Consider the following 288,358-nt stretch of genomic DNA (forward strand, 5'->3'; position numbering starts at 1 on the left):
CCAGGATCAATGTACCATACTCCCCTGGCCACCAAACTCTCTGGATTTAATCCCAGTAGCGAATCTATGGGACCATCTCGATCTGGTAGTTGGCGCCATGGATTCTCAACCAACATAACTAGCGCAGATAGACATGGCACTGGGGTCGGCATGGTTCTACATCTCTGTCGGTACCTTCCAGAACCACACCGACACTCTTCCGGAACGTCTCGCAGCAGTCTGCGCTGCAAAAGGTGGCTATTCAGGTGTCTGACAAGTGGTCACATTAATATGACTGGACAGTGTACTAACCAGTAAAGAGTCCAATAACAAAATAAAAGTTCTTAAAGCTGTTTTCAGATACGGGTGACTAACTGACGCTGGCCGGAGTGACCGTGCGGTTCTAGGCGCTACAGTATGGAGCCGAGCGACCGCTGAGGTCGCAGTTTCGAATCCTGCCTCGGGCATGGATGTGTGTGATGTCCTTAGGTTAGTTCGGTTTAATTAGTTCTAAGTTGTAGGGGACTGATGACCTCAGAATTTAAGTCGCATAGTTCTCAGAGCCATTTGAACCATTTGACTAGCTGACCACTGATATTAAAATGGGAAACAGCTAACCAGTCTGAGACACCTTAAAATGCTCGCCCTAACAAGCTGAGGAGGAGTCACTACACTTGTCCAAGAGTCACCTAAATTAGAAGGCAAGTTCGTACTAATTTCAGAGATACTCTCTTTTCATTAAATACAACACAGTTAATTAAAATATGGTATACCAAGAATGGCATGTCATAATTGTTTATGTAACAGGGAAAGTGCCGACCTGGCTAATTTTGTTTGTTTTGTCCTCTGAGTAAGTTGCTGAATGATATGCATGCCACTTATGAAATAGAAGATTAATAATATTCTCGCCTTATCATATCTCATCCGCTCCATCAACTTAGGATTGCCTGCAGTTTGGCGCCAAACGCTGTTTATTCAGTTGTAAGGCTTATTCTGAGGATGTAATTGTATAGAGCCGTCAGCTGTGTCCTCTTGTTTGAGTTCATCAGTTTAAAAGTGGGAGAGCTGTGTTGTATAAGTCAGCCAGTAAGAAGACTGCCCATGACAACTAAGCTCCTTGGGTTCAAGAACCTATCCAGCACAGAGTTACTCTTCCAGGAAGATTGAAAACAGATCACATTTCGATGCTAAGTGAAATATTAATTCTGACCTATGCACACTACCCGACAATTGTGCCAAATGTTTAAAATATCGTAAAATAGTACTTAAATACAATGATGAACCATAACACCATGACCACCTTTTAGTTTATTTATTTCCGAAGGTCCAAATTGAGCAGCAAATCTCCAAGGTCATGGAACGTTTCAGTACATGAAATTGCAACACAAAAGTGATAACAGATAAAAATCAAACGTTTATGAACCCGAAAAAAGTCAGTCCATAAGTTTAAGTATACGCAATCAACAATACCAGAAAAATCAGCTTGATTTTTCAAAGAACTCCTCAACAGAATAGGTTCAAATGACTCTGAGCACTATGGAACTTAACTTCTGAGGTCATCAGTCCCCTAGAACTTAGAACTACTTAAACCTAAGTAACCTAAGGACATCACACACATCCATGCCCGAGGCAGGATTCGAACCTGCGACCGCAGCGGTCGTGCGGTTCCAGGCTGAAGCGCCTAGAACCGCTCGGCCACCCTGGCTGGCAACAGAATAGGAGTGACCCACGAGGAAACTCTACAGTTTCGATTTGAAAGCGCGTGGATTACGGCTAAGATCTTTGAATTCGAGTGGTAGCTTATTGAAAATGGATGCAGCAGTATACTGCACACCTTCCTGCACAATAGTTAAGGAAGTCCGATCCAAATGCAGGTCTGATTTCTGCCGAGTATTAATTGAGATGCTTATTCTTGGGAATCAGTGAATATTGTTAACAAGAAATGACAGTAAGGAATACATACATACAGAATGCAATGTCAAACTACCCAGACTCGTGAACGGGGGTCGACAAGAGGTTCGTGAACTTACACCACTCATTGCCCGAATCGCCCGTTTCAGAGCCATTAATATCCTTTTAGAATAGGAAGAGTTACGTCAGAATATAATACCATACGACATAAGCGACTGAAAATAAGCAAAGTAGACTAATTTTCGTGTCGAACGATCACTCACTTCAGATACCGTTCGTAGAGAAAAAATTTCAGCATTAAGTCTTTGAAGAAGATCCTGAAAGTGGGCTTTCCACAACAGTTTACTATCTATCTGAACACCTAGAAATTTGAACTGTTCAGTTTCAGTAATCATATACCCATTCTGTGAAATGAAAACGTCAGGTTTTGTTGAATTGTTTGTTAGAAACTGTAAAAACTGAGTCTTACTATGATTTAGCAAAATGGTTCAAATGGCTCTGAGCACTATGGGACTTAACATCTAAGGTCATCAGTCCCCTAGAACGTAGAACTACTTAAACCTAACTAACCTAAGGACATCACACACATCCATGCCCGAGGCAGGATTCGAACCTGCGACCGTAGCAGTCGCGCGGTTCCAGAGTGAAGCGCCTAGAACCGCTCGGCCACACCGGCCGGCGTGAATTTATGTCATGAACTGCACTATTTGAAACTGTGCCAATGATCTACACAACATCCTTTACTATCAAGCTAGTGTCATCCGCAAACAGAAATAGAAATATTTTGGAGTTACTTGTAATACTAGAGGGCATATCATTTATATAAATAAGGAACAGGAGTGGCCCCAACGCTGATCCCTGGGGCAACCCCCCCCCCCCCCCCCCCCACGTGACAGTACCGCACTCAGACCCCATTGAGAGCTACTCCCCGTATTCCGTGTTGGTCCGCGTTTGGAACACTATACAGCAGCGATTCTGCGTGGCATGGTTTCCACAAGTTCTTGGTAGGTTTTTTTTTTGGAGTCTGCAGCACCTGGTGTCCAAGCACAGGTATCACGCAGTTCCCATAGATCGCAGGCTGGTGGTTTTTGGGTGAGAAGGTGCCCCCCCCCCCCCCCTATAGTGTTCAAGATGTGTTTCATGAAATTCAGATTAGACATATTTGTTGCCCAAAACATCAACATGAGTTGACTGTGCTGCTTCTAAAACCACTGTAGCACTATTCTTACCTTGCGATCAAGCTTACAGTGTGAACACCATTATGAACAGGTGCTGGATCGTGTTGAAAGATGCAATCGCCATCCCCGAATTGCTCTTCAACAATGGGAGGCAAGAAGGTGCTTAAAACATCAATGTAGGCCTGTTCTGCGACAGTGTCGCGCCAAACAACAAGGGGTGCAAGCCCTCTCCATGAAAAACACGACCACACCATAACACCACCGCCTCCGAATTATACTGTTGGCACTACACACGCTGGCAGATGACGTTCACAGGGCATTCCAATGTTTACGCTCCTTACACCAAGCGAGGCGTCGTTTAGCATTTACTGGGGTGATGTGTGGCTTATGAGCAGCTGCTAGGCCATGAAATCCAAGTATTCTCACCTCCCGCCTAACTGCCATAGTACTTGCAGTGGATCCTGATGCAGTTTCGAATTCCTGTGTGATGATCTGGATAGATGTCTGCCTATTACACTTTACAACCCTCTTGAACTGTCGGCGGTCTCTGTCAGTCAACAGACGAGGACGGCCTGTGCGCTTTTGTGCTGTACGTGTTCCTTCACGTTTTCACTACACTATCACTTCGGAAACAGTGGACCTATGGATGTTTAGGAGTATGGTAATCTCGCGTACAGACGTATGACACAAGTGACACCCAATCACCTGGCCACGTTCGAAGCCCGTGAGTTCCGCGGAGCGTCCCATTCTGCTCTCTCACGATGTCTAATGAGTACTGAGGTCGCTGATATGGAGTACCTGGCAGTAGATGGCAGCACAATGCAACTGATATGAAAAACGTATGTTTTGGGGGGTGTCCGGATACTTCTGATCACATAGTGTGCCTGCATACAGAGCAGGCTAGTCTCCAATCACTACATGCTGGGGTAAGGCCAAGGCGTCCAATACCTTGTAGCCTTCTCGTGCTTTCACCGTCTTTCATCAAATTTACACAGTTGCTCACGATAATAACTCGCTATCAGAATCGCCGTTTTCGAGATACTCGTTCCCAGGCACCTGTTGTCAAATTTCGCTTATGTCAGTGGATTTCTCCATTTGTGGCCCGTATTGTCTCTAAAATGATTCCCCATTTGTCTCCATTCTGCCTGTACACGAGCCAGCAACACCACCAGGCGGTACTCAACATCGCGGTGAGCTGTGGTCATCATGTTTTGGCTCATTACCGTATGTAGTCTGGAGGTCAGACATTCTATACTTTATCAAATCTAAAATCTACCTGGACTTTATCAATAATGGAGATAAAATTTTGTTCCCATCTCGAGTCAAGACATTCGCGTCTGTGAGTCTCAGGTCGATCGTATACCGTCAGACTCCCAACGGATGTGTGACTCTTAGAACGCCTTTGTTCACGCGTTTCACGCGATCACGGAGAATAGTGGAAAAGGCTAATGAGTGTGGGTGTTTCCAGAATTTGCAGGCTATTTACGTTACGAGGCGTTGGATGCCTAGTGGTGGCTTCCCAGCTTCTGGACATCAGCTGCACATTGGGCTTGTTCACATATTACGCAGCTGTAATCTAGCCGACATCGCAACTCCTGTAAAATTGCAAGGCGCGCCATTTGTCTACCTCCAGATCTTCCAGTTCAGATTATTTTGTACGAGAGTTGGAACTTAAATAGTGGGAACTATTTATTCACAACCGATACAAAAGATTTACATGTTTGCACCTGTCACTGTCCTTCAGATTAGCCACCGCCGTTGTGTAGAACCCGTTGCCAGCGATGTGGAAAGAGTAATAACCCGTTAGCGGAGTCTGTTCTGTTGATGGTGCGAATGGAGCGGTCTACTGATTGTCCAATCTCTGGAACACTTCTGAATCGAATGCCACGATGTGGTTCCTTCACCTTCGGAATCAAATCAAAGTCACAAAGACTTAAGTCCGGGGAGAATGGTGGATGTTAAAGTACTTCCCAGTTCCATCGACCGAACAGAGCAGCCACAACTTGTGCTGTACGCGCTCGCGCATTGTCGTGCAAAATGATGGATGAGTTGCGCAGAGAGTGTCGCCGCTTCTTTCGCAAAGCTGGTCGCAGGTGATGGTCCAAAAACGAACAGTAATACTGTGCATTGACGGTCTGCCGTGAGGAACGTAATGCGTTTGGATAACACCACCACAATTGAACACGAGAATCACCATACTGGGGCTATGGTGCACTTTCGACTCTCGCGGTGACCCATAATGACGCCATTCGTTGGATTGGCGTTTCAGTTTTGGCTTCGTGGTATTCGCTTCAGAACTGTTCCAGAGATTCGACAGGCAGTGGATCACTCTACTCACACCATCAACAGAACAGGCTCTGCTAACGGCGTACTACGCCTTCCACATCGCTGGCGATGGGTTCTACACAACGCTGGTGACTACTTTGAAGTACAGTAACAGGTGCAAACATGTAACTCTTTTGTATAGGTTGTGAATAAATAGTTGCCACTATTTAAGTTCCTACCCTCGTATATTCAAATAGTCAGAGTCTCTTACTTTGATATGTTCCAGGTGAGGCAGACACTTAAATTTCTCATCGACTGTAAGTCCCTGTATTCCCACTGAGTCTTTAACAGTGAAAATGCATTCCTCATTTGTAAGTGTGATTCGGTAAATCAGGACGCCGACTGTTTAAGAAACATATTTATTTATGAAAATTTCAAACTTGTTTTCCTTAGCTATTCAGTAGCCTTTTAAACATTAGCTGCAGTCGGCATTCTGTATTTTTGTGACTAGTGGATGAACCCAAAACCGTCCAGAAATAGAGACTGTCCTACAGAATCATTTTTGATTGATGATGTACCGTCTACACTATAGCAACAGGGTGACGCTTAAATTACAATACAATCGTCCTGCAGACATTTGTCTTACAAGTGGGGCCAGACTCTGTATCGATAGAACTTATCTGGAGAAAGGATCTCCCAAAACGAGAGAGACGACTACAAAGTTCCGTTAATGCAAGGAAAGTGTGGTTCGGTACCTTCACGTACTGATGTATGCTCAGTAAATGTCAGTCAGGGACTCGATAATGTGATATTAGTTCCGGAATGAGTGTTACATAGTTGCTTCCAGCAGAACCACATTTTCTAATGTGGATCTGTGCCTTATGAATCCACAATGGAAGCAGCTGATGATTTTTATCATTTCCAATAAGCAGATTAAAAGATTGCTGGCCATGAACTTGAAGGACTGCTTCAATGTCCAAACTAGTCGTTGCAAAATTCCATTATGAATCATACCTGATTATGAAGTAGTGTCGTGAGAGACAACCAGGCAGCATTAGGTTCTCACTGAGTCAACCAAACACTGGCCACGCTACGGCACCAGCACATGCCAGTGTAAATCAAATTATGTACAACCGCGTGGGCATAAAGAGCAAAATGCCATGTACGCTAACGCCTGAGGCTCGCCATGTTCACGATACGTCTCTCCCTCTACAATAGCCCCCGTATTCAGGACAAAATTGGATCAGCCAATGCGCATTGAATCACAATCTCTTATTCTTATGACTAGAGACCTAAAAGTAGAACTATATCATCAAACCATTTACTTGAAATTTTTAGTGAGGGAAATTTTACATTATGTGAGGTTTATGTCTCATTTACGACACTTCCTACTGTTTAGTGTACTTGCTTACCAAATTAAGCTATCCCTAAACGTTCCTACCACTGAATGGTATTCAGCATTTGCCAATCTGTCGTTCCTCGCGTTCACGGGTCTATTGGGTTATTCCATGTTCCACAGATCATATTGATGATAACCTTTGTGATGTGAAAAGTACCAATCGAAAAAACGATTGCAACGACCAATATATCTGGTCATTTACAGGTTTGTAACTCTCCATTTATTTCTATCCAAGAATTTCTTTGTGATATAGGAGAGGTTGGTAAGATGGAACTACTTCAATGTGGAGGGAATCTTTCACTCTGCAGTGGATTGCACGCTTTTTTTAACATCCCGGTTGACTAGAACTGTGTGCTGGACTGTGACCAGAACACGGAACAAAGCTCTTAAGGAACGATATATGAGGACTCTTAGAGGACGGGTCGTGAGTCGTGTCTGAATAGCTCAAGTATCGCCGATCTAACATAATTACTACTTCAACACGTATTGTAAACAAATTAATTACTTTGGTGGATTAATTTTGTTCACTAAGCAATTTCTGTACCAGATACACTAGTAATCACTATATGTTTTCGTTGGAGGTGGTAACGTTAGAAACAATGACTCAGGTGCTTATCTGATTCCTGTTAATGTTCAGTTGGCCTCGGGTCCTTAATATGGGAATAAAGTCACAGTCTGGTTACAATTTCCTGTTAGCTGTGCCACGCGAATAGTATCCAAATCATATATTAGACCTAAACATTTTTCGTTACAAACTGCTTGAGTGTGTAACAAAGTCAACACTATACTGAGCAGAAGACTGAGAGGCAATGGGCGAAATGAAACCGGACTATGCCACGCGATCGCGGCGTCGAAAACCTTTGTAACTCTTTGGCAATATACATATTTTGGTTATCTGTTAAGACTTAAGTTATAATGAAACTGAGAAATGCAAGTAATTTCAAAACGTATTTCTTGCGAAACTGCTTGAAATGTTTTAATTAACATAACTTGATATTTCGTTAACTTTTCTTTTTGCAGACAAAATTACTAACGTGCTCGATTCCATCTTTCAATACTTCTGTCTTTACAGCTTATTCACTTATGAAGGACTTTAACATTTGCTCACATAAATTTGAACTTTTAGTATGGTGTTCATTTTTGCAGTAAATATGGTTATTCACAAATCTGTTATCTTTTGAGGTAGTTTCTATGATTTAAGTGAAATGAAAATTACTCGTCCCTTACATGTATATAACTGGTTGACATTATTAGTTTATCCATTTACTAGATTGTCAAATAATCAAAATTGATAAATATTTATGCAAAACTGAAAGACACTGCGAAAACTGAAGGAAGAAATTACGATACGAAAAACACGTATGTATCGGATTGTACATTAGTTTTGTGTATAGTATTCTACAATACTACTTGACATTGGTAGTTACATTACACAGGCGAAAGGCAACTTTCCGTGCTCAAGTACCAGTACAGAACATAGTTTTAATGTTCCAAGAAGCTCCAAAACAGCGCACCCTGCGTTGCATACTATAAGGTTGAGTCTGGATGCAATTCCCTGGGCTGTGGCTAACCCAGTTCCCCGCAATATTCTTTCTTCCAGTAATGCTAGTCATGCAAGTTATGCAGGAGGCCTTCTGTGAAGTTTAGAAAGTAGGAAAGAGCAATATTTAAGATCCACAAAAGACAAAGTTGCCCATTCGAGTCCCGGTATAGCACAGAGCTGTAACTTACCATGAAGTTTCAGCTGTATTCTACATTTGAAAGCACACCTGCAATTAATATCTTGTGCCTTAGTGAGGATTTATCATAGAATAATATCCTCTAGGACATTAATGAATGAAAACATCTTAACTTACTGATATCTATAAAGGGCCGAGCCTTCAGATGTTGCGACGACGGGGGACCTGAGAGTGAACTTCCGAAAAATAAAATAACAGGAAAATGAAAAATTAGAAAACTGACCAGGAATTATAGAAATTACAAGCTACGTTTAACACAAGATACTTCCAACTGAGGGCCTTCCCACGTGGCTGGGCTTTCGGTCTGACGAGTAATATTCTCGAAAAATAAAGACGCACGTTTACACCCCCACAATACCTACCGCCAACAACAAATCGGACAGAGTTCGTGAGTCCACAGGTAGAACAAGCAAATCACAGAAAGCCAAGTAATGGAAGACAGAAAGGAAAAGGCTCTATACTAACGAAAGTAAATAACAAGAAGTCTGCCTTCCCAACATAGGCAGAAACTACTGAAGAAACGGTGTTCCCCTAAGTTAGAAGTTTGTGTAGTTATTGTCTGCGTATCTTTGTTCATAGGTTCATAATCTTTGGGCTAAATAATATACGACTGCTGTTAATGGCGAGTGCACATTCCTATTATATATTATGCAAATCATGACTCTGTCAAAGTTGCAAAATTATGTTGCTTCTATAATACTTAAATTAATAAATTGTTTCATTACAATAAAATATATAAAATGTATCTATGTAATATAATAATTTGGTTGGGTGACTGGTTAATTTAGGGGAGGGACTATACAGCGAGGTCATCGGTTCCATCGTATTAGGGAAGGACGGGAAGGGAAGTCAGCCTTACCCTTTCGAAGGCACCATCCCGGCATTTGCCTGAAGCGATTTAGTGAAATCGCGGAAACCTAAATCAGGATGGCCGAACGCTGGTTTGAACCGTCGTCCTACCGAAGGCGAGTCCAGTGTGCTAATCACTGCGCCACCTCGCTCGGTTATAATAATTTGCTTAGTACATCGTTTTACCATAACTTCCAAGAAATTTTAATTCAGAGAAATACTATATTGCAGTGCTTTGTTGTTAAGAAGAATGATAAAATGTTCCTTCGAACGTGTATGGATGTCCGAAGGAACACTGCCTTGTTCTCCTTAACAGCACAGGCACTGCGATATCGTATTTATCCGCCGATACTGGGCAGTGACTTTCAGTTACAGGTTCCTCCCCTGTACGGGAATTATTAATGTGTGTGTACATGTTGTGACGCAAGAACGTTGCAAGTTTGGGTCTGGCCGTGATTCGTGCATGGATAGCCAAAGCGATGAAGGCGACCGCTCGCGTAAAGCGGGATATCCGGGTTCGCCACAAATTTCAATTGTCGTCATTGCCTTATATAGCTGATGGTTGTTCGTATTCACAACTGCCAATACATTTCATGTAATTCAGGCAAATATAGTAATTGAAATTTATTTCTCTGAAAATTTGAAAAGTACGTGTGTCGTGCAATTAACCATTTGTTATATTAAACCTTTCCAATATATCATTGTTATTATAATTAAAATCGTAGTAATCCGTGACGTAGAAAAAGGGGGGGGGGGGATGGCGACAAGTTATACTGAAAGGGAGAAAGGGGACGCTGGGCAACAGAGACAGTAACAAATTTTTACCTCTCCCCTCCCCCCTCCCTCTCCACCTTTACCACCATCACCACCACCACCACCGGAAACCGAAACTTTGATTCGCGAGAGTTTTTGTGTCCCATAACTATCTGGACTGCTGTAAAGTATACGTTCTTCGCTACCGAAGAGGCTCGCTAAACGTTTTCTTTTTGTTTTGGTCCCCAATAATACTAACAGATTTGAGAATCAATAAACGGAACCAAAGAATGAGGCAGCTGCTTGTCGCTAGTCGGTATGCGGCGGAGTCCTGCTGCGGAGCAGAACAAGCTTTTCCTCCCACTTCGTCAGAGCCAGTCTTCTCCGCCCACGCATCAGCCCGGCGTCCACTTGCCGCAGATTAGACAGCACGTAATCCCTGTTAGGTCTAGCTGGGGCCCACAAAGCACTTCAAAGCATTAGCCTGTCCCGCTGGCCCATTAGCTGGAAAGCATGGCGAACCCTTGTGGACGCTCTCCCGGTGGCTGCGCGACTCTGTTTGTAGCTTAAGTTCTCGCCCTACGCTGCCCCTCATCACTATTTAAAGCTCTTCATTTATTATTCACACACCAAAAAGGAGCTAACGGTGAACATCTCCTGACATGAATCCATAACCATTGGGCAAACATGAGGAGCCGATAGAAGCTTCTGTTGCTACAAGAAGACACACGCCGACCCCTAAAGTTCCAAGTTCTTGTAGGAACCTAAGAAACATTTTTTTTACTTTTTAGTAAAGTTCCCAGTACTGCGTGGCTCACTGCCAATAACATTTTGTCCTATTTTTCATTACTATCCATCTTCCGAATTTCTCTTTCAGAATTTTTCCTTCTCAATCACAACGAATTCGTGTTACGTCATTTTTGCAGAAATTCAATTTCAGTGACTTTAAAATGTCATCTAGTGGCAAACAATGCTATCAGACTAATAGGAGAAAGTATTTCGATTTCTTTTTCGGCAAAAAAACGCTCGTGTAACTCAGGACAGAGTTCCGTCCTGATGTTATATACGTCTGCGAATTCTTTCCGGTCTTATGCTGCGAGTCACAAAACTAATTCTCTTTACCCGTTGCTTGAGTGTTACTGTCATTATTTCCATCAATAAAATTCAAAGAGAAATATCTTAAATGTAAGTAATTGATTCTATTTTGATACGAGTTCAACAATCTCCCTAAAATTACCAGATACGTTAAGAAAATAGCAGGAATTTTTGTTTTTTGAAAAAAATTTATTTACTCGTTTACTTCGATGTTATTGGCTTCAAAATAGTGCTTATTATGTACTGCATACATAAGCCAGTGCTTTTTCTAATCACTGGAACACTCTTGGAACTCGTTCTTTGGAATACCTTTTACTCACTCGGGGATGTGCTTTTAATTTCATCTGTGCTTATAAAACCACGACCCGTTAAGTTTTCATTGTTTTTGGAAACTGAAAAACGTCACATGGGACCATTTTCAGTGAATATGGAGGCATGAAAAGCATCATTACAATTTTGTTTCTGGCAAAAGTTTCACGAAGAAGGAAGGAAGTCTGAGCAGATGCAAATGCCATGAATATTTAAGCACAACTTCTGACGCTTTTCTTAAGACTGCTACACTTAAATGGCGTTGAACTTGTAAGTAATGGTAACGGCGTTGAACATGTAAGTAATGGTCTTTATTAATCTTTCTATTTTGTGGCAAGAACTCCATGGTGCACTACGCCGTTAGAATCGCAGAACAGAGTGAGAATAACATCCACATTTGACCACACTTATCGAGTATTTTGGGTCTTAACCGATCCAGAATGTTTCAACTGGAACGATGGAGGTTTCGACGTCACATCCGTAAATCCATATTTCATGACTCGTCACGTACTAGTATTTCTGCATCGTTGTTGATTTCATCTAGCGACTCGAGGGTAACTTGCATTCACCGCTGTTCTTGTTCGAAATTTAACAACTTTGGAACAAATTTTACTGGCACAAGTTTCATAACCAAAACGTTCGAAAAACTTTCATGGAATGTGTCAGTTAATATGTAATCATTGTCAGCGACTTCTCTGATTGTGGGTCTTCGACTGTTCATAACCATTTCCTTTACTTTTTCCACGATTTAAGCGTTTGATAATGTGCTGGGACATTCATGTCTCTCGTGATCTTCAGCTTCTTCACAGTCTTTTTCAGAATGCCTTAGTTTTCTCATAGCAAACACACCAAACGCAATATTTAACTTCTCTAAAACTTTGCTGCTCTCTATTTCTTTCTAAAAATCAAAATTTAATACAGATTCTCTGATCCATATTTAGACCAAATAAATAACCGCTGATATTACCAAAACACATACAACCATTTTGACAGCTGACAGTAGACTAAATACCCGAAATTACCAATGCTATACAGATGCTACTGAGATATTTTCACAACATAACTAAACAATCACTCGAATTGGCCTAATTTTAATACAACACGAGAAATTACAAAAATTCCACTTACGTATCGAAGAAACCTTCAATAAGATAAATAAAAGTAAGTTATAGTACACTATTAAGAGAAATTTAGTCGATGATGAAGAATATCGATTTTTAGCTATCGATTAAACTGGTTTACAACAACAAGCTACTAAAACATGATTTCATAGCACGATTATGCTTTCATGCAATAAGAGTTGCATACAATTTCAACACAAAGACGTATTATCTAACGAAAACAAACAATTCAGCACGTCGGGTTCAATTGGCTGCGCTTTACCACAGAAATAATAAACAGTTGTTATAAAATTACCCTCAAAATAGTGTCATAAATGCAATTATACACTACAAATTAAATGAACTCGATTTACATAAATAAACGGTATCTCAATAGCCTTACAAGCTGCCTGCATGTTATACTTGGCATGTCGATATATAGGCTGGGATAATCATTCAGTTAACAGAATAATCAAAAGATCAGCATGCTTTACAAATGAACGAATCCAAACTGATGATAAGATACATACGGAATTGAAAATACAGCAAAATTCAAATATCTTCCATAAAAATAACATTAATAGTAGCAAAAAGTCTAGCGTCTGTAGTCATTACCAGACAATCTCTCTTCTCGAAAACACCATAAATACAAAAGCAGTTTTGAATTTGAGGTGCAAACCATGGATCTAATGATAACTGACCTAAACTCAAGGGATTTTAGTTATACACATTCTAAATATGAAATCATCATGTGGTGCAGAGATGTTTCACGCAGATTACTTACAGTTAACAATGCATTGAAACTTTAAGAACTCTTCTGGATTTGTGGAAGTATGTGAAATTTTATGCTTGTGTGATTTCCGAGCGTCGAAAGTTACTGAGTAATTCAGAGATATCTACTTCTGTCAGGTCAAAAAGCAACTTTTGCAACGTATGATGAATGTTAATACAAATAATTGATTAAAGCTTCAAATTAGTAAAGTCGTATTACTTTTTTAAATTGTTTTCTTCAAATTTCATATTAGTAAAGGTGGGATCTAAATATCATCGAGTCAGTTCAAAAAGGAGACAATGAAGAGCCGACAGCTGAGTGATCACATACTTAACAAGCATGGTTAACACATTAGGAATCGAACATCACTTAAAACTGTAAAACTGACCTGGTTTTAATGTAAGGAATAAAGAAAAAATCTGAAACCGTGCTTCAAAAAGTAATACTAAGAAATGCTGTGAAGGCATATCAGACAAATGCTTCTGTTAGAAGGTGCACGCGCATGTTCAAAAACACTTCCTTCTCATAAGAACCGTCCGAGAGAAACAGAGACAGCAGGTACTGTTCCGCAAGATAGATAAAAGAGCGCCAAAGAATTGCAATTCCTTCTGTGTCACTGAAGAAAATAAGGATTTCATCACGATTAATATGCAAGCACCAACTTGAAAACCATGATATTAACACCATAAAAGTTGAGAATGCGTATTGAATGAGCAAATATTTTATTCTTTTCAAGGTTTCGTTCATCTTTGTGATTCTTTCAATGATTCACGGCTAAGTAGACCAGGAGCAATTTAAATAAATCGTTCTACATCCACTGTCAGAAATTTTTTGTTTATTAATGCGCACGAGCAGTTTTGAGGCACTCAACTTCGTTATAAAATGTTAAGGGCATCGTTATGTCGAACACCCAAACATTATGTGAAGAGAAATAGTGTAGATGGATGTGATTTCTTGTTGTATATTTCGATCGCCAATAAATTCCTTACATTAAAATACGCTGCATCTCTTCTTGAAGGATGCTATGAACGAAACAAACAGTTATCACTGTTCTTTCAGTGATGAGACGTTATGATTAATGCATTAGTCGATAAATGAGATTGTTTCAAGACATTCAGTTACATTAATAAAGGAACGAAAAATTCTAACAGTGGCTGCGGATGAATTTATTCAACGTATTCCTGACTTTACGTCTTATTGACTATAACTTTTAGTGTCAGGCACTTAATGACAAACGATACGATCAGAAAGCATAACATAAGGCCTATAAACATAGGCAACAGTAAGCATATTGGTAGTTGTTTTCGCAGTGCTACTTTATGTTGAAGTACACTAATTGCCGCATACGCATTTATCGGCACCAAAAAGGACAATAACACACTCATCCCAGTGTGTCCCACCTCATTTGGCCACCTCACATATTTCCCAAACGAAACAAAACGTGCAAAACTTAATTGGCCATTGATGAACCCAGGTCACATGTTCACACAGTGGGCAAGAACCCACAATCCATACAAGTTAACAAACATCTCTTTAAACACAAAGTGCCTTTTTTAAAATGACACATGTATATTTTTTCCTCCAAAACGAAAAATAGAGGTACTGCTCTAAACCATATACCATCTGGAATACAGTTTCTGCTGTAAGGTCGTAATGCGGTTTTCCTTTACTCTCTTGAAGCTTGCTGTAGGCAACCTTTGCTCTGCGTACTACAGCAGAAACTGTGGCGCGGCTTCCATCCTTTAAAGTCTACATACAGGAAGTATGAGGTTTAGAACAGTGAAAACATGTCTCGCGTCACTAATTATACGTCTAGTTTTCATGTCTGTAGAAAAAACATATATGTGCCTTTCACAAAAACGTAAATTGGTGTGAAAGTGATGTTTGTTTACATTTATCGATCGTGCAACCTTGCCCATTGTGTGAGCCCCTGACATAGGTGCATACCTGGCCTATTGCATTTTTTACGTTTTCCAGAAGTAGATGAGGTGGCAGAGGTAGGTTGGACGCCCTGTATATACACCGATGGGGAAAAAATCGCAACACCAAAAAATAATTAATGTAGAGTAATGAAATTTCGGGAATACATGTGTCTAGGTAACATATTTAAATGATTACCATTGCAAGATCACAGGTTAATATAAGATCAAGATAAGCTATTGTAAATATGAAATGCTGATACAGTAACAACTGGAGTAGCCGCCAGAATATTTTATGCAAGCATGAAAACGTTCAAGCATTGTGTTATACAGGTGCCTATGTCAGTTGTGGGTTGGAGTTCCACGCTAGTTGCGCTTGGTCGGTCAATACAGGGACGGTTAATGCTGATTGTGGATAACGTTGGAGTTGTCTTTCGATGATGTTCCATGTGTGCTTGACTGGGGACAGACCTGTTGATCGAGCAGGCCAGTGCAACATATCGACACTCTGTAGAACTTGTTGGGTTACAACAGCGGTATATGGCCGAAGAAACAGCTACCTGAAATGCTGTTTATGAATGGCAGCACAACAGGTCGTATCAACACATTAACATACAAATTTGCAGTGAGGCTGAATGGGATAACCACGAGAGTGCCCCTGCTGTTATGCTAAACCGCACCCCACACCATCACTCCAGCTGCAGGTCCAGTGTGTCTAGCACGCAGACAGGTTGGTTACACGCCCACAACTGGCTTCCTTCTAACCGACACACAGCCATCACTGGCACCAAGGCAGAATCAGCTTTCATTAGAAAACGCAACAGACTTCCTCCCTGCCCTCCGAAGAGCTCTCGCTTGTGTCAAGTCCTACCAAGTAAATGACGTGCAAGTTTCTGTGGCCCGCTAGAGTTAGTGAGTAAATTGCTCCAAATTTTTGGATACACATATTGATGAAAACTTGAACTCGAAAAAACATACTACTAAGTCGCTCGAACGATTAACACTGAAGTCCCAAATGGCGGTGATTTGGAGTCAGTGAAATGCACGCTACAGGGCGTCTGGCTCGGATCTTTCCTTGAAGAAACCAATTTTTAACCGTTCGTTGCGTCACTGCGGTGCCAACTGCTGCTCAAATTTCTGCTGCATATGCAGTGCCACGCGCCAAATCTATACGCCGAACACGATGGTCTTCCCTCTGGGTAGAGCCACCTTGTCGCCTGGAGCCCGGTCTTCTTGTGATCATACATTCTTGTGACCACCGCTGCCAGCAATCATGTTTAGTGGCTACATGCCTTCCAAGTCTTTCCGCAGTATGGCAGAAGAAATATCCAGCTTCTTGTAGCCCTATCACACGACCTCGTTCAAACTCAGTGAGGTGCTGATAATGGTGTCATTGTTGCCTTAAAGGCATTCTTGACTAACGTCAACACAGTACGCCTAATCCCAAAGGTAACTAATACAGGACCGTTATACCGTGTATTTGAAGCAAACTTTATTTGCATCCTCATAGTGCCGCTGTTAGCGCTACTCTTATAAGACATCTTTCAGATGTAGAAAAACGTCTACCAACTTTCGTTTGTCTCGCGCTGGTCCTTCTCGGTGTTGCGATTTTTTTCCCGTCAGTCTACAAGCGGAAATAATAAAAACCTACACTTCACACTGGTTTGTGTACACTACCAAGTAAATTAACAGCAAGTTTCTGTGGTCCACAGCAGTCAGTGAACGGAACAGGCTGTTCAAAATTTTGATGAAAACTTGAACTCGATAAATCATACTACTCAGCTGCTCAAACAATTAATTGCAGCTACTTTTGCTTTTCGTCTAATTCCTAGTCTTGGGAAAAAATAATCAGTCTCCTGATATATTGTGTATATTTTCACTCAAAAATATCGTATTGGGATAATTCATCACTTATGAAGAAAGAATAGACTGCACAAGAGCGAGCACTAAGATAAATGTATGGTGTTCACTCATAGTCACCATGTAGCTACCTCTTCAAGAAGTTGGGCATTTTAACTGCACCATCATAATACAAATATTTGCTAATGAAATTTTTCATACATTATCCATTCCAATTTCAGAGCAGTAATGTTGTCCATGTCTACAACACTAGATGAAAGTATACATTAATTACCCATTATTGTAGCTGTCAGTGCTCAAAAAGGATTTCAATATGCAGCAACAAAATGTTTTAATTATTTGCCCAATAACGTAAAACGTCTGACAGGTAGCAAAGTAAGTTTTAATTCTAACCTAAAACCATTTCTGCTACACAACTTCTATTCCGTGGACGGAAAAAAATAGTCTCTACGATTAGTTGCTTGAGTGTACGAGTAGGGATAAAAATAATAAGTTCATTAATTTTAGCACTAATCGTATGTACATACCCTGTAAAATTACTCGTTCTATAGCACTTCGATTAAAGAATCGTTAAAATAATCTACGGAACATGTAACTAACTAACATTTAAAAAATCACCTTAGATTTTCATACAAATTCAGTTTTATTTTCCAATAAAAGTACTAGTACATAAAGGGTTCAGTACAAATATAAAGCTAATACCGTCTTACTAACGAACGACCTTTATTTTGTGATATTATGTTTTCCACTTCAGGGATTTTTTCCCCATTTTTTTGCCTTCAAAGCGGACTCAAGATGGATGTCAATGCTTTTGATTCTGAGAGGAGATTTATTCCTCCTTACGGTTATAAATTACTCCTCACAACAATAAGTACTCCCAAATATTACTAAAAATTGATAATATATATCTTACATGCATTTTCAGCTGCTTTCCCGAAGAAAATAGTTTATATTTGACTGTCTTAATCAGATTACACAATTTGAGACTGATCAATTATTTTCGTTGGAGTTTTAATTTTAATTCGAGCAAATGTGTTGTTTCATCAGTCGTGAAAGATAAAACTTGTAACCAAATGACGTCACAAAACAGCCTCGTGTCGTGGCCTTTAGTAGTAGTAGTATGGTATTCTGCCTTACGGCAGGTCTTGTCATGAGTTAAGCATCTTCCACTTTTGTCTGTACATAGCCAGTCTTTTCATTTCTGAATATTTGCTTCCTTTGATATTTTCCAGCATCTGATACCTTCTTTTTCCTCTTCCCCTTTTTCCCTCCTCCATTCCTTCTATTCCTTCCTTCAATAAACAGTCCCTCCTCAAACAATGTCCAATCCAGTTCCGTTTTCTCTTTCTGATGACTTTCAGCATGTTTCTTTCTTCTCCAACTATTCTTAATACTTCTTCATTCCTTACTCGGTCTTCCCATTTCACTTTTTCCATTCTCCTCCATATCCACATCTCTAGTGCCTCCAATCTTCTTTCATCTTCCTTCCTCAATGTCCAGGTCTCCGCACCATATAGTGCAACGCTCCAGATGTAACATTTGGCAAGTCTTTTCCTCAGATCTTTGTTTATTGGTCCATAAAGTAATTTCTGTTTCCTCTTGAATCCTTCATTTGACATTGCAGTTCTTTTTCTAATTTCTGTTGAGCAATACATACCATCCATTATTACACTTCCCAAGTAACTGAAATTATTCATTTGCTCTGTTTCCTCTCCCCTTATTTTCATACGGCATTTTCTCCACTTTCCTCCAAATACCATGTTTTTCGTTTTCTTCTTGTTAATCTTTATTCCATATTCTTCTAAGTTTGTGTTCAGATCATCTAACATTTGTTCCATGTCTGTTGCACTCTCTGCCATCACAACCATGTCGTCTGCAAATCTTATACACTCCACTCTCCGACCCCCTATACAAACTCCTGTCCTTCCATCAAAACTTTCACTAATAATTTCCTCCAGATATATATTGAACAGTGTTGATGATAAACAACAACCTTGTCTTACATCTCTTCCCAGTTCAATTTCTTCACTCATCACACCTCCTATTCTTACTCTTGCCCTCTGGTTCAAATATAAATTTCTAATTAGCCGTCTCTCCCTCCAGTCAACTCCATATTTCCTTAGGATTTCCATCAGTTTGTCCCATCTGACAAAGCCAAAAAGCTTTCTCAAGATCAATGAACACAACACACACCTTTCTTTTCTTCTCCATTTACCTCTCCCCTATCACTCTCAGTAGCCCAATGGCATCTCTAGTTCCCACTCCTCGCCTGAAACCAAATTGTCCATCTCCTATTACGCAGTTCAGCTTTCCATATAGCCTTCTGTTGAGCGTCCTCAGCAAGACTTTGGCTGCATGCGATATCAGGCTCACTGTTCTATGTTCCTCACACTTTTTGCTGTTCCTTTTCTATAGGTATTAAGATATTTTCTGTAAAGTCCTTTGGCCATGTTCTTGTCATGTATATTTGATTACACAATTCAATCAACTCCCTTTTCCTTTCTTTTTCCAATGACTTTAACAGTTCCACAGGAATCTCATCAATTCCCATTGCCTTTCCATTTTTCATCTCCTTCATAGATTCTTCAGTCTCACTAGTTAGTATTGCATTTCCTTTGTCATCATCTGCAACTTTATCTTCTTCTTCTTCTATCCCAAGGCCTTCTTCAATTGATCGGCTGTCTGCAGCGTATAGCCATTCTATATATTCTTCCCATCTTCTTATTATTTCTTGGGGTTCACTCACCATTTTACCGTCTGCTGCCTCTACTTCCTTTGGTCCATTGTTGTTTCTCTTTTCCCTGAATGTCAAACCTATTGCTTCTTTGTACATCAAATCATATTTTCCTTCTTTCTCTAATTTCCCTATCTTTTCACACTTTTCTGTCAGCCATTTCTCCTTAGCTTTTTCAGTCTCCCTTCTTAATTCATTATTTAACTTCCTGTAGTTGCGCTTCCCTTCTTCTGCGTTTACCGTTTTCCATTTCCTGCGATCATCCATCTTGGTTATCATATCTAGCGTTACCCATTCTTTCTTTACTTTTTTCCTCTCCTTGACTCCAAGCGTTCTCTTAGCTGCCTTTTTGATCCCATTTTTAAAACGATCCCATCTTCCTTCTGTGCATTCCGCTTCCTGTCCTTTCCTCATGATTTCACAATATGCTTTCTCTAATTTTTCAGAATTTCCTTTGTCTTTCAGTTTCTCAAAGTTAATGTGCTCTCTCTTCTGTCCTTACCAGGTTCTTTTCAATTTAACTAGGACTTCAGCTATTACTAATATATGATATGAATAAATATCTGCCACTGGATAGCTTTTGACACTCTTTAGGCAATTTCGGTTTCTTTGTTGTATCATTATGTAATCAATTTGATATCTTTTGTTGTCAAATCGAGATATCCAAGTACACCGTCGTCCTTTGTGGTTATCAAATAGAGTATTTCCAACTACCATGAAATTTTCATTGCAGTATTCCAACAATCTTTGCCCTCTCTCATTTCTTTCTCCCAGTCCAAATTTTCCCAGAGCTTTTCCTTCTGGTCCTTCACCAACTAACGCATTCCAATCACCCATAATAACAATACATGCATTTCTTTTCTCTCTCTCTCTGCTAAGTTTTCTACCGTCTCATAACATTCTTTTACCTCTTCATCTGAATGATTACTTGTTGGCATATAGACCTGGATGATAACTAAGTCTTTCTTTTTCCCTTTCAATCTCATCATCATTATTCTTCCACTAACATGTTCAACCTTGATAACCTTGCCCTTCAGTCTTTTACCTATCAAAATTCCAACGCCATACATTCCATTTTTATCTTCACCTGAGTAGTACAATCGGAAGTCCTCACTTTCTAGTTCTCCACAACCACCCCATCTCACCTCACACATTCCGAGTACATCCAATTTGTTTCTTGTCATTTCATGTTTGGCGTTTTCTAACTTCCCTTCCTGGAGAAGGGTTAAAACATTCCACGTCCCAATTCTCAATAAGTCTTCCTTCTTCTTCTTCTCCTTCCTTCATTTCCCTTTTGCCCTACTCTCTGGAGCTCTCGTTGTACTCCTCTCCCGGAGATCCGATTGAGGGGAAGCTTTACCTCCGGAATATTGTACAGAGAGGTCCATCCCATGAACGTCTCGGGAAGTAATTCCAGTGGTGGTTTCCCGTTGCCTTTAGCTGTCAGTAATTTACACAGTTCCCTTTCCAGTCCACAACTGCTTAAGAATCTCATAGCACGATAGCCAATGTATACCAGTATAGAGGACAAATGGGAATATTTGCTTTCGAGTTCACTTAAGAAATCAGAGACCTGTTACTTATTTAAGCTTCGAGGTCTAACGAAATTAATTTCGTTGGTAGATTCCACCCCGCTTCCCAGGTTTATTACTTTGGCATGTAATACTTCTTAGTTTATAATGAAAGTCATATGTTTCTTTCGCAGTAATGACACGAGAACTTTGTTTTCTAGGTTATAAATATGCTACAGCAATAGTTACATAAGTTAAATTTGGCAGAGGCCTGCTGAAACAGGCTTATATCTTTTCCTGTATTAGTTTGAAACATTGGTAATAGCGCCATTAATTCTTGAACATTTTTAAATTTGCGTCGAATGTAGAAAGAACCACAGATAACGCAGCTGTGCCCACAATTTCCATGCTCCAGGCGCAGTCTATGGAGAAATATTCGAATTAAAATTAGCCTTTCTAAATTCTAGTGCTTAAATTATCCGCAAAATCAGTAATTCTTCCCATAACAGTATATCAGTAAAAAGAGAATATTTGATAAACGTTAACGTTTTCCACGCAAATGATATCTGCCTTATTAATTAGGTTTCGAATTTTCTCTTTATGACTACCATTTGGTTTCGATAACCACATAAGGAATGCAAAATGATGAATTACGTCAATAATACGTTGCGTAACACAGAGCTATAGAATGTGTAAGTAGCGTGAATAAAAGGACGCTATGTGCAAGAAGCATGAAGCGCCCTTTGAATGTATCCTGATAGCTAAAAGAGCCACGTGCACTTTGAATAAGAAAATGCTATTTGACACTGAAATCAATATAAAAGATAGGGTCGCCACCAACTCTAGCCACACGACAAAGAAGAGGTAGCACTGAGTCGGAAAATTACTTAAATTATCAATGAGAAAAACTCACAAAAGAACATTCATTGTAAAGTCATTGATAAAGAATGGGATGTAGTTATTAATATGATCCAGGCATTCTTCCCGTGAATCAAATATTGAGTAAAGTAAAGAGGGCGTGAACACCATGGGTAAGTGCAGCCTGCAGCAAGATTCGTGAAAACACGATCTATTCCAGAGCATTTGTTTCAGATAAAAAAAGGGACACTAATCACTACACCTGTGCACATGGAAACGCTATAGGTGGGCCAACAAGGAAAACTACAAGGTAAATGGCGAAGGTAACGGCGACGTAACATCGGTACACAAGATAAGATTGAAGGCAAAATTATTTATTCCTTAAAACATTGATGTAGTGCATCTATAGACTGCTGTTGCATGCTAACTATGTACAATTGCTTGTGAAATACTACACGTTTCATGACAGACTCGCGTGCCCACTCGGTCCGCGGAGACAATTTCTATGGACCGTGGCCAAATTTTAATCACATGAGACAAAGAAAATTCACAAATACACAAAAATTACCAAGATCCGGAAAAGATTAGAAGCATACACACACAGTTGTAGGCACATAAACATTCACACTGAACGGAGGGCACTTCAACATATGCAACTCCTTTGTGCTGCGTTCCTCTCACAGATCAAAGTCAAGACTGCATTGGGAATCAAACTGAAAGTCTACAAAAGCCTTGCATTCCCTGCTGCAACCCAGCAAGTAAATATTTATAAGACGAAATTCGAGACCAAAAGCTAAAAGCTCCCCTCTCTATGTGACAACGCGCCACGCGGTCAGTCCAACTCACCCTTCTTCGACTGGAGCACAGCTGTGTACGCTTCCCGTACCGGCGGCAGACTGCCTCCCGCTTCTCCAGCCTCTTCCACGCTCCGCGTGGACAGGAAAAACCCCAGGATGCCATTTCCGCCACCAGCCTAACGCAGGTGGATTTCTCCCAAGTAGCGGAAACCTCTTTGCCGACTTGACCACTACGAGAGTTGGCAATGAAAGGTGGCTACAGGACCCTTTCAAATGTTTTACTTAAAATAATTTTTTCTTCAAGAGTTGCTTACCAAAACCTAAATTACAGACTGAATTTATAAATGTAACGTAAATAAACGTAATTTTCACCGAAGGCGAAATGTTGCTATTTAACGTATGGAATAGAAATCAAATTAAACAAAGAACTGTTGTTTCTGGGCAGCTGCTTGCATTATTCTTACTGATACTACACTATGTGCTTACTTTTCTTGATCATTAAAAGAGAACTTTTCCCTTTAAGATATGTCAACTAAAGCAATTGCAACAAAGTTTTTTGCGAGGTAATTGCAGATTTCGTAGCTGCATAAGACAATGAACTTCAGAGAGAAAGCTACAATCCGCCTTTTTCTGTTTCGTGTACGAAAGCAGGCGGTGTTGACTCACTCATTTGTTCTGCTACACCCTGGAAAAACCTGTGCATCTAAAAACGACACATCGGTTGGCGATTACACTCATAGACCGCAAAAATATGTTTCGTGTACTAAATGCACTCTATGGGATGCTAAATGGTGTACAATAACATCTTTATCTTAAAACGATTTTTTTTATGTTGGTTATACGCAGCAGAATGGGATTTAGTTGCTAATTTGATTTCAAAAATGACCGGCCGGAGTGGCCGAGCGGTTCTAGGAGCTACAGTCTGAAACCGCGCGGCCGCTGCGGTCGCAGGTTCGAATCCTGCCTCGGGCCTGGATGTGTGTAATGTTCTTAGGTTAGTTAGGTTTAAGTAGTTCTAAGTTCTAGGGGACTGATGACCTCAGAAGTTAAGTCCCACAGTGCTCAGAGCCATTTGAACCATTTGATTTCAAAAAGGAACTCGTTATACGTAATTTTTTTAACTATCATGCTTTCTTTGTCAAAATAATAATGCTCAGCAATTTCTGAGAGCTCCAATACAACAAGCTTTTATATACATTCTTCATCAAGTTTGGTGCAAGATAAACGAATTATAAGCAACCAATTTCTGATCTCAGAGTGAGTCTCCAGATTTTTTGAGAATTCTGATGTTTCAAATTACATGTGAAATAAGTTTTACAGGCGCTTTCTCTGTTTTTTGTCGTCAATACATGTGGTTATCACTTTCTTAAACAAGTGCTCGCGTAACCTCTGTCTTCAGAAATCACTTCTACTTTGAACTAACGCCAAAGAGTCAGGTGTGCATACTGTGAGCTGCCTGTGTTAGTACTTCATATGCAAACGAAACAGAAAGAAGAAAAGCGAGTACCGTACCGTCAGCTATCAAATAACCGCATGCTTTATAAGCACGTGAAACATTTAGCTTGGCCTTTGTGAAAGAGCTGTTCCGGTATAAATTCAGGATTGAAAATAATGTGTAACACCGTAGCTCTAATGCTCTACTGATTTATTTCGCCTTTTGTTTTATTTAATGTTATATCGTTGAGTTTCTGTATATGTTGTTGGACTCAACAAAATTTCTTTCAGAGGGTAACACAGCACTGTGACTTTATACTATAATTGCTTTGACTAATAATTTCATTATACGAACAGCCTCCAGCTTAGAGGTTATGGTATATCTGTAGCAGACGGTAGTGTTATAAACTGTCGTCAAACTTAAATTAGGACAGCCCCAAGGGAACTGCTGTAAGCAGTATACAACAATAATGATAAATGCTGCTGAACTCGTTTACGGTACTCAGTTACACATTTCTACTTGTAAGAGATTTGAACATCAGATATAAAATAAAAAAGAACATATCTAGGATACTTTTCTGTATAAGAAGGGATTGGTTCCATGACTGTGGCTGTTGCTCTTCCCTTTTTATTCATTTGTTCCATCGTTATCGTTCTTCACTACTTACTACTTGAGTTTCACCACTTTCACAAGGTCTCTGTTTCTCGTAGTCTACCTTCAGTCGAAAACTTTCTAGCTGAATAATTTTCTCCTTTATTTTTCACTTCCTAATGTTTAGTTATTTCTCTGATAAACGTTAGTGTTACTCTTCTTTCTGTTATTACTCGTTCTATGTGTAAATTCTTTGCAAAAAGATGTAGGCCTATCGTAACAAATTAGATCAGGCATCATGTCATACTGGATGTACTGAACGGCAAATCATAAGACCAACTGTAACACGGTTACATTAGGCAACATGTCTCATAATGCATATACTACACAAAAATCATAAGATCTATTGTCACACTGTTACTTTGGGCAACATGTTTCAGAATGAATGTGAGGCAAAGAAAGCGTAAGGCCCATTGTAACACAGTAACAGTAACATAGTGCATGTACTGATAAATGAAAAGGATACCTCCTCATACACCGGAGGGGTCTGATGGCTCTAGCTTTACTTGGATGAATAAATTCATAAATAAATTAATTAATTGGATCTGAGAAAGATGATGTAGCAGAGTTTCTCATTAATAACGTACATCTTGTAAGCTCGTAAAGTTTCTAGTAAAGAAATACGACAGCGTGACGAAAAGTAATGCTTTCCAATTTCTTATTTGAATACTCAAAATTTGTAAATGAAACAAACTTTGTTAACCTTCTACATCTTTATTCTTCATATGTACATATTTATTTTTGAACATTGTCAACCTGCTGGCGAACACATTTCTCCCAGCGAGTGACTAGTTTGTTGATACCGTCTCTGTAAAATGTTTGACTTAGTTGACGGAGCCAAAACCCCACCTCTGCTTACACCGCTTTATCACTATCAAAGTGAAGTCCTCGAAGGTATTCTCTCTAAGTTTTGGAAGCAGATGAAAATAGTGTGGGGACAAGTTGGAGCTCTATGAGGATGATCGATGACAGTGAACGCAAGGCGTCATATGGTTTTAGTTGTCGCAGTGCTCAGGTATAGTATTGCACTGTCAAGCTGAAGGAGAAGGTGCTCCATGTGTGGACGAACTCTTCGAATTCGAAACTAGATTACAAGCATACTATTTCTCATGCATCGACATACACCTAAGCGCCAAAGAAACCGGTATAGGCATGCATATTAAAAAACAGAGACATATAAACAGGCAGAATACGGCACTGCGGTCAGCAACGCCTATATAAGACTACAAGTGTCTGGCGCAGTTGTTAGATCGGTTACTGCTGCTACTATGGTACCCTATCAAGATTTAAGAGAGTTTGAACATGATGTTATAGTCGACGCACGAGCGATTGGACACTGCATCTTCGAGGTAGCGATGAAGTGAGGGTTTTCCCGTACGGCTATTTCATGAGTGTATCATGAATATCAGGAATCCGATAAAACATCAAATCTCCGACATCGATGGAGCCGGAAAAAGATCTTGGAAGAACGGGACCAACGGCGACTGAAGAGAATCGTTCAACATGACAGAAGGGCAACCTCAAATTGCTGCAGATTTCAATTCTGGGCATCAACAAATATCAGCGTGAGAACCATTCAACGAAACATCATTGATAGGGGCCTGCGAAGCCGAAGGCACCCGTTAACACCGACATTGGACTGTTGATGGCTGGGGTCATGTTGTCTGGTCGGACGAGTCTCGTTTCAAATTGTATCGAGCGAATGGACATTTATGGGTAAGGAGACAAATTCATAAATACATGGACCCTTTATGTCAGCAGGGAATTGTTCAAGCTGGTGGAGGCTCTATAATTGTGTTGGGTGTGTGCAGTCGGAGTGATATGGGACCCCTGATACGTCTAGATACGACTCTGACAAGTGACACGCACGTAAGCATCCTGTCTGATCACCTGCATCCATTCATGTCCATTGTGCATCTCGACGGACTTGGGCAATTCCAGCAGGACAATGCGACACCCCACACGTTTAGAATTGCTACAGATTGGCTCCAGAGCACTCTTCTGAGTTTAAACACTTCCGTTGACCACCAAACTACCAGACATGAACGTTATTGAGCATATCGGGGATGCCTTGCAACGTGCTGTTCAGAAGAGTTCTTCATCTTCTCGTACTCTTACGGATCTATGAACAGCCCTGCAGGATTCATGGTGTCAATTCGCTCCAGCATTACTTCAGACATTAGTCGAGTCCATGTCACGGAGTGCTGCAGCACTTCTGTGTGCTCGTGGAGGCCCTAGCGATATTAGGCAGGTGTACCAGTTTCTTTGACTCTTCATTGTAGCTACGGTACATTTGCCATGGTATACGCCACAATTCGGAAACATCCAGGTGCAGGGTTTCAACTTGCGTCAGCAAAGCGGGAAAGTCGACCGAGTAATATGCATGACTCGTAATACCTCAACCGATATTGAGGGCAGAACAAAAATTTCGGAGTCATTAATTTGCAGCACGCCGTCGTGTTTTCAGTGCAAAACCTTTCTGATGTATCATTTTCGGAGTTAGTGTTACGGGAAAAGTTTTTTGGTCTATATGAATTTTTTCTGCATACCAGGAAGATTTAATAAAGTGCGACAGTGTAATCGTACGGAGACATCTGTAGCTGCTATGTCTGTAAAAACTGTTTCTGCTTCATAGCACAATGGCGTCTATAGTTTTACATCACACTATCTGAAGACAGCGGTTTTATACGGTCTAAACTCGTTACGTAAAATCATTAAAGCGATTGCATTAGTAGATAGAAATTGTTGTAACAAATACCGGGTTGACTACACCAAGTCCACTGTTCTCTGGCTTCTTTTCAATATATCGTAATAAGCATTAATACAGACAATTCTAGCACAAAACTTATTACATTACATGCACATCGCGATGGCGCACAGAAGAACAGCGTAACCGATAAATCTACGTGGTTCCTGTTCAATGCGAGCTGACGTACGAAAGTTTGCAGGCACCAACACGTTCAATTTCTGCACCATGTAACTTACTGTGGCGTTTCTCACTTTCTGCAACTAAACAAGAATCTTGAAGTCTGCACGCTCCCTTCATAATGGAATTATAAAGTTTTTGATTAAACTTCATCAGAGCACTTGAATTATTAGAAGCGTTGTACGCCAGCAGCATCGTTCATGTTCACGACTATATACTGTAACTCCAGGGTATTTAGAGAGTGAAGGGTATATTTTCCAATTGCAGTTAACACTGAATATTCGTGTCACAATATTCGCTTTGTTCCCTTACCGGCAGCTCGGCATGAGAGATAATTTTCTACGCTGTTCCGTAAACTGTTTAATTTCACTCACTATTAGACAGTTTTGCATTCTAACATTATAATGATCATTAGCAGAAAACAGTTGTTTTTGCCTGTATCTCTGCGGTGTCAACAGCTTATTAAGGGTAATCGACATCGATGTCACGCGAGTACAATGAAAATTCAGTAACTGCAATGTGTACTGCATAAAGCAATTTTCAAATCTGTGTCGTTATTACCGTTCATATGAATCCACTTACTCCTTCTTCAAGTTTATGAATAAGTCACAAGTATTTTATAAAAATTTTATGTTAAATAAGAAGGAAACTTCAATTTCCCCCACAAAGCCATTCATTCAACTGCTTTGCCACAGCTAATGATGACCCATCTGTCGCCTAGGGACTTTAACGTCACCTTTTTGCCAAGTATTATCAGAGATGTTTAAAAATGGGATTACTGTCAGGTCAATAGTACAAGTGCTTCAACACAATAACTGTTCACATTCCCAACATACGCCTACATAGTTTCGAAAACAGAAGATCAGTAATAAAGAAAGAAGAATTCAGAGCATGTTTGGAACATAACAGTTCAATGTGATGCCACACCAGCTTCATTCGAATGAATGTGTGTGAATTTCTAAGGGACCAAACTGCTGAGGTCATCGGTAGCTTCATTCGAAATTTATAATGTGTGGTCGTGTGAACATCACACAGCCCATTAACTGCAAATGATAATCAGTACACAGACAGAAAAAACAGTAACATAGTAATAAAAACGATGATTTCTTAAAATTTACGCTGTCCTAGAATCATTTTACATTCAATATTAAAATTTGAAACACAGTGGATAGCAGGGTAATCAGGCTTTCTCTCTTCAACTCGCTAGCTGAAATCTATACCGACAACCAAGAAATAAACATTTCTCACTGCAATATTTTCAAGAAAATTATTTTAAACTGTAAATATGTACATGAAATGGTAATTTCAATAAATAACATTCATCATAATTTAAGGCACTGAATAACTTGCTTGTTAAGTGAAACGTTAAGAAAAAAGTTCATCGCAAAGTGTCAAACAAATATATGTATGAATGAATTAGAGTGACAATCTGGATAAAGTAAAATTGGTATGAATTTCGAGTTCGTTGAAACTCCACCATGACTCATATGTCACCATCCAGAACTCACCTTGCCACCCTGCAGCACACAAAATTTCCTCATTTCAGTTTACAATCATCTTGAGAGTAAACATGAATATATAGTGATGTAACTTTAGTTGTATAGTGGTGTAACTTTATATAGTGATTCGTTAGAGCAGCTAGAAAACAACATTTTCGAGAGAAAATTTAAATACGTCTATCATGATAAATACCTATGGCGAAAAAGAGCGTGTGTAATGAAAGTGGCAAGTATTTAGACACTGTTCATTTGTCACTACTAATACTACTACTACTATTACCACTACCATCACTACTGCTGCTAGTATTTCTACCATGTACCAAGTTGCACAACATTAATGTCTTTATTACCCTTTTATTTGTACACGTTAAGGTATATTCATGATAAATATTAATAATGATATAATGCTTGGAATAATACTGAATGATTAAGTCATGTAAATCGCTCTACTAGGCTTTAATTTTCTCTTGTCTGCTTCATCTTCATTGTATTATATCTAATTATCATTAAACACTAATGATTTATCTATTGAACATCCTATCGCTTAATCTAATGTCCCCACTGGAGGCCAATATCCTCTTTAGCCCACCACTGAGCTGTGGGTTCGAATCTAAAGGCGCTGGCGCACTGGCCTTGAGACCTGATGAGGCCAATTCTGCCAATATCCATTTCTTGATTGATTGATTGATTGATAATGTCATAATAGATGGATTCTGTAGGTTAACCATTTTATAGAATTAATTTCAAAATACATATTGTGGTCGGAATAAATCACAAAAAATTGGCATAGAACAAAATCAGTCCCTTCCCGTGGTGCTGGCTGTGGGGAGAAGCTCATACTTGACAACTGAATCCCTTGTGACCAAAAGGGGATAACTCCACAACAACTGAAAGCGCAGATTTTGTTGGTTCAGGTTTATTGACACAAAGGTGCATCTATTGGAATGAAAACGGGACTCATCATTTCCTTGCCGCTTATAGAGACTGGAGAGAAATCTGCATTTGCTTCTTACGGGGGACAGCTCCAGAAGTTATTAAATTTGAGGAAGAAACCTATGGCAGTTCCGGAATCATTCTGAATCAGTTGGTGATTTGTGCAGCAAACCTTGGTTAACTATAGCATGGTAATTTTAAGGTAAGCATCTCACAGTTTTAAGTTTCAAAGAAAGATGGAAACACAAGACAATGAGAGAAAGGTAAGCTTGATTACTTTTTAGTATGCTCTGTTGTTTTACAGGGTGTTTCAAAGTCAGTATACAGGTTTCAAGTCTTTGTAGCCTTTATTACACCCAACTTACAGTTATAAATAATACGTTTAATGGAAGAGCAACTCAAACAGTATTCTTTGTATAATTGGGCTCAAAGGTAAGGGTATAGAACAACCAAGAGTTACTGAAGAACGTGTTGAACTAGTGAGAATCTTGCGTGCCAGGTTAGCCGTGCGCTTTAACGCACTGCTTTCCGGGCGGGAAGGCGTGCCGGTCCCCGGCACGAATCCGCCGGGCGGATTAAAAAAAATGGTTCAAATGGCTGTGAGCACTATGGGACTTAACAGCTGAGGTCATCAGTCCCCTAGAACTTAGAACTACTTAAACCTAACTAACCTAAGGACATCACACACATCCATGCCCGAGGCAGGATTCGAACCTGCGACCGTAGCAGTCGCGCGGTTCCAGACTGAAGCGCCTAGAACCGCTCGGCCACACAGGCCACTGGCGTATTAGTGTCGAGGTCCCGTGTGCCGGCCAGTCTGTGGATGGTTTATAAGGCGGTATTCCATCTGCCTCGGCGAATGTAGGTTGGTTCCCCTTATTCCACCTCAGTTACACTACTTCGGCGATTGCTGCGCAAACACTTTCTCCACGTACGGGTACACCATAATTACTCTACAACGCAAACATTGGGGTTACACTGGTCTGGTGTGAGACGTTCCCGGTGGGGTCCACTGGGAGCCAAACCGCACAATAACCCTGGGTTCGGTGTGGGGAGGCGGTGGGGTGAATGGACTGCTGTAGCCTGTTGTGGGGTTGAGTACCACTGAGGGCTACGGCGCCGACGAAGCCTCTCCGTCGTTTCTAGATCCTCAGTTCCATACAGTACAATACAGTACAGTGAGAGAAATCAGTTCGGAAGCTTAGTCGTGAATTAACAATTCCAGTGACATCTGTGAGGAGACTTTCAAGGAGAAGCTTACAACTACGCCCTCGTCGTCTGCAGTTGATGCAAGCTCTAATGCGTAAGACAACAGTTTACGTGCCAACTTTGCCAACGAAATGTTGCTGTATAACAATGAAGATATCCTGGATCGTGTCATCTTCAGTGATGACTCGACATATGACCTAAGTAGAAATATGAAGACAGATAATGTGTGCATCTGGGGGTCAGCAAATCCCCTCGAAATGATACAGTTACAATGAGACTCCCTAAGTTGAATGCTTTTGTGCCATTTCCCGGTGGAAATTTTATGGGCCATTCTTTTCCTGTTTAGCAACTGTAGCTGCTATTCCTTATTTTGAAATGCTAGAACTATGGCTCTTTCCTCAATTGGGAGAAGCTGAACCATGGAACTTTATTTGGCAGCAAGGTGGTACGTCGCGTCACTGTTTTAACTCAGTACGCGACTGGTTAAAGGACGTTGTGCGCGACCGCTGGTTTGAGCGCAAGGAGCCGGATGAAGAAAACTTCTTTTGCATGATCTCCGCGTTCAAACGCGATCTGACGCCATGCGATTTTTACCTGTGGGGATTCGTAAAGTATCATATGAATGTGCCTCCGCTACCAGCTGATCCACCCGACTTTGGAAAAAACATTGTTGCAAAAATTACTACAGACACATTGATCAATGTCGGGCAAGAACTCGCCTACGGACCTTGTGCCACGAATGGTGTTCACATTGAACACTTGTCAGACGAATTGTTGAGATTTTCCTTCATTTGATGTATTACTTAAACGAGGGGCGTAGAATACGTAATGCAACAAATTTTTTTCTGCGCCAATTTCGGCAGAAAAAATGCGGGATTAGTTGTGTGATATTCCCACTTCAGCCCCTACAGTTTCATAAACTTCCGATAGGTGGTACCTCTATACGTAGCGTTCAAGATGGCGTCTGCAACAGAGGTGCGTTCCAAGCAAAGAGATGTCATTGAGTTTCTTTTGGTGGGAAACAGAGCATCGAAAATATTCATAGACGCTTGCAGAATGCCTTCGGAGACCTGGTTATGAACAAAAGCAGGTGAGTCTTTGGGCGGGGCGTCTGTCATCATCGCAACATGGTCGCGTAGATCTGTCTGATCTTCCGCGTGCCAGCCGGCCGTAACATAGCTGTGACTACTTTACTGTTGGAGCGTGTGGACACTGTCATTCGAGGTGATCGACAGATCACAATCACACTCCTCGCTGCACAACTGAACGTCATTGTTGGTAGTGCCGACACACTTGTCCACCAACTGGGGTACTCAAAGGTGTGTGCCCGCTGAGTTCCTTGCCGCCATTAGAAGTCCATGAACGGCAACGAAGGGCCATTTGTGCCGAATTGTTGAGAGTTATGAGACTGATCGTAACAGTTTTTTGCCGAGCATCGTAACGGACTGTGAAACATGGGATTATCACCTTATGGAGTGGCTCCACACCATCTCTCTTCCGAAGAAAAAGTTTAAAACCGTAACCTCGGCCGGTAAACACATGGTGACGGTCTTCTGGGTCTCTGAAGAGGTTATTCTGTTTGATTTCCTTCCTCATGTAGCAACCATAAACTCTGAAGTGTAAATTGAAAAAAAGGCTTCAGCGTGTTTCAAACATGCAAACGAACTTCTCGTTTTCTATGACAACGCAAGGCCTCGCACAAGTCTGCACACCCGAGAGCAGGTCATTAAACTTCATAGGATTGCTCTTCCTCATCCACCCTTCAGCCTGGAATTTCCACCTTCCGATTTCCATCTGTTTGGCCCAATGAAGCATGCACTCTGCGGGAAGCAGTACGTGTATCATGCAAGGGGAGGGGAGGGGGGGGGGGGGTTACTGATGCTGCAGGACGTTGGCTCCGACGTCACCCAGTAGAGATGTAGCATGCTTCCATACAGGCTCTCCCATAAGGTGGCGTATGGCCGTCGCATTGAATGGAGGTTATGTAGGAGAATAGGGTTTTGTAGCGAAAATTATACGGAACAATATGGTGTATTGGAATCACTAAAACCAACCTGCTTAGAGAAAAAAGTGTGTTGCAGTACTTACTGAAAGCCCATCGTAACTGTAATTTCGATGTAATAAAAGCTAAGAAGTCTTAAAACCCGTACATTCAAGTTGAAACACCCTGTTTTATGTGTAACCAAAAGGTTTGTGAGTTCTATACTGCAACGAGAAATGTGTCAAAATATGAAAAGACAATGAAGACTGTTTGGCTCTGTCATTTGACTATATGCAGAACTCCCCACTTCTAAATTTGCCAATGCAAGAAAATTTTATCTCAAGCAGTTGTAGTTTTCAACTTCGAGATAAACAGCATAAAAACCAATGACGTATATTTGACTGTTATCGTGAGGCCCAAGATAAGAAAGGTCCTGATGAAGTGTGCCCCTTCTGTACCATTACACTGAGAACTGTGTCCCTGAAAATATAACAAAACTCCACTTGTTCGGCAGTGCATGCGGACGCCAAAATCGCAATCATACGGTTATTAAAACGTTATTGATCTTAACAGACAGTGTTAAATCTGACAGAATCAACCACTAACTGCCTCTCACTTTGCTGTCGTGAAAAGGAAGTTGCGAATGTGGGATCGAGTGCTTACTGCAAATCACTATGTGACACTTATCACTGAAGCCAGCCAGCCATCTTTGTCGCTTTCGGGTTAATGCAGCAAAAACAAGCGAATTAGTGGATTCTAAATCACGGTGGATCCCTTCACATAAAAGTTCATCATAACAGGTGAAAAGGCACGACAAAGGAACAAGGTATTATTTTCTCTCCAGCAGTTCTTGCGGTAGGAGTGCAGTTCAGAGAACAGAAAGTAGAGAACAATAAGTACATACCTTTCCATTTTTGAAAACCAGGACATATTTTCCCAATAAGAACATATGGCTTCCTCAGACAGAAGCATGACGGGAAACTTGCCATAAACAAGAAAAAGGGTGCTGACTGAATAGTAACAACAACCAGTCATCTTTTCCAATATGTTTTGTATTAGTTTTTGTTTAAACGTAAGACAGTTTTGTAAACAAGTGGCAATCATCTTTTGTAATATGTCTTATGTTCATTATGTAGGAACATAGGGACTTTTTGTGAACACTTAAGTGTTATATTGTTAATATTATTGTATTAGGTGGTCTTACATTCAAAAGTTTTGAGAAACATGTTATCTGGTTATCATTTAAGTGTACTTCATAACATGATTTAGTACAGTAACACGCATTTTCCTACATAACGGTGTACTCAAGACAGACATATTTACTTTATATTACGTTTATTGCACTTCGAATATCGGAATACTGTCATTCATTAATTATAAGTGATTAGTTTCATGTGTTTGAAACAAACTCCTCAAAATACAGCTGCTTCCTCATTTATTGCCATAAGGGCAGAACTCAGGTGTCGAAACTCATATAGCAGCACTGGTAGGGAGATGGCGGCATCGGTGCTATTTTGATATAAAACTGATATACAAATTAATTAAATTGATCAACTAAGGTGGCCGGTGTGGCCGAGCGGTTCCAGGCGCTGCAGTCTGGAACCACGCAACCGCAACGGTCGCAGGTTCGAATCCTGCCTCGGTCATGGATGTGTCTGATGTCCTTAGGTTAGTTAAGTTCAAGTAGTTCTAAGTTCTAGGGGACTGATGACCTCAGATGTTAAGTCTCATAGTGCTCAGAACCATTTGAACCATTTTTTTAATCAATTAATTCGCCCCCTTGGCCCCCGACGACGCCCAACCCCACCCCCGACCATGCCCATCCCCATCCCCAGATAATGTGTTTTTCTCAGCCTGCACATGGGCCACAACCCACTCCTCTCCCTCTCCACCCTCCCCCTTATCCACCCACCCTACTGGCAAGAATTTCGAACTTTGGCTGGAATTTCGAATTTTCACGGGAATTTCGAAATTTGGTGGGAATTTCTTTGTCCCAGGGCTGTACTGACGTCCCACCCCACACCCTCTCAGGATCTGGCGGGAAATTAAAATTCACGGTACTCTTTCCAGGGCTCAAAACCTTGTCCTCCTGGATGGAAAGCCCAAGTGCACCCTCTCTAACACAATTATACCACCAGAGGCGCTTTGAATTGACGCGGAATTAAAAATGCCGGTGCCATTTCCGGGATTCGAACCATCATTCTACTGGAATTAAAGCCCAAGTGCACCCCCCCCCCCCCCACATAGAAACTGTCCAAATGCAGGAGAGGAAGCTTAGGTTAGTTAACTTTGTTTATTTTGGTTGGAAAAATGAAGTAAAGATAGGTCCTAATTACATAATTAATCATTAAACAACTATATGCATGGCACTACACAAGGACGGCTTAAAATCGCAATACAGCTAAAAAACTGACAATACCATACAACTGGTGTTATCCAGTTGAGAAAAAAATTCGCAATAGCACTCGAAACTAGTGACGGACACACGTAAACTCTACCCTTCACCGCAAGCTGGCGGGAAAAATGCAGGGGTGTAAGGTACTACCTTCATTCTGTTTAGTTGGAAATATGTTCAACTATCAAGATGCTGGTGTTGGACAGAGAGGAGTTTGAAAAGTGTATTAACTGTAGGCATACAGTATCTATTATTGTTTGACGTCCGAGTTCGCTTCAGATGACTGCTCATAAACCATCCTGCAGCCCAGGTAACCGAAGCCAATACACACTAACGAAACTGATGGAAAACATGCATTATAATTCTAATCACACTTCGGAACTGTCATGAAAAAACCAGCATTCATAATGAACGGGTCATAATGCAACACATGTACTGAGGAAAATCGTCGTCTTAAAAGACTGCAGAGTGGGCGGTAGTTGAACGTGCGTTCTCCTCGATGTACAATCACAAACTCCCAAAAACTGAGGCCCTCTCACCTCCCCTCACGTCTCCCCATCCGCCTTCCCTCCCTCCATCCACCTTCGGGGAGGACACAGGCCTTTTCAAATGAGCAGCTGCTCTGCAACGCCTCGCGGCACGTGCTGGTTGCTGTCCGCTCTAGGCTTTCCGCCCTCTGCTGTTTTTCTGTGCCCCCACTGCCACCCCTCTGTGGCCACTGATCTCACCAGGCCTTCCTCCAGGCACCACGGAATGATTCTTGACAGGCGTTTCTTTTTTTTCTTTTTTTTTTTCGTTGTGGTAATGTCTTTTAACGAAATTTCAATCTCCCAGCTACACAGGACGAGACAGGCTCTGACGATGTGTTTCGTAAATGCTAGTATGATACATCATCACATTGGTAAAACGGGGCCAACTATAATGTACAAAACAGCTACATACTCATGAATTATAGCTTGTTGTTGTTGAACATAAAATGAATGTGTTCTATTCCAACATGTGAGCCAATGGCCTAAAAGATCGCCTGAAATGTATGTAATAAACACGTGGATGACTATTTACAGATACTGAACGCGAGAGACGCTCTCAGTTCATGTAATTTGTTCATCAAGCTGCAAGAAATTGCTTGGAGTTCAAATTCTCGCTTTTTCTTCACTCCAATGATGGCTTCGAGATAACGAGGACGTTCTGCGGTAGGGGTTAATTCTCACAACAAATAATCGAAGTTTTTTTTTCTTGATTTTTCATAGGGTGGACATGTCTCTGCTGATCATTTGGGATAGGTGGCGGTGCAGTTCGCTGGACGTCACAAAATAATGAGATGCGAATTCTATACCGCAATCGAATGTAAAAACTATACCGATTTTGCTCATAAAACTAAAACAAAATGAACAGTGCCTATTCTCGTGGAAAGAGGACATTTAGTATTGCCGCGATTGTGATTTCCTTTTTAAATTATTGCTTTATTATAGGAGTCACATTGATGTTAAATACAAATGTTACAGTCCGGTGCTCGGAATGGCATTCCCGAGTTCCCTAAGAGGTTGCAGCTCTCCCTTTAGACAAACAATCCGCAGTCACGATAGCCCTCATTCATAACGGATCTGTTCTGAGGGATGTTGGCATCGTGCTCTATTGTAGGTATAGCTTTTGTCGGCGTGAATAATGCTGACCGCCCAGCAGCATGCTCGCTGGAGCTCATTGGTCACTTAGGCGGAAGGCTTCCTGTTTCGTAAGCAGCCGACTTTGAAAAAGCCATTTGAAGCGTCCTCTGGAGGGGCGTAGTTGTGCTGCTACATTTCCCTTTTTGGTTGACTAAGACCATCGCCTCAAGGCATGCAGCATACGTGGAGGATGGCCGAAGGCCTTGTGAGGCCAGCGGCTGCAGAGGGGTGGCAGCGGGGGCCAGGAAAACTGCGGAGGGTGGAGAGCCTAGTGCAGACAGTGGCCAACACATGAAGCTAGGTGTTTGGCAGAGCAACTGGCCGTATGAAAAAGCCTGTGTCCTCCACTTAGGTGGATGGAGAGAGGGGGGGCGGACTATCAATTCCAAGCGTCTCTGGTAGTATAATTGTGTTGGGGGGGGGGGGGAGGGGTGCACTTAGACTTTCCATCCAGGAGGACAAGAGTTGTAGTCCCAGAAAGGGTACCGCAAATTTTAATTTGCCAGTCTCTGGGTGGGGGTGGGGTGGGACAGCCCTGGGACAAAGAAATTCCCACGAAAATTCGAAATCCTCACCAAAATTCGAAATTCCTGCCAATAAGGTGGGTGGTGGAGGAGGAGGGTGGACAGGGGGGAGGGGATTGTGGCCCACATACAGGCTGAGAAAAATACGTGACATAATCCGGGGCTGGGGATGGGCCTGTTTGGGGCAGGGGTGGTCGTTTTCGGGGCGAGGTGGACATGGTCGGGGGTGCGGGGGTGGGGGTATTAATTGATCAATTTAATTAATTTTCATATCAATTTGATATCAAAATAGGACCGATGCCGCTATCTCCCTACTATAGGAGCTACAAATATTTTTCAAACAAGGTAATATTAGCATTATACAACCGAGAAAATCAATTGTGCCACACGGCAGAAAGAAACCCGCCATTAAATTATCGAACTAACGATGCAAAATGCTTTTTCTTTCTTTTGAATAACTTGTCAGTCGTGGGTCGTCCCCTTTTAGAAAGAAGATATTCAATTGAGTAATGCATTCCACTTGCTGCGCATGTTCTTGAGGACTGATTACTTTCCAAGACATTGTTTGGCACACAGGCTGGAAGAAGAAACGCATTTTGCACTCGTACACGTGGAGTCATTATTGCTGTGCAATGCACTCTCTAACAAAGAAATCCATTCTGTCAATGCCCAACACTTTCACAACTGTTTTGTTTCCTTTTCTTTGTTTGAATTTTTCAATGTGAAATGTGGATGGATATATATGGTTTTCTGTAGCTCGGCGATGTAGAAACTTCCCGCTGCAGGTAACGATATGTAATCTTCCATCGGATGTGTTCCTGGGTTTGTTCCTGGAACTGCGCAAATTTTTAATATTTCGATAGGCCTCTTTGGGGCGATGCACTTTCTGGAAAGTGTCTCGTTTATAAATTCTAAAAAAAATTGCGGACACACTGTTTGTTTGTGGATCCGTTATCTTGATCTTATTATACGCAACAGACAAAAGACCATTATCCTTCACATCATCAGGGCTCGTATTAACTTTTTATAATTTTTTTGACTATACTAACCTAGTAGATCTCACACCATATCAGTCCTTGTCAAGGAACCTTGTGCTGTGAAACATCACACCATCAACACTTCTGTTTAAATGCTATACAAAAGAAGTCATCGCAATATAAAATGATGTGTAGTACTAATTTTAGGCTTTTACATAATTTTCTTCAGACGTGCTTTTTTTATTCCTTACGTAAGATGGTTTTCCAATTGTTAAGTATCTGATTACTTCTTCTGTACACTTTTGTAACTTCATCTGCAGCCTCAATACTAGCTTTATTCTTTTGAGCGGTGACCAAGTTGTATTTGGAGTATACATCAACTGCTAGTGATAAATATTTACATATACAATAGTGTTTGGAACATGCAATCATGTCAACTAAATCAGCTCGATGAACGTTGTGAATTCATTTTATAAGTTGTACTTCTCTCGGATAAATCGTGTGTCGTGAGCAGTGCAGCTCTTCAGGGATTTTAGCTAGCATACTGACTACAATGAGGACACTAATCAGCGAAGTCAGCTGAGAAAACAAAATGAGATAACAACAGTGAAATATTTCCTTACGTAATATTACAAGAATAGAACACTGCTGACACCAATTTTATTATAAAAATAAAACATAGCAACACGTTCACACACACACACACACGCACACACACACACGCACACACACACATAAGGAGAACTATACTCACTGTTGTCCAATCGGAAATCCTCCAAGTGACAAACGCGCAACGACTCAAAAAACTACTTCACATTTAACTTAGTACTTACTTGCTTGTATCTGTGAACATGCTATAGATGTCTTACTCTGACAATAAGTCCTTGAGCCATTTCACACAAGCTAGTCATACGGTATAATCCGTCGCAAACCATTCAATACTGTCTCCAATAACACACGCGCTGAGTCAATGCTGCAGTGGGGATTCTTTCCCTTAAACCACATCGCTGGAGTTATGTTCAGCTGATAACAGGACATCATGTAATTGAGAATGAAATCGCCGGAAGCAACTGCGTTACTGCCAGCGCCGAACTACATCTGAAAAACGGCTTCGTCCAGAAAAACTTATTTTCCATGAAGGGGAATTTCTGGCAATAAAAGAGAATGGTGTACATATTCCTAAAAGAGAATCTGTAGGCTTGAGTAACTCAATCTACCAGGAGCTGAACTCCCTCCAAAGCAAGAGAGACATCTCCCTCACCTTAATTAATATATCCGCTTTCCTCAGTGCGCACACAGCTGCTACGAAAAACGAACTGAGTCGAGGGTCTAGGCAGAAATTAATTTGGCTTCCAGACGCGGCTGTGACCGAGAAACAGCGCGAACCGCCTAATGAGTACACGTGCCCTCTGTGTGTGTGTGCGTGCAGAAATGTCATCTTCTAGGAATGTACCTGCTGACGCAAGCTGTCTGGGTTCTGCGAACGTTAATAAAGCACTGCAGCTGCACTTTTAAGACTTGAGCCAACACTGAGAAGGAAAACCGCATCGAGTGATGTCATCCGCCAGCACTTACTACCCGAATATCTACTGCTACAAGATGTAAGTAATAACGATAGTAATACTAATAACATTTTTTAAATAAATCACCCCATTCTATATGACTTAGAGAAACTGAAACAACTGAACGTGGAGTAAACAAAACCCACTCAGAGGGAGAGCACTTTGAAACAAATCGTCGCAGTGCGTTTGGACCTGATACGGTGACTTACTTCGAGACTGGCATGTCAGTCTTCCCATTGTTCAAAAATGATTCAAATGGCTCTGAGCACTATGGGACTTAACTTCTAAGGTCATCAGTCCCCTAGCACTTACAAGGGAACCTCCCCATCGCACCCCCCTCAGATTTAGTTATAAGTTGGCACAGTGGATAGGCCTTGAAGAACTGAACACAGATTAGTCGAGAAAACAGGAAGAAGTTGTATGAAAGTATGAAAAAAATAAGCAAAATATACAAACTGAGTAGTCCATGCGCAACATAGGCAACATCAAGGAGAGTGTTACCTGAGGAGCGCTGTGATCCCGTGGTTAGGATGAGCAGCTGCGGAACGAGAGGTCCTTGGTTCAAGTTCCATAGAAAATTTTAATTTTTTATTTTCAGACATTTATTATCTGTCCGTTCGTCCGTCCGATACGATCACTTTTTTGGGAGTGATTATCACATCCAAAAGAAAACCTAAATCGGGCAAGGTAAGAAGAACCTTCTTATCCATTCGCCAAGTGTACAAGTTAGGTGGGTCGACAACATATTCCTGTGACGCACATGCCGTCATCAGTGTCGTATCGAATGTATCAGACGTGTTTTCCTGAGGAGGAATCGGTTGACCTATGACCTTGCGATCAAATGTTTCCGGTTGCCATTGGAGAGGCACGTCCTTTCGTCAACTAATCGCACGGTTTTGCGGTGCGGTCGCAAAATATAGACGCTAAATTTATTACAGTGAACAGAGACAGCGAAAATAAAGAACGTAAACTTTTCACTCGAGGGGGAGACTTGAACCGAGGACCTCTCGTTCCGCAGCTGCTCACGCTAACCACGGGACCACGGCGCTCCTCAGCTCACCTTCACCTTGATGTTGCTTATGTTGCACATGGAGTACTCAGTTTGTATATTTTGCTTATTTTTTCATAGTTCCACAAAACTTCTTCCTGTTTTCTCGATTGATCTCTGTTCAGTTTTTCAAGGCCTATCCACTGTGCCAACTTATAACTAAATCTGAAGGGGGTGCGATGGGGAGGTTCCCTTGTTAGAACTACTTAAACCTAACTAACCTAAGGACATCACACACGTCCATGCCCGAGGCAGGATTCGAACCTGCGACCGTAGCAGTCGCGCGGTTCCAGACTGTAGCGCCTAGAACCGCTCGGCCACCCCGGCCGGCCTTCCCATCGTCGCGGCTCGCATTTATCAATAAAGATGACAAGGTGTCTGAATAATGGAGTAGTTATCATGACTTATTGTCAGCAGGTCGATAGTAAGGTCAACATCAGTTTTGAGTGAAAATAACTGGCACTTTGGATGATCTGAAACTGCATGTACAATCATGTGTGACATGTTATAGATACGTCAAAATACTGTAAATAAAATTGACTGATATCAAAAAATAATTCATCGTTTATTTCATCATCTTGTCACCTAGTTGGGTGAAGGTGTCATTTCTGTAACTGAATAATGAATAACCTAACATTATTTCACCATATTCGTTGGTAACGATGTCTTCGTTTACGTTTTGATTCTCATGTCATTGGCGACGGATCGAGTGTGTCTTCACCCTGAATCGAACAATCTATTAAATGATTAAATGTAAGGGGCACTTCTGACACTCGGTACGACTCATGAGTGGATTTCCTTTTATTCCAGCAATAAGTCCTCTGTCTCCGCAAAATACGGATTGAAAATTCCATTACGCTGTACACCTTTGCATACTATTCTTCATAATATAATCTATTGAATAGTTCTGTTCTGGGTATTTAGTCGAATTCAGTACACCTTCAACTGTTTTATGTTTATTGCATGGAATATGCTGCAGTCTTTGGAAATCGAATTCATATTGGACTGAAGCCCAGAATTTAAAAAAAAAAAAAATTAATTTAAGTGATCTGTGCTTAAGAAGCTCAGTCGGTAGAGCACTTTCCCTTGAAAAGATGAAGTTCTCAGGTTCGCGAACTGGTCCAACACGAATTTGAAACCTGCCAGAGTGCGTGTATTACGTCAAAGTTGGTAAGCGCTTTTCTGAACGGATTATTTCAATATTTTCTTTTTTGCTCCATTGTTGTTAGATAGAACCCAAACCTGATCTTCCTGTAGTGTCCTACATACTGATCTTTTCCATCAGGAAGCCCTATTAATTCAAGCACTTCATTATGACGTAATTCAGCGACCTGCTTTCGAATAGTTTTGACGTTCTTAACAGTTTTCGCGATCCAATTGCTCCTACAACTAAACAGCAAATGCTGGAACCTAGTGGTTTTGAGGATGGGTATTACTCACTGGCTGTTGAATCATTTTATTCTTTCCTGTTGCACTCGTCGAAGTAACGCAAAAGGTGATCTCACGTGTTAATTTTCCCACCTCTGCGAGTTTGTTACCTGCCTTAATATACACTAATGTGCGAAACGTAGGGACAAAAGGAGCTTTCGCACGTTGTGTCGCCGCCAAGTACCATAGCTCGATGAAACTTGGACCACACATAGAAAGGACTGCTACAGTATAATACAGAGGGTAACTGAAAGAAATACGCAATGAGATGAACAGAGATGACAATTTTATTCAAAGACCACAATTAAACAGAAGACACCGCGATTTATGATGATCCCCAGGACGTTACAAAAGGCGGGACACGTTTCTCAATGGAGTGTGTGATCACCATGGACGTCAGTGCATGCTCTGCGACGTGCTCCCATGCCGGCTACCATGTAAGCTCTTGCGGTAGTGCGTTCCATTCATGCACTATCGCACTGGGTGATCGTTGGTGCTTGCGGACGTGCTGCAACGCGTATCTCCAATTCAACACACACTTGCTCGATAGGATTTAAGTAGGGGGAACAGTCAGGCCAGTCTGTTCGCCGAATATCCTTTCGTTCCAAGAGGGCATCGTCATTCATAGAAATGATTTCAGGAAGGAGTACACTATCACAATAACGTTGCCGGTGAGTGTACTTGTAACACCATAGCTCTAAGCTCTACTGATTTATTTTGCTTTTGTTTCATGTAATATTAAATCGTTAAGCTTCTGTAAATATTGTTTGATTGAACGATAACACAAAATTGTTTACTCCTTTCCTTGTTAAAACTTTGATGTCATGATTTGATTCTGTGCTGTATAGTGTATCTGTCATTTAAATGCTTTGTCCCATTTGGAGGGAACAAAACTTACTGTATATGATTGTAATTTTGTGTGAATAATTTTTTGTAGAAATGTCTATACGTGCAAATGTTCTGTTTTGTTTAAAATTATTGTTTACTGTTATGTAAACTGCTGATCCTCACTTAGGGTTCTTAGTTAGTTTGTATGTAAAAGGTGTAGTGGTTCCCCTCGGGAACGGAACTGTGTAGCGCGCGCAAATTGTGGTTGGCCTAGGTGGAAAGGGTGGAACTGATATTCAGTCGGGGACGAGCTACCAGCCGGGGACGAGCAACGAGTCGGGGACGAGCTACCAAACTGTGCTCTGTCATGTAAATGTTGCATATTGTGCTGGTTCCGAGAGAGGCTTTTCTGCTACTTTCCAATGCCTCGGATGGATGGATAAATAGCTGGAACTATTCTGGAATTTGTATCTATCATCGCCACCAATAAATGACAGAGTCCAGCAAATCTACCTGCAATTCCACCTGCCAACATGCAATCGCCACCTTATTGCGCAATCATTACATCGGAATGCTACAATGATGTACAGTGAAGGATCAGCTTAATGGATGTGTTAGTGTGCTCAAATATAAGGTAATTTATATCTGAATTTATGTACCTACCTTGATTTTCCTCCTTATCATAACACCTCTCAGGTTCCTCTCCGTTTGAACTAAAGTGATATCCGAATGTCCTTACTGAAAGTACATTACAGCCCAGTGTTTTGCTAATTGATTCCTCTTGAACATAGTAAAAAGAAAGTTAAAGTTAATGTGGCTTGCTGAAAATAATTTTTCAAGTAAAACTGCTTATTAATGTGTTGTTGCCAACTTCAAATTAAAATTTCTCAAGACTGAGGCATATAAAGTTTTGCTTAGTAAATGATCACATTGCTGTCTGTAGTAAATTCTAAAAGGTGAATTAGTTTCTTGCAATTTTGCCAACATTGTGTTTCACTGTAGTAAAAGTGGAAAACTGCAGTTGTGAAACTTTGTATACTCATGTTTATTAAGTGTATGTCTCTCTTGTGTATAGGAAGTGCATATTAATAATATAACAGGATCTACAGTTTGTCTATTGTGTTAATGCTGAGTAACAAGTAACGGAAAGACCATTAATTATAAAAATCATAATTTCTTTCTTCAAATGATAGTGAGACGCAACCTTTCAGTGGATTCCAATTAACTTTCATTTTAAATAGTAAAGTATTTAACTGAGAGAGACTTAACCTATATCCAATTAATGATTCTGCAGTGAATAGTAACAATAACGTTATAAAGAACATTCAGTTTGTGTAAGCCCTGAATGTAATAGTGTGTTTCGGTATCTGTTATAATTTTGCAAATAGTTTGTGCTGCCCCAGTTGTTAGTTTCAATCTTAACGTAAACATATGTATGTGTCAGAGTTCATTGCACTCGCGTGTGACAAAGTATAGGTTGTGTTTATTCGTTAAAATTATTAATAACTATTTCCTTAAATGAGAATGTTAATCATTCTCTTGCCTAGTTAGGCTGGCGACCGTTTTCTTTATCAGTTGAACAGTGCAGATAGGCAAAATTTTGTTCGTACTGTTCAAATATTTACGTAATTCTGACTTCCATTTCCGATAAGCCATTCCCGTTAGGTACAACACGGTCAACCTAGAAAAATTCCTCTCAGAGGGTAACACTGTTCTGTTGCTTTATACCATAGTTGCTTTAACAAGATAGTTCTATTTCACGACCTGTTCCCAGCTTCGAGGTTATGGTGTAGCAGTAGCAGACGGGAGTGTTATATACTGTGTCCAGAAATTTGGGAGGACAGAACGCCAATGCAACATCATGCCTCCCCCCATTCCACATTACCTGGACCGCCAAACCGATCATGTTCAAGAATATCCCTGGGTGCATTATGTACCCTCATATGGTGAGAGGTGGGAACACTTACTGCACACAGGAAAATTGTCGAACATGATCGTTTTGCTGTCCCACGTGTTATGGCGTGAAGAATGTTAATATTTCATGGGCGTAGTGAACTCAATGTCTTCGAACACAATACACTTACATGAACACAGAAAAATTATTTGGCGTTTGTTCAAGGTGTAGGGGTTATTTCAACACAGGAATGCTTATGGAAACAATGAAATAGCTTTGAGCTCAAAATGTTTATTAATTGCTGGTATACGAATTTTCGACTTTTTCATGTTATTCCAAAGTGATGCCAAGAGTGTTGTCTCTAATCTTCACATTTATGCGTCGTTCTGGTTTTGCCCTATTTATGTGAACTTAACTTTTAGTTAAAAAAGAATCCATGAGCAGGAGTTTTAGGAGACAAGTTGGTGTGCACAGAAGGAATTTAATGACAGCGTTATCCAGCCAGTCGGATTCGGCCACATGTATGGTAGCATAAAATGAGGTGATTAGAAACAGTTTTCAGCTTTAAAAGAAAAAAATTGATAATCCCAAAAAGAAATATGGAAATCACAATTATATGGGATTGTCGGTCTTGATCCTGAAATAAAACTTATAATTAGATTTGGAACATAGCACATGCCTTTATTAAAAATAAAATAAAACTCGGTGTTTCTATTTAACCAGCAGAGAAGGGTCAATGGAAACAGCAGTGTTAATCTCTTTATTTTTTCTGTTTACTGCTCTTTGCGAAGAAATGCAAAAATCTGTTTTGGATCTAAGAGAATAACAAACGACATTTATCTGGTTCAAAAAACTAAAAATATTGCATGAATTGCGCTTTCTAATTTTTCTTTCAAAAAAATTGTTATATTGTTAATTACTTTATTTTAACACTAAATTCTTCCCCAAGAACCATGGACTTTGACATTGGTGGGGAGGCTTGCGTACCTCAGCGATACAGAGAGCCGTACCGCAGGTGCAAGCACACTAGAGGGCTAACTGTTGACAGGCCAGACAAATGCAAGGTTCCTGAGGCGAGGCAGCAGCCTTTTTAGTAATTTCTGTGTAAGGTGGTGTGGTCTCCTGACCTTCTTTTCTTACATATTCCGTCCTCTCAATCGATTTCTGCACATCAAGATGCTTCATTCGAACCCAAACTCGATAAGGTAGAGTCAATTTTGTATGAATTCATGTAAGCGATATGCAAATGTAATAAGTAAATCGCAAGTGTGCACCAAGGTTGAAAAAGTCGAGGCAGGCGTACACAACATGATGGCCACAGAGGCAATCAGCCCGCTGGGAGGCCCGTCCCTTCAGAGGGGTCAGTCAACACACACCTACTTCAGCCGGAGCGACTGCCCAGAGAGGAGACAGCTTTTGCCAGAGCGAAGGGACAACGACCCCTGTGTTTGACTTAAAATCAAATTCCGCTACATTGTGTGGGAGCGCCCAGAAGACACATTTTTTGATGGACTGACTGCATAGTTATGGAGTTCTCACAGGAGGACAGTATACGCCTAACAGAGATGCTACATATTTCCACATTGGTCGACTTAAACGAAACGTCATTCTCCCGCTTAAAATAGCAACGCTGATTAGCGGAATATTTCTGACGCTAAGAGCCAGAGGAGTGAGGGGAGTCAGCGAATGATATACACTTGCAATTTTTCCAGAAAAAGGGGCCGTTCCATTATCGCTCTTGGAGCGGGAACACGTAACGAGAGCGAGTTCGCTCATATGTGTACGCAAGGAGCGAGGAACAAAGTCTCTCCTCAGTACTTCACTGGGAGAGCACCTCTATCGTTAGCGAATCGGAGTGATACTCTATATTGAGTCGCTCGCGATTAAGTGTTGTTCACTGTGTTGGCCGCCACACTTATTGTGCGGTGTGAACACAGAGCACTAGTTAAACACCTGCGAGCGAATATTGAGTGGCATCGCGGTGGACTGGTTATCTGACCGGTTCACCACGCCAATAGTTAGAATATGGGTGGATAGGAGTCCTTGACTTCATCAAGGCATAGGGAGAGTTTGATTGGCGAAGGTCAATCCAGATAGAAAGAGATATTTATGCTATTTGTCAGCAGCGAGCAACGCAGGCAGCATTCGTCGCAGCTCACGGTATTGTGTGCTACAGCATATGCGAGCCCCATCTGTTCTCCTTAACAAAACACTCCATTACATTTCTCAAGCGACAGCCTTGATCGTACCTAGAAAAGTTGTTCAAGTTGTGTAGGTGCGGTTCTCAGTCATTCTGCCGAGTAAATAACATTCTTACAGAAAAGGGAGAAAAGGACCTTTCCATACTTTGTAAAATAATAGCATTCCTATCTATAACAGGCAATCTACTCTTCCGAAAAGAACCCGGAAATTTTTTATTTTATAAGAAAAAGTTTCACTTGATTTCTCAGAATTTTTGCAATAAATAATATTTTTCGTTCGTTTAATGTTTTTCTTACACTAACTAGCAATATTCCAGTACCAAAGTATTCCACTAGTTACGTAAGAATATAGAATATTTTTGTGTCTTTTCCTTACAGCGGACGACTCCAGAAGATATCTGCTGCTGAATGTTTTTCAAGCAGTTCTTGTTGGTACATTAGGAGCGTCTGTCTGACTTTTGTAGTAGTGTGAGGTGGAAATTGTTTCTTTCAGGAACCAAGGGGTACTTGTTGGATCAATCCATTGTGCAACTTGACAAAATACAACCCACACACTCACAGCAGGGGCAACAGTGTGGATGATTGACTGATCTGGCCTTGTAGCATCAACCAAAACGGCCTTCCTGTACTGAAGTTACGAACGGCTGAAAGCAAGGGGAAACTACAGGTGTAATTTTTCCCGAGAACATGCAGTTCTACTGTATGGTTAAACGGTGATGGCATTCTCTTGGGTAAAATATTCGAGAGGTAAAATAGTCTCCTATTTTGATATTCGGGCGGGAACTACTCAGGAGGGCGTCATTAACAGGAGAAACAAAACTGGCGTTCTACGGATCGGAAAGTGGAATGTCAGATCCTTATCGAGCCGGTAGGTTAGAAAATTTAAAAAGGGAAATGGATAGGTTGAAGTTAGATATATCGGCAATTAGTGAAGTTCGATGGTAAGAGGAATAGGACTTCTGGTCAGGTGAATACAGGGCTATAAAAATAAAATGAAATAGGGGTAATGCTGGAGTACGTTTAATAATGACTAAAAAAATAGGAACGCGAATGAGGTACTATGAACAGCATAGTGAACGCATTATTGTAGCCAAGATAGACATGAAACCTACACCCACCACAGTAGTACAAGTTTATGTGCCAACTAGCTCCGCAGGAGTGGATTGAGGAAATCTATGATGAAATAAAACAAATTATTCAGACAGTTGAGGGAGCTAAAAATTTAATAGTCATGTGGGACTGGAATTCGATAGTAGGAAAAGGAGGAGAAGGAAAAGTAGTAGGTGAATATGGACTGGGGGAAAGGAGTGAAGGAGGAAGCCGCCTGGTAGAATTTTGCACAAAGTGTAATATAATCATAGCCGTTCGCAGCACCAGCACAGGGAGGCCGTTTTGGTTGATGTTACAAGGCCAGATCAGCCAATCATCCACACTGTTTTAAGAATCATGAAAGAAGGTTGTATACATGGAAGAGACCTGCAGACACCGGAAGGTTCCACATCGATTATATACCGGTTAGACAGAGATTTAGGAAACAGATTTCAAATTTTAAGACATTTCCAGGGGCAGACGTGTACTCTGACCACAATTTATTGGTTATGAACTGCAGATTAAAACTGAAGAAACTGCAAAAAGGCATGAATTTAAGGAGTTTGGGCCTGGATAAACTGGAAGAACAAGAGTTGGCAGAGGGCTGCAGAGGGAGCGTTACGGAACGATTGACAAGAACAGGGGAAATTAATACAGTAGAGGAAGAATGAGTAACATTAAGCGATGTAATAGTGAAGGCAGCAGAGGGTGAAGTAGGTAAAAAGACGAGGGCTAGTAGAAATTCTTGGGTAACACAAGAGGTATTGAATTTAATCCATGAAAAGAGAAAATGTAAGTGGCCGAATGGAAATACAAACGTCTAAAAAATGAAATCGACAGGAAGTGCAAAGTGGCTAAGCACGAATGGTTAGACGACAAACGTAAAGATGTAGAAGTATATATCACTAAGAGTAAGGTAGATACTCCCTACAGGAAATTAAGGAGACCTCCAGAGAAAAGAGAGCCACCTGTACGAATATCAAGAACTCAGATGGGAAATCAGTCCTACGCAAAAAAGGGAAAGCAGAAAGGTGGTATGATTATATAGAGGGTCTATACAAGGGAAATGTACTTGATGGTAATATTATGGAAATGGAAGAGGACGTAGAGGAAGATGAGAAGGAAGATATGATACTGCGTAAAGAATGTGACAGATCACTGTAAGACTTAAGTAGAAACAAGGCCTCGGGAGTAGACAACATTCTGTTAGAGCTATTGATAGTCTTGGGAGAGCCAGCCATAGCAAAACCCATCCATCTGGTGAGCCGGATGTATGAGACAGGTGAAATACCCTCAGACTTCAAGAATAATATAATAACCGGAATCCCAAGGAAAGTAGGAGCTGACAGGTGTGAAAATTACCGAACTATCAGATTAATAAGTCACAGCTGCAAAGTACTAATACGAATCCTTTACAGAAGAATGGTAAAACTGGTAGAAGAAGGCCTCATGGAAGATCAGTTTGGGTTCCGGAAAAATATAGGAACTTGCGAGGCAATACTGACCCTACGACTTCTCATAGAAGATAGGTAAAGGAAAGACATATCTATGCTTACAGCATTTGTAGACTTAGAGAATGTTTTTGACAATGTTGAATGGAACACTTTCTTTCAAATTCTATAGGAGGCAGGGGTAAAATAGAGGGAGCGAAAGCTATTTCAAATTTCTGCACAAACCAGATGGCAGTTATTAGAGTCGAGGGGCACGATGGGGAAGCAGTGTTTGAGAAAAGAGTGAGACAGAGTAGTATTCTATCCCCGATATTATTCAACTTGTATATTGAGCAAGCAGTAAAGGAAACAAAAGAAAATTTGGAGTAGGAATTAAGCTCCATGGAGAAGAAATAAAAACTTTGAGGTTTGCTGATGACGTCGTAATTCTGTCAGAGACGAAGCTCTTGGAAGAGCAGTTGAACGGAATGAACAGTGCCTTGAAAGGATGATAAAAAATGAACATCAACAAGGGCAAAACGAGGATAACGGAATGTAGTCGAATTGAATCAGGTGATACTGAGAGAATTAGATTGGGAAATGAGACACTTACATAGTAGATGAGTTTTGCTATTTGGGAAGCAAAATAACTGATGATGTTCGAAGAAGAGAGGACATAAAATATAGACTGGCTATGGCAAGGATAGCGTTTTAGAAAAAGAGAAATGTGTTAACATTGAGTATAGATTTAAGTGTCAAGAGTCCTTTTTGAAAGTATTTGTATGGAGTTTAGCCATGTATGGAAGTGAAACATGGTGATAAACAGTTTAGACAAGAAGAGAATAGACGTTTCTGAAATGTGGTGCTGCAGAAGAATGCTGAAGATTAGATTGTTCGATCACGTAACTAATGAGAAGGTACTGAATGGAATTGGAGAGATGAGAAATTTGTGGTACAATCTGAGTAAAAGAAGGGATCGGTTGGTAGGACACATTCTGAGGCATCAAGGGAACACAAATCTAGTACTGGCGGGATGCGTGGGGGGGGGGGGGGGGGGAGGGGGGGTAAAAATCGTAGAGGGAGACAAAGGGATGATTACAGCAAGCAGATTCAGAGGGATGTAGTGTGCAGTAGTCACTTGGAGATGAAGAGGCTTGCACAGGATGGAGTAGCATGGAGAGATGATCAGATCAGTCTTTGGACTGAAGACCAGAACAACAACACTAAATTAATGAACTTGGTTTGTTTTTTACGTCACTGACATCGTGTTTAAAAATGATTTCATTGTATTAAAAAGTCGTAGCCCCAGAATTAACGAAGAGTTTTTTCATGCATACAGCCTAAATGACTGCTTATTTTTTCCACATACTTTAATCACAGAGTAATCTCCGAGGTTGAGAACAGTACCAGGTAGCTCTTCACGTCCCTCATATTCTTGGCCTTCTTCTGAAAAAACACTGGCGATTACTGTTTCTATTTACCCCACAAATTACAAAAACTAAACTACATTTTAATTAGTTGAAACACAAGTCAGATTACAGTGTTCTTGAAAACAGAACTTTCGGTTAATGAAAGGAATTGCAAATTTGCTTACCATATACCTCAATTAAATATCACAATTTAGACTGCTACTTACAGAAAAAGTTCGAAATAAGCAAATTCAGCATCATGTCTAATGTTTGTCATAGAGTGAACAAAATCTCGGCTGACAGTGTCGCCGACTTTCAAATTCGTAATTTGGCTGTTCATTGGTTCACTACCAACCTAGACAAACAAATCTTTGTTTGATATTATCTTCCGACACCATAGCGTAGAAACGTTTTTTGGAAGTTTCGTTTTTATTGGTCCCTGTTGTTTCTATTCACGCCGTTTAACATAGCAGACGGTTTTAACAGTTACACTTAGATAAATCTCATGTAAAGATTGTGATAGCCTAGAGGGGTCCTTAGTGTGAAACAACCAGGAAATAAACTACGATCAAACTGCGAGGAGCTACACTCTCCCAGGTGACCCTCTTCCTGTCACTTTGTTTTCTCTGTGTCTCAAGCTGTTTGACTGTTGAAAAGCTCATACACCAGGCGCATTTCGCCTTTTTTGACAAAGCATCACCAACTGTCATACTGTAATCTTTACGAGCAGCTGGTACCTTTCGTTCCTTTTGTCTTTATTGACTGAACGAGAGTTTCGCTCAGCGATGACATATACCAGACATTACTGGAGGAGTTTTGACCTCTTTGTTTCACATTCTCATCACAATTACTTCTCCATTCATGTTATCAGAAGCTAGAATCAAACTTCCACGGCATTCATTCACTTGTTTCGTTTTCTTCACGGCTCTTTGAATTACATTTTTCGTTCAACGTGCAAGATTTATCCCCACAGTTTGCTTTTCTGATTTGGAGCAGTATGTTCGTTCGCACAGAATTTTGTAGCCTTGACCACACTTTATTATTTCTAATCTGATAACGCTTTTCGGCTAACTGCCATGAATGGATCTGTCATGAGACAGAGTATTAACGTGGAATATACAATTCTTTGCGCATTTTATAAAAATGCTTTTCGTAAGAAAAGGAAGTAACCATGAGATGCATGTCATTTGAATAGATGACAATTAATAGCGTAGAAATACAGTAAAACGCTCTCTAAGACAAGAAATGGAAGCATCACGGACGAATTAGCTGAATGAGACGGAAATCGATAGATATAATGCACATGTACAGGCAAACAAATGATCAAAATTTCCGATAAATTTAATGATGTATTCAAGAGAAAGACCTTCACAAATTGAGCAAGCGAATAACAAATTTGTCTACCTCTAGCCCTTATGCAAGCAGGCATTGATTGATGGACTTGCTGGATGTTCTCCTTAAGGATATCGTGCCAAATTCCGTTCAATTGGCGCCTTAGATCGTCAAAATCCCAATAAGGTTGGAGGGCTCTGACCACAATGCTCCTAACGTTCCAACGACCTTGCTGACCAAGGCGAGGCGGGTCATACAGGAAGACAAGCAGTAGAAACTCTCATCGTGTGTGGGCAGACATTATCTTACAGAAAGGTAAGCCCAGTTTGACTTGCCATGAAGGGCAACAAAACTGGGAGAAGAATGTCGCCGAAGTACTGATGTGCTGCAAAGGTACCGCGGATGATAACCAAAAGGGTCCTGCTAGGAAAAGAAATGACACCCCAGACTATCACTCCTTTTTGCAGGGCCATATGGCTGGCGACAGTCAGGTTGGTAACCCACCGCTGTCTGCAGCGTCTACAGACACGGCTTCGGCCTGTAATCTCATTGATTGGAGTAGATTTGTCTTCAGTGATCAGTTCCACTTCGAACTGAGCCCCCCAACCCTCGCTCCATATGGGTGGAACAAGCCCCATGCACCTTAGTCAATCGAATTAAAAATAATAATAATGAGAAATAGAAACAATATTTGTGGCTGTTTTCTAGTTTAAATTAAAAAGCAAAACTGGGCACTTAAAAATCGAAAATATATACATTTTTAAAAACATATCGCAGGAATGTGAAAATCTGCTGATAAAAACACTGCAGTACTGTACTTTCACTTAAAATCCGAAGGCCCTGCTCTAGAAAGAGAAGTATTGCCAGAGGAGATAGTATGTTCCATAGCTTTGAGGAGTCTGTGTAGAAAGATAGGGGTAACTTAAACAGGAAAAATATAGAGATGAGTGGTACGAGTTGAGATGGATAGTGGAAAAGGCAGTCGGTGAGAAAGACAGAGAGTGAGGGATAGTGTGTCATGTGGGTGGCACAGTGGTTGCAAGAGGAAAGGCATGGGGATGGATGGAGAGGGAAAAAAGAGAGGAGCCTTGATGTTGAGTGCGATATGTGGGGAAGAGTCGAAGTAGATTGGAAGGATAAATACTGGGGCGAATATCATTGTCTGGGAGAGGGATTTGGTTGAAGTTGCGTTGGAATAGGATTCAAAGTGTATGCAGGTGTGGGGATGGATGTGATTGTGAAGGCGTGGCAGCATACCAGGGTTCATGACAGAGGAGAGCCAATGGGATTATATCAATCTAGCTTGCAAACAGAATAGGAGATGCAAAGGTGTTCGATGTGGATAAGGAGGGGGTGAGAAATTGATGAGATGTTAGAAAATCCAGGTAGGTGAAGGTAAACAGGTGTAGAAGGCGAGACGGGGTGCTTGGCGTTTGAGGATTTGAAAGGACTTATAGAACTTTGGTTGGTTGGAGGTCCATACAAGATTTGCATAACACAGCACTGATGATGGTCGAAGTAGAGAGGATATAAAATGTAGACGCAATGGCAAGGAAAGCGTTTCTGAAGAAGAGAAATTTATGAACATCGAGTATTGATTTAATTGTCGGGAAGTCGTTTGTGAAAGTATTTGTATGGAGTGTGGCCATGTGTGGAAGTGAAACATGGACGATAAATAGTTTAGACAAGAAGAGAATAGAAGCTTTCGAAATGTGGTGCTACAGAAGAATGCTGAAGATTAGATGGGTAGATCACATAACTAATGAGGAGGTATTGAATATAATCGGCGAGAAGAGGAGTTTGTGGCACAACTTGATTAGAAGAAGGGATCGGTTGGTAGGACATGTTCTGAGGCATCAAGGGATGACCAATTTGGTACTGGAGGGCAGCGTGGAGGGTAAAAATCGTAGAGGGAGACCAAGAGATGAATACACTAAGCAGATTCAGAACGATGTAGGCTGCAGTAGGTACTGGGAGATGAAGAAGCTTGCACAGGATAGAGTAGCATGGAGAGCTGCATCAAACCAGTCTCAGGACTGAAGACCACAACAACAACAACAGGATGGATTGCATCAGTGTTTTGTAAATGTGGAGAATAGTGGAGAGTTATAACCCCAAGCTCGGCCTGTTAGTAGTTTTAATCTATTGTGGGCTTTCTGTTAGATGGTCAGGAGGCGAGGTTTCCATCTTCATTGCCAGTCGAGGGTTAGTACATGATATTTTAGTGTGTTAGTTAGCTGGATAGGATGGTTATAAATGGTAAGGTGGAAGTCATGGAGGCAGAAGGAGCAGGTGGTTCATTCTATAATTATTACCTGGATTTTGGAGGGGTTATTCTTGAGGAGCCATTGGTTACACCAGGAGGTAAACTGATTGAGGTGGATTTGGAGGGATCGTTGGGATTTGTGGAGCGAAGGGCAGAGGGCGAGGAAAGCAGTATCATCAGCATACTGAAGGAGATGGACTGGTGGAGGTGGCTTGAGCGTATCAGCTGTGTAGAGAAAATAAAGTAGAGGAGAGAGGACAGAGCCTTGGGGCACTCCTGCAGTGGGATGGAAGGTACTAGAACTGGTATTGTTAATAGCAACAAAGGATGGGCGATTGGATAGGGAGAGACATAGTTAATTGGAAGTGCATATGGCTGGAGTTTGAAAAGGAGAGCAGAGTGCTATACACAGTCATAGGCTTTATCTAGGTCTAGGGACACAAAAATAGTGGATTTATGGGAGTTTAGTTGGTGGAAGAGGAGATCGGTGACATGCAGTAGCTGGTTATCAGAGGAGAAATTGGGGTAGAAGCCACACTGGTTAATGGGAAGAAGGTGGTGTGGGTTCAAGTGTTGGTGGATTGGTCGAGAGAGGATGGATTTGAAAACCTTGCTGAAGAATGAGGTGAGGGGACGGTTGGAGGAGGGATCATTATAAAGATTTTCGGATTTAAGGAAAAGTAGGATTTTGGATGTTTTCCACTGATAATCTGTGAAGAGGACAGTGGTGTAAAGGGTTGAAAGGCTGATGAAAAAGAAGAGAGGTCACTCTTTGAGGTAATGATATAGAATGCAATCATGACTGGGGGGAAATGTTGCATTTTTTGTGGAGTACTTGTTGTATGTCGCATGCTGTAATCGGTATATTTAATTCTGTTTGCGGTATGTTGTCTAAGTACTGGGAGCTGGGAGCCAGGAGTGGTACCGTTATATCTGTACATTCGTGGATGGTACATAAAAGTGAGCAATCCAAATGTGGGTCCTCAGGGATGGAGAATATGTCGGACAGGTAGGATGCAAAATGGTTAGCTTTTCTCAGGTTGTCAAGAAAGGGATGGTTATCGTGGAGAAGTAGGTAATGAGGTATGGGGTTACTGTAAGTGAATCGATGGAATGCTTTCCAGTACTGGGAAGAGTAACTGGAGAGTTTAGTCTTGAGTTTGGTGCATGTCTGGCGCCAGTCCCAGCGTTTTCTTGCATTTAATAAATTCCTGATATGTCTCAGTATTTGCAGGTGGTGTGTGAATGTATCCCAGTCACAAGTCTGCATGAGGGAGTGGTACATTCGACAGGATTCTCAGACGAGTTGTAGGGCTTGTGGGGACTGTGTGGGGCTGATAGGATGTGTAGTCTAGGTACAAATGTGAATGGATATTGCGTCTGACAAGGTCTGCTGCAGGAGGGATGTGGCATAAGGGATATCATCAGGTTGCTGGAAGGGCGGGGATGACTTTCAATCTGGGTTTCTACAGATTCCCAGTACACATTCCACTTGGTGTATGAGGAGTTTTGGATATCTCTTGGGTGGAGATTGGGATGAGGTGTGCAGGGATGAAGTTGCCTGTAGGAGATGGTGAGAAGTACACGTAGGTGTTCACTTCCAATGAGACAGAGGACTTCTGCAGTGAGGTGTCCAAGGAGGTTGGGTGACGCTAGGATGACGTCAGGGTCTTAGTGCTGTCTGGATGGGCTTGATGTTGGATGGGAACACTGTCACGTTGCGGGGTGTCGGTAAACTGATGCCACTGCTGGAGTTCTGCACGCGATCTAGTATGGATGTTCACCCAATCTAGTATGGATGTTGAGGTTTGTGGCAATAATATAGGTGGAAAAGGTACAATCAATCTGGGTGATGAAGTCATAGGGGATGGATTGATTAGGTCAGATGTAGACTGTGGCACAGTTAATTGTGAGGGTTTAGAAAAAGAGGGTGAGTGCTTGGTGGAAGTGTTGTATAAGGATTGTGGCCAAACAGGGATGTTCTTTTTGTGGACAACTGCAACTCCGCATCTGGCCAGGAAAAGGTGGTTATATGTGTGGCGGAGGGTATAGGAAGAGGTTCAGATGGTGTGATAGGGTTAGAGGAACATTTCATAATGATAAATGTATGGACGTTGTGTTGGATAGGTTATGCAGTAAAACATGTTTACTCGTGGGGAGGATGTTGTTGTACAGAACTTTGTAGTGCTTTCGCGCCATTATAAGGGAAAGATTTGTTTGAGTGGATGAAGTCTGAGGAGGTGTAGACAAAGGTGTTGAGGTGGGTGAAGACGAAGTAAACCTGGTTGTGGGAGTAGGTAGCTTGGATGTTGAGATGGAAGATGGAGCAGCCAGCAAGGAAAATTTGTAGGTGTAGACGTTGGAATGGATGGATGTTTTGGAAGACTATTGTAATGAATTTCATAATATCACCTGCAGTGGGAGCTGGGCCAAGGGAATTGTTAGGATGAGTGAGGATATCAATGGAATGGATTGGGACAGGGAGTTCAGGATTGGTAGGTTGTGGCTTAGCTTTGCATTGCGCAGAGGGGAGTCGTTGTAGGTGTTAGAGGTAGGAGGGGATGCTAGCATAGGACACTGTTTAAGTAAATGTGAGGGTTGGCAGCGTGGAGAGGTAGGTGGGACTTTACAATCTGCAGTATGATGGCTATTGTAATGAAGACTTTTTGGCGGCAGTAGGACTGAGGATGGGATTTTGAAGGTTCGACCTTGTGGCAGTGGTGGCAGATCAGAGCTACCTCTTTACAGAGATGGTCTATGATGGCGGCAGATTCAGAGAAGACATGGACAAGGCAAACGGAGCCAATGTCGTTATTGATATGAAGGGCTTTTCAGACTTCCAAATCTGGGTGACTGTTCAATTTAGATGCCACTTTCTCATCCATGATCTCAAGGTCGACCTTTGTAATCACTGCTGTGAGGATGGTGGGGAGGCTGAGGTTACTTTCTACTTGGATGAGTTGGTGAGAGGTGTTGAGGACGCTTTGGGACCAAAAGTAATACAAGGAATTTTGGAGAGGAGGACGGCATGGAAGATCAGGTTTAGGAACTTTAGTAAGAAGGAGTCTTTCCTTGGGAGGATTTGTTGGTTGAGGAAGTTTGGTAGGTATTTTTTGATTTCGAGGGTGAGAGATTTTGGTTTAAGGAACTTTGGGTCAGGGTTGGAGAGTGTAAAGGTGTAGGTGGTAGGGGAAAATATTGAAGGAGGAGGAGCTTTATCCATATGCTGGGTGTCAGCAGGTCCAGTTTGCATTTTTTTTAGATGTGAGAGTGTAAGAGATATCAATGGTTTGACGTTTTGTAGATTTCTTAACGGCTGTTGGAGGGAAGGATAGTTGTGGGATGGGGCATGATGGGATATGATGTTGCTGATGGTTACCTGGGAGTGGTGCTAGTCCTGTAGCACTGCTTGCGTTAATCAGTGCTGTGTGGCTCGATGAGGTGATGCTTGTGGCATCAAAAAATGTTGAAATGTGTTTGAAATCTTATGAGACTTAAATGCTAAGGTCATCAGTCCCTAAGCTTACACACTACTTAACTTAAATTATCCTAAGGACAAACACACACACCCATGCCCGAGGGAGGACTCGAACCTCCGAGGGGATCAGCCGCACAGTCCATGACTGCAGCGCCCATGACCGCTCGGCTAATCCCGCGCGCCACTTGTGGCATCATTTGTCACAACTGATACTCAGCAGGTGGTGACATGTGCGGCAGTGGTGAAGGTGACGCGAGTCTAGGCTGGAAGAGATAAGGTAGGGGGAGCAGGGGAAAGAGTGAAGCACATGTAACTGCTGTAAGAGGACTGGATAGAGTGAGGGGGCGAGGGAGATGTAGGGGCGACTAAGAGGGCATACTCCATGTGTTGACAGTGGGAGAAGGATATGGTATAGATGATGGACATAGTAGGGTGGTCCATGGTGGTGGACAGTAATGAATGGCGCTAATTGTGGTGAGCGACCGCCGAAGCAGCGCTGGGACGATGGTGACGAGCTGTGGTGAAGTTGCGAATGATAACATGTCTCCTATGTGACAGGGGTGGAAGCAGCTACGTCAGAAGTGAAACTGTGGCGGCGATCAGCACATGGAGACGGCGGCGGTGAGAAACAGGCGATAAAATAGTGGTGACGCTGATAGAAGGGAAGACTGGTAGTGAAGATGCAGGCTGGCGATGATCAGTGGCGAGTTCGAGATCCCGATGCGAAAACGAAGACTGGCAGCAAATGCGATGACAGGTAGCGAACGCTCGCAAAGGCGATAACACTTAGCAAGGACAGCCAGCGAAGGCCCCGACGAAGACGATTGGAAACTATTCCCTATCGGAATTTAAAACCTGAGAGCTGCCCAGGCACTTCTAATTCTCGAGTAGAAGAGGAGCTCCAACCCTGGAATGTGCATTATTAGCTTCCTCAATTTGTGAAGTTCTTTCTCTTTATTGAATCATTATATGTTTCTGAAAGTGTAATCATTTATTTGTTTGCACACGTACATCATATCTACAGATTTTCGTCCCATTCGGATAATTCCTTCGTGATTCGTCGTTTTTTCATTGGTCTTACAGAGTATGTGAGTAATACAAGCAAATTACTTTAAAACATCAATGCAATGCATATTGCGGAACAGCACAGGTTCATGCTAGAGGCAACACTGTCAGAAGGTAAATTATTCTACCGCCATCAGGTGGCATTCAAAGCACAATACCAGCAGAATCTATTTCATAAATGACAGATAAGAGTAAGCATGAATAAAATGTAAATTAAATTACCAATATACTTCCAATTTTGGTTCATATGTTATGTAAACAGCAAAATAACAAATTTGTATGGGTCAATATGTTTGCACCTATATCGCTCTCGTATGTATTTAGCAAACTTGACGGAACATAAGAGTTGTACAACATAAAATATGTGTACCCTTCAGACACACCTCAACCAGTTCACCGCCTGATGCAACCAGTGGCTCCTTTGCAACAACCCTTCCAAGACTCAGGCAATCGTCACAGGGCATACCACCTCCTCCTTCTGGCTCCACGATTTTTACCTCACCATTTACAGTCGTCCTATCCACCTCACTCCTACACTGAAATACCTTGACCTCACCCTCTACCATCAGCTCAACTGGACTCCCCATCTCCTTATGATCCAAGACAAAGCCGACAATAGACTCCACCTCCCGAAACTCCTGTCCGGCCAGACATTGGGACTGCACCCTTCCACCATCCTTCGCACCTACAAATCTTTGATCTACCCCATCCTTTGTTATGCTAGCGTCCCCTGGATTTCTGCCCAACCCAGTTTCTATAAAGCCCTCGAAACCCTCGAACGCTGTGTCCTTGGCCTCGATTTCCGAATCCACCTCCTGTCCCCCATCCGGATCCTGTATGACTTCATCTCCTTCCCACACGATCTCCTTTTCCTTGAACACATCCACACCTTGTAAATCGTCTGCTGACTATTACCCCCACCCCTGGTGTCTTCTATCCTCTCTACCCCCAGCCTGTTGCTGCGCCTTTATCGTTGTGTCCCATCCTCTTTACATCTCCACACCTTCCATCTCCTTTCCTAACGCAACTTTTAGCACCTGCCCCTCCTGCATAATGAACTTTGCCCTGATCACTACCCCTCCTAGCAAATCCAACCCCACATTCCCCCCTCCTACTCTTCTGGGTCCCTCTCCCCTCCTCTTCCCTTCCTCTGAGCGGTTTTCCTCCTTCCCACTCCTCCCTCCCTTTCCCATGTCCCCCTTCTGTGGCCTTGCACTCCCTCGTGACATGAATTCTCTTTTCATCTCCCGCCTCACCCGTCTTCTGCCCCTTGGTGTGCCCCTGACCCCCCTTTTTTCTTTTCCTCCCACCCCCTTCAGCCCCCCCTCCCCACTCTCACCACTGCACCTTCCTCTCCCCCCTTTTTCCCTCCTCTCAGGCCTCCTCTCCTTTGACAGGTCTCTCCTGGCAGTTTTTATCCTTCGTGTGTGCTCAATCGCTTACAGTGGTTTTATGAGTGTCTCTCGTTCTGGTGTGTTTTTATACTGTGGCCAACTTTTAACTTGTGCATGTGACTCCAGTGTATTTTATGTGCTCCACAACTCGCCAACAGCGTTCTTTTAACTTTATATCGACTTTTTTAACTGTCCCACAATGAACGTCTACGTGTCAGTGTATATTTTAACCCCATTGTCTCCGCTTATTATGGTTTTATGTCCCCCCTTTTCCGCCATTTTACGTATAGTTTCCTCTTTTTTTTTCACTGTAATGTCTCTCGGCTAAGGAACGGCGGATTGTGCTGCCAACAGCCCTACCCGGACCAGAAAAATAAATGAATAAATAAAATATTGCGGCGCTAAGTGGAAGGCTACAGAGCAAAAAGAGAGAAATTGTGGAGCCCAACTTCAAAAACAAATAGTCAACAACAGCGTAATAAAAGGTAATGACTCAAAAGCAGCCAGAGCGTAATCCAGCTTTCGTGACTGCAGCACATCGAGTACAAAGTTTCGTTCTGTGCGTTTCACAAAAGTTCTCATATGAAATGACTTGTTTTAAAATTTATCTGTGATGTTTTGTATAAACCCATTACTTTGCTATGCGTTTGTTTGCTTATCAGGCACAGCTATCTGAAATATATTTTCGCTCTCTTTAGTATAGATAGGAACCGTTATTGCTGTGTTCAGATGCTAGCTTAGTTGGTGACCCTTCGCTTACAGGTCCAAGCAGTATTGGCTACGGTCACACAAGTTGAAACTGCTGCTAAAGGGCATCACTGTGGGGGGCCAGATGTGGGGATTTGAGGGACATCCAGCACATCCCATGTGTCCCCTGATCGGTCCACTACCGTGGCCACTGTGGATACTGCCTGCACTGAGGTTCACCTCTAACCTGTGGTCGAGTGTGAGGTCGTGTCAAGGTGTGGCAGGCAGTGAAAGACATTCTGAGGGGCCAACTGGAGGGCCTTCCCAGTTCGTCTGATGAACAGTTTCGGGCGCTGTCTGTGATTGACGAAGTTCCTGAGCCAGATGCAATCACTCACCCTGTTCCAGAGGAAGCACTTTGGCCCACATTCATGGAGGGTGGGTTTAATTATTGCTGGAGGCTCCAGTTCAGACGTGTATTGGCGCCCCTTAGTGTATGGCTGCCAAGGAGGTGAAGGAAACCAGTATGGGCTCTGTGTGCATACCGGGAGTGGTCATTCCAGGTTTGGAAAGGGTGCTTCTAGATGTCATAAAGAGCACAGGGTGCAGCCAGCTGGTGGTGGTGGATCATGGCGGTACCAATGACGTTTGTCGCTTTGGGTTGGAAGAGATTCTCTCTGGTTTTGGGCGGCTAGCTGATATGGTAGAAACTGCCAGCCTTGCTTGCAGGATGAAAGCAGAGATCACCATCTGCTGCATTGTCCACAAAACCGACTGTGGTCCTTTGTTACAGAGCCGAGTGGAGGATGTGAATCAGAGGCTGCAGATTCCTCTACCTGGGTCATCAGGTGGTGGGTTTACAGGTTCTGCTTAGTTGGTCATGAGTCCACTACACACAGGAAGCGGTTAGATGTATAGTGGATGCCGTGTGTGTGGGGGGGGGGGGGTTGAGGGAGGGGGGGGGGGTCTGGGTGGTTGCTTAAGTTAGGCGGCCTTGGGAAACTATAGAAAGGGTGTCAGTCTACAAGGGTGCAGGGCAAACACAGGAAGGTAGACCTAGCAACAGTCGGCATTGTGGTTGTAAATCGTCAAAGCTGTGTTGAAAAGAGCCAGAGCTCCAAGCGCTAATAGAGAGCACTGAAGCTCAAATCGTTGTTGGTATGGAAAGCTGGCTAAAGCCGGAAATAAGTTCAGCTGAAGTTTTTTCAAAGGCCCTAACCGTGTTCAGATAGAATAGATTAAATTCAGTTGGTGCTGTAGTGTTTATTGCTGTCAGAAGTAGTTTACCGCCGGCCGCGGTGGTCTCGCGGTTCTAGGCGCGCAGTCCGGAACCGCGCGACTGCTACGGTCGCAGGTTCGAATCCTGCCTCGGGCATGGATGTGTGTGATGTCCTTAGGTTAGTTAGGTTTAACTAGTTCTAAGTTCTAGGGGACTGATGACCTAAGATGTTAAGTCCCATAGTGCTCAGAGCCATTTGAACCATTTGAAGTATGTGAAATGTAAGTACACTCCTGGAAATTGAAATAAGAACACCGTGAATTCATTGTCCCAGGAAGCGGAAACTTTATTGACACATTCCTGGGGTCAGATACATCACATGATCACACTGACAGAACCACAGGCACATAGACACAGGCAACAGAGCATGCACAATGTCGGCACTAGTACAGTGTATATCCACCTTTCGCAGCAATGCAGGCTGCTATTCTCCCATGGAGACGATCGTAGAGATGCTGGATGTAGTCCTGTGGAACGGCTTGCCATGCCATTTCCACCTGGCGCCTCAGTTGGACCAGCGTTCGTGCTGGACGTGCAGACCGCGTGAGACGACGCTTCATCCAGTCCCAAACATGCTCAATGGGGGACAGATCCGGAGATCTTGCTGGCCAGGGTAGTTGACTTACACCTTCTAGAGCACGTTGGGTGGCACGGGATACATGCGGACGTGCATTGTACTGTTGGAACAGCAAGTTCCCTTGCCGGTCTAGGAATGGTAGAACGATGGGTTCGATGACGGTTTGGATGTACCGTGCACTATTCAGTGTCCCCTCGACGATCACCAGTGGTGTACGGCCAGTGTAGGAGATCGCTCCCCACACCATGATGCCGGGTGTTGGCCCTGTGTGCCTCGATCGTATGCAGTCCTGATTGTGGCGCTCACCTGCACGGCGCCAAACACGCTTACGACCATCATTGGCATCAAGGCAGAAGCGACTCTCATCGCTGAAGACGACACGACTCCATTCGGCCCTCCATTCACGCCTGTCGCGACACCACTGGAGGCGGGCTGCACGATGTTGGGGCGTGAGCGGAAGACGGCCTAACGGTGTGCGGGACCGTAGCCCAGCTTCATGGAGACGGTTGCGAATGGTCCTCGCCGATACCCCAGGAGCAACAGTGTCCCTAATTTGCTGGGAAGTGGCGGTGCGGTCCCCTACGGCACTGCGTAGGATCCTTCGGTCTTGGCGTGCATCCGTGCGTCGCTGCGGTCCGGTCCCAGGTCGACGGGCACGTGCACCTTCCGCCGACCACTGGCGACAACATCGATGTACTGTGGAGACCTCACGCCCCACGTGTTGAGCAATTCGGCGGTACGTCCACCCGGCCTCCCGCATGCCCACTATACGCCCTCGCTCAAAGTCCGTCAACTGCACATACGGTTCACGTCCACGCTGTCGCGGCATGCTACCAGTGTTAAAGACTGCGATGGAGCTCCGTATGCCACGGCAAACTGGCTGACACTGACGGCGGCGGTGCACAAATGCTGCGCAGCTAGCGCCATTCGACGGCCAACACCGCGGTTCCTGGTGTGTCCGCTGTGCCGTGCGTGTGATCATTGCTTGTACAGCCCTCTCGCAGTGTCCGGAGCAAGTATGGTGGGTCTGACACACCGGTGTCAATGTGTTCTTTTTTCCATTTCCAGGAGTGTAGTTCCTGTGAGTTACTATGGATAGAAGTTATACTTGAAGACCGAAACAAATTAATAATTGATTCGTTTTACCAACCCTCTGACTCAGATGATACAATTGCTGAACAGTTCTAAGAAAACTTGAGTCTTATTTTTCGAAGATGTACCCCACTCATTCAATTACAATTGCTGGTGCCTTAAATCTTCCCATTATAATTTGCACAAAAATACATTTTTAAAACTGGTCGTAGGCATAAAACGTCGTCCGAAATTGTACTGAACGCTTTCTCAGCAAATAACGAGTATTTGAACAATTACTTCAGGAGCAAACTCTAAATGTAAATTCTTGCGAAAACATATTTGATGTCCTAGCAAAAAATAATCCTGAGTAAATAGGGAACATCATGACGGACAGAGGGATTAGCGACCACAAGTCATTTGTAGCGAGAATTAATACCATAACATCCGCACCTACCAAAAATAAACGCAAAATATATTTATTTAAAAAAGCGGACATATATTCACATGAAGCTTTTCTAAGAGACACTTTCCACTCCTTTGAACCGCGCGACTGCTACGGTCGCAGGTTCGAATCCTGCCTTGGGCATGGATGTGTGTGATGTCCTTAGGTTAGTTAGGTTGAAGTAGTTCTAAGTTCTAGGGGACTGATGACCACAGATGTTAAGTCCCATAGTGCTCAGAGCCATTTGAACCATTTGAACCATCCATTCCTTTAAACTCGACTATGTAAGCGTAGACAAGCTGTGGTTTGAATTCAGGTAAATAGTATCGATCGTAATTGAGACATATATACCACAAAATTAATAAGAGATAGTACTGATCCTCCATGGTACACAAAATAGGTCAGAACAATGTCGCAGAAGCAACGAAAAAAGCATGCCAAAGTTAAAAGAACGCAAAATCCCCACGGTTGGCGAACTTTTACACAAGCTCAAAATTTAGCGCCAACTTCAGTGCCGAATACTTTTAATAATTTGCACAACGAAAATGTGTCTCGAAATCTGGTACAAAACCCGAACAGATTCTGGCCATATGTAAGGTACACCACCGCAAGACGCACTGGTGACAGTGCCACAACAGTAGACTCACCAAACACGGCTTTCCGAAACTCCTCCACCAAAGATCACGAAGTAAATATTCCAGAACTCGAACCCAGAATAGCCGTCAACATGAGTAACTTAGAAACAGATAACCTCAGTGTAGTGAAGTAGCTTAACTCAATAAAGGCAAGGCCTCCGATCCATATTGCATACCAGTCAGGTTCCTTTTAGAGTATTCTGATACATTAGCTCCATACTTAACAATCATATACAACCCTTCGCTCTTCGAAAGATCCGTACCTAAAGACTGGAAAGTTACACAGGTCACACCAATACCCAAGAAAGAGAGTAATCTGCTGTATTACAGACCCATATACTGACGTCGTTTTGCAGTAGGATTTTGGGACATATATTGTGTTCGGACGTTATGAATTAGCTCAAAGAAAACGATTGACAAATAGTCAGCACGGATTCAGAAAACATCACTCTTGTGAAACACACGTAGCTTGTTACTCTCACGAAATAATGAGTGCTATCCACAGGGGACGCCAAATTGATTCCATATTTTTAGATTTCCATAAGGCTTTCGAAACCGTTCCTCACAAGCATCTTCCAGTCAAATTGCGTGCCTATGGAGTATCGACTCAGCTGTAAGACTGGATTAGTGATTTCCTGTCAGCAAGGTCACAGTTCTTAGTAACTGACGGCAAGTCATTTAGTAAACCAGAAGTAATACTGGCGTTCCCCAGGGAAGTGATATGGGCCCTCCGTCGTCCCTGATCTACATAAACGACACAGGAGACAATCTGAGCAGCCTTCTTAAACTGTTTGCAGATGATGCCATGATTTATCGCCTTGTAATGCCATCACATGATCAAAATCAATTTACAAATCATGTAGGCAAGATATGTGTATGGTACGAAAAGTGACTTGTCACTTTAAATAATAAAAGTGTTAAGTCTTCCACACGAGTATTAAAAGAAGCCCGTTAAGTTTCGTTTACTCGATAAATCGCACAAATCTCAAGGTCGTAGATTCAACTAAATACTTATGGACTACAATTACGAATAACTTAAATTGGAACGATCACTTAGTTAATGTTATGGGTAATACAAACCAAAGACTGTGATTCATTGGCAGAACACTTGGAAAGTGCAACATCTGCATATTCCTCATTACTGTAGACGTGTGGCATTGTTCGCAGCGCTTGTACGAACACAGTTAACACCACACACTACATGGCCAACCGATCCGTCGCCGGTACGCTACACAATGCGGCTTACACGGCACAACAGCGCAAACAACGGATGACTGTTGCGGGCTTTCATATGGTTAATGAAATGATGGTGGTGGCCCTCAAAAACGCACCCACAGACTCAGATTTGCTAATATTAAAAGTTTTGGCTGGTTTCGTTGTCTAGGGGCTGGGGTACGTTGTTGCCGCATTACAGGCCAAATACTGCTGAGTCGACAGTATACGATAAGAATACACACATGAATCGAATGATCGAAGGTTTTTATCACTCGGCAATTGCGAATTATGAAAGTAACATATAAATTTATACACTACTGGCCATTAAAATTGCTACACCAAGAAGAAATGCAGATGATAAACGGGTATTCATTAGACAAATATATTATACTAGAACTGACATGTGATTACATTTTCACACAGTTTGGGTGCATAGATCCTGAGAAATCAGGACCCAGAACAACCACCTCTGGCCATAATAACGGCCTTGATACGCCTGGGCATTGAGTCAAATAGAGCTTGGATGGCGTGTACAGGTACAGGTACAGCTGCCAATGCAGCTTCAACACGATACCACAGTTCATCAAGAGCAGTGATTGGCGTATTGTGACGAGCCAGTTGCTCGGCCACCATTGACCAGACGTTTTCAGTTGGTGAGAGAGCTGGAGAATGTGCTGGCCAGGGCAGCAGTCGAACATTTTCTGTATCCAGAAAGGTCCGTACAGGACCTGCAACATTCGGTCGTGCATTATCCTGCTGAAATGTGGGGTTTCGCAGGGATCGAATGAAGGGTAGAGCCACGGGTCGTAACACATCTGAAATGTAACGTCCACTGTTCAAAGTGGCGCCAATTCCAACAAGAGGTGACCGAGACATGTAACCAATGGCACCCCATATCATCACGCCGGGTGATACGCCAGTATGGCGATGACGAATACACGCTTCCAATGAGCGTTCACCGCGATGTTGCCAAACAAGGATGCGACCAACACGATGCTGTACACAGAACCTGGATTCATCCGAAAAAATGACGTTTAGCCATTGGTGCACCCACGTTCGTCGTTCAGTACACCATCGCAGGTGCTCCTGTGTGTGATGCAGCGTCAAGGGTAACCGCAGCCATGGTCTCCGAGCTGATAGTCCATGTTGCTGCAAATGTCATCGAACTGTTCGTGCAGATGGTTGTTGTCTTGCAAACGTCCCCATCTGTTGACTCAGGGATCGAGACGTGGCTGCAAGATCCGTTACTGCCATGCGGATAAGATGCCTGTCATCTCGACTACTAGTGATACGAGGCCGTTGGGATCCAGCACGGCGTTCCGTATAACCCTCCTGAACCCACCTATTCCATATTCTGCTAACAGTCATTGGATCTCGACCAACGCGAGCAGCAATGTCGCGATACGATAAACCGCAATCGCGATAGGCTACAATCCGACCTTTACCAAAGTCGGAAACGTGATGGTACGCATTTCTCCTCCTTACACGAGGCATCACAGCAACGTTTTACCAGGAAACGCCGGGCAACTGGTGTTTGTGTATGTGAAATCGGTTGGAAACTTTTTCCTCATGTCAGCACGTTGTAGGTGTCGCCACCGGCGCCAACCTTTCGTCAATGGTCTGAAAAGCTAATCATTTGCATGTCACAGCATCCTCTTCCTGTTGGTTAAATTTCGCGTCTGTAGCACGTCATCTTCATGGTGTAGCAATTTTAATGGCCAGTAGTGTAAATGAAAGATTGCAATTCCATAAAATCTACAGGTACTATCTTAACGACTTTAAATGATGAGTACGATAGTAGAAGTACTTTTGAGAATGTGGTATGTTTCTGCAAAACACTTATTGGTGTCGATGGTCAAGCAATTAAATAAATTATAAGTTGAATGACAGGGAAACAATAGATTCCTACTGCACGTAATTAGTTATGAACAACAACATAGCTCGTGAGATATTCACTTCTAAATGCACACTACGTCTTCACTGCAGAAGCCATGGAAATCACACAAGAGCACAGGTCGGCACTCCGAAATGTTTCTATCCTCTGCGACCACGCGCAAACTGCTCCATTGTCCAAGTCCTTCCGCCGACTGTGTGTCCGTCGCGCCGTCCAGCACCTCCCGTGTCCTGTGTAGTACTGTTCCGAACCACCGCCGAACTGCCCCGTCCTCTCCGGAAACTATGCTCCTCCCCACTGCCATACAGTCTCTCCACGTGTCCTTTTTGCAACGATCGCTTTAATTGGCTAGAGCGCTCCCGCCCTGTCTTCAAGCCAACCCACACTCACAACATAATGAAACTTACACGAAATACTAGATTTACATTTAAATACTTGAAACTAAATAAATATTTCTACGGCTGGACGATAAACACACTCTAACATACATTATTAAATACATAAACAAATTAAATATACATGTATCAAAGGAATAGCAAGCAAAAGTAGGCCAGTAGCCTAACGTCTCTGTGCTTTCTAAAACACTGTAAATAATTGACCAATTTCTTCATGAATAGCATATATCGGATATAAACAAAGACATAGATGAATAAATATATTTATAAGCATGCTGCTACCGTTTTTTCGTGTAACTGTGGAGTACTTATGGCCTGACGCGATCGATAGTAATCGGCCACTTTGACCTCCAATAACTTATGTACTGTTCAAGTTACATGCCTGTAATTTACACCAATTTAGGTTTACACTAATAGCTTTCTAAAGACCCGAAGAACGACAAAATCTGAAGAACCGTTTACATTTTGGAAATTCGTTGGTGGATGTTGCTTGCATAATACATCGTCAGATACTGACTTTAAACTAATAAAATATTGGAAATCTGATTACACCATCAGAATCGTCGTGCAATAATGGTAATTTACATTTTTCTTTTTGAGGTATCATGATTCCTCTGGCCACTATGAATTTCTACACGAACTGTGAAATGTCTGCCATTAAGGTTTCACAAAGTCCACCATCTTTGGCACTCGCCGGCATAGACATCTCCTTCATCGACACAAAGCACCGTCCTCGTCACAACGGAATTGCCAGCCTCCCAGCCACGCCGCCCCTGGACCCCGGCTAACGTTCGGCACTACATGGTCCAGCTATTGTCCGGCATCACGCGGTTGCTAACGAGCAGCGGCTTTGAAGAGCGTCCTGTGCGGCGGCCGCCCCAACTCCGAACATATAATATTTCCAGGGCGCCACAACTAGCCCGTTACCTCACGCTGTACTACGTACTGCGTACGTTACATGGGCATAATACCCGGTAGGTTGCTTAGCGTAAACATGGCACGTACCCGTGCATTGTTTGCAAGAAAATCACGGTACGGTCCAGTCGTGTTGCGTATACGTTCACGTTGTGCACATCAGTTTTGCAGAATTAAAGTTCCTTTCAACACCCATTCCTTCCTAACGAAGGATTTGCGGACCTATGTTCGTATAACATTTTTGTTCAGAATTACTTATACTATCAATGTTTAAAATATTGACCTTCTTCCCCAAACACCCTGTATAGGCCAGACCGGTAGGAACTTTGCAACAGGTTATAGGGAGTATACGTACGAGGCCAACACAAGTGCTTCGGGGAACCATTTGAATCCGAAGAAACATAGTCTAGACCCTATTACAAAAACCTTAAAATCCTACACGAAGCACCCAAGGGGTATATGCTCAACAATTTAGAAGAACTTGAGATATAATCTCATACAATAAGATAATCACAACGAGTGATGGCGGAGCAGAAGGATTTTAGTAGAAACTTGCTTTTTGACATCTTCTATGATCAATAGCGACGCTTTAGTACTTTAACAAACCAGCTCCCCACATAATTTTATTGGCTCCACGTGGATTACGCATTGGCTGGCTTAGAGTCATTTTACCTATGATTTTGTCATCATCTTTTATTACACTGTCGTTGACTGTTTATTTTTGCTGTTGGGCTCCACGATTTCTCTGTTTTTGGCCTGCAACCTTGCTCTTGGTGCCGCAATAGTTTACTACAGCTGTCTTGCATTGTACAATTTTTATGTCGCGTCAACTTTGCTAAAATCTTACGAGAGCTATCTACGTATATAGGTTCAAATGTATTAATCCATATGCATTTGTTATTTTAATGTTTACGTAACACACGAACAAAAACTGAAAGTATATTGGTACCCTAATCTACATTTTATCCATGTTTACGCTTATCTCTCATTTATCAAATGGAGTGTGCTGCTATTGTGCTTTGACCACCATCTGATGGCGGCTGAATAATTTATCTTCTTACAGTGTCGCCGCTAGTATACACCTACACTTCATATGAGTATGTACTACTCTCCTGGAAATGGAAAAAAGAACACATTGACACCGGTGTGTCAGACCCACCATACTTGCTCCGGACACTGCGAGAGGGCTGTACAAGCAATGATCACACGCACGGCACAGCGGACACACCAGGAACCGCGGTGTTGGCCGTCGAATGGCGCTAGCTGCGCAGCATTTGTGCACCGCCGCCGTCAGTGTCAGCCAGTTTGCCGTGGCATACGGAGCTCCATCGCAGTCTTTAACACTGGTAGCATGCCGCGACAGTGTGGACGTGAACCGTATGTGCAGCTGACGGACTTTGAGCGAGGGCGTATAGTGGGCATGCGGGAGGCCGGGTGGACGTACCGCCGAATTGCTCAACACGTGGGGCGTGAGGTCTCCACAGTACATCGACGTTGTCGCCAGTGGTCGTCGACCTGGGACCGGACCGCAGCGACGCACGGATGCACGCCAAGACCGTAGGATCCTACGCAGTGCCGTAGGGGACCGCACCGCCACTTCCCAGCAAATTAGGGACGCTGTTGCTCCTGGGGTATCGGCGAGGACCATTCGCAACCGTCTCCATGAAGCTGGGCTACGGTCCCGCACACCGTTACGCCGTCTTCCGCTCACGCCCCAACATCGTGCAGCCCGCCTCCAGTGGTGTCGCGACAGGCGTGAATGGAGGGACGAATGGAGACGTGTCGTCTTCAGCGATGAGAGTCGCTTCTGCCTTGGTGCCAATGATGGTCGTATGCGTGTTTGGCGCCGTGCAGGTGAGCGCCACAATCAGGACTGCATACGACCGAGGCACACAGGGCCAACACCCGGCATCATGGTGTGGGGAGCGATCTCCTACACTGGCCGTACACCACTGGTGATCGTCGAGGGGACACTGAATAGTGCACGGTACATCCAAACCGTCATCGAACCCATCGTTCTACCATTCCTAGACCGGCAAGGGAACTTGCTGTTCCAACAGGACAATGCACGTCCGCATGTATCCCGTGCCACCCAACGTGCTCTAGAAGGTGTAGGTCAACTACCCTGGCCAGTAGGATCTCCGGATCTGTCCCCCATTGAGCATGTTTGGGACTGGATGAAGCGTCGTCTCACGCGGTCTGCACGTCCAGCACGAACGCTGGTCCAACTGAGGCGCCAGGTGGAAATGGCATGGCAAGCCGTTCCACAGGACTACATCCAGCATCTCTACGATCGTCTCCATGGGAGAATAGCAGCCTGCATTGCTGCGAAAGGTGGATATACACTGTACTAGTGCCGACATTGTGCATGCTCTGTTGCCTGTGTCTATGTGCCTGTGGTTCTGTCAGTGTGATCATGTGATGTATCTGACCCCAGGAATGTGTCAATAAAGTTTCCCCTTCCTGGGACAATGAATTCACGGTGTTCTTATTTCAATTTCCAGGAGTGTATTTGAAGACATGCATTGTATTGATGTTTTAAAGTATTTGGTACGTATTACTCATGTATATTACTGTATTTGTACCCTATTAATTATAAGCCTTCTCAATTTGTGATCGACTGATATAACGTGCATTGTGAGCACTTCTCAATTTGCAATCTATCCCGTGCATCTATCCCGTGCATCCCATTGTTATTTCCTTTCGCGAAAAATGATGTCAATGAAACCATTTAATAGAATCTGGTGACGCTAAAAAGCGAACCGCTTATGGTGAATGAAATTTTCAGTTCACAGTACGCTTAGACAGCTGCTAAACAGGAGGGCCACCTAAAATAATTCCCCCTGCTCTTTATTAATAATGTTCGAGTTGCAGTCGGTGCATCTGGATATTATTTGTAGTTCTACTTTAGACCCAAATTATAGTTACAGAAATGTAAATAAACCTAACTGACCTATACTTTAGGACTTTCGTCTCCCAATCAACACGGTGGCTGCCAACGCCGTCGCGTCTTCGAAGCGCATAGGTCCCAGGTGACAGCCAGCTCAAGAAACACATTGGCTGCACAAACGTATTCTTCCTGCTACTAGTCTAATGGAGAACAGACAGCACTGTAGATGAAGTTTGTCAAATATGAGTCCTTCGATTTTCTTCCTATAGTGATTCAGAATTATACTGCAAAATTCTCTCGGTACTTTCTTCACATTTCCAACAAATAATCTGATTGATTCCCATTTAATGTGTGACATTGGGTTATCAAATTTGTGATTTGATTCCAGGAAGGTCATTCCATGCAGAATATGTAACTAATCTCATATTTTACGTCGCGAATTACTCGTGGCATTAATCACTATGGCAATGACACTATGCTAGTAGCAATACTGCCTCGCTAGCTATGAGGAAGCATGGGTGATTAGTGAAGCGAAAAATGCATTAGCTTTTGGTTCAGATCTCGCTGGATACATAGACACGTTGTTATATTTCTTCCTCTTCTCTCACCGAGCTACAAACTTCCAAAGCGAAATCAGTAGGGAAATCTTCTACATCTTAAGTCTTCTCGTAATCCCGATCTAGTACCCCGCAGATCTAAAGGTGAAAGATTTAAGAAACTGCAATATTCCACCCTTGTGAAAACTTATATTTTTCTGCTTGTGCTGCTATAACTTTTATTTTTTGTGGATATAAAACTTAACTTATTTATGCGTGGCACAGAATAACTTAATAAAGTTTCTTTTCGGGTCTACTGTCGCCGCTAGATTTACATATTTTCGTGCTAGTCCCTCACATGCTTCTTAGGTACGACACAGGACTTCACGTAGATAAACGGCGTAACGGAACATGGCGGTGAATAACGTAACTATATCGGTGCTTGAGAAATAGCGTGCTGTAATCGAGTTTCGAATTGGAAGAGTCGTCCATACATGGAACACCCTCTCGTTGAGCCTGACACACGAGCGCTGCGACATCTGCAGCAATCCGACGCCTTGGGTTCCCTGTGATCGATCATCTTCCATACAGTCACCACTTCGCCCCATCCGATTTTCGCCTGTTTCCAAAACTTAAAGAAGTCCTTCGAGGATTTATAGTGATGAAGCGATGGAAGCAGAGGTGAGGTTGTGACTCCGTCAACACAGTCAAACATTCTACAGTGACGGTGTCAACAAACTGGTCTCTCGTTGGGTGAAATGTGTTCTTCAACAGAGTGACTTTGTTGAGAAATAAATATGTAGATATAATAGAAGGCCGAGAAGAACATTTTTAGGTGATGCGGGAAATTACTTTAAGTTTTACAAAATTGCTGACAGGGGAGATCATTGTAAAAAGAAGGCAAGTTTGACAAAATGTTGCTAAAACAGAAAACGCGTTACATTACCTGAAAATGCATTTCAATAATAACAAAAATTTTATTGTTATTTTTTCTCCAATAGGCCGACTAAGCAGCATCTATAAATTTCAGTTCCTTATTCGTTGTTATTTTATTTTTTGCGGTACTCTTTCTTCTGTTCGCTACGTATTTCCTTCCTGTTTTCTGACTACTTCAGACAGGTATTTTCATTCTCCCACTTTGTAATCCTTCCATATTCAGTACCTTTTCCTCAAACATTTCTCTGGGATACGCATCTTCATCTTTTATATTATTTTTTCTACCTTCCATTTTACTGCATGAATCTAGCTTGCTGTTGATCTTATATCCCAGAAGTATTTGACGATCTTTGTGATTAAATGGCTCGGAGCACTATGCGACTTAACTTCTGAGGTCATCAGTCGCCTAGAACTTAGAACTAATTAAACCTAACTAACCTAAGGACATCACACACATCCATGCCCGAGGCAGGGTTCGAACCTGCGACCGTAGCGGTCGCTCGGCTCCAGACTGTAGCGCCTAGAACCACACGGCCACCCCGGCCGCCCGATCTTTGTGATTAACGTAGTATCTTATTTCCGATATAAATGTCCAAAAAGTACTAGTTTTCGTTTTCTCATTATTTCTGATATGTTTACCATGTTTCGATAAATGTCATCGCTACCTTGTAGTTTCCGCCCTCCATAGTTCTTCATAGGTCTAATACTTCTCCGGTGATTCCCATTTATGGTGTTTCTAATTTATCTAAATTATAGTTTAATGCAAGACATTGACTTTCATACTGGCATACTGGCTTCAACAGTTTATTGCAACGCCTAATGTTTCCATTTTTAGACAAGCATTTTCCATTGTAAAGGTCTTTAACTATCTCATATGTCTTTTTATGTATGTTCTCCTCTACAACAGCTTTTTCCGAATCATTTCCTTGTGTTGTCTACCAAAGACATTTAAATTTTTTAATTTTCTCTATTCGGCCAATATCTGCGTTCAGAAATTTACGTTTGCTCGTAATGCTTTTATCGTATCTTCCTTCTAGAAGATTAATTTGTATTACAGCAGATGCCACATTTTCAGAAAGTATAGCAAAGTCATCTGCAAATACGAGACAGTTTATTCCAATATTTTTGTTTCCTCTTCCCAATCTTATAAGTGAAATTTTATACTAATTAATTCCTTCATTCTAAATTCACACTAGTACACAATTAAAAAGAATTGGGGATAGCGCATCATCTTGCCATACACCCGTCTTTATTTTGAAGAACTCTGTTATTATTATTATTATTATTATTATTATTATTATTATTATTATTATATGGCAAAACTTCCACTTGTTCTTGATTCAACCTGGCACAAGAAGCACAGAAAAATTACAATTTTAATTATAGTTTTACTACGTAATTTCTTTTCAGGTTTGCGAAGCAGTTATCTGGACGAAAAAAGTCGGCATTTTTGTATTTCAGCAATAATCTTAAAGGTTAATAAGTGTTCAAAAACCATTTTCCTCTTTTATGAGCCATTTGAAACAGCTCTTCGATATCTTTAACTTGGAGAATGATATCTATGGTGAAAAGAGTCGAGCTGAACACATTGTATGCCACGAACAGCAGCAGACGCAGGAGAACAAGACCTTCAAAGAGACGGTTAGCAGGCAAGAATAACTGTCGAACACACTGTGGATTCTGTTGGCGGAGTTACGCACTCATAGAAGGGAAAAGAGACTAGTACTGTCGAATCGCTTAGGAGAGATGTGTCAGATACACCTGTCGCTTCACGTGCGTCATCTGTGTTTGTATCGCTGCGTCCCTCCTCAGCGGCCGAAGATGCGGTCGAATATGAAGCTGTCAAAACAACTGCGAGGGAGATTCGGTGAAATTGTGGCGAGCGCGCTGCTCGGCTCGGATTTCACGGTCCAGCGGCCGGCTAGCTGACAGACGGGATTGAGAGCGCTCCAGCCCCAGCCCAGGTAGACGCTGGCCACTCGCCGCCAAGGCATCGATCCGCCAGCGCCCACCGCCCGGCGCCCAGCCGCTAACCTGGCCGCCCGCGTTAACGGCTTACCGCCGTGATTTAGTTACGCCGCCGCAGGTACAGTTCCTAACTTGCTTTCCGCACACACACCAATGTCCACATCCCGTCTGAACTCACGACGTTCCCACTTCGTTGCTCATGTTTGTACATGTAAGTGGATTTGAGTCTGAATGCCATCCTTTACTACTTGCGACGGAAACACTCTGAGAAGTACTGGAAAAAAATTCTTCTTGCGCAATGCTGGACTGCGTCAGAGATTTTTGTAGTAATACGTCCACAATTTCGGGCCCGCAGTGCAACATATGTCTTGTAGGACTTGGTTGCGATAAACATATACCAGTTACACTGCTCTCTATGCCTAAAAGTGAGATATAACATTACGCCTGCAACCGACATCCACGTAACGTCTAAATTCGAAGTCCAACAAAAATAGCATACGGCAGCACCGATATCACAAACAATGTCGTGTATAATAACTTCCCAATTACAGTTAAAGTTTATAATATCAAGACTATCACCTATTAATGTATTTACAGAACACCTCATGCTGAAATGAGTTCGTTACGATTCACGCAGTAAAAATCATATAGAGAGCAGATTAACTGATACATCTTTATCGCAATCATATAGTAATACGTGTTTTGTATATGTAATTTAATTATACATCTCTCTACTAGAATGGCCGCACAGAGTGCTATAATAATTATCGAATACATAAAGTACCGGGTGATTATAATTAAACGTTCCCTATTTAACACTTTATAACAGGGAAACTAATTACTGTACGAGGACCAAACTTACTAGCATTAATGTCAAGGACATGGAGAAGAGTAATAATGCAGAATCAATTCAACTGAAACACTTCTAATATGCTGCTACGATACATCATACTATTACACACCGGTACCATTACTGCTACAAAAATGGCTCAGTAGGGCACCCATCTGTGTCCAGAACAGTCTGAAAGCGCAGGACTGCATTCTGCACAGCAGAACAAAGCATGCCTGTAGGTACGCTGGCTACCTCTCTTGATACGCTGCGCTTCAGATCAGCACGTGTGTGAATGTTCCCCTGGTAAACCCTGTCCTTCAGGTATCCCCACAACCAGAAATCACAGGGAGTGAGATCAGGTGATCGTGCCCTCCAAGCAAGTGGAAACAATCGGCTGATAATTCGATCGTTTACAAATGTGTTTCAGAGAAGCAGGTGAACTTCAAGAGCGATGTGTGGTGGGGCCACATCTTGCATGAAAACTGTTGATTTCAACGCGTCTGTCTCCTGTAGGGCGGATATGACATGCTGGCGAAGCACATCGCAGTAACGCTGGCCACTCACTGTGCACGCCTGTGGTTCTTGAGCGCCAACCTGTTCAAAAAAGAATGGGCCAATGACGAACGTAGCCTTGAAGCCACACCATACGGTAACACGTTCACCATACAGAGGAACTTCATGCACAGAGACAGGAGATGAAGATCCCAGTACTCGGCAATTCTGTGTGTTTGCCTCACCTGCCAGAGAAAATTGAGTTTCGTCTGTCCATAGGATGGTCCAGGGCGAGCCCTTCAATCCTTGCGAGAAAGTGGACAGCGAAGTCAACACGTCTTTGTGCTGTACGATATAGATCTTGTACGAATAGTATTTGAGAATTGTTCTAAGCGCCTTCCGTACAGTGGGCCACGGGATGTTCAACTGTCCTGACATAGCACCCACATTGCCTGACGATCGGGAATTGTGTGCAGCGTTGTCTGCCATAGCAACAGCGATTTCATCAACCACCTGTGGTGCAACGGGTCGTCGGCCTCTTCCCGGAGCGGCGTCCTGTTCTCCAGTTGATTCGAACTTCTTCATCATGCTCCGCACAGCAGCTGGAGAAAGAGGACCCTTCCATAATCCTTTCAGCTGGCGATATTCTCGAACTGCAGCTGCAGCATTACTGCTGATTTGATAAGAGAGCTTCACCAATAATGCCCTGCTCATTTTGTCCAAGCTAATGTTGACATATCAACAGGTGCTCTGCGACTGTTCAGCTGTGTGAGATTATGAATCACGATGACTGATCACAGCACCTGGTGGCCATAGTTGGAACTGGACGGTGGCGGTGTGACTCATGGAAATCGTGCACCCCATATTCTGGACATTAATTCCACCAAATTTGGTAGTCGTACGGTAGTTAGTTTCCGTGTTATAACGTGTTACATAGGGAAAGTTTAATTATAACCATCCGGTATAATTTTTGACTGCCGCTGACCGCTAAATGCTTTACGGGCTCGAAGCGCACGAGCAACAGCCGCGCTTTCAGCGAGATTGCGGCGTCAGAAATCGCTTCACTGCGCACATGACGGCATCGCAGTGATAGTAGCGCAGCCGTACAATATTGGAAGCCAACAAGTAATCACGTAAGCAGAAGAAAGCAGGCAATGTATGTTTATTTCATTTATGAATACATTAAGAAGCGCAGCAGGAGATTTTGTTTCACCTGATGGTTAGCTCACAGCTGCTGAAATGAGTTTTCGTGATACTATTTACATATTTAAGAGAAGATGGAAGCACATTGTTTATTTTCGAATGAATGTACAGTCGTTTGATGAATTAACAGTAAAACAACAGTTGCAATGTCCACTGTTCACTGTTGCACTCCAATTGATTTACATTATCAATAAAGAATTGGCCACACGACATTGTGCAAAATAGTAATAAAACTTTGTAACGCCGTGTGGGAAACTTTGCACACAGAGTGCATACCGAAATTCACAGATGATAGATGGTTAAAAAATGCCAGGAGATTTGAAAAGCATGCTATGTGATCTGGATAACGAAATACCATTAACCAATGGCGAAAATTTACTTAACAGCAGAAGAAATGTTTTCGATGATTACTTTATAGACGTACTGGCAAAGTACGATGGCAGCACAAATGTATCTACATTTGGTTGGTAACAATCGTAGTGAGCATTGAATCAGTTAATTCCCGAAGGTGATATCGGTTTTGTCACTACTGAAATGTGTACAGTTATGCATTTTGTGGCTGCAATACAATAAAGCATTGATTACATTGAATCGGCTGAGGTAACAGAATTCACTTTAAACTGTTACTGTTAACTGAAGATTTGTTCATTCAGATCAAAGGGCACTTGCCAGGAAGTAAAGCATTTGCTGCTTAGCACTATTTCAAGTTTTAAATGGCCACATTCGAGCTGAAACGTCACCTCCAGAACAGAAACACAAAGTATTTTGATAGTGATGTTTACCTACATCACTTCTCTCCTGACTCGGTTTCGCAGCAAGACCGTCACAGAACTACAAGCCACTGAAACCATGTGGCTCATAAATTAATCCTGTCACGGCACTCATTGCTAGATGCGTGTCATATTTCAAGGTACTTTTTCACCCCTTCAATGAACACGTCCAAACCGGCTGCATCCATGGCAGGCTGGAAGCCGCTGTTTCTGGGATATGCGAAAGTGTGTATGCGCTGCCCCATTCGCCCATTCACCTACGACTGCTACTCCACAGCGATCGGCGAGATCACTGCGATGCAATAGTGGCTGGCGAGCACAATTCTCTTGCCGCGTTCTCGCAGCCATTTCGCTGCCGTAATGTGCGCCGCTTCCATGTTTGTGAATACACTGCCCAAACGTTGGAAAGAATGACGCTGAGAGCTCGTCATAATAAATCGCTCATTTGCATCGAGCCTATGGGTCAGCTACGTAGTTGCTTGGAGCCGATTTTTCATTTCCTTTCCGACGTTGTCATAGCTCTCGCATTCTCTCGGCACTGGACATATTAGGAGTTTTGGATACCTTTTGACTCGATATTTCCTCTGTCTTGCGCTTACTACAATTCCGAACATATTTTCCAGTCATATGAGACGACATCTTTCATGATTTCGTATTTTCAATTTAATACACTTTTTCACTTATATTCTGATGAGTTGTGAACACCTCAGACGGGATGTACTACACTTTATACCGAACCAAGCTATGGAGGTGTGTGTAAAATACCATTAGTTTATGGTGTAAAAGTAACCTTATCTCACTCACACTCTCTCTTTCTCTCTCTCTCTCTCTCTCTCTCTCTCTCGCACACACACACACACATATATATTACACGCCAACGGCCTTGCCGCAGTGGTAACTCCGGTTCCAGTCAGATCACCGAAGTTAAGCGCTATCGGGCTGGGCTAGCACTTGGATGGGTGACCATCCGGTCTGTCGAGCGCTGTTGGCAAGCGGGCTGCACTCAGCCCTTATGAGGCAAACTGATTGAGAAGCAGCGGCTCCGGTCTCGGAAACTGACATACGGCCGCGAGAGCAGTGTGCTGACTGCATGCCCCTCCATATCCGCATTCGGTGATGCCTGTGGGCTGATGATGACACGGCGGCCGGTAGGTACCGCTGCGTCGGCCAGGGCCTATCGACGGAGTTTACGTTTACTATTATAATTACAGTTAAACTTTCAAACCGCTGTAGAAATAACACTTCTGGTCAGATGACGTCAAATTGCAACGGCATATTATCGGAGAAGGGGGATAGCAAAGAAGGATGTTTCGTAGGATTTTACGCACCGTGCTCACTGGTTTGTCCAATTTTCGGGCAATTCTCTGCGTTTGCACACACGTCTCCTCTTGTATTGGTGTGACCACTGCTTCCACTGACGTCGAATCAATTCGTTTACTCCCTCTACCACGTTGCACACCAAACGAACCCGTCTTTCGAATTTCCGAATCATTTTCTCGAGACCCACGGCAGTCATCGGACGGACCAAAGCCTTTTCTCAAATCCTTCAGTGTTCAGAACTTCTGCAGAGCGACGTGTGCAGAGACATCATTCTTGTAATACAGATTTTCAAGCAGAGCGCGATCCTGCATTGAGACAGTCATGGCGAACGCTGCAGTCCCAAAAGTAGGGAAAGACGTGTACCCGGCGTGTTTTTACCAGCTTCAATGGGTCGTATGCATGACAGGTGTTTTCATTTATGCATTCTGACAGATACAGCGCCATCTACTGATTCATTTTCACACTATTTTTTCTTCTTCTGCCATTCGTTTTCCCCCTTCTCCGATAATATTCCGTCACACTCTGACGTCATCCTGATCAGTGGTGTTATTTCTACAGCGTTTTGAAAGTTACAACGGCTGGTTATCAAGATTTACGAAGTTTGAACGTGGTTCTATAGACGGCGTACGAGCGATGGGACACAGCATCTCCGAGGTTGTGATGAAGCGGGGATTTTCCCGTATGACCATTTCACGAGTGTACCGTGAACATCAGGAATCCGATAAAACATCAAATCTCTTACATCGGTGCGACCGGAAAAAGATCCTGGAAGGACGGGACTAACGACAACTGAAGAGAATCGTTCAACGTGACACAAATGCAATCCTTCCTCAAATTGCTGCAGATGTCAATGCTGGGTCATCAACAAGTGTCAGCGTCCGAATCATTCAACGAAACATCATCGATACTGGTTTTTGGAGCCTAAGGTCCACTCGTGTACCCTTAATGACTGCGAGACACAAAGCTTTGCGCCTCTCCTGGGCCCGTCACCACCTACATTGGACTGTTGATGACCGGAAACATGTTGCCTGGTCGGACGAGTCTCGTTTGAAATTGTGCCGAGCGGATGGGCGTGTACGGGTATGGAGACAACCTCATGAATCCATGGAACCTGAATGTCAGCAGGTGCTGTTCAAGCTGGTGGAGGCTCTGTAATGGTATAGGGCGTGTGCAAGTAGAGTGATATGGGGCCTCTGATATATCTAGATACGACTCTGACAGGTGACACGTACGTAAGCATTCTACCTGATCACCTGCATCCATTGACCATAAATGTTAAGTCCCATGGTGGTCAGAGCCATTTGAACCATTTTTGAACCTGCATCCATTCATGTCCATTGTGCATTCCCACGGATTTGCGACACTCCACACGTCCCGAATTGCTACAGAGTGGCTACAGGAATACTCTTGAGTTTAAACACTTCCGATGGCCACCAGACTCCCCAGACATGAACATTATTGAGCATATCGGGGATGCCTTGCAACGTGCTGTTCAGAAGAGATCTCCACCCCTTCCAGCCCAGCAGGATTCATCGTGTCAATTCCCTCCAGCACTACTTCAGACATTAGTTGTGTCCATACCACGACGTGCTGCGGCACCAGTTTCTTCAGCTCTTCAGCTCTTCAGTGTATATGCGGCCCGAGGTGCCGCCCCACAGTGCCAGTATTCGCTCTTGAGCAAAACTGTTTAACGTCCACTGCTTTGCACTGTCGAAAAAATTTTTTCGTTGTATACCGAATCGCACTAGTAGTTCCGGGTGGATTGCGAATTATATTAACATTATTTTCGTAGTCGTAAATATAGAGTTGTCGTTATGTTCACACCAAGTGTCCAACAAAAGCAATGAATTACTTGTGCATATCGTAAGAAGATGTTGCGGATGTAACACTGAAACATATTCTCTCCCATTTCTCCAGATTTTGCAATGTAGATTACAAGATTTTTGCAAGTAAACATTCGATTTTTTTATCTTTACACTCATTTTCTTGATGTTCGTGAATAATGATATAAAGCTCCGGAAACAGTAATCCACTGACACTTATCATTGCCACTGTTGTATACGAATGTGTCATGGCATTCTCGGGCTGCACAAGCCACTCTGTCTTCTTTTCACTTGAAATGATAAAGTACGGTTTGCACGCAGCTCTTGCACGAAACCTGAAAAAAAAAATGGCTCTGAGCACTATGGGACTTAACTTCTGAGGTCATCAGTCACCTAGACTTAGAACTACTTAAACCTAACTAACCTAAGGACATCACACACATCCATGCCCGAAGCAGGATTCGAACCTGCGAGCGTAGCGGTCGCGCGGTTCCAGACTGTAGCGCCTAGAACCGCTCGGTCACTTTGGTCGGCACGAAACCTGACTGATTGGCTTTATACACACCATTTTAGGGGAAAACAAGAAGCTTCGTTTACACGTCACCTACCAATTTTTCTGCTTTATTACCTAATGATGGTATCTCCTCTGCGCGTTTGCTTGTGGTAACCTTCGTAATTTTGCTACTTCCTTTTAGTATAATTTCCTGAATCTGTTTAACCAAGTCGACAAAGCCTGTAAATAAATAATGTTTATTCACCTCTAATTCAGAGCGCCAAGTCTCATACATCTCCTTCAATAACAGAACACTGACTCTCACGAGCAACTCAAAATTTTTCGGATAGTTTTCCTTTCATTTTTTTTTAAATTTCATTTTGGCGCATATTTCGAACTTTTTGTAAATCTTTCTTCCGTTTGTATAGTTCATGCTCAGATTTTACGAAACGACACCGGCTTAGTACATTGCTTAAGTCTGAACATTTTCTCCTCCCCTTCGTTTATCCCAAAAATTTACGGTCTTTTCTTTCTTACTGAAAGATGTTATAGGGCAAGTTTTCTTTTTGGCTGAAAGACAGTCTGTTTTTATCACGAACTTTAAGTATGGCTACAATCATTGTTCGAACTACAATCCACGAAATATCTGAGTTTTTTCCTGTTTCTGCTAATACTCGTATTTCCACAATTTCTCAGAAAATGTTGTCATTATACTAATGAATTTCAAAGAAACTAACTAATAAATAACATATCTGTAGGTCTTCATGAGAAGCAGGTGACTTCACTTCACGTTTTCCATATGCCATCTTTGCAAGGTTTAAAATATTAATTTGATTGCACATTACTGTGAAACTCTTGAACCTCCACAAAGATAGATGCTCTTAGCGACCACTCCTAATTATTACGGGTATTAAATGAGTTGCAAGTTAGAGTGAATAGTAATTGTGGTAAACTGTTTTAGAGGAATTATAAATACAAGCTACGATCGTGTTCTGCCATGTTATCTATTCACCGATGTCCCAGGAACCAAGGGTACGTGCCCACTGTGTTGCAAATGTGCTGTCTGCTACAGCTGCGGCAGGGGTATACATTACTTCTGATGCCTGACAAGCTAGGAATTTAGCAGTTTTAAACATTTATCTTAAAGTACTTTCAGTGTGTCTTAGATGCTAAAATTCTGACATTGTGTTTCTTTCGGTGTATTCTTTCTGCATAAAAAATTTCGGGGCAGTTTTCGAAGTGTCGGACTGGATCGTTCCCTAGTAAGTACTGTTCAGGCAAAGGACATACAGCGCGGACTATCTTCCTGCACACAACTTGCGGAGAGAAACTGTCTGCACTGGTTGCGTCTCCTGCTGTCAATTGAAGTACGGCGGGAGTAGCGCCTGCATTGGTGGCGTTCTGAGCTCCCGGCGATAACAAGCCGCGTTGTTATAGTTGTTATTGTGCTAGATTGCTACCCGGAATTATTGTAGTCGTAGCCTGTGCCGATAACGAGCAACGCCTGAGGCTAGACCACCTGCGAGACAAGGGTGCTCGTGCGGTTGCAGTCCAGTCAGAACGTAGTTACGGATACTGCATCATTCGTCATTGTTTTAGGGGCACAATCATCTGGCGGGATGTAATGAGGTGTCACTGGGTACACAAAACGATCATCTTTAGTTCATGTAGTTGGTAATTTGGTCAGCAGCTCAAGTTTCTGACTTATTACGGCCGATAGCTGTGTCCTTCCTTCGATGGCCATATTACGATATCTTTCAACGAGATAAAGTAAGATCACATATCATGTGTGCTGTCCTGAAGTACATCACACAGATGGAGTTCGACTGCTGCTCTGGCCATCACATTCTCCAGATCTCTCATCCACTGAAATCATTTGGCTATGGGTCGCTGAGAGACGGGCACGCCACCACTCGCCAAGTACGAGGGTTACTCCAAAAGAAATGCACACTATTTTCGTAAAAATACAGTTTTCATTCTGCATGTGTGAAAGTCTTACAGTGTGTAGATACATCCTTCCCGCTTGTTTTCAAACTTAGTTCAACCTGTTCCCGTGAGTGGCGCCGTCACAGCATGTCTTCAAGATGGCTGCTACACTTGACGTTCGTCAGAAGCAACGTGCTGTCATAGAATTCCTGTGCTGTGGAAACGAGACATTGGGAAACATCCACAAGATGTTGAAAAAGGTGTATGAAGATGCTGCTGTCGATCGCAGTACAGTTAGTCGGTGGGCAAGCAGGTTACGTGATGAAAGCGGGCACGGCAATATTGAGGATTGTCCTCGCAGCGGCAGGCCTCGTACTACACACGCTCGAGACAATGTGCAGACAGTTAACGAATTAGTGACTGCTGACAGACGCATCACAGTGAACGAATTGTCACGCTACGTTGGGATAGGGGAAGGAAGTGTTTGCAGAATACTTAAAGTGTTGGCGTTAAAAAAGGTTTATGCCAGGTGGGTTCTCAGGATGTTGACAGTGGTTCACAAAGAAACAAGAAAAGCGGTATGCAGCAAACTTTTGGAACAGTACGAGAATGGTGGAGATGAATTTCTTGGAAGAATTGTGACGGGTGATGAAACATGGCTCCATCATTTTCACCAGAGACGAAGAGGCAATCAATGGAGTGACATCATGCAAATTCACCCAAGAAAAAAAATTCAAAACCACACCTTCTGCTGGAAAAGTTATGTCTACGGTGTTTTTCGATTCCGAAGGACTCTTGCTTGTGGACATCATGCCAAGTGGAACCACCATAAATTCTGATGCATATGTGACGACCCTGAAGAAGCTTCAAGCTCGACTGAGTTGCGTTCGACCACATGGGCAGAAGCAGGATGTTTTGCTGTTGCACGACAATGCACGGCCACATGTCAGTCAAAAAACCATGGAAGCGATCACAAAACTCGGACGGACAACACTGAAACACCCGCCTTAAAGTCCTGAAGTGGTTCCATATGACTATCATCTCTTTGGGAAACTGAAAGACTCTCTTCGTGGAACAAGGTTTGAAGATTATGACTCCCTTGGGCACGCTGCCAAACAGTGGCTCCAACTGGTTGGTCCAGAATTTTACCGTGCGGGTATACAGGCGATGGTTCCAAGATGGCGTAAGGCAGTCGAGAGGGATGGAAATTATGTGGAGAAATGAAAATATTGTTCCTAAAGGATGTATCTACACACTATAAAACTTTCAAACATGTAGAATAAAAGATGGACTTAAAAAAAAATTGTGTGCTTTCTCTTGGAGGGACCCTCGTACTATTACTGATGAGCTGAAGCTGGAAACAATGACATACCCGTATCTGTTATCCAAGCTCAGCTGGAATCGATGGCCAGGCGTGTTAGAGCCATTGTTTCTGGCTGAGGTGGTAGGTCTGTCCACTAAGCTTCAGACCTTGTATACTCCCAGGTGATCCACAAATTTAATCATACGTTCTTTCTCCTATACTGTAAACAAACAACAAGTAAAATTTCGTTGTTACAAAGTTAATGGCCTCTTTCAGAGTGGTATACACTCTTTATAATGATGTAAGCTACTGCTGAGAATATTGAGATCCATGTTTCTAGTATTGCTGATACAGGCGACGCAGTAGCATGCAAACGAATGGAATATTATTTCCTGCTTTTGTTTAATACCGGCGTATCGGCTCACACAGTAGTTGACAGTGTGATATGAAATGTTTTATGGGCTGCTGTTCAGCGGGAGTGGAGCAGAGGAGTTATTATCCTCTAATGACCATACGTACCTGAGGCGCAAAGGATTTAGTGACAATAAAGCTGAAACGCTCTCGAAATTGGGATCTAGAATTCCGCACGTTGCCCTGCTTCGCTCGTTGAGCTCCTCATATTACGCGAACCTCGAGTGTGTGTGTGTGTGTGTGTGTGTGTGTGAAAGACAGAAAGATAGGAAGGTAGGAAAAAGAGAGAGAGAGAGACACAGAGACAGAGAGGGAGACAGAGAGAGAGAGAGAAGAACGTAGGAAGCGTGGGCGATGCAGAGAGTGGATGCGTGGCAACGAGCGCAGGATGGTCGAGGCAATTTAATTACGGTGCGCCTTGCCGCCTGCAAACGGAGCAGCGCCATTAGCACACAGCAGATTGTGTGGGCGGCTGGCCAGCTATTATGTCGGTCCGGGTGAGCTTTGTCTGTGCACCACTGCGTCGGAAAAATAGCAGAAATATTTGCCCTTGTGGAACGACCGGAAAAATGGGTTCAGCATTGTTCCAGAATTACTACTACCCTCTGTCTTATCTGGCTAAGTGTCATTCTTCATACGTGCGTTGTTCTCGCCGGGCGTTCTTACTGACAGTATCAGTTTCATCTTCCGCCCTTCTTAGGATAGTTTTACTACGTCGACGATAATCAGTCTGGTTTAATCCGACAAACAAGACTTTTGAAGTAACAGTTATTATCCGCTGTGGGCGAGCTGTTCTATGCGCTTCAGTACGGAACCGCGCTGCTGCTACGGTCTCAGGTTCGAGTCCTACCTCGGGCATGGATGTGTGTGATGTCCTTAGGTTAGTTAGGTTTAAGTACTTCTAAGTCAAGGGGACTGATGACCTCAGATGTTAAGTCCCATAGTGCTTAGAGCCATTTGAACCATCACAAGATGATACAAACAAGCATCTGAACTCTCCAGTGAATAACGAAACAATAAAGTGCCGGAAAGTAGCATCTTGCAAACAGCAACAAGTGTCTGCAGTTTTTTTCTCGGATTAAAAATACAATAATAACTTTGTTGGAATAGCTACACTTCAGAGAAACTATATAAATAGCGCCAGACAATAAAATAATCATCTCCAGGAGACATCACGCTAATACCGTGGTTCAAATGGTTCAAATGGCTCTGAGCACTATGGGACTTAACAGCTGAGGTCATCAGTCCCCTAGAACTTAGGACTACTTAAACCTAACTAACCTAAGGACATCACACACATCCATTCCCGAGGCAGGATTGGAACCTGCGACCGTAGCGGTCACGCGGTTCCAGACTGTAGCGCCTAGAACCGCTCGGCCACCCCGGCCGGCGTTAATACCGTGTAAGACCGATTATATCCTTTTGTATCCTTGATAATGTCCTCAATTCGGCGAGAAACAAAGTCCACAACTTTCGTCATAGATGTCATATCCAGCTGAAGCCATTCATTGATGATCAGATCTCACAGAGCTACCGAACTGTGGGGATAGCTACATTTTAACTGTTGTTCCAAACAGTCCGACACATTTTCTACGCTACTAACATCAGGCGGTTTAGCGGGCGAGTCAATGTGAGGTGGGGTACCTGACGATTAGTCAAACCAAGAACGTACACGTAAATAAAGGGCAAGAACGGGTCACCGTGTTTGTGGAAATACCTGAATGAGTGCTCCAGGATCATGGCATTTTACATACACATCGCCATGTTCGCTCGGAAACTGATGGAATGCTGGAATAGTATACAGATCTGTTTTAGATACATAATCGCAGATTTAAAAAAAGCTCGTGTCCTAATTATTTATACAGAGATAAGCCAAAACATTATGACCACTGCCAACCGCGACGTTGGATCTCGCCCGGTGGTGTTGCGGGCACCTGACATACTAACAAGCGTATGTAAGCTGTGCAGACACAGACAGGGGATCACCCTAGCGAAGATATGGGTTGCAAAGAGGGAATCCACTGAGATAAGCGAGTTTTACAAAAGGCAGATTATTATTACGCATAGACAATGAATAAATATCTCGAAAACGGAGAATCTGGTCGAATGTTCACGTGCTACTGTCGTGAGCATCTACAGAAAGAGGTAGAAGGACAATGAAGCTACCACTAGGCGTTAAATGGTTGGATGCCCACGACTCTTCACAGAACTTGCGGTTCGGAGGCTTGTCTGTTCTGTAAAGTAGGATAGATGGTGATCTGTGGGATCTCTGCTTAAAAAGCACAATGCTGGTGCAAGCACAAACCTTTCGGAGCTCACCGTTCATGGTATATTGTTGAACATGGAGATCCGCAGCAGACCATCTCTATGTGTTCAAGTGTTGACACAAAGACATCGTCAATTACGATTGCAGGGGGCACGAGACCACCGGAATTTGACCGCCGATCAATGAAAAAGTATCGGCTATTCGGGTGAATCACATTTTTGCTACAATAGGTCGCTGGTCGTCTCTACAATCGCCGTCATCGAGATGAACGGTGGCTCGAAACGTGCAGCTCACCACGGACACAGGCTGGTGGGAGCGGTATTATGCTATGGGAGACACTCTCCTGCGCTTGCATGGGATCTGAGGTAGTAATCTAAGACACGCTGACAGCTGCGGACTAGCTGCATCCCTTCATGCTTGACGTCTTCCCCGACAGCGATGTCATCTTTCAGCCGTATAATTGCCCGTGTCTGGGAGCCATAACCGTGCTACAGTGGGTTGAGGAACATTATAGTGAACTCACGTTGATGTCTCAGCGACCAAATTCACCCTACGTAAATCCCAACTGGGTCATTATCGGGCGTCATCACCGCGTACGCTGACTGCCGAATGAGTCTACTGTTGCCGACATACAGTGCCCCTAAGGACCACGAAGATACGATAAGATGAATTAGGACTCATGCGGAGGCATAAGAGAGTTGTTTCTCCCTCGCTCTGTTTGCGAGTGGAACTGATAAGAAAATGACTACTAGTACAGGGTTCGCCCCCGCCACACACCGCACAGTGGCTTGCCGAGTATTTATGTAGATTTTGATTTAGATTTGCGATCAACAAAAATTTCCGCATCTTTTGGAATGGCGTGCAGATAACAGTAGGATTTGTAAGCATCTGGCAGATAACACTATGCCTGTCGATATTGATTGAAAATTATGCGTAAGATTCTTCGAACCACTGATCGGTCATCGCATTCCTTGTCAAGCAAAGTGCAATTAAACATGAATTCGAAGATCTGCCGTCTGTCCTCACTGACTTGTCATTCGCAGATAGGCGTCTTGTTACGTTATTCCATGTGTTTCTTTGGACTTTTTTCTCGTTTAGTATGATACTGACGAATATCGAACGTTCTATGGATGCGTCTCTCCAGTGGATATCGAAGAGTATGAGCGTTTGAGACGCCTTCCACCGTTTGACCAAGAGCAGCACTCTAGAACGGAAAGACTCCCTACAATTACATTCGAACTGCTCTTTGACGATGACAGTAGTGACCATGGAGGTCGACCATCTCAAGAACCGATGAAGTCATCAGTATTCCACTTCTCATCACGTTATAAATGTTGGATTTCTTTCTTTCATGTTGACAAAATAAAATAAATACCAAATTACAGTATAAATAGAAACTTCTATGCTTCCTCTTGTTCTATATACTCTGAATGATAAATTAATATCAGTAGATATACAAACATATTGTATTTCGCGCTTTCTGAAAAATAACTGAAAATGAAAAAAAGTTAATAACGGTCAAAAGTTTTGTTAAATCATTTGTTTAAAAGTAAGAAATAAAATAAACAAAATAAATTGATTTCATGCACCTTTGAATGATGTTCGAAATCAAGTTCAGCAAACGAAGTGTCGACTTAAACTTCAATGCTTCATTTATATTCTTAGAATTTTAAAGAGTATTAGAGGATATTTGTCTAGTACGTAATGTATAATGTTCAATCTGCTGTTGCGTGGCAATGACATATTTGTGTCATCTATGCCAGAATACGTCAAAACGTTGCTAGCATTTTTCAGTTCAAAAGTGTTTCAATAGAGAGTCCTTCAAATATCAGAAAAGACAATGCGTATGGCGCAAAAAGTAATGTCTGCTTTATAAGTGATGTAATCACCATTGTTCTTGCTCACTCAGTTTTCCCTATAAAACAAGGTACATGATTTCGAGCATCATTCCTAATCTTGTCAAACGTTTCTCTAATCTATTTTATTTCTTACTTTCAGACAAATGATAGTATCTGTTATTGATTCAATGTTCTGGAAAACTAATTGTGCAAATACAATGTATTGTTGTACATGGCTTTTTTCTCACTGACCACGTGGATACAGCCAAATTGTTGGTTTCCCCTCATAAATTGATTGATTATGGCTACAAAAGTATTCTCCACAACGTGTACATCTTTTCTATAAATATTTTGTGTGAATAAGTGGTAAACTGTGGCTGTTTCCTTTGTGTGATGAGCCAAATTTGGAGCTTCAGTTACATGAGCTCCACACCAAATAACTTCATTCACGGAGTTCCTTCTCCGTCTGTAAAAACGTAGAATGGGTTTCACTAACAATTCTCTGGAAAGCTGAGGGTTTAATTTACAAAGTTCTTGGTGGTCCTTTGTGTGAAAATCAACCTTGACTGTGCCTTACGAAAGTCTGGTTGCTAGTTTTTCTCTATATATACTTATACTCGAATTACTGACGGGTTATCACCTCTAACGTTGAACCAATGAAGCTACTGTGTGTACAATAGCCTCCTCATTTTGTTTGCCAAGATTTTACAGTAGTCAACGTTTCTCCGACCGAGTTGTTGTAGGTGGGAGCTTCGTAAGATGCCTTTACTTGGATTGTCTTTAAGCATGTGGAGTGCGTACCTTCTTTTATTACTTGTACAATGTGTTGCAAGTTGCCAAAGAACTGTAAGTAACGTTGGTTTTTATGAGGGTGTTTCGTTGATTTGAATCTGTTTTCTTGGTTTTTTGATACGCCCAAGGAATCATATGAGACGCTTCATTTCCACACAGTAAATATCAGCACAGTTTTCCAATGTTTCAATTGATACCCACTCCCTATCACCCCATGCCGGAGGTAATGCATAATCACTGAAGGTGGTGATTGGTAAACAGAATTAACTTTTCCAATTTCTACTGATAGCACCAGTTCCGTTGCGCCTAAGACTGGAAGAATCATGTCAGATAAATTATTTGATTTGGCTACTTATGCTTCAATCAAAACCAGAGTAGTGGGGTCCGATCACTATATCATTGATTTCTAATCAGTTCCACCCACCCCTCCCCTAACCTGGTGGCTTATTCCTGATGAATTGTGCGATATTATAATAGAAAGGGACTCAATGATTGCACTCGTCGATTGACAGGGCTCAAAGCAACTAAGATTGTTGATTAACTGAAAAAGTAAAACGATAGTAACCCTTCAAGGTAACTGACTAGCTGGTTACTACGGTGCGATGGCGCGCTCGATTATTAACTAGTTATAATTAAGTGATATTGCAAAGGCTATGTTTTCATCCTCAGCAACATCAAAGGCAACGCCTACTCTCGGGAGAGACGACTGTTCTTAGAAGATGACATCACGAAGGAAGAAAGATTAGTGTTTGACTCTGCGCTGGCGATGAGGTCATTAGAAACGGGGCAAGTGCTTAGACTGTGGACAGATTGATCTCAGAATTTTCTTTAATGAGTACAGAAAACCAGAGAAATTTTAAATCTATACTGCTGGGCAAGTAACTGAACCTTGGTCCTCCTAAATGTGAGTGTAGTATGTTAACATCTGGTGCACCTCACTTGGTAAGATCTTATAATTAAATGTTTCCCTGAGATTTAAGTCTCTTCACTACCTACGAAAATGATCGAAGCAGAAGAAATGAATTAAAATTTGTGCTGCGGCCGGGACTCGAACCTGGGTCAACTTGGGTGGTTCGTGTAGCATCGTTGACCACTGTACTGTGGTGGTGTAATGGCGCCGGCACGGTAACTCAGCGTGTTCGGTCAGAGAGCTGGTTGGCCTCTGTAATAAAAAACTGAGTGAAAGGATCAACAACGAACTTGAACGTATGTCATGTGACGTCCGCAGCGACTAAACACAATAATCAACAACGAACATAATGAAAAAATAAGGTTAGCATTTGTGCCTACCAAGCAAGAAGACCCAGGTTCGACTCCCGGCCGCACACCAAACTTTAGCCGGGCGCGGTGGCCGAGCGGTTCTAGGCACTCCAGTCTGGAACCGCGCGGCTGCTACGGTCGCAGGTTCGAATTCTGCCTTGGGCATGGATGTGTGTGATGTCCTTAGGTTAGTTAGGTTTAAGTAGTTCTAAGTTCTAGGGGACTGATGACCTCAGATGTTAAGTCCCATAGTGCTCAGAGCCATTTGAATCATTTTTTGAACCAAACTTTAATTCATTTCTTCTCCTTCGAGCATTATCACTTAGTAAGATAATGGAGACTTCTCATAGACCAGTTATTGGTCATACATTTTATGCTCGAAACTGCATATTGAAAATGCCAGGCAGCATGGTATTTCCCGTATTTATACAGGAAAACAAACGAAACTACATTGCAGACGGTGTCTGCAACATTTACTGTGAATCAGCGTTAATCACCGCAGTGCAGTTGGACATAATCTAAATTTTTTATTTAGTTCCTCTAACTGCGTGCTACTGGGCTGTGACGCGTGGATTTAAACATGTACAAAGATTGCACAAATGTACCTACAAATAACCAACAGCTTAATTACATAATTTTATTTTTTCAAGGTGATGATTAAATCTTGATGTCTACCTCTCTTATCTCGTGAAAAGCACATTAAAGTAGAATTAGAGAGATTCGAGCTCACTCGGAGAGGAACAGGAAATGGAGAAAGGACAGTGGTACATGAAACACACTCCTCCACATGCCGCAGCGTGGCCTGCGGGTAGTAGACATAAACGTAGATGCAAACACACAGAAACTTATGTGATCCGGTTCGTGTTTTTTCCAGCAAGATATTAACGTATGAGAAGAATTCATAATCCTCCATACACTTTCGCTTAAGTGTTCGGTTTGTCATTATTTGAGTAATTGGTCTTCTTAACATGTGTTGGAATCCTAGGGTTTGAAGTCCTGTCCACGACGAAGGAGTATTGGAATAAGAACAAGCGCGGCTAGCATACGCATGAGTAAGGAAATAGAATGTGTACTTTTCGAAGGAACCATTCTGGCATTTAACTCAGTGATTTAGAGCAGCTGCGGAAAGCGTAAATCACGATGGCCATGCGAATATTTGAATCCTTCTCCTGCCGAATGGAAGACCAGTGACTTAGCAAATGCGCGACCTCGCTCCATGGATAACGAATACTGCTTATGCAGTTTACTATTGTGTGGTGTTACGTTGACCCTGTATCTCGCCCGAATAATGACTTCATTTTCGCCACAGAAGATATCAACGTTATCGAGTCGGAGGTTACGGGGCATCTTGTCCCGTCATCTGGAGCCCGGAATTCCTCTAAAAGCAGCGGTCTGGGTCTCCACTGACACATCACTCGCCGAGTGAAGACTGCAGACATCAACCTCATGACGCTCTATTGGAACCTGCGTGCCCACTGCTCGATTGGTCTACGGATTGCTATACAGACTGCTTGTTGTTGTGCTCATAACAACTTTGTGAGGACTAACGAAATTGCTGATATTATTCTTCCATCTTAGTTTGCCCGCTCAAGTCGACCCAACTCGTCCAGTTTTGTGAACTTTAACCTTGTTATGTGATGTTTAATTGTGAATCAGTAAAAGCTGTGTACGATGGTTCACAGGAACTAAACGAGCGTGTACTAAATTTGTTATGGGTGTTTATGAAAGTGAAAGGAAAGGGTAGTGATAAAGATGATATAGTCGCATAGCCTTCTCCTACCGCATAGCACCATGGCGACATCTGAGCTTAGCGTCTCCATCCGATGGGCGGATGGTACAAGTTCTCTCACCATTAGATAGCGGAAAGCAGCAGCTAGTGGCAAATATCTGGGTAATATGATCTCTGATTCTTTTGATGTTGGACAACTCCAGTGCAGATACACCGGAAACATGTTGCATGTCTACATGATGTCCTTTTATGTGTGCATACTATTCCATTCCACTGGTTTAGTCATTTCATTCAAACGCCGCATTTTCATTTTTATGGAGAAAAAGAAATAACGTATGACAACACAGCAACTTCTTTATTTGGAAAATATGACTCTGTAAATACTGCATGTGCTAACACATATTGTTTTCAGCAAATGTTTAGTTTTGTAACTCTTGTGAAACTTCTGGTTATAATTGTCTGCCACATGGAATTGGTTCCTCAAGGAATCGTGCTCCTAGTCTTTATATTCGTTAATCTTCAAAAATACGTTCTACACAAATGCATAGTTTTTGCAGCTAAGTGACCTTGATGTGCAATAAATCACACCTATCAGTGTTTTACAATCACTTTCATTCATTTTTACCCGTTACAGCTGGGTTATTCCCCGTGTAAGTGGGGACGCTGCCTAAGTCGTTCTGCATTCCTCATCATTTAGCGGCGATATTGCGCTATAGACAACAAGTTCGCCAGCGAACTCTCGCTTATCAGTTGACTGTCTGATAGATCAAGCCCGTCTATTAAGAACATTGTAAGCTATACAATGCTTCCCTTCTAGAACAGTCTATGTTACTTTCCGTTCTGTCATACATTCGTCGGGCAATTTTAATAAATTAATTTTTGGAGATAGTCTGTTTTCCTTTGCATTTAATAGAATGGCTTTCTGTTGTATAGTACCCAGTGGTACGGATTTTTATATTAACACAATCACAATTATTTTGCCAATTTTAAGAGTTAATGCTCCTATAATGGGGCAAGATAACTTTGACCACAGGGAAAGATGACAATAGCTATGAAAGTTGAATGCCTTTTATTCTTAGAAAGTGAGTCAGTATCTTAAGTAATTAAACATTATTTCCTAGTGAATAGTATGTTATAAAAGGGACCTGACCCGTAGCCGAGCACGTTAACGCACCGCTTCCTGTACCTGTCCTGTACCGATTCTGTAATTAACGACGACGACTGATGAGCCGATCAGCGTGGATGTGTTTTGCAAGAAGTTTCTCACATCCAACTAGGTAAATACAAGGCTGATAGCCACGTCCTGCCTCAGATATACGCTACGCGAATATTTAAACAATATGCTCACACCTGAACGTAAGATTTTCCCTAGACGCAGAGAGATGGGCTACACAGTTTTCGTCCCGAATGTGGGGTGGAGGGGGGGGGAGGGGGGTGGGCGGCGCTCTCTGTCACTAACGCTGCCACAACATGTATAACAATACCACCAGACCTTTAAAGAAAAGGGAAGAAGCAAGAAGAAGAACAAGAAGAAAAAGAGAGTATTTAATGAAATTATTATTGTGTTTCAGATTAATACAACTCTGGCTCAGTGTTTTTCGTTTGCAAACATTCGACACAAATTTTCATCCTTCAGCGTTTGAACAGTCCTAATCCTACTATATATGACACACGCAACACTCTGTCCAGTCTTTTGTTGGATGGTCAAAGTAGATCTCATCACACGCAGGGCACTGCTCTGAACTTTCTTGGTAAATATTTCTTTGTTGTTCTAACGCTGTTGTTCCACCTTGTGTGCTTCCTTATCAATCAACATTGCTTTTATAAGTGGGCTTATTAAAGGACTTACGTTCTGTGCAGCGTATTTTTCCTTTTTCTTCACACATGGACATTCTTAAAAAATGGTTCAAATGGCTCTGAGCACTATGGGACTTAACATATGAGGTCAACAGTCCCCTAGAACTTAGAACTACTTAAGCGTAACTAATCTAAGGACATCACACACATCCATGCCCGAGGCAGGATTCGAACCTGGGACCGTAGAAGTCGCGCGGTTCCGGACTGAAGCGCCTAGAACCGCTCGGCCACCACGGCTTGCTGGACATTCTTAGGCGATGGTTTGAAAACGAAAGTACTGTACTTCAAACCCGGTTTGGTTTAACGGTAACGGTAGTTTCTAAAGATCACATTTCTTATTTATGCTCAACCTGATGTTCAGGTTCATCGGCAGATGAATTACGGGTCTCGTGGGTTAAACTTCAGTTACTACAACCTAAGCAAGAGTGCAGAATGCTTATAATTAAACTTTCGCTACTTTTGAAGGCCTCCATGAAAAATAAGTGATAGTAGAACAATGAAATTTTGTAGAAATATTTGTAAGGACATGCAGAAGAGAAATAAACAATAAACCACTGAAAGAAACACATTTTAATTTCTACATCAGAGGGTAACATTAGTTCATTGTGTACCATGTTTACGTCCCAGGCTACAGACGTTGCTGAGCGTCACAACTATCCGCATCCACCCCAGCATGGAACCACAATATAGATACCCTTTCAAAATTGTTTGCAGCAGTTTTCGAACGGTGGACCATGGAATGTTCAGCTGTCGTGACACAGCTCATGCACTGCTTGAAGATCGCGCATTGTGTCCGGCATTCTCAGCTATGGAGACAATAATTTCTTCAACAATTTGTGGCACAGTAGGCCGTCGGCCTCCTTCAAGAGCATTTCCCTAATAAACAGTTAATTCTAACTTCCATCGATACTCACGAAGGGCAGGAGCAGCACTATTGCTGATATTTTGATAAAACAGCTTTACGAGTACAGCCTGCCCCCTTTGTCCGGCCCCATGTTGACGGCCGGCCATGGTGGCCGAGCGGTTCTAGGCGCTACAGTCTGGAACCGCGCGACCGGTACGGTCGCAGGTTCGAATCCTGCCTCGGGCATGGATGTGTTTGATGTCCTTAGGTTAGTTAGGTTTAAGTAGTTCTAAGTTATATGGGACTGCTGACCTCAGAAGTTAAGTCCCATAGTGCTCAGAGCCATTTGAACCATTTTTGAACCCACGTTGACTGTCTGCAACTCTAACGATGCTTGAAACTTCCTGGCCGAGCGGTTCTAGGCGCTACAGTCTGGAACCGCGCGACCGCTACGGTCGCAGGTTCGAATCCTGCCTCGGGCATGGATGTGTGTGATGTCCTTAGGTTAGTTAGGTTTAAGTAGTTCTAAGTTATATGGGACTGCTGACCTCAGAAGTTAAGTCCCATAGTGCTCAGAGCCATTTGAACCATTTTTGAACCCACGTTGACTGTCTGCAACTCTAACGATGCTTGAAACTTCCTGGCAGATTAAAACTGTGTGCCCGACCGAGACTCGAACTCGGGACCTTTGCCTTTCGCGGACAAGTGCTCTACCATCTGAGCTACCGAAGCACGACTCACGCCCGGTACTCACAGCTTTACTTCTGCCAGTATCTCGTCTCCTACCTTCCAAACTTTACAGAAGCTCTCCTGCGAAACTTGCAAAACTAGCACTCCTGAAAGAAAGGATACTGCGGAGACATGGCTTAGCCACAGCCTGGAGGATGTTTCCAGAATGAGATTTTCACTCTGCAGCGGAGTCTGCGCTGATATGAAACTTCCTGGCAGATTAAAACTGTGTGCCCGACCGAGACTCGAACTCGGGACCTTTGCCTTTCGCAGGCAAGTGCTCTACCATCTGAGCTACCGAAGCACGACTCACGCCCGCTACTCATAGTAAAGCTATAAGTGCGTTTGTACGCCGAAAAAGCTGGGCTAGATTGTAAGACATGTTCCCAGGAAAGGGAAAGGGGTCCGCTTTACTTCTGTTTTAGGGTGTTCCATTGTAGATGAAACATTCAATTTGAGTTTATTTTCTTTATACAACTTCTGGAATAAAGAAATACTTACATTTAAGGCATAGTTTCAATTCTTGTGTTATGTTTACTCTTATTTTTAGAGTTGTTATTTTAGAATAAAATGGAAATTGTGATTTATAAGGCTATTTATGTTCTGTATGTGAATACTGTCCTGCGTAATGGTTTTTGTAATAGACTAGCGAACACCATGTATCTGATACTACTGTACTATTTCCACTCGAGGCCCTATTACCATACTTTTCCGGGGTCCCGGGTGCTTGTGTTTGTTCTCGTCATTTACTCATCATTTGGGAAAATGGTGAGACTGGACAGTGAAAAGGTTGGGAATTTGTACTGGCGCAGAGCGCCCCACAAACCAAAATTATTATCATACTTTCCCGTATTCTATGTTTTTCAGTGATGCCTCTCATAAATGTGCTCCCGCTCCATGAAACTCTGCTGTGTATCTGTTCACAACGTGTGCGGCAGCCTTTACGCATGGCAACGAGTAAAGTACTCAAAGGAGTTTTCGGTATTTATTTTCACGATCCTCTTAGCCACCGTTGTTCCAATTCTTTCCAGGAATCCAGTTCACAAGCATCGGGGATTTTCAAATTTCGATATCCCAATCGCATTTTGCCGATGTATTCGCATCGTGTAATCATTTTACGGATGGCATTCGCGGTGACCGGTGTCTGTAAGCTTGATGAAAACTTTTCCCGTAGAGTACGTTTTTGCACAATCTGGGATCGGGACGTTTCCTTATACTTATTTATATAATTGTTTGCTTTGTAGATAATACGAAGATGCCTACCACTGGCTGAACGCGTCACTGAAATTTAAAAATAAAACCTGCGCAACCAAGACTATTTTTATCTCAAATTTTACACTGGTTGCTTTATCAGCCGATTGACGGAACGGAAGATATTTCAAAAGAAATTTGTCGCTAGATTGAGGATTACTTGATAGGAGGCATGCATCATGAAATCACACAGTAAATGGTCTTTTGGTCCGTGTATTCCCAATAAGTTACATTTGCTTACGCTGATGGTACATTTGCTTACGCTGATGGCCAATTTACACTTCCTGATCCAAGCGTCGATCCTCTCAAGGTCTTCTGTATTTCGCTTCGATTTTCTAGCGTCGCGATTTCTCTGTATACAACAGCATCATCCGCGAAAAACCTTATGGAACTTCCGACGTTATCTACTAGGTCATTACTATACATTGATCAAAGTAATGGTCCTGTAATACTCCATTGCCACCCCTCCTCCCCCCCCCTCGAAGTTACTTTTACGTCTGAAGAATTCTCTCCGTTCAGAATGACATGCTGTGTTCTGTTTGCTAGAAATTCTTCAGTCCAGTCACACATTTAGTTTCACATTCCGTAAGCTCGTATTTATTCATTAGGCGGCAGAGCGGAACTGTATGGAATGCCTTCCGGAAAAAAAGGAATACGGCATCTACGTGGGTGAATGTATCGACTGCTTTCTAGGTCTCGTGGTAGAACAGAGAGAGTTGGCTTTTACACGATCGTTGTTTTCGTAACCCATGTTGGTCCCTACAGAGTTGATTTTCGCTCTCCAGAAATGTCATAATATGCAAGCCTAAAACTTGTTCCAAAATTCTACAACTGGCCGGCGTCAGAGATACAGGCCTATAGTTTTATGCATCTATTCGACGGTCCTTCTTACAAACAGAAATGACCTGTGCCTTTTTTTTTCAGTCATCAGGAACATTTCGTTCCTTCAAACACTACGGTACACTGCTGTTAGTTTCAATTTCATTCGCTCCCTCCAAGCATTCTTGACATTCACACACGGATTCTCCGCCCAGTCTTATATTCTTAAAATTTACTGTCTACAAGTACAGAATCTGATCTACGGGCTGTCTTCATTTTAATGGCCAACAGTGTAGTAAATAAACACTAATAACCAGTAAAAAACGTGAAACTGAGACGGAGACCAAAGAAAAAAATGTGGAACGGCAGTGAAGTCAGAAGTTACTCAATACGGAAAAAAATTACAAAACATCCAATGCATTTTTAAAATCAACCGTTTCTTTGACGTGCTTATTTCTATCATTTCTGTTTGTGTGACGCACGAATTAGTTACGAAGTGGTAATTATAGTCGGATAGGGAAGAGCGAAGGACACCGGATTCTCACTGCTAACGCTGCGAAACGAGCGCCTGAGGCTGGCGCTCGGACAGTCGGCGACGCCACGTGGCGTTCCTGCGGGGCCGATATCGTCCGTCGACACGAGGCGTTTTATGAGAAGTCCGGACGCGCCACCAAGCGGAAGACGCGCGCCTTCTGCAGGAAAGCATCCTCCCCCTAGCTGCTGGCCACGACCCACGGGCCATGTAACTTCTGCCAAGCTACTCGGCCGTCTTTTACGCTACGTCGTGAAACGGCCCACCGTCACTCCATCGCCCTGCCCACGCTTGTCCTCTCGCCTTCTCTAACAGTTCTGCACATCTGCTAGCCTGATACGTACGTTCGTGGTGTTTTTGTTCAGAGTGCTGGCGCTACTAGTTTACTCATTAGGTGTCATTTTTATGTTGAAGTACTGCTGCTATTTTGTTAATATCTCCAACCATTCTTCCTTCGTTGCTATTTCAGTTATGTTCATCTTACAGATAAGAATAAATCTTACTCGTCTTTTGCAACTGAATGTTTATTTTGTTTTTAACCAAACATGTTACATCTATTCGTATTAAGCATCATCAGAGGTCTAAACTATAAAAACAGTTCTTTAACTATACACACTCCGATGAGGAAATGCACTGTTTTGTTTTTAACCAAACATGTTCCATCTATTCGTATTAAGCATCATCAGAGGTCTAAACTATAAAAACAGTTCTTTAACTATACACACTCCGATGAGCAAATACACTATGTTCACCTGTTAATAAGGTGTTGATGCACCTATGGAACATACACTACTGGCCATTAAAATTGCTACACCAAGCAGAAATGCACATGACAAACGGGTATTCATTGGACAAATATACTAGAACTAACATGCGATTACATTTTCACGCAATTTGGATGCATAGATCCTGAGAAATCAGTACCCAGAACAACCACCTCTGCCCGTAATAACGGCCTTATACGCCTGGCCATTGAGTCAAACAGAGCTTGGATGGTGTGTACAGGTACAGCTGCCCATGCGGCTTCAACACGATACTACAGTTCATCAAGAGTAGTGACTGGCGTATTGTGACGAGCCAGTTTCTCGGCCACCATTGACCAGACGTTTTCAATTCGTGACAGATCTGGAGAATGTGCTGGCCAGGGCAGCAGTCGAACATTTTCTGTATCCAGAAAGGCCCGTACAGGACCTGCAACATGCGGTCGTGCATTATCCTGCTGAAATGTAGGGTTTCGCAGGGATCGAATGAAGGGTAGAGCCACGGGTCGTAATACATCTGAAATGTAACGTCCACTGTTCAAAGTGCCGCCAATTCGAGCAAGAGGTGACCGAGACGTGTAACCAATGGCACCCCATAACATCACGCCGGGTGATATGCCAGTATGGTGATGACGAATACACGCTTCAATGTGCATTCACCACGATGTCGCCAAACACGGATGCGGCAATCATGATGCTGTAAACAGAACCTGGATTCATCCGAAAAAACGACGTTTTGCCATTCGTGCACCCAGGTTTGTCGTTGAGTACACCATTGCAGGCGCTTCTCTCTGTGATGCAGCGTCAAGGTGAACAGCAGCCATGGTCTCCGAGCTGATAGTCCATGCTGCTGCAAACATCGTCGAACTGTTCGTGCAGATGGTTGATGTCTTGCAAACGTCCCCATCTGTTGACTCGGGGATCGAGACGTGGCTGCACGATCCGTTACAGCCATGCGGATAAGATGCCTATCATCTCGACTGCTAGTGATACGAGGCCATTGGGATCCAGCACGGCGTTCCGTATTACCCTCCTGAACCCACAGAGTCCATATTTTGCTAACAGTCATGGGATCTCGACCAACGCGAGCAGCAATGTCACGATACGATAAACCGCAATCGCGATACGCTACAATCCGATATTTATCAAAGTCGGAAACGTGATGATACGCATTTCTCCTCCTTACACGAGGCATCACAAAAACGTTTCTCCAGGCAACGCCGGTCAACTGCTGTTTGTGTATGAGAAATCGGTTGGAAACTTTCCTCATGTCAGCACGTTGTAGGTGTCGCCACCGGCGCCAACCTGGTGTGAATGCTCTGAAAAGCTAATCATTTGCATATCACAGCATCTTCTTCCTGTCGGTTAAATTTCGCGTCTGCAGCACGTCATCTTCGCGGTTTAGCAAGTTTAATTGCCAGTAGTGTAATACAGCAGCGATTTTGAGTGGTATGAATTCCGGAGGTATGTGGTACCAGACGTCTACGCACAGATCACGCAACTGCCATAAATTGCGTGCCGGTGGCTGGTGGGGGCGAAACTGACGTCCTATAGCGTCCCAAATGTGTTCCACTGAGTTAATACAAGGCGAATTTGGTGGCCATGACATCGACGCGTGTTCACTATCATAATCCTCAAACCGTTGTACCACGATTCTGGCCTTGTGACAGACAGTTATCCTGCTGGAAGACGTAATCGCCGTCTGAAAAGACATCAAACACGAAGCGATGTTGGAGGTCCGCAATAAATTTCACATGGTCCACAACTGTCATAGACTCGCGTTGCTACCATAGGCATAGGCAAGTGCCCCCATAGTATAATACCGCCCCCACCAAATAACAACTGTGGAGTGGTGCATTTTTCGAGCAGCCATTCGTCTGGATGACTGCGTATCAGGACACCACCATTCATTTGATGTAAAATAAATGTGATTCGCCAGAGCAGGCGATACGTTTCCATTGATCCACGGTCAAATCTTGATGACCCCGTGCCTACTCCTTTCGTAATTGATAACTTCGTTGAGTCAAGATGGGAACGCGTTAGGGACGTCTGCTACGGTGCCTCATGTTCAAGAGTGCGCGCTGGATGGTGTACTCTGGAATACTCGTGGCTGCATCAGCATTGTACTCTATCGTCAAATCTGTCACAGATCGCCGCCTGTCCTACTTCAAAGAGAGGGCAAGCTTTCGACCTCCACGTTCTGTAATGTGTCACCTATTCGTGATTTCACCGTCTTTCAAGCGTTTTAGCGTTTCCCATGCGTGCTCACGCCATTAGCATCCCAAAACCGTCATTTCCGAGATGTTTGATCACAGGCGTCGGGTTATAACGATCTGCCCTTTATCAAAGGGTGGGCTGTTAATTTATGTTTTCATATAATAAAACACATACACACACACACACACACACATACGAAGAGAGAGAGGGATCACTACCGTACCATCTCTCGGTTGCTCAATGATCAGTTTTTTAAATTTATTTTGCGTTGAAAGTCCTCGTCTCACTGCAACAGGTGAAACAAATAATATAAACATATTTTAACTATATGTTTCAGACGTATCAGAAGCTTAGTTTTGAAAACTCTGGTTTTTCAAAAGCACCTCATGTCCAATTTCCCTCGAGGTTATTTCTTTTGTTGTTCATCCAGTTGTTGACTTTAACTGCTCTAAATACAATACCTGATAAACTTATTATGACGTTTTTTGCTAATTGATACTATTTTCTTTTCAGTTTGTTGATTACTTGTTATTCCTGTCTTCTTCTAACTGATTTTCCGGCGTCCTTGCATACTTGCTCCAGTAATTCGTTGGTGAAGCACTCATAAATCTGCCCTAGAAGCAAACAGGACAACGTCATAAGCAAAATGACTATGTTCGAGATATGTTCCGCTAATTCGTATTCCTTCTTTGGTTTCCCTTTTTCATGGTCTGAAAAGTTCCCCTAATACTACTGAGAGCAGTTTTTGTGCTATACTGTCTCCTTGGCATGACTCCTCTTACAACTGTGAATTTTTTACTACAGTGACGTCTACTACAATATGAATCATATATATATTGAAAGATGTGTGTTGTGATGAAAAGCAAGGCCTACTCCCATAAGTAGTGATAACCATGCCCTGAAACCTTCAAACTATGCAAACTCATGTCCCAGAATAACAATTTGGAAACGCTATCTGACTCGTAATGTTTAACAGAAATAGTCGCACAGAGACATACTTCGGTGATTCAGCGCAACTCAGAATAAGTGGGCTTCTATAGCTAATACTTGAATACTCAGAATAAGTGGGCTTCTATAGCTAATACTTGAATATTACGCAGTGAGTACTGATTCGTAAAGGCAGTGAATCCAGTTGGACTTGTGTTATCTTTCTGCTTGTGGCATCCATCTGTGCTGTGAGGATGTTTCCTCAATGTTGTAAACATAGACCTTGAATATAAAGATATTGTAAATCACCTGAAAGAACATATAAAATCTCACCCCACAGTAACATGCAAAATCAATCTGCATGATACTGGAAGAACAGAATCGGCGAAACAGCATCCGTCGACCTTTGTTGGTTGGAACTGGAACCTCGTAGCATGTATAGAAAAGTTGCCTGTTACTAAGATCTCGTGAGATTGGAATTCAATACTTGATTTCCGATACGGCCTGAATATTTTTGAATCGTGAAGCGAGGTCACAAGGTTCAATAAGATAGCGGGTGTGCAACGTGGCACGATCTGGCGCTGTAATACAAACTATGACGAGGTACACATCAAAATAAATCCGAGAGAAGTACAGTGATAAGTACACTCCTGGAAATTGAAATAAGAACACCGTGAATTCATTGTCCCAGGAAGGGGAAACTTCATTGACACATTCCTGGGATCAGATACATCACATGATCACATTGACAGAACCACAGGCACATAGACACAGGCAACAGAGCATGCACAATGTCGGCACTAGTACAGTGTATATCCACCTTTCGCAGCAATGCAGGCTGCTATTCTCCCATGGAGACGATCGTAGAGATGCTGGATGTAGTCCTGTGGAACGGCTTGCCATGCCATTTCCACCTGGCGCCTCAGTTGGACCAGCGTTCGTGCTGGACGTGCAGACCGCGTGAGACGACGCTTCATCCAGTCCCAAACATGCTCAATGGGGGACAGATCCGGAGATCTTGCTGGCCAGGGTAGTTGACTTACACCTTCTAGAGCACGATGAGTGGTACGGGATACATGCGGACGTGCATTGTCCTGTTGGAACAGCAAGTTCCCTTGCCGGTCTAGGAATGGTAGAACGATGGGTTCGATGACGGTTTGGATGTACCGTGCACTATTCAGTGTCCCCTCGACGATCACCAGTGGTGTACGGCCAGTGTAGGAGATCGCTCCCCACACCATGATGCCGGGTGTTGGCCCTGTGTGCCTCGGTCGTATGCAGTCCTGATTGTGGCGCTCACCTGCACGGCGCCAAACACGCATACGACCATCATTGGTACCAAGGCAGAAGCGACTCTCATCGCTGAAGACGACACGTCTCCATTCGTCCCTCCATTCACGCCTGTCGCGACACCACTGGAGGCGGGCTGCACGATGTTGGGGCGTGAGCGGAAGACGGCCTAACGGTGTGCGGGACCGTAGCCCAGCTTCATGGAGACGGTTGCGAATGGTCCTCGCCGATACCCCAGGAGCAACAGTGTCCCTAATTTGCTGGGAAGTGGCGGTGCGGTCCCTTACGGCACTGCGTAGGATCCTACGGTCTTGGCGTGCATCCGTGCGTCGCTGCGGTCCGGTCCCAGGTCGACGGGCACGTGCACCTTCCGCCGACCACTGGCGACAACATCGATGTACTGTGGAGACCTCACGCCCCACGTGTTGAGCAATTCGGCGGTACGTCCACCCGGCCTCCCGCATGCCCACTATACGCCCTCGCTCAAAGTCCGTCAACTGCACATACGGTTCACGTCCACGCTGTCGCGGCATGCTACCAGTTTTAAAGACTGCGATGGAGCTCCGTATGCCACGGCAAACTGGCTGACACTGACGGCGGCGGTGCACAAATGCTGCGCAGCTAGCGCCATTCGACGGCCAACACCGCGGTTCCTGGTGTGTCCGCTGTGCCGTGCGTGTGATCATTGCTTGTACAGCCCTCTCGCAGTGTCCGGAGCAAGTATGGTGGGTCTGACACACCGGTGTCAATGTGTTGTTCTTTTTTCCATTTCCAGGAGTGTAATTACATTGTAACGGACCACAAATAAAATTAAATTATTTTATTTTTGGGCACTCAAACAAGTAACTAGAAGATGGAGATTCACGACAAGCAGTCGGGATATCACGTTCTCATTTCACTGTTTTGAACAAAGCAAAGACTTGAATGCCGGCCGCTGTGGCCGAGCTGTTCTAAGCGCTCCAGTCCAGAACCGTGCTGCTGCTACGGTCGCAGGTTCGAATCCTGCCTCGGGCATGGATGTTTGTGATGTCCTTAGGTTAGTTAGGTTTAAGTAGTTTTAAGTCTAGGGGATTGATGACCTCAGATGTTACGTTCCATAGTGCATAGAGCCAAAGACTAGAATAAATTACTTTTTTCCCGTCTACGATCAAAAAATTGTTTGGTCCTTAGCCTGCCTTCGGTCAGCGACTATCATCTCCAGATCTCGGTACTGATTTGCTGTTCACTTTACAGAGTCTTTTTTTTTTTCACAAGCTGCCTCATAGTCACGAATAGAACAGTCATCCAGAAAGTGTACAATATTTTGTTTTTTACTTCTGTCTATTTTATACTTCAGGTGAGGGCAACAACTTTGATTTTACAGCATGACGAAGTGAAGAGACAATGAGCTACCATTCAGATAAGTACGAGCAGTCTATGAGCTTCCATTTTACTACGCACAAGCAGACGGCCTCATTCCTGTAATTGCAACCAAGCGATGCCAATATAACCTCGCCACTTTCTCTCAGATTCACCACGGCGAGAGAATTAAAATGGTCTCACTCCATTCTTTGGTCATTGCAAAATCTCCACAACAGCATGGATCTCCACAAGATAAAGGCAAAAACACGGCTCCACCAGCTAGCATCCAACAGAACCCTGAACAGAACAAAGAATAGAATGGCGAATACTCTTTCAAACAAGGACCTTATGGTCAGTAACCCGCGAAAGATTCTCATTGTTCAAAATCAGATTCATTCCACGAAAATGTAAAACTACATCGGCGACCATGTTGTTCCAGCGCTTATATCTATTAATCAAAACTGATTACAGCAGACTCAAGTAAAATATTGCAAAGATAAATATCTTAATCTACAAAAAGCAAAATATAATGGGAATAAATCAAAATGCCCAATGAAAAAACAACTCCAAGTGTCTTTCAGGGTACTACGTTAATTTGAATTACCGTCTTTTTTCATAAGGGTTGTTACTACAGCTGGCTGAAATGAAGGCAAAAGCTTTTTGAGCCATTCGGATGATCCATTTTACCATATCCTCTTCTAAATTGTGCTTGTCCCATTGCTTCATAAAAATGAAATTGTATTATTTCTTTAAGGTTCGTAATACTCGTAGTGAACTATTGTACATAACGGAGAAGACGCTCACAGAACAGTAGCTCTTAATGTCTTTCTCCTTTCTAATAAAGTACAAAAATTAGATCAGTGTTCTAGGTTCGAGGAAGGGTCTTCCTCCTTAGACACTCTGTAAATCATTTTGCAAATTTCTTCTGTATTACTTCCTTCTGCAGCCTTATCCATTGAAACAATTACACTGCTCAGCCAGAACATTATGATCACCAACCTACTATCGATATAAACCCGTCGAGTCGATAGCAGCCTCACCTGAAGTGGAATGACTGTTAGTCAGACACACGCACTGTGCATGTAGTATCAGTGAGTGTGCTGTCTGTGTGTAGAATGGAAAGGCGCGCGATCTATCACCAAGGGCAGACTGTGATGGCCCGGATACTCGGCACGAACATTTCGGAAACTGCACGACTTGTCGGGTGTTCGAGGGGTGCTTCAACACTTAGCGAAACAAAGGTGAAATTATGTCCAGGCGTCGTGGGATTGGGCGGCGACCCCTCGCTGCAGATGTTGGACGTCGTGGGCTGGGCAGACAGGTAAACAGGACAGGTGGCGAACGGTAGCGAAACTAACATAAGACTTTACAGCTGGGAAGAGTAGACTGCATCTTAACACACAGTGCGTCTAACAATCCCAATGATAAGCCACCGCAGCTGACGAGCCATACATACGCCAACGCTATCACCGCGACATCGGCTAATGCGACTGAACTGAGCACGGGAGCATCGGCACAGACGTAGGTCTAGAGGCAGAGCGTTTCATGGTCTGATGAATCCCGATACCTCCTTCATCATACCGATGAGAGGGCGCGAATTCCCCGTCTTCCAGGAGAAAATCTTCTTGACACCTGTACTTCGGGACGGAGACAAGCTGACTGTGGCTCCATTGTGCTCTGGGGAACAGGGCATCCATGTGTCCAGTGGAGCTCGTGCAAGACACCATGACGGCCAAGGAGTATCGTACACTGGTTGCAGATCACATCTACCCCTTCATGACGACCATGTTTCCCGACGGCAGTGGCATTCTTCAACAAGATAATGCACCATGTCACAAGGTCAGAAGTGTGATGGAGTGGTTCGAGGAACACGGTAGCGAGTTCCAGTTGATGTGCTGGCCCCAAAACTCGTAGATTCTGAACTTTATGGAACACATCTGGGATGTGATAGAACGTAGCGTGAGAACTCATCGCCCCCTCCACGGAATTTACGGTAATTAGTCGACTTTTTTGTGCAAATGTGGTACTAACTCCCTCCAGCGACCTACCAAGGCCTTATTGCTGCCATGACACGACGCTTCGCACCTGTTATCCGAGCTAAAGGTGAACATACTGGCTGTAAGGTACATGGGCATAATATTCTGGCTGATCAGTGTAATTCCAAGTACCTTTACTTCCTTGATGTTTCGACTGGCTTTACATATCTAACATGTGATTACTCCCATGTAATTATTTTCTTTATTAACTGCGTTTCTTAATCATTTCTTGAACACTGCGGTGACAAAAGTCATGGGATAGCCATATGTAAATATACAGATGGCGGCAGTATCGTCCACACAAATATAAAATGGTAGTGCATTGGCTGACCTGTCATTTACACTCAGGGGATTAGTATGAATAGATCACCGACGTTATTATGGCCGCACGATGGGCATTAGCAGAGTTGAACGCGGAATGGTAGTTGTAGCTAGACGCATGGAACATTCAGTTCCGGAAATCATTAAGACATTCAATATTCCGAGATCCACGGCGTCGAGCCGAGAATGCTAAATTTCAGGCATTACCTCTCACCAGGAACAACGCAGTGGCAGACGGCCTTCACTTAACGAGCGAGACCAGCGGCGTTTGCGTAGATTTGTCAGTGTTAACAGACAAGCCCGGCGCCTCTGCTGGGCTCGTGGCTATGCCGGTGAAACCCTAGACGACCGTAAAACCGTGACCAGGTCGGATGAGTCCCGATTTCAGTTGGTAAGTGCTGATGGTAGCGTTCGAGTGTGGCGCAGGCACCACGAAGCCATGGACGCAGGTTGTCAATAAGGCACTGTGAAAACTGGTGGTGGCCCTTTAATTGTGTGGACTGTTTTTACATGGAATGGACTGGATCCTCTAGTCCAGTTGAACCGATCACTAACCGTAAATGATTACTACTTGGAGAGCATTTGCGTCAATCTGCAATGGAATTTTTATGGATGGCAATGCGCTATGTCACTAGGCCACGACTGTTCGCAATTGATTTGAAGAACATTCTAGACAATTCAAACGAATTACATGACAGGATGCTGTTTGAGTGATTTTTAGTGTTAGTACTAGTTTATGTTTCACATGGTGATCATGGTATTTCATACACATCAAAACAAAGCATGAAACAATCAGAAATGTATAAAGTCCAATAGGTTATACGTAGATGGTATGAGCCAATTACTATAAAAGATCAAATATTATTCACATGTCACAACATATCGTATTAATATGACAATCGAAATAATTACTGCTCCGTTTGAACTGCTGAAGATCTACAGATCCAAACAGATATTCTTGCACAAGAGGTGAAGTGACCAGTTTAAAAGCACAGCTATAAATGGTCACCAGCTACTAATAAACATATTATACAGTGTCCAACCACTGACGTTTGTTATGAAGAACAAAGCAAAGATATAATTAATACTACTTCATGAATTCAGAGTTAAAAGTTGTACATGTTACATAAAACATTGACTCTACGCATTACGGAATTAAAATTTTACTGTAAAAGTAGAAGTCTGTTATACAAGAGCACGATGAAAACAACGGAAACAGTAATACCTCAGAACCAATGATGTAAACATGAAAAAAAGTTAAATAATATAGATTAATATGTAGTATTAGACAATAATCTTTCCAACATAAAGGTGTAAAACAATAATAATTGCAGCTAAGTCATATAGTGGATAATACATTTTTTTCACGATGTCTAGGTAACATACCATATCTTTCCTCAACAAGAATAAAAGTATGATACAGACATTAGATATAGATGCGAAAACATTACAGTCAATGTCAGTAAAGCAATATTAATTTTATCGTGCAATTGACAGGAAAGGAGAGCAGACATGTGTCTTATGAAATAAAAGTAAAAGGAATAGTTTGTCAAACTGATATATGAAATATCAGTGTCAAGGTACCATATCTAATATTACATGTTTAATATCTATCACAGTACTTGGTTAGAATCATGGTGTACATAGTAGTAGAAGGAACCCAACTGGTAAATGTATCACGTGACTAATATTAGGCATGGCAAACATCAAGACCTGCAGTACGCTCCAGACAACAAAAAAGGGTAAATATGAAAGCACTGCCAAATATATAATGCTATGTGTGTCCAGGTATCATATCCGACACTAGTAGTGTAATGGACAGCACGGTATTGGTTAGAAAGTATAATACAGGGTGATTCAAAAAGAATACCACAACTTTAGGAATTTAAAACTCTGCAACGACAAAAGGCAGAGCTAAGCACTATCTGTCAGCGAATTAAGGGAGCTATAAAGTTTCATTTAGTTGTACATTTGTTCGCTTGAGGCGCTGTTGACTAGGCGTCAGCGTCAGTTGATGCTAAGATGGCGACCGCTCAACAGAAAGCTTTTTGTGTTATTGAGTACGACAGAAGTGAATCGACGACAGTTGTTCAGCGTGCATTTCGAACGAAGTATGGTGTTAAACCTCCCGATAGGTGGTGTATTAAACGTTGGTATAAACAGTTTACAGAGAATGGGTGTTTTTGCAAAGGGAAAAGTTCCGGACGGCCGAGAACGAGTGATGAAAATGTAGCACGCATCCAGCAAGCATTTGTTCGCAGCCCAGGAAAATCGACTCGCAGAGCTAGCAGAGAGCTGAAAATTCCACAATCAACTGTATGGAGAGTCCTACGAAAAAGGTTAGTTATGAAACCTTATCGTCTGAAATTGGTTCAAGCACTGTCTGCAGCTGATAAGATTAAAAGAATCGATTTCTGTGATTTTATCCTTGCTCAAATGGAAACAGATGAATCTTTCGTTTCAAAGATTGTGTTTGGTGATGAAGCAACTTTCCACACTCACGGGAAAGTCAACCGTCACAATGTCTGTATATTGGGCACTGAGAATCCGCGGGAAACAACTCAGTATGAACGTGACTCGCCTAAGGTGAACGTTTTCTGTGCCATTTCAGCCAATAAAGTTTTTGGTCCCTTTTTCTTCGAAGGTGCTACTGTAACTGGACTACAGTATCTGGAGATGTTAGAGAATTGGCTGTTCCCTCAGCTCGAACAAGAAGCACAACAATTCATATTTCAGCAGGATGGAGCGCCACCACATTGGCACTTATCTGTCCGTAACTACCTGAACGTCAACTACCCGAGGCGATGGATCGGCCGCCAGGCAGCCCGTGACAGAGCACTTCATCACTGGCCTCCAAGAAGCCCTGATCTTACCCCCTGCGATTTTTTCTTATGGGGGTATGTTAAGGATATGGTGTTTCGGCCACCTCTCCCAGCCACCATTGATGATTTGAAACGAGAAATAACAGCAGCTATCCAAACTGTTACGCCTGATATGCTACAGAGAGTGTGGAACGAGTTGGAGTATCGGGTTGATATTGCTCGTGTGTCTGGAGGGGGCCATATTGAACATCTCTGAACTTGTTTTTGAGTGAAAAAAAAACCTTTTTAAATACTCTTTGTGATGATATATAACAGAAGGTTATATTATGTTTCTTTCATAAAATACACATTTTTAAAGTTGTGGTATTCTTTTTGAATCACCCTGTATACATGCTAATGTAAGACACAAAAATAAGAACTACGTCACATAACAAGTGATGCGCATAACAAATATCCAGCCCTGTAGTAGACTAAAGAAACTATGCAAGTGTTAATATGATCACACAGAAATCACAAATATGTCGTACGATAAGTATTGTATATTCCCTAAAAACAATATAATTATAAATAACATGCTACATCTTTTCTCGTCAAGAATAAGAGCAAAGTTTTTGGATACGGATTTGGAAACATCATAAATAACGTAAAAGAACAAATATTTGCTGCTGCAAATAATCGACGGGAAAAGGGAGAAAACATGTTTCTCTTAAAATAGAAACAAAAATGAAAGTATGTGAAACTAAAATAAGAACATTGATGTCAAGAGACCACATGTAATGCAAAGCTTCTAACATCTAGCGCAGTAGTGGGTTGAAACCATGGTGTGCATGCTGGTGAGAGATAGCAAAAGTGGCAAATTTGCTTATAGTTAGTGTTAAGCATTGCAAAATCAAGACCTGTAGGCGGGAGACAATGAAGCAGTTGCTAACATAAAAGACTGGTAGAATATCTCAGAATTAACGTCCAAGCATCATATCTGATACTAAATGTCCGAGGTTCAACACAGTAATGGGTTGCAATCGATATGCATGTGCTAATGAGAGAAATAGAACAGACACGCCATGTAATAAAAATTTGGAACAACAAATATCATGCCCCTCCGAAGGCTGTAGACAGAATGAAGTGCAAAATATGAATATGCAGCATCTTCTATTATCAGAAACAAGATCATAATATCCGCAGGAACTAAGCAGACAATATTGCAAAAGTATACAGAGGGAGAGAGGGGGAGGGGGTGTTAACGAAAATGTTGTAAAACTATAAGAAATCACGCGAAATTGTTTTGGAAGAATTGTCACCATAGATGAAAGTCACATGAGAATGCCACACTCACGATAACATTTATGTAATGGTACCTAAGCCTACTTAAGTCATTTCGTCGCGTGGCTTGTAAAAACAACGAGAGCAATAGGATGATATCACATAATGCAATATTAGAAAATAAAGTCATAAGTTAAATTGCGGATGTGTGAATAATAGTAGGGGGTCACTTATAACACATTGAACACTTCAACGTAGTTATTTAAGTATTTGTTGTTTTTTAGTCTGTCCACTGAAGATTTTTTCTTCATGTTTAAGCATAACAGGAAAAAAATTATCGAACTACTTTCCTGGTGTCTGTCGCAACGACAGCTAGTCTGCTGCTCGCAGTTCTTGGACGTCTGTGAAATGATGTTCGCGCAAAGAATTTTTCATAGCCCTGAATGGGTGTTAATTAGAAGGGAACAAGTCAGAAGTACATGGTGGGTATGGCAGTTCCTGGAACCCCATTCATGCGATAGGAGCCGTAGTTTCCCGACTCGTATGAGCACGAGCGTCGTCGTGTTGCAAGAGCACTTTTTCGTGATGGTGCACGCTCTCTACACCATGACACCAACCTCCTGTGAATATTCACAGTGCTTACAACCTCCTTCCACAGAAACCACGCCGTCCAGCACTGCCCTTGATGATCACACTCCCATGTTGTCCGCTCATATAATGACAGCAGTTGAGAAACTGGGCTGTACTGAGTAGGGACTACACATCAAATGATCGTCAAGTCATCTTCGGTTAGACGAAACTACTAAATACTCGCAGCTGTAGTAGTAAGTCAAATAGCATATCACGAATGACGGGAAAAAATAAAATTTAAATTAATATGCAACACCCCTCGTAGCATCTCCATTTCATTGTTCATATTATTATGTACGTGTGAGTTTTAAAATGGTTGCCTATAGATGATGAGTTGCACTGGTAAGATCTGGTTTTCAGCTTTCTCCCTGTCTGACCAGTATAAAAACAGTCGCACTGTAGACATTTGATTTTATAAACATCTGACTGATCATATATGGATGCTTCCTCAGTACTATGTTGCAGTTTTAAACCTAAATCTTTTCGGTTTTGCAAGAGACAGTGAAATCACTTTTTTTTCTAAAAATAAACATGGATTTTGAAATGGTAGCAGGTGTTTGGACTCTGCTCATATATCTGTGAAGAATGAAACGCCAGTACTAACTAAAAGACAAGTGAAAGGCCTATTCACTACGTCCTACAAAGACTTGAGATCACAACCAACGAAATTTTTGAACTGCACTATAATGTCGATCTTGCAACTATATTGTATCATATTACATATCAGAATTACACGTAGATTAAAACTGAAGAAACTGCAGAAAGGTGGGAATTTAAGGAGATGGGACCTGTATAAACTGACTAAACCAGAGGTTGTACAGAGTTTCAGGGAGAGCATAAGGGAACAATTGACAGGAATGGGGGCAAGAAGTACAGTAGAAGAAGAATGGGTAGCTCAGAGGGATGGAGTAGTGAAGGCAGCAGAGGATCAAGTAGGTAAAAAGACGAGGGCTAGTAGAACTCCTTGGGTAACAGAAGAAATGTTGAACTTAATTGATGAAAGGAGAAAATATAAAAATGCAGTAAATGAAGCAGGCAAAAAGGAATACAGACGTCTCAAAAATGAGATCGACAGGAAGTGCAAAATGGCTAAGCAGGGATGGCTAGAGGACAAATGTAAGGATGTAGAGGCTTATCTCACTAGGGGTAAGATAGATACTGCCTACAGGAAAATTAAAGAGACCTTTGGAGATAAGAGAACCACTTGTATGAACATCAAGAGCTCAGATGGAAACCCAGTTCTAAGCAAAGAAGGGAAAGCAGAAAGGTGGAAGGAGTATATAGAGGGTCTATACAAGAGCTATGTACTTGAGGACAATATTATGGAAATGGAAGAGGATGTAGATGAAGATGAAATGGGAGATACGATACTGCGTGAAGAGTTTGACAGAGCACTGAAAGACCTGAGTCGAAACAAGGCCCTGGGAGTAGACAACATTCCATTAGAACTACTGATGGCTTTGGGAGAGCCAGTCCTGACAAAACTCTACCATCTGGTGAGCAAGATGTATAAGACAGGCGAAATACACTCAGGCTTCAAGAAGAATATAATAATTCCAATCCCAAAGAAAGCAGGTGTTGACAGATGTGAAAATTACCGAACTATCAGTTTAATAAGTCACAGCTGCAAAATACTAACGCGAATTCTTTACAGACGAATGGAAAAACTGGTTGAAGCCGACCTCGGGGAAGATCAGTTTCGATTCCGTAAAAATATTGGAACACGTGAGGCAATACTGACCTTACGACTTGTCTTGGAAGAAAGATTAAGGAAAGGCAAACCTCCGTTTCTAGCTTTTGGAGACTTAGAGAAAGCTTTTGACAATGTTGACTGGAATACTCTCTTTCAAATTCTAAAGGTGGCAGGGGTAAAATACAGGGAGCGAAAGGCTATTTACAATTTGTACAGAAACCAGATGGCAGTGTAGGAGTCGAGGGGCATGAAAGGGATGCAGTGGTTGGGAAGGGAGTGAGACAGGGTTGTAGCCTCTCCCCGATGTTATTCAATCTGTATATTGAGCAAGCAGTAAAGGAAACAAAAGAAAAATTCGGAGTAGGTATTAAAATCCATGGAGAAGAAATAAAAACTTTGAGGTTCGCCGATGACATTGTAATTCTATCAGAGACAGCAAAGGACTTGGAAGAGCAGTTGGACGGAATGGGCAGTGTGTTGAAAGGAGGATATAAGATGAACATCAACAAAAGCAAAACGAGGATAATGGAATGTAGTCGAATTAAGTCGGGTGATGCTGAGGGAATTAGATTAGGAAATGAGACACTTAAAGTAGTAAATGAGTTTTGCTATTTGGGGAGCAAAATAACTGATGATGGTCGAAGTAGAGAGGATATAAAATGTAGACTGACAATGGCAAGGAAAGCGTTTCTGAAGAAGAGGAATTTGTTAACATAGAGTATATATTTAAGTGTCAGGAAGTCGTTTCTGAAAGTATTTGTATGGAGTGTAGCCATGTATGGAAGTGAAACATGAACGATAAATAGTTTGGACAAGAAGAGAATAGAAGCTTTTGAAATGTGGTGCTACAGAAGAATGCTGAAGATTAGATGGGTAGATCACATAACTAATGATGAAGTATTGAATAGAATTGGGGAGAAGAGGAGTTTGTGGCACAACTTGACAAAAAGAAGGGACCGGTTAGTAGGACATGTTCTGAGGCATCAAGGGATCACAAATTTAGCATTGGAGGGCAGCGTGGAGGGTAAAAATCGTAGAGGGAGACCAAGAGATGAATACACTAAGCAGATTCAGAAGGATGTAGGTTGCAGTAAGTACTGGGAGATGAAGAAGCTTGCACAGGATAGAGTAGCATGGAGAGCTGCATCAAACCAGTCTCAGGACTGAAGACCACAACAACAACATATCAGAAAAGCGTCCGTAATCTTACTTAAAGTACTGGATGGCATTTCGTTATCTTAAAGTAATTGTTGTTGTTGTTGTTGTCTTCAGTCGGCAAACTGGTCTGATGCAGTCTAACCTGTGGTAGTCTCTCCATCTCCAGGTAACTATTGCAGTCTCCATCCTTCTGAATCTGTTTACTGTGTTCATCTCTCTGTCTCCGTCTAAGATTTTTACCCCTATATCTCCCTCCATTGCTAAATGGGTGACTCCTTAATATCTCAGATTGTGCGGTTGGTCCCGGCGGAGGTTCGAGTCCCCCCTCGGGCATGGGTGTGAGTGTTTGCCCTTAGGATAATTTAGATTAAGTAGTGTGTAAGCTTAGCGACTGATGACCTTACCAGTTAAGTCCCATAGGATGTCACCCACACATACAATATCTCAGAGTGTGTCCTATCAACCGATCCCTTCTTCTGGTCAGGTTGTCCCCCAGATTTCTATTCTGCCCAATTCTGTTCCTTAGCTGCTCATTAGTGATGCCATCGACCCATCTAAACTTCAGCATTCTTCTGTAACTCCACATTTCCAAAGCTTCTATTCTCTTCATGACTAAACAGTTTATCATCCATATTTGGCTTCCATACATGGCTACACTCCATGCAAATACTTTCATAACAGACTACCTAACACTTATATCTACACTCCTGGAAATGGAAAAAAGAACACATTGACACCGGTGTGTCAGACCCACCATACTTGCTCCGGACACTGCGAGAGGGCTGTACAAGCAATGATCACACGCACGGCACAGCGGACACACCAGGAACCGCGGTGTTGGCCGTCGAATGGCGCTAGCTGCGCAGCATTTGTGCACCGCCGCCGTCAGTGTCAGCCAGTTTGCCGTGGCATACGGAGCTCTATCGCAGTCTTTAAAACTGGTAGCATGCCGCGACAGCGTGGACGTGAACCGTATGTGCAGTTGACGGACTTTGAGCGAGGGCGTATAGTGGGCATGCGGGAGGCCGGGTGGACGTACCGCCGAATTGCTCAGCACGTGGGGCGTGAGGTCTCCACAGTACATCGATGTTGTCGCCAGTGGTCGGCGGAAGGTGCACGTGCCCGTCGACCTGGGACCGGACCGCAGCGACGCACGGATGCACGCCAAGACCGTAGGATCCTACGGAGTGCCGTAGGGGACCGCACCGCCACTTCCCAGCCAATTAGGGACACTGTTGCTCCTGGGGTATCGGCGAGGACCATTCGCAACCGTCTCCATGAAGCTGGGCTACGGTCCCGCACACCGTTAGGCCGTCTTCCGCTCACGCCCCAACATCGTGCAGCCCGCCTCCAGTGGTGTCGCGACAGGCGTGAATGGAGGGACGAATGGAGACGTGTCGTCTTCAGCGATGAGAGTCGCTTCTGCCTTGGTGCCAATGATGGTCGTATGCGTGTTTGGCGCCGTGCAGGTGAGCGCCACAATCAGGACTGCATACGACCGAGGCACACAGGGCCAACACCCGGCATCATGGTGTGGGGAGCGATCTCCTACACTGGCCGTACACCACTGGTGATCGTCGAGGGGACACTGAATAGTGCACGGTACATCCAAACCGTCATCGAACCCATCGTTCTACCATTCCTAGACCGGCAAGGGAACTTGCTGTTCCAACAGGACAATGCACGTCCGCATGTATCCCGTGCCACCCAACGTGCTCTAGAAGGTGTAAGTCAGCTACCCTGGCCAGCAAGATCTCCGGATCTGTCCCCCATTGAGCATGTTTGGGACTGGATGAAGCGTCGTCTCACGCGGTCTGCACGTCCGGCACGAACGCTGGTCCAACTGAGGCGCCAGGTGGAAATGGCATGGCAAGCCGTTCCACAGGACTACATCCAGCATCTCTACGATCGTCTCCATGGGAGAATAGCAGCCTGCATTGCTGCGAAAGGTGGATATACACTGTACTAGTGCCGACATTGTGCATGCTCTGTTGCCTGTGTCTATGTGCCTGTGGTTCTGTCAGTGTGATCATGTGATGTATCTGACCCCAGGAATGTGTCAATAAAGTTTCCCCTTCCTGGGACAATGAATTCACGGTGTTCTTATTACAATTTCCAGGAGTGTATATTCGATGTTAACAAATTTCTTTTCTTCAGAAACGCTTTTCTTGCCATTGCCAGTTCATATTTTATGTCCTCTCTACTTCGGCCATCATCCGTCATTCTACTACCCATGTAGCAAAATTAATCAACTGCTTTAAGAGTCTCGTTCCATAATCTAATTTCCTCGGCATCATCTGATTTAATTCGAATACATTCGAACACCAGTGTTTTGGTTTTTTATGTTCATCTTACACCCACCTTTCAAGCCACCGCCAATTCCGTTAAGCTACTGTTCCAGGTCCTTTGCTGTCTCTGACAGAATTAAAATGTCATCGGAAAACCTCATAGTTCTTATTTTTCTCCCTGAACTTTAATTCTCTCTCCAAATTTTTCTCTGGTTTCCTTTGCTGCTTGCTAACCCCGTCTCACTTCACTCTCACTCACTGCTTCCTTTTCATGCCTCTCGACTCTTATATCTGCCGTCTGGTTTCTATACAAGGTGTAAATAGCCTTTCGCTTCTTGCTACCTTCACAATTTCAAAGAGAATTTTCCAGTCAACATTTCAAAAGCTTTCTCTAAATCTACAAGTTCTATAAACTTACCCAATCTTGTACGATAAGTCGTAGGTTCAGTATTGCCTCGCGCGTGCCCACATCTCTACGGGGCTTCTACCGTTTACCCATTCTTCTGTAAAAAATTCGTGTTAGTATTTTGCAACGATGCCTTATTAAACTAGTAGTTCAATAATTATCACAGCTACTTTCTTCGGAATTGGAATTACTACATTTTTTCTGACCTACCCTTGTAACATCAACCGAAACGGCCTTGCTGTGTCTGGTACTGCGAACGGCTGATAGCACTGGGAAACTACAGTCGTAAGTCTTCCCCAGGGGGTACAGCTCTGCTGACTTGTTAAAAGATGATGACATCCTATTGGGTAAGATATTCCGGAAGTAAAATATTCCCCCATTCGGATCTCTGGGTGTGGACTACTCAGGAGGATGTCGTCATCAAGAAAAACAAAACCAACATTCCACGGAATGGAGCGTGGAATGTTGGAGCCCTTAATTTGGTATGCAGGTTAGAAAATTTAAAAATGAAAATCGATCTGTTGATGTTAGATATAGTGGTAGCTACTAATGTTCGGTGTCAGGAAGAACAGGGTTTCTGATCAGGTGAATACAGGGTCCTTAATACAAAATCAAAGAGTGATAATGCAGGAGTAGTTTTAATAATGAATAAGAAGATAGGACCACCGGTAAGTTACTATGAACAACGTAGTGAACGCATTATTGTAGCCAAAATACAAACGAAGCCCACACCCACTACAGTAGTATACGTTTATTTGCCAACTAGCTCCGCAGACGATGATGAAAAAATGTATGACGAGATAAAATAAACTGTTCAGATACTTAGGAAAGATGAAAATTACATAGTGAGGAAATGGGGGGGGGGGGGGGGGGGGACTGAAAATCGATAGTAGGAAAAGAAGAGAAGGAAAATAGTAGGTGAACATGAACTGGGGGAAAGGAATGGAAGAGGTTTACAAGGAGCGTAACTTAATCACCGCTAACACTTCGGATGAGAATCATAGAAGAAAATTGTATAAGTGGAAGATACTAGGAGATACCGGAAGGTTTCAGATTGATTATATACTGGTAAGTCAGAGATTTAGGAACCCGGTTTTAAACTGTAAAACATTTCCACGAGAAGATGTAGACTGTAACCTCAATTTATTGGTAATGAACTGTAGATTAAAACTGAAAAAACTGCAGAACAGGTAGGAAATGAAGGAGATGACACCTACATAAGTTGAAAGAACCATAGGTTGCTGAGAGTTTCAGAGGGAAGTGATGAAAGGAGAAAATATGAAAATGCAGCAAATGAAGCAGGCGAAAGTAAATACAAACGCTTAAAAAATTAGATTGGCATGAAGTGCAAACCGACTAAGCAGGAATGGATAGAGGATAAATGCAAGGATTCAGAAGAATATTTCAATAGGGGAAAGACAGATACTGCTTATTGAAAAATTAAAGAGGTCTTTAGTGAAAAGAAAAGGAACTGTATGAAAATCAAGAGCTCAGATGGGAAACCAGTCCTAAGCAAAAACAGAACTCTTCCACCTGGTGTGCAAGATTTATGAGACAAGCGAAATACTCTCAGAATTCAAGAAGAATGTAATAATCCCAATTCCAAAGAAAGCAGGTACTGACAGGTATGAAAATTACCGAGCTATCAGTTTGATAAGTCATGGTTGCAAAATACTAACATTAGTTATTTACAGGAGAATGATAGAAGTTGACATCGGGGAAGATCTGTTAGGTTTCCGGATAAATGTAGGAACACGCGAGGAAATACTGAGCGTGGACTTATCTGACAAGATAGGTTAATAGTATTTGCAGACTTAGAGAAAGCGTTTTACAATGTTAACAGGAATACTCTCTTTGAAGCTCTAAAGATAACAGGGGAAAAGACAGGAAGCGAAAGGCTCTTCATAACTTTTACAGAAACCAGACGGTAGTAATAACAGTTGACGGCCATGAAAGAAAAGCAGTGGTTGAAAGGGAGTGAGACAGGGTTGTAGCCTATCCACAATGTTATTCAGTCCATACACTGAACAAGCAATAAGGGAAACTAAAGAAAAATTTGAAGTAGGAGTTAAAGTACAGACAAAAGAAATAAAAACTTGGAGATTTCCTGGTGACACTGTAGTTGAACGGAATGGACAGTGTCTTGAAAGGTGAGCGTAAGGTGAACATTATTACAAGAAAAACAAAGACAATGGAATGTAGTCGAATTAAATCAGGTGATGCTAAGGTAATCAGATTAGGAAACGAGACATTCAGAGAAGTAGATAAGTTTTGCTATTTAGTCAGCAAAATAACTGATGATGGTCGAAGTAGGCAGGACATAAAATGTAGACTGTCAATGGTAAGAAAAGCATTTATGAAGAAGAGAAATGTGTTAAAATCTAATGTAGGGTTCAGTGTTAGGAATTCTTTTCTAAAATTATTTGTTGGAGTGTAGCCATATACGGAAGTAAAACATGGACAATGAACAGTTTAGACAAAAAGAGAATAGAAGCTTTCGAAAAGTGGTACTACAGAATATTGGATGGGTAGATCACATAACTAATAAGAAGGTACTGAATAGACCTGGGATGACAAGAAATTTGTGGCACAACTTGACCAAAGAAGGAATAGGTTGATAGGACACATTCTTAGACATCGAGCGCTGATCAACTCAGTACTGAAGGGAAGTGTAGGAGGCAAAAGTCGTAAAGGGACACCAAGAGATGACTACAGCAAGCAGATTCAGAAGGATGTAGAATACAGTAGTTACTCGGAGATGAAGAAGCTCCCACAGGATAGAGTCGCATTGAGAGCTGCATCAAATTCGTCACACTTTACAATTGTTTTTGTTTTTAATTCTGTTTTCTTTAAAGGATTTCGATTCTGTATATTGAACTGCACTCACAATTACATTTCTGTTCATGTATTGTTGTAAAGATGTTGTGTTGTAATGATGCAATGTTAATAAATAAATAAATTTAAAAAAATCAAAGCGACCTTCCGGCGCATAATTTTTGAAAGTCGGGATTGCGTTCGCGCTAACCTGACGAATTAAAAAAAAAACAGTCTTCAGACTGAAGACAACAACTACGACAACAACAACAATATCTCACCTGTATCATACACCTTGCACACCAGATGGCAGAGTTATGTAATGGCTGGTTCACCCAAGGCTACCACTGGGCCTGACGGAATCTCGTCTACTACCGGGGCCTCGTTTCCACTTAGATCTTTCAGTGCTCTGTCAAATTATTCACGCAGTATCAGACCTCCCATCTCCTCTTCATCTACATTCTCATTCATTTTTATAACATTGCCTGCAAGTTCACCTCCCTTGTGTAGACCATCTATATACTCCTTCCACCATTCAGCTTTCCCTTCTTTGCTTGTGACTGGTTTTCCATCTGAGCTCTTGATATTCATATCGCTGCTCTTCTTTTCTCCAAAGGTCTCTTTAATTTTCCTGTAGGCAGCATCTATCTTTCCCCTAGTGATATATGCCACTATATCCTTACATTACGTTTTCTCCTTTCATTAGTTAAATTTAATCTCTCCTGCGTTATACAAGGATTTCTATTAGGTCCTGTTTTTTATCTATTTGATCCTCTGTCACCTTCACTATTTCATCACTTAAAGCTACCCATTCGTCTTATACTGTATTCATTTCCACTTTTCTAGTCAACCTTTGCCTAACGCTTCTTCTGAAAGTCTCAGCAACCTCTTGTTCTTTCAACTTATCCAAGACCGATCTCCTTTATTTCCTACCTTTTTAAAATTTCTTCAGTTTTAATCTACAGTTCATAACCAATAAATTGTGGTCACAGTTCACATCTGCCAATGGAAATGTTTTACAATTCAAAACCTGGTTCCTAAATCGCTGACTTACCATTATATAATCAATCGCAAAACCTTTTGGTGTTTCCAGGTGTCTTCCACGTGTACAACCTTCTTTTATGATTCTTAACCCAAGTGTCAGCGATGATTGAATTATGCTCTGTTCAAAACTCAACCAGGTGGCTTCCTCTTGCATTCCTTTCCCCCATTTTACATCTGGAATATTTTAACCAACAGGATGTAACCATCATTAAACCATACAGTAGAGCTACATGCCCTCGGGAAAAATTACGGCCGTAGTTTCCCCTTGCTTTCAGCTGCTCGTAGTACCGGCACAGCATGGCCGTTTTGGTTGACGTTACAAGGCCAGATCAGTCAGTCAACCAGACCGTTGCCCCTGCAACTACTAAACAGGTTTTTACCGTTCTTCAGGAACCACACGTTTGTCTGGCCTGTCAACAATTATTCCTCCTATGTGGTTGCACCTACGGTACGGTTATTTGCATCGCTGAGGCGCACAAGCCACCCCACCTACGACAAGGTCCAAGACAACTACATTCATCCTATGTATTCACGTCCACCTCCAGCCTGAACGGTGCCCTATTGCAAAAGGGATGAACTGTTTAACGTAATTTTTATACAATCATATCCTCCCATCATCGTGTAGGGAGTGTACCGATACTCATCAGTCCAAATGACTTCTCTCCGGTGCTTCGAGCAACCAATGGCAACACTACTGCGCTCTGTGCCCAGACACATGCAGTGTGTTTTAAATGGTGATTAGGTGGATGACACGTAAATGTACTAGACAGACAATGACTTCCATATCGGAAATGATTCTAAGTGAGTATGCTTCACTAAAATTATTTGTAAATATTTACCGTCGTTTTGCTTATTGTTATGGTACCAACTGTGTTTCACACACAATGTCGTAATATTTACTAATAGATACAATATCTTCTAAAGGTAACAGTTTTAAAACTGTTGAAATCATGGTCAAGGTTTCAGAAACCTGTATTTTGCGACTGGTTGGCTGTTATTTCCAATCCACTGACGCTCTTGTACTCACAGTTGCTGAAGCATAGCCATTAAAATCTTAAAGTATGGGCTTGTTGATTCATGGCGTAACACTTTCCATTTTCCCTAGCATATTTTTAACTGCACGACTTGTCGGGTGTTCGAGGAGTGCTATGGTGAGTGTCTTCAACACGTAGCGAAACCAAGGTGAAGTCATGTCCAGGTGTCAAGAGGTTGGGCGGCCATCCCTCTTTACAGAAGTTGGGTGTCGTAGGCTGGGCAGGCTGGTAAAACAGGACAGGCCGCGAACTGTCTCAGAACTGACATCTAATTTTAATGTTGATCAGAGTACAAGTGTGTCTGAACACGCAGTGCACCGAACACGCCCAACGATAGGCCCTCGGAGCTGACAACCCATGCGTGTACCAAATTTAACACCATGACCTCGGTCCGCAGCTCGTGGTCGTGTGGTAGGGTTCTCGCTTCCCGCGCCCGGGTTCCCGGGTTCGATTCCCGGCGGGATCAGGGATTTTCTCCGCCTCGTGATGACTGGGTGTTGTGTGATGTCCTTAGGTTAGTAAGGTTTAAGTAGTTCTAAGTTCTAGGGGACTGATGACCATAGATGTTAAGTCCCATAGTGCTCAGAGCCATTTGAACCATGACCTCGGCTGCTGCGAATGAAATGGGCACGTGAGCATCAGTACACGACCTTTCCGCAGTGGCACAGCGTTTCATGGTCTGATGAATGGAAGTACCTTCTTCATCATGAAGATGGCAGGGCGCGAATCCGTCACCTCCCCTGGGAACAAGTCTTTGGCTCAAATGGCTCTGAGCACTATGGGACTCAACTGCTGAGGTCATTAGTCCCCTAGAACTTAGAACTAGTTAAACCTAACTAACCTAAGGACTTCACAAACATCCATGCCCGAGGCAGGATTCGAACCTGCGACCGTAGCGGTCTTGCGGTTCCAGACTGCAGCGCCTTTAACCGCACGGCCACTTCGGCCAACAAGTCTTTGACACCTGTACTATGGGACGGAGACGTTCTGGCGACAGCTCCATTAAGCTCTGGCAATCATTCGCTTGGGCAGCCATGCGTCCAGTGGAGATCGTGCGAGGCACAATGACGACCAAGGAGTATCGTACACTGGTTGCAGACTACGTATACCCCTTCATAACGGTCATGTTTCTCTACGGCAGTGGCATTTTCGACAAGATAATGCGTCGTGTCACAAGGCCGGAAGTGTGATGGAGTGATTCGAGGCACACAGTGGCCAGTTCCAGTTGATGTGCTGGCCCCCAAACTCGTACATTCTGAACTCTATCGAACACATCTGGGATGTGATAGAACTTTGCGTCAGAGCTCATCGCCCCCCTCCACGGAATTAGTGGGAACTGGCTAACTAGTGTGTGCAGATGTGGTACCATCTACCTCCAGCGACCTACCAAGATGCCATTGCTTCCACGCCACGTCGCATCGCCACTGTTATCCGTGCCAAAGGTGGACATACCGAATATTAGGGAGGTAGTCAAAATGTTCCGGCTGATCAATGTATATGCCTAAAAATGACGATGTTATAGGCAGAATAAAACACACTTAAAATAAGAAGGGTGGGTCTGACGTGGTTCATTAGCAAAATTTTGAACATAAACTTAACTTTGGATGACGAAGTGTACACTGTAAAATAATTAATAAAAGACATATCCGAACTGAACATACAATTTTTAGGAAAACAAAAACAGCGCGGAGACCAGCATCGAGCTGCACACTTGGTTATTCGCTCAGAAAAAATTGGAAATCTGTGGTAAGATCTTATGGGACCAAACTGCTGAGGTCATCGGTTCCTAAGCTTACACACTACTTAATCTAACATAAACTAACTTACGCTAAGGACAACACACACACCCATTCCCGAGGGAGGACTCGAACCTTCGACGGGTTCAGCCGCACGAACCGTGCAAGGCGCCCTAGACTGCACGGCTACCCCGCGCTGTTCGCACAGACGTAGAGGCTTAAAGCCTTGCAGGAAATGTCTCCTTGCACGTAGAAGCTCTAAGTGAAGGAAAATTTCGAGCTATTTCCACAATTCTGATCTACGCCCTTTCGTTCTTTGTGTATGATCAGCAATAAACAAACGTTCTACAAAGGTGGAATTGTGTACAGTTCACAGTGGGCAGACTGTGACGCCTCGGAGGCTCGGCATTAACATTTAGGAAACTGCAAGATATTTCGGGTGTTCGATTAGTGGCGTGGTGAGTGTCTTCAGCACGTAGCGAGACCTTTTTTTTTTCTTTTTTCAAATAGATCTGCTTTATATCTCACCTTAATTGCTCCACCAGTTTGTCCAATATAGTAACTGGGACAATTACTGCAGATAATGCAGTTTAGCTTGTTATTAGTAGATAAAGTTATCTTGCATTTAAATTTATTCAACAAGAGGCGTTTAATCCTCTGGGATACATTGCCTAAAAACAGGATGGATATGAAATTATAGTCGTCCTCTTTCTGTAAGCGGATCTGCAGATTTTTTTAATTACATTAGTTTCACGTTGTTGGTTACTAGGACAAAGGGGTGTTTTGTGGCATGATTGATAGTAGAATGAAAAAATGCTCATATGTCTGCTCATGGATGAGAAGAATCTTCTGGAGTAATATGATCCGAATATTTTGGCTTCCGAAAACATTGAATCTCATACTGTTATCTGCTATAGACGTTTTAAGATTGAGGAAGTTAAGATCCGCGTTTTTTTTATAGATTTGTTTTTACAGCGTATTTTCTCATGAAAACAATTGAACGTACTGAACAAATGTTCTAATTCTTGGTCATTGCCATCGAAAGCGATAATTCTGTGGTCTACATAACGAGCGTAAAACTTATTTTTCTCTGTAATTCTGAGTTAAAATTGAGGAAAGCAGTTTTCAACACTCAACGAAGATGTCAAGTAGGACCCCGACAAAAGATCTACGCATCTTCAGGCCATATGATTGTATGTAAAATTTAACATTCAATGTGAAATAATTATATTTAAGTACCACCTCTAAAAATTAATATGCTCGGCGATTTGTACCTCAAATCTGATCTGACAAAGATAAGTCTGTTGTTATCACCTACGTAAAAGAATACACAGATAAAACTGTAATTTCTTTTTGCGTAAAATGGCATCGTTGAGGTCATCTCCGATAGAATACGTCTTTTATTTGTTATTTTACAATGTATTCTTCGTCACCCACAGTTAAGTTGCTATTCAGCATTTTGATAATGAACCACCTTAAATCCACTTTTTGTAGTGTGTTTTGCCTAGAGCATCGTTATTCCTAGGCATATATACAATGCTTAGTGAGGCTTCGTTTATTCGTTGTTTTACGGGGTCCGTTATAACACCCTCCCTCTTCCAGTCTATCTGTTCACAGCACGCTTTATCAGTACGACCACTCCCCTTAGCATGATGCTTCACAAGTGACGATCTACACGGTCTTCCTCTCTCCCCAATTTCCTTCCGTTGATAAACATTTGCTCTTTCTGCGTCACATTGTGTCCTGTTACAACATTACTTCATGTCATGGGTCAACTTAATACGTTAAGTATTGGGCTTCTTATACATTGATAATACTTCGTTGAATGTTTTCGCTTTGACAGTCATGGTTGTTATAGTTGCGCATTCATGCTCAACTGCTTCTCGTGCGTTTTTGGACATATTGCGAAGTGTTGCTATGGTTACCTGGCACTGTGGGCTCTTTAGAAGCCAGACTACTTTAATGGCACACTTTTTTACTCCAATTCCCTCTCCCTCTTTTCAAATTTTTAGTTAATATGTTAATTCAAGTAATGAATACGCTGCTCATTGCAGTTACGGACGTACAAGACGCGCCGGAGCGCCACCTACCAGAGACGACATATGGCTAGTGCTTCTACTCTTCAGAGTGAAGCACAAGCTCTGTACACGGCATACTTACGCTCTGTGGGATCCAATGCCACGTTTCATAATTAAATGACATATGTACAGGGTTGGGCCAATAGAAGTGGCTTGGAGGAGTGGTAACGACTGGATGTGAATGTATGCATATAATCATACCCCGTGAAGCGCACACCACGTGTAAGCCAGCCCGCCATTTGATCCACACCGGTTCAGAGCGTAGTGCGGGCTATGTCAGTGTTAGCGGAGCAGTGCCGAGGGAACGACAGTACCCGCAGTGGAGCAGCGGGTGTTCGTGGTGGAAAATTACGTCACAGCAAAGTCGTGGAAACGGTGTGGTCAGTTGTTCGCTAAGAAGTTTACTGGTGTCAGAGTACCGGCAGACAGTGCCATGCAACGTTTAATCCGAAAATGTGTCACACATGATGCGTTTTGAACCAGTGAAACACATTCCAAAACGTGCCCGCACACCAGAAAATGTGGCTGCAGTTCGCCAGAAAACGCTTCAGACTCCTACCAAATCAACCCGACGCCTGTCTCAAGAGACCGGTATATCACATCGATCATGCAGACAATTGCTCCACCTGCACCTGCACATCCATCCCTACCGAGTGTCTGTTGCTCCTCAACGTCTCCAGTTTTGTGAGTGACTGTACACTGAGATAACAATGAATGGCTTGGACATGGATCTGTTCTTTATGGCGCCGGCCGAGGTGGCCACGCGGTTCTAGGCACTCCAGTCTGGAACCGCGCGACCGCTACGGTCGCAGGTTCGAATCCTGCCTCGGGCATGGATGTGTGTGATGTCCTTAGGTTAGGCAGCTTTAAGTAGTTCTAAGTTCTAGGGGACTGATGACCTCATAAGTTAAGTCCCATAATGCTCAGAGCGATTTTTTGATTTTGTTCTTTATGTCTGATGAAGCCTGGTTTCACCTGAGTGGTTATGTCAACTCACAGAATCAAAGATTCTGGGCAGTGGAGAATCCGCATAACTTCTACGAAACACCATTGCATGATCAGAGGGTTTGACCAGACGGTTGGGGTTTGGTGTGCAGTGCGTGCACGCCGCATTATAGGTCCCATCTTCTTTCATCAGACACTGAATTCGGCGAGTTACATTGGCACCATTTTCATACCATTTGTAGCAGCATTAACTGAGGAGAAAAAGAGCTAAAATTACTTCCACCAGGAGGGAGCAAGTGCCCATACAGCCGGCCGAACCTTGGAACACATTCACACAATCTTCACACCTGAAAGGGTTGTTACCAGAGATCAGTCTGGTCGTGGCCCTAGCTGACCACCCAGGTCACTCGATTTGTCGGTGTGGATTTCTTTGTGTGGGGAGCCACCAAGTCTAAGGTGTATCGTAACAAACCTACAGAACATTTCGGATGAGCCTGCAGCAATTCCAGCACTCCACCTTCGATCCGCCTCTAGCATCTTGCCGACCAGGACCCAAAAGTGCCAAGAGATGAATGTTGGTCAGTTTCAACCTCTGCTATAGTCAGGTTAGTACTGTATTTCCTTTCCTTTGCTGTGTTTCTTTGTGCCCTGAACTCTGTACTCTGGGCCATCTTTATAAAGAGCTTCCAAGTGGGACATTATATGTGTTGGATCCAAGTGTTAAGACAATACTAACCCTACGACTTATCTTAGAAAATAGATTAAGAAAAGGCAAAAGTACGTTTCTAGCATTTGTAGACTTAGAGAACGCTTTCGACAATGTTGACTGGAATACTCTCTTTCAAATCCTGTAGATGTCAGGGGTAAAATACAGGGAGCGAAAGGCTATTTACAATTTGTACAGAAACCAGATGGCAGTTATAACAGTCGAGGGACATGAAAGGGAATCAGTGGTGGGGAAGGTAGTGAGACAGTGTTGTAGCCTATCCCCGATGTTATTCAAATGGCTCTGAGCACTATGGGACTCAACTTCTGAGGTCATTAGTCCCCGATAACTTAGAACTAGTTAAACCTAACTAACCTAAGGACATCACAAACATCCATGCCCGAGGCAGGATTCGAACCTGCGACCGTAGCGGTCTTGCGGTTCCAGACTGCAGCGCCTTTAACCGCACGGCAACTTCGGCCGGCCCGATGTTATTCAATCTGTATATTGAGCAAGCAGTAAGGGAAACAAAAGAAAATTTCGGAGTAGGAATTAAAATCCATGGAGAAGAAATAAAAACTTTGAGGTTCGCCGATGACATCGTAATTGTGACAGAGACAGCAAAGGACCTGGAAGAGCGGCTGAATGGAATGGACAGTGTCTTGAAACGAGGATATAAGATGAACATCAACAAAATCAAAACAAGGATAATGGAATGTAGTCAAATTAAATCGGGTGATGTTGCGGGAATTAGATTAGGAAATGAGACGCTTAAAGTAGAAAATGAGTTTTGCTATTAGGGAAGCAAAATAACTGATAATGGTCGATGTAGAGAGAATATAAAATGTAGACTGGCAATGGCAAGGAAAGCGTTTCTGAAGAAGAGAAATTTGTTAACATCGAGTATAGATTTAAGTGCTAGGAAGTCGCTTCTGAAAGTATTTGTATGGAGTGTAGCCATGTATGGAAGTGAAACGTGGACGATAAATAGTTTAGACAAGAAGAGAATAGAAGCTTTCGAAATGTGGTGCTACAGAAGAATGCTGAAGATTAGATGGGTAGCTCACATAACTAATGAGGAAGTATTGAATAGAACTGGAGAGAAGAGAAATTTGTGGCACAACTTGACTGGAAGAAGGGATCGGTTGATAGGGCATATTCTGTGGCATCAAGGGATCACCAATTTAGTACTGGAGGGCAGCGTGGAGGGTAAAAATCGTAGAGTGAGATGAATACACTAAACAGATTCAGAAGGATGTAGGTTGCAGTAGGTGCTAGGAGATGAAGAAGCTTGCACAGGATAGAGTAGCATGGAGAGCTGCATCAAACCAGTCTCAGGACTGAAGACCATAACAACAACAAAGACAAAGGCCTACATTAGAGCGCTACTATCTTTACATCTTGTATTTTAAATGGTGATTAAGTGAATGACACGCACGCGTACTAGACAGAGTCGACGACTCCCACATCGTAAATAGATCGTGTGCATGGCATGGTGTGTATGATATCCCGACATGTCAGTCCAGCTTCCTGAAATCTGTGCCTGATGGTACGTGGTGACACTCTGCCTGTAATGTCTGCCCAAATTTCAGCTGTTCTCATCAGGACCAGTCGAACAATTCTAAGATATTCTTGTGGTATAGCCGTTCTAGAAGGACCAGTTCCTACTCTTATCGTCACACTGGTGTCCTATTTCCATCTCGTTAACATTCGTTCTGCAGTCATTGCCCTACAGCTACCTGTCTGTCGATGTGGTGCTTCCATGCCTCTCGCCAATGATTCGAACTTTCTCAAAGCCTCAAAGATGGCGATGAGGTGCACGTGCACGTCCTTCGGCGCGCTGTGTTACGATCACCACTTGAAAAGTTCCAGTAACACCCAACAGTCACCATATACTCACAGTGTTCTTCATCTATAGAAATGGCTTTCTTCTGTACTGGAGAAAAGCTCATATAACGAAGGAATTTTTATCAAGATATCACACGAGCAAGAAAATACTGGAATATCTGTTTAGTAGCGTTCGATTAAAGTGTTAATGGTGTAACACTTCCCATTTCCGTCAGTGTATTAGGCGGTAGCCCATAGCGAATAGGTGTTCCTGAATGGTATGGCTCTTCGCCGGTGGTTGTTGTTACACAACAGTGAACCAACGAGTGATTTGTTGCACTGCAGTCCGTCTGTCAACTGTTACAAACCGTGAGAGTCGACAGCGAGCGCTGTCATCAGCATCTTGTTGCCCGCAGCAGCTGACTCTGCCCATGCCGGTTTTCTCCAAATAGAGATGTACTCTTGACTCTGTGGCACGTGAAAAGCCAGTTGCTTGCACTCTCGTGTAATAGAGTCTCATGCCGAGACCAGTACAAGATCTCACGATATATATGACACGCATAAACATTCCATTCATCGTGCGGATGAGCGTGTTACCTCTCCCTCTCTCCGCAACTCAACAAATAGCTGCAACAGCTACCTGTGATTCACTTACCCGTCAACGAATATCTGACGTTATAAATAAAGCAGAGGTAAACAACTTCGTTTTATTGTAGATTCATCATTGTTGGTGTTGCTTTTTTGGTTTGCAAAAAATGTATCAAGGGGTATCTCGGTTTCTAGATGGTTTACACATATTTTTGTTTTCCATAATTTAACATATTCTAGTTATAAAGTTATTGGTTAAGCTGTGCTTGAAATATAGCAAAATATATTACTTTTTATCCCACACACAATACCAACCATATTTTGACAGATGATAAGAAAGCTCCCATGAGATGTAGGAAACTGTTAATGTGCAAAACAATCCATTTTGCAATAAATTCTTTGCATTGACTGGGTCAGAACACCTTTTTGTGTGGATGAGTAAAGCCAATTACACAATGTAACAATTAAGAAGTATGCACCACACTGACTCCAAAGTTTTATGCATATTCAACTCGAATGCTGTCTTCTGCACTTCACGTTTATTTTATAACCAACGTTCGTGCAATTTGACCTAAGCTTACAAATGCAACACCAACCACTGCCTTCAGCGCAATGTAATTGATTCGCTTACGTCTACAGTAATTATACACTCCTGGAAATTGAAATAAGAACACCGTGAATTCATTGTCCCAGGAAGGGGAAACTTTATTGACACATTCCTGGGGTCAGATACATCACATGATCACACTGACAGAACCACAGGCACATAGACACAGGCAACAGAGCATGCACAATGTCGGCACCAGTACAGTGTATATCCACCTTTCGCAGCAATGCAGGCTGCTATTCTCCCATGGAGACGATCGTAGAGATGCTGGATGTAGTCCTGTGGAACGGCTTGCCATGCCATTTCCACCTGGCGCCTCAGTTGGACCAGCGTTCGTGCTGGACGTGCAGACCGCGTGAGATGACGCTTCATCCAGTCCCAAACATGCTCAATGGGGGACAGATCCGGAGATCTTGCTGGCCAGGGTAGTTGACTTACACCTTCTAGAGCACGTTGGGTGGCACGGGATACATGCGGACGTGCATTGTCCTGTTGGAACAGCAAGTTCCCTTGCCGGTCTAGGAATGGTAGAACGATGGGTTCGATGACGGTTTGGATGTACCGTGCACTATTCAGTGTCCCCTCGACGATCACCAGTGGTGTACGGCCAGTGTAGGAGATCGCTCCCCACACCATGATGCCGGGTGTTGGCCCTGTGTGCCTCGGTCGTATGCAGTCCTGATTGTGGCGCTCACCTGCACGGCGCCAAACACGCATACGACCATCATTGGCACCAAGGCAGAAGCGACTCTCATCGCTGAAGACGACACGTCTCCATTCGTCCCTCCATTCACGCCTGTCGCGACACCACTGGAGGCGGGCTGCACGATGTTGGGGCGTGAGCGGAAGACGGCCTAACGGTGTGCGGGACCGTAGCCCAGCTTCATGGAGACGGTTGCGAATGGTCCTCGCCGATACCCCAGGAGCAACAGTGTCCCTAATTTGCTGGGAAGTGGCGGTGCGGTCCCCTACGGCACTGCGTAGGATCCTACGGTCTTGGCGTGCATCCGTGCGTCGCTGCGGTCCGGTCCCAGGTCGACGGGCACGTGCACCTTCCGCCGACCACTGGCGACAACATTGATGTACTGTGGAGACCTCACGCCCCACGTGTTGAGCAATTCGGCGGTACGTCTACCCGGCCTCCCGCATGCCCACTATACGCCCTCGCTCAAAGTCCGTCAACTGCACATACGGTTCACGTCCACGCTGTCGCGGCATGCTACCAGTGTTAAAGACTGCGATGGAGCTCCGTATGCCACGGCAAACTGGCTGACACTGACGGCGGCGGTGCACAAATGCTGCGCAGCTAGCGCCATTCGACGGCCAACACCGCGGTTCCTGGTGTGTCCGCTGTGCCGTGCGTGTGATCATTGCTTGTACAGCCCTCTCGCAGTGTCCGGAGCAAGTATGGTGGGTCTGACACACCGGTGTCAATGTGTTCTTTTTTCCATTTCCAGGAGTGTATAAATATTCTTTTAGACCTTTAGATATAATTCTCATCCCTCGTACACATAAGCCACCAGGAAACACATTTCTGCTGTCAGATTTAGACAGAACATAATACTGGTATATACACTATCTTATCAAAAGTATCCGATTACCTATTGGTTGGTTGGTTGGTTTCGGGGAAGGAGACCAGACAGCAAGGTCATCGGTCTCATCGGATTAGGGACGGATGAGGAAGGAATTCGGCCGTGCCCTTTCAGAGGAAACATCCCGGCATTTGCCTGGGGTGGTTTAGGGAAATCACGGAAAACCTAAATCAGGATGGCCGGACTCGGGATTGAACCGTCGTCCTCCCGAATGCGAGTCCAGTGTCTAACCACTGCGCCACCTCGCTCGGTGGTTACCTATTAGTGGACATTAATACGGAGGGTGTCCACACGTCGCCTTAATGGTGGTTTGAAATTTTCTGGGGACACTTTCAGTGAAGCATTGGACACTAGGGTGTGGATGTAAGACGACGTTCTAACTCATACCAAAGGTGTCAAATTGGGTTAGGTAGGGACTGTGGGCAGATCTGTCCATTTTAGGAACGTTATTATCCACAAATCATTGCCTCACAGATCCATCTTTCTGACAGGATATTTTGTCATGCTGATACAAGCATCATCCGTAACTGTTTCTCTGCTGTACTCATTACACAATGCTGAAAAATGTGTCCATATCCTTCCGCATTTAGTATTGTCTTAATTGCAAATGGTTCAAATGGCTCTGAGCACTATGGGTCTCAACATCTGAGGTCATCAGTCCCCTAGAACTTAGAACTACTTAAACCTAACTAACCTAAGGACATCACACACATCCATGCCCGAGACAGGATTCGAACCTGCGACCGTAGCAGTCACGCGGTTCCAGACTAAAGTGCCTAGAACCGCACGGCCACCACGGCCGGCTGTCTTAATTGCCTAGCCACGAAAAACCTTATACCATAACACCGTCTCCTCTGTACTTCACTGTTGCCATTACACAAGATGGCGGGTGAAATTCTCCAGGCAATCGCCAAACACTAACCCTTCCGTCGGATTACCGCAAAGTATAGCGTGATTCAGTGCTCGACGGTCCCTGTCCGCAGGTCATACTTCTGTGTGATCTCGGTTTATTGCTACCGCCACATCTTCTCTATACATACAACATATAGGTTACAATTTTAGTACGCTATATTATCATCACCTGTAGGCTACAATTAAGTTTAGAACTTTCCTGCGTGTACAGTACATTGGTTGCAAATTCAGTTCATTATATTCCCAATCAGTATTCCGCAGTTAAATCAAGTCTAAATCGCCTCCTGTTGCACTAACAGTTGCTGACTGGCCATGACTTCTTGAAAATGACCCCACACATAAGCCACCAGGAAACACATTTCTGCTGCTTCATCGAGTATGAAGCGTTTATCATGAGATAATGTACAACGCGAACTGAGTGAGGCATTTCCTGTTATTGCTTTCTTTGGTTTGCAAGAAATGTATCAAGAGTTGTCTCTGTTTCATAGATAGTAAACGTATAATTTTATTTTCTTCTCTGCCTCGTGATGGCTGGGTGTTGTGTGCTGTCCTTAAGTTAGTTAGGTTTAAGTAGTTCTAAGTTCTAGGGGACTGATGACCATAGATGTTAAGTCCCATAGTGCTCAGAGCCATTTGATCCATTTATTTTCCGTAATTTAACATACATTAGTTATAAAACTATTGCGTAAACTACATAAATAATGTTTTTCATATGTAACACTCGCAACTGTAATGCTTGAAATATAGAACAAAAACCATTGAAATATTGATTATCTGATCTATTACTTTTTATCTCGCCCACAATAACGTCCATTTCAACTAGTTATTTGTTTTCAGCTAGCTTTTCGTTTTACAGTGTTTTAAACCAAGCAGCGCATCTGAAGTAGAAGACATAGCCAGAGCGATAAGCAAATGAGATGAAACGCACACGAGATAAGTGAAACACTTCGTATGTGAAGTATTTTGTAAACCAAGTATTACTACCAAACAATCACCTATTACCATCAGTTAACTTACAATGAAAATTTCGTAGTGATATACACAGTCAGAAAAAAATTGCAACACCGAAAAGGAGCTGTGGGACGTAAACTAAAGATGGTAGGTGTGTTTCAACATTTGAAATATGATGTCTGTTCAAATTTCGCGCCAGCAGCATAAGAGTGGAGCCTCACTGTGAGGATGCAAATCAGGTTTGCTTTAGATATACGCTGTAACTATCGTCAGCACTAGTTGCCTTTGAGATTGGACGTGGGGAATTGTTGCTAGTCAAGAATACCTTCAAGGCGACAAAGACGTCATTATAAACACCCCATTGAGTTTGAACGAGGTCGGATAACGGGGCTACTAGAAGCTGGATCTTCCTTCTGCGATATTGCAGAAAGACTTGGCAGTAATGTAGCTACTACACATGATTGCTGGCAGTGGCGGTCACGAGCATATGTGGTCGCAAGAACACTGGGATCTGGGTGGCCACGTGGCGCTAACAGTAGGGAAGACCATCGTGTTCGGTGTATGGCTCAGGCGCATCGTACTGCACCTGCAGCAACAATTTGAGCAGCATTTGGCACCACAGTGACACAACGAACCGTTACAAATCGGTTACTTCAACAACAGCTCCGAGCCGGAAGACCTGTAGCGTGCATTCCACTGACGCCAAACCACCGTTTTTTGCGATTACAGTGATTGGAGTTCAAGGTGGAGGTCTGTTGTGTTTTCTGATGTAAGTTCGTTCTGCCTCGGTGCCAGTGATGGTCGTGTGTTGGTTAGAAGGAGGCCAGTTGAGGGCTTCCAACCAACTTGCCTGCGAGCTAGACACACCGGACATATACCTGGAGTTACCGTCATTGGTGCCATTTCGTCTAACAGCAGGAGCATTCTCGTGGTTATCCCATGCATCCTGACGGTGAATTTGAACGTTACTCTGGTGATTCGGCCTGTTGTGCTGACATTCGTGAACAGCATTCCAGGGGGTGTTTTCCAGTAGGATAATGCTCGCACACATACCACTGTTGTAACCCAACAAGCCCTACAGAGTGTGTACATTTTGCCTTTGCCTGATCGATCAGCAGATCTGCCTCCAATCGAGCACATATAGGATATCATCGGACGACAATTCTAGGCTCATCCACAACCAGCATTAACCGACCCTCTACTGATCGACAAAGTGCAATAGGCACCGAACTCCTCCATCCCACTAACATTCAGCAACTGTACAACACAATGCATGCACGTTTGCATGCCTGTATTCAAGATTCTGGCCTTTACATCTACCAGCATTTCACATTTGCAATGGCTTGTCTCGCATTTACACTACTGGTCATTAAAATTGCTACACCAAGAAGAAATGCACATGATGAATCGTTATTCATTGGACAAATATATTATACTAAAACTAACATGTGATTACATTTTCACGCAATTTGAGTGCAAAGATCCTGAGAAATCAGTACCCAAAACAACCACCTGTGGCCATAATAACGGCCATGATACGCCTGGGCATTGAGTCAAACAGAGTTTGGGTGGCGTGTACAGGTACAGCTGCCCATGCGGCTTCAACACGATACCACAGTTCATCAGGAGTAGTGACTGGCGTATTGTGACGAGCCAGTTGCTCGGCCACCATTGACCAGACACTTTCAGTTGGTGAAAGATCTGGAGAATGTGCTGGCCAGGGCAGCAGTCGAAGATTTTCTGTATCCAGAAAGGCCCGTACAGGACCTGCAACATGCGGTCGTGCATTATCTTGCTGAAATGTAGGGTTTCGCAGGGATCGAATTAAGGGTAGAGCCACGTGTCGTAACACATCCGAAATGTAACGTCCGCTGTTCAAAGTGCCGTCAATGCAAACAAGAGCTGACTGAGACGTGTAACCAATGGCACCCCATACCATCACGCAGGGTGATACGCCAGTATGGCTATGACGAATACACACTTCCAACGTCTGTTCACCGTGTGAGCGTGTGGGTGCTATTCTGTCATTCTCCACATCAGATTAATCTGAGATGTACCTTTACCCTGTGGCTCCTGCAAGATGCAATTTCCACCCCACACTACTACAGAAGTCAGACAGACGATCCTAACGTTCTAAAGAGAAATGACTGAAAAACTTTCAACAATAAATATCTTCTGGAGTCGCCCACTGTAAGGAAATGACACAAAAATTCAAAAAAATTCTTACGTAACTAGTGGGATACTTGGGTACTGGAGTAGTGCTAGTTAGTGTAAAAAAAACATGAAAATAACTAAAATTATTATTTATTTTTGCAAAAATTCTGAGAAATCACAATGGCACTTTTAGTTATGAACTGAACAAGTTATTTCCGGGTTCTTTTCGGAATGCGAAGTTACCTCTTAAGGATAGGATTCGCTAATGAAATTTCTATACAAAGTTTAAGATTGTTATGACTTGGCAGAATGGCTGAGAGCCGCGCCTACTCAATTTGAATAATTATCTGTTAGAATGTTGCGAGGTACGGTTGAGGCTGTCGCGTGTGAAATGCAGTGAAGTGTACTGTTGTGGAGGAAATATGGGGCTTGTAAGAGCTGTAGCGCACAAATCCGTAAGCTGTGATGGCTGCTGTCTGCGCCGCTCGCTGCTGACAAATAAGATAACTCTCGTTCTATCTGGATTGACCTTCGCCAATCAAACTCTCCCAACGCCTTGATGAAGTCAAGGACTCCTATTCGCCCATAGTCTAACTATTGGCGTGGTACACCGGTCAGATAACCAGTCCACCGCGATGCCACTCAAAAATTCGCTCGCAAGCGTTTAACTATAAATCTGTCCGTTCACACCACACAATAAGTGTGGCGGCCAACACAGTGAATAATGCTTAATCGCAAGGACTCAATATAGAGTCGCACTCCGATTCGCTCTCAACAGAGGTGCTCTCCTAGTGAAGTATTGAGGAGAGACTTGTTCCTCGGTCTTTGAGTACACGTACGAGCGCACATGCTCTCGTTACGTGTTCTTGCTCCAAGAGCGACAACGGAATGGCCCCTCTCCACGCCAGATGTGAAGGGGTATATCTTTCGGTCTCTTCCATTACTCCTTCAGCTCAAGGCGTCAGGAATATCGTCTGCCAATCAGCATTGCTCTTCTAAAACAGGAGAATGACGTTTCGTTAAAGGCAACCAATCAGGAAATCTGTAACATCGACGTTTGGCGTTTGCTGTCTCCCTGTGAAAACCTCTGAAGCTGCGTGCTATATTTGTAAAGAATGCGTAGGCTGGGCGCTCCCACACAGTGTAGCGGAATTTGCTTTTAAGCTGAACACGGGGTCGTTCTGCCTTTCACTCGAGCAAACGCTCGAGGTTGGCTAGTCCTCTGAAGGGACCAGCCTCCCGGCGTGTGGTCGGCCTCTCCCGAACTGAAAGCTCCTGTGACCATCGTGTCTGGAATGTGTGTGTGTACGCCAGCCTCGAGTATTTCAATCTCGGTGCGCACTTGCGATTTCCTAGTTATCTGCATATCGTTTACATGAATTCATACAACATTGACTTTACCTTATCGAGTTTGGGTTCGAATGAATCGTCTTGATGTGCGGAATATGATTGTGAGGGAGGATTATGTAAGTAATGAAGGTCAGGACATCACGACGTCTTACAACCGCGATGTCGCCAAACACGGATACGAGTATCATGATGCTGTAAAATGAACCTGGATTCATCCAGAAAAAAGACGTTTTGCCATTCGTGCAGCCAGGTTCGTCATTGAGTACACCATCACAGACGCTCCTGTCTGTGATGCAGCGTCAAGGGTAACCGTAGCCATGGTCTCCGTGCTGATAGTCCATGCTGCTGCAAACGTCGTCGAACTCTTCTTGCAGATGGTTGTTGTCTTGCAAACGTCCCCATCTGTTGACTCAGGGATCGAGATGTGGCTGCACGATCCGTTACAGCCATGCGGATAAGATGCCTGTCATATCGACTGCTAGTGATACGAGACCATTGAGATCCAGCACGGTGTTCCGTATTACCCTCCTGAACCGACCGATTTCATATTCTGCTAACAGTCATTGGATCTCGACCAATGCGAGCAGCAATGTCGCGATACGATAAACCGCAATCGCGATAGGCTATAATCCGACCTTTATCAAAGTCTGAGACATGATAGTATGCATTTCTCCTCCTTACACGAGGCATCACAACGTTTCACCAGGCAACGCCGGTCAACTGCTGTTTGTGTATGAGAAATCGGTTGGAAACTTTCCTCATGTCAGCACGTTGTAGGTGTCGCCACCGGCGCTAACCTTGTGTGAATGCTATGAAAAGCTAATCATTTGCATATCACAGCGTCTTCTTCCTGTCGGTTAAATTTCGCGTCTGTAGCACGTCATCTTCGTGGTGTAGCAATTTTAATTTCCAGTAGTGTACATTAACTTGTGATCTTGCAATCACTTACGTATGTTACATAGTCAAATATATTCCCGAAACTGCGTTACTCTACATTAATTATTTTTTGGTGTTGCAATTCTTTTCCCGACAGTGTATATTATTCAGCGAGCATTAGCAGTCATGATTAACTATTTAAGAGATGGGACGGAAATAAAATTAAGCAGTTAACTTTCAGATTCAGCATTCACATTGTAAGGTAAAAGTTGACGTCATTTCTAAACACATTCTTCGGAAGTGGTGAAAAGCAGTCATTTAAAAATCAAGTAAACGGGTTTCACAGTACTTTTAAACCGTCAGAAGTGCAACTTCGAAGCCTCATGACGAAGAAAAGTCTCTCTAAAGACGTCAGTTGGAAAACTTTTAAGAACCTCTGTGACTGTTAGTACGAGTAGTTGTGGGATGAGAGTGAACATGATCTTTGAATTTGAAAACAAAAACAAGGTATAACAGAACCACAAACGTCATTTTAAGAAAACTACAGTTTGCTGCATGTTAGATTCCCAGTCTAAACTCCATCTTAAGGAGGACACTGTGGGTTGAAAATTGAAAGATATCTCCTGCTCAATATTGACTTAATAATGGAAAAAGACGTATTGAAATGGAAACTTATAGTAAGAATCGTGGTGTGAAAATGTTGACAGATTAGCAGACGAATCCGACAGAAAACAGGTCACAATCTATTATTAAAACGACTCTGATAAATAAAAAACCGTATCTTTAGTATAGGAAGGAGCAGCTAGAGGCAGCGCGTGGTGGCTGTGAGCTACAGGTCGGCCTTTGCAGCAGCGAGCAACAGGTTGCAACATCAAAGCACAGTTGACAAGTGCCACCACTGCCGCAATAATTTCCGCTGCTAGACAGCAATAACACCTTCCGCGTGATTGAAAGGTTTACACAAGGAAGTTAGATCGAGTTAACTACGCCAATCCAACCGTCGGCAGAATCTACAGAGCGTGAAAGTACCTATCTTGGTTGGCCCAAGACGTGCCTGTCCCCGTTAAGGCGCAATGAAAATTGCACTGGACTGAAAGTCACTTCTGACTATGTATTTAAGTACAATGTTTCGTGACAGAATAGCCGACTGCCCTACTACAGTTTTAAGTGAAATCAAACTACCAGCTGTAATACATGGCAGTACAAGGCGCACAAGATCCTTCTGACCATGACACTGGGATCTAGCTATACTCGTTTGTTTGGCTCACAAAAAGCGAGCCCCCTCCCCAATCAGCAGGTTCTCAGATCCACAACTCCGCTCGATATACTTCTCTTGTAGTCGTTAGATGCCCACAGTTCACGGTCCACAGACCCGTTTTATGTTTCAGTCAATTTTAACTTCATAAAAAAAACAAAATCCTTTGAATGAGTCTCTCTAAGGCAAAAGAAACGACAAATCACGAATAAATTATGAGAATGAGAAGGATATCAGTAAATATGACTTTATTACCATGCGCAAAAGCATCCGAATGACTTGATTTGTGTTTTGAACTGATTTGTATGCACTCACATAAAGGAACTGACTTGCAGGTCCTCTGCCCTCTTCTTCGGTACAATCCTCTGACTATACAAAATGGTTACTGAAAGAGGCCACAAGAGGTAACTGCTCTGTATGAATTTCAATCCCGATTCAAATTAATATCACGATATCGGAAAACACGTTATTACATGTGAAACAACCATTACTCCTGTAAACTCAAATTTATTACAGTAAATGACATTTCAAAAACCAAGTTTATACTTAAAATTACATTACGAAAAGTTTTACACTGAACTGCCACCCGCCAGTCCAATCCAGTAACTCTTGTTCCTGTTAACTTAGTACGAAAGATCTTAAATATGGTTTCAGTCACAAGTAAACTTGAAATGACAGGGCATATAGTTTTGTGTTGAAAGTGGATTCGAACCCAACACCTAATTGGATTGTTAACTAAGCACAATCAAATATTATCTTTATTTCTCATCAATAGCAACTGACTGACAATGAAATGACGAGACGAAAAAGTTTTAACCCACCGGGATTCGAACACAGTACCTATCGTCATTAACTATTAGTCACGTTGAAAGTTAGCTACTTTAATTTGTTATATTAAAAGCGTTACTGCTAGCCAATGAAACCGGGTTAAAAGCTGAGAGCTGTCTGGGGAGAAGTTAATCTTGCATTACTAAGCATCTGTTTCACGACTGGGTATCTTGTCTAGGTTTACCACATTACCAATCAGACTAAACATTAATTATGATATTTTAATAGTCATACAATCAGTTTATATTTGGAAATTTATTTCAAGATTGCTCATCGAAATTTCAGCATATTATACGTGAGTTATAACTGAGCTGGTGCCTTATTTACGATTGTGAAAATGTGAGATTGGAATCTTACGGAACACATAAAATATGGAGCCAAGATTGGGAGACTGGATACAACACTGCATTCATAAAACAACACACAAAGAACATTGAAACACATGCAAGAGAAAGTTAACCACAACCAACAGATTCAAATTTTCAGTCAAAGAAATTACGTTCGTAGCACAATCCTGTCCGTCATGTAATTACCACACACTGGTATACTAAATTCATATTAACTCTTTGTGAAATCTTCGCGAAAAGAATAGCTGAGGGCTACTTTGATGATTACACCACATGCTTCACGTGGTCAACTTGGTTTACACAAAGCGTATAACTCCACAATAATTTAGATAATAAAAATAAATTAGATCGAAAAGCAAATTACAAAAAAAAACCTTGAACTGGTTACTAACGTCTTACTATTAACCTGATGGGTCAAACAGTTATATAAGCACGTGGTACTGGTCTCGCAAAGTACACCCCACGTGGGTTGAACATAAAGAAAAGTTGCTATATTGCAAAATATTGTCAAGACGAGACGTTATAATCACACAAGCATTTGCATTTAAGATTGATCTTAGTTAGAGTTACTGATCAACACGTGGTTCCACTTTACTCATAAAGTAGTGACAAAGCAACTCCCGGAAAATAATATGAACCTCACATGAAGAATTACACTACGCTGCAATTTAAGATAACCTTAGATATTTTAGAGCTATTCCCGAAATAAAATGATTAAATTCTCAGTTAGGCTGAACTTAACAAATCCATTGTCCTATGGACTTAGCAGACACGCGCTTAGCCGGAGATCTTACCACTACAGACGCTCGCCACCGCCAGACTGCCACTGCCTACCGCCAGACTGCAACTGCCTACTGCCCAGCGTGCTTCCTGAGAGTCGCTCACCAAGACAAACGGAAGGGGCCAGAGGGGCAGCTTCCTATACCAACATGACAAGGGACGGACCGGACCATACTAAGAATAGAAACCTCTTTGCTTTTAGGAACCGTAGCTATCTGTTCCGACGTTGGTCCTACTGTTCTCTAGCAGACAGCCTTGTCTGCTACCCTCAAGCATGCAACTACAAACACATTTGATCATTCATCCTCTCACACAGAAGGGAAGGGGGATGACAGTATCTTATCATATACAGTATATAACAGAAAGCGGATGTAGGTTCCGTATGAGACTGTGTGACATGAATTACATATATACTGTGTTTTAAAGTGTAGTAGTGTGACAGATCGTTCTTGTTTACGTGTAAAAGTAACACGTTCCACTACTCAGTCTCCTCCCAGATAGTCAGAAACGCCACAGTAAATTTAGAAGAGGAATTTATTCCATAAAAGACAACAAATTTGAGAAATTAAACATGAAAGGAATCCAACAGAGACCTTTCAACGTGGTTCCCCCTGTCGGAGGGTCGAATCCTCCCTCGGGCATGTGTGTGTGTGTGTGTGTGTGTGTGTGTGTGTGTGTGTTGTCCCTACCGTAAGTTAGTTAAGTTGACTAAGTAGTGTGTTAGCTTAGGGACCGACGACCTCAGCACTTTGGTCCCATAAGATCTTACCACACATTCCCAATTTTAACCACTTATAAACATTAAAAATCGGTTTATTTCACTAGTAGCGAGATGTGCACAAGTCTCAACTGGAAATAACATGACGTAAAGTTTTGTGTTGACTGGGAGTCGAACTCCGGGCTTATCATCGTCATTGAGAACACACGAAGAGATGTTGACTATCCAATTCTTTTCCACCGTTAATTAAGCCCGGCATGTCTAACCTGAAATGATACGGCGGGAAGTTCTGTCTGTCACGGGGCTACAAACCGGTGCCAGCCGTTATGTTGAAAACTCACGGAGAGATGTTAAAAATCATAATCATTTGTCACCTGTAGTTTAAAGGGCGCATGCTACAAGCTGAAATGACACTACGGAAATGTTTGTGCTAGATCAGGATTCGAACCGAGACAGGGGCTTCTAGGAGAGCTTGAGAAGTTCGGAATCTTGGGGAACCAAAGAAACGATGGAACTAAATCGTCTCAAATGCATTAAACCCAGCGAAAGGAGAGACCCGAGTCCGAAACCAAGTCTAGCATGAATATTTTCAATATCTCGAGTTCAGATACAATAAGAAATAAATGTCCGTTAACTTTCCATGACGAATCGCTCATTAATAAATTAAAATTCGTGTAAGGAAGCAAACCCATGCCATAGTTTCTACTTGGGGTTAACTACCGACTCCGTCATGCCCTAACCTACACCGACTCTTCTAAAGTATGTAACGAAGGAGCATCATGTTCAATGTGGATTTGAAACCACGGTGCTTACCCTGCATTGTTCAACTTGCGTTACCAAATGAGAGGGGGATCTGTTTGTGCTGGTTGAAAATGCTTGGTTGATGTATGAATCGAACCCACACCTTAAGCATACGTAGCTAGAATCATTCCAATAGACCAACACCCTACACAGAGGATTGGTTCATTATTATTTCGTAAAGAATAATGCTCCATACTCTCAGGAGGTTGAACACAACCTTCTCATACATTAATTTCCTTGTTCGTTCACATCGATGTTCACTATAGTGGAATTCTTTTATCTTGGCGGCTCGCGCATGCCCGCCCATACGCGGGGGACTGCTGCGTTGCCAGTTGCAAACGGCGCACGCGCCAAGTGAAGCAGCGCCGTAGTATAGTATAGTTCGCAAACTTACGTTTAGGGGCGAGCGCACATTTTATGAAGTAAAGCCACCACGGCCGCATTAACCCTTTCGCTGCTGCAGAGACGTGCTCCCGCATTCCGCGCTGTGCGCGATTTTGTCATCACTGCACTGCTCACCTGTGCTGATACATGGTGTTCCGACTGCTTTGACACACTTATCATTCGAGTTCACAAAAACTGTTTGGCCCAAAACTTTGATTTTTACACATCTTCTTGACTGATACCTTCCCCCCATGACTTAATTTTGTTTCGATGTTAAACGCAGTTATTGTGCAGCATTAAATGTAGTAAACCATTGCACGAAATTTTGAAGAGTTTGCAGAGGTAAAAGTCCATAGCGTATACTTCCCGTGTGGTCGATTTTAGTTGCCACAATGTTGAGAATGAAATGTGGACAAGATACCTAAATTTCATATAAAATTTACTATATAACAATATCTCATTTAAGTTAAGTACCAGATAGGTGTCGTATGTAATATCGAGAAATATTCCGCCTTTCGCGACTGTAATAAAAGTTTTGTTTATACCAGAGTCATTTCGCTTATTTCTAAAAAGTTCTGATTAAACCAAAATTGGCGAAGTACACAAAACTGAATTGTGGACGTCATAAAACATAGAAACTAAAATATATTGTCAGTGAGGCGCAGTGCACAAACAATTTGTGTTTGTCACAACGGATAGCAAATACTTGCCAAAACATAGATCAGTTGACGAAAACATTGAATATGATGATGTTGCCAAAGCAGCGAAGCAAAGAATAGCATCAGACAATCTAGTAGCTCGGCAACGTACGAGCAGAGATTCTGCTCTAAATAATACTTTTAATACTGTCGCAAAGAATATATCTCAATATGAATAGTAAAACAGCGACTGCGGAAGAGAAGATATAGAAACAAAACAGACAACAAGAATGTGGTATGTGTGCCTTTTCATAGTTTTTAATTGCTGTGAAAAGAAATATTGGAGTACAAAATTAGAAAAACCGAAAACTTATTATGATTATAATGAAGAGTCAATGCACTAGAAATTTAAAAAAATTACATTCAAACGAATAAAATTCATGAAGTAAGACACTTCGATATTGTTTTTAAATAAAAAAAATATTAAGCACCAAACAAGGTTTGAACTCAGAACCTTTCACGGAGGAGTCAAACACCTTAACAATTATGCTAACGCAGGTGCTTATTCAAAAGAGGTACTGGAGGACTTTAAAACACTACACAAAATACCGACAAACACTGTTAGTATGACTATGAATTATTCACGTTTCGTCGAAGTACAATAGGAAATAAACAATTACCACTGTTCTTTATTGCAAAAAAGCGGTTCGTGAGAATGATACAAACACCTTCCCTTGCTATCGCCTGAATTAGGAGGCTTATTGCCTGTTTGGTTTAATTAATTAATAGAATATGAAGCAATTGGTATAACGAATGATTTTTCCAAACTTTCTATAACAGAAAGTCTGCTATCAAGACATTGCTTTTGTTCAATTACTTTATTTATGACTGAACGTTTCTAAAACTGAAGCCACTCGTTGGTGCTCTGCTCTGCGGTACAGCTCTGGCAACGTCATTCTCTGTTCATTGGCTGACTGTGTTTTGTGATGTCAGATGCGCTGAAGGAACCTAAACTCGGCCGCCGTCGTAAATGACGTGCACTATAGCTGTCTACCCAATCAGTGGTTTTGACTTGAGCTTTTTAATCACTAAAATGAAATCACATACGAGCCAACTGGACGAACAGGGAACACAGTAGGATGCGGAAATTTCTTCTATAAGTTTTGTTTTGCACTTTTGATTCTGTGCTGATGTAGGTATTTATAGACTACTCATAAATATAGCAAGGTATAAACGCAAAGGCCAGATATCGAGCACACTCTCATATTTACTTTTTTAAAACGCATTTCTTCTGATAAAATTACAGAGGTAGTGGTGAAGTGACTTTTTCTCTAGACACATATTATGTGTAGAGAATTAATATATGTAATCCATCAGGGCAAAGTTTACTGAAAAACTGTACAAGCGAGAGTAGGATTCCCGTCTGAGGAGTGTGCTGAAACTTATTTATGTTTATAGATAATAATAACAGTAATACTAATACTAATACTAATAATAATAATAATTTCGTGTGGTTCAGTGGCCTGTGCTTCTATTGGGAGTCATTTTTTTTTGTTTTTTATTAGTTCTTTCCTGTTTGTTTTGTATGTTTTTGTGCCTCTTACCTCTTCTTGAACCTTCCTTACCCTCGCCGTAAGCGCATTTCTCGTGATGGCTTCGGCGTCATTAATATTCTTATTTCCATAATAAAAATTTCTTGAATGAAGTAAGTAAATGCTCCTTTTTTTAAATAAAAAATAATATCTTCCTTGTAGAAACCAAAAAAATAAAGGCCAGCTAGATGTGTGACTGGATTCGTGATTTCCTCTCAGAGAGGTCACAGTTCCTAGTGATAGACGGTAAATTATCGAGTAGAACAGAGGTGATATCTGGCGTTCCGCAAGGTAGTGTCATAGGCCCTCTACTGTTCCTGATTTATATAAATGATCTAGGTGATAATCTGAGCAGCCCCCTTAGATTGTTTGCACATGACGCTGTAATTTACCGTCTAGTAAAATCATCAGACGATCAATTCCAATTACAAAATGATCTAGAGAGCATTTCCGTATGGTGCGAAAAGTGGCAGTTAACACTAAACGAAGAAAAGTGCGAGGTCATCCACATGGGTATTAAAAGAAATCCGATAAATTTTGGGTATACGATAAATCGCACAAATCTAAGGGCTGTCAATTCGACTAAATACCTAGGAATTACAATTATGAGCAACTTAAACTAGAAAAACCACATAAATAATATTGTGGGGAAGGCGAAACAAAGACTGCGCTGTGTTGGTAGAACACTTAGAACATGCAACAAACCCACTGAAGAGACAGCCTACATTACACTTGTCCATCCTCTGTTGCAATATTGCTGCGCGGTATCGGATCCTTACCAGGTAGGATTGACGGAGGACATCGAAAAAGTGCAAAGAATGGTAGCTCGTTTCGTATTATCGCGCAATAGGTGTGAGACTGTCGCTGATATGATACGCGAGTTGGGGTGGTAGTCACTGAAACAAAGGCGATTTTCTTTGCGGCGAGGTCTATTTACGAAATTTCAAGCACCAACTTTCTCTTCAGAACGCGTAAATATTTTGTTGACACCCACCTACGTAGGGAGAATTGATCATCATAATAAAATAAGAGAAATCAGAGCTCGAACGAAAAGATTTAGGTGTTCCTTTTTCCCACGCGCCATTCGAGGGTGAAATGGTAAAGAAGTAATATGACGGCAAGAAAAAGGAATAAAAGTGAGATAGTGTTAATACTTTCATCCTTCTTTACCTCATCTGCATTACTGCAGATGACGTGTCACTGAGCACATTTGTACTGTGCATGCAGTACACGTGAGTTGCCTAGTTGTTTCCACTGCCCTGTGTGGAATACATAAGTTCTTGCACACTTCACTAACCTGCTGTCTTCATGATGATGATGTCCCCAGCGCAGAAAACAGCATGCAGGTCGTGTATTCTTTTTCTTGAGGTTGAAATTAACTTCGCAAAGAACTGCTGCTACGAATAAACTATACATTTGGGATGCCACTCGCGTTTTTATTGATATAGGCACGAGAAACTATTCTTGATAACAACGTACTGAACATATCTTTCCACAGTCATTACATCTGGCTAAAATAACATGAAATACATCCTGCCACAGATAACATATCTGTCTACTGGAACCGTCAGAACTGGAGAATAAAATTACATGAATCAAATACTACTATTACAGACAACATGTCTGTACCTATCGACGGTCGGAACTGTAGTAAATAAAATTTCATGAAACAAATACTGCTATAACAGACAAAATGTCTGTCTACTGGAACGGTCAGAACTGGAGAGCCGGACTGCCCGAGACACTTCGCGCGCCAAGCCAGCAATGCGTGACCCGAACACCACCGAAGTGCATCGGCAGTAATTTCGTCAGTCTTTTGTTTTAGTAACACTTTGATTTTAATAATTTTAAAATGACTGATTGATAGCTGGCTGTTGAGAGACGTTTGTTTAAAAAAATTAAGTAATTTGGATGACAGGTTTAATTAATAATAGCAACTAAATTTTAACGTTTTGGCGCCCTACCGCCGAACACAGCAGCCAATCACAGAGCAGCAGCATCATGCAGGCGGTCTTTCTCACGGGAATGGTACCGAATCTAACATCTGTCACCGGTACCTCATCCCACATTGCGTCATCTCTATGCTTCTTGCATCTCTACTGTCTTGGGAATAGCTTCCTGGAGCCTGGCTGAATAAGCCAGAAATATTACAGTATGAAAATGGTTCGATGAACCCTCTGCCAGGCACTTAAGTGTGAATTGCAGAGTAGCCATGTAGGTGTAGATGTAATGACAAAAAAATAAAAAATCTCTATTGTTTGGATATAACAGACGATCTTCTTCATAAAATAAGAAAATATTTCTTGAAAACATAAATAAGTATACTTTTTCAACAGCACTTCGGCAACTTGCGTGTCCCTAACCTACCCCACTTATCCAACCGTGCAAAGGGGACCTTCAGCTTAACGTGCACTCCTCACATCGTTGAGAAGTGAAGGCCAGATTAAAATGAAGTATCAAAAGTCGGTGTTCCGACAGAGAATTGACCCTACGACCTCTCGGTTTTTACGGATGCGCTTTACCGCTAGACCTGCAGGACCTACACTGTTGTCCGTTCTTCATCTATAGTATTTGAGTCTTGAATTTGCGCGTATCAAAATTTGTGAAATACTTGGTTGTATCTTTTAATTTAATTCACTTAGAAGCTTAAATTATTTACACTCCAAAGAGACCATAGACCTTAGTATATGACATAAATTTCAGCTTAATACCGCTACCCGTTCTTGAGAAAGGGGGAACTTTGCAGACGGCAGAATCGTCTGCGTGCACTGTATAAGAACATTAAAACCCTTCAAAAAATGAAAAGAGAAAAAATATACGAATGCATGTACCAGTGTTTGTTCTCAAAATACAGCTCTATGCATCTAGTGGCACAAACAAGATGTTGTTGTTGTTGTTGTTGTTGCAGTCTTCAGTCCAAAGACTGGTTCGATGCTGCTTTCCATGCTACTCTATCCTATGCAAGCTTCTTCATCTCCGAGTAACTACTGCAACTTTCATCCTTCTGAATCTGCTTAGTGTATTCATCTCTTAGCCTCCCTCTACAATATTTACCCTCAACGCTTCCCTCCAAACTAAACAACCGATTCCACCTTCTAGTCAAGTTGTGCTCCAAATCCCTATTCCCCCCAATTGTATTCAGTACCTCCTCATTAATTAAGTGATCTACCAATCTAATATTCAGCATTCTTCTGTAGCACGAAGTTTCAGAAGCTTCTGTTCTCACCTTACCTAAACTGTTTATCGTCCATGTTTCACTTCCATACATGGCTACACTTCATACAAATACTCTCAGAAAAGACTTCCTGACACTTAAATCTACACTCGATGTTAACAAATTTCTCGTCTTCGGAAACGCTTTCCTTGCCACCGCCCGTCTACATTTTATATCCTTTCTACTTCGACCATCATCAGTTATTTTTCTGCCCCAATAGCAAAACTCATCTACTACTTTAAGTGACTCATTTCCTAATCTAATTCCCTCAGCATCACCTGATTAAATTCGACTACATTCCATTATCCTCGTTTTGCTTTTGTTTATGTACATCTTATACCCTTCTTTCAAGGCGATGTCCATTCCGTTCAACCGTTCTTCCAAGTCCTTTGCTGTCTATGACAGAATTACGATGTCATCGGCAAACCTCAAGGTTTTTATTTCTTCTCCATGGACTTTAATCCATACTGCAAATTTTCCTCTTGTTTGCCCTACTGCTTGCTCAATATACAGATTGAATAACAACTGGGACAGGCTACAACACTGTCTCATTCCCTTCTCAACCACTGCCTCCCTTCCATGCCCCTCGACTCTTGTAGCTGCTATCTGGTTTTTGTACAAATTGTAAATAGCTTTCGGTCCTTGTATTTTATCCCTGCCACTTTCAGAATTTGAAAGAGAGCATCCCAGTCAATATTGTCAAAAGCTTTTTCTAGGTCTACCAGTGCTATAAACGTAGGTTTGCCTTTCCTTAACTTAACTTCTAAGATAAGTCGTAGTGTCGATATTGCCTTGCCTGTTCCTATATTTCTACGGAATCCTAACTAATCTTCCCGTCGTGGGCTGCTACCAGTTTTTCCATTCGTCTGTAAAGAATTCGTGTTAATATTTTACAACCGTAACTTATTAAATCGATAGTTCGGTAATTTTCACACATGTCAGCACCTACTTTGTTTGGAATTGGAATTATTGTATTGAAGTCTGAGGGTATTTTGCCTGTCTCATACATCTTGCTCACCAGGTGGATGAGTTTCGTCTTGGCTGGGTTTCTCAAGGTTATCAATAGTTCTAACGGAATGTTGTCAACTCCGGGGGCCTTGTTTCGTCCTAGGTCTTCCAATGCTCTGTCGAATTCTTCACGCTGTATCATATCTCCCATCTCATCTTCATATACGTCCTCTTCCATTCCCAACTGCCCTCAAGTACATCCCTAATGTATAGACCCTCCATAAACTCCTTCCACCTCTCTGCTTTCCCTTTCCTTGCGTAGGACTGGTTTTCCATATGAGCTCTTGATATTTATAGGAGTGGTTCTCTTTTCTCTTAAGGTCTCTTTAATTTTCCTGTAGGCGGCATCTATCTTAACCCTAGTGTCCTCTAGTCGTTCCCGATTAGCCATTTTGCACTTCCTGTCGATCTCGTTTTTGAGACGTTTGTATTCCTTTTCGCCTGCTTCATTTATTGCATTTTCATACTTTCTCCTTTCATCAGTTAAATTCGGTATCTCTCGTGGTACCCAAGTATTTCTATTAGCCCCCGTATTTTTACCTGCTGGATCCTCTGCTGCCTTCTCTGTTTCATTCCCCGAAGCTACCCATTCTTCTTCTACTGTATTCCTTTCCCCTGTTCTTGTCAATGGTTCCCTAATGCTCCCTCTGAAGCTCTCTGCAACCTCTGGTTCTTTCAGTTTATCCAGGTCCCATCTCCTTAAATTCCTACATTTTTGCAGTTTTTTTAGTTTTAGCCTACAGTTCATAAACAATAAATTGTGGTCAGAGTCCACATCTGCCCCTGGAAATGTCTTACAACTTGCAATCTGGTTCCTGAATCTCCCTCTTACCATTATATAATCAATCTGAAACCTTCCGGTGTCTCCAGGTCTCTTCCACGTATACAATCTTCTTTCATGATTCTTAAACCAAGTGTTAGCGATGATAAAGTTATGCTCTGTACAAAATTCTACCAGGTGGCTTCCTCTTTCATTCCTTATCCCCAGTACGTATTCACCTACTACTTTTCCTTCTCTTCATTTTCCTACTACCGAATTCCATTCCCCCCATGAATAATAAATTTTCATCTTCCTTAACTATCTGAATAATTCCCTTTATCCCATCATACATTTTCATCATCTGCATAGCTAGTTGGCATATGAAATTGGACTACTGTGGTAGGCGTGGGCTTCGTATCCGCCTTGGCTGCAATGATGCGTTCAGTTTACTGTTCGTAGTAGCTTATCCGCATTCCTATCTTTTATTCATTATTAAACCTTCTTCTGCATTACCCCTATTTTATTTTGCATTTATAACCCTGTATTCACCTAACCATAAGTCCTGCTCCTTCTGCCACCGAACTTCACTAATTCTCACTATATCTAACTATATCCTGTCCATTTCCCTTTTTAAATTTTCTAACCTACCTGCCCGATTAAAATTACGGCTGTTGTTTCCCCTTACTTTCAGCCGCTCGCAGTGCCAGCACAGCTATGCTGTTTCGGTTGATGTTACAAGGTCAGTTCAGCCAATCATCTAGACTGTTGCCCCCGCAACCACCGAAAAGGCTGCCGCCTCTCTTCAAGAACAGCACGTTTTTCTGGCCTCTCAACAGATACCACTCCGTTCTGGTTGCACCCACGGTTCCGCTGTCTGTATCGCTGAGGCACGCAATCCTCCCCACCTAAGGCAAGGTCCATGGTCCATCGGGGGACAAGATATTTTGTTTTAATTACTGCAAGCCAGAGGTGTATCCATCTCAGTTGGCATCTTTTTCAACAACTGAGGTGCCTTGTAGTCGCAACATACGAATAGCGACCTAGTGTTGCTACTGTACGAGAACGAACGTCTACACTCTGCTAATTTCACAAACGATCCTGTCCATGGCTTTTGCTGGAAACCAGTCCCTATTGCACTTCCTCTTCTGATCCAGAGCCCTCAAACGTTAAATCTTTCCGCTCCTTATCGAATAACTATTAAGAAAATTTCTTCTTGGACAAAAATGAACTTTAAGCGTGGATTGATGGTATCTTTATCTCCAAACTAATAGCTTTCTACATGCGTGAAATCCAAAAAGTGCCTGACTTCTATCAGACTGTGTTGGTTAATAGAGAGTTGGGGATATATTATTGATGGAACCACGCTACCGCTACGGTCGCAGGTTCGAATCCTGCCTCGGGCATGGATGTGTGTGATGTCCTTAGGTTAGTTAGGTTTAAGTAGCTCTAAGTTCTAGGGGACTGTTGACCTCAGAAAGTAAGTCCCATAGTGCTCAGAGCCATTTGAACCATTTTATATATTATTGATGATTAATTTCTCTCTTATGTTTTTCTGTTGTATTCAGTAAATCTGGGAGAAACGCTATAAAATATGCTCTGTTCTGATACAAATGAATTATATTTTACCAGGACACCCTTATGACAAAAATCTAATTTAATAGAACAAAACCATCTGTAACACGAACCAGCCCAAACTATGTACTTTTGAGCCTTTTCTTTACAAAACGGCCACGTTACCACCTTTTTTCAAAAAAAAAAAAAAAACAATCTATTTGCAGGGTTATATTGACTCACTGAAATAGCTGTTACAAAATTTACTACAGATAATGTACACAATCCTTACATTCTTTCTTTTTCCATAAAAGAATTTTGACAAAAGAAATAACAAAAGGGAAGACCTCTCCCGGCCTATGAGCTTATGAGATACGTGATTCCCTTCCGAAACACATTTCAGAACGTGTAGTATGTATTAAGACTGCCGGACTGTCCGGATCCGCAGTCGTCTTTTCGATGCTCATTTAGCAACAGTGATTTCAGGTAGGATTTTTGTATTTATGTTTTTCTTTATATATATATAGGGTGAGTCACCTAACGTTACCGCTGGATATATTTCGTAAACCACATCAAATACTGACGAATCGATTCCACAGACCGAACGTGAGGAGAGGGGCTAGTGTAATTGGTTAATACAAACCATACACAAATGCACGAAAGTATGTATTTTAACACAAACATAGGTTTTTTTAAATGGAACCCCGTTAGTTTTGTTAGCACATCTGAACATATAAACAAATACGTGATCAGTTCCGTTTGTTGCATTGTAAAATGTTAATTACATCCGGAGATATTGTAACCTAAAGTTGACGCTTGAGTACCACTCCTCCGCTGTTCGATCGTGTGTATCGGAGAGCACCGAATTACGTAGGGGTCCAAAGGGAACGGTGATGGACCTTAGGTACAGAAGAGACTGGAACAGCACATTACGTCCACATGCTAACACCTTTTTATTGGTCTTTTTCACTGACGCACATGTACATTACCATGAGGGGTGAGGTACACGTACACACGTGGTTTCCGTTTACAATTACGGAGTGGAATAGAGTGTGTCCCGACATGTCAGGCCAACAGATGTTCAATGTGGTGGCCATCATTTGCTGCACACAATTGCAATCTCTGGCGTAATGAATGTCGTACACGCTGCAGTACATCTGGTGTAATGTCGCCGCAGGCTGCCACAATACGTTGTTTCACATCCTCTGGGGTTGTAGGCACATCACGGTACACATTCTCCTTTAACGTACCCCACAGAAAGAAGTCCAGATGTGTAAGATCAGGAGAACGGTCTGGCCAATTTATGCGTCCTCCACGTCCTATGAAACGCCCGTCGAACGTGTACCTCACCCCTCATGGTAATGTACATGTGCGTCAGTGAAAAAGACCAATAAAAAAGTGTTAGCATGTGGACGTAATGTGCTGTTCCCGTCTCTTCTGTACCTAAGGTCCATCACCGTTCCCTTTGGATCCCTACGTAATTCGGTGCTCTCCGATACACACGATCGAACAGTGGAGGAGTGGTACTCAAGCGTCAACTTTAGGTTACAATATCTCCGGATGTAATTAACATTTTACAATGCAACAAACGGCACTGATTACGTATTTGTTTATATGTTCAGATGTGCTAACAAAACTGACGGGGTTCCATTTAAAAAAACCTATGTTTGTGTTAAAAAACATACTTCCGTGCATTTTTTTATGGTTTGTATTAACCAATTACACTAGACCCTCTCCTCACGTTCGGTCTGTGGAATCGATTCGTCAGCATTTGATGTCGTTTACGAAATATATCCAGCGGTAATGTTAGGTGACTCACCCTGTATACTAATGAAGGTATTTAAAGACTTTCTGGTGATCCATTGACGACGGGCATGGGCAATTTAGTTCATTAGAAAATTTTTGTGGTTGGGTGGACTGCGCATCAGTATCGAATGTTGGTTCTCCTGGAATGTTTAGTAATCACCAACGGCATGTTTCGCGGTGCTTAATATGTAGTACAGGGTAACTCCCTATAGCCAGTTTACTGCATTTATCTTCATTCTCGGGTATGGGATGTCGTCAGAGTAAACTAAGTACGCCAAAGAAATCTCATGTGGCGTGGTGCATTGGACGTAGGCCAATAGGCGGCAGAGCAATTGCCATATTTCCTTTGCCTCCCCGCATGCGAGTCGGTGGATGTCTGTATCATTCATGTAGCAAGTTTTGCACAACAGCGTTGCCACGAGGTGAGTGCTGTGCAGACGTAACTGCGTCGGGTGTTTACCATTCACATAATAGTACCACATAGTCCGCGCCGCCGTCAACAAGTAGGGGGGGGGGCGGGGATAGTATATTATAAGCGTAGGATATTTGCTGTCGACCACGTTCCGTCGCTCTCGCAACACGATGGTGCCGTACACCCTGCGACAGATCATCAATGTGCAGCCTCCTTCTCAGGTAAATGTAGTCTAGCAGAAAAATAAGGCTGTGGAACAATGCTGTGATCCGCGCGGGATTAGCCGAGCAGTCTAAGGCGCTGCAGTCATGGACCGTGCGGCTGGTCCCGGCGGAGGTTCGACTTCCTTTGTGCGCTTTTTTGCTGTACGTGTCCCTTCACGTTTCCGCTTCACTATCACATCGGAAACAGTGAACCTAGGGATGCTTAGGAGTTGGAATTCTCGCGTACAGACCTATGACACAAGCGAAACCTAATCACCTGACCACGTTCGAAGTCCATTAGTTCCGAGGTGCGCCCTATTCTGCTCTCTCACGATTTCTAATGACTACAGAGGTCGCTGATATGGAATACCTGGCAGCAGGTGGCAGCACAACGCACCTAATATGAAAAACGTATGTTTCTGGGGTGTCCAGATACTTTTGATCACATAGTGTATATATTCATCCAGGCGACTCACTAACGTAGCCGTTAAGTGCGTTACCGACGCTGCATACCAACGTAGGCAGGTCCAAGTATTCAACACAGTCATGTCCCGAATAATGGTGGACAGCTCTGGGCACGTATTCTAATTCGGTGTCCGATCGCGTGGTGACAGTACGCAGTTGAAATCACCTCCAAGAACGACATGATTTTACCTGCCCGCGAACATGGACACCATCTCAGTCCGATAGGATTTGGAGCGGGGGCGTCTGTTGTTGGAGCCAGATGGGGCGTTTACATTAGTGATTCGGACGGCGACGAGAGTAAGTGCTGTTCCTCTAGCCGAAGGTCGACGTTTGTGAGGGGGCATGCTTGGGATCATTGCTGCTCATGGCTTTCTCCCACTGGCAATTGCGCAATTCGACGTTGTAAAAATGGCTCTAAGCACTATGGGAATCAACTGTTGTGGTCATAAGTCCCCTAGAACTTAGAACTACTTAAACCTAACTAACCTAAGGACATCACACACATCCATGCCCGAGGCAGGATTCGAACCTGCGACCGTAGCAGTCGCACGGTTCCGGACTGCGCTCCTAGAACCGCGAGACCACCGCGGCCGGCTCGACGTTGTAGGCACACTGATAGCAAGTGACCTTCTTTGACACAATCGGAGCATGTGCGAGGTTGCCCTTCATACATAACGATTGCACAGCAGCCACAAATGTACACATATGAGGAGTCGTGTTTCTGGAGATCGATTCTGACTTGACGTACTCCATTGAGAACAAGATATGTCTCAAAGATCATCCATTTTTACTCCATATGGTCGACGACTGTCCCATATTGCTGCAGCAGTGCCGATGTTAGCCGTCATGCGTACCTCAAATGGTAGTTCAGACACACGCGCCGTTCTTATTCCAATGCCCGCTGAGACCACCAGGACATTCCGTACATGCCATCGGAGTGAAGGAATTTGTAAGACCTGCCTGACGACTGAGTGAGTGGGTCACTGCAGTCGTCATTGATGACCTTTACATATACTACACTTGCTACTTTCGAAAGATGAATCCCAATCAGTTCGTGAGGATCGAGTTTTACCACTTTTCTCAAAAAACGTTCAGCTGCAAGCGCTTTTGCTCGGGCAAATCAGTTTCCAAATGTGAACTTCCTAGTCGATTCCCGTAGAGAGTTTGCCATTTGAAGGTAGTCTGTGCACTCTGACCGCGTCGCTGCTAAACCATTATACTCGCCGCTTCCTCTAAGCTGTTCGTCGCGGCTAGGACATAAACACCACGTCCTCGCCGTATGGCTCTTCGAGGGCGACTGCCTGAGCTAGCAAGCCAGTGCTGCTAAGAGTCTGCTATCATTGTGGTATTGTTGATTAACAGAGACAGTTGGTGCCATTAAATATGAGATTAGTTACAGATTCTGTATGGAATGGGCTTCCTGGAATCAAATAATAGATAACATTCCAGTGTTACACCTTAACTGAGAATCATTGAGATTACTTATCGGAAATGACAACGTAATATCAATTGCAGGATATCAAATTAAACACCTTTCAAACGTCTAGGTTCTTTGAAGGAACATTTCTATGCTGAGCTTTTATTAGCAGAAAACATAAATAATAAAATAAAGGAAAGTTTGAGCTGTAGATATAGTCCACGGCTGTATAAATACTGTATGCAGCCGCTGGAAACATTTGAAAATTTTTGATCGTCATATTACTGCCGAAAGAAGAAGAGTCACCTTTTGTTTTCTACACTCCTGGAAATGGAAAAAAGAACACATTGACACCGGTGTGTCAGACCCACCATACTTGCTCCGGACACTGCGAGAGGGCTGTGCAAGCAATGATCACACGCACGGCACAGCGGACACACCAGGAACCGCGGTGTTGGCCGTCGAATGGCGCTAGCTGCGCAGCATTTGTGCACCGCCGCCGTCAGTGTCAGCCAGTTTGCCGTGGCATACGGAGCTCCATCGCAGTCTTTAACACTGGTAGCATGCCGCGACAGCGTGGACGTGAACCGTATGTGCAGTTGACGGACTTTGAGCGAGGGCGTATAGTGGGGATGCGGGAGGCCGGGTGGACGTACCGCCGAATTGCTCAACACGTGGGGCGTGAGGTCTCCACAGTACATCGATGTTGTCGCCAGTGGTCGGCGGAGGGTGCACGTGCCCGTCGACCTGGGACCGGACCGCAGCGACGCACGGATGCACGCCAAGACCGTAGGATCCTACGCAGTGCCGTAGGGGACCGCCCCGCCACTTCCCAGCAAATTAGGGACACTGTTGCTCCTGGGGTATCGGCGAGGACCATTCGCAACCGTCTCCATGAAGCTGGGCTACGGTCCCGCACACCGTTAGACCGTCTTCCGCTCACGCCCCAACATCGTGCAGCCCGCCTCCAGTGGTGTCGCGACAGGCGTGAATGGAGGGACGAATGGAGACGTGTCGTCTTCAGCGATGAGAGTCACTTCTGCCTTGGTCCCAATGATGGTCGTATGCGTGTTTGGCGCCGTGCAGGTGAGCGCCAGAATCAGGACTGCATACGACCGAGGCACACAGGGCCAACGCCCGGCATCATGGTGTGGGGAGCGATCTCCTACACTGGCCGTACACCACTGGTGATCGTCGAGGGGACACTGAATAGTGCACGGTACATCCAAACCGTCATCGAACCCATCGTTCTACCATTCCTAGACCGGCAAGGGAACTTGCTGTTCCAACAGGACAATGCACGTCCGCATGTATCCCGTGCCACCCAACGTGCTCTAGAAGGTGTAAGTCAACTACCCTGGCCAGCAAGATCTCCGGATCTGTCCCCCATTGAGCATGTTTGGGACTGGATGAAGCGTCGTCTCACGCGGTCTGCACGTCCAGCACGAACGCTGGTCCAACTGAGGCGCCAGGTGGAAATGGCATGGCAAGCCGTTCCACAGGACTACATCCAGCATCTCTACGATCGTCTCCATGGGAGAATAGCAGCCTGCATTGCTGCGAAAGGTGGCTATACACTGTACTAGTGCCGACATTGTGCATGCTCTGTTGCCTGTGTCTATGTGCCTGTGGTTCTGTCAGTGTGATCATGTGATGTACTGACCCCAGGAATGTGTCAATAAAGTTTCCCCTTCCTGGGACAATGAATTCACGGTGTTCTTATTTCAATTTCCAGGGGTGTAGGTCTTGTCCAGATCTGACGTATTTAGGCACACCGCCATTAAAACTACATTATTTTATTTATATGTTCACAAGTTGCAAACAAATGGCACTCGTAAGTGCATAATGTAACTGTCCTTCTTAAAATTGTGTTTTGATTTCATAATATGAGTTGCGACAATAAAGTAATGAGACTGGTTTTCTTTGCAAGATGTGGGAACCCTGCAGGCTTGCGTAGGCACAATATCTTTGACCTTGGTCTATAAGCTGCTTCTAGTCCAAGTGGCACATCGATGCAACTGCTCAGTCGTGAGTTGTGCTGTAATAAGTTAACACGTGTTTGTGTCTCTCGTCATGGAAGTGGAACCGCATAATATTGCTCAACGGTATGCCATTTCTTTTTGCGTTAAATTGGGTGAAAAAGCGACGACAGCTTACGGTAAGCTTCAGAAGGCTCTTGGAGAGAAGGTTGTGTCAAGAGCTCAAGTTTTTCGTTGGCATAAAATGTTTAGTGAAGGCAGAACGAATGTTGAAGATGAAGACCGTAGTGGACGACCATCAACCTCATGGACGGATGTCAACTAGGCCAGGGTGCGTGAACTCGTACGATTTGATCGAAGATTATCAGTGAAAATTATTGCAGAAGAACTGAACATCAATCGAGAAACTGTTCATCTAATAATAACTGAAGATCTTGGTATGAGAAACATTTGTGCATAAATGGTCCACAAAAGTCTCACACCACAACAGCGAGAAACACCGAAAAATTTGGCAGCCGATCTGTTAGAGCAAACAGAAATCAATCCAGAATTGTTGAGCTGTGTTATTACTGGTGATGGGCCGGCCGGAGTGGCCGAGCAGTTCTAGGCGCTTCAGTCTGGAACCGCGCGACCGCTACGGTCGCAGATTCGAATCCTGCCTCGGGCATGGATGTGTGTGATGTCCTTAGGTTAGTTAGGTTTAAGTAGATCTAAGTTGTAGGGGACTGATGACCTCAGAAGTTAAGTCCCATAGTGCTCAGAGACATTTTGAACTGGTGATGAAAGTTGGTTTTTTCAGTACGATCCAGAGACAAAACGTCAGAGTTCGCAATGGTGCTCAAAAGGATCACCCAGACCAAAAGAAGCTCGCATGTCAAAGTCAAAAGTGAAATGCATGCTTGTGTGCTTCATGCCCAGGCGAATCTGAAAAATCGATTTGGTACCTCCTGAGAATCCTACGTAGTTGTTCCCTTCTATATGTCGATTCTACATGCCGCGTTTGCTCGCGTATTACCTCCTCTACTGTTTTCTCATTATACAGATCTCCTCCCTCTGTATCTAACATGCATAAGCACAATTCGGCGTCATCATCCTCGCCGATCAAGCGTGTACCAAGGGACGCACATCCCACCCTTCCTGCTCGTCCCTCATCGAAAACAACACTCATTTCTGTTTTGTGATAGCGCAAGTGGACGCACATACCATCAAAATCTAGAACGACCTTATAATGGCCTAGAAAGTCCAGGCCAAGCACTGCCTCAACTCCTAGTGACGGCACTATGAGGAACACGGCTATAAGGTCGTACGACTGACAAAAACGCCTGATGTTTCGTATCTACAAAAAAATGGCTCTGAGCACTATGGGACTTAACATCTGTGGTCATCAGTCCCCTATAACTTAGAACTACTTAAACCTAACTAACCTAAGGACATCACACACATCCTTGCCCGAGGCAGGATTCGAACCTGCGACCGTAGCAGTCGCGCGGTTCCGGACTGAGCGCCTAGAACCGCTAGACCACCGCGGCCGGCTTTCGTATCTACACTTTTAATCCGTACGGCACCACGCACTCTTGTTTTCTGCAAAGGAAGCGTCGGCCACAGACTCTTCACACTGCACCGTGCGAACACATCATCTCTAATCACCGATGCTTCGCTTCCTGAGTCAAGTAGACAGGGAATTGTAATCTCGTTAATTGTTATGCCGACTGTGGGGCATTTAACTGAGTTTGCTATTGCTGTTTCCTCTAGTAAGACGTCCCGGATGTCTTCGTGTTCTAGGCACATTGTGTTGACACCGTAAGTTTGATTATTCTGCATCGCAGATGTGCTCGGTCCTGTCACTGCTAGTCACACGTCTCTACTTTCATTGATATTGTTGTCTCGGGAATTATCGTGTGGCTCCACTGACCTCCAGCCCGTTGTGTGCAACACATTACTATCATTACCATTATCAAGCCGGGGCCGATTTTCTCTAAAGCATCTCCAACCTCTATCATTACGCAATGGGCTCCAAGGTCCAGGCCCACGCCTGTCATTACCACGAGCATGATTGTTATTGCGACCAAACTGAGGCCTGCAATTCTGGTTGCGCCTCTGCCCTTTATTCCCGTCATGATTACCTTTGACCCTAACTACGTTTTGATGCTCAGTTACATATCTTTCAGTGCCTAATTCTTCCAACAGATTCTGTAAACCACTTACGTCATCCATACCTCTTCCCGCAATTGTAATATCTCTGTGCAATTTATTCGGAAGCTTAGTCAGACAAATTCTGTTAAGTTCCTTGGGATCATATGGTATATCGAAAAACTGATTACTTTTCGCAAGCTCTTTGTAAAATTCCACGGGGTGCTTATATGTACTTTCAGCATAGTTTTCTCGCATCAAGATGCCTAACTTTACCCGTTCCTGCATGCTCCGAGACCAGAACTCGATGAGGAAAGCCGTTTTAAAATCCTCGTACATTCGACAGTCCTGAAGCATTATTTGCATTCGAGTTGCCGCTTCACCTCTCAGGTGACTGCACGCAAATTTTATTCTGAGCACATCTCCCCATTAGCGAGTTAACGAGTGCTCAAACTGGTTTAACCACATCGAGGGTGCTATTTCGTGATTTGGGTCTCGGAAAAGAGGGTAAGATTGTACAGAGACGAAGTGTCGCTTGCATTCTTCCTTGTCACTATCTTAATTCGTTCACCGTGCCTACAGGTGGCGTCGAATTTCCTCTCAAATTACAGAGTCTCTCTCTTCGAAGTCACGGTATTCCTCGTCTTCTCCACGCCTGCGCTTACCGCTGGTGCTTTCCGGTCCTCTAACCGTGTTACTAATAGTCGCACTTTCCTCTGCGTTTTCGTTTTCCCGCAGCCTGTTATGTAAGTCAGCTATCAGGTCCCGACTGCGTTTGTTTATGTCTGCTTGCACCCTTTTAAATTGCAGCAGGGTCTGCACTTCTTCGGATTCCGCGATTGCGGCTGGCTGTGTCCTGTCAGAGTCTGCCTCATTCGTTAGCGTGATCTTTTCTACCGGACTCGTTAGGGCGTCCACCTGATTGATTACTTCCTCAATCTCGTCTGCTTGCGCCCTAATCTGCTCACCCTGAGCAGCCACTTGTTCCCTCACACGAGCAACAGCCTCTCCCTGCTCCTTGCAGACGTCTACTAGGACTACGCTTATTTGCGACTCCGAAGGAATGACGATTTCTCGCGAGGAAAGTTCGTTTCCTACAACTATTACACGATTTTCAAGCGCGCCGGTGGCCTCACTGACTTCGGTTTGCACAGACTGTATCTCCTTTAATATGGATTGAGCTAGTGCTTGATTTCCAGCAGCTGCTGTTTCGATTCTGGCTTCTAACACTTCTAGGCGATCCTGGTGGTGCCATAGTTTGCGTTCTTGTTCGTCAAATCGCGTATTCATCGCGCCTATTTGCTTTTCCTATTTCCGTGTGAGGTCATCTCGCAAAAAGCTCAAGTTATCATTTAATGCTTTCTCTAAATCATTCAATTTATTACTTAATGCTTTCTCTGAATCGTTCAATTTATTACTTAATGCTTCACTTAATGCTTTGTTTGACACGTTCAGTTTATCACTTAATGCTTTATTGGAGTCATTAATCTGCAAGGTCATGTTATTATTAGCCATTTTCTGCTCATCAGCTTGCTGCTTCATGAACTGAAGAATGCTTGCTAGAAACGGACTCTCCGTGCTCATGCTTCCCGTGCTCGCAAAGACAGTCGGAAACGGTTCCTCCGCAGCTTCGGTTCTCGCCCCTCGTCAGTACTGGCAGTCTCCAAGGTCGTCCCTACGAAAAAAATGGGTCAAATGGCTCTGAGCACTATGGGACTTAACTTCTAAGGTCATCAGTCCCCTAGAACTTAGAACTACTTAAACCTAACTAACCTAAGGACATCACACACATCCATGCCCGAGGCAGGATTCGAACCTGCGACCGTAGCAGTCGCGCGGTTTCGGACTGAGCGCCTAGAACCGCATGACCACCGCGGCCGGCTCGTCCCTACGCTTGCTACCATGGGTTCCGCTAGGGTTGCGTTGGGCATACCTGTTTGTTCGCCACCTGTGGTCAGCAGACCCTACGGGTTCACTGCCACGCTTTCGGACTCTGCTGCACTCGGCAACGGTGACACGCTCTCCATACTACCGTTTTCAACACTAAGCGTATCCATATCCACCATACTTTTAGCGTACGCCCTTATAATAATCTGACTCATTACCTATCGTACCGTCATAGCCACTGCCCGTCACACACTATGCCAGCACAAAACACGAATAAAAAAAATTGTAATTACCTAAGTTCCAGTTCAAAAAAAAATCCCATCAATTTTGCAATAGAACACAACACACACAAAACAACAGAATACAACACAAATAAAGACAACACTGTATTCAACACAAGCAGAATTGTGTTAAGCTGTACATGGAAAAATAATCATTAGCACACTAAAATTTTGATATAATTAGTACTTCATAATTAGTGATCAGATGGACCTGCGACTCGAAACCCTGGACAGGGACGCCACGTGCAACGTAACCTTCCAATACTGCTGGTGGTAAAAGTCTACCTACGTAGGTAGATTACCGTCGCTTTGTCATGTCCTACCGCTCCTGCAAGCTACCGTCTGTAGTAAATGGTTTCTTAAATTCGTGTGGTCCACGAAATTACTGGCCCCTGCGAGTTATTGCTGGGTATTAATAACTTCTAGCGGAAGGTTTTAACGAACCGGTAAAAATTTGAACGCAACAGATGGTTCAAATGGCTCTGAGCACTATGGGACTCAACTGCTGAGGTCATTAGTCCCCTAGAACTTAGAACTAGTTAAACCTAACTAACCTAAGGACATCACAAACATCCATGCCCGAGGCAGGATTCGAACCTGCGACCGTAGCGGTCTTGCGGTTCCAGACTGCAGCGCCTTTAACCGCACGGCCACTTCGGCCGGCCGCAACAGATAACGCATTTTTTAACCACTACGGAAGGCACCTACACGGGGCTTAATAGGCAGTATATAGCTTTTATTTGCTTTCATGACCCAGAATTCGACTGTGGTACTGCTTGCCACCTGTTCTTTATGATGGACGGAGTAAATAATCAGTCAAGGGTAGAGATTAATTGATATTTATTCAGTACCGATGGTATTTCAACAACTAGTCGTGTTTCTCTTGCAATGTACATCATCAAAACCGGTCTCTAGTTAACATAGTTCAGTTTCGCAACGTAATTATGGAATGGGACAGGGGAGCGCAGACCTGGCTTCAATGTAATTTTATACAACCGCACAATTATACCTAAACCCATGCTTATTATATTCAATTGCTATAGATTACTCAGAACAAGTTCCGCAAAGACACTACAAGCAAAACTAGGTCAGGGTGGAAGAGTAATTCGCAAGTCTTTATCAAATCAGTGGGCATTAAAATCCGATACTTTCCTAGTGGCACGAGTTTAAACCATGTATTAAGTAAAATACATCGCCAACAAATCAAATCGTTATGGGGCTGCACAAGAAACATCACTTCAATGCTATTCAACCCACATGGCCAAGTTTCGGTAGCCAACAGAAACCCAGAAAAATATGGACACACAAGATTATTCCTTCCCTATTTTACACTCGCTCACTATCGTATTATTATTCATCGTGTACAATACATTTTCAGACCGAAACCACAATTTATCGATGCGGTGGTTGCTCCAACCGACCACCTGGCGCGAAAGCAAGTTCACAAAGCAAACATATGGAAAATAAATGAAAATCCACAAAATATTACTGTAAATGGAGGAGCAGATTGAAATACATTGAATGAGTGAATTTCCGTTAAGCACAGAGCAATAATGTGACCGTGAGCTTAAGGCCCATGGTGCGTGGCCTGACCAAGGCACTAACGCAAGGTCTACTGAAATTCGAGTAAATTAAGCAAATCAATTCCCTTATTGGGTTTAGTGGTAATTTCGCACCTGATTTCAACATCTAGACTTCATTACCGAGCAGATTTCAGACAATCTATGTTAACATTACCAAAACGAGAGCTGCGTCTCCATGTCTGTCCAGCACCACGACCCAAGAACAAGTGTTCCACCGGACACCTCGCCTAACCGTTCTTCGTTCAAAAGGTGGTGGAGGAGATAGTTCGCCAACCAGTATTCTGGCCCTCGTGATCTCCCTGACCTGACTTGCCCACCATCTTTGCTAAACTTGTTCACGTTTAGGGGGTTGGTACTATCCTACCACAGAACGACTCTACACATGCAATGCTACGAGCCCTGACCAGAGCTTTCTGCTACATCACATACTATCTCCTTCATACAGTCCGAGGTTGCATACGGGAAACGTGGCACATATGAAATAAAACGAATAAATAAACACCACTTGGTCCACTCTCTTCTGTGTTACACACGGAATTCACTTCTGCAGAGTCAAAACACTTTGGCTTTGGCTATAGTTCTCCTGTACCGGAATTTATTGGAAAAAATATTGAACGGGACAAGAAGTTCCGTTTCATTTTTAACGCCTGCTCGTGCGTTTTGAACAGTAACGGCTGGCACCGATTTCGAGCTCCAATGACAGACAGAACTTACCGTCGTATCGTTTCAGGTTCAAATATGCCACTTTTAATTACTGTTGAAAAATTATTCGATAGTCAACGTCTCTTCATGTGTAGATAACAACGATGATAAGCCCGACTCCCAGTCTGCGTAAAACTTTAAATCATGTTTTTCCAGTTCAGACATTGGCACATCTCGTTACTAGTGAAATAAACAGATTTTAACGTCTATTCGCGACCAGAAGTCAACGACGATAGGTATTGGGCTCGAATCCCGGCAGGTGAAAAATTTTTCGTCTCGTCATTGCAGTTTCAGTCAGTTTGCTATTGGTGAAAAATTACGATCCCTAGCGTTTGCCTCTGTTTAGTTAACAATCCGATAAGGTGCTGTGTTCGAATCCCTGTCCAACACAAAACCTTACGCCTTGTCATTTTAAGTTCAAGCTCGTGCACACTCCGTTACTTGTGATTGAAACGATATTTAATGTCTTTGGTGATTAGTTACTGGATTGGACTGGCGGATCCCAGCCCAGTGTAACAATTTTCGTAATGTAATTTCAAGTTCAAACTTGCTTTTTTAAATGTCACGTACAGTAATAATTAGAGTTTAAGTGCGTAATGGTTGTGTCATCTCTAAAAGAACGTGTTTTGTGACATTTTAATTATCGCGATTTTATTTGCTCCTGTATTGATAGACATACAGCTCAGTTTTATCTGGTGGCCTCTTGAAGTAACCACTTCGTAAGTCAAACGACCGTACCGAAAAGAAAGCAGAGGATCTGCAAGACAGTTACGTTATGTGAGTCGCATACAAATAACGCGAAATGCAATTCATGTCTTTAGGATACTTTTGAGCTTGATAGTACGTGTATAGACAAGTCTTCGATAATCATCGGGGCTCAATTCGGAGCGGAGCTCACCACTGAAGACAATTCTACTCCAGTCGATGAGATTCCAGATCGAAGAAGTGTCTGAAGACGTCTCGGACAACGGTGGATATCAGCCTGACTGTCGCCGCCATTTGGCCCGACAACCAGAAGTGATGGCCTGCGGTGCCATTTCTCTTAGCAGGACCCCATTGGTTGTCATCCGCGGTACCTTTAAGCGTAGCGGCACGCCGACGATATTCTACGCCCCCTTTCGTTGCCCTACATGGCAAGCCATCCTGGACTTACATGTCACCAAAATAATGTCCGCCTGCACATGGCGAGAGTTTCTACTGTTTGTCTTTGTGCTTGTCAAACCCTACCCTGGCCAGCAATGTCGCCGGTTCTCTCACCAGCTGACAACATTTGGAGCATTATGAGCAGGGCCCTCCAAATCTATCGGAGTATTGACGATCTAATGCGCTAATTTGACAGAATTTGACACGATGTATCTACATCTACATAGATACTCCGCAGTGCACTATATGGTGCGTGGTGGAGAATACCCCGTACCACTACTAGTTATTTCCTTTCCTGTTCCACTCGCAAATACACTCCTGGAAATGGAAAAAAGAACACATTGACACCGGTGTGTCAGACCCACCATACTTGCTCCGGACACTGCGAGAGGGCTGTACAAGCAATGATCACACGCACGGCACAGCGGACACACCAGGAACCGCGGTGTTGGCCGTCGAATGGCGCTAGCTGCGCAGCATTTGTGCACCGCCGCCGTCAGTGTCAGCCAGTTTGCGGTGGCATACGGAGCTCCATCGCAGTCTTTAACACTGGTAGCATGCCGCGACAGCGTGGACGTGAACCGTATGTGCAGTTGACGGACTTTGAGCGAGGGCGTATAGTGGGCATGCAGGAGGCCGGGTGGACGTACCGCCGAATTGCTCAACACGTGGGGCGTGAGGTCTCCACAGTACATTGACGTTGTCGCCAGTGGTCGGCGGAAGGTGCACGTGCCCGTCGACCTGGGACCGGACCGCAGCGACGCACGGATGCACGCCAAGACCGTAGGATCCTACGCAGTGCTGTAGGGGACCGCACCGCCACTTCCCAGCAAATTAGGGACACTGTTGCTCCTGGGGTATCGGCGAGGACCATTCGCAACCGTCTCCATGAAGCTGGGCTACGGTCCCGCACACCGTTAGGCCGTCTTCCGCTCACGCCCCAACATCGTGCAGCCCGCCTCCAGTGGTGTCGCGACAGGCGTGAATGGAGGGACGAATGGAGACGTGTCGTCTTCAGCGATGAGAGTCGCTTCTGCCTTGGTGCCAATGATGGTCGTATGCGTGTTTGGCGCCGTGCAGGTGAGCGCCACAATCAGGACTGCATACGACCGAGTCACACAGGGCCAACACCCGGCATCATGGTGTGGGGAGCGATCTCCTACACTGGCCGTACACCACTGGTGATCGTTGAGGAGACACTGAATAGTGCACGGTACATCCAAACCGTCATCGAACCCATCGTTCTACCATTCCTAGACCGGCAAGGGAACTTGCTGTTCCAACAGGACAACGCACGTCCGCATGTATCCCGTGCCACCCAACGTGCTCTAGAAGGTGTAAGTCAACTACCCTGGCCAGCAAGATCTCCGGATCTGTCCCCCATTGAGCATGTTTGGGACTGGATGAAGCGTCGTCTCACGCGGTCTGCACGTCCAGCACGAACGCTGGTCCAACTGAGGCGCCAGGTGGAAATGGCATGGCAAGCCGTTCCACAGGACCACATCCAGCATCTCTACGATCGTCTCCATGGGAGAATAGCAGCCTGCATTGCTGCGAAAAGTGGATATACACTGTACTAGTGCCGACATTGCGCATGCTCTGTTGCCTGTGTCTATGTGCCTGTGGTTCTGTCAGTGTGATCATGTGATGTATCTGACCCCAGGAATGTGTCAATAAAGTTTCCCCTTCCTGGGACAATGAATTCACGGTGTTCTTATTTCAATTTCCAGGAGTGTAGATCGAGGGAAAAACGACTGTCTAAATGCCTCCGAATGAGCCCTAATTTATCGTATCTTATCTTCGTAATACTTTCGCGCAATGTATGTTGGAGACAGTAGAATCGTTCTGCAGACACCTTCAAATGCCGGTTCTCTAAATTTTCTCAAAAGTGTTCCTCGAAAAGAGTGTCGCCTTCCTTACAAAGATTCCCATTTGAGTTCTTGATGCATGTCCATAACATTTGCGTGTTCTTGGAACCTACCAGTAACAAATCGAGCAGCCCGCCTCTTAATTGATTCGATGTATTCCTTTCATCCGACGTGGTACTGATCCCAGACACTCGAACAGTACACAAGAACAGGTCACATTAGCGTCCCATATGCTGACTCCTTTGCAGAAGAGCCACACGTTCCTACAATTCTCCCCATAAACCGAAGTCGACTATTCGGCTTCTCTACCACAATCCTCACACGCTCGTTCCATTTCATATCGCTTGTTACCTCAGGAGGACATAAGAGCCAGAGGTGGACCAAAGCTATTGACTTGCTCAATTCGTGAAGTTGTTTCTCTTGAGAAGATCACCCATTTTTCTAAAAGTAAAATCGTTTCATTGTCCGTACATGTACACTTCACAGCAAAAAAAGTGGGTCACCCCTGAATTCCAACGTGTAGGCTGCACCTGAATGTATGCAACCAACATAGCATATCTGTGTTGCACATCGTCGCAACCCTCCACAGTACAGTCGTTGTAAGATACACAATGGGTACCGCTAGTGACTACTAGAGAACATCGGTCTTTATGACAGTCCGTCCAGATGTAAAGTAAAACCATGATAGTACAAAAGAGGTAAGACAGTCCTTAACGTTTGTAAAGTAAACTTAATTACAATAAGTGACATTTCAAATGTTATGGGACAACTAGTTTTGTCACATAAATCGTTCAGTAATCCTTAGGCACAATTAAATATTTGAGACAGAATATGTATTTATAAAGTTGTATAGCAACTGGAAACAAGTTCTTTGCTGTCTAAAAGGTTTACCCAACACATGCTGAACATCGTTCAACGTTCAAGGGGGAGTGGTTTCGCATCAACTTTATGTAATACTAATCAGTTAAAAGAAAACGTGATTAACGGCGGCAACCACTCTACGGAAATCCCAACATAAACAGCGAATCACAAGTAATATCATTGCTCACATTACTCATCAACAGTTACTTGTACACGAAGTTGTACTTTAAATGACATGACCAACGTCTTCATTCTGGATCCAGATGCAAACCCAGAACGTAAAGCCATTGTTAACCAAGCAAAGCTTTGTGCCTTATCGAGACTCGATCACTAGGCAGAAAGGGACGTCAAATATTGACGTTTGCGCCAGTATCAGTTATCAGTTCTCAACTTGAACGTAAATGACGATAATGTTTGTACGAAAGCAGGAACCCTAACATGGCAATTACCTTCTTGGTAATTAACCTCAAAAGACGTTGTATAGTGTTGCATTGTCAAGGAATAAAGGATGCACATGTTTAAAATTGAAATGCCATCATGTAATGCTGGGGACAAGGATGCGAACCCAGCACCTTATCGGATTGTTGAATAAGTATGTAAAATCAGAATGTAGATATCACAGTTTGTCACCAGTAGTGGGGTTGGAACCTTAAATGACGACTGAAGTTGTATTGCCTGACCGGGATTCGAACCCAGCGCCTACCGCCGTCGTTGTCTAACCAGGAACAGACGAGAAATGTCCAATATTCGTCCACCATCAGCGAGATGTGCACACGTTTAACTAGAAATAAGGTGACGAAAACGTCTATGCTGACTGAGAGTCGAACGCCGCACACATGGTTATGAAGACACGTTAATAATCAACTTCATATTCAGTAGTAGCTAGGAGTAGCATGTTTAGTTGCAAACCTTAAGGCCTTACTCTTCCCTAGTAACGTGTTGCCTAATATCTGCGATATCATGATGTTAATTTACAAGTGAATTCACTGCCGTAAAGAGCAATGTTCTCTAGTAGTCGTGTATCATTGAGATGTAAATGAAGTGCCTCAGGCCGGCCGCGGTGGTCTAGCGGTTCTAGGCGCTCAGTCCGGAACCGCGCGACTGCTACGGTCGCAGGTTCGAATCCTGCCTCGGGCATGGATGTGTGTGATGTCCTTAGGTTAGTTAGGTTTAAGTAGTTCTAAATTCTAGGGGACTGATGACCACAGATGTTAAGTCCCATAGTGCTCAGAGCCATTTGAACCATCTGAAGTGCCTCAGCAGAAAATAATTTCCGTCGTGCAGCACGTATTGTTTAAGAGACACTGATTACATGTTATAAGTGCACAAAACGTGTATTATATACTAAGTATGTACTATTATTTGGAGAAGCTGCCGCCAAACCTGTTTACTTTTACACTCCGCTTAGTTGTCGTGGTTGAATACAGGTATTCTTAAGACTACATCTAATGCACAGCGCTTACAAGAAAGTATAGTTTCGTGCGTCATGCTATTGCTACCTAGGTGAAATATTTTGTGGTAGCTATGTTTAAAATGAATGTATTTTTGAAAGTATTGTTCGTCAAATATTTGAATAAATCGTCAACCGTAGGTGTTGGTTGGTTGGTTGGTTGGTTTGGGGAAGGAGACCAGACAGCGTGGTCATCGGTCTCATCGGAGTAGGGAAGGATGGGGAAGGAAGTCGGCCGTGCCCTTTCAGAGGAACCATCCCGGCATTTGCCTGGAGTGATTTAGGGAAATCACGGAAAACCTAAATCAGGATGGCCGGATGCGGGATTGAACCGTCGTCCTCCCGAATGCGAGTCCAGTGTCTTACCACTGCGCCACCTCGCTCGGTAACCGTAGGTGTGCCTCACATGTTATAGCATAATAGCTGTAGCTGCGTTAGTTTGTACTACAGACTTGGGTAGGTTAGATGTAACTTTTGATATTTCAAGGGGTGATCGTGGCCATGCGGCACGGGTCTGTACAAGCCGCGGTTCGCGAGCTACGGGCCAGCTAGGCTGGCCGAGGCGAGACGCAAGTGAGCGAGCTGGCGGTGGCGTTGGTGGGCCAACAGCCCGGGACGAGCCAGCACTGCTGCGCCGCATGCCTCAGCCTCTGCCGCTCCGTTTGACGTAAATATGTTTACCTCCTCTCCTGGAATCAGTATAAGAGCGGCAAGCAGAAATACACATCAGGGTTCTCCGGCGGTAATCCGGAAGGATACCGCCCTTCGATTGTGCCTTTCCGGTTCTAATCGAAGCGATAGGTCTATTGCAGGTGCCAGCCACCCTGCAGCGGTCCAGCCATCAGTCAGCAGCCAGCAGCGAGCAGCGGTCCGAGCCAGCAGCCAGCAGCCAGCAGCCAGCAGCGGTTCCAGCCAGCAGCCAGCAGCGATCCCAGCCAGCAGCAGTCCCAGGCAGCCTCCAGCAGCAGCAGCAGCAGCAGCAGCGGCGTCCCCACCGGCCAGCCAGCCGGGTCGCCCCCCCCCCCCCCCCTGCCAGCAGCAGCAGAGTGAGGCTTCGGCCCCAGTCTCCTTCATCGTTCTCCGTCCCTTTTACTTTGTGTTTCTCGTCACCTTGCCCGGCCCTCGTTTGCTTCTTTGTCCTGTCCTGTGTTTTTCCCCTCATCACCATGTCAACCCCCACCACCACTACTACAGCCACCACCACTGCCATCGTATATACATCTCCCTCCGCCGCCGCCACCACTATCACGTGGTGTGCCCAATCACCCCCCCCCCTCAGTTCATCCCCCCACTCCTCACTCTCCCATCTCCCTCACTTTTTGTTGCCCCATCCCCGGCTCCTCCCTGCCGCGCCACCTCTGATCCCTTCCCTCCACTCCCTCCCTCTGCTCCATCCGTTTCCGCGGCCCCCGCTAGGGTGGTGGCCCGGAGGGCCATGGCCCACGCTCAACTTTCCCCTTCGCCCTCTTCTTCGTCTTCATCATCATCGCCGTTGCCATCGCCTTTGCCCTCACCATCTCCTGCGCTGACTCCGGCTCCAGGACCTTGCCACGCCACACCACTTTCCAGTTGCTCCATCCCACACACCTCCTCCGCCGCCGTCAAACGCCCCAGTGCCACCCCTGCCTCCTCTGCATCTAAAAAGGCTCCGCCTCGTCCCCCTATCCCTGCCCAGGATGCCATGTATGTCTCCCCGCCTGTCCATGACCCCTCCTCCTCCTCCTCCTCCTCCTCCTCCTCCTCCTCCTCCTCCCCCTCCTCCTACCGCTACCTCCTCTCCGGTCCTGATCCCTCCCTTCTTGAGGCCCGGAACCTCACCCTCTTCCTTCGCCAGCATTTTCCCAGTGCCCCCATCTCCCTCCTCACTCCTCGCCGTGATTCGATCCCCATCTACTCCACCAGCCCTACCCTTCACACAGATCTCCTTTCCCGCATCCCTGTCACCCGCCCTAATGCCTCCCTCACTCCAGCTCCTTCCCCACCTCCCTCCCGCTAACCCCAACCCCCACGTCGCCTGCCGACCCTCACCACCGTGATCACTCGGCTTAGTCCGACGATCACGGAGGAGGAGGTGTTGGCGGAGCTCAAGGCGCAGCCCCATCTGGAGGTATGTGCGGTTCGCCAAATCCATAACTTAGCCGGCCCCACCCACCTTATGTGGGTCTTTTCCGAACATGCCCCCTCCATAGACCATCTCCTGAAGGAGGGTGCCCTTCTCTTTCACCAACGATACTAAGTTGATCCTTCCTGTTCCCCTCCTCAATCCCTCCGCTGCCAGAGGTGCTTGTGGCATAATGCACACCCTACATCTGAGTGCCATGAGGCCCCCACCTGCCAGCACTGTAAGCAAGCCCACTTCTTACAGCAGTGCCCCAATCTCCAGTCACCCCCCCCCCCTCCTGTAACCTCCCTCATCCTACTTACTCCCAGAAATCTAAGGCCCGACCCCCTCCTACCACCCCTGAACTCGATCTTCCTGTCCGCCCTCTGGACACCCCCCACCCCTCCCGGCAATTCCCTTTGCCCAACCCCTACCGCTCAGGACATCATCAGATTCATCACCATCGTCCTCCAAAATGTTCACCCATTCCAGCGCCCCCACACCCTCCAACGGATATCCCTCGCCTCCCGTTCCATTTTCCACCTAAAAATGTATGCCACCTACTCCAACAACCAGGCCCATTTCACCTTCTCCCGTCTTGACACCCTTGTCTAAATCCCCGTCATGGTGCGACAGCACCGTATCCTTTTCAACAACATCCGCTCCCTTCCCACAAACAAGACCCTCTTCCTGCACACCCTTGCCACACCCCGTGTGGATGCCTTCCTCCTCAATGAAACCTTCCTCCAACCCCACCACACTGTCCACACTTCGTCCTACCTCCTTCAACGCTCCGATAATCCCCTCCCCATTGCGCGTGGTGGAGTTGACATTGGTCACCACCGCCAGATCCTAGTTCGGCTCCAACCTCTCCTTCCCGACCCCACCGAACACCTGATCCTTAGTCTCTTCTTCCCCAGCCTTACCATCACCATCTATGTCCGCCATAACGCTCCTATTCCCTTCGACTTCCTCTCCCACATCGACCGTACCTTCTCCTCCTACATGATCGCCACTGACCTCAACATCCATAGTCGTTCCGCCGCCCAGTTATGGTGGTGGCATCGGTTCCTCTCCTCCCTTCAAGGTGACTTCATCCCCATTCCCCAGCACACCCGTCCTGAATCCAACTCCACTCCTGATGTTATCCTTTCCTCCCCTAACCTCCTTGGCCACATAACGGTGGATGTCCTGGAGCCTATTGGTAGCGACCATCTCCCTGTCCTCCTCACCGTTTCAGACGGTCGTCGCCCCCGCCCCAACCCCCGTAATGACCCTCCCCCAAAGTACGTCCATGACTATTCCCATGCCAACTGGAATGCCAACTGGGATACCCTCTCCACCCAGGTCGATAGCCACCCCTTCACCTACCGCCACCCTGACGATGTTACCCATGCTGCCTCCTTTCTCCAGCAGACCTTGTCTGAGGCCGTGGAGGCCCATGTCCCTACTGTCGCCATCCACCCCCACCGTCCTACCTTACCCCCACAGGCCATCCTCCTCCTCCATGAATCCCGCCGTCTCTACTGTGCCTTCCTCCACACGTGTGACCCGGACACACTACGACGCCACCGGCAACTCCAGCGACACATTCGAAATTTGCTCGCAACTAAGAAACACCGGGACTGGCGACAGACATGCACCCGTTTAAATGCTACTCTGCCTATAAACTCGTCCAAGTTCTGGTCAGCCTTCCGTCGCCTTACCGGAATTAAACCCTCCCCCTACTATCCTCTTCTCCATGATGATCACCCCTTCCCTGACACCCTCAGTAAGTCCAATCACTTTGCCTCCTACCTCTCCAATATCTTTTCCATCCCCGATGATCCCCAGTTCGATTACTCCCTCTTCCCGGATGTCCGCGATCGAACTGACACCTCTGTCCCCTCACACCTGGTTTCCAGTACTTGGACAACATTGCACACACGGAACTCAATGCCCCTATCACTACAGAGGATCTCATTGCTACACTCTGCACAAAACGCAACACCGCTTCTGGTCACGATCGTGTCACCTACCGCCACCTTCGTGAAGCTCCTGTCTGTTTCCTCTCCACCCTGGCTAGGCTCTACAATGTAGTCCTGTCCACCGGCTACTACCCTGACCTGTGGAAAACCTCACATATCCTTATGTTCCTTAAGCCTGGTAAACCTCCATCCGCCGTCTCCTCCTACAATCCCATAAGTCTTACCTCAGTCTTCAGGAAGGTCCTGGAATCCATCCTCACCTGATGCATCCACCAACATCTCCACCAGCACCACCTCCTTCCTGTTACCCAGTGTGGCTTTCGACCGTCCTTCTCTTCCGATGACCTCCTCCTTCACATCACACATCTCCTTTCCGAGCAGCTAAATTCCCGTCACTCCGCAATCTTCCTCTCCCAGGACCTCGAACGAGCCTATGACCGCGTATGGCATTCCAGTCTCCTCTTCAAGCTCCAAACCTTTGCCCTTCCCATTAACTACGTCCGTTTGATCGACTCCTTTCTCTCCCACCGTCCTTCCTACGTCATCATCCATAACACGGATTCCTACACCATTTTTCCCTCCGCCGGTTTGCCCCAAGGCTCTGTCGTCTCCCCCCTTCTGTACCTTTTGTATACGTGGACATGCCGCCGCCATCACCCCCCCCCCCGTTCACCTTCTCCAGTTTGCCGATGACACCGCCTTCCTTGCCCTTACCCCCACCCTGCAGCGCTCCCAACACCTTCTCCAATCCCATCTTGACCGGTTCACCGCTTGGTGCACCCAGTGGTTGCTCAAGGTCAATCCCTCCAAAACCCAGGCGATCATTGTAGGCAAAACCATCCCTTCCTTCCGCCTCCTCGATTTCTATCTAACCATCTATGGCCGTCCTCTCACCCACCCTTAAGTACCTTGGCGTCACCCTCGACCGTCGCCTCTCCTGGACCCCCCATCTCCGGACAATCCAAGCCAAGGCACGCTCCTGACTCCGTCTCCTCAAGCTCCTTTCCGGCCCTACATGGGGTCTGGACCCCTCCACCATACTCCACACCTATAAAACACTCATCCACCCTATCTTTTGTTACGCCCATCAGGCCTGGATCTCCGCCCCCCCCCCTACGTTTATAAATCCCTTCAGATCCTTGAACGCCATGCTCTCCGCCTCGCCTATCGCATCCGTCTCCCCTCCCCAGTGCGGATCCTGTATGACCTCATTCTGTTCCCCCACCTCCTCCTTTTCCTTGAAAGGATACGGATCCTGTACACCTCCCATAAACTCGACCCTCCTCACCCACTTCTCTCACCCATCGTCTTCCACCCCCACCTGCTGCCGCGCCTGTATTCCCACGCCCCACCTGGTCTCCATCTCTCCACTCTCCTTACCCTCTCCCAAGGTGGCTTTCGCCAGCTCCCCCTCTCTGATGATGTCCTCCTCCCCTCCATCTACCCCTCCTATCAACTTTGATCCTCCCCTCCCACATCATGTGTCTTTTCCATTGGGCACCCTCCCTCCCTTCTCTCTCCTTTCCCCCCCCATCCTCCATCCCTCTTCCCCCAGGCTTCCCCTCCCCCTTCCTCCCTCCCCCCTATCTCCCCTGCCCATGGCATCTCTGCTCTCCCCGCTCCCTCTCCCACCCCCCTCCTCCTCTCTTGGCATATCCCCGGACTCGTACACGCTTAGTGAACATTCGCGCGCCGGAGATCAACGCCTCGTGTTTCTGGGTGTGCCGTCGTTTGTGCTTAAGTAGTTCAGTGTTATTCGTTTTGTGCACCTACGTTCGCGTGTGACAATTTTCGTCTATGTGTGTGTCCAAGTGTCTGAACAAATTTTATCTTGGACTCTACGCCCGTGAACGGCTCCATGTATTTTAAAAAGTGTGTCTCTTTTTATATGTCCACCGTATTTTTTCTCTAATTGTCTTCATTTGTATCTTTTGTGTATCTCTGAGGCCAAAGAGCGGCGTAGTATGCTGCTGCTGGCCTGCCTGTAAACAGGTTTAAAAATAACAATAAAGAAAAAAAATCCACATCAGGCTGTCTGCCGTAATGGCTCACTGGGACAGGTCTATTCGAGGTAGAATCAAAAAATGGTTCAAATGGCTCTGAGCACTATGGGACTTAACATCTGAGGTTATCAGTCCCCTAGAACTTAGAACTACTTAAACCGAACTAACCTAAGGACATCACACACATCCATGCCCGAGGCAGGATTCGAATCTGCGACCGTAGCGCTCGCGCGGTTCCAGACTGAAGCTCCTAGAACCGCTCGGCCACTCCGGCCGGCCGAGGTAGAGTCGTCGCTCTCATTTAGGAAGGAGGATGTTCCATCAGAGAAGCTGGCAGACGGTATGGCGTACCACATACCACTGCAACGAGATGGTGGAGGATCTGCCTTGAAAGAGGCACCACCAACAGGGCTCCTGGCTCAGGCAGGAAGAGAGTGATCTCACAGCAGGAAGACAGGGACCTAGTGTCTAGGAGCAGAGAAAATCCCTTTCTGAACGCGAAGCAGTTGCGGCGGGAGACCAACTTCCCCGGCTCCAGTGAAACGAATCGCCGAAGGCTGAGGGACGCTGGACTGCATGCACGACGATCCGCCGTGAAACAAGAGCTCAGCGAAGACAACGTTTTATACCGGCTAGCATTTGCGGAGCTCCATCTGAGGGCGTCGTGCGACAACGTCATTTTCACTGATGAGAAGGTGTTTTCCACCAATAACGACGGTTCACGAATCGTTTAAAGGCCGCAAGGGACTCGCCATCGACGCGAATATGTAACCACGACGAGAAGAAGTGGCCGGCTATCTGTTACCTGCTGGGGTTGGAATTCTGCGAGAGGAGCGGGAATTCTTCACAGGATAGAAGGAACTCTGGACAGCGCGCAGTATGCCCACATATTGGAAAATGTGATGCTTCCGTCAGTGCGAATGCTGTACGCAGAAGGGGACGTCACGTTGGAAGAGGACCATTCTCCCATTCACAAGTCTGCATTTGTTCAGCAGCGGCTCTCCACGATTGGCGTCAACGTCATGGACTGGCCGCCACGGGCGGCTGATATGAACTCCATGGAAAACATGTAGGCTGAGGTCGCCAGAACATTAACAGAGAGCTGGCCGCGAAACCAACCAACTACTGCGGACGCTCTTTGGGACTGCGTCCTGAAAGACTGGGAGGAAGTTGCTTCTTCAGGCTGTTACGTCCGACGGCTTATACATTCTATGCCAAGACGCGTGATAGAAGTACAAAATAATGAAGGATTCTGGATAAAATATTAGAGTTCTTAAAATGTTTTGTTATGTCTTCTTTTTCGTCATTTTTCCTCATAGGCAGGTAGTGGAAGATCGCGTGGCAACAGAAAAGATACAATATGGGTTAGCTTTCCTTTGAGTTGCCCTTTTAGTTCAAGTGGGTTACTTTTCAATATACAGTTTGTTAAGTATTCTATTTTGATTTCATTTGTACCCTGTCTACATACAAACTAATCAGCGTAGATGGACTCTGTCACAGTACTTTTTGTTATTTCAAATACGTCTCTCTTTTCCCCTCCATCCATGAATACACCCTCCGTCCTCCACACAATACGCCAACGATTTCATATTATGTTTACTCGCTGCGCGGGATTAGCCGATTACAGTCTGCCTTCGGCAGGGCAACAGAGCGGACGCGTACGTGTTGACTTCGTGCGGCGTGCGAGCTCGCCTTGTTTACTTTCTGACGGCCGTTGCTTAAGTGCCGGCTTCCCTTGTACGATCCATGGCGAACCGTTACCGTAAATCAACACTCCGATTTACTTTCTGCAACGATTATGCCCGACCCAAAGCACTCGAGGTGGAGCGTTTTCTGCGAGAGGAAGTGAAGATCCCGGCGACCGATATTATCGGCATACATTTGTCCATCGTGAGCAGCACGGTCTATGTGAAAATCATTAACGACGCGGTGTGCGAACGCATACTACGTGAGACCAAACAGGGGCTCCGCTTCTGTCACGCTGATGGCAATGTGAGGGAGGTAACCGTCAACCACGCAGGCTTAGGTATGCGAACGATACGCATTTTCGAATTGCCATTCGAACTTCCTGCTGAGGAAGTCGTCGCGGTACTACGCCCATACGGCACAGTCCATGGCCACACTGCGGAGAAGTGGACACAGTTTCGGACGTATCCTGTCCTAAACGGGGTCCGACAGGTCACCATAGATCTCCGAAGCCACGTCCCGTCCTACTTACAGATCGGCGGATGCCGTGCAATAATTATATACGACGGCCAGCCTCGGACCTGTTCCAGGTGCGGCAAAAAAGGCCACCTTAGATCCGAGTGCCTACAACGGCGTATTACGCAACTTCCAGCTGCCGAAGAACCACCCACGTCGCAACCTACAGTGCTACCGGTGACCTATGCCGCTGCTCTAGCTTCTCCTACCACTTTGCAACGTCGCCCGGTCACCACAAACGACGCCACCAACGAGCACGACCAGACACCGACGGAGAGCGCCTCGGACGACCCGCCGCCTCGGCCGGCCATCGACGCCGCTCCGAAGATGCCGGCGCAACCAGACGCTGACCCTGACTTCGGAAACAGGATGGAGATCGACTCGCTCATCGTTCCTACAGCGGCCTTTCTGCCAGAACGACGCGACTCCCTTCCGTCATCGGACACGGAGGGTCGCACAAGGAAACAACGTTCCCCGAAACGTCGCAAGCGAAGACGTCGCACCGTTTCCGGTCAAGAGGAGACGTTACAAGTCGAGGAGGACGTAACCATCGACCAGCACGAGGCCTCAGAACCCGCTACTGCTGACGAAGACGTAATGAGCGCGGAGACATCTATCGGTGTGCCTGCGCCCCGAGCTGACGCTGAACTAAATCATGAACGTATCACAGGCGACACCACACCACGCACAATTACATCTTCTGCAGACAAAATGGACGATACACCGGTTTCCGCTTCCATGGCGTGGCACGAGGAGGAGGTCAAGGAGCAGGAGCCGTTACGGGACCCTGCGCCGTCACGGCCGCACCACTAATCATACTCTCCCCAGACTCCCCTGCGGGCCAGCGGGATAACGTTCCGCTGCGACGTCCACACCCTTGCGCGGACGGCGGAGTGGACCAGCCTCCAGCAATTCGACACCAGGCCTACCGGATAGCAACCATCAACACCAACAACATCCGTTCCAGGGTGAAAATCCGCCTTATGCAGGAGATGTTCTGGGCTTCGGATATTGATTTCCCCTTCTGCAGGAAGTTCACTTGGCTAGTCTCCCGGATATCAATGGCTATACCGCCCACGCCTCCGTGAGTGATCCTATGGGCCGCGGGGTGGCCATCTACGTCCGCCACGGGATTTCTGTGACCGATGTCGCCTTCCTTCCAACAGCTCGGGGCATGGCACTCACTGCCATGGGGACACGCATCATTAATGTCTACGCTCCCACAGGCACCGACCGACGGCATGAAAGAGCCCAGTTTTATTCCGAGGAAATCGCTCCCCTGTTTTTAGGGCGTTATGACCATTGCCTACTAGGAGGTGATTTTAACTGCGTTCTGCATCCTGAAGATCAGATTCCCCACTATACTACATGCCAGGAGCTACGTATAGTGGTGCGAGACCTCCTGCTTCACGATACCTGGGAAGTACAACACGACGACCTTTCTGGCCATACCTTTCTTACAAGTCATTCCGCAAGCCGACTAGATAGGATATATGTCTCACAAACGCTTAGATCTGCGATCGGGGCGCCGAACGCTGGCCGCTGGCCTTTTCCGACCATTGCGCTTACATCTGTACGGTCCTCCTTCCGCCGCAATCAGTATGGCGCAGCCGTGCGCCATGGAAACTCAATACCTCACACTTGCATGACCTGGCGTGTCGCCAACAAGTCACTGAAACGTGGGCAGCCTGCGAACGACGCCTTCCCCGCTACCACTAGACATTGACATGGTGGTTGGACTGCGCCAAGCCGGCGATCCGGAGGACACTGATGAGATACGGGAAGGACATGGCCGACTGGCATCGCACCACTGTTGACTTCTATTACGCGATTCTCCGAGATCTGGATGCTCAACCGCCAACCCCGGACAACCAGTTGGAACGGCAAAGAACTAAGGCGAAGATAATTGCGCTGGCACGCCGGAAACTTCAAGGGGTCGTGATACGGACGCGGCGCCACGATCACGCGGATTTAGAAATTCCATCCATGCATGATATAGTGTCCTACAAACGAAGGCGTCGTCGGCAGATCATCAGCACTCTGACCACGCCTCATGGAACGCAGGTGACCACTCAGAATGACATCGTCCACGCATTCGTCGAGCACTACCGTCGTACTTATAGTGAGAAGACGCTAAAACTGCAGCAGACGACTCCATTTTGCATTACGTCATGCGCACCCTCCCCCACACGGAGGCGGATGCTTTGACAGTGGCGGTCACGCTAGACGAAGTCAACAACGCAATCGCCAAGGGTGCAGTCAACAGATGGCCAGGCATTGACGGCTTACCGATTGAGTTTTACCGTACCTTACGGGACCTCATGGCACCACGGTGGACGACTATGTATCAAGAACTGATGACATCTGACCAAGCAATCCCACCCGCCTTTGCTGAGGGCATCATTATACCAGTCCACAAACCAGCCCGTCGTTCGATGGTCACGAGTTACAGACCGCTCACCCTACTCAATGCCGATTGCAAGATTTTCGCGCGCTTATTGGCAATGCGGCTCCGAACTACACTCCCTCATATCCTCTCGCCAGAGGAAACGACGCCTGGGGACAGGTTAACATACAGACTGCCACAGGGGAATGCCGCGACTTAATTGCGATAGCGGCGGCCTGCAGACTCCGGGCAGCGGTCGTCGCTATAGACTTCGACAGCGCCTTCGATAAAGTGCGTCATCGTTTCTTGTTTTCGGTGGCAGCCCGAATGGGCATCCCCCCTCCGTTTCTCGACCTCATCCGGCGTCTTTACGACAGTGCCAGTTCACGTGTCCAAGTCAATGGACGTTTAGCAGGGCCGGTACCTATCTGCCGTTCAATACGGCAGGGGTGCCCCCTCTCTACCCTCCTGTATGCCATTGCCCTTGAGCCCCTTATTGGGGGCTTGACGACCAAGCTCTCTGGCCTCACCCTACGCCAACACACTTTTGGCTGTCGGGCATATGCTGATGACCTCCTCCTCCTCATTCGCTCCGGCTCTGAGATTCGGAAAGTCCTCGAATTGATTACCCGTTATGGGGCTGCCGCTGGCAGTGCTATGAATGTCGCCAAATCTTCTGCAATGCACATTGGACGAGGCCTCCAGGAGGATGAAGTGGCACCCCTGCCGCTTGTGCGGACTTTCCGGTACCTGGGCATTACCTTTACCCCCACGGTCACACACACAGCGGCAACGAATTTCCGTCGCCTGTTACACGTCATCCGCAACGGCGTCCGCCAGAACCTCTTGCGCCGCCAGGACACACTTCAACGGGTTGAGTTAATTAATCTTTATGTGGCATCAAAATTGGTTCACATCGCGCAAGTTCTCCGTCTGGTCTGGCGTGAGGTCAGTCGCTTGACGGCACGTTTCGGTGCGGGCCCGCCCGTTGCCGGCGCGCCGTAAGGCACGGAAGCTCGCACTGGGGCGTATCGCTTCCAGTCGAGCGTGCCGCGGTAGTCCTCACTCGGGGAAGTGATGCGTCTCTCATAGCCTCTCCTTCCCAAGTGGCCCTTTCCGCCTTCCCGTGGAGCCAGATGTTAAGCTCGGCATTTTGCCTTGCGACAAAAGGGAGAGCTGCGACCCAACCCGATGCGAAAGCGAAGGGTGCGTGGCACAGGGGGAGCTGTGTCGAGGGACCGAACATCAGTCCCTTCTGTTCGCAGGGCACAGACCAGCACGTGCTCTGCATGCCGACGATCTCGTTTGTCGGCGTGGGATCGCGGCGCGAGTCGGCAAGGGCTCTTCGCCCCGCCCCTGGGTAACCGGGGCGTGTTCCGCCAAACCCAGGAGGTGGTGACATCGCCTGGGCCAGGTTAGATGGGTCCAGACCGCCGAACGTCTGGGGGACCGGCCCGCCACCTGAGTAGGAGTGGGTCCTTGCCCGAGAGGTGGAAACTCGGGCAAGTAGGCGGCGAAGGGCGAGAGGTGCATCCGCCTCTCCGGACTGCGGGGTGCAGTTGCCGAGGAGCGTCGCGTGAAATCGTCGATGACGGGGTTACCGAGGGGGACCAGTGCACTGGCGACGGTGCGTTGAACCCGGCACCTCGGAAGTGCCCTTGACCTAGGGGCGAGGTCGGTGGGCGAGCTGCAGAAGTCCCCCCCCCCCCCCCGTCCCAGAGGAGCCGGTTCGGGGCAAGAGACGGGCTCCCACCTTTTTCCATCACTCGTTGTAATCATGGCTACAAATGAAATGAGTGATTCGTGTGCGCCTCAACGGGCTTCCGCTGCGCCTGATCCCTCTCCCCAGGACGAGCAGGGACAGGCAGAGAATGAGTCAGTAATGCAGAGATATTCCAGAATCGCGTCGCTCATGGAGCAACAAATAAAAAATGGCAAGATAAGCCAAGCTGGACTTGCCATCATTAAGAATGAGCTGGCAGCATGGGCTATTGCCCACGCTAAACTTGAAGGTAGGGTGGAAGAACTTGAAAAGGAGAATGACAGACTAGAGGCAACCGGCAAAGACGTGGGCGGCCGTGGCCGCGCAAGCGCCCACTAAGCGCCCACAAAACACGACCAGAGACACTATTGACAAATTGACAAAAAGAACTGATACTGCAGTCTTCCTTGGAACACTGCCTGGGCAGGATACAAGTGTTAAGAAAATACAAGAACTATTCACAAAAAATATAGACCCCGTAAAAGATAAAATCAGAATTAAAAAGGTAAAGCCGAGCAGAAATTCTGTTATAGTCGAAGTTGCCTCCGAGGAAGATAAAGACAAACTGTTGAATAACCAGAAACTGAACTCGGTGGTTAAATGTGAACCACCGAGGAAAAGAAATCCTCTCGTCATACTATATGACGTTCCCACGATCATGACAAACGAAGAACTCCTAGAAACAATTAGACAACACAACTTTGATGAAATAAATGAAGAATAATTTAAGAGCTGCTTTAAGTTAAAATTTAAGACTGGGCCACGGGGTCGTGATGTTGTTCATCACGTCGACGAGGTATCAGCGCCAATGAGGAAGAACATAACAACAATGGGCAGACTATATGTTGGCTTTAACGCCATAAATACAAGAGATTATGTCGTGGTACCTCGTTGCCACAACTGTGGTGACTTGGATCACATTTTAAGGCTGTGCACCACGGAGCCGGCGTGCACTAAGTGTGGGGAAAACGGTCACATCCGCAAAGACTGCAAGGCGGCGGCAGTTTGCGTACCATGCAAGAATCGAGGGAAGAAGTCTTGCGGAGCCAGAGGCAGGAATTGCCCGACATACAGAATGTTGGAGCAGAGATTAATCTCCAGAACTGATTATGGTTGAGCCCGGCATACCGAACAGGATGCCAAAGCGAAAGTCCCCGAGCAAAAGGAGGAGGGATGCCATGAGGGCACATAGATTCAAGGATTTTTTGAGGTCGCTTTCGGGCGCCACTAAAATTGAAACAAAAGACAAAGCCATACAGACTGAATTTCCAACAATGGACATTGGCATACAAACCAATCTCCCCTCATGGCTGAAACTCTCTCCTCTGGAAGCCGGGGAACAAAGCCGAAACTACACCAACAACGGCAAGGGCATCCTGTGGCTGTGGCAACTCCTAAAGACAATCATACAAACAAACAACCTATTCGAGAAAATATAGTGACAAGCTCATGTACGAGCCCCACTGTACAAAGCACACCAATAGTTAGACTGCCACCGGTCGATCCGGTTAGGGTGTACCCCAACTTGGAGTACACCATGCAGCTATCTAGACTAGAGCAGCCGGCTACCCTGACCACTGCCTTACAACATGTGGTCCGTGTAGGACATGAAGACGGCAGGAAGAAAACCTTCTCGGTTATGGAGGCTGTTGACAGAATCCAGCTAAAATCAGTGAATCTCCCCACCGACTTCGGAGCCTTGCGAGATCTGCTCAAGAAAGTGTTCGAAAGACGAGGTGAGAAATTTGATCTTAACGACAATTACGAACAATCAGTTATAGCACATGGACGAATTGCTTTCGACTGGAGTAAGACCTGGCCACATGACAGAATACATACGTACTTCCCCTAATGACAAAAATAACTATTGGACAGCTTAACAATCATAACAGCAGACTCGTGATGCAGGAGCTCCGAAGGGAGGTGGAGGAGAGGAGACTAGATGTACTTTGTCTACAGGAGCCATACTCCCTGGCTGGAAAAATAGCTTTTGCTGCCGCGAGCTGGCAAATAGTCAGCAGAGGGGATGACCCGAAGGTGGCGATTATAATCATAAATAAACTCTTGAGAGTCACCACACTCTCACAGTTCACAACTAGCCACTGCAACGTCGTGGAGCTTCAAACCCCTATGGGAATCATAACTCTCATAAATATGTATTTTCAGTATGGGGACAACATAGAACACTACATAGACCACCTAGCGAGAGTTACCACGGCGTTGCGGGGAAGAAAATTTGTAATAACAGCTACATTAATGTTAAATCCCCCCTGTGGTACAGTGGCACAAGAGATGCTAACGGTGAAAAAGTCGAGGAACTTATTATGCCATCACAACTTGTGGTGGCAAACAGGCCTGGCAATCCTCCTACCTACGCTGCAGGAGGAGGACATGGCACAAATATTGATGTCACCCTTGTAACTCCAAACACAGCCAACAATATTCAAAACTGGAGAGTCACAGCGAATGCCACCACAAGCGACCACAATTTGATAACTTTCACCTTAGGAGAAAGAGAGTGCCGCTGGGCCACGGGGTGGGAAGTACAACTAAATTACAGAAGAGCCGACTGGGAACGCCTAGCGAGGGAGTGTGACATTCCTCCATTACCGGGAGGTGACATGCATCTGGACATGGACGTAGACCAGAGAGCGGAGGAACTGGTGAACGCAGTGACAAGAGCGGTGAGGGCAGCCGTACCGACAAGGAGGAGGGCCATGGCGGTCTCTCCGTCACCATGGTCTGCTGAACTAGGAGAACTGCATCAATCTGTCAGAAGGCTGAGGAGGCACTACCAGCGCAGTGTCGTCTGGCAGGAACGACAAAGGTGGCAGATGCTATATAGGGAGGAAAAGCGGAAGTTCCAAAAGGAACTGCGTGAAGTTAGGATGAGAAGCTGGGAAAACTTTGTGCTCAACCAGCTAGTCACGGACCCCTGGGGGCTTCCATATAAGTTGGTGAGGGAAAAAATCCGCTCTCCTCTGGAGCTATCAATAGTCAGGTACGGGGACAGGATGACGGAGTCCTGGCAGGAGACTGCGGGGGTCCTCCTCCGGTCCCTGTTGCCTGACGACAATGCGGATGGGGAGACAGAGAGGCAGAAGCAACTCAGAGATGAAGACCAAGAAGTATACACTAATGAGACGGCTGTCTACCCCTTCTCAGAGGAGGAGGTAGCAACCCATATAAGATCACTGCAAAAAGGAAAAGCACCTGGGCCAGACGGCATTGTGGCGGATGTGGTGCAGTTTCTGGCGCCTCAGCTGACTGCGCCACTAACACATCTGTATAACGAATGCCTTAGACAGAGAAAATTCCCAAAGAGATGGAAAATGGCAAATGTAGTTATTATAAAGAAAGGACCAGACAAGGACCCCGCAGAGGTGAAATCTTACAGGCCGATTTGCTTGCTGGATGTATTTGGCAAAATACTGGAGAAATTGTTGGCTGACAGATTGACAGCACACCGAGTGTTGTGCGGGATGAGCGACAGGCAGTTCGGGTTCAGGCCGGGCGGTCGGCATCTGATGCAATCGCCCTGGCGGTCGAGGTCTGTGGCTCGACCCCGCACAAATACGTGGTTGACATCATGGCTGACATCAGTGGCGCCTTCGACAACCTGTGGTGGCCTTCGCTGTTCTCCTGCTTGCGGGAGAAAGAGTGCCCAGGGCCGCTATACGGTTGGCTGAGGAGCTATTGCAAGGATCGGGAGGTCTGGCTATCATCATCTAGCGAAAGAGTTGGAAAGATAATTACCAAACGATGTCCCCAAGGTTCCGTCTTAGGACCCCTCTTCTGGGACATCCATATGGAGCCTTTATTAGATAGACTACAACAAAGTGACGAGGTGCTAGAGGTGATAGCCTACGCGGATGACCTCCTCCTGTTCGTTGGCGGCCGTAGCCGCGAAGACATTGAACCGAAAATAGAGACAGCATTAGACAAACTCCAACAGTGGTGCCACACGACTAAAATGGCGATATCGCCCAGTAAATCCACTTGCCTATTACTAAAAGGACATCTTATTAGAAATCCGACTGTCAGAATAGACGCTTCACCAGTTCTCCGACGACGTGAGACACGCTACCTAGGAGTTATCATTGATGAGAGATGGAGTTTCGGAAAACACATTGATACCGTCACCCAGAGAGCCCTTCAGATATTAAATAACCTCATTTCAATAGGCCATAAAAGATTCCATCTTCCTCCACACCTAATTAGACTCTATCATAATAGTATCCTAGCCTGAGTTGTGGGCTATGGCTCGGGAGTCTGGGCGCACAGGCTCACGAGGGTTGTGCCCGCCATGGCAGTGAGAAGGGTCCAGAGAAGCATGGTATTAAGAGCTATGGGTGGCTGTAGAACATCTCCAGGGGGGGGGGGGGCTATTAGTCATAATGGGGCTCTGCCCTCTGGACATAGAGATAAGAGAACAGGCGGCTTGGTATTGGGCCAAGAAGGGAACTTATGAGAAGATTGTAGATATTATGGGTATTAGGGTGGGGAATAAAAGAGAAATAAGGAAAAGAGGGGAGGAGCTCTGGCAGGAGACTTGGGAGGTAGAAGAGGCTGGACGAAGAACCTTCCAGTTTCTACCTGATGTGAGGGAACGACTGGGATTGAAGTACTTTGAGCCTACACGAGGTCTGATCCACTTTCTCACTGGCCATGGACCCTACCCGACTTATTTATGTAGATTTGGGAAGAGGGGAACACCAGCGTGCGACTGTGGCGATCCGGAGGGTACACCCGAGCATGTAGTTTACGAATGTCCCCTCTTCAATGATGTCGCTAACACACTACGAGACAGACTACCCAACCGTGACACATACCAACTACTCAGACGAGAGGAAACTTTTCAGACCTTAAACACCTTGGCAAACGAGGTATATCGAAAAGTTCTAATTGACTATTTAGGAGAGATACTCTAAATAATAATGACAACAACCACCGATTCCGTCCAAGAGCCCTATTCCCATGCCGCCTGTGCGTGGACTGGCCGACTTCATCTAAGTTGTAATCCGCCACGTGCAGGACTAGGGGGAGTAGGGAACAACCACCGATTGTGACACGCACCAGATATGACGTAGGATAAGTTAGTTTGTAGGACTTAGTTATAGGAAATTAAGATAGGGACTGCAGCGAATTTAACGTCGAGGCCTGCCCAGTTCCAGGGGCATGCTCTTCGGGATTAGCTCGAAGAGCAAGGCATATCAACGTAGGTTTATATATCTTCACTGGCACACATGTGACGCTGCAGAATATATATACAAATTAAATTAGTTATAGGAATTAGGTATAAACAGTATATGTAGACATTAGATGCCCATTGTTTACTAATAACTGTAGCTCACTTACCAAAACTAAACTAGCTGCAAAATTTAATATAAATGTATAACTGTTAGGACCCACTAATGAATTAAGGAAGTGGGTTAACTTGTATAATTGTAATGGTTACTACTAATAAAGAATTATTTTTTTTAAAAAAAAAAGTTCTCCCTCTGCCAACTGCAATTGGGCGCAACATTCAGGCTGCTTTTGGCTATTATCTCACGGCTGGTTCAATGTTTAAAGTCCGTTATGGGAGTGGCCCCAGGACAGAGCCCTGTGGACACCCCTTCGTGATTTTCTTGCCAATTCGCCCGCTAGGGGACGATAGCCAGACTTCTCTTTCCATACAATAGCTCCTAAGACAGCCGTATAGCGGCCCTGGACACTCCTTCTCCCGCAGGCAGGAGAAGAGCGAAGGCCACCACAGGTTGTCAAAGGCGCCACTGATGTCCACCATGATGCCAACTATGTACTTGTGCGGAGACGACCCACAGACCTCGGACGCGAGGGCAATTGCGTCACACGCAGATCGCCCCTGGCGAAAACCGAATTGTCTGTCACTCATCCCGCACAGCACTCGGTGTGCTGTCAGTCTATCAGCTAGTAACCTCTCCAGCAATTTGCCTAAAAAGTCCAACAGACAGATAGGTCTATAGGACTTTGCTTTTTTAGGGTCTTTGTCCTGCCTTTTTTTGATAATTACGACGTTGGCCTGTTTCCAGATTGTGGGGAATGTTCTGAGGCGCAGGGCCTCATTGTAAATTCTTGCTAAAGGTGTCACCAGTTGAGGAGCGAGGTATTGCACCACCTCCGCGATTATGCCGCCTGGTCCCGGGGCCTTACCTTTCTTTAGTGATTTTATGTGTGCTGCCACTTCCTCTTCTGAGAAAGGGTACACCACGATGTTATTCTGGTAGTCTGCCTGCATAGCCTGCCTAATTAGGCGTTGTTCTTCTGTGTCCTCTTCCACTTTATCATCAGGGAGGAGTGAGTGGAGGAGGACCTCAGCAGTTTCCTGCCAAGACCCAGTCATCCGGTTTCCGTCCCTGATAGTGGAGAGCACCATTGGCGACCTGATTTTCTCCCTTACTGTTTTGTAAGGAGTACCCCAGGGATCCATAGCCAATTGGCTGTGCACGTATTTTTTCCAACTTTCCAACCTGACTACTCGCAGTTCCTTCTGAAACTGCTCTTTGGCTTCCCTGTATGTTTGTAGCCATCTTTTTTTTTCTTCCCAGACGACACTTCGCTGGTAATACCTCCTCGCCCTCCTGACAGACTGACGCATCTGCCCTAGCTCCGCAGACCATGGTGATGGAGAAGCCGCAACGGCTCTCCTCCTGGTTGGTACAGCAGCCTTTACCGCCCTGGTAAGAGCACCCACCAGATCTTTGGCGTGTTTATTGATATCGTCGTCATCTTCTGGCCATGTCGGAGAGTCAAACTCTCTTGCAAGGCACTCCCAGTTGGTCCTGTTGTAGATTAGTTGTACTTCCCACCCTATGTCCCAGTGGCACTCCCGATCTGAGATTGTAAATGTGATCAAATTGTGATCGCTGGTTGTGTCTCCGTCAGTAACAATCCAATTTTGTACATTGGCAGCGATGTTGGCTGTAATCATCGTAATGTCAATGTTGGTTCCATCTCCTCCCCCTCCTGTGTAAGTGGGGGGGGGGGGGGGGGGGTTCCTGGTCTATTGGCAATGAGAAGTTGTAGAGACATGATAGTCTCTTCCAGCTTGCCTCCTCTTTCAACTCGAGTGCCACTGTGCCACAGGGGGGATTTGGCGTTCACGTCCGCCACCACAACTGCCTTTTTCGCCCCTCAGCACCGTTGCCACCTGCGTAAGTTGGTCAAGGTACACGTCAATGTCTGTACCGTACTGAAAGTACATATTTATTAGGTATATGACGCCAATTGGTGACTGAAGTTCAATGACATTGCAATGGTCGTCCGAAAGATGTGAGAGCACTGTTACCCGCAGTGCCTTGTTAGTTATTATGATGGTGGCTTTCGGGTCGTCCCCGAAGCTTACTACTTGCCAACTCATGGCAGCGAAGGCTACTTTCCCCGCAAGAGAGTATGGCTCCTGCAAACAGAGCACATCAAGGCTCCTCTCCTCCACCACCCTCAGAAGCTCCTGCATGGCCAGCCAACTGTTATGTGCGTTTAGCTGCCCTATCTGTATTTCTGTAGTCATGGGAAATATGTGTGTACGTATGATTCTGGGAAGGTTTCCGTCCAGTCGTAAGCTATTCTCCCATTGGATAGGACAGACTTATTGTATATTTCGTTTAAGTTAAAGGTTTCATTTCTTCTCTCAAACACCTTTTTTACTAGGTCACGCAGGGCGCCGAAGTCGGTGGGAAGATTCATGGTCTTTAGCTGTACCCTGTCAACAGCCTCCATGGCCGAGAAGGTGACCTTACGCCCGTACCTATGTCCTACCCGCACTAAATGTCGCAGTGCGGTGGTCAGGACAGCCGGCTCCTACAGGCGGGACAATTGTAGAGAATGTTCAAGATTGGGGTATATTCTGACCGCATCAACCGCTGTTCTCACAGCTGTTGGTTGTCTCGAGTCAGTACTGACATTGGAATTATTTATTGTTTCTGTATTTGAGCTCGTAATTGTGTTGACCTGCACCGGTGGTTCCAGTACAGGGCTCCCTTGAACGAATGCTGGTCGGCCCACAGCTACAGGACGCCTGTTTCGAGTTGCCTGATTTCCTGGCGTTCGCGATCCCCAGCAATAGGGAGAGGGGGCTATCGCTTGTTCTTGTGGGTCCGTTTGGACACACGCATCCTTCATTCCCCTCCTGCCATCTCTTCCTTCTGCAAGTGTTGCAAGGAACTGTTTGAACTGGGCTGCTCTTGCCGCGTCCCTTCTCCTCTTGCATGTGGATTTTCTTTTAGGCATCCTGGGTGCCGTAGTAGACTCAGCCATAGTCAGTTCTTGATATTAACCTCTGTTCGAGCATCCTGTACGTTGGGCAGTTGCGACCAGAGGCATTGCAGGTCTTTTTGCCTCTCCCTGTGCAGGGGATACATATTGCAGATCTTGTACAGTTTTTTCTGATGTGATTTTCTTCTCCACACCTGGAGCAAGCCGACTTCCTTTCACAGTATTTATGCACGTGATCAAGTTCGCCGCAATTATGGCAGCGAGGTACCACCAAAAAGTCCCGCACATTAATGGCGTGGAAGCCAATGTAGATCTTACCCATTGAGGTTAGTTTCTTCCACATCTGGCCAGAGACTTCCGCCACATGATGCACAACGTCTTTGTCTCTTGGCCCCGTTTTGAATTTAAGTTTGAATTCATTCTTGAAATCGTCTGTACTTACATCGTCAAAGTTCTGGTTTCGGATTGTTTCATGTAGCTCGTTATTATCAAAAGTGACTGGTATATCATACATAATCACAAGTGGATTTCTCTTTTTCGGGGGTTCACATTTTACGGCTTTGCATAATTTCTGATTATTTAATATTTTATTCCTGTCATATTCTGTTGCCACATCGACTATTACTACGTTCTTTGTAGCTTTCACTTTGTTTACTTTTATTTTGTCCTTTGCAGGATTGATCATTGTTGTGAAGATTTCTTGCACTTTCTTAGTGTCTTGACCGGGCAATGGTCTCAAAAAGACAGCAGTGTCCGGTCTTTGTGATACTTTAACAATGGTATCTCTTGTAGTTTGGCTCTTAGGTGCAGTTTGAGCGACTACACTAGCCCATGATTTCATTGGCTGCTTGCGCAGCCTTTCGTTTTCCTTCTGTAGTTCTTCGACCCGCCCCTCGAGCTTTGCATGAGCAATAGCCCAGGAGGCGAGTTCATTTTTCAAAATCAAGATCGCAGCTTGGCTTATCTTGCCGTTTTTCACATTGGCTTCCAGGTATTGTGTAATCCTGGCATGCCTCTCACTAATGCTTTCCTCGGTCTGCCCCGTGCCCCCTGATGGGGAGGGAACAGTAAGCAAAGAAGCCCTCGAAGGCGCACATGAATCGCTTGTCTCTGTCTCAGCCATATTGTCGACAAGCGAACCGAACATTATTTGCTAACTATCTTCGAGCAGTCTTTGTTAGACCTCCACTGAGTTGGGGGGTACCTGGCTCAGAGGGCACCCACCCCTCCTCCCCCGGCGGTGTCTGAGTTTCAACCGCCTACGATATATTCTACTTCTGACCTCTGCGGATGGGAGAGCGCGTCGCAGATTGCGCGGATTTTATTTCTTTTTGCTTTTCCTTTTTCCTTTCTTTTTCTTTAACCAGAATTTATATTTCTTTTCTATTTCGCATATGTGTTCCCATAATTTCATGATATTAGTGAATCTTACAAAAACACATGCAAATAAATAAATAACAACGCCTTCCACTACTGTTGATTCCTGTGTCTCCCACTTCCCTAAGCACCACAGGCTCGGTGGTGGTGAGGGGGACACTGTGACCAGGCCTCAGGTTTCGACCCCTGGCCACTTTGCCCCCCGAGTCCCCACCGGTCCACTACATTAAAAAAAAAAAATGGATAGAGCGTCTGCCATGTAAGCAGGGGATCCCGGGTTCGAGTCCCGGTCGGGGCACACATTTTCAGCTGTCCACATAGAGGTATATCAACAACAACTGTCGGCAGCTGAGGATTTCAGGTTTCAGTTAGTCATCATTTATTCCAGGGAAAAGCTGCACGGTCATCAACAGTATTCTGTTCTTTCGAGAACAGTTACTGTCTTCATATACATATTACACTGTTAATAATATTCCTACATTAGTTATTTCTCTTTTATGCTGAGCCATTGCATTAATGTGTGTTTCTTTTTTGTATAAGTCACGGCTCATATTTTATTTTATTACATTACACTAATAGTCACAAAAGAAAAAAAATATTTTATTACATTACAGACCTTAGCAGGGGGAGAGCAGCACCCGCTAGCGAGGGCGACAGTTCGGATAATCGACGCTGTAGTATATCAGCTAAAATACTCTAACTCCTAAGAGGAGTGAGCGCTATGGCTCTCAGAGTCACAGTGGACTTGAAAACTAGCTTACCAGTACTTGAAAATTGACTGGTCCCACTATGTGCATTTATATTCAAAAAGAAAATCAGGTGCACATTAACAATGGTATTTTTTTATTTAATAAAATTGCAGCCAAATAGCCATATACAGTTGCTTTGCTTAACATTTTACATTTACATTTTACATTTTTATATATTCACTTATCGATTTGACTCTTTTACTCCACAGTTCTATGTGATATCGTTCACAGGCTTCGTTACACAATTCACATACACATGTTGTGGTTTTGTTTTTGCAGATTAGATGATGAAAGCCATGAATAGAAAGTCTAGTTACGACATGTCGCTGTTCGAAGTTTGGTGCTGTCCATGAGCGGTTCGTCATTGCTTCAGTGCCATAGAACTCCGGCCATATTTTTTCTCGTTTGTCCTCCATAATCTTCAGTTGCTTTCTGGAAGCCCTGGTGTGTGGCATCATATATAGAAGTTTGATGTCTTCAATTAGGAATGTCTCTCTCGCTAGCAGGTACACTAGTCTAGATCTGTTTGTCTTTGAGAGACCTAGTGCGCTTTTTTGATAGGTCGATTTTACCTTTTCTAGTGTTTCTAGATATTTTTCTGTCAGATGGTCCCATATAACCTCCATCCCATAGGCCAAAAAAAAAAAAAAAAAAAGCGGTCTCAGGCGCTGCAGTCATGGACTGTGAGGCTGGTCCCGGCGGAGGTTCGAGGCCTCCCTCGGGCATGGGTGTGTATGTTTGTCCTTAGGATAATTTATGTTAAGTAGTGTGTAATATTAGGGACTGATGACCTTAGCAGTTAAGTCCCATAAGATTTCACCCACATTTGAACATTTATGTTTACTCGTTGTTAATATCTCTTCTATTCTCTCTCACACTCTCTCTCTCTCTGACACTATCGCCGCAGGTGCCCTTCTATTACACTCCCCCAAAACTTTGTAAACAAATCTAGCGGTTTCCAATGGCACTACATTTTCTCTTTTAATTGCTGCTGTCTTTACTCTCTATCATTCCTCTCACCACCTATGAAACCGTATTCTTTGATCTCCCCTTCCCTATGACCTATTCTTCGTTCTGAGAACAGTCCTTCCTTATCTCTCGGTCCTAAGATAAAACGAACTGTGGCACACATCTAAGTAAGCAATACTTTGCAAGCATTTCACGCTTATATTTTGCACTTCTGCACTTCTATCCATTCCCAGATCCCGCCCTCCTTCCTGTTACGCGTCCCTTGACATCTGCATCTACATCTAAATGAATACTCTGCAATTCATAATTATGTGCTTGGCAGGGGGTTCTGTGGTCTGGTGGATTAATCTTGCATTGATGTGTAAAACGTGTAGGTTCACATCTCACGTCAGGCGTAGATTTTTAACACACACAAGTAGCTCTTCTTCACCCCTAGTAACGCCAAGTGCAGAACGCCAGTAAGCTCCGTCGTTCAATATCCGCAGTAAAGATAACATCCCTTCGCTGCCGACTGGGGCAGAGTGGCATTCGTTTGAGCTATGACAGATGGTGAAACCCCGTAAGGCAGAGACTCTGTCACCAGCAAGCCGTCGTAAACTAGAAAACGTATTTCATTTAATGAACCAAAGGCCATGTAAGTTCACAAGGATCTTACTTTATTTTAAACGGAGACGTTGAAAATTGTGGTGCTGGACTGGGATTAGAATTCGATTTCACTGTGTTCCCGAAGATTGCAAACTCTTCTAGGCGTCCTCGAAAGGCACCTATCTGGTTTCGAATCCTGATAAGCACAAAATATTCATTATTTCATTTCAAGCCCTAGCATGTGCACTCCGAACTACTGGTGAAAAATAGTTGCATTTTCAACGTCTCTTAGTGCGTTGTCAGCTGTAACGTGTTCGTTTCAACTCACAGCCACATGATGAGCTTTTTATCACAACATTACAAGATCAAACGTTTCCTTACATCTTTTCAAGTTCAAACATTCCTCTCCATCCTACTGGCGAAAACGGATTTGGGTTTGACGTTGTGTTCGTTGTGATCACCGACGAAGACACGTGGATTCAACTTCTAGTCAGCAGAGTACTTTCCATCACATCAGTGAAAGTACAAACATGCCATTCGTAGCTATTACTGGAAAAGAATTTGATAGTTAAAGTTTCTACATGACCACGTGTGCGGGGATTGAATTCCATTGAGCACAGAACTTTTCATCGCCTGATATCTAGCTAAACATGCGCCCATCTCGCTACTGGTGAACCAACAATAGCTATTTATCGTCTGTTCCTGGCTAGAAAACGACGGTGCTAGATGCTGGGTTCGAATCCCAGTCAGGCAAAAACAATTCTATAGTCAATTAAGGTTCCAGCATTTCGCTACTGGTGAAAACATTTGATATTTAACTTCTGATATTATGTACAGTCATGCTCAAAAGTATCCGAACGATCTGAATTGCATTTCACCTGATTCCCATGCGACCTACATAACGCAGCTGTCTAGCAGGTCCTCTAATCGTTCCTTGGTACAGTCGTTTGACTATTGAAAATGGTTCCAACAAATCACCACTAGAAAACACTGCACTGTATAGCAATAACTCAAGATGTAAAGTAATACCACGATACTACAAATATCAGGGAACACCTCATCACAGATAAGACTGTCCTTAAGGCTTGTAAGCTCACATTTATAGGAATAAATGACATACCTGAAATGTTAGCACTCTCATTATTACGTCAGATAGGTAATGCACGTAGTAAGTTCGTCGTATTCATAATTTCCTCTTCAAAGTAACATACCATACTTGTTATTTAACACAAAATGTCATTAAAAATTTAAGTTATTCACGAACAGCTAGTTGAGAGTATCTATGAACTTCAAATGACACGACGAACCGCCTCGTTCTGCCTATGGATTCAAACCCAGGTCATGCAGGCTAGGCCGCGAGGACCGTGCGGTTCTAGGCGCTTCAGTCCGGAACCGCGTGACTGCTACGGTCGCGGGTTCGAATCCTGCCTCGGGCATGGATGTGTGTGACATCCTTTGGTTAGTTAGGTTTAAGTAGTTCTAGGTTCTAGGGGACTGATGACCTCAGAAGTTGAGTCCCATAGTGCTCAGAGCCCTTTTAACCAATCATGCAGGCTAAGATTTCGTGGCTGACGGAAATTAACAGTCATTCATGACTAGGCATAAAGAGAGTGATATACCTCACTTTTGGACAGTATCAGTTAGCAAATATAAACTTTAAATTACATAACGTAAACATTTTTAACGCACGCGAATTCCTACCCAACATCTATTGTCCCTGTTAACGAACAAGGAGAGATGTTAAATATTGCTTCTTGACAAGTAACTTACCTGAAATGCAGTGAGGTAAAGTTTTGTATTGGACAGGGATTCGAACCCAGAACCTAATCGGATAGTTATCGAAGCACAATCAACTTTGACATATCGGATTTTCTCGGCAGTAGCTGGATGTATTAAATGAAATGACGAGACGAAACATTAATTTTTCCTTCCCAGGACTCCAACCTGGGACGTATCGCTGTTATATTCTAGAGAAAAGGAACGTTAAGTATGGGTTTGATACACCAACAGCGACATGTGAGCATGTTTGAACTAGAAATGATATGACGAAGTGTTCAGTGCTGACTGAGAATCTAACCCCAAACATATCGTTGTTGACTACACACAAAGAGACGTCAGCTACCGAATTTTTCTCCACCAGCAGCTCAGAATAACATCCTTGAACTTACAGTGATCTCGCAAATAGTTCTGCGTCTCACTGGGAGTGAAAAACGTCAGAGATCGTTAGTGTTGACAACGAATGAAAATGCATTAAAAATAAAAATTATTATCCACCAGCAGATAGGTGTTCTCATGCTACAGCTTGATAATACATAGGGAAAAGTTTAGTGTTGGGCCAGGATTCCAACCCATTCATGCGCAAATGTGGAGATGTTGAGGAATCTGCAGTTTTGAACAAACAACAAATTCTAGTCGAGCTGTATTGTCACGAAGGGATCAAATTCCGCGTTAAGGGCGGTCTGAGTTGCATTCCCAGTTCAGAACCAATTTTATCGACATACAGAAGATCAAATAAAAGATGGAATAAGTGTCCTGTGGCCATACACAGGGTTTGTTTCGTCACTAGAAATAAATAAGTAGTATAAGAAAGGTTACTGGTGATAGAGTTTCTACATGTCGCCACTCCTTACTTTATTGTGGTTCCACCTAACGTCTACTTGGAAGAGAAGGAATATCATGTTTAATGTGATTTTCAGACCACAATGCCATTATACCTTCTTCACTTGGCGTAGCCAGAAGAGAATAGAATCTGCCTCTTCCTATCAAAAAACATCGGCAGAAGTTGGGTCCGAACCGAGACCATCATCATATGAAACTATCATCAGTCCAACAGACCACCAAACCGTCTTCTCTACCACTCATTTCTAACACTAAAAGAAGCCTTACGAAAACTGTGCACTGTATTGTAAGAAATGAAATAAAACTACCCACGATAACCTTACGACGAAAGTCTGTTTTAACAAAACTGAGTATCTGTACACAAGCGTGCTTCTGTCTGCACGAATCAGTAAAATACTACTCACTTAGATTTCGATTGGGTCTGTGTTTAAATGGTATGCTGTGTAATACTCAACAGGTACGCAAATGTGGCATTTCATAAATAAAGTTACGTATTCCGAGAAACCCAAAATTTGTTTGTCAGCAGCGGAAAGAATCGTTACCTGTTGTGCAGCATTGTAATTTTTTCACCACTGCACTTTTAGCTGAAAGTATTTTCTTGCGATTTGCTAATCAATTTATTTCCTTCATAATTATGACCCTGGCATGGGAGTCTTAAGTGAAGAACATTATTGAATTTCGTATCGTTGACGGTCGATTCGAATTTCTTCAGAGACGCTTGAATTGTATAGCAGCTTGGCAGTCAGAAAGCCGAGATCTACGACCATTAACACAACTTACTGAGTCCAGCTGCCAAGAGGATTTGATGTGTAAAGGTTTTCTTCTGATTTTGTTACTGAATTTTTTCTGGGAATTCGCAGCTCCATGAAATAATGCAGAAAAAAGCTCGCACGCGCTGCCTCTACCACGGCTAGATCTGACGATTTTCTTAATCGTTGGAACACGAGATACGGGCGGTACTACGGGGCTACGGACACACTGCCGGCAGTACGCCACTCTCGTCATGGTATTGGTCGCTCAGCCTCATAACGCATCGTGAAAGATATTAAAAATTGTCACTTATGTGAATAATAGCATTTCTTTAGCCAAAAAATTGAAATTTCTGTCTCAGTGTCTTAGTTTATCGTGAGGATTATATACCACGAGTCATTCAAATGGAAAGGGAATATCAAGTGAATTTAGCGCGTCATAACAGTACCATACGCGGAAGTGATTGCACTGTAACAGTGTTGCCAAATGTTTGTGACGATGCTGCCAATTCTCAGCTGTGCTAGGAACAGCTCTGTAGCGTTATAGGAGGAGAATCCTGTGCTCGTGTCATAGGAGGATACGGAGAGGAGGCGCGGGGTTTGGTTAATATGCAGCGTTTTTTCCTACCTGCTGTGTCAAACATTCAGGTGTGTAATCTTCCATCACGATTACAGTTTCCCACAAAATATATACGAATAAAACACTTATCTTGTTACTTTGTTACAAAAGATTATTTCAGTACAATAAAAAGTCTTTGGAAATCAACTTTGCCAACCTGTCACGAAAAGTAAGATAACAAACACTTTGCACCTCGACATCGATTGCATCTATGTGCAGTCTTGTGATCATACAAGTAGAATTTCATGAATTGCACGAGAATGTAGAAAAATGTTGGTGCGAATGGAAGCTGTAAGAAACACAGTTACCTAATTATTCTGTACCACGTAATAATCAATTCATTTGATAATTCAGAAGAGAAGAAACTAAAAGTTATGCCCATTAAGACAGAAACTAAAGTGAAGATGCGGGCACTGTGCAGATCTGCGCTTTTTCATCTTCAGATCTGTACAAATAATGTATACTAAGCAGCGTATTCATTGCTTTCGTAATGTTTCCCCTCTTGTTTAGTCTTCTTATGATGAACTGGATCCACACTCACGAGTCTGATTTTTTCTTTGTATCCTTCCATCTACTATCTTTGTGTGTTATTGTTCGGTGTTCAAAAAGCAAAATATTATGCCTGCTCCCACGAGGTATTAAAATGAGGTCGCAAAAAGGCTAACAAATTATAATTAAAATACAGTGAGACGCCAATTTGTCTGTCGCCGGCCGAAGTGGCCGTGCGGTTAAAGGCGCTGCAGTCTGGAACCGCAAGACCGCTACGGTCGCAGGTTCGAATCCTGCCTCGGGCATGGATGTTTGTGATGTCCTTAGGTTAGTTAGGTTTAACTAGTTCTAAGTTCTAGGGGACTAATGACCTCAGCAGTTGAGTCCCATAGTGCTCAGAGCCATTTGAACCATTTTTGTCTGTCGTCATGGTGTTAAGTGGACAGAAATAGTTGGGTGTTATTGTCGTCTTTTTCTTATTGAGATTTTCATATTATCCTGACACAAGACGCCGAGATAAATGTGTATATTCTCCGTGACGAAACATTCCACATTCCATTCATCCTGATCCATTCGTTACGTGCATGGGTGGCAATGAGTGATAGGAAAGCTGTTGTGGGGTGTCGAATAACAATAACAATAGTAGTAATTACAAATCAATAATCAAGAATGTTTACTGCATTACAGACGATTAACAAAATAACCAAGAATGGCTGAGTTTAATTGGCGCACTGAGTAGGTGTTCTTACCACTTTGTTACTGAATTCTGTTCTAGTTGTTTGCAGAGAGAAAACAAAGAACCCCGTAGCCATACATATCGCTAGTACAACGAGATATTACCTATCAACTACCCTTGCTTTACATCACGAGACGAACATGGCGTCACTGAGCTGATATTTGAAATAAATATCTGTTTTCTCTCTCTGTCTCTCTCTCTCTTTTTATTTTTATTTTAATTTGTTGAGGAAAGCATCGAGAAGCGCGATAATAAGCAAGTAGGCATATAACCTGTTTACAGTTATTTTTATCGGGATACATAATGCAAAAATACAACTTTTAAGTGTGTTATTGCGTAATTCCAGTTATGACAGTCTATTCGTGAGCTTGAGGGGTGAAACCTATCACAGAAGCAAGCAAAACACAAATATTTCTTGCACCATGTGCAACACATAAACGAAATCTCGCTGCACTGACGTGTTGTCCGATATATTGCACGGAAAACATGTCTGATTCATGTTGCTAAATACAGCTCTATCAGATATCAATTTGGAAGCGTACCAAGTGTATAAAAGTATATCTTGAAATACGCAGAAAGGCCCATAGAGGTGTTCGACTGAAACGTAGCCATGACCAAAATTGTAACTGGGGTCGACAGCATCGTCGTCTACCACCTTGACAACTCGAACGGTGACAGTGCTCGACCGGTTACTTACGTTTACTGGTATCAAAGCTACAGCATGAAAACAAAAAAGTGTTAATAACCCGAAGATCATTAGTTTTGGAACCAATAGAAAGTAAAGCAGTCATCAGTCGCAAGAGTGGTTTGAACACCACAGTGCTTTAATAGGCACGGTCTTGTTGGAGGTGGTATGCTCTTGCTTTCATCCGACCTTTGAGTTGACTTACCTAGCCAGTTAATATGGGAACCTACAGTTTTACGTGGCTTTCGGACCACAGTGCAACTCGGCATTTTTCACATCAACAAACACTGCCCCAGGGGAAATATGTGTAAAACGGCACATAAAAATCGTGGGACTGGTGAGGAATCGAACCTGAGACCTTCGTATCCATAGTCTTGCTCTTTATCACCTTGCCACCATGCAGTCAACACTGGTTTCTGCTTGCCATTAAAATTAAGGATCTCTCGTTTGTGACTGCGTTGGTACTTGCGTGTCCCTTAGGAGACCTTACTTTTGGGGTTACCCTCGTATACGTGTGTGTAAACGCCTTCCAATGCCCACTCAAGGAAGACAAGGACACCTAGTCTACCTTCAATATTACAAATACGCCTCAGATTGTGGATGAACGCAGACTTAGGTTGATAATCATTTTGAAAATTTATCAGTACTGTACCCATTGGTGTGAAACTCGTTTTCTATCAATGATTCCCACAGCTACAGGAACACTACTTTAATACCTCTTACACAAAATACTTACGCAGTGCTATCAGACGAAAAGATCAACCTGACACAAACTGTGGGAAGTTTGTTTTACAACCTTCGTACCTGGATAAAGAGCTTTTCCTATTTGAGATATCTGTGAACGTTGCTGCATAAGACGATTTAAGAAGAAACTAAATTCCTTCAGCTACGCCAATGTCTAAAGAAATCGTGTTAACGGCACTAAATCGTGGTTTGTAAATCGTTTACCAGCCGTACTCTGCCGCATTTCGCTGGTTCAAAGGCAAAAAGCTTACTGACAAATTTCACAGAAGGAAAAGGGGGACGAAATGTCTCCCACTCGAAGGTCATGTTGTTTTGCTTAAATGATTACAAAATCGGGTAAAACGAACAATGAGGTTCTCAGTATAAGCACATTACCGTTGTCAATATGATGTTGCACCGCCCAGGGCCTGTAATGATAAAGGGCCCGTTTAGGTCAGGCATATTGTACACAGAAGTGGAAGAGAGAGCACCACTAAATTCTACAATCCGTATGCATTGCATACACACAGAAATTACTGTTACAGCGTACTTATGGAGCCCAATGAGTGAATTGCATATTTTCCGGTGAGAAAGAGCACTGGCAAACAGTCTTCGCCACATTAGGTTACTTAAACTGGCGTCACTTTGAGCTGGAATTTATGGCCAGCGACTAAGTGTAAGGACAGTGAGTCGGATGCGGGTTTTGCAACTGTGAAATACTTTCCTTACGTTATGGAAGCGAATATTAAATTTGAACTAATATTGCGAAAATTTTGGACTTGGATAGCTTAGAATGAAAATCTTTCTGTTTTTTGCAAAGGAAAACAATTGATTCTCTAAAACATTCTGTGTCATACACAACTTGAAACAGGTCACGTCGACCAAATCATATGGAAGAACCGACAGCGATGTATATTGGAAGGCAGTAAGATCCCTTGGCTTTTGGTTTGGCAGTATTCGACAGCCATTTCTAGGCGCAAGTAAATGAAGAAAGGCAGCGCGTTTTCGTTATCAAGTAACGTCTTCATCAACTACTTTAGTTTTAATGTGATCTACGAGTAATTGCTGATGTTTGATATTAACATGAAAAGGATTCCGTAAACAGGGAAAGAACTCGTTCTTGGGCAACCACTTCTATAATGACCAAAAGGACTTAAATGATCTTCAAGCACATGTGTTCCAGCAGCGGTATGAAGAAAATGATAGTAATAATGACGGTGATAATCGAATTATCCGGTAACTTCACACTTCACAGTGGATTTTCTCGAACTAAGAAATTTCCTGAATTAGTGAAAATTTCAAAATAGCTTCAAATCGAGGCTATGACGCCTAGAAGAGTTTTTACATCCTGCTGACATGAGAATAGCATAATTTCCACGTCAGAAGCTTGCTTCTATTTAACCACTTAATACATTCGCGTTTTTTTCCACTGTGACTAGTTTAGTAAGCTAAGCACATCATCCATTACAGCACACTCCTGGGGCTGGGAAATGCGGCCACAATGGTCTGGTGGAACGAACTATCACACGTGCAATGCGTGGGTTCAGGCATTTACTTTTAAGAGGCACAAGCAGATTTACTTTACCTCTGTAACCTCAAGAGAAAGCTGTTATAATCCAGAATCCGCATTAAACATCAAGTTCCTTCATTCAAAACTGGGCAGAGCCGGTTTACGTTGGAAAATGACACAGGTGGAGGTCAGGGTAAATAGAAATACTGTCACCAGTAAACTTACTTACATTAGAAAATTTTATTTTATTTGATGAACTGATAGCCGTGTAAAGGAACAGGGCTCTTATTTTACTTGTACTTGATTGAACTAGAGACGTTGAAAAATTTGGTGCTGGACTGATTCGTATTCGTATCTCCTCTTTCGAGGATCTGAATCTCTCGGAACAGTATAGTTCAATCATTTCATTCCTTTTCCCAAGACTACAGTCTTCTCTAGGTCTCCTCCAAAGGTACATATGTGGGTCCGAATCCTGATCCAGTACAAAAATATTCATAATTTCATTTCAAGCCCTATCACGTGCACACCGGCCTCCTAGTGAAAATTAACGTGAATTTTTAATGTCTGTTCATGTTGCCAACAATTTCTGGACAAAAACGCACACATCTTACTGTTGGTGAGTAAGCAATTGATACTTAAGCAATATTCGTGGACAATAAAGTAGAACGATAGGAGTGCAGTTCGATTGTCGCTCAGGCACAAAAATTTGTGTCCTTATTTTAGATTAAAACACCTAGCAGCTGGCAATAAAAACCGATACGTAACTTTTGATTTTACTTAGTTAACAATCGGATTACGTCTTGGGTTCGTATCTCCGTCGCAGAGCTTCACATCAAGCGCTTCATCTTTAAATGCATACACACTTCGTTACATCTGAATTGAGGTATATCAGACATCTTTCATGGTTAGTTAACAGGGATGAAAGGGTCTTGATAGGAGTACCGGTTTATTACAAAAACTGTCGTCTTTTATTTTCAAGTTTAGATTTGGTTACTGATATAGCCGAAAATTTCGGTACTTCATGACTCTTCATGCATAGTCAGCAATATGATATGATTAGATTAGATAAGATTAATATTTGTTCCATAGATCATGAATACGGCATTTCGTAATGATGTGGAACGAGTCATTTAATGAAAGATTTCTTTACATACCAGTATTCAATTTCTTTACAACAATTTTTTACCCTCTTTCTCTCTCTCTCTCTCTCTCTCTCTCTTCTCTCTCTCTCTCTCTCTCTCTCTCACACACACACACACACGCATACACACAGACACTCATTCTCTTTTTATTTTTATTTGTTTATTGTGCTCGACTATCGGCGAGGCACGAAAACGGCCGTGAATGAGTTTCTTAGTTTTGAGTACAGTTACGAAAGAAATATAAAAACAACTATGAGAGTTACTGATTTATGATGCTTAGTAGCAGTCAGTTCTGAGTATTATTAGTAACTAAGCTCCAGTCCCTAAACCTAAGCCGGCCTGAGTGGCCGTGCGGTTCTAGGCGCTACAGTCTGGAGTCGAGCGACCGCTCCGGACGCAGGTTCGAATCCTGCCTCGGGCATGGATGTGTGTGATGTCCTTATGTCAGTTAGGTTTAATTAGTTCTAAGTTCTAGGCGACTGATGACCTTAGAAGTTAAGTCGCATAGTGCTCAGAGCCATTTGAACCATTTGAGACCTAAACCTAGTTACAGAAATGCGAATCAGACGCATTACGTATTCCAGGCCGTAGCAGCCGCGTCTTTGAGGCGCCAGCTATGGTCACTTCCCAGCCCGCTGTAGGATCACATCGGTTCGTCTTCTTCCTGCTGGTAATGTAACTGAGATTTGGCAACAACGCAAGATATGTTAAGCAACTCTGTGATCGACGAGTTACTTCCTGGTGTACACGGAATTAAGCCTCAAAGTTCACTTGATTTCTCGTGTAATTTCCATCGAATAACCTGAGTTGTTATCGCTTGAGGTGTAACAGAAGATTGTAAATTTACGGTTTTCAGCCCAGCAAAGTCATTGAACGTGGCAATCGCAACTAATCTCGTCCTGTAAATAGCGGTTTACGAGTTCTAGCCACTATTGGCCTCGTAAGAGGAAGGCGCAAATTGTATCTATCCGCTAGCTGTGTGTTGACGTCCTGACCTGTGGAAACGCGACTGTTATGGTTCGCGGTTCCAGCCTCGCTCAATGTAACATTTTTATCCCTTCTGTGTAAGAGCTGCAAGCAGTCAGATCAAACATCGATAAGCAAATCGTAAGAAAATACTTTCAGCTCATAGTGCAATGATGAAAAACTTACAATGCTGCACAACAGGTAACGCCTCTTTCCGCTGCTGACAAGCAAATTTTGGGTTTCTAGGAATACGTAACTTTATTTATGAAATGCCACATTTGCATACCTGTTGAGTATGACACAGCATATCATTTAAACACTGACCCAATCGAAATCTAAGTGAGAATGATTTTACTAATTCGCGCAGATAGAGGCACGCTTGTGTACAGATACTCAGTTTTGTTAAAACAGACTTTCGTCGTAAGGTTATCGTGGGTAGTTTTATTTCATTTCTTACAACACACACACACACACTTATTTCGTTTCTTATAATACAGTGCACAGTTTTCGTAAGGTTTCTTTTAGTGTTGTTAAAACAATACTAAACATGAGAGAGAAATTAATCATCAACGTTATATGCGAATTCTCTGATGTTATCTGTTGTGTCACCGCCAGACACCACACTTGCTAGGTGGTAGCTTAAATCGGCCGTGGTCCATTAGTACATGTCGGACCCGCGTGTCGCCACTGTCAGGATCGCAGACCGAGCGCCACCACACGGCAGGTCTCGAGAGACGGACTAGCACTCGCCCAGTTGTACGACGACTTTGCTAGCGACTACACTGACGAAGCCTTTCTCTCATTTGCCGAGAGACAGTTAGAATAGCCTTCAGCTGAGTCCATGGCTACGACCTAGCAAGGCGCCATTTGTAACATAGCTTGTATCTAAAGAGCCTCACTTGTATCGCCACAATCTCCAGATGTCTCATCAAGAATGCTGTATACAAATGGATTAAAAGTTAAGTATTCACGAAGCTACGTACTTTTCTTTATAGCATTCATTACGAATCCTGTTTCAGACCTCACTCCATCCTTCGTGAGTTAGCGCGTGCATCTTGGCCGCCTCTTTCCATGAGTGTGCGTAGTGTTGGCAAGTCTGCCGACACTACATTATCTATAACAGTCAGACAATGCACACGCAGTTTATTGATTACATGCATGTAGAAAACTTGTTCTGAGTTAAAGCTGTCAAACAAGGGTTGAAGAAGAATAAAATGACACAACCAGACGACAGCTAATGTAGAAAATACTTTTCTGACTACACTCCTGGAAATGGAAAAAAGAACACATTGACACCGGTGTGTCAGACCCACCATACTTGCTCCGGACACTGCGAGAGGGCTGTACAAGCAATGATCACACGCTCGGCACAGCGGACACACCAGGAACCGCGGTGTTGGCCGTCGAATGGCGCTAGCTGCGCAGCATTTTTGCACCGCCGCCGTCAGTGTCAGCCAGCTTGCCGTGGCATACGGAGCTCCATCGCAGTCTTTAACACTGGTAGCATGCCGCGACAGCGTGGACGTGAACCGTATGTGCAGTTGACGGACTTTGAGCGAGGGCGTATAGTGGGCATGCGGGAGGCCGGGTGGACGTACCGCCGAATTGCTCAACACGTGGGGCGTGAAGTCTCCACAGTACATCGATGTTGTCGCCAGTGGTCGGCGGAAGGTGCACGTGCCCGTCGACCTGGGACCGGACCGCAGCGACGCACGGATGCACGCCAAGACCGTAGGATCCTACGCAGTGCCGTAGGGGACCGCACCGCCACTTCCCAGCAAATTAGGCACACTGTTGCTCCTGGGGTATCGGCGAGGACCATTCGCAACCGTCTCCATGAAGCTGGGCTACGGTCCCGCACACCGTTAGGCCGTCTTCCGCTCACGCCCCAACATCGTGCAGCCCGCCTCCAGTGGTGTCGCGACAGGCGTGAATGGAGGGACAAATGGAGACGTGTCGTCTTCAGCGATGAGAGTCGCTTCTGCCTTGGTGCCAATGATGGTCGTATGCGTGTTTGGCGCCGTGCAGGTGAGCGCCACAATCAGGACTGCATACGACCGAGGCACACAGGGCCAACACCCGGCATCATGGTGTGGGGAGCGATCTCCTACACTGGCCGTACACCACTGGTGATCGTCGAGGGGACACTGAATAGTGCACGGTACATCCAAACCGTCATCGAACCCATCGTTCTACCATTCCTAGACCGGCAAGGGAACTTGCTGTTCCAACAGGACAATGCACGTCCGCATGTATCCCGTGCCACCCAACGTGCTCTAGAAGGTGTAAGTCAACTACCCTGGCCAGCAAGATCTCCGGATCTGTCCCCCATTGAGCATGTTTGGGACTGGATGAAGCGTCGTCTCACGCGGTCTGCACGTCCAGCACGAACGCTGGTCCAACTGAGGCGCCAGGTGGAAATGGCATGGCAAGCCGTTCCACAGGACTACATCCAGCATCTCTACGATCGTCTCCATGGGAGAATAGCAGCCTGCATTGCTGCGAAAGGTGGATATACACTGTACTAGTGCCGACATTGTGCATGCTCTATTGCCTGTGTCTATGTGCCTGTGGTTCTGTCAGTGTGATCATGTGATGTATCTGACCCCAGGAATGTGTCAATAAAGTTTCCCCTTCCTGGGACAATGAATTCACGGTGTTCTTATTTCAATTTCCAGGAGTGTATTTTGGCACGATGCTCTCTCCCCATACATAATACAAAAGCTTCGAGACGCATCTACTGCCTGGCCGTCTATTAAACCTGAGAAGAACAAAATGACGCAGAAGTTAGCCTTTTTTCCACATGCTACTATTTTGGGTTGAGAAGTGAAGAGAATTATGTTCAAAGTTCCATTAAATTGATAACTTCAGCAGACAGCAGAATTGCGTTTTTAAAAAAAAATGTTGTAGCGAATGTAATAGAACACGCGACATCTTATCAACACTGCGCAACGATTACCGTTACCCTACTAGCTGTGACTGAAATGCAGCACCTCTGGAAGTGAACAACAGTTCCTCCAGAACTTCGGCATTCCACAGTGCTGTGAGATAATGCATATGGTCGGATCTAGACTTCTGAGAGACAGACAGTTACAGCATTTCTTTTGCACTGCACGATGGTTTCAACAAACAGATAGCGCAATAGAGTAGCTCAAATGGAAAGGAACACTTCCTATTTAAATTTCTGCATTCTACTCTGTTGGCAGTTCTGTGTAGGTGGCAGTTTCGTTATTTTATTTCGGTGATTACAAAATAGAGTCGAATGTATGCACTGGGTAGCCAAGGCAGCTAGTTCATGGCGATTCTATCAACCAAGTAAATGAATGTACTGAACATCCTGCAAACCACTACAGGGAGCCTGTGTGCCAGAATGCTCATCTTCTGTGCCGCAACGGTGTTATGATAGAGAAGTGAGTGGAAGAGAAGAGGCTTTGGTGGTCTGTTGGACTGATTATAGTTTCATATGATGATGGTCTCGGTTCGATCCCAACTTCTGCCGATGTTTTTTGATAGGAAGAGGCAGATTCTATTCTCTTCTGGCTACGCCAAGTGAAGAAGGTATAATGGTATTGTGGTCTGAAAATCACATTAAACATGATATTCCTTCTCTTCCAAGTAGACGTTAGGTGGAACCACAATAAAGTAAGGAGTGGCGACATGTAGAAACTCTATCACCAGTAACCTTTCTTATACTACTTATTTATTTCTAGTGACGAAACAAACCCTGTGTATGGCCACAGGACACTTATTCCATCTTTTATTTGATCTTCTGTATGTCGATAAAATTGGTTCTGAACTGGGAATGCAACTCAGACCGCCCTTAACGCGGAATTTGATCCCTTCGTGACAATACAGCTCGACTAGAATTTGTTGTTTGTTCAAAACTGCAGATTCCTTAACATCTCCACATATTGCGCATGAATGGGTTGGAATCCTGGCCCAACACTAAACTTTTCCCTATGTATTATCAAGCTGTAGCATGAGAACACCTGTCTGCTGGTGGATAACAATTTTTATTTTTAATGCATTTTCATTCGTTGTCAACACTAACGATCTCTGACGTTTTTCACTCCCAGTGAGACGCAGAACTATTTGCGAGATCACTGTAAGTTCAAGGATGTTATTCTGAGCTGCTGGTGGAGAAAAATTCGGTAGCTGACGTCTCTTTGTGTTTAGTCAACAACGCTATGTGTGGGGTTCGATTCCTAGTCAGCACTGAACACTTCGTCATATTATTTCTAGTTCAAACATGCTCACATGTCGCTGCTGGTGTATCAAACCCATACTTAACGTTCCTTTTCTCTACAATATAACAGCGATATATGCCGGGTTGGAGTCCTGGGAAGGAAAAAATTAATGTTTCGTCTCGTCATTTCAGTTAATACATCTAGCTACTGCCGAGAAAATCTGATATGTCAAAGTTGATTGTGCTTCGATAACAATCCGATTAGGTTCTGGGTTCGAATCCCTGTCCAATACAAAACTTTACCTCACTGCATTTCAAGTAAGTTAATTGTGAAGAAGCAGTATTTAACATCTCTCGTAGTTCGTTAACAGGGACAATAGATGCTGGGTAGGAATTCGCGACTGTTAAAAATGTTTACGTTATGTAATTTAAAGTTGGTATTTGTTAACTGATACTGTCTAAAATCGAGGTATATCATTCTCTTTATGCCTAGTCAGGAATGACTGTTAACTTCCGTCAGTCACGAAATCTTAGTTTGCATGACCTGGGTTTTAATCCATATGCAGAACGAGTCGGTTCGTCGTGTCATTTGAAGTTCACACATATTCTCAACTAGCTGCTCGTGAATAACGTAAATTTTTAATTACATTTTGTGTTAAATAACAAGTATGGTATGTTACTTTGAAGAGGAAATTATGAATACGACGAACTTACTACGTTCATTACCTATCTGACGTAATAATGAGAGTGCTAACATTTCAGGTATGTCCGATATTGCAATAAATGTGAGCTTACAAGCCTTAAGGACAGTCTTATCTGTGATGAGGTGTTCCCTGATATTTGTAGTATCGTGGTATTACTTAACATCTTAAGTTATTGCGATAGAGAGCAATGTTTTCTAGTGGTGACTTGTTGGAACCATTTTCAATAGTCAAACGACTGTATCAATGAGCGATTAGAGGACTTGCTAGACAGCTGCGTTATGTGGGTTGCGTGGGAATCAGGCGAAATGCAATCCAGGTCGTTCGGATACTTTTGAGCATGACTGTGCTTCGTTAACAATCCGATTAGCTGCTGGGTTCGCATCCCTGTTGCAAGCTTTATATGAGGGCACTTCAATTTTAAACATGAGGATACCTTGTTCCTTGTGAATGACACCATATTAAACGTCGTTGGGGGTAGTTCCCAGGAAGTTAACTGTTATGACAGGATTCCCAGTTCAGTACAAACATTTTCGTCATTTATTTTCAGGATCTGAATTGATAACTGATACTGGAGCAAACGTCTATACTTCACGTCTCTTTATGCCTAGTGATCTGGTCTCAATAAGGCACAAACAAAGCTTAGCTTAGTTAGCAAGGGCTACAGGTGCTGGGTTTGAATCCAGGTCCAGAACGATGACGTTGGTCATGTCATTTAAAGTTCAAATTTGTGTACACGTAGCTGTTGATGTGTTACGAGAACAATGATATTACTGGTGATTCGCTGTTAATGTTGAGATTTCCTTAGAGTGTTTGTTGCCGTTAATCGCGTTTTTCTACTGTTTCGTCCAATATCCAGTTTCCAGAATCACTCGGCGTTGAGTGACCTTCAGCACGTGGATGGAAAACCTTTTAGAGAGCGAAAAACTTTTTTCCAATTGCCGTTCAGCTTTGTAACTCCATATATTGTCACAAATATTTAATTTTGACTAAGGATTACTGTACGGTATATGTAAAGTAATCCGTCACTTGTTGTAATTAAGGTTAGTTTATGAGTGTTATGGGGTGTCTCACCGCTAAGAACGTGTTTTCTAATATGTTTTGTATGACGATATTAGTTGACACTTAGATTGACTGCCATAAAGACCTTTGGTCTCTTAGTAGTCTCTTGCGGTACCCATTGTGTGTAGTCAAACGACTGTACCCCATGGGGTTTTGGTGTTTAGAGGACCTGCAACACAGCTACATTATATTGGTTGTATTCGGCAGTGACCCACTTTTTTTGCTGTCAAGTGTACATCAGATCTAGCAATTTTCGCCCTATTCAGATAATTCTTTATGTTTTTTCGTTTTATGGTATATTTGTTTACTATCCTTCGATACAAAAACAAAGACATATTGCACCTGGATTGGTCAATGTTGTCATCGTATCATGCAATATATTCGAAAAATTAGAGTCACTGGCCTACTTAACTGAACACTCTCAAAAACTGTCTCCACAACTGTCCACCTTCAGATGAGTCTGTTTCACTTATTTTCGTGGTTGGGGACGATACTCCTATAGCATCAAACAAATCCTAAGGCAGAGTGGAGACATGAGAACGAAGTTTCTCGCTACGACATCCTTGAAGAAAACATTCTCGGGATTCTTTTAGACAACGAGCCAAAAATTTGGCTCCATTTCGCCAATCGTCGTTTTATCGTCATGTTGACTTCAAAGGTCCTGAGCAGTTTCTTGAACACATCAGCAGCAAGCGCTAAAATATTCAGTTCACAGTCGAGACAGCGAGAGAAGGAAAGTTGCCAATTTTAGATGTTTTGGTACAACGAAAGTTACAAGGGCGGCTAGTGTCTACTGCAATCCGATGCACACTGATCTGTGACTCAGCGCACAGTTTCCATCATCGACTTCAGAGGAGAGTCGTTTTAAATACATCGATATGCAAAGTTAAAACTGTTCCTGACGAAGATCACTTGGATTGCGAAATTAATCATCTGAAGTACGTGTTGTGGAAGAAAGCGTAGGAGGCACGCGATATAAAGTTGGCCCTCCCCAAGAATGGGTAACATTAAAATATTGAATAATCACGCTGCGAGCCACCGACTAAGTTCATTCCTTTCTGCGGTGCTACGTCAAGTAAAATTACCAGGACCCTGGAAAGACGAGTAATGAGCTCTGTTTTTCGACAACCTAAGAAGATAATGGAAATGCTGCGTCCGGTTAAGAACAGGCTCAGCCTCAGGGTACCTGAGATTTATTAAAATCCCTGTGAGTGTGGAAGCAACTGCATTGGCCAGTCATCCATAGCGTTTCCTTCCACTTCGCAGATCATCAAAGGCACATTTAGTGTTGATAACCTGAGAAATCAGCGGTTGCTGAGCTTAGCCTCAAAACTAAATACAAAATTCTGTTTGATGAAACATAGGTTTTGTGCCACACTTCAACTTACTGGGATTCCGTTATTAAACAGGCTGTAGAAATTAGAATATTCGAGAACAAGTTCAAAAGGGACAGCGGATATAATATCAGTGGCGCGTGGAATCAAGCACTAGACGCAAATAAGAAACAGAGAAATTCGTCGAATTTTTTGCACTATATTAGTCCACCACAGCAGGACACACGATAGTTTTCATTCAGAGTTGCGATGCGGAGGAGTGAATATCGGAATGCAGAAGAGGCGAAAGGTGTGGCGGATCACCGTCCAGCGGCCTCTATTGCTACAAATATTTTCCCGAGCTTCTGAAGCGGCTGAAGACGGTTTTCCAGCATATACCTTTCCAGATGTCCCAGGCTCATCTGAAAGAGGAACTTGAAGACTTGAACTCTGGCATGCACTCCATGTCTCGACGACCCGAAGCTCGACGTTGGCTGACGATTCGAACACCGATTTGGGAGCGACTTCTCGATCGCACTATCGATGCACGGAGCTGTCCATTGCTGCTCATCGCCTCGCCACAGCTGGTCAGTAACACCACGACTGGCATTGCTTCACGCTTTGTGCGCGTCATCTGCTGTCGGAGGTACATCGTAAAAGCCTGCTCCTGCCTCCACCGCCGGCTGCTCTGTTATGGTATCGACTACAGCCGCCACATATGCTGTGGACAAGAATGCTGCTGTGGATGCACCTCCTGAAGCAAATCTCACTTTCCTGATGGGGCTTTCTCCTAAGGGAGAGCACACAGGTGCACCAATCGAAGTAGTCCAAGCCACTCGCAAGCGTCACGCCACAGCTGCTGAGAAAGACTCCTCCTCCCAGTATGCCACTGCTGCTTCTGCTGCTTCACTCAGTGCGAAAAAGCTCCTCTAAAAGAAGCTAAGGCATCTAACGCATTGGAGATGCATCTCTAGAAGACTGCTTTATCGTTCCCAAGCGGGATTACACTGCCAGGACTGCTGTGCTGGACAAGACTCCAACTTTCTGAGACGGCCAACCGATTTGAAGACACCTCTGACCTAGTTGGTGACTGTGAGGTTGCCCCATCGACGAAGAAGGATCGTGTATGAGCAACGTCCAGGCGATCGAGGAAGAACATACGAGGGGGAAGATATTTTCCAACGATGAGTATGTTCACACAACGGTTATCGAATGGCTCCGTGACCAACGAGCGGACTCCTATCGTCGAGGAATCGAACGATTGCTAGAAAGATTAGATTAGTACTTGTTCCATAGATCATGAATACGACACTTCGTAATGATGTGGAACGTGTCAGGTTAGTAAAAGGTGGCTATACAAGATATTACATTACACAGAATATTACATGACACTTAATATTTTTGTGTGTGTGTGGGGGGGGGGGGGGGGAGGGGGGGGAGGGAAATTACCCACTCACTATATCCAATATATCCAAAAATTCATCTAATGAGTAGAAAGAGTTGCCATTCAGAAATTCTTTTAATTTCCTTTTAAATGCTATATGGCTATCTGTCAGACTTTTGATGCTAATAGGTAAGTGACCAAAGACTTTTGTGACAGCATAATTTACCCCCTTCTGAACCAAAGTTAGATTTAACCTTGAGTAGTGAAGATCATCCTTTCTCCTAGTGTTGTAGCCATGCACACTGCTATTACTTTCGAATTCTTTCGGATTCTTAATAACAAATTTCATAAGTGAATATATATATATATTGTGAGGCTACAGTGATGATCCCTCGCTCTTTAAATAAGTGTCTGCAGGATTATCTTGGATGAGCTCTAGCAATTATTCTGATTACACGCTTTTCTGCAATGAACACTCTTTTACTCAGTGATGAGTTACCCCAGAATATGATGCGATACGAAAGCAGAGAATGAAAATATGCGTAATAAGCTAATTTACTGAGATGTATATCGCCAAAATTTGCAATGAACCTAATAGCATAAGTTGGGTGGCTTGCGGAGTATAAATGTAGATGTAGATCTTCAGTGTGTTTTTTCCAGTCTAGATCTGACCGATGATGATTATGTTGGAAAATTGTGGTAAGGTTCTATGGAATCAAACTGCGGAGGTCATCGGCCCATAGGCTTACACACTAATTAAACTACCTTGAACTAAATTACGCTAAGAACAACACACACACCCATGCGCGAGGGAGGACTCGAACCTCCGACAGGGACAGCCGTACGAACCGTAACAAGGCGCCTAAGACCGCAGGACACCCCACGCGGCTGATTATGTTCAAATGTAGTGTAACTCATCTCTGATACTTTAAAGTTTAGAGTAGCATTCAATAAAAATTACATGGTCTGCCATAGTAATGTGTAACTCACTTTCTGAAGTCCTCTAGTATACAGGGTGCTCCAGGAGGAACCGTAAGTATTCAGGGGTATGACAGGAACGATCATAAGCAAGAAAGTCTTGTAAACATTGGCTCTAAAATGAATTCCTTAAGAGCTATTAGCACTTCTTCATCTTCGATTCTAAAACTCTTCTACTACGGGCAAAAATAAGAAAAAATGTCCTGTAAATATGGGTAATAAAGTGCATACATTAAGGGCTATGTGCAGTTGTTTGTCTTAGCTGATGTAAAACACGTGTTTTCTACCGAGCAAGCGCTCATGGCGCTTAAGGTATGCATTTTAGAGTCCATGTCTGTTAGAAAGTGTTTCCTGGTTTTAGTGCACACCACCTCATCCCAAAATATGAAAAACAAAGAGCTTGCAGTAGAAGAGATTTGTTTCACACTATCGAAGATGAAGAAATGCTCATAGTTCTTGAAGTACGAATTTTAGAGCCTATGTTTCTTTGCTTTCAATGATAGTGCCTGTCATATCCAAGAATATTGAGCATCCCTCCTAGGAAACCCTTTATTTCATTTTATCGTTAGATATATTTACATGCTTCACTATAATTACATGTATTTACTTGGATTAAGTCCATGCTGCACAAAATTATGTATTTCAATTTTACCCTTCTTCATATTTTCCCACCTCAATAGGCCGCTCCCTTAGAAACATATCCGAATCCGACCATCCATAAAAGTTCAACACAGGAAGTAAATTATCTCTAGAAAGTACGTTCTAGTGTAACAAACGGGAGAATGTTGTCGCGTACATACACGGAAACTTTGGCTTCCTTGCTAGCAGCATTAATAAATTAGAATCTCTCTGGTTGTATTTGTAGAAATCGATTTAAATTGTTGATAATATCCAATGCAATATGATTGTCATTAGAGATGGTGTCGAACAGAGAGTAGTGCATAAGACTGACGCTATTTCGGCAAGAAATCCTGGCTTCTTGACGTTTGTTACTATGTATCTGAAATACACTCAGTGGGAAAGGAGAAGACGTTTCAGCAGACATCTTTCCACTAATATTTCATTTTCTAAAATTTGCACCATCAAAGTTCTGTGTTGCGGAGAGAGAATTTTCTGCCTATAAAAACATTATTGCCGGCCGGAGTGGCCGAGCGGTTCTCTGAGCTTCAGTCTGGAATCGCACGACCGCTACGGTCGCAGGTTCGAATCCTGCCTCGGGCATGGATGTGTGTGATATCCTTAGGTTAGTTAGGTTTAAGTAGCTCTAAGTTCTGAGGGACTGATGACCTCCGATGTTAAGTCCCATGTTGAGCCAAAAACATTATTTCTGATCGGCAATGTTCTATAACTGTAGAGAATTTGGAGAAATACCTCGTTATTCATTGCGCAAGAAAATGAAATGTAAGGTAGCGTACATTAGTAATTTTAGTGACGATGGACATTTTAGTAAGCAGATGTAACCGAAAATAATCTTCTTTTTAGAGTGCAGTATAGACATTTAGAATAAAACACTGAGTAAAGTAAAACGTAGGCCTACCTTCTTAATGTGCCTCAGTTGTGCCTGGTGCATATTAAGACAATATAGTAGGGTATCGTGTAATTCGTAGATTAATTTCAGTTGAAATGATTGTTTTATGTTAAATATTTAATTAGATACTTATAGATTTTTCTCCTTCTCCTTTTATGGCCTCATTGTGCGACTTCAGTCGATTATTTTCTGATCTTCTTCTTCAATAAGTTTTCTTTCCAGACTGCCCAGTACCTTTTCATTGGTTCTGATCTTTTTCGTCGTTCCTCATCTCTAAATGATTTTTTGTTATATGTCGTTTCCTTATTTTTGGTTTAAATTTTGTTTTTATGTTTTTCAATTTCTTTAAATTTTCTGTTTTGTTTCGCAAATCGTCCTGGGTTAATTCTAGCTTTTCCGTACCCTCCCTGATTTCCTTTATCTATCCTACCTGTTCCTTTATCTTCCAGAGTTTCTCTGCAATTTTTTCTTAGAAATCTGGTTCTCATAATTCGACGAAAAAAAGAGATCCTCTTCTTCCGTACAGTATCTGTAATAGGCGCCAGTCCGCTCTACACCACTTCATTTGGTACAATTTGCAAGTGTTCGTTTTTTGATATTTCTTATTTATATATGTTCTAGCTATTGTTTTCCTACTTTTAGGATTTTGTCGGCTCTGTTCTTCTGAGTGACTGTGGAAAGAGTTTCACTTCTATATGTCACCTTTAGCTAAACCACCGTCTTGGAATGTTTCAGTTTTTACTGATAGACATTTCTTATTGTGAGTAGACCACGTTCATCTTTGAGACTCTGTCATTTTAGTAGTTATTTCTGCCCATAAAGGTTTCTCATCCAACTTGTATGTTACAATTTCTGCTACATATTTAAGTTATTTCACTATTTTTGCTTTCCTCTTATTTACTGTTATGTGGTTGATTATTAGTGGATCTGCTAGCATTATCTCAGTCTTTTCGAATGATATTAGGAGTCCTATTTTTACACTGTATTTTGTAGGTTTGATATTTGATTTCTGGCGTCTTGAATGTCATAACTAGTAATGTTAAATCACATGCGCATCTCAAGCAATTTAAGTATAGTTGATCTTTCTTGGTTCCAATTCATATGTTTGTAGGGTATTATTTGTACAATTCCCTCATCACGAGCACCAGAGCACAGTTGAAATGTAATGCCGACAAACAATCTTCCTGTCTTAACCCCGTTTTAGTCGTAAATGGCTCAGATATTTCTCCTCTCAATTTTATTGTGGAGTATGTGATTAATAGAGTAAATTTTATCTTTCGTTTTTTAAATTTGAGATGTATAGTATCTTCTGCTGTGGCCTTCTCCACCAGACATCACGGCGCCTACAGTATCAGCAACCAAACTGACAGCCTGCAGCCGCGGGATGCCCGCATCACGGGCACACCGAAGCACTACACAACCGACAGGCAATATTGATGAACGGCCACAGCAACAACCACAACAACAACACCACAGCAAAGACACCAGCGGCCACCAGGGGCCACTACCGGCCCACATAAACATAAGAAAGAAGTCGCTGCAGATCCCGGAACTATTTTCACACGTCAAACCACGTGATGGAAAATAGTTCCGAGGTACTCATCCACCGAAGCGCTATAAAGGCCGGCGCTCGGCCGTGCATTGGCAGTTCATCGACCGCCAGCAGACGTGAATAGCTGTTGCCCCGGCAGCCCGGCTTGGATCTTCTCGCTGATCTCTGGATTAGGCTTGGTATATCGGAGAAGTCTCTGGAGGAGATTAGTAGGAAATTATTTCAGATGTTTTCTCTTATTCTTGTATGTAGTTGTGATTCAAAGACGGATCACTGTTTTGTGTTGGTGTTATACTTGGAGAATTTGTTTTGGTTAATTGAACAGTCCAATAAATGGTTTTCGGACTTTAATCGTTAGTTTCTTCTGCTTACGCAGATATATCATATCCATCATTGAAGATCGGTGGATACAGTCGTAAGCTTTTTTGAAGTCTACAAAGGTCTTGCATATTTCGTCGATTTTTCATAACATAAAAATGTACATATTTTGCGTGTTGAAATTACTTAAAAATATGGACTCGACTTATCAGACCGTGGAACATCGAGCATATACAAAAAAAAATGTTGGCACGAATTATCAAAGGATTGCTTCCACAATGTATCCCCCAGTCTGTGGCTAAGCCATGTCTCCGCAATATCTTTTCTTCCAGCAGTGCTAGTCCAGCGAGATATGCAAGAAACTTTTCTAAATTTCGGAAGGTAGGAGATGAGCTACTGGTGGAATTGAAGCTTTGAAGGCGGATCGTGCGTCGTGCTTGGATAGCTCAAACTGTAAAGCACTTGCGCGGGAAAGGCAAAGAAACCAGTTTCGAACTCCGGTCAGGAACAGAGAAAGGCAAAGGTCCCGAGTTAGTCTCGGTCGGGCACACAGTTTTAATCCGCCAGGAAGTTTCATATCAGCGCACACTCCGCTGCAGAGTGAAAATCTCATTCTGGAAACATCCCCCAGGCTGTGGCTAAGCCATGTCTCCGCAATATCCTTTCTTTCAGGAGTGCTAGTTCTGCAAGGTTCGCAGGAGAGCTTCTGTAAAGTTTGGAAGGTAGGAGACGAGGTACTGGCAGAAGTAAAGCTGTGAGTACCGGGCGTGAGTCGTGCTTCGGTAGCTCAGTTGGTAGAGCACTTGCCCGCTAAAGGAAAAGGTCCCGAGTTCGAGTCTCGGTCGGGCACACAGTTTCAATCTGCCAGGAAGTTTCATATCAGCGCACACTCCGCTGCAGAGTGAAAATCTCATTCTGAATACTGCTCTGTGTACTTGTGCAGCTTCGCAAAATCATAGAATCTTTTCACAAAGTATTTCTAACGGTTGCACAAGAGGTGTACAACCTGGAGGAATGTTAACTACGTCTACTCCCACACTAAAATTGTCTGAAAACAAAGAATTAAACTTTTCACTCCAGGGAAGACTTGAAATAAGGACCTCTCGCTCCACAGCTGCTCACGCTAACCACAGGACCACGGCACTTCTAAGCTCATACTATACTTGATGTTCCATACTTTCCACATGGACTACTCAGTTTTTATATTTTGCTTATTTTTTTCATAGTTCCACACAACTTCTTCCTGTTTTCTCGATTGATCTGTGTTCAGTTTTTCAAGGCCTATCCACTGTGCCAACTTATAACTAAATCTGAGAGGGGTGCGATGGGGAGGTTCCCTTGTTAGTAATGTTATCTATAAGCTTTTTATTTTTCAGATCTATAAGTAAACCAAAATGATGAAGAAAATCGGCTCCCAATATTCCTTTTGATACATCTGCTACTATAAATGGCCATTCAAACTTATGCTTAAGACCTACATCAGTGGTTAACAGCTTTGACCGTAAGTTTTTATTTCAGAACCATTTGCAGCATAGAGACTAAAGTCAGAGGGTTCAAGCTTCTTAGTTTTTGCCACTGGTATAACAGACAAATCTGCACCGCTATCTACCAGATAAGATCGTCCACAAGTTCTGTCTTCAACAAATAATCGATATTGGCGGCTTACTGACGTAACTAGAGTAAAACATTCAGCCGCTCTTGATTCTACTCTTCCTTGTTTTCCTTATTTTTCCATTGGCAAGGTTGTACACACTTTTCAGGTTTACACCATGAGCCAAATTTGAAGTGTTAATAACAATATTTACCATTTTTTTAACTGTGTTCTGTTTCTACTTCTGCTGCGTGACTTGGATCTATGTGATTCTCGGAGCGTCTTAACTTCATTTTCTAAGTCTTTAATTTTTACAAGAAGATCTTTGACTGGTAAGGATGTGGAAGGAACTGACTGGGATGAGGTAATTTCAAGCTCCTCAGCATATTGCATCTCCACTATACGATCGGCCATCTGCGCGACTTTCTCCGTCGTTTCTTCCTATATCACTAATATACTTCGACTATTACTAGGAAGTTTATCGAGCCACAATGTTTTTAAAGAGTTTTCCGACAAGTTGGTCCCAGCATAGTTTCGCATTTTTCGTAATGACTGGCGAGGTTTCACATCACCAAGTTCCAACCTACTCAAAAATTTTTTTTTTATATTACGCTCTTCATTTTCCTTGAAAATTATTTAAAAGTCGTTCTTTTGCCAACGAATATTTGTTATTTTCATCACTGGTTAACAGATCCCAGAAGTTTTCGACATATTTCGGTTCAAGCTGGTCCAGCAGATAATTGAACTTAGTTGCTTCCGTTGCTACGGTAGCGATTGTAAACTGAGCCTCGGCTTGGCAAAAGCAAATATCGGGCTTTTCTACCCAAAAAGGAGGAAGCTTTACGCTTACCTTATTGATTTCCGGAGCACTCACAGGAGTGTCCCCGTCAAGTCCACTTCCTGATTGCATTTTAAGTGTTTTATTGAACACCGTCTGCGCCGAATTCCGGCAGATTCCGCGTTGGACAATTCGCTGATAATTACGTTGCAGGGTTTCTTTCGCTGTCTCGCCGATCACGTCGGGGTCACCAATTTCTCGGTGGTGTCTAACACAGGTAAACACAAACACACACACACACACACACACACACACACACACACACACACACACACAAATAAGAACTTAAAACTTCTTTATTATAACATTTTATAAGATGTGAATCGTCGTGTTGCTTAGGCAACGATACATTTTACAACTCTCTAAAACAAGACAATCCACTTTCGTCTCTTGTGACGTCACAGAACATATATCTCTGAAGCCAACCTTATCGATGTCAAAACACTCACTAACACACACCAAAGCACCATATGGCAGAGAAGCCTGCTCCCACATTGTCTCTAGTGTTTTTTAGACGGCGCTCTGATTTGGAGACTACGTATGTAAGTGTAGAAGTAGATGCTAGTTTAACACAACTTCCATACTAGCATACTTAAATACAGACCAGAAGATCATTATCGTTGTTTGAAACTATTAATCATACGTTATTGCTGTAACCAATAAGTGGAATAAAAATTGAATCGGTCATTTCTAAAAGACCCATTTCACATTTCTGATAAGAGTTTTATTGTGGTTTTTAGTCCTCCAGTGCAAGATAAATATCCCATGCTAAAGAGACCTCGCTCTGACTGTTGGACAGAGGAAATCAAATATATTTATATATAGGGTGTTTGTCGTTACTTGAGACAACCACGTACCTCGGAAACGAAGCATCATACGTGACACAAAGGTTTACATTTACATCGTAAATGAAATGTAGAATCAAATGCATTAGTTGTTAATTGCAAAACCCACCACGAATTGAAAATAATGGTTTGAGTAAACCCAACGTACTTTTTGGCGAAGAATCCGAATATGCAATAAAATGGGGGGGGGGGGGGGGGGACAAATTTGAAAATCCAAAGTTGTCCCCGCCCATGCAGGAAGCATGGTTAGGGGGTGGCCAGTTGTAGCAGAGACAGATGTCCCCTTCACTAGTATTAACTTTCAACTTCGAAAATTTTTTTCGTGCGATGCATCGTTTTCGAGATATTTAATTGTCTCAAGCCAAAAAGTCAAAACAAATACCCACTACATTCTTTGAAAGGTCTTGCATCCACATGGTGAATATAAGAGAAATTTTAGATTTTAGCAGATTTTGTCCGAATTTCTGCAAAAACGTAGATTCTACAGGGAATTATGAGGAACAGAAACTTTAATCCAAGGTAGCAAATATTAAATTTCTCAGTGTCCAGTACATAGAGAAGTGTTCCAATGAAATACAAGAAAACAGAAGATATCAGTGAGGTTATGGAATAAGTCTCATGAAAGTATGTACAGTGCTAAAAAGATCTACTGACAGTCCCTGTAGAAGAGTACTATTGTCATGCTACAATATAACTTTTAAAAACTGGGCTGTTATTTTAAATAACTACTATTCAATCGTGCACTCCAAATGCAATTTTGGACCGATTTTTGAGTTCATTATTTAATTCCATAAAAAGTTTTATAAAGTTTCTTATGTAAAATACTGATGAATTTAAATAATGAAAAGAATTTTAGTTTGGCACGTCCACTTCCAAATTCCTCTCTTTTCATGGCGATTAATTTGTATATTATGGCGGTCCATAATTATAAATAAGCGGAATTTCTTTTGGAAGTCTTTTTGTTGTAACAATTCTGACACTCCTCTCCTTTTCACATTCGTCAGACATCAGCAAAAACACCCTGTGAGTGCATTAGCGTCTATAGAATAAATGACTGTGGTTAGGAGTGGACCCTTATTCTATGACAGAGCACATCGGTGTTTGGTTGTACACAGTTTGTTTAACTTCAGAATTATTCTCAAAGAAGTACACGACTTTACGTAGATTGTGACATGACACTTACAGGACAGTTGTCAATATAACGCGTTATGCTCTGTTTAGTAGAAATAACTATGAACACAACAATACCAGATTTAAATAGAGGGTTCTCTACAGAACTATTCTTACTACTAAACCGTGAAGTTCGCCAATATTGCGACAAATCATTCGATTCCGGTTCTAAGTTCGGTACTATTTAGGATGACAATTAAGTCTACGGAGGATGGCATGTTTTTGTGACAAGATGAGCAAAAGATTACTCAAGGTAGCTAGAGTTCACAGTGGACGCAAGCTGGTGAACCAACAAGTTTACGCGTCTGCCAGCGGAAATTACCTTTTAGTTGTGACTTGCTGTCAGCTGCATACCTGCTCTCGCCCTCTGAAAATCCTATAAAAAGCTAATCAAAATCTTTACTGATTTTATCAGCTGCAACTGTCCCATGTTTCTCGTTAGGCGAGAAGACGTGCACTCATCCCTAGTCTGGAAAATATGGAGATATACACGTACATAAATGGTGCAGTGTGTGCATAGATGGTGCAGTGTGCATACTTCAATGCCGTCTCAGTTCTCGCAAGAACAATTTACTACGAGGCTGTTTCGTTTCTGTTATCGGAGCTCACTGACTCTTCAGCTAATTTATAGCTGAATGCCAGCCAAAGTGAACGCAGTGTTCACACAAAATTGCTCTTTTGGCGTCTTACAGAGCGTGATGCACCCTGTTCTACATTTGACGCTGGTTCAGGGGAGAGTCCCGAAGTTTTCGGTCTTGTGTCTTTTGTAGCAAACTGTCCCCCACCTGTTGAAACAACCCCTTAGAAAAATTAATGAATCACTGTGCTGATAAACCTCGTACATTGTTTGATTTTAAAACACAAAAATCTTCGTTACTCGAACTACTGCAACACAGCGAGCGGCAATACTGCCAGCTAAATAAAAGATTTTAACTACTGAAGGCACTGACTACTGATAGGCATAGTTAGCAAATGAAAGATTTTGATAGAGAGCAAACAATGTATTTACCTTAATAGTGTTCAAAAGTCATAATATATATAGCAGTTCATGACATCCAGGCTTACAAATTTAATGTATCTGATGGACACACGTCCAGATCATCCGCTCTCAAAACTCCGCCATTTCTCTCCCCACATCCACCACTGCTGGCGGCTCACCTCCAACTGCGCAACGCTACGCGCTGTTAACAGCCAACTGCCCGACACTACAATAGCATATATTACAACAATGCCAACCAGCCACAGACTGCACACAGCACATCCAGTGATTTTCATACAGAGCGCTACGTGGCGTTACCAATATAAAAACCTAAACAGCCTACTTACACTGTGTCCTTTAGTGTTTCACGTCATGGCTTTTTCAAACCAATGGAAGCATTCCTTTCATCTTGTGGAAACTAGCTATGCCAATCGAAAAGGGCCTACCTTTAAAATGCGTCGAAATACCACAGTTTTCTACTCCTTCCGAATTTATTTCCGCCAATTGGACATTTTGTTCCTGGTCCTGATGCCTGAAAGCTACATGCATACATAACAAGCGTACCACGAACATTTCACGGGTCTGTTTGTATCCATCTGGAAATTCCCCAACTCAGTTTTCTAAAGAATTTCTCTGTCTCAAGCAGCGCTGGCCCGTTACCTGCTCTCCTCTCCTCAGTGTAACACACAGCGCGTTTGTTTTCCCTCTCACCATGGGTCACCAACCGCTTTTTAGAAGAATTCCATTGTACTTGAGCCGTGACGGAGCAACTCGCGTCTGCCCCCAAACTAAAACTTTTCCTCTAGCAGCTTTTTTCACCTTTTGCTCACTGACATGCAGGATTTGGTTTCAGTGTGTTAATACTGTCGAATTGAGTGTCAGCACTTTGCATTACAAACTGTGCATTTTGATAGGGATATCTGCTCATTAACACCAAAGTATGTAAGGTGATATCTTCATCTACTTATTAAAATGTATAATGACCCATGTAAGGTGTGAACTTGACATCCATTCAAGCTGCCACCTTACATATCCTCCTCCTTCCGTGTTCAATTTTGCACTGGATCGATCAACGGTTGAGAAATTGATATAAGTCAGTGCAAAATTGTTATCGGCTGCTGACTGTAGCAATTGTTATATATTTATATTGCCCAATTCTCTATTTTAATATGGCATAATCAAACAATTGCTCTTTCAGTCTCTTTTTGTAATTTTTTTCACCACAACTGATTTACTTTAAAGAGTATGAGGTGGAGATTCCTACTGCAATTCTTAATCCTTAGATGTCCCTTGTGTGAGCTGGTAGCATGTTGGACATTAGAATGTAAATGAAGGAGTAGATATTCGTGCAATTGACATGCTATGTATGGTAAAGCAGGAGGAGACCTGAGTTGAGCAGAATTATGAAGGTGAAACTTGATATGTAATGAGAGTGGCTTTCTGAAATGGGATTGTGTTAGTATTAAAATTTGTATTAGTTATAGAGTGTCCAATTGTGGAGAGGTTATTAGCTATTGTGAAGTGAAGACTAGTAAATAGACACTTGAGTGACCCTTGGTTATTTAAAAGATTTTAAGGAATGTTTATATTGTCTGGTTATTTTGTTGGTTGTGGCTTAGTGTAAAACAATTTACCCTTTGAGATGTGTAATGGAGGTAGAAAGGTGTAGGAAGTACAGTCTCTTAATATTTAGAGTACGAGAAGAAATGATATAGTGGAGACATGTAATGTGTGTGTGTGTGAGAGAGAGTGGGCGAATTAGTTGGTATATGCATGATGTGGAGGTTTCAGAAATTAACATGTTTGTACTAATTTTCTGATGTAATACTATTATTTAAATAATATGAAGCCTTTTCTAGTTTATAGTTGTCTATATTTTATTTTTAAATTAAAACTAATTAGAGATTCTCTGTAAATTTGTACCACTCATAATTTTTAAATTTGAGACTGATTCTGTTTTTGACATAAAGACTTATGTCAAATGATAATGTATAGAAGTTGAGGAAACCTTCATTTAAAATTATCTTCCCCTTTTTCAATACTTATATTTCAGTCTCAATCTTAGCTTAGCTTCTATGGCAATTAGAATAGTTTATTACTTTATCTCATACTTAACCACACCCTTCTCATAACTTTACAAGCACAATCCCATTCACAAACATATTTATATCCCCCAAAAATCTAAAAAATTAAATTGACTTTTAGAAAAATATTAAATTCCTAATCCTACTAATTATCTTGTAAATATTAAATCAGCATCATCAAATTGCAAAACCCTTTTTTCTATATTACCTATATCTTAACAAACACATGACATACTAAAATCTTAGTCTCCAAAATAAATATCAACATTTGGTTTTCTTAACTTAGGTGTGTTGTAAAAAATATGAAATACAAGAAAATCTTATTGATCTGTCAAGATTAAAACTCAAAAGTATTGTTAACAAAATCTGTTTCTTGTACAAAATTCTTTTAAATTTAATATTTTTTTAAAAATAACAAAATCTGTGTGTTCGTAGTCTTTTTTTTTGTCAGTTTAATCTGATACTAGTCTGTCACAGACAGTCTTTTTATATATAACTTCACTGTGATTCATTGAAGTTGTCATCCTCATCTTCACACGCCTCGACGTTTCTCCTCTGAGCATTCAATGGTGGTCAGCAGATAGAGTGATTGCAGAAGGTTTGAGTGTATTGTGAATGCTTGGCTGCCTTTGTTCCATTCTTTACATACCCAAGGCGAAATTATATTAGAGATCTATCATTAGCAGCATAAAACTTATATTCTTCAACAGATCTCAAATATTTATGCCAATCCATCGTTGTTTTCCATACGAATAGTCATTTCCCATCTTCGGTGTGACATCTGAAAGTGTTGCAATTTTCCATAAGGAATATCAGACATTTGTATTGCTGGAACAGTTAAAATTGGATTCTTTGTTGGTAGGTATATGCAACAATGGTCTTGTATGGAAGGGATTTAGAAACGTTTCTTGATTTCTTCTAGTCCAGGTCTTCTTTCTTCCTAATCTTCTGTATTGAATCTTCTTTTCTTGTTGCATCTTGCTGTCTTTTCACTTGTGCCTTCATTCTTCTCTTGACTGGGAATTGGGATTTAAGACCTGCTTAACCTCATTATTGTATAATCTGTTCTTATGGTATTTTCTTTCAAATCGTTGTGTAACTTTATTGTATCATAAAATTACATTGAAATCCAGACTTTTAGCTGCTGACAGGTGTTGATAAATGGGAACAGTTGGAAAATGTGTGTCCCGACTGGGACTCGAACCCAAGATCTCCTGCTTACATGGCAGACACTCTGTCCGTTTGAGCCACCAAGGACACAGAGAATAGTGTGATTGCAGGGATTTATCTCAGGCACACTACCCGTGAGATCCACATTCCCAACTTAATGTCCACACACTACATTTGTAGTTCCCCTGCTGACTATAATCATTACTCGTGGCAGTCAATCTACTGATTCCCATAAGAGTTCAGGCAATGTGAGTGCATCTGCACTGAAGATCATTGGCCTGTAAACCTTATCTATATAAAGATGGTATCTGTTGTGACATGTGGTCGCAACCTGAGATACCGATCACGGATCTGCCACCATTCCCTCTGCACTGTCATTTCGTTTGGTTTCGTGATACATTTTGTTGTACATCAATTTCTGTCCTATCAAGTTCTTTGGTTTGCCCGATATGCAATGATCTACATCCTTCTGCCATCTCAGACCATCTAACTAACCTCTGTCTTTCACGATTTGCGCGAACCTGAGCTCTAGTCAACATGAAGCTATATGACCTGACAAGTCTCCAAAATATCATAGACACAACACAACATTAGCTCCACCATCTACAGTTTGTGGGTATTCAAACCAACTCTACAACGCCGTGAATAATTTCACGGACGCCAGAAAGGTCATGCACAAGCTACTTTTACACAAAACACACAAATTTTTATTTGCTCGTTAATACAACCTTTTCTACTCTGTGGATCACACATTTACAGTAATCTGACCGCTATGCAGACACATACATTGAGTAACCCTGTCACTTTCTTGTTTAAAAAAAAAACATTTTTTGTTAATACCAAATTTTAATTTCTCTTTCTAATTTGACTAATTGCCATCGTGGCAGACCAACTGTCATCCTGGCAGGGTCGCCATTGTCTGACACTCCACTCTTTCCACATTCATCAGTCATCAGCAAAAACACCCTTCGTTTGTATTTAAAATAAAGCATTTGTTTATTTCGCTTTCGAATTTCACACTACAATGATCAGTGGCCGCGCAACCTCTCACAGCGTCAGTAGTTGGTAAGCTATCTGTCAGATGATTAGATCTTTAGACATCTTGTACAGTCCCCACATATCTGTTAATGTATACAGTTACCTGAATATTGTATTCTTCAGCTTCATGAACTCAAGAACCCGCGTTCGCGGACAGGAAGTATTTTATTGGTGCTGCTGAAATGAGGTATGGAGGATATCTGCATCCCAAAAAATCCAACTCACTCCAGACTGCCAATATTCCATTCTACATTCTATTGAACGTCTTAACGGCTTTGCCAGCTCAAGTATCACGCATTTGAACGGACGCCGTTGGTACTTTGAGGTCACGATTGAGAGGTGAAGGGCAACTCAGTTTATATAAACAGTCTGTTGAAACAGCGGAAATAGTCCATACAAAACAATTACGTCTACGTCTTTTACTTGTGTATACTATTATCATTGCCTCCATTCTTTGTTGTATTCGGTGTCCTGTACTTTGATCGTCCGTCAAATCAGTGTGTCACTTTTGTTTTCATATTCTAAAGAAGATGTAATAGAAATTGCTATGTGCCAACGAAGTAAGACTAGGTTGACAACGAGGCAAAGTGGTCAGCGCCTTTTTTTGTATCACTCCTACTAGCCCCATCAGCCACTATGCCTAGTGTCTTCAAGGGAAAAGTGAATACTACTTCATCAAGCACTAACAACTAGTTTCCAGCGTATGCTCATTCACAGCAGTTCACTGTCGCTGTGGGTTGTATACCCACTGCAAAATGAACATGTAATAAATGTTCATATAATACCCTAGTGCTTATTAAAAAGATAAGTCCTTAAATAATTACTGAATAAAAAGCCAGATTTGTCAGTTCATTCCTAAAAGGCTCTTATTTCTCAGAATTCGGAAGCTAATAGTTTTCTTCCTACTGAATACAAAGATACTAATTTTGTAGTATAATATATGCTGTATAGTTCACTGTTTATGTAAAAAAACGCTTGTTCTAGTACCAACAGTTTTATTTTAAAACACTTTTTTGCTTTTTCTCGAAATAAGGCTGTATCGATAGAAATGACTATATCATATCGCTTTGTATGGCAACATGACCTACTGATTTTTTAGACACATACATCTATCCTTCCAAAACGGTGTCTAATATTTCTTATGAATTCAGTACTGACAGTTGATGATAGCTGTGTAGTCCTTTTGGAGCGGCAGGTACATCTGTGAGAATTACGAGTACTAAACAAGGGTAGCGCTGTGCATGAGATTGAGAATTATGGCGATTAGATTTCAAATGAGAAAGTGAGATTTCTAGCACAATATGTTGCTCGTTCTCTAAACTTTACAAAGCTTTAAAAAGAAATCTTTGTCACTATTCGTTACATGAACTGCCCCGTTTGAGAAGTTCGGTGCTGTCAGTGTCTGTTCTCTTGCGAGGAATGTACCCTCCTACACAGCGAAACCTCATAATCTTTACAAAAGAAAGAACCAGTTTAAACGGGATAGAAAATGTAGCAGTTGCTTACCTCGTTCGGCGATCTTACACGCCTATCAATCAGTCATGTTTCCGGAAATGAATTATCGGGCTCAACAAGAATACGTAAGATCATAGACGGAAAATAAAGGACAGAAAAGCCAGACGAAGGTTGCCGTAAGAGAGGCATTTAATTATTAAATCCTGAACACACAAAAAAACGGACTAGGCTGACCAGCGATGCGCGTTGGCCGCCGGTGGAAGGGCCAGGGCCGCTTGAACCCTTTCACGCCGGCGCCGTGATTGTAGTGTAGTGTGCTGTGGACGAACGCTAGTCCCGCCCGACCGTGCCCGATGTACGGCAATTTTCTCGCGCTCCCCGCGGCGCTACCCTGTCCTTCTTTCACACTCGCAGTGTTATCGTAATTATTGAACATTATACTATGTATTTATTCGGGAAAATATTTATACAAATCACACATGTTTTTGATGTTGTGTGTCGTGTCTGTGCACAAATCCAAGTCTGGGGATGCCAATGGAACAGCTGGAGTAGCACGTGTACCTGATGTATAAGCAGCTGCGTTCGGTGCTTCATTTTCATCGTTAGATTCGGACGATGATTCGAGTTAATCTTCAAAGTCACTATCCAGTATGAGAGAAAGAGCTTCCTCCACAGTGTATCGCTTATCTGCCATATCACTTCTAGTAGAAACCGAGGTTAACAACACGTCACTTCAGATTAGAAATAAGGCGGGAAATGAGCAGTGCAACTGAAGCAAAACCGCTAGATGATGCATAGGACAAGCTTCCACTCAAGTCGAGCGTAGTGAAGCGGAGAAATGTGACGCGAGGCGGAACTGCTACAGCAGTCTATCGGCTGGGGGGGGGGGGGGGGGCACGGGCGGCACTGGGCTGCTGCAGCAGTCCACCGGCTCAGCTGCACATTCGCTCCCGATTTCTATAGAAGTTCACCGTAGCAAAAGGGTTAAAATGCACGGCATACAAGTGGCCACACAAGCGCACGTTAGCGCTGTGTAGTTGGGCATAGATTTTGTTTTCTTTATTAAACGGATTAGGGTTAATGTAGTAGTAATTACTTCGACAGTGGTTTAGCTACTGGTTGACTGCCTACCTCCCAGTGACAAGGAGAGGAACTCGTGCCAGGTGGAGGATAAAAGTTGTAAATTGTATCGTAAAGTCATACCGACCACTGTAGAATTAAGTTACGTAGTCATTGGTTAGTTCAGTAGTGTGACTCTTCATAGTAAACTTAGTGTACTGTTAGATGTAAAAAAAAAAAAAAAAAATCTTCTCTTACTGTGAAAGGAAAGGTGGTTAGCTATGTCTCTCTCACAACACAAGCTTCCATTGTCCATTCATACATGCTGCTGCTCGCTATGTGCAAATGACACGAGCTGCCAACTGCTTGGTTATAGTAGCTTCGTGCAGCATTACAGTGACACCAAAATTGAGAAATTTCACGTCAACTGTTTTATGTTTTGCAGAGTTACTGAGATCTCCGTGATTTTTCCCTCCTTTCTTAGTTGAATCTGTTGTATTTGATTTCCTGCTTACAGACGTTTGATTCATTCAGGATGACGATCAGTTGGTAAATCAATAGAGCGATGTTCCGAAATTCACTGTAAAAATATCGTTCAACTACGTAATTTATAAATTTAGTGTAATCACAAATAGTATAATTGGCTAAATAAGTGGAGAGATGGAGACAATGTAAAAAATTTCTTCCTCTTGATATACAAGAATAATTACCTACAACTTTCACCGCAAATACTGCTGAAATCCAAAGCGCTGTTGATGTGCGGTTCTCAGTCAAAGGATTGGTAGTCACAGACTGATACTGTTAGCCAATAAAGAGACTAATAGTGCTTAGAAAGTATATTTTTATGCAGACATAAGCTTTTTTAAATGAAAGGGTGCCTATTGACATTAATAGACTAAAAGTAGGGTAAATTATAACGTCAGTGGTGTTTGTTGCAGGATTCTAGTGCGACTCATTTACGAGGTATCTTATTTTGAAAAGTTCCCACACCGACCCTTATTTGTGCCATTCAAAATGCTTAATTGCTAGGTACGAAGTCGTTATGTTTGTTTACAGTGTGCTTGTGTGTTCCTTGAGTGCAAAAATATGGTTCAAATGGCTCTGAGCACTATGGGACTTAACTGCTGTGGTCATCAGTCCCCTAGAACTTAGAACTACTTACACCTAACTAACCTAAGGACACCACACACATCCATGCCCGAAGCAGGATTCGAACCTGCGACCGTAGCGGTCGCGCGGTTCCAGACTGTAGCGCCTAGAACCGCTCGGCCACTCTGGCCGGCCCTTGAGTGCACTGCGACTTGCTAGTTCATTAGTGTGTGACAGTCCAAGCAGTAGGTCGTCAGTGGACAAACGGATTTAACAAAGCAGAAAAAAAACCAACATGCTCGTAGTATATGGAGACTGTAAGAAGAATGCAGTTCGTTCTTCTATGGCGTATGCGGTAAGATATCCCAATAGACATTAATCATTTCGGTAATTATCTATCAGTCTCTTCAACCTCTTGCGTGAAGTAACAGAAGGAACCAAGTGACGACAGGAGCGGTGGAAACGAATGTTTTTACTTCTGTTGCAGTTGATCCGCACGTTAGTTCCCATCCAATCGCATGAGGAACTGACGTGAGTCATGAAAGTGTCCTACGAAATCTCCGTCGGCGTACGTTTCATCCCTGCCGAATCTCTCTCCGTCAAAAGGAGCATGGAAACGATTATGAGAATAGTGTTAACTCCTGTACATGGCCATTAAGACCAGATACTCCAGATGTGTCATGGATCTTGTTTACTGATGAAGCCATATTTACCAATCATGGCGCCCGCATCTCGTGGTCGTGCGGTAGCGTTCTCGCTTCCCACGCCCGGGTTCCCGGGTTCGATTCCCGGCGGGTTCAGGGATTTTCTCTGCCTCGTGATGGCTGGGTGTTGTGTGCTGTCTTTAGGTTAGTTAGGTTTAAGTAGTTCTCAGTTCTAGGGGACTTATGACCACAGCAGTTGAGTCCCATAGTGCTCAGAGCCATTTGAACCATTTTTGAACCAATCATGGCCAAGCAAACCACCGAAAAATGCGCTATTGTTCCATTCACAATCCCCGTGGCTTCGTCTATGGAACGTTAGCATCCATGGAGTGCAAATTTGGGGTGTGGTACAGTGAACCGAACGTTCACAAGCATACCAGCCTCCTAATAGACCTTCTTCCACGGATGCTAGAAGCTATTCCTCTGCATACTAAGCGAAACCTGTTGTATAAACATGATGGCTGCCCGGTTTACGAAGTAGTACAGCGTGTCTTCACGAATGGTTTCCAAGTCGTCGGACTGGACGCAGAGGAACTGTACCTTGACCGCCCCGTTCCCCAGATTTGACTCACGCAAACTTTTTTCTGTGGGCAAAGCTGGAAGACGCTGCCAACGGCAACATACCTACTACACCCGACGTATGCAACGACATATCACCACAGGCTGTTCGGACATCTCCGCTGAAATACTAGCACGTGTACACGAATCGTTCCATACCAGACTGGAAGCGTATATTGCTGCTGCCGGTGGTTATTTTGAACACAAGCTGTGATGTCAGTTGTCTCGTTACTGGTCAGAATCCACGTAACTAGCGTACGCACTTGTGTTATTCTTTAGTGTGTGTTACCACAAGTACTGCACAAGTGTCGGTGTGGCAACTCAGAATTCAGTATCTCGTAAACGACTCACACTAAAATACTGCAACAAATGCCACTGACATTCTAATTTACCTTGTTTTCAGTACGTTTTGAAAAGTGCATGTTTGCACAAAAAATGCATTTTATAGGTGTCGTGACAATCTGTTGACTGTCTAACAGTACGAGCCCCTGACTACCAATCTATTCTGTGAAAAACACACATTAATAGCATTTTTCATTTTCGCAATATCTGCGAGCCCATTTTGGGTGATCCATCCTGTATAAATTCAAGTCGCCTCTTCTCGTCCACCTGTACATGCAGTCTAATCTCAGAAACTGCTGTAGTGATTCTGATCAGGTTTTGACTAATTGATGGACTGCCTAATGACGACGGTTTTTGTGTGTAAGTTATAAATATTTCGTACAAGTTGTCTGTATGATGATGAATTAAAGTTAACATTTGATAACTATGTCACTGCGCCCTAGCAAATATCCGCCACAACTCGTGAGAGCAGCAGTGACTTGAGACAGTAGAGAGCGTATGCACATTCGTACCAGGTGTTGTGGTCTCATGGTAGCGCATTTGGCTACAATGTATGATGCTGTAAGATTGAATCACTGGTGGATCACTTTTTCCCATTCAGCCTTTTAACCTAGTATTCACCTATCAGTGATGTGGAGATTTGTGAGAAACGAAACATGGCTCGGATTCAACATTACACAGCAGCTCCCCTTTCACCAGTTTCATGACTGGTTAGGCATATGCAAGTCTCCTGACAAGGACTGCAATCGTTTCAGAACAACTGCATGGCGAAAACACATGCAAGACGTAATCTTGTGGTTTTCAATTATTTATGCATGCAGTAAAACGCAGCATGGGATGCAGCTTTACTTCGTTCACGCAAAGAGAGTTTAGCAGCATATGCCTCCACTTTCAGCTTTCTGCTTTCATTGACACAAACATAGATTCTAGCATGATTCTCTGCATTTCTTTGGACGCTTTCGAATTACACAGAAGACTGGCTAGTGAATATACAATGGCGAGAGAGAGATTTAGGTCTTTTAAAGATCATAAAGATATGGGCACGATCTGCTTGAATGGGATTAAGAAATTTCTTGCTGATAAATACACCAGATTTCGAACTACTACTCATCCAGCTCACCCCCACCCTGACATACCTTGGCCTGGCCCTCGACCGTCACCTCACCTGGACCCCTCACCTCCTGACCATCCAGAAGGAAGCCCATTCTCACCTTTGCCTCCTGAAACTCCTGTCTGGCCGAACATGATGACTGTGTCCTTCCACCATCCTCCACACCTACAAATCCCTCATCCATCCTATCCTCTGTTATGCCAGCATTGCCTGGATCTCCGCACCCGCCCTCTTTTACAAGGCCTTCCAAATCCTCGAATGCCATGCGCTCTGCCTTGTCTTCCCTATCTGCCTTTTTTCCCCCACATGGCTCCTGAATGACCTTACCCCTTCCCCCACCTCCTCCTTTTCCTCCAACATTTCTGCATCCTTTACACTATCCACAGGCTTGATACCCTGCACCCCCTGGTTTCCTCCTTCCTCTTCACCCCCCACCCGTTGCCACACCTCTATCGCTGTATCCCTCCCTCTCTCCACCACCACACCCTCCATCTCCTTCATCAGGGCAATTTCTGGCACCTCCTCCTCCCGGATGTTGAATTTCGCCGTGACATCTACCCTTCCTTCCAACTGAAACCTGGCCTTGTCCCCCCCCCCCCCCCGCCACGACCCCAGAGCCCCCTTTTTTCCTCTCTCCTTCTTCTCTCCCTGAGTCCCTGCACCCCTCCTCGACTGTTACCCTCCCACGTCCTGCTCCCCAGCCCTCTTCGGTGCACCCTCCGCCCATCTCCCCCGTCTTCTCCCCTACCTCTCTTCTTCCCTTGTCCTCCCTCTCCTCCCCTCCGTCTCTTCTCCCTCGTCTGTATGCCCCTGGCAGGTCCTCTCGGTTTGCTCATTGTCATCAGTGTGCTATGTCAGTGTTGTTTGGTGCTGTTCTCCTGTGCATCAAGTGCTGTGATTTTAATTGTGTACTGGATTTGTACATAGTGTTATTGCCAGTGGTTGTTATGTGCTACGCCATCTGTCGATACTTTTATGATCCAGTGTGTGGTTTTGTTTTGTGTGTGCTAATTTTTTAAGGTTTTATCTCCATTTTACAGTGCCCCCTTTTTGTCTGTTCTCTTCCGTACTGTTCCCCATTTTTTTATGTCTATGTATGCCATATTTTCTCCATTCAGTTATTTTAAGTGTCTTCTTTGTATAATTATTGTCTTTCAGCTGAAGAGCTGCACATATGCTGCTGCCAGCCCGCCACAGATGGGCACTGAAACACAATAAAGGACAACATACTGCTTGTACAGATCTACTTCTACATTTAGATATATACTCTGCAAACCACAGCACGGTGAGTAGCGGAGGGTACGCTGGTAATGGTTGACAGACTCATTTCTCAATATGACGACGATTTCAGGCCGCCAATTTCTTCTTCCCTCAGACTGCCAGTCGTGATTTGTACTCTTAATTCGCAACAAGTTTTTCGAACAATGGGCAGTCAGTTTATTTAACTTCGATGTGAGACTTACTGTGGCGAGGCGGGGTCGGTCGTCTGCATTCTCTCTTTCACTTACCTGAAGTCCACCTACCTCGATATGCTTCTTTCCGACGTCCCTTCACTCTGTAGTAGCAGATACGTGCTAGGCAGTGTAAAGTAGCGTTGATGAAACCACTACCTAATACCTACCACACAGAGGCCGCGTAACTCGAGTTGAAAGTCAGTTCCTGATAGGTCATATTTAAAAAATCGGACATTCGGAGAATGCATTCTACTTGCAGAAAGCATTTAAAATTAGATCGAATCTGCTTTTTATTCATATGGAAACACATGGAATGGCTATCAGGTCAGTATTTAATATGGTTATGCTCTATTATTCAATGTTCACTGTCTGTACAACAGTTTCACTCAAAAAGCCAGAATGTTTGCTAGTCCGACCCGACTAATTTTCAGGTTCTACCAGGTACCGACGCACAACTATTCGCGAGTTAAACATCCACAGTTGTTACTACGACCAGAAAATTCACACGCTCATAACTCTCAAACTATTTAATTTAGAAACAACAAACTTTCATTAAAATGTTCGTAACTCCAGTCGCTTCTGTCACGACATGTTCTAACCGAAATTAACTCACTATTTTTACAGAGCGATCTAACATCGTGTTATCAATATGCCGCCTAGCAAGCGAATATCTCCAACCATTCTACTTAACGCCCATTCCACTATATTCACGTGGGACCAAGTTAATTCTGATTGGCTGTTGATCTAAACGACCAAGCAGAATGGTCCTTCCAGATAAAAAAAAATGGTTCAAAAGGCTCTAAGCACTATGGGACTTAACATCGAAGGTCATCAGTCCCCAACACTTAGAACTACTTAAACCTAACCAACATAAGGACATCACACACATCCATGCCCGAGGCAGGATTCGAACCTGCGACCGTAGTAGCAGCGCAGTTCCGGACTGAAGCGCCTAGAACCGCTCGATCACAACGGCCGGCTCTTCCAGATCATTCTCACGGCAAAATTTGCCTTATCCTTTCAATAATCTTATAGTAATTAACGTCATTAAAACTTCAGTTTCTAGTACATTGCTTAATCAAAATAAACGAAGTACGATTTACTCTCCAAATTGATAAATAAACTTATTCCGCCTCTAACTTTCATTCTGGCTGCCTTTATGCAAAAGCAAGCTCTCACACCGACATACATCTGAATCATGGTTGCACCATAACTTTCCCACGGTCTGTTTGTAGGTTTTATGAAAAATGACATTAAGTTTTAACGTATGTCCCACATACACTCTCTCAATCATTCTCACGCACTCACACAATAAAATATAATCAAATAATAATTTTCACCAATTTTTGTAATACGTAATTACAGAGTGATTGAAGTGTTAAAAAAGAAAATTCTAATTAATTGATTTTTTTTGCACTGGTAACTTTGTAATGGCTTCAAATGATAATGCAGATAAATCTGTATTTGTTCCTAACATGGTTTTTAAAAAACAAGCATTGGTTTTAGGACTTTAAGGTAATTTTCTTTATCTCTGGCGCTATAATAAATAAAAATCTGAAATTTTGACAGCATCATTCCATTAATAACAAAAGTCTGTGTACCAAATTTGAACAAAATCGGATAATAATAAATATGGTTAATTTAGATTCGTAGAGGATACGAATCTTCGTATTGACTATGCAGTTCTCACGGCAGGCAGCGACAGCTGCGCTGTGAATAAAGCGACAAAAAACATAGCCATATTGCATACACCGTACCAAACGGCTGCGTGCCTTACTGCAACGAATGTCTTATCGTAATAACTTGCTATGTTACACACCCTGTGCGAACCTAAAATTACTGTTAAGTGCATTTAAGGTTTGTAACGGCAGTGTTATTACTGAATTCTTTAACTTAATCGACAAATTTAACTATATGATTTTTAACGAAAATTGTTCCTACTTACAGTTTTTCAAATATATGAAATATCAGAAATACATTACATTTTTTACAATGTTACATCAGATATTAAAGGCTTGGACTTGATAGCGAATAACAAAATTGATTTACAAAATTTCTCCTTTTCTTCAGAAATAATATTTTTCGTACCAGTTTCCACACTTTAACGTTTTCCAAAAAAAGAATAATACTTACCATACCATTTACATTAGTAAATGTGGAAATTTTCCTCGAAATTAGATTTTCACTTTAAGCAATTATTTTACAAATTTATATATCGTTTTGACATGGAATAAACCATTTAATGCCCTTTACAGTCGCTATGTTAACGTTCATTAAACCTAATATATTACTATACAAAAGATTCGCCTTGACCAGCGTTATTTCACAAAGTTTTCTAGCAGGATAAACCTAGCTTTAATTATTGCTGTGGATTAAATGTTTCTTTTGTTATATTATTCTCGCTTAGGGGGGCGTCATTTTTACACATAAAAAACACTTTCTGTAGCAACACTGGGGTCTAACATTTTTTTCTTTTTCACACTCACACTTCGGTTGCTTTAGAGTCACTTCACTGTGATACAGCGTCCAGTCATCAGTCCTACACCTAGTTTCCCATAGTGTCGTATCAGGTTTTTCCAAATTTCGTACCTGCAAAATATAGTACATCTAAATCACCATTCTATATTTCTGCACCCTAACTTTAAACATATACACGTATCATAGTTCGTAATTTTTGTTCTCAAATCTAAAGGGAAAACTTTGTGTGGAACCTTCCAGAATTTTAGTGTATTCAAAATTCACTGCTTATTTTCACAACACTTTTTTCCAAGAAAACTCATATTCATTGAAATTCAACATCTTTTATGAAATTCTTATACAGTACAAATTATTTCCAGTAAAGAATGAATGAACCATTATTCAAAAATAACAACAGTACCCAAACTGGCACTATTACTTTACTCTTTTTCAAAAAATTATTATATGCATTTTATAGTGGGAGAATTCTTAATAAAGTTCCTGCTAAAAGCAATACTTATTACTATGTAAGCAAACAAAAAAAAACATTTTTCTTTCAAAAATTTAGAAATATTTTCTTTAACTTTTCATTTTAGAAAAAATATTTACCCTATAGTTCCCATTAAAGATCTCATGACTAAATATCTCATGACTAAAATGAACTATTATACACAGAGAATGCAGAATTACTGGAAATGTTGAACATATTTACACCGACTGATGTGGCTCTCAAATAAAAATCATATACATAATTTATTTACTTACTTCTACAAGCACATTCCCTATGCCTCTTACCATAAACATCTTTCCAAGATCATTTCTACATGTTCTGAAATTGGTTTAGCAATCACATATTAAGGGGTCACATTACCTTATTTTCTTTAGTATCCATTTCACTCCACATCCATTCGTGTTAGTTTTTAGCAATCATTTACCACCAAAAAGTATCTTTCTTTTACCAGTTCTCTAATTTTTAGATGGCATTTATTCCCTACGTACATTTTACCTACTTTATTTACTACGATAGGGAAGAAGGAAAGAAAATATCAAAAAATTTCTGAATGATGAAGAGTTAGGTTGACAATACGAAACGAAAAGGAAATAATACTGCCAACAACTCAGGATGCCTGGTGTTTGTCAAACACCTGATGATGATTATAATGCGTGACTCCTGAGACCAGTTAGTTACTACTGTCCCCATCATCCTTCTGTATGTACTTCTTCAAATCAATGATATTTCGCAATCCCAGAAGTTTGTGCGATTTGACATATTCTAATTTATATGCATTGACATGAGGCTTGGCCACAATTCTAAAGGGTCGCACATACTCATCAGTAGACTTTTTGGTTTCAGCAGTCAGCTTTTTAGATTTTTCCTTGGTTTTTACCAGCACTAAATCGCCTACTTGAAAACTTGTAGGACACGCTCTCCCATCGTGTCTTCTTTTTCTTTCCAGAGCCTTTTTTTTTTATATTCGCCTGTGCTATCCTCCTTTTCTGCTCCATAACCATTTCAGGGAGAGTGGGAAATTCAACTAAGTCAAATAATAAGTTCTTTGGTCTGATTCCACACACCAACTCTATAGGTGCAAGACCAGTTGCTTCATGTTTCAGGTGATTAATCACCTCTTCAAAATATTCTAAGCAGTTGGCCCATGCTGAGTGCTTCTTGTGACAATACGTCCTACAGAAAAGATTTGGTTCTTTCATTATTCTTTCGCACATATTTCTCTGGGGAAAATAGGCTGAAATCTTTGTATGTTCTCTATTTCTTTTGTTTCAACATTCCTCAAACCTCTAGGACACAAACTGTGGTCCATTATCTGATAATATGGCTTTCGGCACCCCAATGTTCGCAAAATAATCCTTCTCTACTTTACTAACAGTCACTTTGGAGTTTGCCTTTTTTATAGGATAGAATCTAACATACTTTGTAAATCCGTCTACCAGTACAAAGACATATTCACAACACCCCTTGAAATTGGTAAAGGGCAAAAAACGTCCACAGCTACGAGATCGAGCCTATTTTGAGGTTCTGCAGAATACATTTGTCCCTCTACGATCCTATTATTTTCTCGCACCTTCTGACATCTGTCACAAGATTCCAGCCTTTTCTGTACCCTGCGCTACATATTATTGAAAATCACTACCTCATTCAATTTAGCAATAAATTTTCTGGCTCCATAATGCCCGTACTTCCCATACATATAATTTACAAGGAAGTCCACATGTTTCTCTGGGAAACATATGCGCAATTTTTCCTCTTTCTTTCTTCGTCTAAATAGCATCTCTTGATGTATTTTGCAATATTCCTCTATGTTCGGAAAATCTGGATGACCTATCCGGCTTCTTACCAGTTTAATATTGTCATCTTGATTTTGTTCCCTCCCGAGGTTCTTAAAAATGCGGTTAAGCGGTCCTTCTTCCTGTACTAGAATTGTTGCCAGCAAAACATCACTCCATTCCCGTTGTCCTGAGGGATGTACTTCCTGCCCATTTTATTTCACATTTCTAGACAATACAGCGGCTACAATATTATCTGAGCCCTTTATGTACTGTATCTCTATATGAAATTGCTGGAGATACACTGACCACCTCCTCAGTCTGCCGTGTTTTAATTGGCATGTCTGCAAATAAGTTAAGACCAGAGGGTCACTTCAAACTATTACTTTGTGGCCTAATAGGTAATGCTCAAATTACTGTAGCCAAATATAATTGTTAGAGCTTCCAGCTCCGAAACGCTATAGTTCTTTTACCGCCTGTTGCAACTATCGATTACCAAACGCGATCGTTTTGTGAACTTAGTTTTCTCCTTCTGTTTCAGTCTGGAACAGTTCCACCCCCAGACCAGAACCACATGCATGTGATCCAAGACAGAAAGGCTTGGCAGAGTCAGGACGGTATAAGATCTGACTACTTAGCAGCGCCGCTTTAAGTTCCTCAAAGACTCTCTGACACTCATTTGTCCGTTTTAACGGTACATTTTTCTTTAATAGATCTCTCAGACAATGTGCGTTAAATAATTGTCCAGGCACAAATTTTCGATAAGAATCCAAAAAGCCCAAACATAACTTTTAATTTTTTGGGGAATGGGCATAATCCCTTTTCCACTAACAATATGTTCCAGGAATTTCATTTCTTTCCTCATAAACTCCGTTTTGTCTAATTTGAGTTTCATTCCACCCCTTTCTATTGCTTCTAAAACCTTATCGAACAACATACAGTGTTCTTCCCAAGCGGGAGTTGAAATAAACACATCGTCCACATAAACTGTAATTCTTCGTAATAGCTGGTCATCTAACACTTGAGACATTGCCCTAACAAATGCACAAACGCTGATGTTTAACCCAAAGGACACAACTTTGTACTGATGGAACCTTCCCTCGAATAGGAAAGCCATGTATTTCCTAGATTCTTTCGCTAACGGTAAATTCCAGTAAACACAAGTTACATCCATTGATGTGAAAAATTTTGATCCTTTAAATTTTTGCAATAATTCTTCTTACTTCTATCATCCTCTCGCAATATTATTTTGTTCAAAGCTCTAGCCTCGAAAACGACCCAATTGAACCATCTTTTTTAGGCACCACAACCAATGGGTTGTTATACACACTAATTCCCCTTTCTATAATGTCCCATTCCAGCATTTTCTGAATCATATCCCTCACAGCTTCTTTATGTACCTCCGCAATAGTGAATGGCTTTCGGAAGAAATGTGCATCCTCTTTTACAGTTATATAATATTCATAATCTCGAACTAGTCCTGGCTGGTCAGAAAACACTCCCTGATGCCTGCTCAAAATTTGTTATGTCTCACGCTTTTGTATTTCTGTCAAATTCGTTAATCCCTGTATTTTTTCGTCAATTCTTATTCGGATGTTTTCTACCTCAGTAGAATCTACTTCCTTCCTACCTTCCTTCCTTCCTTTCTTCATACTCATTATACCCCACAACACCCTCTTTCTTTCTGCAGTACCTAACGTATAGGCATGTCACTTCGCTCGTCGGATTCATATTGCCTTTTACCAATAAAAGGAATAGCTACTGTTCTTCCCTGTACCACAATGACGCTTCATTACGTCCAAAATCCACTTTTCCCTTGTATTTTTTTAAGAAATCTGCTCTCACCAGCGTTTCCACGCTTAAGCCAATCATTATTTAAAAAATTTGGTCCAATTGTACATCAGCGATCCCGATAGGTAGCATAATTTCATGTTTAACTACTTTCTTACTTTTCTCTGTGGCTACAATAATATTTATGCCACTCACTGGCATTATAACCACATCCTTATTAGCAGGGAGAAATTACGCACATATTCACGGAGTCTTCTTCCTCTCTAACTGTGGCAGCTTTAATTGGTCTGTCCACTACTGACAAATCAAAACACTTCTCCAAACACTCTCCTTCTTTAATAATAATATCAGATTCTGCAACCCATCAGAATTATCAAAATAACCCCTTACTTCCTCCACTTCTGTTCCTTTTTCATCACTGTTGGAAACTACTCCTTCTAATCTTCGTAAAACTTCCTCTTCCCTTCTATATTCTTCCTCAGGTACCTCTGATACCGTTTCCCCTATTATAGTGCTAACTCCACAGTTCACTTTAAGTTCCTCATCTCTATTGCAGTGCTCTCTCACACTAACATCCTGTTCTGAATAGTTATTTTGTAATAGCTATTCCTCATTAATGTGGTTCCTGGAATCGCTGTTATAACCTTTTCTTTCTAAAAAATCTACTATACTTCCCTGAAGAACACAATTTTTAAGTGTCCCTTCACTGCTTCTACGATACCACCTTCAAGATGTTCCGCTGGTGGCTACCTTACAAAAGGTTTTGCTAGCGGATTTAGCCTATGCTGTTGCAGCCTGCAAACGCTAGCATCATTACAGACTGCCATTAGTTTTCCCCCTCTCCTACGCGGTCATTACTACTGACATTCCTTTCTGTTGGCCGTCTGCGCCACTCAGCCCAATCAGTGGACTGCTGCTGTCAATATTCAAGGTTTCTGTCTCTGTCATTATATCTACTTCCAACAGGACCCCCTCACCCTCGGTACCTGCCTCTGAAATTAAAGGATCTTTGCACTCCTTTTCTATTTACATGTGCCTCGGTTCTGTTTTCATTTGTCTTAATAGGAGACCTATAATCCCTCCTGGCATTCTCCTCCTCCTCCTTTAAAAGATTTTCTACCCTCTCAAGGTAATGAATAAATTTATCAGTATCATCCCTAGGTGCCGATATTATTTTATTCAAAAAATGGTTCAAATGGCTCTGAGCACTATGGGACTCAACTGCTGTGGTCATAAGTCCCCTAGAATTTAGAACTACTTAAACCTAACTAACCTAAGGACAGCACACAACACCCAGCCATCACGGGGCAGAGAAAATCCCTGACCCCGCCGGAAATCGAACCCGGGAACCCGGGCGTGGGAAGCGAGAACGCTACCGCACGACCACGAGATGCGGGCTATTATTTTATTACGCCAGCACAAAGGCAACTTATTCCCTATCCCCATAATGATCTGTTCTGTCTTCACTTTAGAGCTCAAATATGACAAAGTTGTGACCCATTTTTGCACAAACCTCTTAATAGTATCTTTCCTCGGATCATATTTTTCACCTGACCAAAATTTGTTTAAAACTTCCATCTGCTTCCGTTTGCCCCAGTATTCCTCAAAATATGCCTGTTTAAAATCCTCTATTTGCCATACTTATCTACTGCCCAATTTCCCCGCACTCTAGCTTCTCCCATCAAATTTGACGTAATGAAGCCAATTTTTTGCTTATCATTCTATGATTTGGGCAAAACCTCTCAAAATAACCCCAAAATTCTTTAGGAAGTACATTTTCAATTGGATCGAATCGCAAAAACTGCCGATGTGTCACATAAGCAATTTCTGATGGTTCTACCACACCATTAGATATCACACTTTCTTTTACTCTTTTTTAGTCTATCATCGTAACTGTTCATCTACAGCTGTACTAAACTGATTTATCCTAGTTTCCAGGTTAGTAAATTTAGCAGCCACTTGCACACCGAATTTCTCACACACATCATTTCCGTCCTTCCTTTGATTTTCCATTATAGGGTGACTACCTTCACATTGTTTTTCCACATTATTTACTTGTTTCTGCGTTTCATTTAACTCTGTATTTACCTGTTCACTTAACTATTTGCTGTCGTCAGCAGCCGGCCGCTGTGGCCGAGCGGTTCTAGGCGCTTCAGTCTGGAACCGCGCTGCTGCTACTGTCGCAATTTTGTCTCCCGCCTCGGGCATGGATGTGTGTGATGTCCTTAGGTTAGTTAGGTTTAAGTAGTTCTAAGTCTAGAGGACTGATGACCTCAGATGGTAAGTGGTTCAAATGGCTCTGAGCACTATGGGACTCAACTGCTGAGGTCATTAGTCCCCTAGAACTTAGAACTAGTTAAACCTAACTAACCTAAGGACATAACAAACATCCATGCCCGAGGCAGGATTCGAACCTGCGACCGTAGCGGTCTTGCGGTTCCAGACTGCAGCGCCTTTAACCGCACGGCCACTTCGGCCGGCTCAGATGGTAAGTCCCATAGTGCTTAGAGCCATGTGAACCTTTTTTTTGTCATCGGCAACTTGCTTAACCTGAGAGGTCAATTCATTTTTTGCTATTACAACAGCATTATTACATTCTTGTTTTACTTTACTAATTTCACATTTTACACTGTCTCTAAACATCGTATCGTTTTTCCATGAATCTCTGAATTCAGAAATTTTGTTTTCCATTCTGGATTCTATTTCTACTGACAAGTTAGTAAACCCTTGATTAACTTCAGTTCGCAACCTATTCATTTTAGTGTTCATTTCGGAACCCAATCCATTAACTTCAGTATGCAATCCACTCATTTTAGTGATCATATCCCCCATATGTTTCAAAATATTTGCTAACATTTCTGCAACACTCTCTTTCTGCTCACAAGCAACTGACAATGTTTCCTGCTTTTTTCTGTAACTGTAACAGGTATAAACTTAACATTAACCTCAGATTCTGCTTCACTTTATTCCTCGCGAATAGGTATAGGTGTGGAGTTTTCAACCTTCAATTCCCTTTTTTTTTTTTTTTTTTCTTTGAACCTGAAACGGTGTAAACTTAACATCGGTCTCCACCGTGTTCTGTTCATTGTCCGTCCCATAATTAACATACATTGAATCTGGCAAGCCACTATCATTTGCTTGTCTAGCGGACTGAATTCAACAGGCACTGCACCATCTGCATATATTACTTTCCTCAAATTTACCCCCACCTTCTCGTCTACTATAGCATGGTTATTATTTTCCTCCATGTTCACAAGTTTCTTCGCGCGCGCGCGTACACACACACACACACACACACACACACACACACACACACAACGAAGTAAAATACAACTTAGCTTTTCTCGATCATCGTCAGTACGGCGAGATGTTACAGTGGGTCCGTTCGCCAAGCTCTGCCCCCGCAGTTGTAGTTTCTGGGTCCACACACCGTCCACTGCTGCCAACTGCCGCAGCATCCCGGCTGCTTTTGCTCGTTGTTGCACGATGTTCAGCAGTTGCCGACGCCGTCAGCCTTCTTCTCCACCGGTTGTTCTAGCCGCTAAATCTACCACTTCCCTATTGCTGTCCTTCCTGAATCATCTTTCCCTCGATCACAATGGCTCTTCTGTCTTTCTATTAAAGCTCATTTATGCACGTGTGGGTCTTTATTTTGTTGGGTTACCTACACTGCTGTTTTTATAATTCGCACTAACTTAAACTTCACATTTCCCAGACGCTAAATGCACCAATTGCAGCGGGGCGGCGTCGGTCGTCTACTTTCTCTCTTTCACTTATCGAAAGTTCACGTACCTCGATATGCTTCTTTCCGACGTCCCTTCACTCTGTAGTAACAGGTACGTGATTTATGTAAAAGCAAGCTCACACCGACATACATCTGTATCATGGTTGCACCATAACTTTCCCATAGTCTATTTGTACATGGTTTTATGAAAAATGACATTAAGTTTTAACTTATGTCCCACATACACTCTCTCAATCATTCTCAAGCACTCATACAACAAAATATAATCAAATAACAATTTTGACCCACTTTTGTATTATGTAATGCACAGTGACTAAAGTGTTAAAAAAGAAAATTCTAATTAATTGATTTTTTTTTGCACTGGTAACTTTGTAATGGCTTCAACTGATAATGGAAGTCAATCTGTATTTGTTCCTAACATGGTTTTAAAAAACAAGCATTGATTTTAGGACTTTTAGGTAATTTCCTTTATCTTCGTCACTATAATAAACAAAAATCTGAAATTTTGACAGCATCATTCCATTAATAACAAAAGGTTGTGTACCAAATTTGAACAAAATCGGATAATAACTAATATGGATTATTTAGATTCGTAGAGGGTATGAATTTTCGTGTTGACTGTCACGCTAGGCAGCTCTCACGGCTGGCAGCGTCAACTGCGCTGTGAGTATAAAGCGACAAGAGAACAGCCATCCTGCGGCCACCGTACGAAACGGCTGCGTGCCTTCCTGCAACGATTGTCATCTCGTAATAACTTGCTACGTTACATTACATTTTCAAATAATCAAATATTTTTAACCAGTAATTTCCCTGTAGTCGTTTGAGAAAAATTGGAAAGCGAAGAAACTTGCTAATCCGGAAGTAAAAAATTTTCTCAAAAATTCTTCAACAACTTTGTTGCGTTTACCTACACTACGTTCTTTCAGCAGCTTCCAGCTTTCTGCTTTCCATGAATTAAACCCAGATGTGACGAGATTCTTTGCGTGGCATGGCGATGAAGTCCGCTATAAAGAGTGTACGCGAAAGAATTGCGACAGTGAATCTCAACAATGCAATACAGTTGTTACTAAGCTTCACAAAAAGAGTGCTGTAACACGAGCATATCACATATCTCATGTGCGTCTTTTTTTTATTATTTTGTTTTTGCCACATACAGCCAGCCATCGGGACATACTGAATCCCTCATATACACTACTGGCCATTAAAATTGCTACACCAAGAAGAAAGGATGATAAACGGGTATTCATTGGACAAATATATTATACTAGAACAGACATGTGATTACATTTTCACGCAATTCGAGTACATAGATCCTGAGAAATCGGTACCCAGAACAACCACATCTGGCCGTAATAACGGCCTTGATACGCCTGGGCATTGAGTCAAACAGAGCTTGGATGGCGTGTACAAGCTGCCCATGCAGATTCAACACGATACCACAGTTCATCAAGAGTAGTGACTGGCGTATTGTGACGAGCCAGTTGCTCGCCCACCATTGACCATACGTTTTCAGTTGGTGAGAGATCTGGAGAATGTGCTGGCCAAGGCAGCAGTCGAACATTTGCTGTATCGATAAAGGCGGGTACAGGACCTGCAACATGCGATCGAATGAAGGGTAGAGCCACGGCTCGTAATATATCTGAAATGTAACGTCCACTGTTCAAAGTGCCGTCAATGCGGACAAAAGGTGACAGAGACGTGTAACCACTGCCACCCAATACCATCACACCAGGTGATACGCCAGTATGGTGATGACGAATACACGCTTCCAATGTGCGTTCACCGCGATGTCACCAACACGGATGTGACCGTCATGATGCTGTAAACAGAACCTGGATTCATCCGAAAAAATGACGTTTTGTCATTCGTGTGCCCAGGTTCGTCGTTGAGTACACCATCGCAAGCGCTCCTGTCTGTGATGCAGCGTCAAGGATAACCGCAGCCATGGTCTCAGAGCTGATAGTCCATGCTGCTGCAAACGTCGTCGAACTGTTCGTGCAGATGGTTGTTGTCTTGCAAACGTCCCCATCTGTTTACTCAGGGATCGAGACGTGGCTGCACGATTCGCTACAGCCATGCGGATAAGATGCCTGTCATCTCGACTGCTAGTGATACGAGGCCTTTGGGATCCAGCACGGTGTTCCGTATTACCCTCCTGAACCCACCTATTCCATATTCTGCTAAGTCATTGGATCTCGACCAACGCGAGCAGCAATGTCGCGATACGATAAACCGCAATCACGATAGTCTACAATCCGATATTTATCAAAGTCGGAAACGTGATGGTACGTATTTCTCCTCCTTACACGACGCATCACAAGACCGTTTCACCAGGCAACGCCGGTCAACTGCTGTTTGTGTATGAGAAATCGGTTGGAAACTTTCCTCGAGTCAGCACGTTGTAGGTGTCGCCACCGGCGCCAACCTTGCGTGAATGCTCTGAAAAGCTAATCATTTGCATATCACAGCATCTTCTTCCTGTCGGTTAAATTTCGCGTCTGTAGCACGTAGTCTTCGTGGTGTAGCAGTTTTAATGGCCAGTAGTGTATATACGTACACCCATGCATGGCCCGTGCACAATATTTATATAGGCTGTACACATATTACTTACAATACGATGTGCTCAGATCATTGCCATGAGTCGTCAATTTAATCGACAATTTGTTATGGAACACACAGCGTTCATGCCTCCAGAGAACTTTCCTGATGTGCACTACTTACATCGCGTAAGTTATGTGAAACTGATGGTATTCACTTACTTAACATTATTCTCTGCATTTTATTCTTGGCCCCCAAACAATACATTAGTCAAGTCGTCTGGCCGTAGATACTTAATGCTACCCGTGCGAAGCTGAAATGGATTGCTAGTATATTATGAAAAATGATGTATGTATACAGGGTGTTACTAAAAGGTACGGCCAAACTTTCAGGAAACATTCCTCACACACAAATAAAGAAAAGATGTTATGTGGACATGTGTCCGGAAACGCTTAATTTCCATATCATCAAATTTATTGACGATGAGAAAGATAAAGTAGTGACTGCTGATACAGAATGTGAGGGAACGTGCAAACCAAACATGAAAGTTGATTAAGCCGATATTGTACAAATTACGTGAGGAAGGATACGACCCTAATCGAGTGGGATTCACATATCTTCCCCAAGGAAGAAGAACAGTGCAGTCAGTGAACGCCCTATCCATACAATCGCTAAATGTGTTACAACCGCCGGCCGCGGTGGTCTAGCGGTTCTAGGCGCTCAGTCCGGAGCCGCGCTACTGCTACGGTCGCAGGTTCGAATCCTGCCTCGGGCATGGATGTGTGTGATGTCCTTAGGTTAGTTCGGTTTAAGTAGTTCTAAGTTCTAGGGGACTGATGTCCATAGATGTTAAGTCCCATAGTGCTCAGAGCCATTTGAACCATTTTTGTGTTACAACCGAGTGACTTCTGCTATGTTCTGATTTTATCTACAGAACCAAGAGAGAACAATTTTGCGAAAGCGGACAGCTCTTATAGGACGGTGCTGGACTTCAAGGTCGTGGGATTTGGTTTTAAAAGGTGGCTTTTACGCAAAATGAAAATGGTTCAAATGGCTCTGAGCACTATGGGACTCAACTGCTGTGGTCATCAGTCCCCTAGAACTTAGAACTACTTAAACCTAACTAACCTAAGGACATCACACACAGCCATGCCCGAGGCAGGATTCGAACCTGCGACCGTAGCAGTCGCACGGCGCAAAATGAAGCATCAGCATTAAGAGACTAGTGGTTTATTCAGAAGAAACGTGGATTCACACACATTCCACTGTAATTAAATGTCAAGTGACAGATTGTAAAAAATATAGATAACAAAAAGTGTCAGTCAGCGAGTAATTAGTGTGCATTGCGGGACACTGTCGTATAGAGATGTAGTGTGCAAGTGTAGTGTGTAGCAGGATTCCATTTGTAAGAGTATCAAAGTGTAGGATTTTACTGTCCTCCCCCGCCCCCCTCCCCCCAGTTTTCAATGGTAAACACGATGATGCTGTCATCCTACCTTGGTCTTCGGTTCGCTTTGCCAGGTAATACAATTTGAACGCTTCGTAGTCCCATTTAGCTGTGGGAACTACCCTTACACGTAATTATTGGACAACACGTTTTACTATAGTGAAAAAATTGTTATTTATCAATATACTATGATTTGTCGACATATATGAATAAATGATTAAAAGATATTAGTATTATAGTTCCTCAAACTCTTTTTTTTATATTAATGACATGGTAACAGTACTAAATTTGGAAGTTTATGCTTGTGTCGGTCATTGAAATCGTGCATGGGTAGTTGTTAGTATGTTAATCATGATGGATAGTTTATTGTAAAAGTTTTCAGATATTGAGCGAATCTCTTATTGTTAGGCCATATTCGAATGCTGAATTTCTAAAAAACAATGGGGACTATCGAATTATTCGTAACATCTTATTTTTAGGAGTTTGTAGTGTGCTGATGGGTGTATGCTGAGCATAGCCACAGCTAGGGCAAGCACTCGACATAACTGGCTTTCCAACAACGGATTCTACGTTCTCTCCGCTATTTTATTTCCCGGTTAAGTTGGCTACGTGACTTTCAGTACGTAATGCACATCAACTCTTCACACTGACTCCTCATACAACATCGCAAAAGAGAAACTGCCTCAAAGTGCAGATTAAAAGATGGAAGCAGAGAGGCAGCTATCGTGAAAAAAATTTTAGAAAGTACGGCGTCCCCATGGGATTATGAAAAAAGAAGTCTCGTTGGACAGAGCGCAGCACCAGCCGTTGTGAGAACGCAGCAGACTCGTTTAGGTACGGACAGATGCCAATAGAGGGCAGACTACGCTGGGGCGGTGTAGAGCACTTGCGCTCAGCGGCAAAGATGAAAAACGTAAACCAGCCCGTCGCCTTTGTAGTAGCCGTTACGTCACCGTAACAAGAAGCTGAATATAAGTCCTTTCTTTTTTGGGACAGTCACGACCATTTTGACGCCATGTATCCCGAATTAGATATTTATTTCACCTGTATCGGTGTATTTTATTCTTAATTTTAGCAAGTTGGTGAAACAGTTTGACAAAGAGATTCCACTCTTACCTACTGGTACCCACTTACATTATTTAAATAAGGCACAAAACTGTTTTCTATCGCCATAAATCATCTCTACGCGTGAAATTATATTGGATTGGACTGTACGCCATGTAGTGTTATGGTATGTTCATTAGTTACTTTCAGTTTTTTTTGTTTTCTTTTCATAAATAACCATAATTCCCGACAAAAACGAGTTCAAAGAAATGCTAAGGCAGAAAGAATTTCGTCCCATCAGTGACATTAGTTCTTCGGAATCAAAAAGAAAAGTAAGATGCAACACGTGAGGTTCTAGTTCCCCAGTAAGTCACCGTGGATATGGCGATGTACTACTCTACTGACAAAGTGACAAACATAAAAGCACTGTCTCTGCAGCAGTGTCTAGTGCAACATTAAAGTTATTCTTTAGATCCGAGAAAGTTTGTGGTCAGGAGGAGAGGTTAGTTGCAACTGAGGAAGTCTTTGCACACCATACAATCTAGAACAATCATAGCTTCAGATCTATGGATTGCACAGTTTCTTGAAGCAACGTTAGTGCCTACAGTTTGTAAACAGTGAAAAGATCAGTGAATGGGCTGCTAACAACAGTTTGTCATCTGAAAGATGGGTTGAAATGATTTCTCATTTGAGATATAATCATATGCCATTTTCAAATGTTCTCAAGTTATTAGAACTTTCCTTCTGCCTTCCTGGCACAAATGCTGCTACTGAAAGAGCATTCTCCCACATAAATAGCATATGGACGAGTGTCAAAACACAGCTTGTTGTAGAAACTACAGAATCAATGTTAGTGACTAGAGTGAATTACAATGAAGCTTGTGTTGAATTTTCTCATATGCTGTTGAAGAATACAGACGTGCTGAAGAAACTTCACAGCATTGATAAAAGCATTTGGTCTGCTCTCATTCCTTCGTCTCAGAAGGTACTAATAAAGTACAAATTAATGTACTTTTGTAACAAATTAAAGTGGAATTTTGTATCTATTACATTTAATTTAGAATTTTTATTGTACTATCCCCACCGTAACTTCGACATCTGTCATGATTCCTGGAATGACTTTGGAGACACAGAAGTGCTCCTGCTGATGTGAGCAATATGTATGAAGCACACTTGCCTGAGCATGGTAGGATTCCCAGAATGACCTCTAAGTAGAAATCAAGGTTATTTAGTGCACAAATTGCCACACTACTTTCATGTGCCAGTCACACCCACTTAGTGCGAACTTTTTACTCATAGAAAACGTGTCTGTGAAAGCCGTCCCTGGGATCGATTTTCTCAAGCTCTCCAAGGTGATGTTTCATATGGAGCCGTATGCACTAGTACGTTCAGATGGAAAGAATTGATATTAAAATTTAAGGATAATCAGGATGATTCATGGAAGGAAAATATTGAAATGCTAGGTGTAATTTTAACTTGTGAAGGGACCATAGTACCTCAATAAACAGGAATTCGTATAACATAAATAAATGAAGACGAAAGAGAGGCGAAAAGCAGGATGACAACCTATGAAGGAAGTTTTTACCCCAAAGCGAAGAAGCTAAATTAGTGAAAGTAGAGGATAAAGGTTTACGAATGGGTGAAGAAGAGACTGAAACACCTGTATGAGCTGAAGTACTGAAAACGGAAGCGATCACCGAAGTAGTTACAGAAAAAAACGCATCAGTGGATGATGGGTTGAAAAAAATTCGATATGAACAACAATCATGCAATTCTTCAGGCTTTCCCGGATTTCCATGGCGTAGCTCGCTCTCTTCTTCAGCTGCTACCCGAGAATGGTCCTTGGGTGGATCGAGTCCCGTATTTATGCTTGGATGGTGCTGGGATCTCCGTAATCAGTCCGCGCCGCGTCGAGTGTTCCGTCCGGAGTCGGGGCTCGCCAGGAGCGATCTCAATAGTCCTCTCTCGTCGCCGGTGTTCAGATTGTCGTCTGCACCCGGCTTGGCCGTCCTCTGGGGTCGTGGTCGTTGTCTGAGGCGTGTCAAAGCCGATGTGTAATGTCTGGTATTCTGTCACATAGCTGTTTCCTTGGTCTCCACTATTGTTTCTTGCTGAGCGTTCCGTAGCCCGGTCCACACGCAACGATCTGTCTGCGCAGACATCGGCGCAGATGTCTGTACATGCAAAAGATCGCTGCAAATGTGGTGTGTTCACACGACACAAACCCCAATCTACTACTCGCCCGCCGTCTGTCGGTCTAGAAAAGAAATATCAGTGGCAAGCGACTACGCTCCCCGTAAACGTCAAAAATTTAATTCAGTTATTTTGAAATATAGAAATGGAGGAAGTTCTGTTGTGGTCTGTGTTTGCAACTTTTGTTGCAAAAAGCATTCAGACCAACCGTAGGAAACAGAGAAAGCGGTCAAAATGTGTAGACAGTGGCTGCTAAAGCGAAAGCAGTTTTCTCACGTACATTTACTGCGAGAGTTGCAGGGCGAACCTAACGACTGGCGAAATTATTTGCGGATGGATGTCGAAACTTATAATTATCTCTTAAAGCTTGTAACCCCTCATATTATGAGAAAAAATATTTGTATGAGAAGGGCAATTTCTCCTCATGAACGGCTGGCGGTAACATTAAAATGGTTCAAATGGCGCTGAGCACTATGGGACTCAACTGCTGAGGTCATTAGTCCCCTAGAACTTAGAACTAGTTAAACCTAACTAACCTAAGGACATCACACACATCCATGCCCGAGGCAGGATTCGAACCTGCGACCGTAGCGGTCTCGCGGTTCCAGACTGCAGCGCCAGAACCGCGCGGCCACTTCGGCCGGCGGCGGTAACATTAAGATTCCTAGCAACAGGAAGGAGCTACAAGGATTTGGAATTTTCAACTGCAATATCGAAACAAGCGTTGAGTGAAATAATACCCAACACATGTGAAGCTATTTACGCTGTCCTGAAGGATGAGTTCATGAAGGCAAGTCAAGTAAATTAAGTCTGTCAAGTTACAGATAATATTTTTGGTGTTGTAGACGTGTTTGAAACACAGTAGGCCTATATTATTAGAGATTATATACCTACACGGCCAATGAGCTATGGTTTACTTTGTTTCTGAGTAGGCATTTTCAGTTCGCTACTGTGTACAAGCAACCTGTTGCAAACTTTTGTTCCAGGATACAAAACTCCATTCTGAATTCTAGAAAGAGATTCGTTATCTGCCTGAAAAGTTTTACTTGTAGTACTGTGGTTGTTAATACTATAGTTAATATGGTTATACTACTGTTTTACATTACCTCATGTTCCATTTCCTCGCACATTGACACTCCAATTTCATTTTCAATTGTACTCCTGCTTGGTCTTGGCGTTTCTTGATCACTAAGAAAGCCAATCAGATCAAAATACCATAATGTTGGCTGCTATACTTGATCTACTCCCACACCAGATCTTCTAGATTTCTGAACTTTGGATAACTCTTTTCGGTAAACAGTTCGCAACGAATTTATTTTTTTTATTACTGTTTCTCTGTTTGCCGAGGCGTCAACTGCCCGCAATTTTTCAATTGGAACATTGTATGCTGCTGTCTTTTTGTCTCGGTAACTATAGTCTTTACTTTTAATCTTCCACAAACATGGGTGCTTTCTATATATTTCAATGAATTCACTTACAAACTTTCGAGAACACTGACGAGTATCAGCCATTTTAATGCCCAGTGAGCACAAATACAAACACTAGACTGAGCAAACAGCTGTTTCGCGCCAGATTTGCGGCGATCTCCTGTCCACACGCTCCAACTTGTCTGCGCAGATGTGGTTTGAACCCACAGATTTGAGAGGTTTCGCTCAAACCTCAAACCTCCAACTCCAACTTCCAGGTTTGCACACACCTCAGGTTGGTGCAAATCTTCTGTCCACACGCAACGATCTGTCTGCGCAGATGTGATGTGCGCAGACATTTGCGCAGACAGATCGTTGCGTGTGGACGTGCCTTAACAGGTCCGCGCCGCGTAGGGTGTTCCGTCCGCGGTCCGCGCCCGCCAGGAGCGTCTCCAGTGGTCCTCTCTGGCCGTGGTGTTCCGAGTGTCCGCGCCCGGCTCGGCCTTCCTCTGGGGTCGTATTTGTCACCTGAGCTGTGTCAAATCCGACCTGTAATGTCTGGCGCTATGTCTCATGGCTGTTTTCAAGGTCTGCACTCCTGTTTCTTGTGTAATCTCGAGGTGTCCTACGTTGAGTTTTCAGAAGCTCAAGAATCGGACCCTAGGCAGTGCTGAGCTGCTATCCAGTGTCACAGTTGATGAGATTAAAAAAAGGCTCTAAGCACTATGGGACTTAAAATCTGAGGTATCAGTGCCCTAGACTTAGAACTACGTAAACCTAACTAACCTAAGGACATCACGTACATCCATGCCCGAGGCAGGATTCGAACCTGCCCTGTATTCATAAGATGGTCTCGTCAATCTGCTTGTCACTCAGGTTGACCACCATGCAAGTGTCCTTGTTGTTACTGCTGTTGCAGTAGCTGTTGATGCTGACACTGATTCCTCTTCTGCCAATGTTATCAAAGCTGCTCCATTTGCAACTGTTTCTTCTGTGGCATCTAAATCCTCAATATCTTCAATGGCCAGTTGCTGTTTGAATGTTTGAGTGGAATGTCTTCTGTCTGGATGTTGGGTCATGTATTTCACTGTTTATGGAAATAGGTTTCATTAACTCCCCAAGCTTTTCACATTACTATGACTTGCCTTTCTTGTTTAAGTGCATTCCATGTTTTGTGAAGCACATTCTTTCCAAATCAGCTGTATGAAGAAAGAAAAAATTGTCCATGGATCTGCAAATTTTGTGGTAGATCCTGTTGGGTTTTTGGATCTCTTTATTTACACAGGACCATTCTTGTAGATCATGCCTGTGAGTTAACCCTATAACAATAACATTTTGATTTTTTATTCTGTTTAGGACTGTAATTTGAATCACCGGTGTCCTGAATATGAGTCCAGTGTCTTACCACTGTGCCACCTTATTCAGTTTAAGATTTACATATCTCAGTATTTTTATGAATAAGTTGCATGAACCACACCTGTGTCACATTATTTTAATTTTCAATGATGGTGTAGATTCACTGAACTACTTTTGCATTGCTGTCAGCCAGTAGTTAACATACCCTATATAACTATATACACCATATTTAAATTTGCACTGCACATAATGCAAAGAATGGCTCCAATTTCCCAGCTAAATATTACCTCTTGGTCTGAAACCAGCACAAAAAATTCTTGACAGTATTTTGTTCATAAACACCAATGCCATCTCACAGGTATTCAAAAGGCTATTTTACCAAAGTACAGAGAGTCCATAAAGCCTTATTGTTTCAAAAAACTTGGAATCTATAGCATGACAATTCTTGAACTATATGAAGTGAAATAAACATAACTTCTGAAGAGTTTGTATTAGGACATTCAAACTGCACAGCTGGCTGTGGGGCATGATGGAAATTAGTATGTGCATACACATGTGGCTTGTTGTTGTCTGCCATTTGTACGTCATGGTACAGCATGCCTGAGTGCATAGCAGTTGTAATGGCCTACTATGTGAGCAGTAACAGTCTAACTGTGGCTCAAATGAAGTTTGCAACTGAGTTCAAGCTGAAGACAACCAGCCCAAGTGTGCTAAAAATCAAGATTTTGATTCACAAGCTTGAGAGAACAGGTAGTGTTTGTGATGGCAGTGTTGGCAATGTCAGTAATCCAAATAAGGTGAAAATGCCTGAAAACATTGAGAAGGCACATGCTGTGTTTCAAACTAGCCCCAGGAAATCAATCAGATAAATTGCACAACATGTGGGAATCAACTGAAAGACACTGTGACAAATTGTTGTTGAAGACCTGCATCTCCTCCCATATAAAATTCCAACCTATCAGCCATTAAGCCCCACAGCCATGTAACAGTGGTCATGTTTCACCAACACTATTGTCCACAGAATTGACAAACAGGATTTAGATGTAAATATGGTTTAGTATAGTGGCAAAGTCCATCATTTAGATGGGTTTGTCAATAAGCAAAATTGGCACATTTGGGGGACTGAGAATCCACATTTCATCTTTAGGAAGCCTCTTCACCCTCAACAAGTGACTGTGTTGTGTGCAATAATTAATCGTAGAATAATTGGTGTGATATTCTTTAATGGCACAATGGCTATTGAATGGTAGGTGAAGGTTTTGGAAGATGATTTCATCCTCATTATCAAAAGTGACCAAGATTTTGACCAGATGTGGTTCACGCTTGACCCCATCAAAGTAGGTTGGTTGGTTGGTTGTTGTGGGGAAGGAGACCAGACAGCGAGGTCATCGGTCTCATCGGACTAGGGAAGGATGGGGAAGGAAGTCGGCCGTGCCCTTTGAAAGGAACCATCCCGGCATTTACCTGGAGCGATTTAGGGAAATCACGGAAAACCTAAATCAGGATGGCCGGACGCGGGATTGAACCGTCGTCCTCCCGAATGCGAGTCCAGTGTCTAACCACTGCGCCACCTCGCTCGGTATCAAAGTAGGACAGTGTTTGATGTCCAGGAGGAGAACTTCGGGTACCGCATTCTGGCTATGGGGTACCCAGAGACCACTGGCATGAGCCTCAATTGGTTGCCATATTTTCCAGATCTGAACACATGTAACTCCTTTTTGTGGGGCTATATTAAAGACAAGGTGTACAGAAATAACCCAAAAACCATTGTTGAGCTGAAAACAGCCATTCAGGAGGTCATCAACAGCATCAACGTTCCAACACTTCAGAGGGTCATGCTGAATTTTGCTATTCGTCTGTGCCACAACATCACGTCAATGATGGCAGGCATATTGAACATGTCAGAACATAAATCCGAATATCTGTAGTGACATTCACATCTTGAATAAAGTGTGTGCATACTGTAATTTGTGACTAATTTACATTTTTGTCATGTAGTTCAATAATTGTCACCCTGTATTAGAGATGAAGAGTAGTGGTTTGTTGTAAAATGTTTAATACCTCTCAACGTTTTTTTTCGCTGAGTCCTTTGTTACAGATTTGACTTGCAGTGCATCAGAATGGTGACAGTCCAGGAGGTGGCACAATTTGTCACCTGGTATGTACAATCCAAATCTGTGACAAAGTTCCACCTGGCATGCAGAATCCAAATCTGTGAAAATGTTAATTCAGAATTATCAATGCCACTTCCCAGGAGAAAATTCATCATGCATCATGCGAACTGCAGGAAGTGAGATCAACTGTCCATAAGGCGTTATGTAAGTGGCTATGCCTTTTAACATAGGAAATGCAAATGGTCCAAGCAGTGCAGCCAAATTATCATCCTTTGTTGCATGCATCTGCATGTTTTGTGCTGCATTTATAGATGCTGACAGAGACTTCTGGTACCAGAATAAGTGTCCGTTTTCAGGCGAAAAAAAAATCCCTCATTTCTTGACATGTTATTTATCACAACATTAGGATTTAGGGTTCTGAAAACCCACACAACACACATGAATACAATCATGATAGTCCTGAAGCTTAATGTCTGATATGACCTAATACATGGTAGGGTTAAAGGCATATTTTTCTTCACAGAAAGAACCATAACAGGAAAGGTTTTTGTGGACAAGCTTGATCAGGTCCTGCTACCATAGATTGAAGCGCTGCAGTCATTCATCATTGTCCAGCATGGAGGCCAAACCCCACATAGGAGTTTGAACATGTGGGATGTGCTGAATAACACATTTCTGAGAGGTGTATGGGTTTTAATGGTCCCATCACATTGATCCTGCTCTCTCCCCATGCCATGCCATCAGACTTCTGTTTGTTGGGTTATGTCAAGGACCATGTGCACAGTACATCAGACATTACTACCCTTTGTACTGAGTCAATGAAGTAATCATAAATGTTAACACTTCAGTGCTGACCTCTACAAAGACAGAATTTGAATACCACTTTGATGAGTGGAGGCACACATTGAAATTCTGGCATAACAGGAGAAACTTTTGATATCTGCTAAATGTTTGACAACAAACCATGATGGTCTGTCTCTAATAGTTTCCAAGTACTGATTTTTAAAATGACTGCGAGACTTTATGGACACCCTGTAAAAGAAATTTGGGTCATACATTTAGTACAGACTTTCCACCCCTTCTTGATCCCAGGAAAATCACCCTGAAGTTTTTATACCTATTATCAGACAAATGCCAGACTGGTTCCTTTACCAAGGCCATGGTCAACCATCTGTCCTGTCTTCATAAAGGGTACTTGTATAGTCTGTGTGCATGTATATTTCTGAGCTATTTATTTTCATGGTACTATACCAATAAATCCTATATCATAGTATGGTTCCTGAACAAATAAATAAATCTGACACCATGTATACTGAGCAAGAGGGCATCTTTACGTCTAACATAGAAACTAAGACTTTCATAAGTACAACAAAAGTTTCAAAATTCTGACACCTTGATGACAAACTAATGATTTACTGTCACACTGAGAGGCTGGCACACATATCTCTTATTAATGTTGAGGAGCAACATGCACCTGATGTACTATTTTTTTTTTTTCCTTACTTGTTTTTAGAGTTTTCTGGTTTAATAAATTTTATGTAGCAATTATTTTGTTATATTGGCATGCTCTTACATATATTCACACTGAAATTCGTCTGCAGATATTAACATACAGCAGGTTAGGATAATGTGTGTACAGTTCTGCTTCTAAATAATTAAGAATTAATGGCTCCTGTCAATACCATTTGAGGGACTGTCACAATGGCTGACAGGTTATATAATGGTGGGTGTCATCAGTTATGAAACTCAATTTTGAGAGGGAAATGTAGATTAGATTAGATTAGATTTACTTTCATTCCAATTGACCCATAGTGAGGAGGTCCTCCAGGATGTAGAACATGCCAGAAAAACAACAACACATGACAAATATTTACAACTCAAACAAATAAGCTAATGTATCATTCCACAGGTCCCAAGTGGAATGATCGTCATTTTTTAATGAACACTATATGAAAAAATCATTTTACAAATACTACTGCAATGAATTTGAAATAAAGTTTTATTTATTTATTTATTTATAAGGTAATAAACATGTAATACAACTACTATAATACTTATTTACAATGAACACATTACTGCACTGAAATTGTGCAGAAGTTATATTGTACTTACATATATACACACAGAAATCAGTTGGTTCTATTGAGAAAGTCATCAATGGAGTAGGAGGAGTTGGCCACCAATAAATCCTTTAGGCTTCTCTTAAACTGAATTTCATTGGTTGTCAAGCTTTTTATGGCTGCTGGCAAGTTATTGAAAATGTGTGTTCCTTAATAATGCACACCTTTTTGTACAAGACTAAGTGACTTTAAATCCTTGTGAAGATTATTCTTATTTTTAATGACAAATTTCATTAAAGAATAAATATACTGGGAAGCAGTAGTTAGTATCCCTAGTTCCCTAAACAGTCTTCTGCAGGATGATCTTAAGTTCACACCACATATAACTCTTACTGCACGTTTTTGTGCCTGGAAAACTTTAGCTTGGCTTGGTGAATTACCCCAAAAAATAATCCCATATGACTTTAAGAAATGAAAGTAAGCATAGTATGCCAGCTTTTTCATTTTTACATCCCCTATGTCTGACACAATTTGCATTGCAAATAGAGATTTGTTAAGACACTTCAGCAGTTCTGTGGTGTGCTTTTCCCCGTTGAATTTATTATCAAGCCTTAATCCCAAGAATTTAACACCGTCCACTTCTTCTATCTGCTTGTCATTAGGCATATATTCGTGGGACACCCCTTACAAGTTCTGAACTGCATGCAGTGTGTTTTTTCAAAGTGTAGTGACAAGGAATTGGCTAGAAACCATTGATTAATGTCCACAAATATTTTATTAGCTGATCTTTCTAAGACAACACTTGATTTGCTATTTATTGCAATATTTGTATCATCGGCAAACAAAACGAACTTGGCATCTGGTAATGTTACTGATGAAAGGTCATTGATATACACAAGGAAAAGTAAGGGCACTAAAATGGAACCTTGTGGGACCCCACATGTAATTTGTTCCCAGTTGGATGATGCCTGATAGCTTCATACATGTCTCTTTCCTAGTAACACCATTTGTTTCCTGCCTGAGATATAAGATTTGAACCATTCTGCAGCATTTCCTGTTACACTATAATATTCTAATTTACTTAAAAGGATATTGTGATTTACACAGTCAAATGCCTTTGACAGATCACAAAATATACCAGTTGTCTGCAATTTTTTGTCTAATGAATTAAGCACATTTTCACGGAAAGTGTAGATAGCCTTCTCAATATCAGAACCCTTTAGAAATCTGAACTGTGACTTTGACAGTATGTTATTTGAGATAAGATGGTAATAAAGCTGGTTGTACATTACTTTTTCTAAAAATTTTTGAGAATGCTGGCAAAAGTGAAATTGAATGGAAATTTGATGCCATTTCCTTATCTCCCTTCTTAAACAGTGGCTTAACTTCAGCATATTTTAACCATTCAGCAAATATTTCACTGATAAGCAACTAGTTACACAGATAGCTTAATATGTTAATTAACTCAGAATCACCTTCTTTAATTAGCTTTGTTGATATTCCATCATACCCACTAGATGTTTTTGATTTTAAAGATTTTATGATGGACATTATTTCTGCTGGGGTGAGGGTCAAATTCATATTATGGAAGTTACTGGAAATGTCTGGTCTGAGGTATTCCATAGCAGCATCTACAGAACCTGACAACTCCATCTTTTCAGTAACGGTTATGAAATGTTTGTTAATACGTCCTGCAACTCTATACACATCTGTCACCAATGTATCATTTACTCTTAATGCTATTTGCCCCTCTTCATGTCTGGTTATCTGATATGACTATCTTTTCCTTGTAATATATTTGCTTTGATGTCCGTATTACAGTCTTTAATGTTTTGCAGTATTTCTTGTAATGTGCTATCGCATCAACATCGGAACTGTTTCGGATTGACAGATAGTTTTCTTTTTGTTTTACAAGATACCCCTATTCCCTGAGTAATCCATGGCTTCTTTGTAGACTTTGGTCTAACCTTGGTAAGTTTTTGGGGAAAACAGTGTTCAAATAAGGTAAGCACTTTATTAGCAAAAGTGTTATATTTTTCATTCATGCCATGAGCACTGTAAACATCAGTCCAGTGAATGTCTCTTAGAAGTGTCCTAAAATCAATTTTTTGCTTATTGATTACCCGCTTGAGCTCAGATTTAACAGATTTTATATCCTGTTCAGTGTTAACATTTAACAAAAGGAACTGCATGTCATGATCTGAGCGGCCATTGACTATTGGTTTTGTAATATAATTTTGTTCATTGGACTTTTCTATAAAGATATTATCAATTGCTGTTTGTGAGCAATTGTCTAACCTAGTGGGGAACGTTACAGTGGGAATTAAGTTGAATGATAGTGTTACTAACTCAAAAAAAAGAAATATATATATATATATATATATATATATATATATATATATATATATATATATATATATATATATATATATAATTTTTTTTTCTTTTGTTGTTAAATGGGCCAGTACAGCTTCAAGGTGGTTTACAAACAGATTAAAGTAACCTGCAGGTGCTCGATATAAACTTAATATTATGAAGGATTTTTTGTGAAATTCTACTTCTGTTGCACATGCTTCCGTATGCTGTTCTAGGCAAAATTTATGGATGTCTATGTACTTAAATTTGACATTTTCTGATGAATGTGGCAACTTCTCCTTTCTCCATTTCTGATATACAAAAGTGAGATACTAACCTAAACACTGGAACACTTAAAAGTTCTATACCAGTGGTCACATGATGTTCAGATAGGCAGATTATGTCAGCTGGGTTTGAAGACTCTAATTCATCTATGCAGATAATTAATTCATTAATTTTATTTCTCAGTCCTTGAATATTTTGATGCAATAAAGATAGCTGACATTTCACACTGACTGAGTTCAAATTGGGCAGAGTTAAAATATCTGCTGACTGTTGAAAATTATTAACCAATGGCTGTTTATGCTGATGTAATAAGCTAGAATTATGTTTTTTGGTTTCTTTCTCAAACTGAAGGTTTGTCTCAATCCTAACCTCTCTTAAAATTTGGTTTCTTTCTGTCCTCACTACCCTAAAAAAGGATCTTTTCTGAACCCTATAACCACTGGTATTTTATCACTCATGACAGTGCCTCCCCCTTTAACTTTCCTGCTGTTTACCCAGCCAGTTTACCCTTCCCCTTCCTGTTAAGGTGAAGGCCATGCCTAATATAATCCCACCTATTGAGAGAATCAACACGAACCACACCAATGTGTGACCCCGCACCCGACATAAGCAACCGTTCTAACTCCAAATTAACTCTCTTGACAGAAGAATTCAAATGAGGTCAGTCATGGCACCCAAGAACAGATATAAACTAAACACTAGTATGCTGCGATACTGATGCAATCTTTGCCAGGTCACACTCCATACTGCACCCTTGATCTCTGTCAATACTATTACCTGCCCCACCCACTATAACCACAGTGTCTTCCTTAGTGAACGTTTTGCAAAGTGATCCTAAATCCTCTGTCACCTGCTCCAGACCAGCACTAGGTTTAAAAAATTGGTGACCTGGTATTCTGATCCTAGTTCATCCTGCAAAAGTTGGCCAACACCTCTTCCATGTGAACTACCTAACAACAACACTTTCTTTCTCTTTACCAATTTCCCTACTCTCTTACTTTTCAATTTGCTGCTGAAAGTTTGTTGTGCCCTGTCTACACCTGCAACTGCTTGAGTCTCACCAGTTTATAACTGAAGCAACAGGTCAAATCTATTTTCCACATTCACCACAAAGCTGTCAGATAAAGTTCTAGGCCTGTTCCTCCTGTTGCCTGTTGCCACTTCCCACCTCTCTTTACCCTTCTGCCTCATTAATCTGTCAAGATCTCACCTGGCCTTGTCTAACTCAGCCTGAAGGGCAGCAGTTTTCCCCTCCTGTTCTAGTATCTTCCTATCTCTACTACAAATCCTACAAAACCATTGATCAGTCTCATTTACTTCCCCTATTCCCACGCCACTACAGTCACCCACATGGAAGAAGCTACAGCACCCATCACACATAGAAGGTACCAATACAGTATTTTTAGATTGGAATGATAACAGTGACATCGAGGTCAATGGCTCAAGTGCTTTCAGAAAGTTCCAAAATGTGGACACCTTTAGCAATATTAAAATAATGGTGAGAGTAGAAACAGTCTCTTAAAGCAAGTATTTGAGCCCAAATGTGGCATATAAAGTACATTAATGCAAATAGATTTTCTGAAATATAATGCCTGTGTAGAGCACAGTCATGCTTAGTGTTGCTACTCAGAGCTTACCCAGTAGCAAATTATTTTGATTCTGTGAAATAGTGTAGTTGGTGTTAATCACTATCCTAAGGAATCCAGTTGGGCACAATAGGTGCAGATGGCAAGAAATTGTGCCCCACTACAACTGGAATGAGACCTGTCATATCGGTTCAGAGATTATCCTCAGTCTCAGGGCTGGTTTAGGGCCCATACAAGACAAGCTGCCACTTGGGGTGCCAAGCTGAGAGGGGACACCATAGATGCTGCAACTGCAAGATTTTTATACAGGATCTATGATAATTGGTAGTGGCTGCCTGGGCCACCAAGCTGACAGGGACACCAAGCTGAGAGGGGCACTAGGGGTCCCCAAGTGCAAGATTTATATATAGTGCATATCACAATTAATTTTGAAATCTGACATGAATAAAAGTGTTCTAGGGAAATTTGGGAAGGGGGGGGGGTGAATATGTGTGTGTGTGTGTGGGGGGGGGGGGGGGGCTTCAAATAACACACTGCTTGTTTGTATATATGTTCTTGAACATCATGGAATCACAGCACACAATTTGCAGTGTCATTCTCAGAACTGTTAGTTCTTTTGGTTTTGAGATAGATAGATAGATGACTTAAACAAGAGATTCAAACAATTCTGTCACACTCTCAGTTGCTGATTCCTTGACTTATGCTATTTGGCAGAGAATGCTGGGCACCCTTAGAAGATTAGGCACGTAATGCAGAAGTAACACAATACATTTTGTGAAGATGTATAGGTTGGTGGAGTATTTGAAGGGTATGGGGAGAGACAATGGTAATATTTAAATTTCAGTTTTTAAACCATGTAGAGTAATACAATGGTAACCCTAACCTGTGCTAGTTACTGCTAAGGTTCATCTTAGTGATGAAAGGTAGCAGCACAATGGCTGTTTGTTTCGATAGGAACCCACACTCTTTGGTAAGAGACAATGATATGCCACAAATTCAAAATGAAGGTAGCTACAGACTGCAGTATGTGCAGTTGTGATATTTCTGCAATTTTAAGCAAATTTTTTTGTGATTCCAGTCATTGTGGCTGTTTTGACTGACAATAATGATCCAGACTTCAGTTTAAATGAGGTCATTGAAGATTCTACTAATATTAATTGTGGCACAAGTGAGGTAAATTCTGTTTTCCCCATAATGTTATTTGCTGGTTACCGTTATCTTTGTTTTATTGATTAGGTTACCATTTTATTGATTTAACAGAATTTTTTAAAATTGCGCTTTGTGTACAATGATTTTTTATGAGAATGAAGAAGACCGCAACAGAACTGACCATGGATATAAATTCAGGGCAATGAAAACATCTAGAAGAGGGAAAGATAACCATGAACAAACAATAAAAGGAGAAACTTGCAAGGAATAGTGGACTTGAATACATTACAAAAAAGGTAATCCGAGTCAGAACTTTAGTTGGCTCATCATGTAAATGTACGCAAAAGTATTTGGACAGATTGAGGAGAGGCTTATACAGAGCATAAACCAGTTATTCTGGAACACTGAGGACTGCAATAGACAAAATACATATTTGTTTCGTTCCAACTTGTGACATTCACCTGCCTTATTTCTTCGTTTTTTGTCCTTGGTGTCAACATACTGCATTGCTACACTGGCTGAAAAATGAGGTTTGGAAGTTCAACACTCACTACTTTAAATGATGTAACTGACAGGTGCACATTTATGTTTAACAGTTGTTTACTTTCACTGTTCACAACCCCCCCCCCCCCCCCCCAATACTACACTAATACACAGTTATATGGGCAGTGCACTATTGTTTAACTTTTGATAAGCTTCATTAATAGTTTGCAGGCAAACATCCACATACTGCTACAATAGTTTACTATGCAACATCTACAAGCACAAACATTTCAGCCTTTCAAATAAATTGAACAGCTACTATCATTGCTTTAACACACAGCCTATTGGTGTAACACTTATTTCACAGTTAAGTGGATGCATTGTTGTTGATCTAACCAATACGGGTTCTGTGTCTGAAATTCCTCACAATAAGAGGCACTGAAACTACACATTGTTTGATGTTTAATTTACAGAAAATTCAATTAAAACTTAACCTATTAAATTACCTGAATACATCAAAAAATTGTGTCTTTTTAACAGTTTCTTCTAATACAAGAGTTAAGCCAAATTATTTGTTTAAATGATGAAATTAACAGATATTGTTGTACAAACAATACTTTTGACAAACTTGTTAATTATTTAGGAATTAATTGATAGCTAGCTCTGCTAACATGTTTTCGAATAGAGCCAAATAGATACTTTAACAATACTACTAGTTGTTCCTTCAAATGTTTATAATTATTATAGAATTAATATTTGTTTATAAGTCAACAATAGAATTTAAGTTATGAAACAATTACTGATTTCACCCAATAACAATAACTAGGCATAATCAAAATTAATTAGAAAATCAATTACATGCATAAAACTAAGCACAAAATTAGACCCGATGTTACAGCTTATTCTTTAAGACTGAGGGCCAACTTTTCTCTTTTATGAAAATGCAAATTATACTCATGTATGTTAATGGTAATTTTTTAAAAGTGAAAAAATTAATTTTATGGTGGCAGATGGCAAAAGAATATGGGAAGTAAAATTTCATCACCCCCCTCATTGGACTGACCAGTTAGATATTGCAAATAGCTAACTGGGCAATTCAATGACTACAAGTGACCCCCAAACAGTGGGTTAAAAATCTACACACAAAAAAATATTACATAAGAAATCTTATCAAAACTACAGAATATTTTTTTCTTTCTTTTTTCAAATTCATACTTACATGAACTGGTCATACGAAAATACCCATACAAAATATTTACATCCATAGTATTGCACAATGGGGCAAAATGTCTAAGTTATACTTTTAATAAAAATAGGTATCTTCATCACAAGTGATGACCTTCTTGGATAAACAAAGATTACATTCTAAGATAGGGTAAAGCTAGGTAAAGGGGGCCACCCTAAGAAAACATTTTGTTTCATTTATCTTATTTGACATATATGCATCTTATTAAGCTATGTACACTCTAGAACCATAAAAAAAGTTGTATTATTACTCAATACCTAGTTCTGTAGTAGAGACATGGGCTTAAATGAATGTCTGCAAAATGGTCACTTGGCCCAGTAGGTAGGGCAATGTGGCCACAGGTGGATAAAAGGTAAAAAAGACTCAAAGAACAAGTTTAGAACACTGTGAATAGAAAGGAATTGTGAAATGAAGAATGTAGCCTACACATTTACATAATGAAATTTATTTAAATATGAGAAAAATATTCAAACTTATTAACAATTTACCAAATTATACAAAAAGATAATAGTTTTACTTTCCAAGTTACAGTGCATCATTTGTCATGAGATCAAAGTCAAATTAGGGTCATAAGTCACTTACCTCTACAATATTCACACATGAACACGTCTTCATCTTCACCACATCTATCACATTCTTCATGAGCCCACAGCTTGCAATCAGAGCATCTAATCCAACCTTCATTGTCTTTAGATTTAGAGAGCCTCATTACAATAAAAACATTCAGTGTCCTTATCTTCCTCGCTGTATCCTTCTTCACTGTATTCTCCAAAAATCTGCTTTTTGCACTTCACTCCTAGATTTCCTATTTGCACTTTTGCTTTGTTATTAGGTTTTTATTTCAACAGCTGGTTTAGACGTGTTAGTCATTTCATGTTTTTCTACAGGGTTTGTTCTTCTTTTCTTGGTCTGCTTTTTCTTCTTCACCTTGTCTTCTAACAGCTTGGTTTTGGAAGGGCTAGAAGTTATTATCGTTGCCTGACCCCTTCTTTGCCCTTTCTTTCTTTGTTGTTGGTGCTGGCCTAATTTTAATTCTGGTAAAGGTAGGCCTATAATATCTTTTGGGCTTACTGCAAAAGATGTTGACTGTGTTACCTTCCCATTTGCGTCATCAATGAAAGTGCCCTCATTATTGTTATTGCCATTCACTTCTCCTTCCTGTACAGCTTCATTTTCATTAGTAGGACTATCAACTGCTGCTTCACTATTCGCTGCTACAACATCAAATTCATCTTCTTCAATTTTCATAGGCCTATTAACTATGTCTTTAGCACCTTCAATTCCTTTGTTTGTCTCATTTACTGTTTCCCTCCTATTTTCATTTTTCATTTAAGTTTTCTCCACAGATTATGCCTATGTCCAACATGCACACCTCTGCAGCAACGAAATCTGCATCTGAAAATATAGACGGGTCCAAAGGGACAATCCTGCATTTACAAATTCCATTTATTGCTGTAGACAGTACTGCTGCCAGCAGAAATGCCTCTCCAAGAAGCTTACTGATTTGTAATTGTGTTTTGGAGAATCTTTTCACAAGCTCTGGCATAGAAGTTTTGAAAGGTGCCATAAATGATACATCTAGAGGTTGTAGTTTGTGGCTATAATGTGGTGGCAAAAACACTACGGTAGAAATGATTTTCTCTGGCTTTTTCTATGAAGTATATATTGTTTGTGTGGTTGGCGTGTCCATCCAGAATAAGTAGGACTGGATCATCTGCCATAGGTTTTATGTAATTCAAGAAATAATCAAACCATTTCATGAAAATATCCATCTGCATCCACCCACCGTGATGGCAAGCAAATGTGGTTCCTGGAGGAGCACCATCTTGAAGTTCAACTTTCTTTCTTTGTCTGGGAAATATGACAAAGAGTGGAATAAACATCCCCCCTGCAGACATGCATATGGCTACTGCTGAAAGCAAACCTTTCTCTGCTGACGTAATAGCACCAACTTGGCGTCTGACTTTACATGAGAAAACTTTGAAATTTCTAAACTGAACTGTCGTTAGACCAGTTTTGTCAACATTGTAGATTCTATGAGCAGGGTGAAATGGTTTTTCTTGCAATTCCTGGAGAACATTGAAAAATCTTTGCACATTTCCTTTATTAATGCCCTGAGCCCAGGCCATTGAAGTGGATTCTGATTTCCTAAGGCTTATGTTTGGATGTCTTTTCTGAAACTGTGCCACACAGTACTTGTCTGTCATCTTTCTCTCTTTATTAAATGGGTGTGGTAGATTATTCCGCTCAACAAGATGAAATGCCATAATATCTTTGTTCGATGTCAAAAATATGGCTAACAAGTTCTTCTTCTTGCTTTTCATTGAAAATACGTCTAAAGTTTCCAAGAATCTTCTTATTTTCAATAGCATCAGTTTTTCTTCTGGAATCTTCATTTAGGTGTGTTTCTTGGAACATTGAACCATTTGGCTGCTGTTGAAAAGGGCATCTTTTTTTCTTACAGCTTCCAGTGCCTCTTGCGAAGCCTGGGAATCCCACGATTGGTTGCAGTGATTTTCTCAAATAATTTGATGGCAACTTAGCACATTCCTGTAATAATAGAATATATGTTTCAAACATTGGTTAATTTATTAATGCTTTAGTATACCTACATATTTTCAGACTATTTTCTTATTATCAATTCGTGATTTTATAATAGGTAGCCTAAGCAAAGTGGCCGCTTTGCCCTGACAGACGACTGGCCACTTTGCCCGACTGGACGAAATTGTACTGATTGTTGTCTGAAAATGACAATACATAACTACCAAATACATAAATATATAGTTCCCAAGGTTAAAATATAATGTTTTACCAGAACTATATCAATTAAATGCAGCAGTACATACTTTGTAAATATACGCAATTGAATTGCTCACTTACTTTCCATCAGACGTATAGAAAACACAAAATATGTCACTGCAGACGAGTGCACCCATCTTTCTCCACGAGACTCACTGGCAATACCAAAGAAGTCTCTCTGAATAGTTTTAAATGTTCTCCAGTAGGCTGCAGCACTCTCGAAGGGAATAAAAGCAAGTGGCTACCTTACCTGCCCTGGCCACTATAGCCGCCCATACCCTACATATCACTTGATAAAAGTCCTGTCTTGCTTCAAATAATAAATCCTCATGGGTTACAATAAGTTAAATTATACTACACATTGCGCTTCACTTTTTAGACAGATAATTTCACTTGCTCAATGTTTAGTATTTTTCACAAGCACTTTCACTCTTTTCATGAGCTTTAACACACTTTCTCACCAAGTCGTCCATGCCTTCAACAGGTCCAAGTGACAGTTAGTTAGGAAATGCACTGCTATCAGTTTCCTTGGAGGTGGTTCTCCTCTACCACAGTACATGAAAAAATTAGAAAACACGCCCTACTTTAGTACTCTTATATTTACTTCCAACTATAAAGAAATAAATGTTTAACGCTAATGCCAAATAATGGTCTTTACCTCAGAAATAGATACACTAAATAGTCCTCATAACATCACAATAATTAGCACTAAAATTGACTATAGTATGAAAGGTGTGGGACTAGCAAAATTTTAAAATCAAGTACACATTAAACTGCAAAACATGATTCTAGATCATAACTCTGTCTGAAACTGGTTAAACTCAAAAGACTTTTGTTTCTTTTCCACTTGCAAAATAGCAAAAACTCAAGATGTGCAGTAGCAAAGATTTACTAATCATTACATTGTGAAAAAAGAAGAGTACCACCTTCACATAACTTAATTACTATTCAACTCAAAATTAAGGGGGTGGCAGCTGTACCAAATCATTGCCCCACCTCTCTGCTCAACTCTGAGCACTACTCTAATTCAATCAGAAAATTAAAGCATCACAAAATGTTACCAAACAGCTGACTTGTCAGAATATTCACACCAGTCTAGTATCACAGCTGTCAGTTAATCACCTAAATTACTTTACTTCATTCCAGTATTACCACTTTAAGCTCTTAATTCCTCTGAACACAAACAGAAGTTTTCAGATAACCTATAGGTCCAATAATGCAGCATTATATGACTAGTAACTCACTAAAATATTGCTCTTTTTGTTAGGCTCTCATTCCCAGCTGCAGTGTCATGAATTGCACAGTATAATAGTATCCAATGTTGTGTAGTTCAAAAATTAAATCATCAATACAGTTACACCACATTTGTTTGTATACAGTTATCCTTTTCATTACTCAATCATGTCTGTCAGCTCCATTGTTTCACTTACATTTCTTACCTCGTTAGCTAGTGGAGTGCATTCTCAAAAAATATCCCTACTGCAGAGACAGGCTTCCTAACCATCAAGACCCTAACATTATTCATTGTTTTATAATTTCATTATTGCTTCATTTTCTAATAAATAAACACCTGCTCTGCATATCCAATGCAAAACTGATTCTACTGAAAAACACTCCATAGTAACAGATTCTTACACTAAGGCAAATGTAACTCTCATTACAGATCAGACAAAATTATCACTCAGAAAAGCTATTATTTCAGTGTATTCCATCAACCTGCCAAAGATGCTAGCCTGAAGGGCAATATACATACAAACCTTGCTTACTCTTTCCACACACATTACTCCAGGCAACTATGTTTAAAGTTTTAATTCCTTAATTTTAGAAAAGGCTGTACCATGATGCACTTCTATACATAGATAGTTATCTCAATATCCTGACTGTACTGAACACACAAACTTCTGTTATACCACAATAGGCCAGGTATCCAAGATGGTTTTTATCTCATATTGCCTCTGCTGCTGCATTAAATTATACTGAAGTCACATATGAGCTGATTAGTTCAGATGTTAATTATTCTCCATGTATGATGACGCCTTGCATTTTCAGTTTACCTTACCTCTTTGTTTGACAGAAATTCTTTAACCATGGTACCAATTTACTTTCTTCCATCCTCTTGTGATTCCATTTCTTATAACTAACACAACATTATACTTAGACAGATAGAGAAGATATAGAGAGATATAGAGATACACATGGATTCATAGAAACATAGATAATGATAGACAGAGAGAGGGAGGAGAGAGATATAGAGAGATACATATGGATAGATAGAAACATAGATATAGATGAGAGAGAGAGAGAGAGAGAGAGAGAGAGATAACACTGAGAAGAGTTTGACTGCCTCAGGAAACATGAAAAATGAGACAGACAGCTGGGATAATCATTATTGCCACTTAATGAATCCAACACAGAATGTTGAATACCCTACTTGCTTGTAGGTCTTACTTCTGGTTCAATGCACATTATAGTAAGTTCCTCCTCTCCCTTTATGCTACCCACATCATGATTCAACATCTCACTAAAATTAGAGCTTCCACTTCTCTTACTACTATCATTTACAATGCCCTTACCTGTGATCACAGCACATTTATATACACGTGGCTCTTCATCACTACCTGCTTGAGTGCAAGCCAAAACTGGAGCATTATCTAGTTTAAATGGTTTGACCATGAATTAAAATAATCTCCTCCATTTCTTTTACTTGAATTTTGCCTACCATTTCCGTGGCCATTCTGGTTATCTTCCACCCTACCATTCCTTGAATTTCTACTGTAATTAGTCCTATTTATCCTATTTACCTGAAATTCTCTCCATGATTGATTATTGTCATCAAAATTCCTCCTACGATCTCTCACTGAGGGCTTCACCCTCTCCACTTTATCATCATAATTCAAGAAATCATTCCTATTACCCCTAGGGGAAGGTACAAGCATTTCTCTAACTTTTTGAGGCAACTTAGTTTCTAAATCCATAATTATTGATTCACTACCTAGCTCTTTGTCCAAATATTTCAGTTTGTTTATCTAAGGCTGACAGAAACCTTTCAGAGTCCCATTCCTAGAGTCAAATATCTCTCCTCCCCAAAATTCACTCAATTTTCTGCTGCTGCTCTTTGGACCAATATTTATCTAAAAATTCTTTCTCGAAGCTTTGCCACAAAGTACAACTGTCAGTTACCTGAGCTGTCCATCCACAAGCATCCCCTTTCAAAAAACCTCTCACAAATGACATTTCCTCTTTGTCATTCCATGTTTCAGGCAAATCATTAAATTCTCTAATGAAACCCAGTGGATGCACTTTTCCATATGGTTCAAAATTGTTAAATTTCTTACAACTAACGTATGAAGGACTGTTTGTGACACTACATACTCTATGCTTTAGATTTTGTACCTCTTGCATCTTTTTCTCCATTTCAGCCAATTTTGAATCTACATTTTTATTTACTTTTACCAGTTTTTCCTCTATCACTACTGCACACTTGGTTTCTACCTGTGTTTCAAAATCATTTTTATTCTGATAGATTTGGTTCTCAAGTTTAACCCTATTTTCAGCACAATTTCCTGGCAGCTTTGGCTTCATCTTTACACTGTTTCTCAGAAGCCACCACCCTCCTTCTATAGTCATCACAAAGCTTCTTTTTCTCTTCTACACATTTACTACTCATCAATGTTAATTTCTCATCAGTATTCTGGATTACTTTCTTTATCTTTTCATCCCAATCTTTCCCTACTGCCTCAACCTTCTTATTCAATTCTGAAATACTAGAGCTAACTATGTTAATTTCCTTTTTAATTTTTTCTTCAGTTCATCTTTTAAGCTAGTCATCTCAGTTTTAATACTACTAATGTCTACTTTCATACTACTAATGTCTTCTTTCATACTATTTTCCACCCTAGTAATGTCTTCTTTCATACTATTTTCTGCCCTTCTAACATCTTCTTTCGTACGCATACCACTCAAACTACTCATAATTTGCATTAACATCATTTCCACTTTTCCATCTGCCACACACTTATGCCCTTGCTGACATTTGATACTAGATTCCTCCACCTTAACCTTAACAATCTCACTCCATTTCGCTCACATCACCACACAATGTATATGACGCTTTAATCATTTCATCTACAATAGGACTTTCACCCCCACCATTCAAAGTTACATTAATGTCTGATTTATAACCACCATTGTCTACAGAACCAGTCTCCTGTTGTCCCTTGTCTCCCATCACACAGTCTTGTTCGTTAAGGCCACTTATTATGTATCACTTAATATAAAACAGCTTTTGCTATGAAATTACCTTAATCTTATACGCTCTCCTCCTGCTGCTCTGCTGCTGTGAATGGGGTTGTCATCTCGATTTGTCATCTGCACTGCTGCTGCAAGTTGTAATTCTCTCTGTGAGGAATCTTGTTTATACTGGTTAGCTGTATCCACCTGTGTGCTGACTGGCTGCTTCTATACCCAGCGGCTGCTTCCATAGAACCCACTCGCTGACTGGTTGATGTTATATGTGGCCATGAAACCCATGCACGGATTGGCTGTGAGTTCAATGTTCAAAGTTCCCGAGTCCTAGTTTATTATACCCAATTACAATAGTCCTCACCCAGGGCACTGTGTGTGACATTCATCTGCTGTATTTCTTCATTTGTTGTCCTCAGTGTTGACATACTCTGTTGCTACACTGGCTGAAAAATGGGGTTTGAACTACTGACTACTTTAAATGATATAGCCGACAGGTGCAAATTTATGTTTCACAGTTCTTTATGTTCACTGTTCACAATCCCCCCCCCCCAAAAAAAAAAATACACAGTTATACGGCCAGTGCACTATTGTTGAACTTCCAATAAGCTTCATTAACATTTTGCAGGCAAACATCCACATACTGCTACAATAGTTTACTATTGAACATCTACAAGCACAAACATTTCAGTCTTTCAAATAAATTGAACAGCTACTATCATCGCTTTAACACATGGCCTATTGGTGTAACACTTATTTCACAGTTAAGTGGATGCATTGTTGTTGATCTAACCAATAAGGATTCCGTGTCTGAAACTCAGCTGTGGACTGACTCTTGGTACCCAAAACCAGATGCTTATGTATCCTCACAATAATAGGCACTGAAACTATACATTGTTTGATGTTTAATTTACAGAAATTACAATAAAAACTTAGCTCATTAAATTAACTGAATACATCAAAAAATTGTGTCTTTTAACAGTTTCTTCTACTACAAGAGTTAGGCAGAATTATTCGCTCAAATGATGAAATTAACAAATATTGTTACACAAACAATACTTTTGACAAAACTGTTAATTACTTTGGAATTAATTAATAGTTGGCTGTGCTAACATGTTTTCAAATAGAGCCAAATAGATCCTTTAAGAACACTATTAGTTGTTCCTCCAAATGTTTATAGTTATTATAGAATTTATATTTGTTTATAAGTCAACAATAGAATTTAAGTTATGAAACAATTACTGATTTCACCCTATAACCAAAGATACTAACTAGGTATAATCAAAATAAATTAGAAAATCAATTACATTCATAAAACTAAGCAAAAAATTAGACCAGGTGTTGTAGCCTATTCTTTAAGACAGGGCCCACCTTTCTCTTTTATGAAAATGCAGAATATACTCATGTATGTTAATGGTAATTAACTAAAAGTGAAAAAATGAATTTTACAGAGGCAGATAGCAAAACAAGAGGGGAAGAAAAATTATCCCAGTTTGTTTGTCACAAGGTCATAAAAAGAACATAAACAAGCAATAAAATTAGCAGGCATGACAACACTATGCACTACAGTGTTATAAAACATTTTGGAAGCACTGATGTCTGTAAAGGACCATATTGATGCATCCCCTGTTTGCATCACAACAGAAGTAGAGTAGAAAATATCCAATCAAAAATGTGAACAGTGGCTGATACTTCACCAGAAGATATAAGAAGCAAACACAAGCACAGACCATGTGCCTGTTCAGAAGAAAACATGTAGTTAGTTAAGAAACATAAGAAGGTATTCCACAATACAAAACTCATTGCAATAGAGAAGACAGTGGTGATAAATTATATGTATCAGTAAGATACTCCATGCAAAATTTGTATATCCACTATAAAGATGAATACTATCCTGACATTAAATAAGAGCCTATATCTTTTGATAATTTACACTGCATTTTTACTGAAGGTTTCAATATACTTGCCTAAAGTATGACTCAAATGAAGTTGAACTAATAGCAGTGAAAACTGATCTGGAAAAAATAAGAGAAATAAATATATGGAAGGAACTTCATCTCACAAAAGCCCAGGCGTTGCAAAATAATATAAAATTACTAATAGAGCAGGCAGTTTTTGATAATGATTTCCATGTAATAACTTTTAATCTACAATAGGCATCACTCACACCTTAACTCTCTACAGGGCCATTGTTGCATAAGAGGAAATTGTGGACATATATCTTCAGCATTCATCCTTGTAACTCATCACAAGGTCATTTTTTTGTTTGGAATGATACAGTACTGTCAAGGGGGTCAGAGGAAACAAGAAATAAGTAGTTTCCAAAGTATTTTAAAGATTACAATATATGAGGGAGTAAGTTGATCACAGTTACAGACACCTGCTCTGGGCAAAACAAAAACTGGCACATTGTGTATGTTTAGATGCTGCTGCTTGGAAAAAGAAGGTTTTATACTGTTGAGCACTATTTCCCACTTTCTGGACAGTCCATGATGCCAAGTGATAAGTGCTGTGGAGAAGTACCATCTGTGCAAACTACTGACACTTGTCACACTAGCTAATGGGACTGACTGTAAATGGGAAATGCCTTTACACCCACTCCCATTAGCCATCACACTGTGTGTCAACTTAGGCTGCACCTACATTGCATCTGGAAGTTGTCCAAAATGGGCCTGTCCAGTGGAAGGCAATAAACGTGCCCCAGCATCATCTGACATGAATGCCTACACTGGGTCCGAGCCAATCCAGCAATATCACACATCTGACACACGTACGATGCTGGATGCCAGCCACCCTCACATTAACAATGGAAAAAATTACACTGAGCATCAACCCAGTGTACTGTCATCATTCATGATTTTCCACACTGGACTCAATTACACAAAATACACACTATAGGTCAGCAGTTTCAGTTGTTGAGAAGCTATTATGAGTGATTCAGATAATGATTTTTTTGTGTTGGCTGCTGCTAGACAAAAACGTTCACCTTAAAAGATGTAGGAAAAGGAGTTGGGTGCATCATTTTAATGAAGACTGATTTGCAAGGGAATTTTTTTACAACCTGCCAGTCACTGTGAAATTTTCCAGACACATTCAAAGACTGCTACTGCATGTGTATAGAAACGTTTGACTATATACTTGAAGGCATAAGAGATGATATAACTGGGCATTTCAACTTCAGGGAATGCATCACTCCAGAAGAAAAACTTAATATCACAATCAGGTAAGTCAATGTTAAAAACAGCTGGTAGCCGTTTTGTTATTGTGAGTGGCATAACTGGTCAAATAATATTAGAATATTATAAATAAATTCTGGCATCAGTTACAATAAAATATATTTATTAACATAGACATATATTTGTTAACATTCCTTCACAGTAATATTAGACACTATTAGGAAATAAGCAACTGTTAACAAGTATCTATGTAGGATCTAAAATCACAATGAAACATTTGTTTGGTTCAAGACTGACAAATGTCAGCATTGAATGTGATGAGGATAACTGTGGAAAATAAACATCTACTTTATACATAAATACACATTAACAGTACATTAGGGACAGCCCATTAATATGAGTTGCCATCAAGTTGTTCAGCAGGAGGACACATGTGAACCATGCTCACAAAGGAAGACAAATCTTTGGCATAATTAGATGTACCTGGTGATGGGTAAGGTGACAGTTTTAATGCTGGTAAAGGACATCCAGGTGTGTCTGGATAAAACTTGATGATCTCTCATCATTTTTGAAGTTGTGACCAAAATTAGTACTAATTTGTAGTAACAAGTAGTGATTTAAAAGCAAACATTAAAACTATTAAAACATAATTTCAATATTTACATTTGACTGATAGTTGCTCCCCAATAAATTCACACAGTTCTTACTTAATATCCTGGTTATGGTAGCCTTTAATCCACTGGTCCCACAAGCAAGGCTCATTCCTCAAGAGATGAATTAGAAATTCCTTGTCTATCATCCCACTCTTGTTGTACTGCTAGACTGCACTACCGAGCTGGAAACAAACATGTTTGGTCAGCCAATCCAGCTGGACAAAGTCATACTGTGCTTCTCCCTCAAATGTAGGCACATGCTTTAGCCCCCTGGTGTTTGTTTGTTACTCCAGTGTTAGTTGGCGCCAGACCAGATCAAAACTGACGACTTCGGGATGCAATGTAGGTGCAGCCTTAGTCTGTGCAGACAGTTTTTTTGTATGCTTGCTGACATGTGCAGTTTTTAAACACTGCCCAAGAATGGGTGGATATCTTGAAGAAGTGAGGCCAAAAGACCCTATTTTTTGTCAGTGTCATGTCATGTCATCAGAAGATTTTGTATGCTCCAATGAAGAGTTATGTGTTTAGTCAGAAGAATGTAAGCTTCAGCCCAGTGAAACATAGATATGGGACATGAGATCTACTTAGTGTTTATTTTAGCTGGCATTAATTAGAGGCTCCACTAATAATGTAGATTCCTTAATCCACAACTCCTGTGGATATAGTTAGTTTGTAGTCATTTATTGTGTAGGTGGCATGTCAGTGGCATCATATCTATTTCTGAGATTACTTTTAGATTTATAAATAATAATAAACACCTTGAGTATTCTTGGTTTATAAATGTTCTGTTCATATATGCCATGATGTAGATGAACTGTAAGACTGAAGTATATTGCTACTCCTGTAAGTCAGCATTGCCACCTTCACCATAGGCTACAACAGTAGTGCCATCTTATAAATATATGCATATCAGTCGTCTACCAAGACTCACCACAATAACCCATGCAACTGCTACTGCCAAATAGACCCACCTTCAGATGAGGTTGCTGCTTTTATTATAATGGCCAATGATGTCATTCCCATGGAGTCAAACAAGCACTATGTCAGAATTACATTGTGTCTGATGACTGAAATTAAGTATTATTTAACCTTATCTCATGTTGATGGCTAATAATGCAGATAGTTTAGTGTATCCGAAAACAATGAGAATCCCTCATAAAGTCCCAGTTCAGTTTGTGTGCAAATTTGAGTTGTATAATGTTTTGACCAAACCGTGTTGAAAGGGGAGGAATAGGCTAGAATCATAGATAACAAAAATCACTACAGAAATGTCAAAATAAAATTTGATAGAATGTTATCATGATATACATCAAATGATTCTATTTGATCATAACATTAAAACACTACTGGATTTCATCTAGGCAGAGTATTATGAAAGTTGTTTCCATTTTTCATCTATGTTTTTATTAATTAAAATTAATTTTAAGTGAAAGTGGTTGTCAGAATGTTTTTGAATATTTCTCAGGATTCTGAACTATGGTCACTTCTTTTCGTAATACATTTTAATAAGCTACCACTACATTGGCAGAAAGCTTGAATACTGTTTTATTTGCCAAATAAATCAATTTGATAGCACAGACTCAGGGTAGGAAATGAATAATGAAACAAATAATGTCTTATAGAGAAGCAGCTTCTGGTCCATAGGTAACAAATTGTGGAGGGGGCGAAGAGGATTGGTGTCTGTGGAGAGAGCCTCCTATCAGAGTAAGGCAGAACATTCACAATGAAATGCCTTAAAGTCACATATACTGGTGGCTGTGCCAACATGGCTCTCTCAGCAGATAGGAAGCAAAGCTTTAACCCAGAGGCTCACAACCCCTTGGTTTTTCCATCTTCGGTCAAGCTATGGATTGAAAATCATGTATGGATAAATGGAGGTGATCAGTTTGCGCAGTTCTTGGTACTCTCCAGACTGACAATCTTTTGCTACAATGAAGTCACATTTTTCCTATAAAAAGACTGAGGATAGATTTGGAGATGTTGTTGTAATAGAGAAAATGAGAAATGGATCGCTGTTGATCAAAACTTTGAGTGCTAACCAATCACAGGTGCTTCAGGTCTGTTACAAGCTCAGGAATATACCAGTTAACATCTCTCCTCACACCACATTCAACAGGAACCAAGGTGTCATCTTTGACTGGATCTAATGATACAAAGAGATGAAGAACGGCAGCATGAACTCCATTTTATTGGTTGCATTCAGAGAGGGCCTAAGAATAATAGGATGGGCTCTGGAGCTTTCATCCTAGTCTTCAATGGAAATGTTTTATCTGAGGAACTTATGTCCACAGTTCATAGGTGTGACATCGAGCCCTATTTCGCTCCTCCTATGAGGTCGTTTTAGGTGCCATAGGTTTTGACACTCATCCTCTCACTGTAGTAATGAGACTACTTGTTTAGTATGTGGAAAGACAACCCATAAGGGCAGCCCTTGCAAACAGCTCCCTACATGTGTCAACTGTCCACTCCCCTCATTCGCCAACATGTTCACTTTTCAAGTGGGATAAGAATTTGCAGGAATATGAAATGCTTGATTGACTGTCTAACTGAGATACTAAGAAAAAGTATGAATGACTCCACCCAATTAATATGATGTCAAACTCTACAGAGATTGTAGGCATAACACGACACTGTAGCAAACTAATTCATGCTCCCATTTCCCCTCCACTTCCCCAGATCCCAATCTGACATTCATTCAATGGCCAAACTCTGCCAGTTAATTCCTACTTACTCTGTAATTACTGTGGTACTTCAGGAGACATGTTTCTCAGAAACCTAACACCCTACAATTAAAAACTACAGATCATACCGTAAAAATTGTGTTAATGTCGAGAGGACATCTGGAAGATTCTGCACACTCATATGCTATGTCCTTTAGTGAGTGGGTGCTACAAACCCCTGTATTATAAGTTTTGGCTGTTTGTGTCAACCTGTCAGTTAGGATGACAGTATGTAACATCTATCTAGCCCAAATAGATAAATACCATATTGAGTTGGTGGAAATAGTAGCTAGTCGAACAGCTGCTTCCACCCCTCCCCCTCCTACTATAAGACTTCAGTGCCCACAATTCTCTGTGGGGCAATGAAACCACATCTAGCATGGGCCATGTAATAGGTCAATTAATTTCAAAACTGAAATTCTGCCTCCTTAACACTGGAGCTGCAACTTATCAGTATGATTCATGCAACATACTCAATCACAGATGATACAGTTTGCACCCCAAGCATTTCATCCTTGCACCCTCCATGTCGACCTCTGTAACAATAACCACTTTCTTATTACTCTCTCTTTCTGAAACAATCGGCCAATGGAACATGCGCCATGAATGTGACTTTAATAACCCAACTGGCAAGCTTTCACCTTCAAAGAAACTTCTGAAACCGGTAAAGAGAATTATATCAAAGCAGTAGCACAAGATACTACTCATCATATTCTCAAGGCTATTCCCACAGGAAACCTGTGTCATAGTTGTCTGAAGAAATAGTCACAGCTGCTAAAAGAAAGTCAAAAGGCACTCTAAACTCACAAATGCTATCCTTCTGTGGAACATTTAATAGCATTCAAGGGACTTTGAGTGAAGTCGTGGTTTTTAATGACGAAGAGAAAGCAAGAGTTTTGGGAAAAGTGCATCTCATTTATGAGAGCCTATGCCTCCTAGTCTTAAATACTTTCATCTGCATACAAACATACTCCTTCAATCACCAAAAGGTGTATGGTAGAGGGTATCATGTACCTCTAACAGTCAGAATGTGTTGAGAAATGCGTGCCTTCAAGGCAGCTAAGTTTCCAGTCGGAACACTGAACACAACTTCTTTCAGATAGCCCCCCAGCCAGAAGCCACACGGATTAAGATCAGGTGATTGCAATAGCCTGCCTGTAGGGAAATGACGGCTGATAACTGCTATTAGCCTAGTTTTCTCTCCCCTTTCCTGTTGAGGTGGAAGCTATGTCTAGTATAGTCACACCTGCTGACAGAGTCAACAGGAATCACACTGATATGAGACCCCATACCTGATTCAAGCAGCTGTTCCTCCTCTAAATTAACTCTCCTAACAGAAGAGTTTAAATGAGGCTGGTCTTGGCACCTCAGAATTGATACAAGCCCAACACCTGTATGTCTTGTTGCTTGACTGTGTTGAGCAACACACCATAAATACTGTATTCGAACATTACAGGATTATTTTTCCTACTCCTCTATACTAACTTACATTTTTTTACATTTAAAACAAGCTAAAATTCATCATACCAAATAGAAGTTCTGTTTAAGTAATCCTGTGTTGTTCTACAGTCACTCAATGATGACACTTTCCACTATACTACAGCTTCATCAGCAAACAGTCACAGATTGCTGTTCACCCATCAGACCATGTATGTATTCAGAGAACAAAATTGGTCCTATCGCACTTCCCTAGCACACTCCACGTGATGAACATTCATACTGGGTTCAATTACTTAAGAAGTCTTCATGTCACTAACATATCTAGGAACCTATTTCGTATGGTTGGACTTTTATGAACAGTATGCGGTGCAGCACTATGTCAAATACTTTCTGGAAATAGAGGAATATGGAATGTGCCTGTTCCCCTTATGTGTGGTTCACAGGATACAGTGCAATAAAAGGGTGAGCTGAGTTTCACATGAGTGATGCCCTCTAAATCCATGGTGATTTATGCACAGAGCTTTTCTGTCGCAAGGAAACTTATTGTATTCATACTTACAATATGTTCAAGATCTCTAAAGCATATCGATGTTAAGGATAAGACTCTATAATAATGTGGGTTCATTCTTATACCCTTCTTACATACAGAACTAACCACCCTCTCATTTCTAGTCATCCACTGTTCACAAAGGCTACTGGCACATCTCCCTCAATGGCAACATATGCATTGATCCCACAGTCATTGCTGGATGTTTGAAGTACACTTGAACAAAGAATCCACATGCAGGACCTACCATCATTAATTTCCTGACCTGAAAATGCCTGGCGGAGTGAAACTACTTATCCTTCGATGTACAAGGCCTTGAGTGATACAATGTTCCCCTTTCATGCATGGGAGTTCCGCATTGTCGCAACACAGCCCCTGACCCGTATAAAACCGATAATCAAATGCTTAAAAACCTTGACAACATCATCATAAAACAAATCTTCGGGTTTTTCAACCACATTTGGTGGGAAGAAGAGTCCCCCCCCCCCTTCCTCTCCTCCTCAAGGAGGGAGGGTATTATTATTTCTATGCTGAAACCAGGAAAAGGCCCCCAAATTATGATTAATTACTGACCAATTTCTCTAACAAATAGGCTGTGTGAATTATTCAAAAGAATGATAAACTGACAACTGTCTTTATGTCTGGATGCCCGAATGCCAAAGAAGATTTATCACAAATTTCAAAGCGGCTTTTGGGCATTCTGGTCCACAATAGACCAACTAATTCATTTGGAATCTGCAATATGTAATGCTTTTTTGCATTGTCAACACCTGACCACTATGTTCTTTTACCTGCAGAAGGTGTAGGATACCAGCTAGTGAGATCACATCCTGTCTGCTCTGCATGAATGAGGCTTCCAAGACTGCTTATCCATTTTTATTCAGTATTTTCTATTCCACCGATAGTTCCAGTCCTCTGCAACCATTATGTATAGGAAACTGCAGTCCCTCTGGGATCGGTTCTGAGAGTAATCCCCTTCACCATCTCAATAAATGGTATTGTGAATGCAACGGGACTCACGATATCAATGACAGTGTTTGTGGAAAATCTTTCTCAGTGTTACAGATCTACATTATTGTGCAACACAGAGTGCCAACTTTGGGGGGGAGGGGGGGGGGGGTGGTATAAGGGCGGTACATAACAGGGCCCTGAATAATGGATATCAGTTGTCTCCCATGAAAACATACGTCATGCAGTTTTGTACACTCATGATTGTGCATCTCCACCCAGAACAAGAACTTGGTAACCATTTACTTGAAGTCATTGAAACTTTCAAATTTTTAGCTCTTTTATTTGACAAGTTTACATAGTTACAATATGTATGGCAGGTCAAGGCATACTTCACGAGGAACTTAATATCCTTACATTTCTCAGTAGCAACTCCTGGGGTGCAGACCACAAGGTTCATCTGCGATTCTACAAAGCTTTGATTTTATCTTGCTTGGACTATGGATGTGTTGCTTACGGGTAGGCAGCACCAACAGTATGGAGCTTGTTAGACACTGTCCAGGAAAGTAGTGTGTGGATGGCAACTGGACCTTTCCATATGAGCTCTGTATACAGCCTCATTGTTGAATCTGTCATCCTACCTTTACGGGTCAGATGCTAGCAACTCTTCAAGGGATGGAGTACTTCTCTCCAAGGCTCTTTGAAAGATGTCATCGTACTCTGGCAATTGCGTATTGACTGCTCCAGGCTTATCCATGAGTTCCTTTTGTGTCAAGCTCAATGTATCGCTTCCATCTCATGATAGCCATGCTGGTTATTCTGAGACAAGACCTCAAGTACTTGCAGATGATGTGATAGCAGATAGCAAATTCCTGAGGGAATGTTAGTTTTATTATAAAATGTAATGCATCTAAATATTTGGTGTCCAGATGTGAGTGAGAGGGGAAGCATCTCTCACTGCAACATGTGCCCTGAATGGCCTCCAGCTACATTCTTCCTCTGCATTTTTATGCATTTTTTAATTTTTGGTGTATGTATTTTATTTAATAGTTTACATTAACTGACTCTCTGGTTTATAAAGTTTTCATTTTTTCACCAACTTTTTGTAGTACTGACTATGATGACCCTCCATGGGGTATCCTTCAGTGACCAGCTACACTTTTTAGCATTTTGAATTTTATCTCACATTTTACCATCTGACTTAGG

General features: G+C 42.8%; 1 pseudogene; it reads left to right on the forward strand.

Annotated features, from left to right (window-relative positions):
* The first annotated feature begins 81,259 nt into the window (after positions 1 to 81,259).
* On the forward strand, positions 81,260 to 81,377 carry LOC126249941 (5S ribosomal RNA; annotated as a pseudogene).
* The last annotated feature ends 206,981 nt before the right edge of the window (positions 81,378 to 288,358 follow it).

This window comes from Schistocerca nitens, chromosome 3, assembly GCF_023898315.1.
Source record: "Schistocerca nitens isolate TAMUIC-IGC-003100 chromosome 3, iqSchNite1.1, whole genome shotgun sequence".
Lineage (NCBI taxonomy): Eukaryota > Metazoa > Arthropoda > Insecta > Orthoptera > Acrididae > Schistocerca > Schistocerca nitens.